Source organism: Mustela lutreola, chromosome 15 (assembly GCF_030435805.1).
Source record: "Mustela lutreola isolate mMusLut2 chromosome 15, mMusLut2.pri, whole genome shotgun sequence".
NCBI classification, from domain to species: domain Eukaryota; kingdom Metazoa; phylum Chordata; class Mammalia; order Carnivora; family Mustelidae; genus Mustela; species Mustela lutreola.
The window spans coordinates 59,793,870-60,040,790 of NC_081304.1; the positions used below are offsets into that span (position 1 = coordinate 59,793,870).

General features: G+C 53.1%; 7 protein-coding genes and 1 long non-coding RNA gene across 19 annotated transcripts in view; 4 read left to right on the forward strand and 4 right to left on the reverse strand.

Annotated features, from left to right (window-relative positions):
• LOC131816691 (uncharacterized) overlaps window positions 1-2,827 on the forward strand; it is a 4,835-nt gene extending 2,008 nt beyond the window's left edge. Inside the window, exon 3 of the long non-coding RNA XR_009348144.1 lies at window positions 2,614-2,827. This is a non-coding gene — a long non-coding RNA (uncharacterized LOC131816691). The remainder of the gene's footprint in view (window positions 1-2,613) is intronic.
• An 8,496-nt stretch (window positions 2,828-11,323) lies between these two features.
• On the forward strand, window positions 11,324-21,404 carry ZFP3 (ZFP3 zinc finger protein). Its single transcript, XM_059147434.1, has 2 exons — window positions 11,324-11,579; window positions 18,673-21,404. Exons 1-2 carry the CDS (start codon window positions 11,324-11,326, stop codon window positions 20,157-20,159), a joined length of 1,743 nt encoding a protein of 580 aa, XP_059003417.1. The 3' UTR covers window positions 20,160-21,404.
• Window positions 11,491-193,820, forward strand: RABEP1 (rabaptin, RAB GTPase binding effector protein 1). Of its 6 annotated transcripts, none has more exons than XM_059148980.1 (22): window positions 11,491-11,579; window positions 24,254-24,345; window positions 57,335-57,464; window positions 67,108-67,250; window positions 78,901-78,994; window positions 137,964-138,092; window positions 154,389-154,592; window positions 156,174-156,334; window positions 160,007-160,126; window positions 165,335-165,470; window positions 168,891-169,069; window positions 170,939-171,070; window positions 174,379-174,846; window positions 175,812-175,916; window positions 177,284-177,400; window positions 183,291-183,389; window positions 186,924-187,064; window positions 189,499-189,688; window positions 190,149-190,204; window positions 191,702-191,800; window positions 192,295-192,411; window positions 192,937-193,820. In XM_059148980.1, the coding sequence occupies exons 3-22, from the start codon at window positions 57,443-57,445 to the stop codon at window positions 193,036-193,038; spliced, it is 2,814 nt and encodes a 937-aa protein (XP_059004963.1). In that variant the 5' UTR covers window positions 11,491-11,579; window positions 24,254-24,345; window positions 57,335-57,442; the 3' UTR covers window positions 193,039-193,820. The 6 variants fall into 6 exon arrangements, with proteins under 6 accessions (XP_059004963.1, XP_059004961.1, XP_059004959.1 ...); XM_059148976.1 differs by having other exon boundaries at window positions 11,538-11,579; window positions 57,297-57,464; XM_059148977.1 differs by lacking the exon at window positions 57,335-57,464 and having other exon boundaries at window positions 11,544-11,579.
• On the reverse strand, window positions 51,732-68,393 carry SCIMP (SLP adaptor and CSK interacting membrane protein). Of its 3 annotated transcripts, none has more exons than XM_059149003.1 (6): window positions 68,256-68,365; window positions 61,034-61,319; window positions 59,084-59,207; window positions 57,648-57,711; window positions 57,015-57,088; window positions 51,732-52,051 (listed from the first exon to the last, which is right to left on the reverse strand). In XM_059149003.1, the coding sequence occupies exons 2-6, from the start codon at window positions 61,163-61,165 to the stop codon at window positions 52,044-52,046; spliced, it is 402 nt and encodes a 133-aa protein (XP_059004986.1). In that variant the 5' UTR covers window positions 61,166-61,319; window positions 68,256-68,365; the 3' UTR covers window positions 51,732-52,043. The 3 variants fall into 3 exon arrangements, with proteins under 3 accessions (XP_059004986.1, XP_059004984.1, XP_059004985.1); XM_059149001.1 differs by having other exon boundaries at window positions 51,732-55,053; XM_059149002.1 differs by lacking the exon at window positions 61,034-61,319 and having other exon boundaries at window positions 51,732-55,053; window positions 68,256-68,393.
• Window positions 193,821-195,208: 1,388 nt separating the features above from the next.
• NUP88 (nucleoporin 88) lies at window positions 195,209-215,608 on the reverse strand. The gene is made up of 17 exons (XM_059148983.1): window positions 215,275-215,608; window positions 212,899-213,068; window positions 212,040-212,165; window positions 208,649-208,735; window positions 207,393-207,569; window positions 203,715-203,901; window positions 203,253-203,400; window positions 200,231-200,329; window positions 197,947-198,037; window positions 197,221-197,322; window positions 196,697-196,855; window positions 196,319-196,444; window positions 196,168-196,233; window positions 196,001-196,081; window positions 195,782-195,908; window positions 195,580-195,698; window positions 195,209-195,420 (listed from the first exon to the last, which is right to left on the reverse strand). The coding sequence occupies exons 1-17, from the start codon at window positions 215,560-215,562 to the stop codon at window positions 195,357-195,359; spliced, it is 2,217 nt and encodes a 738-aa protein (XP_059004966.1). The 5' UTR covers window positions 215,563-215,608; the 3' UTR covers window positions 195,209-195,356.
• A 147-nt stretch (window positions 215,609-215,755) lies between these two features.
• RPAIN (RPA interacting protein) lies at window positions 215,756-222,724 on the forward strand. 4 transcript variants are annotated; one of them, XM_059148995.1, is made up of 7 exons: window positions 215,756-216,183; window positions 217,297-217,467; window positions 218,468-218,528; window positions 219,291-219,402; window positions 219,533-219,596; window positions 220,639-220,779; window positions 222,202-222,724. In XM_059148995.1, the coding sequence occupies exons 1-7, from the start codon at window positions 216,103-216,105 to the stop codon at window positions 222,238-222,240; spliced, it is 669 nt and encodes a 222-aa protein (XP_059004978.1). In that variant the 5' UTR covers window positions 215,756-216,102; the 3' UTR covers window positions 222,241-222,724. The 4 variants fall into 4 exon arrangements, with proteins under 4 accessions (XP_059004978.1, XP_059004977.1, XP_059004980.1 ...); XM_059148994.1 differs by lacking the exon at window positions 222,202-222,724 and adding an exon at window positions 221,931-222,193; XM_059148996.1 differs by having other exon boundaries at window positions 215,760-216,183; window positions 222,466-222,724.
• On the reverse strand, window positions 222,656-227,378 carry C1QBP (complement C1q binding protein). Its single transcript, XM_059148986.1, has 6 exons — window positions 227,080-227,378; window positions 226,409-226,559; window positions 224,542-224,635; window positions 223,369-223,464; window positions 223,081-223,203; window positions 222,656-222,989 (listed from the first exon to the last, which is right to left on the reverse strand). The coding sequence occupies exons 1-6, from the start codon at window positions 227,282-227,284 to the stop codon at window positions 222,840-222,842; spliced, it is 819 nt and encodes a 272-aa protein (XP_059004969.1). The 5' UTR covers window positions 227,285-227,378; the 3' UTR covers window positions 222,656-222,839.
• Window positions 227,379-229,466: 2,088 nt separating this feature from the next.
• DHX33 (DEAH-box helicase 33) lies at window positions 229,467-242,846 on the reverse strand. Of its 2 annotated transcripts, XM_059148984.1 has the most exons (12): window positions 242,530-242,846; window positions 240,395-240,555; window positions 239,395-239,622; window positions 239,061-239,231; window positions 237,052-237,237; window positions 236,363-236,474; window positions 235,189-235,348; window positions 235,006-235,094; window positions 234,294-234,421; window positions 233,736-233,939; window positions 232,161-232,247; window positions 229,467-231,334 (listed from the first exon to the last, which is right to left on the reverse strand). In XM_059148984.1, the coding sequence occupies exons 1-12, from the start codon at window positions 242,780-242,782 to the stop codon at window positions 231,026-231,028; spliced, it is 2,088 nt and encodes a 695-aa protein (XP_059004967.1). In that variant the 5' UTR covers window positions 242,783-242,846; the 3' UTR covers window positions 229,467-231,025. The 2 variants fall into 2 exon arrangements, with proteins under 2 accessions (XP_059004967.1, XP_059004968.1); XM_059148985.1 differs by lacking the exon at window positions 242,530-242,846 and having other exon boundaries at window positions 240,339-240,537.
• Between the last annotated feature and the right edge of the window lie 4,075 nt (window positions 242,847-246,921).

Genomic DNA, 246,921 nt, shown 5'->3' on the forward strand with positions numbered 1-246,921 from the left:
TGTGCAGGCACGGGGAAGCTCCCCCAGCCCTGCTTTCTTTCAAGGAGGGGACAGACCCCAGACCCCGGTCCTAGGAGTCTTCCCAGGCGAGGACCCGGGTTTCCCTCCTATCTTGCAAGCGGGAGATGGGAGACCAGAGCGGGGTGGGAGGAGGCTGGCCCTGCAGTGCCGTCCTCCCGAGCCTCCCCGTGCAGTGGTTCCTCTCCTTTTAAGGGCATTGCTTTTGTTTCTGTTCTGAAAAACAACTAAGGTTTTCCCGTGCAGAGGCCTGAGCGTCCCGGGAGCTGGGAGGCAGGAGACCTGCTCCCGGTTTCTGTGCAGCCTTGTAAGGGGGACGGGGAGGAGAAGGAAAAGGGTGGCTGGGGACACTGGTTGGTGCATCCCCGAGCCGGGCCCGTATTTCCCTTACATGAAGGTGGCCGGTTACCTACGTGGGCAGGAGGGCCACCTACAGCTTGAGGAGTGCAGAACAGGGACCCTCGGGGCTCAGGGAGGGGTACCCCTCGTCCTTGTGTGAACACAGCGGGAAGAGGGGCAGACGGCTGACTTCCTTTGAGCGGCTGACCTTTGACTAAATCACGGAGGTGTTGGGTTTAGGAAAGTCCCAAGGAAGCGTTCTCAGCATCAGGTGTGGTCCCATTTATATGGAATGTTTGCAACGGCAAATTCCTAGACATGGAGCAGATAAGGGATGGCCTGGGGCTGCAGCAGCTGGTGATGGAGGGCGAGTGACTGCTAATGGGTACAGATGTTCTGAAATTAGGTCACCGTGGTAAAACCATTGAATTGTACTTTTTTTTCCTAAAGATTTTATTTGTTTGAGAGAGGGAGGGAGAGAGAGTGCATGAGCAGGGGGAGGGGCAGGCAGAGGGAGAGGGAGAAGCAGGCGCCCTGCTGAGCGGGGAGCCTGACACAGGGCTTGGTCCCAGGACCCCAAGATCATGCATGACCTGAGCCGAAGCCAGACGCTTGACTCAGGCGCCCCTGAATTGTACATTATAAGGGGTGAAATTTATGGTATGTGGATTATAGCTCAATAAAGTTATTAAAGAAAAGTTCCCCCATGCCCCCAAGAAAAGCAGGTATCAGTGCTGTGGTCTTCTGGGGGGAAACGCTCCCCAGTGGGTTTGGGTTATCAGTGAAACAAGGTCAGGCATGAGCTGATGGTCTCTGGATGGGGGTGATGAATATGGGGGGGTCCCTTGTATTGGCCTCTCGACTTCAGTGTGTGTTTGAAAATTCAAATAATAGCGTGTTAAATGAATTTTGAAAACACCCAAACCACCTGAAAACGCTGTGGGACGTGACAAAACAGAAAGGCGTGGTGGGAGAAGCTGGGTTATCGCACGTGTTGCAGAGGGTGACAAGGGACTGGAACCTGGCCCGCCCCCCAGAGGAGTCTGGACTGGCCACAGCGGGCCCTCGGTTTCCACGCCGATTTTCCCATTCTTTGTTCAGGTCTTATTTTGTTGTTGGATTGTTCAGATGGGTGTTGAGTGTGGCGAGGTGAGAATGAACTCTGTCCAGTCAGTGAAGAGATTAAATGAAGGGAAATAAAGAGACCAAAACAAGTGTTCTGAGAACCGCACGGTAAAACATCGCCCTGTGTGAGGGGCGTGCGCACGTGGTGAAAATGGGGCTCCCTGCTGCGGTGGCGCCCAAGTCTTGTCCCCCGGAGACCGTCACCGTCAAGACCAACAGCTTTCATACAGGCAGAATCTATGCATGTGTACCTGTGTGTGCTCATATACACACTCATCTGGTTTCTTTGCACACATGCCTGTACACACACACCCCCCATATACCCATATGTACGCACACACACACACATACCCATTTACATACAAAATATATTTTTTATATACACACACGTGTATGCACACATATATATGAAACACTCTTGCTTTGCTTTTCCCCCCAATTATTTTATTTTAGTATATGTGCTGCCGAAGCGAGCACCCAATTATTTTATTTTAAAGGGAATTTATTTATTTAGAAAGAGAAAGAGCAAAAAAAGAGAGAGAGAGAAAGAGTGTGTAAGCAGTGGGGTGGGGGTGGGGAGGGCAGAGGGAGAGAGAGAGAATCTTAAGCAGATTCCACACCTAGCATGGGGCCCCATGCAGGGCTGGATCTCATGACCCTGAGATCATGACCTGAGCCACAGTTGAGACTGATTGCTTAACTGAGCCCCCAGACACCCCTCTTTTTTGTTTTAAAGATTTTACTTTTAAATGATCTCCACACCCCACAGGGGACTCGAATCCATGACCCCGAGATCAAGAGTCTCGCTCTACTGACTGAGCCAGACGGTTGCCCCTTAAAGGGAATATCAAGGTCTGTTTTTAAATATCACAAAAACACCCCACCCCTGCCTGGACCAATCAGAGGGTGGTTTTCAGTGACCAAAGGGAAGCCTCAGCCTTAGTGAAAATAACAGCTTGTAGTGGGGCGAAGGAGGCTGTCTCCTTGCCCCCGGAAGGGAAAAGTCAGTCCCCAATCAGACCTAACCACCCAGAAGATTGCGGCCCTCCCCACACATGTGTGCTCCAGCTCCTGGGAAAAGTACACCATTTCTGAACGTGTAGGCCCTGTTTCTTCTCTGTCTCCTTGCAGGAGCCGTCGAACACTGCTCGCACACTTTGTCCCTGTGCCGAGGGAAACTGTTGCCTGCACGGCCCACGAGACGAGTGTGCGCACATGCGAGGTCGCCTTTGTTGGGAAGGATTTTCCTTCATATGCTGCCATGATTCCCTCCCTCCCCCGCCCCCGCTCCTTCCTTCTTTCCTGTAAAATGTTGACAGGTTCCCACCCCAAAGTCTTTATCTGACAAAATTAAAAGATCACAATTTTTTTTTTTTTTTTTTTTTTTTTTTTAAAGATTTTTTTATTTATTAATTTGACAGAGAGAAATCACAAGTAGATGGAGAGGCAGCCAGAGAGAGAGAGGGAAGCAGGCTCTCTGCTGAGCAGAGAGCCCGATGCGGGACTCGATCCCAGAACTCTGAGATCATGACCTGAGCCGAAGGCAGCGGCTTAACCCACTGAGCCACCCAGGCGCCCAAAAGATCACAATTTTTAAAAAAGGACTTTATTTATGTATTTGACAGAAGACACAGCGAGAGAGGGAACACAAGCAGGGGGAGTGGGAGAGGGAAAAGAAGGCTTCCTGCTGAGCAGAGAGCCTGATGTGCGGCTCGATCCCAGGACCCTGAGATCATGACCTGAGCCGAAGGCAGAGGCTTAACCCACTGAGCCACCCAGGTGCCCCAAAAGACCACAAATATTTTGAAATAATTTAAAATAAAAATATTTCGAGAAAATAAATCTTGTGGGGCGCCTGGCTCAGTGGGTTAAGCCTCTGCCTTCGGCTCAGGCGTGGCCCTTAATCCACTCTGTCCTCAGGGCTCAGAGGCCTTGCTGTGCTCTTCCAGCCTCCCTTTCAGTCTAACCTGTTGAGGATTTCTAGCCTCCAGAACCATGAGAAGACACACGTCTGATGTGTAAGCCACCGGGTCGTCTTCTGGAAGCCCTGGCCGACTCCCATGCACAGACATCAGGTTGTTGTTAGCTCCGCAGGTAATTCTAAGAAGTGCCTGGGGGAGCATCCGGGCACAGTAAAATGGTGCCACCACCTCTGGTGGTAAGTCTGGGACCCAATCCGGAGAGATAAGGACACCTTGGATGCTGGGGTGAGAGCAGGCTAGCCAAGCCTTAGGACGGACGCGTAATAGACTTCCGGTGGTCCTGTCAGTAATTCTGCCTGCCCCTCATTCTGTCTTCTTTTCATTTTACTCACACGTCAGCACTCCAAGTAAATATTTCTTATTTCCTCTTTGCTCGGTTTACTCATTTCCTTATTTATTTATGAATTCCGGTATAATTAACATACAGCGTTGTCTGAGTTTCAGGTGTACAGTGGAGTGATTCGCCGGGGAATGCGGACTCCGTTGCCCACCCGGCTCCTTTCTGGATGCGATCAGTGTGTTCTCTGTATTTAAGAGCCCCCCCCCCCCCTTTTTTAAAAATCTTTTTTCTTTGCCTGTTTTGTTTCTTAAATTCCACACGTGAGTGAAATCACATGGCTGTTTGTCTGTCTCTGACTGACTTATTTCACTTAGCGTTAAACTCTCTAGCTCCGTGAATGTTGTTGAAAACGGCAAGTGGTCATTCTTTTTCATGGCCGAGTAATATTCTGTTGTAGTTTTACCGTTTCCCTGTTATCCATTCATCGCTGGACAGACAATTCTGCTTGCATAGTTGGGCTGTTTTAATTACTGCAGCTATAAACATGGGTGCATATCCTTTTCCAAATTACTGTTTTGTATTCTTTGGATAAATACCCAGTAGTGGGATTATTGGATCATAGGGTAATTCTATTGTTAATTTTTTTCGGAGGGGGAAACGTTTACCGTTTTCCAGAGCGGCTGCGCCAGTTTGCACTCCTACAAGTGTACAGGAGGGTTCCTTTTTTCTCCACATCCTTGCCAGCACCTGGTGTTTCTTCTGGTTTTGATTTTAGCCATTCTGACAGATGGGAGGCCGTATCTCGTGGTGGTTTTGATTGGCGTTTCTCCGATGGTGAAGTGCTGCTTGCCAGCTTATGTGTTTGCAGATCTCTCTTCCTGTCTTCTGCTCTTTTTAACTGTATTGTTTACTTTTGGCATTGGGTTTTATCAGTTCTTTGTATATTTTCTATAGTAACCCCTTATTGAGTCTGTCATTTGCAAATATCTTCTCCCGTTCCTTTGTTTTGTTTTATGACTGCTTGGCCACAGCATCATTTTATATTCCTTGTCTCAAGGGGAAGTTATCTTAACTTGTGTTACTGGATAAGTACATTTTTGTGTGTTATTAGAACATATCAATATTCACAACAATAGGGGCGCCTGGGTGGCTCAGTGGGTTAAAGCCTCTGCCTTCGACTCAGGTCATGGTCCCAGGGTCCTGGGATCGAGCCCCGCATCGGGCTCTCTGCTCAGTGGGGAGCCTGCTTCCCCCCCACCTCTGCCTGCCTCTCTGCCTACTTGTGATCTCTGTCTGTCAAATAAATAAATAAAATCTTAAAAAAATATATTCACAACAATATTCCAAGGATAAATAAGTGTACTTTAGGTTTCAGTAACTCACTTATTTTTTTTAATATTTTTTAAAATTTCCTTTAAAAAAAAAAAAAGATTTTACAGGGCACCTGAGTGGCTCAGTGGGTTAAGCCTCTGCCTTTGGCTCAGGTCATGATCTCAGGGTCCTGGGATCGAGCCCACATTGGGCTCTTTGCTCAGCAGGGAGTCTGCTTCCCCCTCTCCCTCTCCCTCCCTCTCTGCCTACTTTTGATCTCTCTCTGTCAAATAAATACATAAAATCTTTAAAAAATTTTTTAAAAAAGATTTTGTGTGTGTATTTGACGGAGAGAGACCCAGTGAGAGAGGGAACACAAGGTGGGGGGGTGGTGGGAGAGGGAGAAGCAGGCTTCCCAAGGAGCAGGGAGCCTGATGCAGGGCTTAATCCCAGAACCCCAGGATCATGACCTGAGTCGAAAGCAGAGGCTTTCCCGACTGAGCCACCCAGGCACCCCTCAGTAATTAATTTAAAAACCTGTGCATGGCACAGTGTCGTGGCACACGTTCACTGAAACAGTCATCATTACTTCTCTTGCGTGTGAATTTTGGTATCCTCTCCCGTGTGCTCTGTGGGTACTGACTTCGAACTGACAGGCTTTTCCCCAGGGTGGAGGTGACGTGTGCATTTAATGGTGCCGTGATGCATCATAATGATCTGGGGGTTCGCCGTTTGAAAGCTGGAGAAGGACGCTGCGTTGTTCATGCTAATGCCTGGTTAGCTGGCATCTCGTGTGAGTGTCGTGGGAACTCGGGAGTTGTTTTGTTGTTTTGATTTGCTTCTGCATGTCCTGCGGTGATGTGCTGGGTCGTGCTGTTATTTTTAAATGTACGGTTATGTCACAGCCAAAGAGAGCCAAAGGGACATGCCTACCAAATGAAACGTGATGCCCGAATGGGATCCTGGGTCAGAAGAGGACGTCCGTGAAGACCAGCGAGAGCTGAGTGAGTTGTGGGCTTCAGCTGGTCAGAGTGTGTTATAATAACAGTGTATGAGCCACTAATCATAGCGCAGGTATCAGACTTATGTTGGATGCTGATGGGGGAAATCAGGGGCCGGGATGTGGCACTCTCTGTATTGCCTTTGTAACTTTTCTATAAATTCAAAACCGTTCTAAAATTAAAAGCTTACTTGGGAGTGCCCAGCTGGTTCGGTCAGAAGAGCATGGGGCTCTTGATTTCGGGGTCGTAAATTTGAACCCCATGTTGGGTGTAGAGATTACTTGAAATGAAATGAAATAAAATCTTAAATAATTACAAAGATGGCAAAAATGTACTATTATCATTTCTAATGTTCTTATAATGTGTTCTTTTTTTTTTTTGAAAAAGATTTTATTTATTTATTTGAGAGAGGGAGAGAGGGAGAGCACAGCAGGGGGAGCAACAGAGAGAGAGGGAGAAGCAGACTCCCTGCCGAGCAGGGATTCCTGACGTGGGGCTCCATACCAGGACCCTGGGAACATGACCTGAGCCGAAGGCAGACGCTTCATTGACTGAGCCACCCAGGTGTCCCCTTATTCTTTTTTAAAACTGAAATATAATTAACATTCGATGTTACATTAGCTTTAGGTGCAGAGCTCTGATTTGGCAAATCTCTACACTCCCCGATACCCAGCACAATTCGTGCCATCTTTTGGTTTTTAAGTTCTAGTTCTCGAAGCCACGGTGAACTTCCCAGTCAATCGTGGCTGACTTCCGCGGGAGCCCGTCTCCGTCAGCCAGTCAGCCACGCACACGCTGTGGTCAGTGCTGAGTGACAGGTACCCTCACAGGGGGCAGGCGGGGCTCTTGTCACCGGGTGGGGAGATGGAAAATGTTCTTACGGGAGAGCACAAGCTCCGACGCCCAGGGTCAGGGGGGGCAGCGCTGCGTGTCGCAACCGGAGGGGAGGAATCAGAGGTGGCTAGGGGAATGTATGACGTTCTCTGAGTCAGATGCCAGGAGGAGGGGAGCCAGAGAGGTGACCCAGACGCCAGCGTTGTGCACGGCTTTATTTTGGTCCATGGGAGAAGCTCTGCACATGTCAGGGAAGTGAGATCTTGTGAAAGCCGGATTTGATATGTCCTCCCTGGAGCTGACTCGTGGAAAAGAGGGACAAAACAGGGCACGCTTTGGGGCCCCTGTAAGGGGTGGAGGCAGGTTGCGCAGGACTCTGGAAAGGCGGTCAGATTGGAGTGACAAGAGTCTGCGGAGGGGTCTGAAGGTGTGGGTGCTCATCCCGGCCTCGTGGTGTCTGACCTGATGACCCTTGGACGAATTCCTGACTCCTCTGGGCCCCCTCATCCAGGAGAGCCTCCCCTACACCTGCGGTAGACAGTCTAAGCTTTGGGACACTCTTCCCGTGGCCAGTCTAGGTGAGGGGGCTTTGCAAACTGTGTGAGATATTTGTACGGATCGGATTTGTTGTTCTGTCACCTCCAGACCCATATTTTGCCGACTGGGTAAGATGTATGCGTTGTGATTTCTTCTGCGGCATTAACACTGTAGCCCTATCCTTGGTCACGGGGTGACTCACTGCAGGGAGGGGACGGCCAGGAGCCCAGGATGAGTCTGGAGAGAGTCGTGGGTGTTGGCAGCAAAACGAAGCCTCGGAAACAAAGGGACTCTTTTCCTCGAGAGGGGCCGTGAGGATTTCGGCGGTGGTGGGGCCGAGGACGGTGTTGTGGGCAGGCGTGGCATCTGGGAGAACACGTTTTGGAGAGCGAGTTAATGGTGTGGGAGTTGGTAAATGGATCGTGTCAGCCTGAGGAGAAAGTTGATATCACAGAGAAGGGATGTTTTTTGAAGGAAGGAATAGTTTGTCCAAGATTTTTTTTTTTTAAACATTTGAAGTAACCCGTACACCCCACATGGGGCTCAAACTCATGACCCCAAGATCAAGAGTCGCACGCTGCACCCACTGAGCCAGCTGCGCGCCCCAACCAAGACTCCTTGATGGGCTGCCGCCTGAGCACAGGAATAGAATTAGATGACTTCCGGGCTCCTCGGGGATAACAGCGAGGTCTGCGGCAGGAGGCTGGAGGACGGAGGGCAACACGGAAGACTTAATTGAGTCTTGACTCAACTTTTGCTGTTGCTTCAGTATGTGGAGGTGAGACATGAGTGTTTTAGCTCGGCCGGTTTCTACCGAACATGGGCTGGGCACGGCCAGTGTCTTCTGGGGACGTGTAATGCAGTCCAGGCTCTCAAGGAACACCATCTATACCGGGGAAAGGCACGTTCCTGGGAAACAGTGGAATCATTTGTGCCCAGTTACATCTGTGCCGTGCTGCGTGAGACTCTGCATCCCCGATATACTGTGAGGTTGGCCTGGTTGAAAGAAGGGCAGAAAGGCAGGTTTGAGGAGGGAGGGGACAGGTCACACAGGACCTGGATGTAGGGAGGTGAGAAGTGGGGAGGTTCCCAGGGAGAGAAGGCCATGCAAGCCAGCGTCTTGTGTTGGAGCATGTCCTGGCTGGCTTACATGTGTGTGTGGGGGGGGCGGTTTGGAGGGACCCGAAGGTACACAAGGTGGTGCTCGCAGTCCTGTATCTCTAGGAGCCTCTCTATGGCTCATGGTGCTGCCGAAGTGTGGGCGGACATCCAGTGCTGTTCCTAATGGTGTGGTGATAGTTTGGGATGTGGTCTGCAGACAATTAAAACATAATCATGATGGGGCGCCTGGGTGGCTCAGTGGGTTAAAGCCTCTGCCTTCAGCTCAGGTCCTGATCCCAGGGTCCTGGGATCGAGCCCCACATCGGGCTTTCTGCTTAGCGGGAAGCCTGCTTCCTCCTCTCTCTCTCTCTGTCTGCCTCTCTGCCTAATTGTGATCTCTGTCAAATAAATAAATAAAATCTTTAAAAAAAAAAAAAAACCATAATCATGATGAGCCCTAGGTCTGAAACAGAGTCTAAGATTCATCTGAGATCATGTGATCGATCTTAAAGTCTAACAAAGGGATGTGGGCGGTGCTGGGAGCTCTCCTCGCTCCATGGACGGGAGAGAAGGGGACATTGGAGAACATGACTGGGGTGTCTTTCATTTTCCACATGTCTGTCCCTGCATGAATTCAAGAGGGTGACCGAGATTCCTACCCAGTAGAGAAACTGCTTCCCCTCATCTGTAAAAAAGATACTGTGCAAGTCCTAAGCCTGTAGGGAGACCATGAAACACCAGCTGTATACATCCTCATGCCCATCAGAAATGGGGATGGTATTTGCGGACCATTTGCCTCGGTCTCCTTCCCTTATGAATTTCCAAATTTCCAAATTCAGGGTCTCCAGATGCCCCTGAATTTGCTAGTTTAATAAAGCAGAGGGTGGGCCGGGGAGGAGCTGGGAAGATGCAGCTTATCTTTTTTTTTCTCTCTGACCCACGTGCAAGGGCTGATTAAAGTCAGTGCAGCTGATGTCTGGGCCCACGTTAGTGGGCATCAGACCCCCTGAAGGGCCCGAAAACAGACGGCCAAACCCTAACACCAGAGTTTCTGATGCAGAAGATGTGCGAATGGGGCCCAAAGATATGCATTTCCATCAAGTTTCCAGGAGATGCAAACGCCGTCAATTTGGACACTCAGAGTCACTGACTGGGGCTGCTGGTTTTCAACTTTGTTAGCTGCACGTTCAAATCACTCAGAAAGCTGAAAATCACAAAGCACGTGAGTGTGTGTATGCATGTGTGTGTGCGTGCACACACACACGTGCACACACACACACACCGCTCGGAACCTGTGGGGTTAGCACCAGACATCAGTAGTTGTAAAATCCATCCGCGGGCAGCCATGGCTGAGTCCCTCCTCTGGGTTATTTTCTTTCTTTCCTTCCTCTCTCTCCCTTCCTTTCTTTCAAGACTTTACTTATTTATTTGACAGAGAGCGAGCATGAGCCAGGGGAGAGGGAGACGGAGAAGCAGGGCCCCGGCAGAGCAGGGAGCCTGATACGGGCTCGATCCGGGTACTCTGGGATTGTGACTGCAGCCGAAAGCAGACTCTTCACCAACGGAGCCACCCAGGTGCCCCTCATCTGGGTTCTTGAGACGGATGCCCGCTAATGCAGGTGACCTGGATAAAGTCAGTCAGCGGGGCCAAACGTCGCCCAGCCTTTGGTCCTGGGGCAGGGTACCTGCGTGGCCGGGCGGGCATCCTTCCTTGGGATGCCTGGTGCGCGCAGTGGCTACTGCCGCGGCCCACGGGCTGGGTGCAGGCCTGGGCAGCGCGCAGGTTGCAGCGGGGGTCGTGCGAAATGCGGGCCAGCCGCTGGGGAAGCGGACGCGACGTCTGGGAGCAGGGAAAGGCCTGCGGGAGGGAAAAACGACACAGGGTCTTGGGGCTCTTCTGGAAATGTCTTTCCCACGGGCTGCGCGCAGCCTAGGCGAGGAAGACGGGCTTCTCGGCCGCCGCCTGTGGGAGGGCAGAGGGGCTGACGGTGCTGGGGTCGGGGCAGGAGCGCGGACCCCGGGGTTTCGGGCCGAATTCCAACGAGCGGCTCAAGGGAAAGCTCCCCCGTCTGCCGCGCACCGGCTGCAAACACCGCGGCCTCCCCCGAGGGCAGCCGCTCCTCCGACCCCGCAGGACAGCGTTGAGGCCAGCGCGGAAGCCGCCGCGGCCGGGCTGACCTTCCCAGCGCCGCCGATGCACGGATGCGGAGCCCCGGACGCGAAAGGGGCCCGTCACGGCGCTCCCCCGAGGAGCGGCGTTCGCGAGCAGCGCCGCCGGCCGGGCCCTACGCGCCGCGCCCTGGGAGCCGAGGCCCGCGCACAGAAGGCCCGAGGACCGCACGCGAGCTCAGAGGCCGAGGCCCGGGGCGGGGACGAGCCGGGCCGGCGGAGGATGCGGAGCGCACGGTGCCCGGCGGAGGATAAGCGCGGCCGGCGGTGCCCCGCACGCTGCCCCCAGGGCGCTCCCGCGAGCAGGCCCTCCGACCTCCGAGCGGGCTCCCGGCTCGCCGCGCTCAGGGATGCAGGGGTCCGCGCCCGCCAGGCCCTCGGCGCTCCCGGAAGGGGCCTGACGGGCTGAGGGCCGCGGGGATGGGGCGCCCAGGGCGAAGCGGCCGCCGCCCGCTCGGGCGCAGGTGGACACGGGGGCAGCGACTGGGGCGCGCAGAGCGGCTGGCCCCGCGGCGGAAGTGCGTCCCCGGGGCCGTTCTAGGACGGCCGGAGGACCCTGCTCGTCGGTGGTCCCGCGGGGTGCGGGGTACGCGGGCGCCGGGGGTTGCCTCTCCGGTGAGCAGACCATGCGAGGGGCGGCGAGGCGGCGCTGGGGGTTCCGGGGCGGTCCGGCGGGGGGGCCCCGGGGAGGGCGCGGGGGGCGGGTCGGCCGGGGCGCGCGCGGAGGCGGGTCGGGCCGCCCACCTGCTCCTCGGCTGCCGGCGGCGCGCGCTGATTGGCTGAGCGCGCCGGAAGTGGAAGCGCCGGCCGCAGCCGCCCGGGACGCGGAGAGCTCCGCGGCGGGGAGCGCGGCGCGGGGCGAACGCGGAGCGAGTGGCGGCGGTGAGACCTCCCCCCGGCGTGGCGTGGCGCGGCTGGGCGGGGGCTGGGCCCGGAGGCTGCTTTGGCCCGCGGGCCGGGTGGACGCGCCGAGCCGGCCTGTGACCTTGGGCCGGCCGCGCGCCCCCCCTCAACCCGCCTCCATTTCCCCACCTGCTCCGCGAGGGTCGTCCCCGCGCGCGCCCTGACCCCGGCCTCCCGACCCCGCGGCCCCGAGCGCGGCCGGGACGGCCACACCGCCAGACACTGGCTGCCGGGGCGGGGCGGGGGCCGGACGGGAGCGGCTCTGAGCGCGGGGGTCCGGAAGCCGTCCTGGCGGGGGGCACCGCGGGGGGACGCGGGAGAGCCGAGAGACGGCGTTCCATAGACCGGTCCGCCGCCCACCTGGGCGACGCGCCTCCGCGGCCTGCCTGGCACCGGTCTGGGCCCCTGGGGTCCGAGAGGGAATGAAATATCCGCTTAGTCCTCGAGAGCGCCGCATCCCCGCGGTGTAGGTAGCGCGCTTAGATGCTCGCGAGCCGGCTCCGTCCGCTGCTCGGGACGCTCCAGGCGCCGGGTGGGGGGTGCCAGACGGTACAGCGGCGTGTCTGCCAGCAGACGGAGGGGCGTCCGGGTCAGGGAGGAGAGTGGGACTGCGTGTGGCCCAGCCCGGGCCGGTGCGTGTTGGTGAAGCGCACAGTGGGCGGTGGTATTCCGGGAAGTGGGAACACCTGTTCCCAAAGGCCACGACATTGGAAAGAGGAGCCGGTGTTTGGCCCACAGGACCCTGCCAGCAGCTTTCCGGTCCTGCGCCTGAGCGAACACCCCAGGAAGGAGATCCTTGTACGGGATGCTGGACACTTGGTAGGATTGGGCGTTTCAGAAGTTAGGGGAAAGGATATCCCTTAAGATGCTTTTTGTCTGTAAGTAACATAATGCAGCTCACGCTGGCTTCGGCCTGTGCAGGTGTATAAGCTCACACAGTTGGAGCCATGCAGGAAAGTGCTTCCGGGATGGACTGAGCCTAGTGGTTCCACGGTCCCTCAATTTTTATGAGCTCTCCCCGACGTCATCCACAAGCTGAGCAGGATGGTAGGAACTATTCCCGGAGGCTCCCATCGAGCCTGCTCAAAACATCATTGACTCAGATGAAGGCATATGTCTGTCCCCGGATCCGTCCCTGATGTTCTGAACAGTCCCTTGCAAGGGAGGTGGTCTTGCTGTCTGGGTTAGCTCGGTGGGGGCTCACTCCCAGAGCTCAGATCTCCTGCAGAGCCTGCAAGACCACTGTGCACTTCTTTGCTCAAATGCTCCGTAAAAGGATTGGAGAAGCGTTGAGTCCCCATACCTACGCAGAAGTCAACTTCTAAAACGTTTCATCATAAATTTGAATAGTTGCAAAGGATATTCTGAGTGTATCATGAATTTTGGCATTTCAAAATTAAACCTTGGGCCACGTGCCAGGATCCTTGCCCTGTGATTCCGTGTGCTGTGTGCTTATCACATTCCCCGCCTCTCTGAAACTTCCATCTGGGGACGCGCCACACCTCCCTCCTTCCCCCTCTCCATCCCCTGCTCTCCTGTCTCCACTGTGTCCTGGCTGACATCCTCAAGTCCCTCATTCTTCCACCGCCATGTCCCCAGATTCCCAGCTGCTTTAGGGCTGGAGAGGGTGGGAAAATGATGTCAATCGGCTCTTCCTCCTCACACGGGCATGCTTGTCTCCTGGGGAGGCTGTGAGGGTTTCCCAGGGTAACGTCTGTGCGTCACTTTGCGCCCAGCACATAGTAAGCGCTCCCGGTCCCTCTCTGCATCAGAATGCCAGCGCTCTCACTGACTCTCGGCCTCCTTGTCAGTCCACATGCTACGCTGAGGCCACAATGCTCCCTCTGTTCCTTTTCTCTTTACTCTGGTGCTCGCCTCACGCTCTGCCTGGGTGCTGTTGTAGTTCTGTGGGGATGGGGGTGCGCAGACACCATCTGTGACCTCTCTGAGCCCGGGGAACGCTGTCTGGAAGCCCGTTTGCATGCCTGCCCTGCCCCGTCTGTGTCTGCCCGGCAGCGGACGCCGTGGACCCCTGGCCTGCAGCTTTCCCTTCCTGCTCTTTGAGCTTGCTCTCGTCCTGTTACCAAAGGGAGACCTGTCTCCCACCATGCCTTCCTTACAGTTCCCGCTGTGTGTCCCTCTGGGCTGGAACAGCTTCTGCGTGCAACCCTGCGGAGTCTGTTGGCAATGGGAGTGATTCTTGGGCTTTTTGTAGCTCTTTCAGAAATCTTTGCTTTCAACGGATGTTTTAAAAAGACCTAAGCACAGTGTCAGTGGCCAGATTAGTCAGTGTTTATGACAAATCACATCATGATTTTGGGCAGATGAGTTCAAAGGATTGAGTGATGTTGCTATCCCTGGAGATTGGTGTGAACTTGGATTTAGGCAGCCAGGGGCAAACTCCACTCCTGTCCCAGCAGCTAAAGTCTGATGGGTGCACAAGTGTGGGTTTCCCTCCATGAAGAGCCTCCAGTGTGCGGGACTGGATCTGCCCTGTCTGGTCTGCAAAGTGGAGGGGAGGGGAGGGGAGGGGAGGGTAGCCCAGCCCAGCCCAGCGGGAGGGTCAGAAAGGAGAAAAGAAGTGTCCGCGTAATGTAATCCTGCAGCTTCACGCATGTGGTGGGCGCCGTGGGCCAGGCCTTGGGTAGAGCCCAGCATCCCAGACTTGAGTTTGGAGCAGCTCCCACCCCTGCTGGGGCATCAGGATCCCCCAGGGCAGTTGTTAGACCCCCAGCGCCCTGGGCCCGCCCCGGGGATTCTCGGAGGCCTGAGGTGGGACCTGGAATTCGTCGTTTCGAATTTCCTAGTTTCTGCACATTTCCCAGAGGACTGTAGCGCATCCTGCCTCATTCCAGGCTGAGGATTGTCGTTTAAGAATCAAACAAACAGTCTTCCTGCTCTAATTGCAAGCTGTGATGCAGTTCTCAGGGTTTCGGTGGCAGCATGGTCCTTTCAGAGTCAAAGGTCTTGTTAGTGGCTACATGGGTATCTGATGGGTGTATCGGGACTCTGTGGGTGAGGCTTTCTGCGGGTGCTTTTCTGGGGTGCAGTGAAAAACAACAAATCTGGGTTTGCAGAGCTGTAGACCCTGTTCTGAGCTGTGGTGAGCTAGGAGAGGTCTGCATGTCCCCCCAGACCGAGGACCAGGAGCCGTCCCCCTCCTGCTCAGGTGACACCGCCATCCTCTCTCTCCAGAAGCAGCCAGTTTCAGGGTTAGGAGAGTGAGGACGTGAGAGACAAAGTTAGGAAATTCCAGCTAGAAGTTTGAATCTAGGCTGTGAGGAGGGGAGTGTTTCTGCGTGAGCGTGAGGCCTGCCGCATGCCCTCTCGGCTCTGACGCACACGTGAGGAGCTGCCAGAAAGGCATACAGCAGTGCGACCTGCCAGGGACGCTAGTACCGTGTCGCTGGCAGAAGGCAGAGGGGAGGAAAGGTCAGGGGGTCACGTTCCGTTGGGGGAGATGTTCTGGATTTGACTTTTGAACCAGATCTTGCAATTGGGGGCAGATAGAGCGCTTGTACTGTTGGTTGTACCGTGGACAAGTGCTTTTCTGTGCGGTTCTGAGAATTCCGACCTTGCAAGGCGCCGGACGGTGGACTGTAGGAGAGACATGGGTGGGAAGGGGACAGGGGAGGGGTGGGGCGTCGACGGGGACCAAAAAGTAGCAGCTTGTAGGACTGGACCACAGCTGCGTGTCAGACGTCTCTCTAAGGCTGTGCTTCCCAGCCCACGTGCGTCACGAACGAGCGCGCAGTTGAGTCCCAGCGCCGTGGACCCTTACTCAACCGCAGTTTGCAAAAATTTCAACAAAAAGGAGAAGTCCAGCTTTTGGGGGCTGCCCTTGCTCCGTGGGAAGGGCAGAGCCCGTGATGCGGGCAGAGCTGAAGATTGAGGGTCCTCTTGGGGGAGCCCAGAGATTCCAGGACTCGGTGACCCCACGAAGAGGTCCGGTTCCTTCCGGGTGTCCCGGGCTGGGTGGCGCCACGCCTTCTGTACCAACATGTGTGGGGCATGTGTGGGGCATGTGCAGGGCGCTCCCGTCGGGAGGTCCTTGGTCCTTTCATCCAGACTCTTGGAAGAAGCAAAAGACCGGTCCATCCGTCTGCTGCTACTGGGCTCGACTTCTCCAGTGCGTCTGCTCCCACAGGCCCCTGTGACCGCCAGACTGTCCCCATAGGCACTTTCCAGGCGGCCCTGTGTATTCTGTCCATCCTGGCCTGGTGACTCGGTCACTCACCATCCCTTCTCTTGTTGGCAGGCTTCCCTTTGTCCTCTCACTCTCTGCTGTGAGGGTCCAGATGGGAAGCTGCTCATTCAGATTAGGGTCATTGAGGGAGGTGTGGATCCCGGAGCTGGGCCTGGGGGTACCAGAGGCTGGGGAGGCTGCTGGCTCCGAGGCTGTGAGATGATTGGGTCGGACAGACTTCCCAAGAGGAAGAACGGCCTTCGGTGAATGGGGGGACACTGCCAGCCCAAGGCGGCCTCACAGGAGGGAATCGAGGGAACAAATGCCCCGACCTGAGTCCTCCCTCCTTCTGGTCTCCGTGGGGCCTCCCCACAGCTGTAGCTGGACGCCAGGGGGGCTGTGAATGTCTGTGCTGAGTGTAGCCTCCTGGGGCGGAGAAAGGCGGGAAGCCCCGGAGGGAAGGATGGCAGGTGACGGCTGAGCCTGCACGCTAGCTTTGGCTTCTGGGTGTCTGTGCCCCGTCTGCAGTGGCCATCACACAGTGCTGCTACCAGCGATGCTCAGTCCAGTCTGGGCCGTGTCTCTGGTCTTGGCCAGGGTATCTTCAGACCGGGACATTTTAGCTGACTCCTTGGTACTCTGTATGGATGCCTTGAAACGTGTCTTGTGCAAAACAGTATTAATGGGTCCTCTTGCCACCTGTATGAGCTGCTGCTGCCGGACCCCCGACCATTGGCACCGCTGGTCATATGATGACGGGCAGGGAGGTCTGGGCATCGTCTGTGACTGTGCTCCCCTCCTTACCCTGTGTCCAGCCCCGTCAGCTCCCAGCCGAGCCTTACAGAGTTTGACCCTGAGCTCTTTCTGCAGCTGTCTCCTCTTCATTCCTTCTGCTGCTGTTGCCCTGGTCAGCTCATGCCCCCAGCTCTGGTGCGTGCCTCCACCTTCTCACAGGTCCTACGTCCCGGCCTGCTGCTTTCTGGCTATGAAGTGGTTGTTAGTGCACCTTGGCCCGAAACGCTTATCTGGCCATGGTCTGTGTTACTCCCTGGCTTAGAAACCATTCCGTGACTCTGCGGTGTAGGGTGAGGGCCCTCGGCTGCCCGTTCCCCCTTGAGATTCAGCTGCCACAACTTAATGGGCAGAGAATCCTATTCCTCTGATCAGCCGCGGTGCCCGTGTGCCCTGCCCCAGGCTGCTTTCTCTATGGACAGAGGCCAGGCCCGTTCTGGCATTGACCCCGCTTTCTGTGTCCAGGATAGCTAACCCCCCAGGGCCATGGTGCCAGTTAGGAGAAGGTCTGGCTTCCTAAAAACAAAACAAAAAACCACAGTGGCTTAAGGAAGGCAAAGGCGTGTTTCTCTCTCAGATGGAAAAGTTCTGGGGGTGCCTGGATGGCTCGGTCGTTAAGTGTCTGCCTTTGGCTCAGGTCCTGGGGTCCTGGGATTGAGTTCCACATGGGGCTCCTTGCTCTCTGCCCTGCTCATGTCTCTCTCTCAAATAAATAAATAAAATCTAAAAAAAAAAAAAAAAAGTCCAGAGGTAGGCATTCTAGGGCTGGGATGGCAGTTCCGTGGAGCCGCCAGGGACCCGGTTCCTTCCAGCTCTGCCCCGTCTTAGGGTATGTGGGGGACGCTGCAGTGCTCACGGCCCCAGATGGCACCTGCCTGCCACCTGTCTCCCCAGGCACAGTGTGGAGAAGAGTGAAGAAAGACAGTCCCCTCAGGAGACTTCCCAGACATCCCACGCATTTTCGTCTGCTTTTTCCTGTCTCACCGAGTAGAGTGCGGTCGTGTGGCCAAACCCATCCGCAGAGAGGGCTGAAGGATGTCCGTCTTCAGCCAGGTTCCATGCTGCAGTAAATACGTTCGTTATTCTGTTGGTGATGAGCTGTGGAAGAAGGCATAGTGGGTAACAACTAAAACTTGTGCGGTAGCCTTTTAGAAGTTTAAAAAAGTGTAGGTTTAGATCTAAAATTGTGTTAAAAGAAACTCTCTGAAGAGGCTGTTTTATAAACAGTCTGTAGAAGTTGACATAGCTATGTATAAAAAGAATTAACTCATTTGAAAATAGAAGAAAACTCACCAGAAGGAAAGACAGAGACGTGTTGGATATAAAAACATCAGGATACGTTTGGACATTTCACCAAAAGATAAACTTATTTGGAGAAAGGTGTGCGTCGACAGGAAGCATTTGAAAAAGACGGAGTGTGAAACTCTCTCACGTAGTGAAGACTCCAGGGAGCTGCAGTGATCTGGAGCTTTGGTCCTGGGGCAGGAATGGGTCTGCGGAACTGAAGGGAGCCCAGAGCCGGAGCCCGACTCAGCGCCAGACTGTGGTGTGGGCTGGGTTTCTATTGGGGGGTGGTGGTGGCAGGTGTTCATAGGGCGGAAACCTGGAGAAGACGAAGACAGGGCAACCTCGCCCAAATGGAAGGGATCCAAGAGGACTGACTTCTGTTGTGGTTCTGGCCCTGGCCCAGCCCTGGGACCCTCTGGACTGTCAGCCCTGCCAATCCGGCAGCAGACCCGTGTCCTGATGAGCGCCACAGGTCAGCGCCAGGGAGGGACCCTGTCTCTGGTGAGAAGTGTGTGGTCTCTGCCGCTTCGCCCAGCCTTTCGCAGTGGACCCTCTGTTCCCACTTATCTTGCCACACTCAGGTCCCTGGCCACCTTTTGGGAGCATCCCTCTCCTTACATCTCTCCCTCTGACGATCCATGTGCTTCTCAGGCAGGGCCCGGCCTCCGTTTGGCGTGCCCGCCATCGCCCCCGGTCCGGTCCTGTGCCCCGACTCCCAGGCCGCCGTGGCGTGCGGTCCGACCGCGCCAGCTCTCGCGGGGGCCCCGTGCGCTGCACCCACTTCACGCCTAACCTCTGTCATTTCAGATTGTGAGATGGGGACTGAGCACACGGAAGTAATCCCCAAGGAGGAGGCTTCTGAAGACCCTGAGCCACGCGCGGCCACGTCGGAGAAATTTCCCCAGGTGGTTTGCCGGGGCCGGGAGTTGGGAGCCGCCCGGGCGGAGGACGCGGTGGTGAGGCGTTCGGGAGCGTCCGCGGACGGGAGCGCGCAGCGGGCGTCCCTTCGCGGGAAAGGCCTCGCGTCGGGGCCGGCCGTCTGTAAGAGGTCCCCGTCGGTTGAGGAGTCCGGGGACAGCGACGAGAGCGAGCGCGTCCGGGGTCCCGGCCCGCACCCGCTGGTGCCCCGGACCACGCCCCGCACCAGCCCCACGGAGAGGGCTGCGGTACCCGGGGCGCAGAGAAGCCCGGTGGGAGGAAAGCCTCACGCGTGCAAAGAGTGCGGGAAGGCCTTCAACCAGAACTCACATCTCCTGCAGCACCTGCGTGTGCACAGCGGGGAGAAGCCGTTCGGCTGCGAGGAGTGCGGGAAGGCGTTCGGGACCAACTCGAGCCTGCGGCGGCACCTGCGCATCCACGCGGGCGAGAAGCCGTTCGCCTGCGGCGAGTGCGGCAAGGCGTTCATCCAGAGCTCGCACCTCGTGCACCACCACCGCGTCCACACCGGCGAGCGGCCCTACAAGTGCGGTGAGTGCGGCAAGGCCTTCAGCCAGAACTCTGCGCTCGCCCTGCACCAGCGCATCCACACGGGCGAGAAGCCGTACGCGTGTGGCGAATGCGGCAAGACCTTCCGCGTCAGCTCGCAGCTCATCCAGCACCAGCGCATTCACACGGATGAGCGCTACCACGAGTGCGGCGAGTGTGGCAAGGCCTTCAAGCACAGCTCGGGCCTTATCCGCCACCAGAAGATCCATACCGGCGAGAAGCCCTATCTGTGCGGCCAGTGCGGTAAGGGCTTCGGCCAGAGCTCCGAGCTCATCCGCCACCAGAGGATCCACACGGGGGACAAACCGTACGAGTGCCGCGAGTGCGGCAAAACTTTCGGCCAGAATTCGGAGATCGTCCGGCACGTCCGCATCCACACCGGCGAGAAACCGTACGTATGCGCGCAGTGCGGGAAGGCCTTCCGGGGCAACTCGGAGCTGCTGCGGCACGAAAGGATCCACACGGGCGAGAAGCCCTACGAATGCTTCGAGTGCGGGAAGGCCTTCCGGCGCACCTCCCACCTCGCGGCGCATCAGCGGGTCCACGCCGGGGAGAAGCCCCACCAGTGCAGCGAGTGCGCGAGGACCTTCTGGGACAGTTCGGAGCTGCTCCTCCACCAGAAGACCCACGGCGGCGGGAAGCCGTACGCGTGCGGTGAGTGCCAGAGGACCTTCGGCCAGCACTCCCAGCTCGTCCTGCACCAGCGGGTCCACACTGGCGAGAAGCCGTACGCGTGCGGGGAGTGCCAGAAGGCCTTCGGCAGGAGCTCCCACCTGCTTCGGCACCAGAGCGTGCACGGCGCCGACTGAGCGCCCGAATTAGGGCCTCCGCTGCGCCCGGCCTGCACACCCTGCGGGAGGACCACACTGTGGCTCGTCGGCCCACGCAGTGGTTGGATAGGAGAGGCTTTTAGGAACTGTTCCCGGAGAGGTTTCAGGATCCCGAGTTCCACCATAAAAGCTGTTTCAGGCCTCAGTGTTCCCTCTGTCTGCCTTCGCACCCCCTCCCTGCACCCTCAAGGGGATGCCATCGCCTTCTGGGTCTGTACAGGCCACATAACCTGGATTATTACTAATCAGGAACTATGGGGGCCTACCGTTCCGGCCACCTTCCAAGAGAGGCAGTGCAGACTCGTGGATGATTTTCCTCTATGGTGTTAAGACAGTGGAGCAGAGGACACCCTCCCTGTCCTCCTGCCCGCCGCGGAGCCCTGGGACCCTCGACGGACCTTCTTGCCGCTTTGACATCTTGCAGACGTGCTGCCGAGGAGCCTTAGATGATCGCAGAGGCGGGAAGCTTGGGGACTCCACACCCACGGTGCCTCCTTGTTCCTCTGCAGAGTGTGCAGGATGGAGGAGGTGACAGCCACCTCCAGGATGGCGAGCGAGGCTCTGAGCATTCTGAGGGGCTGGTGGGTGACGCCAGGGGCGGGAGGAGGGCAGCGAGCCTGGGCCATCCAGCAGGGCAGGAGCGGCCCGTGGGCAGCTGTGCCCAACGTGGGGGCTATGCGCATGGATGGCCGGCCGGCTGGCCTCCTATGTCCCGTGCCAGGATGTTGCACAGGGACTACACAGCCTTGCTGTCAGCAGGCACCAGCCCCCACGCTGGGCCAGTTCTCCTGCCCGACCTGGGCCTCACGTTGGAACCGTCTGCTGTGTGCAGCCCCCTTGTTTCTTCCACACGAGTGTTCTGTGTCCTCCTCGGGTGTATGCAGGTCCAAGCGTCAGAGGCACCAGGAGGCAGCAGGCCGTGCGCAGCTGGACTCCAGCAGGTAGAGACGGCTCTGACCTTGAGACGAGGGGACATGAACTCTGCGAACTCCAGGGTCCAGCCGGCCCCGCGGTTCTGGACCTCTTACATCTAACGGGACACGTCCTCAGTGCTGTTTAATCTCTTTGTCATGCGTTACTGACTCCTAGCGTTTCCCGAGTGTTTGCTGTGCCAGGCCCAGTGCCAGACGCCTTCCGTTCTTCCTTTCATGGCATCTCTGATGTGGGTCCCCTGTAAGCGGCTGAGTGGGTTCCATGTTCGGACCATAAAATTCACCTGGTTTCCGTGTTTGTCGAAGGACTTTTAATTCACAGAGTTGTACAGCCGTTGGCCGATAGGGTGGCTGTGGGTGCTCCTGCCGGATGTCGAAGACCAGGAGGGTGGGAGGGATGTCAGGTGACTTGTCCGTGCTCCCGAGCCCCGGGCTGTGCCGCTGACGGGCGGACTCGACAGCCGTATGTGCAGGCTGTGCACATCGATGTTTGTACGACGTGGTTTGAATATCGGAGATTTAATTCAACATCCTTGGAAACGTAACTGCTCACAGGCAAAACCCATTTAGTGGGTTTACGCTGTGCTCTCCCAGGTTCAGACCCTTCCCTTGAGAAAAGGGCCACTCGAGGCAACAGCAGGCTGCACGGCCCCCATCTTCTGTCCCACCTCTGGTCTGGCGGTCGGGCCCAAGTGGGAGGGAGTTTCCGAACTCCCTCGTCCCTATGGAGATGACAAGCGCAGTGCGCTCTCTTACTTGCTGGTCAAGTTAAAGCTGAGAATGCTACCGGACTGTGTCTCTGTCACGTGAAACCGGGAGGTTCCTGTCCCTCCTACTCCTGGTCCTGTGTTTGTGGGGGTTTTCCCCCCAAAGATTTTATTTATTTATTTGACAGAGAGATCACAAGTAGGCAGAGAGAGAGGAGGAAGCAGGCTCCCCGCTGAGCAGAGAGCCTGATGGGGGCTCGATCCCAGGACCCTGGGATCATGACCTGAGCCGAAGGCAGAGGCTTTAACCCACTGAGCCACCCAGGAGCCCCCTGTGTTCTCGTGTTTGATGTCCACACTCATCACTGGCCAGCCTTGGCCGAGAACTTGACCCCGATTTAACCTCACTCCCCGAGAGTCCACTCCCACTGACGTGTCCACGGGCAGGTGGAGAAGGGCACTCACATTGTACATCCTCAAATGCCCCTTGTTGACCAAACCACCGCTGGTTTTTCCCTCTCTCCCCAAACCGCCCACCCCCACCCCGGGGCTTAGCACCTCACAACACCCAGCTCCTCCCTGCGGCCCCGCCCCAGCTGTGCCCCAGCTCAGAAAAGGAAAAGGCCTTCGATAGCAGTCCGCTTCCTGGAGCGTGAGAGGGCAGCATGGCTTCCCTCTTTCTCGTTACCATGGAGCATGCGGGTAAAGTGGGGGAGGTCTCCCCTATCCCAAGGAGAGTCCTTGTTTCCCAGGAGGAATTCTGGTGAACGAGTCTCTCCACCTCGACCGCACACTGTGCAGCCGGTACCCTCGCTCCCTGTCTATATCTGCCTTGCCCCCTATCTCAGGGAGCCCCAGACCTTCCTCTTCTGTTGGCCTCCCCTCTTCTCTGTGGACCTGGGAGTCGAAATCTGCCCGATATTATGGGCGATAGTCATACGCTCATGCAAGTAGGATTTCATCGAGGAAAAGAAACACGAATTTTCTTAGTTTTAGAGCTACCGGGCCTCGTAATCTCAGAGACCTCCCTAAATGCCCAGAAATAACCCTTGAGGATTTTTGCAGCCCGGCCGGTGTACATTCTCACCCTTCCCGTTTCCCTGGTGGTAAATAAAGTGTGTCCTTACAGGTTCACTCACTTGATGCCTTCCTAATGTTTATTATCCCAGAGTACGTTGATGTCAACGTGTGACCTCCTAGGCCAGTGTCACCCCCGTCCCGTGCGGGTTGCTCTCTCCCTCGGGCCACAGCCACCTGCTCTGTGCCCCTCCTTCAGCAGAAACTGGACCCTGTCCTCCACTCTCTGCTTGGCTTTGTGAGGTCTTTATTGTTCACAGTGGGCCATGTTACTGGTTTCATGCATCAATCCTAAGTGATTGGTATATGCAGTCCATGTTTTTCCTGGCTAACGAGGTAATGTTCTGGATCATCTGGACGGTCCAGCTTTTTTTTTTTTTTTTTTTAAGATTTTATTTATTTATTTGACAGACAGAAATCACAAGTAGGCAGAGAGGCAGGCAGAGAGAGAGGAGGAAGCAGGCTCCCCGCTGAGCAGAGAGCCCGATGCGGGGCTCGATCCCAGGACCCTGAGATCATGACCTGAGCCGAAGGCAGAGGCTTAACCCACTGAGCCACCCAGGCGCCCTGGTCCAGCTTTTTTTGAAGATCACCTTCCCGCTGAGATTTCAGGGCTGGCGTTCATAGTTGTTACCACTGTCTAAGATTCACGGCATGTCCTCTGAGGTGACTGCCGATCCGAGGCAGGTCCCTATGCTTGTGAGGTCAGGAATCTTTGAGACTCTGGAAGGCTCTGCCTAGAGAAATGTGCGCAGGACCTCAGGGGACTCACAGGCCACCTGAAGCCCATGCTTGGACCCTGGCTGTAGTCCTTTACCTCGCTCCGGAAAGCCAACTTTGACCTTCGAAAAACATTAACCCAGAAGGCTTCAGTCGCTCCCTCATCGTGGGTCTCAGCTTTGGGGATGAAACTCTGTGCAAACAACCTGCCTTGGGGCACCCCTGAGATGGAGGGAGCCAGAGCCTCTGGTGCTGACCCCAGGGAGGAGCTCCAGGAGAGCGGGGGTGGGGGATGCACAGTCACCCAGCACTTGCTAGCGTCGTGAATGCGTTAGCACCTGTGTGCTGACCCTGGCCCCCCCAACCCGGGACAGATGGGGCTGGCCTGAGTACTGGGAGACTGGTGGGGACTGGAGGTCTGAGCATTAGGAGGCTGGTGGGGACTGGAACAGTCCAGTGGCGGGCAGTGCCCCCAGAGATGCCTGGAGCTCCAAGAAGGGAGGAGGGCTGGGGGCTGCCGGCGGGCAGGTGAAGCCTCTCCATGAAGCCTGGGCTCCTCCTGCATCCTCGTGTCCAGGCTCCCCGCAGGTGTGCAGACCAAACGCTCACTTGTCCTTGTTTGTAACACGCTTTGCAGGCAGTGTGGACCAGATTCACCCCTGGCACCCGCCCCATCTCCAAAAAGCCACCTTCTGCACCCGGCTGCCACCTTGCCTCTGGGACCACGAGGTAGGATCCCCACACAGTGAGGCCCCGGCCCGAAGGGCTCTTGGACCTCCGGGGGCGCCCTGTCCCTGGGGAGCAGTGGGGTCGGGGTACCGGGCACTCAGCTGATTCACATCTGGAGGCTCAGGTGTCCGTTGTTCGCATCCCGGGGTGGGTGTCATTCGCAGGTTCTCCGGCGCTCCCACTGCCATCCAGGCCCCTTTGAATAGTTACATTTAACAGCCATTAGATTTCGTCTCGGTTGCAGTGGGAACGGCTATACTGAGGTGGGGAAGGCAGGGCTGCCTTAGGCGGAAGGTGCTGTCGTCCTAGGCTGCGGGGCAGGAAGGCCGGTGTGGACGTGTGAGGGCCCATGTGGGGAGTGACTGTTAGAGGCCTTTTGTGCAGAAGGTTGGTTGTGTACCAGACGGGTCGAGTCTGGGCTGGCTCCTGGGTTGGTGACCCCAGTGATCACCAGGAAGGGAGCAGGGCGCGTCTACACCCTTGGTCTGCTGGTTTTGTGGGGCACTCTTTCAACTGGACTGCAGGGGGCACTGGGGTAGGCCCATGACCACGTTCTGGTCCAGTCCCCACGTCGGGGAGCCCCTGGGCCGCAGTGCGTGTGAGGAAGACCTTGGAGGTCTTGAGTGGCGCCTGGAGATGCGGCGCATGGGAGACGGTCACGCCGGGAAGCCCCTTGAATACCAGTGAGGAGGACCTTCTGGTCTTGGCTCCTTTAGCGTCACGGAATGGGCACCATGCGCAGCCATCTGTGGCTGGACGGACGGCAGGCTGCACGCATTCCGAGCCAAAGCCCGTTCTCCCTCCTCCTCCCTGGGGTCAGTAAATGGCACACACCCCTGTGGCGGCTGCTGGGTCTTGTTCCTCGAGGACAGGCTAGAGAGGGGAGTGTGTCGCGTCTGCCCAGGGGGGCCAGCCCAACGTGAAGACACGCGTGGCTCCCACGAACTAGAGGCCACAGGGGCGAACCAGACGCGTCCACTGCCAGGGGCCGACGGGAGCGTCGTGATGGCTTGGCCGCCCTTCCTCTTCTCAGGCAGATCCTTTATCCCCAGGCCATGCTGTTGGCATTGGTGTGAGAGTGCTGTGTCGCCCATGGCAACCTGGCAACCCGTTATGTGGGGTTGGGGGGACAGGGAGGTGGTTGCCCGTGCGAACCGCAGGCTTTCTGGGGCCTCAGGGTCTGGTCCACGACACCGTTTTCCTGAGTTCGAGCGGCCCCAGGTGCCCGAGCAGCTCAGATCTCACTGTGCCGGTCTGAGTCTCTTCCGTCACAGCCGTCGCTGCTCTCCTTCCTTCCTGGTTTTGCACGTTCCTCCCGTCTTGGACACACCGTTGCTGCACGCAAGCCGGCCCCGACTTGTCCGCTGGGACTCCTGCCCTCCTGGGTGCGGCTTCCTCGTGGCACGGGCTTGTGCTCTCACGTGTGTTCCTCTGCCCAGGATAGCCCGCAGCATGGCTCTGAGATGGCTTGTTCTTGACTAGAACAGATGGCGAGACACACCGTGTCCGTCCTCTGGATGCGGCGTGGACCCCCAGCCCTGCCCCTTCCCTCTCGCTCTCGCCAGGTTGGCTGGGCGCCTGTGAATGCGTGTCCTTTTCCCCTTTACCCCGTCTCCTCCTCTGACAACCCCCAGTTCGGGGCACCTTCTCACCAGCAGCAGGGCGCGAGGACAGTGCTGACGGCACCTTCGCCTCTGCACCGATCGTTATGGGCACCTCATGCCCTCTGCGTTAGAGCTGCTGGCAGCCCCTGGGAGCAGATGTGGGGACTGACGCCCCTTCCCACGCTATGTGTGTGTCTGGTCTCCCCAGTGGGCTTCCCGGCGGGCTGCGAAGGCGAGGTGTTTGGAGGTCTGTCTGGGACCACAGAGCCAGCCTGAGTCAGGACTTGATCCCAGGACCCTGAGATCATAACCTGAGCCACTTAACCAACTAAGCCCCTGGGTACCGTTTTTTATTTTGATTTGTCATTTTTTTTTTTTTAAGATTTTTATTTATTTATTTGACAGAGAGAAATCACAAGTAGATGGAGAGGCAGGCAGAGAGAGAGAGAGGGAAGCAGGCTCTCCGCTGAGCAGAGAGCCCGATGCGGGACTCGATCCCAGGACCCTGAGATCATGACCTGAGCCGAAGGCAGCGGCTTAACCCACTGAGCCACCCAGGCGCCCCGATTTGTCATTTTTTAAAAGATGTTATTTATTTATTTGACAGATGGATAGAGAGAAAGCACAGGTAGGCAGAGCAGCAGGCAGAGGGAGAGGGAGAAGCAGGCTCCCCATTGAGCAGGGAGCCCATGCGGGGCTCGATCCCAGAACCCTGGGATCAGGACCTAAGCCGAAGGCAGACGCTTAACTGACTGAGCCACCCCGGAGCCTCTATTTTTATTTTTATTTTTATTTTTTTTTATTTATTTTTTTTAAAGATTTTATTAATTTATTTGACAGAGAGAAAGATCACAAGTAGGTGGAGAGTCAGGCAGAGAGAGAGGAGGAAGCAGGCTCCCGCTGAGCAAAGAGCCCGATGCGGGGCTCGATCCCAGGACACTGAGATCATGACCTGAGCCGAAGGCAGCGGCTTAACCCACTGAGCCACCCAGGCGCCCCGATTTGTCATTTTTTAAAAGATGTTATTTATTTATTTGACAGATGGATAGAGAGAAAGCACAGGTAGGCAGAGCAGCAGGCAGAGGGAGAGGGAGAAGCAGGCTCCCCATTGAGCAGGGAGCCCATGCGGGGCTCGATCCCAGAACCCTGGGATCAGGACCTAAGCCGAAGGCAGACGCTTAACTGACTGAGCCACCCCGGAGCCTCTATTTTTATTTTTATTTTTATTTTATTTTTATTTATTTTTTTTAAAGATTTTATTAATTTATTTGACAGAGAGAAAGATCACAAGTAGGTGGAGAGTCAGGCAGAGAGAGAGGAGGAAGCAGGCTCCCGCTGAGCAAAGAGCCCGATGCGGGGCTCGATCCCAGGACACTGAGATCATGACCTGAGCCGAAGGCAGCAGCTTAATCCACTGAACCACCCAGGCGCCCCTCTATTTTTATTTTTTAAAGAGATTTTATTTTTAAGTCATCTCTATACACAGCATAGGGCTTGAACCCATCACCGTGAGATCAAGACTCACAACCTTTCCTGACTGAGCCAGCCAGGCACCCCTGTTTATGTCTTTCTGTGTCTCTCTCTCCATGCTCATGTTTCCTTTCCCGTCTGGGGTATGCATATGGAGCACAATAGCTGTGTTTAGTGTCCCATCTCATAGCTATCATCTGCGCCATTTTTGGATCTGTTTCTATTGGTAATTTCTCTGTCATTACAGTTCATATTTTCTTCTGTTTCATGGTCTGCTTTCAGTTTTTGACTGTGTCCCAGACATTGTAAATTTGATATTGTTGGTGGTGTGTTTTTTTTCTTTAGATTTTATTTATTTATTTGAGAGAGAGTAAGAGAGAGAACGCATAGTGTGGGGGGACGGGGGAGAGGCAGGAGAAGCAGGCTGCTGCTGAGTAAGGAGGCCGACATGGGACTCGATCCCAGGACTCTGGGATCATGACCTGAGCCGAAGGCAGATGCTTAACCCACTGAGCCATTCGGGTGCCCCCCCGACCTTTTTCTCAATTTCTTTCCATATTTTGAGCTTTGGACTGGGATGCAGGTAAGTTACTTGGCAAGAGTTTGCTTCTCTTGAGGCTCGACTTCCTGCATGACTGGGTGGGACTGAGCAGCCTTGGGGCCCAGGGCTAATAATACGCTGATGCCTGCAGTCAGACCCTTGCATGGCCCTGCGGGGTGTGTGCCCACGGCAAGGGTTCTCCTCTCCAGCCGTTCTCAGACATGTGTGAGCCCCAGGAAGGCTGCCCGTGCCTCCCACGGGTTCTGTCCTTGGGTCCAGACGGGGGACATGGCTCCAGCACCTGAGTTCGAGGTCTGGGGGCAGCTGGCTCTCCCCTCTGCGACTCTCAGCTCCGTCCCTTCAGCTGGGCCTACTGGAACTTACCTCCCTTGTCCCCTTCTCTTGGGGCTCCCTGTCCGGCACCTCTTGTGGTCCATTGTCCTGGCTGGCTTCTTAGTTGGGTAAGGGGGGCTGTGGATGATAAATCCAGTCCTTGTAACTCCTTCACGGCCAGACGCAGACGTCCTGTCTGTGTACGGAGATGTTCATGTCTGCTCTGTAAGACTCTTCTTTTTGCTGGTTTTGTGGGTAACATAAGTGTTTTCAGGTTTGAAAGAAAAGCCATCACTTCTCATGTTCTGTTCTGCAGTCCAGGGACAGAGCAAATATAATTCCGTGTGGCTACCTGGGGCAGCAGGGGCAGGCAGGTCTCTGGGACCAAGAACCCACCTATCTGCAGCCAGAACGAGGAGGCTGGTTCTCCCTGCCCCACACTTCAAGTCAGAAATGTGAAAAGCCGCCTTCCTCCTCCTCCTTGTGGCTCTGTTGAGCCGACCGGGAGCCGTGTGAACGCCTTGGATGTCATACTTAGGTTCAGATCTTGTCCCGGCCACTGACGCATCCGTGATCTTGTGCAAAATACTGAACCTCTTAGTGTTTTTCTTCATCCGCAGTGTAGAACTGTAAACCCTATTTCTTTTTTTTCTTTCAAGATTTATTTATTTTAGAGCACACATGAGGTGGGAGGGGCAGAGGGGGAGAGAGAACCTCTAGCAGACTCCACACTGGGCACGGAGCCCGACACGGGGCTCGATCCTATGACCCTGAGATTGTGACCTGAACCTAAATCAAAAGTTGGACTCTACTGGACCGAACCACCCAGGCGCCCCTATAAGACCTATTTCTTAAGGTTAGAAGTGACTGTGGAAGACAGCTTCATTAACTTGGAGGTGCCCAGGGGAAGAGAACAAGGCTCCCGGACTGACGGGGTCCCTCTGCTCCAAGCCAGCCCCCTGCCAAACCCTGCCTGTGAACAGACCCCGTCCACACAGAAACAGGGACAGATGCCGATCATACAAGGACTATCCCGCTGACCCCCAGGATCTCTCGAGTGTAAGGAACAGTTCCTCTAACAGAATCAAATGAAGCACACAGAGCCTCCGTTCTTTTGTGCCAACATGTCAAAAGAGACGTTCTTGGGTCAATATTTTGCCTACGAAGGATGTCTCCGGTTTCAGCTCTTCTCAGAGTCCCCACGATGAGGCACCGCAGTGGAGTGGTGGCCGTTTCTGGAGTGGCCACTGAGCCCAGCGCTCTCCTCCCCCCCCGGGCTCTGGCCCACATCCTCTGCTGCCTGGTCCCACTCCACCCTCGTCCTGGAGCCAGGGCTCCCCCGGTCAGGTGGCAGCACCCAGCTGCAGAAGCGGGGGCTGCTCCCTGGGGGCGGAGTAAGACTTCTAACTGGGCAAGTGGCCACTCTGGGAGAGGTGTCTGCAGCCTCCCTGGAAGACAGACGTGGCCGTGTAGTTAAGTGTCCATGAAGGACGGAGGGGGGGGAGTGCCTTCCCTGACCCTTGCCAAGAAGGAACATGTCTGTCCCTCGGACTACAGCTCTGCTTTCCGTGAGCCATAGCAGACAGGGGCTGGGGGGGTGGGTCGAGCTTCAACGCGCAGAGTAACGGTGTAGCCTGCGGGATGCGGGAGCAAGGGGGAGCACCTGGGTTCCTGGGGTGTTGGTGGGACGAGACTGAGCTGCCCCTTGGCCCAGGCCTTGGCAGGTCTCTCCTGTAAGGGCCGGAGAGTGAGTAGTTAGCTTTGTGGGCCTCCTACGTGCCTGTCACCTGCTCTTCCTGCCTTTCGGAGCACTTAGACGCTGGAAAACCTTTCTTAGCTCGTGGGCTCCAAAAAACAGGCCACAAGCTAGCTAGATGTGCATCAAGCCTGCAGGCCATCGTGTGCTGACCACCTGTGTACTGCCAGACACTTCCAGTCGGCCCAGAGCTGTGACCTCCCATTTCCCAGCTGGGCCGATCCGCCCTTCTGTGGGCAGCCTGCTGGTTCCCTGCTCTCGGGAGGCCACCGTGCTGATGGACACCTGATTACCCCGGACACCTGGGTTCACGTGGTCCTCTTGCATCCCTCAGTCCTCCCGCCTCAGGCTCCCAAAGTGCGAGAGCCGCTGTGCCTGCCCGGCTAGCTGTGGACCTTTGTGTGAGCAGGGATAACCCGGTATCCCAGCGGGAGGGGAGGCTTCTCGGAAGAGGGGACATTGGAGCAGAGATCTCAAGCAAGCGTGACACATGTTCCAATCAGTGGAGAGCATGTCACCTCTGAGTCAGAAGACAGACTTTATGCCCAAGCTCTGCCCCCGGTTACACTTGGGTTTCCAGCAATGCTCCGATGTCTTCCTGCCTCCAGATGCTTTCCAACAATAAACAGCTCCATGGTGCAGTAAGAATTGCCTCCCTTAGGTTCTGTCCCCTCTGAGTCTTGTCTGCAGGCTCTTGCCAGCCCCCTGGCTTCTCCCTGGGGTGCAGCCTCTGGTGTTTAAGGAAGACCATGCACCCCCTGAAGGCCTTCCCACAGGCGCCACATTCAAACGGTCTCTCTCCAGTGTGGATCCTCTGGGGAGTGAGAAGGTGGGAGTTCTGACCGAAGGCTTTCCCACACTTGGGGCAGTCATAGGGTTTCCCTCCCATGTGCACACGGTGGTGTTTATGAGGTCAGAGCTGCCTCTGAAGGACTTCCCACATTTAGCACAGGGGTAAGGCTTCTTCCCACTGTGGGCGCTATGGTGCCTTGTGAGGTCCGAGCTCTGCTGGAAGGATTTCCCACACTCTGCACATGCATGGGGCTTTTCTCCATCGCGAGCCACTGGAGGTTGCATGAGGTCCGAGCTGCCCTGGATGGTTCTAGCACGCTGACCACGCACGCCAGTGTGCTCTCACCTCCCCACGAGTTCCCTGCTTGTCCCCAGGCACCTGGTCCTGGCTCGGCATCCTCCCACGTCCCTGGGGTTTCTTTGCATCATGAAGCCTCTAGAGTTTGAGGAAGGCCATGTTCCAGATGAAGGGCTTCCCACAGGTCCCACACTTGTAGGGCTTCTCCCTGGTGTGAACTCTGCGGTGCTGGACGAGGAGTGAGCACTGCCAGAAGGCTTTCCCGCACTCGCCGCATGGATAAGACTTCCCAGTGTGGACTTTCTGATGCATGAGCAGGTGTGACCTCTGGCAGAAGGGCTTCCTGCAGGCCCAGTACTCGTAGGGCTTCTCCCCAGTGTGAACTATCCAGTGCTGGATCAGGTCCAAGCTTCCCCAGAAGGTTTTCCCACACTCCATACACTCATAGGGCTTCCTCTCCTTCTCGGTTCTCTGCTGTCTGAACTGGCCCATGGCGGAGGGGCAGGCCGGCCAGCACTCCGTGACCCGGCCTGTGTGCAGCCGTGCACCTGCTGAAGGCCTTCCCACACCCGTCACATGCAAAGGGCCTCTCCCCACTGTGCAGCGTCTGGTGCTTGGTGAGGCATGCTTGCTGCCTGAAGGCTTTGGCACACTTGGGGCACTGGAAGGGCCTCTCCCTGGTGCGGATCCTCTGATGTGTGGCCAGGTGTGAGCTCTGGCTGAAGGTCTGGCCACATGCGTGGCGCTCATATGACTTCTCTCCAGTGTGTACTCTATGGTGGATGACCAGGTCCAAGCTCTGGCTGAAGGCCTTGCCGCATCCATGGCACGGGTGCGGCTTCCTGCTGCCGTAGGTGTGGGGCCAGGCTGGAGCTCCTGCGGAAGGCCTTGCCACGCGCCTGACATGCAAAGGGGTTCTCGCTGCTGCGGATCTGCCGGTGCCTGGCCAGGTTGGAGCTCTGGTATAAAGTCCTTCCCACATTCGCACACAAGTAAGGTTTCTTCCCTGTGTGAATTCTCTCGTGGATGATCAGGTTCGAGCTCCAGTTGAACGTTTCCCCACATTCCTTGCATTGATAGGTTTTCTTCATATTCCCCGTTTTCTGGTGCTGGGTCACTTCTGACTTCTGGAAGTTCCTGCCCCAGATCTCACGTCTGCAGGATCTTTCTCCTTCAAAAAGTGTTCTTTCTCTCCCATTACATCCACGGCCTCTCCCTCCTGCCATGGCTTTCTTGGGGATGAGATCTGGTTCTCTGCTAGCTCTCCCTTGGGCAGGGGGGAGCACCCCCGCATCCTCTGAGGGGCTCACCCGATGCCTCAGTGACCCGGCCGCAAGGTCACCTGTTTCAGCCAACCCATGCTCTTGACGCATCGGTCTCTGGTGTCCTCTGGATACAACCTTTGCTGCATCTTTTTCTCCAGGAAGGTCCAACTTCAACTTCTGGCCCTTTATGCTGTTCTTGGTCTCTGGATCTGAAATGATAAGTAGACCATGCTGGTGTTCCTAAATACCAACATCTCCATCTCCTTTTGGAGACCGTGGTCACCTCTGGAACATCCGTGCCTGTGCTCACTCTAATAAATATATGCAACTTTTAAAAGTAATTAACTTTTTAAAGTTTTTTTAAAAATTTATTTGACAGAGACAAAGAGAGGGAACATAAGCAGTGGGGTGGGAGAGGGAGAAGCAGGCTTCCCACGCAGGGAGCCTGACGTGGTGCTCAATTCCTGGACCCTGGAATCATGACTTGAGCTGAAGACAGATGCTTAACAAGTGAGCCACCCAGATGCCACTCTAAAGATACACAGTTTTTAAAAGAAAAAAAAAATAATGATGCCACACTCCAGCACTGGGAGGAGAACTCCCTTCCTTCTCCTGTGGCCTTGCACTGTCCCTCCAGCACTGTCCACAGACAAAGTCTAAACCTCGTGCCCGCTGGCCAGGGAGAAAGTTACAGACCCAGTAACACAAGGGTGGAGGAGGAGGTGGGAGCCCAGTCCTTCCAGAACACCAGGGCAAACCTGGAACTGTGCCCCCCCCCACCCAGATGAGGCTGGACACCCTTTGGCCCAGACCACAAGCACCCTCTGCTGCCAGGTGTCAAAGCCACTGGGAATCCTGGATGCTTGGATGACGCTGGTCCCTTTATGGACACTCCTTGTCTGTATGTTTCAGTGCTCTCCTGGTGGGACCAGCTGGTCTCCTCTGGTGTCTCCTCCCCACAGACCTTCCACTAGGCACGGGCCTGCAGCCCAGCATCCCCCTGTGACTCACTCATGGCCGCATCCTGCAGCATCCTGAATTCCTGAAACAGAAGGTCCTGGTCAGGGACCACCCAGGACAGCAGCAGACACCTGTGCCTTCCCTTCTTTCCTTGGAGCTCTGCTAGGTCACACATGACTCTGGCTCTCCATGGCCAATCCTGTCCCCACTTTAGAAAGGTGTGAGACCACATTGAAACCCCCACATTACCCTGTCTTGTCGGCAACTCCTCACCTTTGCTGGATTTCTGTGTGTCTCTCCCCAGGGCTGATCTGCCCCCTGAGCTTTGCTGTGGGCCTCTCACTGCACTAGGTGGGAAGTAATGAGGAGAAGGCAGGACGATACTGAGGACAGTCCCTCTCCTTGAGGAGCCCTTGCTGGGCTAGGGGCTCAGGAAAGTCGTGCACGGGGTGCCATGGGAACTCACAGGAAGGGTACATCCTTGAAGGGGAGAGGCAAGGAAACTTCTGGAAGGACGAAGCTTCTAAGCCGAGGCCTCAGAGACCATGTGAGACAACCAGACTTTCCATGAGGCTGCAGCATGTGCACAGGTGGGATGTGAGAGGAGCCATGGGCGTCCCACAGGCCCCATGCGACCGAACCCGGGCTGTGCGACAGCAGAAGTCAAAGCTGGGAAGGGCTGGTCAACTCAAGGAGGACCAAGAAGTTTGGGCTTTCTCCTGAGGGCCACAGGGAGCCCCCGAAGGGAATAACGCGGGAGAATAGTGTCAGCAGATTTACGGTTTTAGGAGCCTGTTCTGATCGTTTTCAGGAGGACGGATGCTGGTCAAGGCTGCAAGTGGGGTATCAGGCGCCCCAAGGAGCTCCAGGCAGAGGGCACGGTGGGGACCGAATTCATATGTAGAGAAGACAGCCCTGGCGCTGTCCTAGAGGGGCTGGGGGCCAGGGCGCTCATTGCGGATGGCGTCCACTTTCCCAAACTGGGCCGCCGGCTGAGCTGAGTAGCTGGAGGCAAAGACGGGGTGAATGGGAGGCAGAGAAGGAAAATCCCAGATGTGCCTGCGATACCCATGAGGCATCCAGGAGGAGAGTCTGCAGAGCCGACGGGTCAGCAGGTCAGGAGCCCAGAGGAACGTCTAGAACGCAGACAGATTGCAGAATCGTCAGCACGCAAGCAGCGTCTAGATCAGAGATGAGTGGCTAGCCGGGGTTGGGCTTCCTGAGCAGAGGCGGGGCGTGGGAGCGAGTGTCCCCGCCTCCCTCAGGCGCGCTCCCGCGGATGTCCAGCAGAGGGAAGAGCACTGGTCCCACAGTGTCATGGAGCCGAGGGAGCCCCCGCAGGTGAAGAGACCCCACGGGGCTGGCGGGCTCCGTTTTCAGCATTGGATCCGGGCCTTGAATGCAGCGCGCGCCCAATAAAGAAGCTGCAGAATATGGGAGCAGGTTACCCCTTGGCCCAGTAATTCCTGAAATTCTTTTCTCCCTCGGCTTCTGCAGTGGGTGATTATTTCAACCGCTTTTGTACTGTCTTTACCCATTTCTCCGTGTAGTACATGTGATACGGAGGCTCAGTCCCGAGTCCCTTCTGTGACATCTCAGTGATCACATCGCCTGTTGCTCCTGTGACCCCCTCCCTCTGAGATGAATCGTGATCTGGAACTCCTGTTCCTCCTCTACATGTACGTCTATACCCGCTGTGCATCTCTCGCCCCATCTTACTGGATTGTGAAGCAAATGGGTAAAGATGAACTCGTCATTTTACACTTGTTCCCCTTTCTTACTATCCATTTCTGCCAAATGACCCGTTTTCATGGAACAAGTACTTACCGTGATCCTATGGAGTCCAGGCACTGTTGTAGGCCCTGGGATGCCGTGGTGAATAAGACAAAGTCCCTGCCCTCATGGAGGCTAGTGTTCTGGGGACTTCTAGGCCAGAGACGCAGTCGTTTATGCCACCTAAAATGCGGTCCACACACCAGCATCGTCAGCCTCTCCCAGAGGCTTGGTAAGAACGGCAGTTCTCCAGCAGCGTCCCACACCCACTGAGAGTGGGCGGGAGGGGGCCTGGGCATCGGGACCTGCCAAGCCCTCCTGGTGACGCAGCTGGTCTGTGGTTTCATCTTGGAGTCCCCTCTTTCCACACCTGCAAACTTTGGAAACCCCTCCTTTGGCCCTTTCCAACCCCATCAGAGTCCAGAACCTTCTCCCCTCGAGTTTGGATTGCTTGGGAGATCCCTGACGAATCTTGTTTCCTGGCTCCAGCTGGTAAAGCTAATGCCGTTGGACGAAGTACTTTTCTCAAGTCCTGCTTTCCCTGATGACAGTGATCGAAAACTGAATTTTTAAATCATCTATTAAGGGAAATAATGGCTCCTCCTGACTTCCGAGCTACATCATTCCCCAGGGCTGCTTTCTAGAAGTACCACCGATTGGCTGGTTTGAGCAGAAATTTGTTCTCTCGCAGTTGGAGGCCAGAAATCTGAAGGAAGGCGCGGGCAGGTGGCTTCCATCCGTGGGCTCAGGGATCGCCTGCACCCCACCCCCTCACCCCCAGCATCCAGTGACAGGACGCAGTCCTTGTGTCCCTTCTCTGCACAGATTCTCCCTGATTTGGCCTCCTCACGTGGGCCTGTTCTTATAGGGACACATTCATGCTGATTCTGCGGCCGGGGGCGGGGAGCTGTTTTATTCCAGTAGACCTCACCTTAACTGATTACACCTGTGATGGTTCTATTTCCAGGAAGGTCCCCTTCTGAGCTACTGGGGGGAGGACTTCAATATACGGAAGGGACACGATTGGGGTGTGTTTGTGGGGGGGAGACAGCCCTCCTCTACGATTCACCTAAGAGCAAACCTGTGCTCCAGTGTCTCCCCAAACTTTCCCACACACTGTGCTTCTTCCCGTGTTGTCCCTTTGCCCCTTGCAATGCCCTCTTCTACAGTGGGAATCCAGAACCCACACAGCCACAGGAGGCCAGGCGCTCCATCAGACGGTGTGGAGGGCGCTGGGTGATGATACACCACAAAATGATACGCTGCTTCCGTGTCAGGAGACGATGCCTGGTGGGGACTGGGGCTCTGGAAATCAGATGCTGAGTCTGAAAGTGCGGCGCCTCGTTTCTTGCTCAGTGCACCGGGTAGACATGGGGGGCCCCTGTGCACGCGTCTGAGATTTCAAGACATGAAGCCTTGATCTTGTGTGAGTAGATGGGAAAGACGTTTCCACGTTGTAAAATGTTGGTCAAATTCAACTAAAACCCAACAGCATGAGCGGGGGAAAGGCTGTCTGCAGTCCCCAGGGGCCATCATTCTCCAGCCGGCGACCTTCGCAAATCCTTCCCGCAGCTGCCGGCCCACCTGTAGCACCTTCTAACCGTTCCAGTCCTCAAGCCACATTCCCGTGCGCTACAAAGACAGCGCCTCTGCCTGCAGACGGGCCGGGGACGACCCACTCAGGCACACGGGACACAGGTTCGCGAGCTCCAGTTTAACTGGCTGCGAGACACGAGCAGCTCGGGGGTGCGGGGGCGACTCCGGGGGTCTCCCCAGAGGAACGGGCGTCTAAAGCTAATCTTAGGATGTGCTGCGCTGGTCCGAACCCCGCCCCCTCCTGACCTTCCAGGGCAGGACCACTCCAGGTCAAATAAGGCCACGCATCCGGCCGCGCAGCTCATTCCTGTGGCATTTCCGGTCCCCCATCGGGGGGCCCCCTGTCACCCAGGAACCAGGTGTTGTGCTAAGACGCCGGGCACAGGGAAGGGAGCAGGGCAGCCTACTGCGGGGACTGGGCCTGGGGGACCGGCAGCTCGCGACCCCCGGGAGGGAACTGGAACCCACCGGGGCAGGGGGAGGCAGCGGAGGGTCGTGGACGCTGGCGCCCGGAGCCAGCAGGGGGCCCAGCCCCGCCGTCCCCGAGGCCCCGGGCTCTCCCCACTGCCGGCCTCCAGGGGTCTGTTCTGCGCCCGGCTTTGCCGGGGGAGAGTGCCCCGGCGCCGGCTCTGCGCACGCAGCGGGTCTCACGGCCAGGTCACCCCAGCCTCCCGCTCGGCCGCGGCCCCCGCTACGGCGGCCATCGTGCAGCCCCGGCTCCGCCCGCGTGAGGGGCGCTCCCAGAGCCGGCGATCCCCCCCATCCCCGCCTCCCGCTTCCGCGGCATACAACTCCAGCCCTCCCGGGGGCCTCCTCTGCGCAGACTCGGGCGGCCCCGCCTCCCGCCCGCTCGGTGGGTCTCCTTTGCGCAGACGCGGGCAACGCCCGTTCCTGGGTCTCCTCTGCGCAGGCTCCGGCAGCTCGCGGTGCCCGCCTCCGCCCGCTCGGGGGTCTCCTCTGCGCAGACTCGGCGGGTCCTGGGACCGCCGGGTATCGCGCGAGTGGACGCCGGCAGGGGCCGTGGGGCGGGGCTGGTGCTCGTGTGGGTTGTGTGCGGGACCCGCTGGCGGCGTGGCTGCGGCCGGTGCGTGCAACCCACGCGGACGGTTTTACGTTTTTGTTCCCGGTTCCCTTACTCCTTCCCCCACTCCCGCAGGCCTCTGTGGCGGTTCGCGGAGGTTCGCGGAGCCCTTCCCTTCGCGACGCCCGCCGCGGCCTGTGCAGATGCGCGGGGACGGCTGGCGCGGAGCTCGCGTCGCTCCGGCCGCTCGGGGCCGCGCGACCCTGGCCTGCTCGTTACGCTCTCCGCGTCCCCCGCGCTGGCCGCGCACGCGGTCTTCCTCTGGGCCGGGCGCGCGGCGGGGCTGCTCCGCGGACCCTCGGCCCCGGCCCCAAGCCGTCGGCGTGAGCTGCTTCCGCAGATCCGTTCCCAGTCTCCGCGGTCCTTGACGCCGCGCGCGCCGGCTGGGGGAGGGGAGCCCCGATGCGGGCGCGACCCCGGGCCCGTGGGGCCTGCCTGCGCAGACAGCGGGCGCTTCACGGCGGAGCGCCCCAGGCGCCGCCGCCGCGAGCTTCTGATCCGTCCTCGGGTCCTAGCTGGCCTCCTCCTCCGCGGAAACACTGGGAACGCGAACATGTTCCCGCGTTTCTTACGTTGTTTTTAAGTTAACAAAATAAAGGGGTTTTGTTTGATTTGAGGGTGTTTGCTTTAAGAACGAAGATCTGCTTGAGGCCGGAAATGAAAATGGGCCGTGAAAGGAGGGGCAGGAGCCCACTTGTTGAGACACAGCCCCATGCGCACTGGGTTTGTTCTAGGGTTTCAGGCTCTCCCCTACGCCGCTCCCCTGCATCCCTCCCCCACCTCTTTCTTCCGGGAGGAGCTCTTCTTCTGATTCTCTGGGGGCTGAACATTCGCCCCCCGCCCCGCAGCTGCGCGGGTCCATCCTGTGACTTGTCGGTGCGGCAAATGTCTTTGGATGCCCACGCTGCCAGGCCCTGGGATGAAAGGGCAGCCGAACCCGAGGCCCTCCCGTGGAACCGAGAGTCCCGTGGACGAGGTTCGCAGACACGTCCACGGGTACCTGTCACCGAGAGCTGTCGTGGGAGCGGTGCACAGCCCCCGAGACTTTGTAAGACAGCTTGTGACGCCGGCAGGACGGACCGGGAGGCCTCCGGAGTTGGGCTTTCTCCAAGAGCCAGACCCACGGAGGTCAACGAGGGGACGAGCCTGTCTCTAACCCCGCACCACTCGGCTCGTGGAACAGGAGAGTGTAGAGGCCGCTTTCGGGCCAACAGGCTTGAGGCATGGAACGCAGAAAGGCCCACACTGACCCCCTGGGTGGACACAGGCCCATCAGGGGACCCACCTCAAAATAGCCACAGGCCTTTACTGACCAACGGGCTGCTCACCTTCCCTCCTCTTAAAAAGCTACCCACCCCCCTTCCTTGCAGATGGACTCTTCTCTGCTGCTCTGCCCGCGCTCCCTTGCGGTGTGGTCAGTAAACGACCATCGCCCTTGTTCTCTCTTAGGTGAATTCGTCCACTGCATGCAGTACTGATTTCCACCAGATCCTCACCCCAGGTCTGGGGGCCCCCATCCGACCAAGAGACACCCCATTTAGGCCCTATATTTGGTGGCCTATCCAGGGACTTTGTGGCTCCCCTACATTTGGGGGAACCCGGCACATGGAGCCTTTGCCAGTCCAGGACTCTCCCTGTGTCCTCTGGGAATCTCTTGGGACTTAACTCTCAGGGGACCGACTCTAGTTCTCCTTGGGGAACTGATGGCCTCCAGCCTTGGTGACTCCTCCGTGAGGCTCTGAAGCCCTGGGGGGAATAAGCCGGACCACCCTTGCCCCCAAGGATGAGGGATGTCTCCTTTTCTCTTTGGAGAGTCTCTTCCCTCCCGCTCCTTGATGTTTTCTGCCCTTCAGGAGTCTAAACCTTGGACCCCTCAGAGGAGGGAAGGCCTGGGTGAGTGGCTCCCCAGTGTGGGCAGACTGGCCACGCCCAGAGCACCGGGTGGTCTGCTCCTAGAGGCTGGCGCTACTGGCTCCAGCCACCATCAGGTCTTCCGGCCACAGTTCCCACGTGGCTCAGCAGTGAGTCCTCCCTCCTCTTTCCCACTCGCTGGGGCCAAAGGGGACTCCAGCTCTCCCTGCTGCTGGGGGGACACCCCTACAGGAAGCGCCAGGCCACTTGTCTCAGCCCTCTTCTTGGTGGGACCCCTGCTGTGGTGGGACACCCCAAGAGTCCGTCTCCTTGGGTAGATCTGGTCCTTTGTCAGGTCAGTGGTACACCCTGCCTGAAATCATGACCACGAGTCTGAGCTCCATTCCCTGTGGTGGTGCCCCACCGGGGATCGGCAGCCCATCTTTCCGCTAGGGGACCCTCTCTCTTCCTTCCGACTCACCCTTGGGTGGTGTCCTTCAAAGCTGGAATACATCTGGCTTCCGATGCTTGAGGAGGAAATTCTCCACTTTATGTGTTTCCTGGCCTCCTATGAACTCCCAGATCAGGAGGTACGGCCGTCCCTTGGGGCTGTCCTCGAACACTGTTCTCCAGTGGGACCTTTGGTGGAATGCCTCCCCGTGGTCAGTGGTCCCATAGTTGTCTTGCTTGGTGTCCCGGCCCTAAAACAGAACGCAGGCCTAGGAGCTGTTTGGGGAATGTGTGTGGCCGTCAACCAGGCTAAATAACCACCCCAGTCCCCGACCTAAAATTTTGTTTGAATGATAAATGGGGATTGAATTTTTTGGACATAAAGGTCTTTTCCAAGTGGAATGGAGTGCTAACACATTGATTACTGACCATACGTTTGTGCTTTTGGCTTCTTAGTGCAGAGAAACAGGATGTTTGAGTATTGGAAAATATGCTTTGGGCTTAATTGATTCATAAATTTGCCAAAGAATTCTGGGGTAACAATTCACAGTTGGTTACTGAGGCTAAGGTTTCTAAGAGTTAAAATTCTGCTGCATGTAATTAAGACTGATGGGAATAAAGGAAGCAACTCTGTCTGTAGAAAAGTAGGAGATAGGGAAAAAAGATATAAGAAATGGGAATGTATTTTTGTTGAAGGTAAAAGAAGGTAATTTTGTCCTAAAGGAGACTGGTTGTTTGGAGAGAAATGGCTTGGGACAAAATCTGAATGCAAAAGAAACTTGTAGGAGGTTTCTGATGGGAAAACTTTGGAAAGGAAAGATTTGAAGATTGAAATGAATGAATTAAAAAAATTTTTTTTAAGATTATTTATTTATTTGACAGAGAAATGACTGAATATGCTTGCCAGTTGCATTACTCTTGTCACTTGCACAGTGTGTTTCCTCATCAAGGAAATTCACGAGGGCTTTTTTGACAAAAAAGTTTTCGATATCTTTAAAGTCATAAAATTAGGGATGCCTGGGTAGTGCAGTTGGTTAAGCATCCGTCTCTTGGTTTCAGCTCAGGTCTTGATCTCAGGATCGTGGGATTGAGCCCCACATCAGGCTCCTCACGAAGCACAGAGTCTGCTTAAGGCTCTGTCTCCCTCTGTTCCTCGGTGGGCGCTGTCACTCTAAAATAAATAAATAATCTTAAAAAATCATAAAATTAAAATAGGTAAGAATTTCCAGAACTAACTAAAAGGTTTCATTCAAACCAAATAAATGGGACTAAATCAATTGAGGAAGGTGATTATACTTTTGTGGCTCTTGCCTGAAACATTGCTGGCTCTTTCAGATTAAGAAAACTTTCTCTTAAGATAGTTATGACTTGGGGCACCTGTCGCGGCCGGCGAGACAAATCGACCAGGAACATGAGGGTAAGAGGATAAAGAAAAGAACTCGAGAAGCAAAGAGATGGGGGCAGGAGGAGCACTGAGGAGGATGTCCAACAGTGCTAAGTTTATTCAAAGCATTAAGGCCACATATATAGTGATAATAGGAGAAGCAATACACCTGTGTCTAGTTGAACAACCATGAGTTCCCATAATAAGTTTCACATTTAACTGTGAAATATAAGCAGACCTCGTGACGCCAAACGGCTGATGCCAGTACAATTGTTCTGTATTGATACAGCAAACCTGAAAGTAATTTATGGGCTGTACTAGGGCAGCAAGGACCACCACCGAACTTATGACCCCAACCGAATTGTTCTCATTTGTTTAGCAAGCATGTGGGAAGTCACGTAGGCAAGCACACAACACATAGCACAGACCCTTTCTCAGTGCTACTCAACTTTTCCCGTCCTAAACCTTTTGTTAGATTATTTGGACTTTAAAGGAGGCACAAGTCAGGGCCTGGTTTGGTCCTCATCTCAAGCCTTATTGCGGCCTCCCACAGGCACCTGGGTAGCTCAGTGGGTTAAGCCTCTGCCTTCGGCTCAGGTCATGGTCTTGGGGTCCTGGGATTGAGCCCTGCATCGGGCTCTCTGCTCAGTGGGGAGCCTGCTTCCTCCTCTCTCTCTGCCTGCCTCTCTGCCTACTTGTGATCTCTGTATGTCAAATAAATAAATAAAATATTTTTTTAAAAAAAGATAGCTATGACTTATGTCTTCAACCTCAGCTGCAGCAACTTCTTGGAAACATCACCAAAGGCACGGGAAGCAAGGGCAAAAATGAACTATTGGGATTTCATCAAGATCAAAAGCTTTTGCACAGCAAAGGAAACAGTCAACAAAACCAAAAGATAACTGACAGAATGAGAGAAGATATTTGCAAATGACATATCAAATAAAGGACTAATGTCCAAAATGTATAAAGAATTTACGAAACTCAACACCCAAAGAACAAATAATCCAATCAAGAAATGGGCAGAGGGCATGAACAGACATTTCTGCAAAGACGACATCCAGATGGCCAACAGACACATGAAAGAGTGCTCCCCATCACTCGGCATCAGGGAAATACAAATCAAAACCACAATGAGATCCCACCTCACACCAGTCAGAATGGCTAAAATTAACAAGTCATGAAATGACAAATTCTGGTGAGGATGCGGAGAAAGGGGAACCCTCCTACACTGTACGTGGGAATGCAAGCTGGTGCAGCCACTCTGGAAAACAGCATGGAGGTTCCTCAAAGAGTTACAAATAGAGCTGCCCTACGACCCAGCAATCGCACTACTGAGTGTTTACCTAAAGGATACAAACATAGGAATCTGAAGGGGCATGTGCACCCCAATGTTTATGGCAGCCATGTCCACAATAGCCAAACTATGGAGAGAACCTAGATGTCCATCAACAGTTGAAATCTTTACATTTACAACGATATGGATGGAACTCGAGGGGATTATGCTGAGCGAAATAAGTCAATCAGAGAAAGACAATTATCGTGTGATCTCCCTGATGTGTGGAATATAAGATACAAGGCAGAGGATCATAGGGGAAGGGAGGGAAAAATGAAAGAGGACGAAACCGGAGAGGGAGACAAACCACAAATGATTCTTTTTTTTTTTTTTTTTTTTTTTTTTAAAGATTTTATTTATTTTATTTGACAGAGAGAGATCACAAGTAGGCAGAGAGGCAGGCAGAGACAGAGGGGGAAGCAGGCTCCCTGCTGAGCAGAGAGCCCGATGCGGGGCTCGATCCCAGGACTCCGAGATCATGACCTGAGCCGAAGGCAGCGGCTTAATCCACTGAGCCACCCAGGCGCCCCACCACAAATGATTCTTAATCATAGGAAACAAACAGGGTTGCTGGAGTGGTGGGGGGTGGGGATGGGCTGGCTGGGGGATGGACATTGGGGAGGGTATGTGCTATGGTGAGTGCTGTGAATTGTGTAAGACTGACGATTCGCAGACATGTACCCCTGAAACCAATAATACATCTATGTTAATTTTTAAAAAAGAGGAAAAAAAGATAGCTATGACCTACAGAAATGTAATAAAGTATTCATTTGTGAGCAGATTGAAGCATTTGACTTTTCTGTCTGAATCCTCTGAAATTCAAAAGGTCTCAGTGAGTGAGACATTAGTCATTTGCATAAGTTCAATAGGAGTCTGTTCTCCATGTAACAGGACACCACTGGAAACAGTGGTCACTTACCAAGGCTTTGACTGGAATGTTGTATTTGAGAGACACATGCAGAGACTCAGATATGAACAAACAGCTTTAAGGAACTAAGGTTGACTTTATGAAACCTGGATCCATAAAACCCCATAGAACTGTTGGCCTGGTACCTTGCTTACAGAGTTCCCAGCAGCCTCACCAGGTGAGCAAAGTGTCAACTTCCTGGCAGGTGCAGGAAACATGGGATATTTGGGGGACCTCGTGAAGAGGAATCCGCCCACATCTACGGGTACGGCAAGTCTGATGGCAAGTGCTTGGATAAGCTTCTGGCCTGGGGAGGCTACGAAGAGTTCAATCAAGATTCTTTAGGAAAAGTTCCAGCAAAGCAAATTTTAGATCTATATGGCCAATTACTGTTTTTAGGAGGTTATGCAAATAATTAGGCCAAATTTATTAAAACCAGACTTGTTGGGGTGCCTGGGTGGCTCAGTGGGTTAAGGCTCTGCCTTCAGCTCAGGTCATGATCCCAGGGTCCTGGAATAGAGCCCCCCATCAGGCTCTCTGCTCAGCAGGGAGCCTGCTTCCTCCCTGCATCACCCCCCCTCGTGCCTCCTCTCTGTCTACTTGTGATCTCTGTCAAGTAAATAAATAAATAAAATATTTAAAAAAAAACAAAAATCTAGACTTGTTTTTGAACACAGTAGTCTTGATTTAGCTATCTCTGAAAATAAAGGTGATTTTATTTATCTATTTTTATTTAAAAATTTTTTTTAAAGATTTTATTTATTTATTTGACAGAGATCTCAAGTAAGCAGAGAGGTGGGGAGAGAAAGAGGGGGAAGCAGGCTCCTTGTTGAGCAGGGAACCCAATGGGGGGCTCAATCCCAGGACCCTGGGATCATGACCTGGGCCGAAGCCACTCAGGCGCCCCAATAAAGGTGATTATAGAGAGAAAAATTATGTTTCAGGAACACGCTTTTGCAGGTTAAATTCTAGTTCCTATTGTCTTGGAATGTTTCTTGCTTCCGAAGCTAGACACCGTGAGGTAGACTTCAGAGAAATTGCCCCAGGAGCTCATGTAGGGACAGTCTTCATGCTGGTTATTCTGTGGGGATAACGGGACCCCGTGGCCATATGACTACTTGAACAGCTGGAAAATGGGATGGATTCTCCAACAATTGTATAACTCAAATAGCACCTTGACCAATTCTCTGTGGCCGGGATTGTATGTCATTCCTTGTAAGCTGGAGCACTCCCCACTCTATGGAGTTAACCATGGATTTGTGGACACAAGAGATGACCCCTTATAATTGCATTGGCTGATGCACCTGGGGATGCCCATATCTCCCAGAAAAGTCTTCCCCATCTGCCAGTCATTCCTCATAATTAGGATATTGTTAAGGCTCAACATCAAACAAGAGGGCTTCTTGATGGCTTTATCCGTTTGCCATATCTGTCCTAGGAGTCATCTCTGTCGATGTAAAATTGCAAACAGCAGCCACCTTTAAGAAAACCCATCTTAGAGTCACCCACAAGTTCAAAAGCTTGCCCTCCAAAACCGAATAGTTCTTGCTATTCTGACCTCAGCTCAAGGACAAAGCTATGCTTTATAAAATAGGGTTTTTTTTTAAATTAAAAAACCCTGTGCTTTATATGAGAGTGTTATGTATATACTCCAGATTACCATAGAAGTGAGACAGGTCTCTAACTAACATGAATGTTCCCATTGGCACTTTGCCCATCCCTCTCGTCTGTGTAATTTGGTTAAACTCTCAGAGAAGAAGATTTTGTCAACTATCAGAGGACTCTAGTTGGGCTTCTTTTACTTTTTATTCTTCCAGTCCTACAGTATGTCATATCTCTCGGGCAGACTGTCCCCACCATTACTGACCAGCACAACTAGGACAGTCGGGAACCTGACCCCTCGTTCTCAGGTAGCACACATCCAGTACGTACATCTGGAGATCGAGTACACCTCCAGACTCTTTGCAGGACCCGCAGTCACTTGAACCTGTCTGGATCAGGCCCTGTTAAGTTCTCTGGAACACTCCAACAGCAGTAAAACTTAATGGCTTATCCCCCGGGGTCCATCTTTCCGGAATCGACCCTGCTGGCCGCAGATGGGGATCGCCTGCCCCCCGGCCCCATGAGCCCATTTTGCCCAGAACGTCTCGAGCACTAGGTGGCAGTCGTGTGCTGCGGGTGATGATTGCACAGCCAGAACCTCTTAATTGTACCTTTTAATTTTTAGATAGTAGCAAATAAGCTTACCAATTATAGAAGAGTCACATGACTTTTGGCCCTGCTTACCCTGTGGCCAAAAAGTGTACCTTGTGGAAAAAAAAGTCCACAAAATCAAGTTAAATTTTAAAGCAAGTTGCAGAACAATATTCATACTTCCTCCCTTTCTCCCTCGCTGCCCCTCTCGCTTCCACAAATGTTTCCTGCACGCCCACCACGTGCCCACGCTTTCTAAGTCACTGCAAGTACCGTGGTGGGCGGCCACTCAGGCCTGCAGCTCCCATGGACCTCGTGGTCCCGGCAGGTGGACAGACGCAGAGATTCCACTTTTTTTTTTCTTTTAAAGATTTTATTTATTTATTTGAGAGAGAAGAGAGAGCAAACACAAGCAGGGGGAGTGGCCGGCACAGGGAGAAGGAGAAGCGACTTCCCGCTGAGCAGGGAGCCCGATGCAGGGCTCAATCCCAGGACCTTCTGATCACCATCAGAGCTGAAGGAAGACCCTTCACTGACTGAGCCACCCAGTGCCCCCAAAGAACATCTTTAGATGTGTGCGTGAGTCTTGTTTGGGCAGTGGTTCTCAAAGTGTGGTCTGGACCATGAAATTGAAACTAGTTTCATAATAACATTAAGCTGTTGTTTGCCCTTGTTCATGCTTAGTCTCTCATGAAGGTACAGCATGGCCTCCCCAAGGCGCTGTGACATTGGTGCTGCAGTGGGCCGACTACAGAAGCAGATGTGAGAATGTTTTCTGTTAAGCCAGACCTCAAAGAGATTCACAAAACTGTGACACCATGAGGCTCTTCTCACTCATTGTTTTTGTTTGAAAAAGGTAGAGCTGGTTTCATAAGATGTTACTTATATCAGTGTGACTGGCTTTACTGCTATTCTAAGTGAATTAATAAACATCTTGGATCTTTCTCAGTTTTAATTTCCAATAATGTAAGTAGCAGTAGTTTCTGCACGAACAAAATCTCTTTGGCAGCCTCATTTTTTAAAAAAGATTTTATTTATTTGACAGAGAGAGATCACAAGTATGCGGAGAGGCAGGTGGGGGGCGGGGAGCAGGCTCCCCACTGAGCAGGGAGCCCGATGCAGGGCTCGATCCCAGGATCCTGGGATCATGACCTGAGCTGAAGGCAAAGGCTTTAACCCACTGAGCCCCCCCAGGTGCCCCTCATTTTTAAGAATGTAACAGAGAACTGGGACCAGAGTGTTCCAAAGGCAGCCTTCCTGGGTCTGTATGCACAGGTCGGATTGTCTGGTCCTGTGTGGTGTTTGCATTTTCGCTTTTACTAGTTACTAACCTATTGTTCTCCAAAGAGGCCGAAACTGACCTATTAAAAAAGTAGCTATATAGTTGTGTTTTGGGTTTGGTTACTTGTTTGTTTTTTCCTGGGCAAATCTCAAATTGTGAAGAACTGGGAGATTATTTTAAACTGGGTTAGTGAGGCAACAGAGATTTGAGCTATGAGATATTGATTGGGTATCTTTTCTAAGCAATAGTGGGGAAGGCAAGGGTAAAATTTATTTTTAATGTCCTCAGAGGAAGTTTGTCTTGGGTCACTGAGAATAGCATTGTAGAGCTTTGACATTAAATGTATTGGAAAATTTATTTTTGTTTGGTACGTCATGGGAGGTAGAAGTGTACAAGTTATGCAAATAAGCTTTTTTTTTTTTTTAACCATCAGGGAAATTTCATTTCTTGTAAATACCACCTTCTGCAATTTTTTAAAAAATTTATTTATTTATTTGACACAGAGATCACAACTAGGCAGAGAGGCAGGCGGGGGGGGGGGGGAGGCAGGCTCCCTGCTGAGCTGAGAGCCTGATGCAGAGCTTGATCCCAGGACCCTGAGATCATGACCTGAGTTGAATGAAGGCAGAGGCTTAACTGACTGAGCCACCCAGGCACCCCACCTTCTGCAATTTTTAAAAAGATTTTATTTATTTGAGAGAGAGAGAGAATGAGCAGTAGGGAGGGGCAGAGTGGGAGAGAGAGAGAGAAGAGAGAGAAGCGGACCCCCTACAAATAGAAAGCCCAACTTTGGATTCAGTCCCAGGATCCTGAGATCATGACCTGAGCTGAATGAAGGCAGATGCTTAACTGACTGAGCCACCCAGGTCCCCCTGCAATTTTATTAAAACCAGTCATATTCCATGGATATCCAATCGTAAAACAAACAAACAAATAAATAAATAAATAATGCGGAGGCATCTAATGTTAAAAAAAATAATAATTCAAAGGCTGTTTAGTTCACGGATCACTTAACAAATGACCCAGGTTATTTTAAGTCATTTAATGTTGTTTCCTCATGGTAGAATATTTAAATTGCTCAACTGTGGGTCATCTAAAACTTTAACCACACCAAATTTGGGCAGTAAGATGCGGGTAAATATAAAAAACCAGGTTTTCCAGTGGAAGGATCAAGACGCAGGAGTATCTGTCCTCCTTTTCTTACGCTGTTTTGGCACCTACTGATGGACACATTGTTCTATTAAGGGGAAGTGTGGCGGCCATCATTTGTTACCTGTATTAACGGTGGAGGGCTTCTCCGGGCAGCCCAGGGTCCGTCAGGACAGGCGGGGGGGGGAGGGGGGCTCTTGCACCTGCCTTGGGGGTGGGGCGGGAGGAACAGGGGAGGCGTGGGAACTCCCTCCAACTCAGGACACTCGTCTGAGCTATAACAATGCTGCTGGTGTGACCCGGCCCGTGGGGGCAGATGGAAATGTGTTCTCCTCTGCCGGGAGGCTCTGCAGACGGCGCGGGCTGAGTGAGGGAACCGTCGTCAGCGGGGTAAGCTGTTATCTGTGGCACCAGCAGCCACAGTCCCAGCAGTCCCGTTGCTAAGGTGCTCGATCCAGGCGCGGACAGGCCGCCCTGCAGAATTCTGCTTGGAGGGTCCTTTTTAAGCGGATGCCAAGTCGGACCTGCTGGTCTTAGCCCCTTGGATTATCCGCTTTGACTCGCTGTGCGCAGTAAAGGACTTCGAAGTCGTCTGTGTGCTTGTTGGCGCCTTCACGTGAGGACTGCCCTCCTGGCGCTCCCTCCGTGCAGACACAGAGTAGGTGGTGTGGACAGAGTGCATCATCCGAGCTGGGGCACCTGCGGGAGCGGAGAGGGTGCCGTCATCCCACGGACACATCACGGAAAGCCCAACCTGTCCCGGGCAAGCCGGAATCGCCCTGAGACCTGACCGTCGCCCTGAGACCTGACCGTCACCCTGGAGGGGCCCAGCGTGTCACGGGAAGGAGAGCGGAGCATCCACAGGTCGGAGTAGCTGTGGCCGGCGACACGCACAGACAGGTGCTGAGGAGGGGGTGCCCCTGCCCCGTGGGGACAGCCGCCCAGAGACAGCGCCGCTCCGCCGTGGGGGCTAATCGCTAGTACAAGTGCGTCAGGTGCGGAGGCAGGAGAAGGACGGTCCCAGCGCGCGGAAGGAAGACGCAAAGGCTCGGCTCCACCGTGACGCTGGCCGGGAGCGGGGGCGGCGCACAGAGGGGGCTATAGGCTGTTTCCCGTGGTCGGACTGGGCCGCAGTGGCCGAGGTCGGGGGCGGGGGGAGGGCGCAGTTTGGCTCTCTTGGTGGCACAAGAGAGTCAGCGACGGGTTGTAAGCCTTGACCGATCAAACTGATTCTGTAGAGAGCTCACGCGGACAGCACGCGGGAGATGGGGGTTGGGGGGTGAGGACGGTCAAGGGGCTCCTGCGTCAGGCCAGGTGAAGGGAAGGCTGAGGGGAGGCAGCGAGCGTGCGGGGCCTTCCGTGGCGGCGCCAAAAGCCTGTGAGGGACACGGCGAGCTCCCGCCCCGTCAAGGCCCGGCCGCGCGCTGGAGCTGGGACAGTGCGCGCGGGTCGGGCTCTCCCTTCTTCCAGACGCTGGTCCTCCCTGCTGGGTCCCGCCGTGCGGCCCGGACCCCGCTCTGGGCCGAGAGCCCCGTCCGGGCCCCCCAGCATCCGCCCACTGGCCGCCACGCAGGTAGGCAGGAGCTCTGCTGGGACGGGATGCGGCGCAAGCCCGAGCCCTGAGCAGAAGTGGAGGGGACCCCACGCACACGCCCCCCCTAAGACGGCGGGAGCTGGTGAGAATCCCGGGTGTCCGCTGCAAAGAGCAGACCGCGTACTTCGGAGGCAAAGAGGAGGCCTCGGGCCTGGCGGCGTGGCTCCCGCCCCCCAAAGACCCTGCTCCGACCCTGGTCCCGCCGCTCTGGAGAGGGCCACGGCGAGGCAGAAAGGGTCGCCTTCAGTCCGGAGATGACCTGCGGCGAGCCTGAGACGTTTGCTGAGAATATAGACGGAGTGATTTGGACCGGGAAAGGGGGACCGTCTCCTTCCTTCCTTCCCCTATCCCCTCCCATTTCCTCTTGCTGGGAAGTGGGGAGCAGGTGGGCTGGAACCGGCGCTACAGGCCCAGATCCCCACCCCCGCCCCGCCTGCACTTGGGGTAACCTCAAGCTGAAAGTGCGGGTTCTCCAGCTGCCTTGGCTTCGGGTGCCTTTCAAGGTCACCCGCAAACACCCGTACACCTTCCCCTAAATACCGCGGAGTGCATAACAGCTCAAGATTTGTTGGCAGTTTTCCTTTTGAGGTAAAATGTACTTGGGTTGAGGGGCACCTGGGTGGCTCAGTCGGTTAGGTGTCAGCCTCCTGATTGCGGCTTAGCTTGTGATCTCAGGGTCTTGGGATCCAGCCCTATAGTTGGCTCTGCGCTCAGTCAGGGAGTCTGCTTGGGATTCTCTCTCCATCTGCGCACTGCCCCCACACACTGTCATTCTACATAAATAAAATTTTTAAAAAAGTTCTTGGGTTGAAATGCAGAAATCTGAAGTGTGCATTTCCTGAGCTTTCACAAATGCACACGGGCGTGTAATGCACGCCTGCACGACCTTCTGTTGCCTGAGCATGGCGGGAGCAGGTAATGCCTGGGGTTGCACCCCAGACGGCAGGGGAGAACTAGCCCATTGGAGTGGGTATGGAGGAGCAGGGAGGGTGAGGAGGGAGAGGAGGCGGAGGGTCAGGTCTTCCCAGACCGCATCCCACCAGCTGCCAGCTCCCAGACATGGTTATATTGTAGGGTGGAAACCTCAGAACTCCGACACAGAGTAGCACTCCTGTTCTGCTAGGGTTGTCACTGTTACAATTCCCATCTGACCTGTAGCCCTCTGTGTTCATGTGTGGAAACCCCTAAGGAGAAGAAAGGTGAACGGGGGTATCTAGACGCCAGGCCTTGGCCTGAACCCCCAACACCTTTGACAGGGTTCCGGAAACAAGTGCAGATAGTGAACAGTGGTATTTGTGAAAGTGAGCTGACCCAGGGAGGTTGCCTAGCCAGCCGCTCTTGTCTCCTTTTTCCTTGTTAGCAAAGCCCACCTCCAGTGAGAAGGGCTGAAAATGCCCCATGCTCACTCCCCAGCCTTCCCCACAACTGGGAGCGTGTACCCATGCAGGCCAACAACACATCAGGGAAAGTCACTGGTGCTTCTAGGTAAGATGTTCTCTGTCCCCAAAAGAGCCACATGGGAGGAAATGCCCTATTCTTCCCTAGTTGAAATGTTATGATGTGGGGATGTGATGCTTGGAGCTGTGGCAGCTGCATTGCCACCATGAGTTGTAAAACCAAGAGAATCAAAGAAAAATCAGCCTCTGTTCCTGAATCTTGGAGCTGCTGAATCCTGGAATGTTTACCTGTAGACTTGTCATGGGAGGCCATATAGTCTCCATTGTTGGACAGTCTGTTCCTCGCAGTCTAAAGCATATTAACTGATAACACATGATTTGTAAAAAAATTTTACTGGCAATACCAGAGCATTTCCTGAAAACAATTGTATTTGTATTATAAAGATCAGACTTAAGTGTTTTAAAGAAAATTATAATCAACTGATTTGTGGTAGGAGTAAATCACCAGTTCTCAGAAGAGTTCAGATGACAGAACAGGAATTGTTTCCAAATGACGGTCTTCAATATTTGTAGGAATTTCAACATCATCATAGTCACCTTCGGATTACATAGGCTCGGTGTAGAAACTGTCTTCTTAGTTGTACCTTTATCTGTGAGTGTGTAGCTGGTGGCTGACGTGGGGTGTCCTAGGGGACTAGAACAGACAAAAAGGCCTTGAAAGATTTTGATATATATAATGTTATCATCCAAATTGGGAAAAACTTTTCTTTTTTTAACCAAGCTGGTAAAAACGTGGCTTTACTGCAGGTACCCAGGGTAGAATCTCAACCACAGTGTGCCTGCTTGGGGAAAAACTGCTTCTTTGCTTTTGTCCAACTGGTTGGTAGATTTTCTAGGAAGGTTCAACATCCAGTAAATTTTTATTAAGGGCCTACTGTGTGCCAGAGTTTGTGCTAGATACTGGGCCGCGAGCCAGGCACGCTCCACCCCCAGAGGAGCCCCGGATTAGGAAAAAGAACAGAGAAGGAAGCAGGCCATCGTAATGCAGAGACGGATGTATTCCCACGGGCCATCTTTGTTCATTCATTCATTCAACTGATCATTCTTTCGCCGTGTTTGTTGTGTATCCACAAAGTTCCCAGGCACTGTGCTAGGGACGGAGAAAACACAAATACCACAGAAAACACTGGGGGGAAAGACACCGTCCCTGTCCCCACGTTCCCATCACTTTAGTGGGGGAGGAAGACAGGTAAACAGGACATCCCCGGGTGCTAATGCTATGGGAGGAGATCATCGAAGAGGGCACCAGGTTCAGGTTTGGGGTGGTGACATAGGAGGGATGAGAAGGTGGGGAAGAATGTTCTAGACGGGAGGGGCGTTACTGTGCATAGCCGTAGGGGCGAGAGAGACCCCAGACCAGGTCATTTCAAGTGACTGGAGTAAAAATTTTGTCAGAATGGAAGTTGCAAGGGAGCGGGGAGGGGAAGTTTGCAGGAGAGACCCGGGGACTGGATCCTGACACGTGTTGTATTAAGGAGTTCGGGGGTTTCTGAGGGTCATGGATGAAGAAGAGGCTTAAGCAAGAGAATGGAGGGGTCAGATGTTCCCCTTGAGAAAGCCGCTAGCTGTCGCATAGAAAGGGGAGCGGAGGGTGAGACGTGAGTGGCAGGAGAGGCTGCCTGACCAGGGCCGGGGCACGGAGGTGCAGTCACAGAGCAGGGACACGGGAAGGAGGAGGACCCCGCACACTGTTCCGGTTTCTGACTCCAGGGACTGAAAAGGTAGCAGAGCGCAGGGAGTCTGGGATTGGGGTAGGGGAGTGTTCCTTTTGGGGTTTGTGGAGCTTGAGGGCCCTGTTCGGGGGGGTCCTGTGCATGTCCTGAGGGCAGCCGGGCTGGGACTGAGGAGTGGGTTCAGCTGGAGCCTGTGGACCGCCGTGGGGGTTTCGGGGGGATGAGGTAGGCACGGGGAAGAACCTGGGGGCGGGGGGGCGGGCCGGCTGGAGGAGAACCGGAGATGGGGCCATCCCAGAAACCGAGGAGGAGGTCATTCCTCTCTGGTATTTGCTTCTAACTTTCGTCATCGATGTGGCCGGTTTACGGACCATTCTTAAGAGAGAGGCATGCACGCGGAACATGTCCGTCCTGTGGCTTACTCGTTTTATTTCCCTGTAACTTGGGGAGTGAGGCCTCTCTGGCTCCTGGGGCTCCAGGGGTCCATCAGGCCACAGTGAGAGGACCGTATGGCCCACGAGAAGGCGGTGGTCACAAAGGAAGTCTGCTGGGAATCTAGAAAGACAGAAGCTGGAGGAAGCCCCCGTCCCCACTGGTCCCGCAGTGGCAGAGGAGGATGCTTGAACACAGCTTGAGCACGCAGTGTCCGGTCTGGAGGAGGAGCTCAGTCCAAGGGTCACTAGGCCTTTGGGAGCTCTGTGGCGCTCTCCCTGAGAGCCTGCTCTGCGGGATGCCCTGGGGATCGCTTAGAAATCAGGTCTCCAGTATGCTTAGGACGCGCCAATCTGAGGGCTCAGCTGATCAATGCTGAGGAATGGACAAGGTTCCAGAGCCTCCAGGCTGCCTCAGGCCTCGGGGTTGGGGGCACTTCCATGGCAGGACCCCAGCCCCTTCCATGCATCTGACCCCAGAGCCTCCAAGCGGTGCAGCGCAGCCTCCCAGATGCGCTCGGGCACAGCGATCTCGGTGCTGTTTGTGCAGAACGTGACGGAAGGAACTCTCTTCTTGAACCTGCTACGTAATTGTCCCTTTCTTGCCTCTTGTCCATGACTTTCCTGGGGGAAGCCTCCTTTCCTGTAGCTCCCCAGGACACGTATCTCACATGGCCCTGCTGCGTGTATGTGCTTTGACCCAGAGGGTGACCCGTTTCTGTCCTTGTTGATTGCCACGATGCCGCTAGGAGGCGCAGGAAAAAAATCAGGGAGAACCTGAATCTGGCGTCCGTCCGGCTAATGCCACGGACAAGCTGTGGGGCTTGGGGGTGTATAGTGGGGACGGCTCCCAAGAACAAAATGCACTGCTCGGTCTTGAGGAAGCTGCAAGGTGTGATGCGGCTACTTGCACACGCTGCAAGCGATCAGCTGGAACGGCCGCCCACAGCCCTCTGGGTGCAGGGTGGGGTGTGGGGGAAGGAGGGTGGGGAGTGAGGAGGGGGGTGGGGCCCCTGGGGCCGCGCTGGGGATGGGAGCCTGGAGGCTCAGCAGCCCAACACCCAGATTTGGCATCACTTTGAGCAAACAAGAGAAGAGGAGGGGAAGAGTGTTTCTCACGACCGGACCCAGAGGTCCTCCCAGGGAGGTTCAAGGTTCAAGGCCTGAGCTTTTGGAATCTCCAGGGCAGAGCTCAGCTCCTGTTCCTCTGGATGCTGGTGCTTCTGGCTCTAAACCACAAGCTCTGCCCTCTAGAGCTCCAGGACATGACCCCGGACTCTCGGGACCCTGCTCTCTGTTGGGATTCATCTGTTCTCAGTGGGTTGAAAAAGCTGTGCGAATCCTCTTCAACTTGCCGGCAGAGAAGGGCCAGGGGTCTCAGAAACGCTGCTTTTCCATATGTATGGGGATTTCAACATCATCGTAATCATCCAGGGGCTCGATGTAGCTCGGGATGGACATGGTCTTCTTCTCTCTAAGTTTGTTGACCCGCGAGTACGTAGCTGGTGGCTCACTTGGGGTCTCCTGTGGGACTAGAACGCACAACAAGGTCCTTACAGGCAAAGCTGTGGTGTGTTTTTACGTTTTTGATGAAGTGACTCAGCACGATTTTCATGGGTTTGGGTAATCTTCCCACGGTCTGGCGGAGCAGACCCCCATCTCTTATGGGGGAAACTGAGGCACAGACATGACACGGCCTCAGGATCCCCCAAGCGGGTTGATGGCAGATGTCGGTCTGACACCGTGGCTCCCGTGTCCCTCTGCCTGCTCCCCCACTCCCGTCATGGGAACCAGGAAAGAGAAGTGTAGACAAGCTGACCTAAGCCGGTACTCAAATGAGTAGAATTGTGTGATACCCTCATTCTCGTAGGGAAGTGATACAAACCACGTTTCCTTTTTGGCACATCCCTCCCAGGGACCTACAGTGTTTTCCAGAACTTCCCCTAATTGCTCAGGCAGGAATCTCTGTTCAGAAGGAAGGACGGGGCCAGTGGTGTTTGCAGAACGGGGGTTTAGGGAATGGGTACGGAGCAAAGAAGCACCAAGGCAGGCAGGGAAAGGACAATGCACGAGCCAGGTAGGCCTCGGATGATACGGGAATATTCTCGACCACAATCTCTTCCTTCCTACGTGCACCTGAGAGGGGACCAGCCCTCATTTCTTGCCGGGCTCTGCGGTCAGATCCCCAGTTCATCCCCAGGCTCCAGCCGTCCCTCGCTGTGTCGCCATGGGCGAGGCCCTGCACGTCTCTGTGCCTCCGTGTCCTCATCCATCAAAGGGGAATAAGGATGTATGTGCCTCGCACTGTTGTTGGGGGCGTCATGTGAGATGGTGCCCGCAGAGTGCCTCCCAGGGGGCCTGCCCCGCCAGGCTGCTCAGTAAATATGGGCTAATCTTATGATGTACTCATTCAGTCGAGACGGTCCTATGCTCTCCTAAGCCCCAGGCCCTGGTCTTGGTGGTGGGTCCCCGGTGGTGAGCCAGACAGAAACGTTCCCATTTCCTCGACTTTGTGTTCCAAGGGTGGGCAGAAGCAAACGAACAGCAACAAAGTAAGACAACTTTGGGTAATTGGCCCGCATTTCATGGAGAGAATTACGAGGTTCATTTTAGAGAGGGTGGACAGGAGGGGCCTCTTTGAGGTGCTGACCTTTTTTTTTTTTTTTTTAAAGATTTTATTATTTGAGAGAGAGAGAGAAAAAGGGGGGGGGAGAAGGAGGGGGAGACTCCACACTAAGCAGGGAGCCTGACGTGGGGCTCGATCCCAGGACCCTGAGATCAGGACCTGAGCTGAAACCAAGAGTTGGATGCTTAACTGACCAAGCCCCCCAGGCGCCCCGAGGGGCTGACATGTGGGCTGACCTCGAAGGGTGAAGTAAGGCCACTACTTAAGCAGCTTAAGGAAGAACATTCCAGTCTAGGGAACGAGGCAGAGTGTTTCTGATGGGAAGTGTGGGAGGCCCAGTGACACCCCAGGTTTCTTTTCACTCATGCTCCAAACCAGGATTTGAATGTAAGTTTGCAGGCTGAATGCCAGGAGCGTTGCTACTCAGTCTGCTCCCTTTTTAACTTCTTTGTCCCTTTCAGAAGGATGGTACCATCTGCAGATGCTAGTGGTATGGACTGGTTTTGTGTCCCCACAAAATTCCTATGTTGAAGGCCTAAGCCTAAGCGAGGTTGTGTTCGGGATGGAGCCGCTAAGGGGGTAATTAACGCTAAATGAGGTCATAAGGATAGGGTCCTGATGGCGTAGGCTTATGTCCTATAAGAAGAGACACCAGAGTGCCCTCTCTCTCCCCTACCCCATCACTCCCGACCAAATTGACTGACACCTTGGTCCTGACCTTCTAGCCTCCGGGACCGTGAGAAGATACATTTCAGTTGTTTAAGCCACCTAGTCTACGGTATTTCATGCGGGCAGCCCGAGCTCAAACACTGAGATAAATGTGTTACCCTACCCTGAATGAAACTGTTGTCAGCGACAGACACTTACACGTGTGTTCCGGGAAAAGCACCCCCCTGGGCGGCAGAGGGGGTAACTGAACCGACGGCTCGTTAAGAACATTCCTGGAGACAGAGGGAGAGAGAGGAGTAAGGCTGTGCTTTTGACCGTCCTGGCTCAGCCGACTGGAAGGAAAACATCACAGAAAAAGGGCAGGGTTGAACATCCAAGCCCTGGTTCCTGAAGGCGGGAGGCATCGCCTTCTCTAGGTTTTCGCCCTGGGAGCAGCCGGACTTAGCACGGAGCTTGCCTTCCGGGGTTCTCCTGTTTTAGGAAGGGGACGTGAGCGCCAAACCCTTGTGTTCCTAAAGCCGACTTTATCCACCCCGCTGAGATGGTCGCACGCGCTCACCGGAAACACGGACCGGAATGTTCCTCACGGCACCGCGCACCACCGCCCCGGACTGGACACCACCCAGATGCGCATGAGCTGGAGAGCAGGTCAGTCCCGCATGGTCCCCCCCACGGTGGGACGCTCCACAGGAGTGAGGGTGAACCGCCTGCGGAGCGGGCCGTGCAGGCGCAGTGGACCATCAGGGTGCCCTGGCGGAGTAGCGCAGGTGCAGGGGCGGGCGGGAGCGGGAGCCCTCTGAACCGAGAAACGGAGGATTGCCTCTTACTTACTCGTACATCTTCTCTTCATCTCTTTGCTTGTCTTCCCGGGGCGTGGCAACCTCCCACTTCTTGCCTAAGGAGTCAGATAAGCACGTCCACGTAGGAAGAAAGCAGGAGGGGGGGGGCTCTGTGGTTCAGAAGTCCGCGGACACCAGCTGTGTTCAGGGCATGGGGGGAAGAACCACCGAGCAGACACGGACTCGGGGACAGGGAGCAGGTGAGCGGAGGACACGGGCGTCGCCACGGGCCTTCTGCCCGCTGAGCCTTTCGCTAATCCTCGAGGGTTAATACCGTGGGTCGAGATAAAAGAGAACAGATGAGGTTTTTGTTCAGGGTCATGCTTTTGTGCGTATCTAAAAAGGAAACCGTTTAAGAGGCAAACGGACAGAGGAGTATAGGAGCCAGAACATGCTTTGTACTTAAAAAATTAATTACGGGGGGGAAAAAAAAAGAATGACAGGCTCTCTGCTCAGCAGGGGGTCTGCTCCCGGCCCAGTGTCCGCCTTGCTCCAGCTCTCTCAAAGAAAGAAAGAAAGAAAGAAAGAAAGAATCTTTTAAAAACCTGTGTGTGGGGGCAGGTGCCTGGGTGGCTCAGTCAGTTAAGTGTCTGCCTTCAGCTCAGGTCATGATCTGAGGGTCCTGGGATGGAGCCCTGCACGGGGCTCCTTGCTCAGTGGGGAGCCTGCTTCTGCCTCTCCCTCTGCCCCTCTCCCTGCTTGCACATGTACACTCTCTTTCTCTCTCTTTAATAAGTAGATTCTTTAAATCAAGGGGTAGAAGGGAAGGAACACCGCACAGGAAGCCCAGTGGACCCGAGTTCTGGTCCCAACTCTGCCACCAACTCCTATGAGGCCTCAGCCAAGGCTTTGCCTCTCTCTGAACCTTAACTGTCTTATCTCCAAAAACAGATGGAGGAGAATGACAAGGTCTCACTCCTTGTGCAGCTCTGACCTTTCAGGAGAGACGGGATCCCCGAGGGTTCCCCGTCCGGGCTGTGCGCCCCCGGGGAGAGGGCCGCACCGCTCAGTGAACTTACTACCATCCTTAGGTCATGGGGGTAGGGGATATGGTCTCAAGAACACACACCATCGGATCAGGGATTTCACGTTTGGGGAGATGAACAGCAAAGTGGAAACCCACTTGTAGACAATCTAAAGTTGGCGTAAGGCCTCCGGGAAGCTGCTCGTGTGTGTTCTGAAGAGGCCAAGGCAGCTGTCATACTAGAGAATTCAGAGGACGACCTTAGAGAGGGCAGTCGTGGAGGCCAATGTGTCCATTGTGGACTGAGCAGAGGGGGAATCTGAGACCCAGAGAATCATGAAGCTTCATCCAAAATTCAGCCGATACAGGCCCGGAATGAATCTTCCTGCCCTAAAGGAAGCCTGGCACACGGGGGGAGCCGCCCAGCCTCCCCGCCCTCCCTGCCCAGGTGCAACTGCCCTTACCCTGCCTGAGCAGCTGCCGACAGGCACAATACAGGATGAGGCCCAGGCCTGAGGAGACGAGGATGATGGCCACAGCTAGAATGATCCAGAAATTGTCCCTCCACCAGTCCATTGCAGTGGGGCCCTGGGGAGAGGAGACAGAGGAAGGAGGGGTGATTAGGGGCATCGGGCAGGGAAGGGGGGCCGCCACCTGGCCACGGGGGAGCCTCTGCTTACAGGTCAGGCTGGTGCTGGCTCAGGCACACCCTGCCCACCAGCAGCGGGGAGACCCTGGAGCCTGGGCTGGTCCCCCTGTGCAGCATGGGAGCGGCGCCGGCCAGCGCTTCCCAGGGTAGTCGTGTGCGCTGCAGACAAGACACGCGCCTGGGGGCTTCCTCGCTGCTCTTTCCTTGATTGTCGAACACGCAAGGGAGGGGCGGTGCCACCAAATGCAGTTGCTTTTATATCAAAGGGGCAAGAGACTTAATTCCTATTTTTTTTTCTTGGAGGTGAGGGTTAGGAAAATACTTCGGTGGCTCTCCTGGAACGAGGGGAAGGGGGAAGGTAAAAATGCAAGGCAAACTGAGTTAGTCCACCAGGAAAAAGGAACAGGAATTTGGGGGCTGCAAGCTGGCCAGGTCGAGCAGGTCGTAAACATTCTTATCGCATGCGAGGGGCCCGAGGCGCCGGTGGCGGTGCTGGGCCTTTCCTGGTCCACAGGTGTATCCCATCAACTGCTGCACCTTTTCAGCGTAGACAGTGCGATAAGCCAGTTACCCCCCAGTTATACCCTGGGCAGGGCAGGGGGTGGGGAAGGAGAGAGGGAAACAGGAAGAGAGCGGAAAGTTCGAGGATTGTTAGAAAGTCCCCGTGGCCGGGGCCGGCCACAGTTTCGCAGGATGGAGATGACTAACATTCAGCTAGGAGTGGTTGTGCCGCAATCTGTGTTACATCAAGGCTGCAGTGAAATTGCACAATAAAAGCTTGTTCGAATGGAGCCTGGGGAGTCCTGATATGTGTGCCCTAATTTTCCAAGCGGGGACACATGTGCCACGGTGGGGAGCGGGCTGTGGGCCGGACTCATGCGGGAAGGCAGGGAGCTCTTGGGTGAGGAGCAGCGCCCCCTCCCATCTAGGGCACGGGCACTCTGCCTGCTCATTTGGCTTTTCAAAAAAAAAAAAGATCCCTGAGGCCTGGCATATCCCAGGTATGTGAGAATCCACTTCCCGAGTCATCGTTTAGCCGATGAAGGCTCACCCATGCAGCCCACGCAGAGCCATTTCCGATTCAAGCCTTTGAGAGTGATACTGGCCGTAGAAGCAGGGAGCCAGGCAGGGAACACAGGCACCATGAGGCTGTGGCTGCTCAGGCCATTTTTCCCGCAAAGACCTCTGACGTGGCCTCCTGTGTACACGCGTGTGTGTGTCACCAGCCCAGCGATTTCATTTATGACGTTGTTCCGTTATAATTTGGGTTTTCAGTTCCAAGGTTTGTTTCTTCCGTGAGGGCGCGGCTCGATCAAACAGGATAGTTTCTGGCTATTCACAGAGTTCTGCGTAGCGAAACGAGTTGTGTGCTCCTAGTAGTCCCACAGGCACGTCATGCCGCAGCTTTTCTGCTCAACGTTTTGCTCAGCATTACGTGTCTGTCGTTGATCCGTGGTGGCGGGTGTGCTGGGGACTGACTCCGCCGAGAGTGAAGTGTCCGCTAGCCAGGTCGCCCCACCCCCAGGCGTGCACTCAGCAGAGGTTTGGGGGTAAGTCGCCTTTTCAGGATGCACAGAAGAAAGCAATAGAGGAAGGAGAACCAAGGGAAAAAGGAAAAGCACGGGGACTGGGAACTTGGCTTTCAGGAGAGCCCTGGGAAATTTGGTTTTGCAGGGCCCATTGAGGTCACGGGGCACTGGACTTAGGAGAATCCCATACATCAGAGTGTGGGCTCTTCGTTTAATAAACCTAATTGGAACCTCACCTTCTTTAGCTCTGCGGAGTAGAGGGATGGATGGATGGATGGATGGACAGATGGACACACAGAATTTTCTTCCTTCCATTTTCTTATACTCAAATATGTATCTCCTGGTTCTTTGTCTAATTTGTCTCTCATATTTTCTATCTTTTTTTTTTTTTTGCTTTAATCTTCTGAAGGACTTCAGAAGGACTTCTCTAAATCTGAAGGACTTCTCCAAAAGGCAATATAAACATACTCTTTAAGGCTACAGAAGTGAACACCAGGGCATACGAATTCAGAACTATTGCATCTGAGAAGCAAAAACAAATAGACAAACAAAAAAAGGTTGACCTGAGGAGCGCGAGCCGGCGAAAGGTGGAGGACGGGAGGCGGGGCCGCAACTTCCCACTGTAAACCCTCCGAATTACTTGATTTTTAAAAAAAAAATTATGTGTATTTACAGGGATCCTGGCTGGCTCAGTCAGTTAAGCATCTGACTGGATCTCAGCTCAGATCTTAATCTCAGGGCTGGGAGTTCAAGCCCCGTGTTGGGCCCCATGCTGGGCGTGGAGCCTACTTAACACAAAACATCCCCCCCCCCCCCACCACGGCGACGAAAAGCTACTGCTCAGATTTCAAGATCAAAGCAAAGCATTGTCCTCCGTGTCCGGGGGAGGAAAGAGGAAGAGGGCGATGTCAGCCAAGTGGAACATGGGACACTTCTGAGAACCTCACAGTGACGGGTACCGCGCAGTTCTGTTTTTACACATGGAGCGGCTCTGACTGGCCAGCAGACGCTTCGAGGGTGTCCTGGGCGCCCGAGGCCTGCAGGGGCTTTCCGCTCTCCCCTCCCTTCATCCTTGCGCCACACACTTCCCGGGACCGGGCGTGGAGGTTGAGGGGATGGGGCTTGCCCAAGGTCCCCCGGCAGGGAGGAGACGGGATGCTTTCTGTCTAGCCCCCAGGCCGCCTGCTGCGGATGTCGGTCACCATGGCCCCCGCCATCGGGGACAGGCTGCGTGGGGCTCAGGGTGTCTTGCTTGCAGGAGCGCAGCGACGGTGGTGAGGTGGTGGGAGCCACGGATGAACGGTCGGGACCCTTAGGGAAAGCCCCAAGTCCCTGCGTTCCAGGGCCAGAGAACCAGCTCCTCCCCGTGGAGTGGCAAAGGCGCCTTCTCAACAGAAGTGGGATGAGGAGACGAGCTGGGGAGAGGCAGCGGGGTGAGGAGGGTGCTGCGGGACCACGTCCTGGCCCTGCCCGTTGTCCTCTGGGCTCCCGGCTAGTTTGGTGCCCTGGGTGCTGCCAGAGAGGGGACCTGGACTCTGGGGAGTGGCGGCGGGGAGGACAGCCATTGGGGGGCCTGTGTGGGCCGTGTGGAAGCTGGTCCCCCGGTCGGCCGGCCTGGGGGTAGAGAAGACCGTGGGAGTCCGGCCGCAAGGGGCAGGGAGGCGTTTGTGGGACTGGTTGCTGGCAGGCCACAGACACGGCCGAGTCTCTCGACGGGCCCCAAGGGACCCCAGAGGCGACTGCAGGAATGGCCACGGGTGGGGGACTGTCTGTCTGTCTGTCCTCCTCAGTGCGATACCAGGGAAGTAGTGCAGGGTGGGCTGCAGGGGGGCTGAGGTGGCTCCCTCCCGGTCCCCCCCTACTGGGGCAAAGTCAGGGCCTTTGAGCCAAAGACAGTACTGCAGGTCACAGTTCCCTCCTGGAGGCTCCACGGAAGAGCCGTTTCCCTGTTCTGTTCGGCTTCAAGAGGCCACTCACGTTCCTGCCCGCGACGACCCAGCACGATCTCCCATCTCCCCAGCTGCCAGTCAGCGACCCTGATTCCACCTATGCCCTCTGTCCCCCTTTGTCCTGGGACCCCGCACCGGCCCACGCTGGGGCAGGCGGGCTCCGCGCACCAGGCACTGGGATCCGAGCTCCATGAGATGAGACGCTCGCTAAGGGGCCTTCATGCGCTTACGCATTCAACATCCTGTATTTTGCTGCCCGGGAGTCAGGAGGAAAAGGGGGAAAACGGGACAGACGGTCTGCAGTTGACAGAATTCCGCCGCGTGGTGCCTGGCGTGGCTGGCCTCGTTAGGAGTCCTGGGATGGACGTGGCTCTCTTTCTGGGAGGTGTCTGTCGCATGGGAGGGAACATTTTTGTTTTCAAGAGTCTGAGGACATAGGAAGGTTCTCAAGGTAGGACAGGAGCTCACAGGGAACACAGGGCCCCACTAGCCAGAGCCGGGGGCCCACGGTCCAGTGAAGACCAGTACAGACCAGAAGAGGAGCGAACACGGGCCCAGGTCAGCAGTCCAGGGGCTGCAGGGAGCACATAGGGCCTGAGCCCACAGGTGCAGGCCTGGGGGTCCCAGCTGCTGGGAGGTCGGGAGCTGCAGGCCTGACCTCAGGTCCTGTCACCTGGGGGAGCGTTTGGTGGCCCCCACATGGAGGAAGGAAGGGAAGGGGAACAGTGGGAGCGCTCCTCGGAAATCAGTTACAGAGTGGCTTGGAGGCATCAGGCCCTCGAGGACTATGGAAGTTCCCTACCCTCACCCTGCGCGAACCTTGGAACCACCCAGGGAGCTTGAACAGCTGCTTGTCTCTGAGACTCTGATTTAATGGATCTGGGGTGGGGGCCTGGCCGCTGGGGTTTGTTTATGGTCTTAATAAAATTGTCCAGATGGGTAATAGGAGGCTGAGGTGGAGAACCAGGGATGGACATGTCGTCTCTGAACCCTTATTATAACCTCCTTGCTGAGGACGTGGTTCTCACCCTGAACAGAGCTCAGAGAGGTTAAGCGATTTGCTAAAGGCCGCACAGCTAGGGATTGACTAAGCTAAGCTTTCAGCTTGGTGCCATGGGCTGCCCGAGTCCCCGCCGCATTAACTCTGCCAGGCTGACGTCAAGCCGCTGAGTGTTTTTCCCTTTGTAACAGAACTGAAAGCAGAACCCTTATTCTGGGTTCTGGCAAGGTCTCAGTCCTTAGCTGTGTCTTGCGCATAATAGGAACCGCAGTATGAAAATGCGTCCCAGAAAAGTAACAGGCGCCGCACACTAAGGCCCCATGGGTTCCAAGCGTTCTACACGCCCCATCCCACAACGCGGCTTGTGGTTTTGAGCCCATTTTACAGATGAAGCAGTGGAGGCTTAGATCTCAGCAGTTAGTGGAAGAATCAGGAGTCAAACCCTGGTCTTTCAGACCCCAGTGCCCTCGCCTGTGACCACTGAATGCAGGCTTTGGGAGGTATATGAAAATGCAGGTGCCAGGGGCTCCAGCCCCTTCCCCACAGCCAGCTCAGCTCTGATGGGTGGGTCCAGTGTGGGACTCGGGGATCCACATTTTTAGCAAGCAGTGTAGGGGGCTCAGCCCCAAGGGGGGAACATGCATGGGGCTAGTCAGTAGAGCCCGCGGCAGGGACAGGCAAGCACACTGGAGGCTGGTCCCCCTGCCCTGCCATCCACCCCTGCCATCAGAGGCAGCAGCAGCAGCAGTGGGGCGGAAAACAAGCCGCTGGAAAGGACCCCTCGAAACAAATACCTTTCCAGTTTGCTTGTCACAATGCCTGAAATTCCACAAGTCACACGAAAGTCACTGCAAAGTTCCAGGCTCCCTCCCTCCCCACTTCCTCTCTATCCAAACTCACTTGCCCGGGAGTGCCAGACTCTGAGGAAGAGAAACTGATTTTTACTAGGGTGTGAATGACTTCCTTGGCCCCTCGGGCCACTGGATTCCTTCTCTGGATTCCCTAGGGCACTGGCAAGAGCAGGGGCATCCTAGGATCTCCGCCAAAGTCCCCAGAGGGTCTAAGTGAATGCCTCTGATAGTGACCCCACCCTTCTCCCCTTCAGAGTGTTGAAGACCCAGAAGGCCAGAGAAGGTCGGACACTGAGGTGGAGGAAAGACAGCTGGTTTAGAACAGGAGCGGCTTCCATGTGTCTGCAGCGAGAAGGTGCCAGGGCAGAAGACAGGAGTGAAATAGAAGAGACACCTTCCTGGCCAGAAAGAAGGATGGGCTTTTAAAAAGGGAACAAGGATGGAGAGAGGGCGTGCCAGGATCTGGGGCAGGAAGTGGGGAGCCCACACCTCCCTTCATTCAGTCTGAAGTAGGAGACAGTCTGAGAGTGCTGGCCAGGGCGGGTGGGAGGGAGAACCGCACGGTCATTGCTGGGAGGAATGAGTTCTTCCTACAGCTGGGCCCGTGTGTGCTGCCTCTCACACGGCCTTGGGGCCTACTGGTCATGTCTCCCCTTACCACTGTGTCCAGGGCCTAGACGTCACCTGAGCCCCGTGGGTGCTCCCTACATATGGATCAGGGAATCCAGGAAGGAATGAGACACTGGCCTGTCCCCTGACCTGCGGCTGGATGTCCTCTCTGGGGACGGGGTCGGGGGGTGCAGGTGGCAGCTCAGATCCCATGTTGCCCTCCCGGCCCCACCACCTCCCTCTCCCCCTGCCTCGGGGGCTTCCGGCATTAAGCCGCGGGCTGGCAAACAGAAGCCCATGGGATGCTCTGGTCTCTCAGCCTCGCGCCAGCAGCCCCCGCACAGCACACAGCCTCCCGGGGAGCCCGCCAGCCGCCACAGCGAGTGGGTGGTCGGGGCAGGAGGGCAGCTGAGCGCAGTCACCGGCCCAGCCCAGGCTCTCACTTCCCCAAAAGGCATTTCTGAGGAGTCAGGGGACAGAACTCATACCGTGCCCTCCCCGGGAATTCCAGAAACCGTGGGTTTATTCAGCACTTGTTTTTTTTTTTTAAAACAAAACAAAACAAAACCAAAACCCCGAAAAAACAAAAAGCAGCCCAGTCCTGCCGTGGGGGAAGACCCGGGCCCATGTGCACACAGGAGATGTTTCTCGATGAACTGCCCTTCCCACCCATGGTGCATCCAGTGCGCTCCCGCTCCAGCTCCCCGAGCTCGGGAGTAAGGTACCGAGCGAGCGAGAGTCCTGTTTCTTTCAGGACTCGATGGTGGGGCAATTCCTGGATATAAAAACTTGAGTTTTTCTCAAGAAGAATGAATGACCTCAAGTAGCCGTGAGCCCCACAGGGTGCGGAGAGGACGTGCGTGTGGCAGCAGGGACTGGGGTTCCAGCTGGAGCTGGAAGAGGCCTCCAGCGTCTCAGTGCCAGGAGGCCACCTGCAAAGAGCTCGGCGGAAAGATGGGGCCCCTGTTCCTCACGAGCCCTCTGCCCTTGGGGCCTGGGATGCAAATCCCCTTATCTGAGGCCTGCCCTGCCCGGGAAGGCAGCCCCTGGGCCCACGAGGCCGCTGGGCACCTGCTGGGTCTCAATGACTCCGTGTGGAAAGAAGAACATAAAAGGTCATTGATAAATGCGATATGGGTTACTTGTGGGAAAGATCCTTCGGGTGTACTGGGTTAAGCTAAATGTATTATTAAAATTAGTTTCAGCTTCTTTTTCCCCCTCTTTTAATCCACCCCCCCATTGACATTCTTCCCTCTCGGCCCCTGCTCCCATGCAGACCCTCAGGACGGCCTGGCTGGCTCCGCCAGTGGAGCACACGACTCTCGATTTTGTGGGGGAGGCCATGAGTCAGGTGTCGAGATGACTTAAATAAATACATAAACTTAAAAATCATTTCTGGGTGGGGAAGCATGTGGTAATCCACAGCCATATCCTCCGATCACGCAGCAGCATTTCTAGAAACAACCCGAGAGGAAGCCCGAAGGAAGTTCAAGTCAGAGGCCGAACCCGTAGACCTCAGCGGGCGGAAGCAGGGAGGCACCCCGCGGGCGGCGTGGGACGGCCAGGGAGACAGTCGCACGGGGCCACCCGATGGGTCGCGTGGGGCAGTCGCAAGGTGAAAACACTGAAAAGACCCAGGAGCCTGGCGGGAGCCCCGGGCCCAGGGAAAGCAGAGTGGGGGGCCCGTGCCCCCGTGGCAGTCGCTTCTCCCCGTGTTCCCCGCGTCTGTGGCCAGGGCCCGCTGCGAGAAAGCCCAGAACACGGACCTTTCACCAAGCAAGGGCAGGAGAGCCTCCCCTCTCGCTCTGCCGCCAGCCTTGCCGTGAAGCAGGAACTGAACACATGGTCAGGACGGTGGGTACCCCATCTAAAAAGGGCTTCTGCTCACCCCTCCCCAACAGGTGGCTCCTGCGGTGTTTCCGTGGCGTTGGGTGTGATGTATCTGCCTGGGCCAGAGCCCTCCAGACCTTCAGATGACTCGGGCTTCCTGCTCCGTTATCCCAGGAGTTCTGCAACCCAGAGGTCCCTCCTTGGATCTGACCAGGTTGTCTCGCGCTGTTGCCGGTTTTCTTACGTGTTTGGCTCTGCGCGTGAGCAGGACATCTAGAGCCCTGTCCCTGGGGGACCGTCTGGCAACAATGTTGGTGCCATCAGTGGGGTGGGGGGTGCCTGGGGACGCCTGCGCCTGGTGACAGCCAGCGAGGCCTGTGTGTCCTCTCTAGAGCGCATGGAATCAAAATAAGACAATGGTAACTTTCAAAATATTGACACGTGAGGGAAAACTAGAGGGCCAGCACCACACTCCCTACCGTGGTGGTTGCGAGGTTGTGCAATGTGGGGTCATTCTTTTCCCGTGTTTCTCGGAAGTTCTCATTTTCGTCTATCCTAAGAAATACCGAGTGGCGCCCCAGGTCCTGTCTTCACCAGGCTCCACAGTCCCACTTTCAAGCTCCCTGGGCGGGCCCCACGTTGGCCGCCCAGGGCCAGGAAAGGGGGTGTCTCTCCGGACAAGTGATGCGTGACCGGGTGGGACGGGAGACACGGGGCCAGGCCCTCTCCATGGTGATTTCCCTGGGGCAGCGGCAGGTGGCCGGGTGGGAATCTGACCCCAGCCCAGCACCGCACAGCTTGACCCCGAGGCCACGGGAACACAGGATGCCTTATTGGTCCTTACGCCGCAGACACACACACACAAAGACGCCCAGGCGGGTGGTGGCTAGGTGCCAGAGACCCCAGGCTGCAGTCCGAGGTTGCCATGGTCACTGCCTTGCCCCCTCACCCCCAGCACGGACCCCCTAGGGTGCTCCCAGCTATCAGATCCCCACACTCCTCATCAGAGTCCGGAGAGGCTAACCAGCTCTCTACAGCAGACTCGGCTCACCGCCTGTCATGAGGTCAGTTCAACCCGCCGGCAGACTGCGGGGGAACGGAAGCCCAGAGGGGAGCCGTGATTCTGAGTTCAGCCAGCCAGCGAGAGGCAGACTGGACTCGCTAAGGCTACCCAGGGATTGGGCTACACCCCCCAGGGGGCCAAAGCCCAGATGCCTACCTGGGTTGCAAGGGTGTCCATCTGTGTGTGGCTGAGGGGACTGCGGGAGCCCGACTGCGGTGGCTCCGACGCAGCTGGTAGGAGACTTTCCTCGCCCACAGGCCTCCCGCCCACCCCAGAGCAGTGAGCCTCAGCCAGACCACACTTCCCCTTCCTGCTCAGCCCTCGGGCGGGGGAGGGCCATGCGCCCCAGGCAGCCTCGTCCTTCTTCCAGGGAAGTTGGGTCTGGAGGCTCCCAGGAGCCAGGATCTCCTCCTGCAAGGCCCTGCATAGGACCATCCCAGCGGTAGGGGTCAGGCCTAGGGACAGGCTCGGCAGGGGGGACCAGGTGGCCGAATGGTCCCTGCAGATGAGTGTGGGTGAGCATTCCTGGCTGTGGCAGCCAGCCCAGGGCTCCAAGAGTGAGGCTGTTGGCTCCCACCCAGAGGCAGCCCCTGGAGGGACCCGGGCTCTGGTGGGACAAACACAGCGCGCCCATGGAGACCTGCTGGGGGACACCCAGGCCCAGCTAGGGGCTGCCTAGCCAGCTTTTGCTGTGAGGCTGCTCCGGGACATGGCCTCGTGGATTGTCCTGGTAGAGGCTCGTGTCCACCTGCACAGCTGACAGTCCCCAGCAGCGCCCATGGCCAGTTACAGCGGGGCCGGCACTGGGAAGCCAAATAACCATTTTGAGGACTTTACATGAGCATCCTGGGGGTAAAAGTAGGCACACAGCGTGCACCGTGTCTGCTGGGGGAAAAGGGTATTTTGACTCTCCCGGGTAATGATGCTACTCTGGGCTTTCTGGGAAGTGCTTACCAGCGGGCCTATAGGAAGCGTGATTCCTGATCTGCAGGGTTTGCGAGTTTCCAACACGACCCTGTCCACCTGCTGGTGGGCGGGTCCTGGACTCAGACTCCGGGCCATGTCCGCAGTCAGGGGTCGGGCCTGCTAACCCCCACCCCAGAGCCCTTGTGGGGACCAGGACCCACCCCTGTCTGGTTGCATCTCCTGGGCCTGGGGGGTGGTCACCTCCACTTTCCAGCCGAGTGCACCAGAGCTCTATGAGGTTGTTGTGGGACGGGGCGGGGTGGGGGAACGGGGCGGTGGGGGTGTGGGGTGGAGGGGAGTCTGCGCATGCGCAGCCGGCCTGCTAGGAAGGCCTTTGAGCCTGGGTCTGTCCTGTGCAAACTCTGTACTCTTAGGGGGATCGAGCTAAAGTGTCGCTGCTCAAAACCCCCTACAAGTGAAGTCACAGTGACCTTGGGAGAGGGGAACAAGGGCATCTGTGGGTAGAGCTGAGCCCTTGCGCCAAGGCCGTGGCTGATTCACCAGTAAGTGGTTCCGTAGCGCCGCACCCGCTGTTGTTAGGTGACAGCATTCCGGACAGATCTGCTGCCCCCCCACTCCATGTGCACCCACCAGGTGGCCCGGGGGTCCGGATCCCACGTGCGCTTTGCCAACAGCATCCTGTGTAAACCCCTCCTCGGTCTGAGCCTCAGTTTCCTGGCTTTCGAAGTAAGTGAGCCCAGTGGTGACGAGCCTGGACCGGGCGCCTGCCCAGCCTGGACACAAGGGAAGATGCCTGGTAGGTGCGTGTTGGTGGAGAAAGGCAGCCGAGCCACCTGCAGAGAGAAGCGAGTGACCCACGCCTCCTACCAGCAAACCCCAGGGCCTGTTTGTCAGGCTCTGCGATGGGCTCTGCGCTGGGCCCCACGAGGCTCAGACCCAGTGCCTGCCCACAGGAAGCCTCTCCGGGTGTGGGGGGAAGGTGAGGGCATGCTGTAATGCCCGTGGGACTAACTCCCGTCACAAGTCTGTCCACGGAGGTGGCGAGTATAGTCTCCCCCGTGGTGGAGCCACCTTCTTCAGGGCAGAAGGGCACCTGCCATTGGTCTCAAGAGCCGTGGGTGCTCCCGTGGGAGCTCAGGAGTGGCAAGGCTGGGTAAGGGCAATTGCAGCATTTGAATGGGGCCTTGAAGGATGTGTAGGAGTTCACACAGGGGAGAGAACAGGGATAGATGCTGAAGGTTTGTAGAGAGGCAGGTGGCAGTGGTTGGGGGTGGAGAGCAAACTGGGGCCCCACCCCAGGGCTCGTGGACCTGCCTATTTCCTTGCCACCCACACTCTTCCTCTGGCTCTGCCACTGTCTTTCCGCCCAAGACGGGCAGAAGGTCGGTTTGGCCTTCCTTCTGCGGCGGGGAGGTGCCACACTCTGGGTCTGGGTGGTGCAGGGGCCCCACGGCTCCGGGAGAATGGGGTCGCCCTCTGGTGGCTGTTTGCAGTGCTTCTGTCCCTGACTCAGGGTCCCACCCGCCTTGGTCCCCCAGGGGAGATGGCTAGACACATGTGACCTCTGGAAGCCACAGAACCCGAGACACTCAGACTGGAGGGACCTGGCATGGGATTGCAGTCCCCTCCGGCCCCCGGGATTCCACGTCCTCATCAGCATCCTGCCAGGTGGCCGCAGCATCTGAGTCATGCACAGAATAAGGCCACCAGCGACCGAAGGGAGGGCTGGATGGGGCCATCCGGGCGGAAACAATGCTTCTAGGCCCTGTGATCCGCTCCTTCTAATCTCAGAACGGCTGACGGGGGTGGGGGGAGTGTAGCTTCCAGGCCCAGAGCTGGAACCAACAGTGGGAACTCCCTTGGAGTGGGTGGCGGCTGAAGGGTGGGGGCCCAGAGCTCGGCGGATGGCAGTTTGAGACCCTGAAACCCAGGGAACCGCAGGCCACCTGCTGTGGGGGGAAGAGAACTGGGTTTGGTCAGATCTGTTTGGAGTGAGCCCCCCTGCCCCCGCCCCAGCCTCAGCAGGCTGCCCAGGTCCTGGAAACAGGGCAGGACAGGGAGGAAACCCTTGTTTTATCCTTGTTCCTTGCCTTCACACAGCTCCTTCCCATCTGGTCCAACACTTCGTCACCCTACGGTTCAAAGTATCAAGTGACATGAAGTAGAAAGAAACAAAAAAACGAGCAGTTCCTATTTTGGACAAGACTCCGGTGTTTTCCCTGAGACGGATCACCATTGTCCATCCCATGACGTGAGTCAGTGATTGGCCAGGGTGTGCTCCACGCGCCCTCAACACTCAGGGGGACTTTTTGGGGGGGGGGGCTCACCCAGCCTCAAATGCAAACTTGAGTCAGCCTTGGGAGCGGGAGCCTGTGAAGCTGTCCTCCGTGGGAGCTGTGAGGCGGTCGCATGTCTGCACGGTGACTGAGAGCCATGGGGAACGGGACCCAGTCCCCAGCTCCAAATGGCTCCCAGTCCGACAGGGACAAAGGCAAGGAAGTGGGTTAGTACAGTCAGGACAATTATGGCAGTGATCACAGCAAAGCCCAGAGCTAGGCTCTAGTGTACTTGGGAATTTAGAAGATGCCAGGGGTGGTGGTTCAGATCAGCACGGAAAAGGTGGGCGACTCATTTCATGGTCCTGCCGCGTCATTTCAAAAAACTTCCTAGCTGGACCCCAGTCTCCCAGGAAACACATTCCAGCTACAGCAAAGATCTAACTTTAAGACGTGAAAGTGGAGAGGAGTACCAGAGGCAAATAGAGATACTCTTCTTCTTGAAATCATCATGGGTGGGGAGGGATTTCCTAAGTTTGCCACAAACCCAGGAATCATAAAAGGAGGCATTGATGGGTTTGATGTTAAAGTCCGTGGAGGACGACAGGGTCAGGGGCGCCACTGCGAGGTGGACGTCTGAATGGGGAATGACAGTTGGAATGAAAATGGGACGTGGGCCAGGGTTTCTAATCTGAGAGCATCTCTTACAAGCTAATAAGAAATGAGATGCGGGGCGCCTGGATGGCTCAGTCAGTCAGGCGCCTGACTCTAGGCTTTGGCTCAAGTCACGATCTCAGGGTCCTGGGGTCGAGCCCCGCGTCAGGCTCCCTGCTCAGTGTGGAGCCTGCTGGAGATTCTCTCTCTCTCCCTCTGCCCCTCCCCCTGCTCTCTCTTTCTCTCTGTGGGAAAAAAAAACAAAAAAGAAAAAGAAATATACTCTAAGGAGATGCCTAGACAAGTGGAAAAGGGGCTCGGGGGGTGTTATTTATCATAGTGAGAAGTTAGGAGCGATTTGGCAATCAACCATGTCCTCGTTAAATATGTAATTGTGTGTAACCTTGTGCGCTGATTGAAATGGACTTGTAATTCCACACTTACTGTTGTAGAGCAACGACCACAACTTATTTACGGGACGAATAAGGCAGATCATAAAGTCGCATGTATAATGACATTATAAATCATATACTTGAACCTGTCAAGAAAGGCAAACACCTGTATGTTACCGGTGGTTGCCGCTGAGTTGATGGGCTTCCTGGAGATTTACACTGTATTCTTTTAATGGTCTGAGGAGATTTGGGTACATTCGTAAATCACAAAAACAAGAACTCGTCTTTAAAGTGCTATGAGAGGGGCATGGAAGCCAGAGCATGTACGGGAACCGGGAGTCCTCCCTCAGCCCCCCCGGGGCAGCTCTGCCATCCCCAACCACAGCCAGGCAGCCCCTCGCCCTCCTGTCCCTACCCCGAGGTCATCGAGGTGGGATCTTCACTGACAGGCAAGGTCAGTGTGGCAGGCAGCAGCCATCTCTTGGAGACGAGGGGGTCCCCACCCACTGTCCCCATTCTTGGAGGTACAGATCCCTTTGAGAGGGCTTGGGGAACCCTCACAGTCCTGTCCTTGCCTCCACATTTCATGGGCCCCCAATTCCCAGGACCCATGAATATGTCACCTTGTTTGGGCAAAGGGACCCAGGTGGGGCCATGGTCATCACCAAGGTCCCCTCCGAGGAGGCAGAGCTATGACCCTAGAAGTGAGTGGTTGGGATGAGGCAAGAAGTGGCCATCTGATCGTCCCCGAGAGCCTCCAAGAGGAACAGTCCTGCTGACCTCTTCTGACTCCTGATGGTCAGAGCTATGGCAGCAACAGGAATGGACACCCCTCCAGTGCCCCCGGGAGCCCCCCAGCCTGTGGCGCACTTATGCCTAAGCTGGCTCCCGAGGGTTTCTGTCCTTTGCTGCCCAACACAACCCTTTCAGAACAGCAGCAAGTGTCCTGTTGACAGACCAGTGTCCCCTCGCCCCGGTGCTCCCTCTTACTGCCTCCACGGTGCTCCCTGGAACCTTCTAGATGTTAGGTCCCATTGTTGTTGTTTGGTTGAGAGCTGAGGTGGGGGCCGGTGGGAGGAGGAAGGTTTATTTTTAAAGGTCGTGTGCATAGAAAGTTCAGTCTCGGAGGAGCTGTGAACCTGCCCTATCAGCGTTCCCCCCAGGAAACCACCCAGAGCAGTATGGAAACGAGCGATTTGCTCTCCTTTTTTTTTTTATTGGAGCGAAACGTACCTCACACAGAGGCTGCCATCTTACTGTTGCAGGCGCTTGGCTCGGGGACACTGGAGCATTCACAGTGTCATGCGGCCGTCACCATCATCTGTCTCCAGAACTCCTCATCATCCCCGGTGGAAACTCTGTCCCCATGAAATGCAAACTCTCCCAGCCCCCAGCAGCGACTTGTTCTTGAAAAAGCCTAAAGCATTTTTGAAACCTCAACAAGCCTACCATTTCCCCCCGGCAAGTGCATGGATGGCCCGGCCACCAAGCTACACTTGTGAGTGTAGCACCCCCCCCAGCCCCATCCAGAAAAATCTCAACTTCACCTTCACGGCATGTTCACCAGTCACACGGGCTGCAGCCGGTGGGGACCAGGGCACAGAGCTGAAGTCTCCCTGGGAGCCCACAGGGCACTGGAAGGGGAACCAAGGCACTACCTGCTGTCCCCACCCCCCAAAAGGGCCCCTTTAGGTTTCCGTGCTGGAGAGCTGTATTTTCTGGGTACAGGGACCTACCCAGTCGGGTGTTCAAAGATAATTTTTATTTATTTATATATTTATTTGACACAGAGAGAGAGACAGAGATCACAAGCAGGCAGAGAGGCAGGCAGAGAGAGGGGGAAGCAGGCTCCCCGCTGAGCAGAGAGCCCGATGTGGGGCTCGATCCCAGGACCCTGAGATCCTGCCCTGAGCCGGAAATCAGGAGTTAGGCACCTAACAGACTGAGCTACCTGTTAAAGATTGTGTTCTTCCCATTAATCGGTGAGGAAACCAAGTTGATGGTTTAACAGGTTTCAAAGGAAGTCCTGTCACAGAGATGAGAAGTACGACATAGGGAATATAGTCGATGATACTGTAACGCAAAAGAAGAAAAAGGAAGAAAAGCCAAACAAACAGAGCCACTCACAGAGCAGGAACATTGGAGCGAATGCACATCGTGTGCCGGGCTGGGTTTTCCACAGAGCCTGGGAGGCAAGGAGGAGAGTCAGGTCGGCCTGTGCAGGCTGGGACATAATTGCCCTGTCTACAGACGAGAATTATTTTCCCGTTGCCGTCAGGTGTCTACACGTCACGGAGAACTGGGACCACAAGACGCAGAGTGGAGGTCCTCTAGGGATGATTTTCCACTGAAACACAACATTTTCTGTACGTGAGAGGAGGCAGGGCTGAGGCGGGGGATCAGAGAAGAGCAGGCGGACGGAGCTTCGGAGAGAGGGCGGGCCTCCAGAGAACTCCAGACTCGCAGGAGGAAGGGCCTCCTGTTTCCGAGAGATGCTGGCGTGAGCCTCTGGGATTCAGCCAAGATCCAGACCTGCGACCTGGGTCCCTGCAGAATTCCGCGGGGAAAGTCAGACGGGAGAGACCCCAGGGCTGACTTCAGGGACAGCCGGGAAGGCGAGGCCACGATGCAAGGTTGGACCGTACAGCACCCCCAGGGCGCAGGGCTAGAGTCGAAGCAAGTCCCTTGGGTCTCCACGGCTGGGAGGCCCTGAATGCCGAGGCAAACGGGCCAGAGCCGGACCCAGGAAAGAGAGGTTACCCCAGTGGGAATCCCGAGGACCCTGTGAGGGAATCCTGCTTGGGGGACATTCTGGGTTACCCCCCCACTGTGCTCTCTGCTCTGGCACCCCCAAAACGTGGGGCGGGGGGAGGAAGCCCTTCAGAACTCACAGAGCTAAAGACAGTCTCAGAGGCTGGGGTCTTGCTGGTGGGGCCCCAGCCGGGATTCTCAGGGAAGTGACCAAGGCTCAGTCCCGCCGGTAGGTGGCGCGCTCACCCCCGCGTGGGGCCGACTCAGGGGCAGGCGCCCACCCACCTGGCAGTCTCTGCTGGGAGGTCATCTCGCGGTCAGGCGCCGGTAGGGGGCAGCAGGTGCGACTGAGAGCTGAAAGCCCCCACGGGGAAAGGGGTCCCGGGCAGAGTCCCTCCTTCAGCCCTCACCGCACACCGACCTTTTTCCTCCTACTTTTCACTTCACTTGGTACCGGTTGGATATTCCAGCCACTAAAAACACCCAGTAACCCAACTTAGAAACAGAAGAGTGGAGCAGATGTTCTACCAAAGCAGGTAGGCGAATGGCCAAGAAGCCCGTGGAAGGATGCGCGATATTGTTGATCACTGATAGAAAAATGGGAATCAATGGGCAGCAGTGAGGGGCTCAGCCAGCTGAACGTCCAGCTCTTGATTTTGGCTCAGGTCCTGAGTTCAAGCCCTACGTCAGGCTCCATGTCTTGTTAAAAAGCAACAAAACAAAACAACCACAGTGAGATACCCTCACACCCATCAGGATGGTTACTATTAAAACTCACCCCCCCCCCCCAAAAAAAAACAGACAATGCCCAGTGTTGAACAAGATGCGAGGAGATTGGAATCCTTGTGTCCTGACCGTGTGGGTACGGACAACGGTGCAGCTGGTCTTGGAAGAATGCAGGGCAGGTCCTGAAAACATTAAAGATAGAATGACCCACCAAGTCATCTAGCAATTATCCTGGTAGGCGTGTCCTCCGAAGAATTGAGGGTAAGATCTCAGAGAGATGTTGATGCCCCTGTGTTCACAGCAGTGTTGTTCAGCCGACAAGCGGGAACAGCCCAAGCGTCCATTGACAGAGGCGCAGGCAAGCAAAATGTGGACTGTCCCGATGGTGGAATATTATTCAGCCTTAAAAAGGAAGAATTCTGACACCTGCTGCAACACGGATGGGCCTTGAGGACATTATGCTGCATGAAATAAGCCCCGTCACAGGGGGACGATACTGCATGACCCCACGCAGACAGAACCCCACAATCGCCACACAGACAGAACCAAACCAAAATACTCGAGACAGATCGCAGAAGTAAACTGTCAAAATGAACGAACGTGGCACAAAATCTTCTTGACTTCGGTTCACCATAGGTTTCTCAGCGATGATGTCCAAAGAAGTATCTGTAACAGAAAAACAAGATCAAGGGGCGCCTGCGTGGCTCAGTGGGTTAAAAGCCTCTGCCTTTGGCTCAGGTCATGAACCCAAGGTCCTGGGATCGAGCCCCACATCTGGCTTTCGGCTCAGCAGGGAGCCTGCTTCCCCCTTTCTCTCTGCCTGTTTCTCTGCCTACTTGTGATCTCTGTCAAATAAATAAATTAATTAATTTAAATAAATAAATAAGAAAAACAAGATCAATACATTGGATGTCACTGAGATGAGAATTTCTCTTCTGAGGATGCTGTTAAGAGAGTTGAAACGATGAGCCACAGGCTGGATGAGGGTACCGGAAGGTCGTGTATCGGATGAAGCCTTGTGTGCAGCGCGTCTGAAGACTTCACAGTAGGAAATCAATTCAATTCAAGACGGGGAAAACATTGAACGGACCTCCTATCACCTGGCAAACACGCCCATGAAAGCTCCCCGCCACCCTTAGGGGCTGGAGGGCCGAGAACTGGGTGCTCCAGGAGGGAGCCATGCACTGGTCAGGGTGGCTGGAAGGAGGGAGCCCGGCTGTCTACGCGCTGGCTGGGACATGGGGGACCGGGCCCTCTCATGTCCCACTGGTGGGACAGAGCCAGTGCTCTGGGAAACAGCGTGGTAGTTTCTGAAAAGTGAAGCCTGCGCTTGCCGTGACCGCCCACAGGTCCCCTGGGTGTCCGCGAGGAAAGTGTGGAGGCTCTCCCGAGCCTCGTGCACCGGCGTGCAGGGCGGCTTGTCAGGGTCAAAAACCCGGAGGCACCGAAACGTTTGCAGCAAGCATGTGGACAAGCAAACTAGCCCGTTCAGTGGCGGAAAAGGATTAAACTTGGCAGTGGAAGGAGAGCTGGGGATGTGCCCCACAGGGGGGACACTCAGGGCAGTTGCGCTGGGTGGTGGAAGGCAGGCGAGGGGGTAGCCTGTGAGCTCATCCACGCGTGACCCCCCCCCACACCGACTGCAAACTGACCTGCATGGATGGGGCGTGTGTCGGTGTTTGTGGCTATGGGGGGCAGGAGGGAGAGAAGTGGGGAGAAGGGGTGACCAAGGGCCCAGGGAACTTTCGGGGTGATGGGTGGGCTTGTCACTTTGACTGTGGTGTTGGTTTCTGTATACCTCTGTGTCGAGGTTTACCACGTTGTACACTTGAAAGACGTGCAGTTTATTTATGTTGATAATGCACGGTAAAGCTTTTTGATTTTATTATTTTCTTTTACTTTTACTTTATTTTATATTTTATTATATCGTTTTATTTTACTTTGCTTTTACTTTATTTTATTGTTTTTTATTTTTTAAAAGGCGAGTCTGGTGGGGAAGGCTGGGTGTCTGAACGGGAGACTCTGAACGAAGACTGGGGGGTGGGGATGAGCGGGGCCGAGGGCGAGGGCAGCGCCACCAAGAGGGGGCAAAGCCAGGTCAGGGACCCTGCGATGGCCCGCCAGGGGCTAGGGATGCGATCTAGAGGAATAGGGATGCGATCTAGAGGAAAGGGAGGAAAGGCAGCTGGACCACGGACCACGGAGTTACTGCCGGCTCCCGGGAAGCAATTCGATGAATCAGGTGGCGCAAGGAGGGCCCTGGGGCGTGAAAGTAAAGTGCTCTGGCCCGTCTGCTTCCTCCTGGTTTCTCCCTGTGTGGGGGGGTCCTGTGGCCGCAGCCCGCGGGAAGAGCCCCTGTCCCCAGCGGCTCACCCGGCAGGAAGGGGCTCAGACCGGGCCCCAGCCCAGCTGCCGGGGCAGAGGGTCCGGCCAGCTGAGCTACCCTCTCTGCTCGTTCCTGGGCACCCCCTTTCTCCACACAGGCCCGGCACTGATCTCTAAGGTCACGTTCTTCCTGGGGTCCGACCTCTCCTCCCTAGCTTTAATGGAAGCCATACACTTTTGTCCCGGCCCTGAGACTGGCTTCCAGGAGCCTCGTGCCCACTTTCCTGCCCACTTCCTCACGGCCCTGGTCCCCCCTCACTCACTCCCGAAATGCCACAGCTGCCACTGTGCCCTGATTCATGGGTGGCCCAGTCAGATGACTGAAACCTAAATATATCCCAGCTGGCCGGCCGGCCGGCTTCCTGTGTGTGCTCAGGGCCAGAGCCGGAGACATGTGCCTCCCCTGGGCCCGCAAGAGGCCACTCGGGGAACAAGTCCCACCCCGAGGACTGAGGGGAAGAGAAGGTGTGTGTGTGGTCCGGTGAAAGGGGGGACCAAACCCCAAGCCAGAGACAAGGATGAGTGCTGGGCACGGGGACTAGCATCCCTAAAGGGTGCGTTCCCGCTGGACGTGTCTCCCCCAAGGGGAGCTCTGCAGGGAACCTTCCACCGGCTTCTGAACGCCAGCCGGCTGTGGCTGGAGGACCCGGCCACACCCAGTCCCTCACTCTCGCCCCTTCACTCATTCAGGCAGCAAGGATCTGCCGAGGCATCTTCAGCAGAGCTCTGGCTGCAGACCAGGGAGTGGAGACCGGAGCATGCATCAGAGGGTCCGAACATGATGGTGAGTTCTGGGGAGGGGGTTGGGGGTGGGGGGGTCTATCCCTGTGGTCCCTCACTGCCACCTGCCGCCTGCCACGGACTCGGGACATTTTGATCTCTTCTGTCCTGCCAGCTTCCACCTGATCTGAGCGAAGTAGGGAGAACCTCTAGTTCCGGAGTAACCGCATCACGGGGATGTGGCATCAACAGGAGGCACAAGGTCAGGGATTCTGTGAGACCTGCGACAGGTGGTGATCATCTCCGGATGGATGAGCAAGCCGACTTGCTATGTCGGGCTCCGCTGACTGTGGGATGAGGCTAAATAGGAGGTCAGGGATGGGGGTGGAGGAACCAGCCGGGAGGTGTCCCCCCGACCTCTCACCCCCCCGGGAGAAGGGACACTTGCAGGGGACCTTGAGACATGCATAGGGCAGGATTTGATCTGCCGGGCAGCCCCGGCCCAAGGATTATCCTTCTCACTTATTTTTTTTATTTTTTATTTTAAAGATTTTATTTATTTATTAGAGAGAGTGAGTGAGAGAGAGAGCATGAGAGCGCGGTAAGAGGCAGAAGGGGAAGCAGGCTCCCCGCTGAGCAGAGAGGCCGATGCAGGTCTCGATCCCAGGATCCTGAGACCATGATTTGAGCCGAAGGCAGATGCTTAACAGCTGAGCCCCCCAGGGACCCCTCCTCCTCACTTTAGTGATGGGGAAATGGATACTCCTACATCAGGTGTGTTCCAACAACTACGTTTCCTGCACATGCTCTGGGCCAGACGTTGTGCTGGTGGATTCAGAATTGTCCTGGATTCGTTAAGAAATTTGCTCTCACCGCCTGATCTGCCCATTTTTGCTGATTCTGCCATGAACGACAAGATATTTTGGGGGCACCTGGCTGGCTCAGTTCCAAGAGCGTGCGTGGGACTCTTGATCTCAGGATCGTGAGTTCGAGCCCCACGTTGGGCATGGAGATATGTATATAAACAAACAAATGAATAAATAAATAAATAAATAAATAAATAGGGTAGATAGAAGGATGGATTGGATGGATGGATGGATGGATGGGTGATGGGTGATGGGTGATGGGTGGATGGATACATGACATGAGCCTTGGTGGGCCTTGGTGACTTAGCCAAGGTAACCCACCAAGTGAAGGCAGACCTAAGCCTCACACTTAGTTTCCCTCTGGCCTCTGCCCTGTCACTAGACAGAAGGTTACTTGGAGCCCAGCAAGGACAGTCACATTGCCCTGGGGCAGAAATGCACTCTGGAAGGAAGCCAGCCCACAGAAGAACCTGGCATTCGCTCTCCTCTGTGGGCGCTCCTCTCTGGTTTCTCCATTTGCAATGCTGTCCCGCCCTCGCCTTGCGGACTGCACTCATCGTTTAAGACGGAGCTCAGCGGAGTTAAGTGACAAGATACGACAGGAATTTATAAAGATTAGGAGCCATACATAAATTATTTACCAGCTGGACTTTATAGGACAAACCAAAATCTTCCCTACTGGGATAGATACTAGAAGTGAGAAGATTAGCACAAGTCTGGGAGAAGATATTTGTAACCCATGTAACAAAGGGAGAAGATATTTGTAACCCATGTAACAAAGTGAGAAGATATTTGTAACCCATGTAACAAAGGGAGAAGATACTTGTAACCCATGTAGCAAAGGGAGAAGATATTTGTAACCCATGTAACAAAGGATTGCTCTCTGTAATCCGTGAAGGGCTCCTGCAAGTGAATGAAAAGAAGATACACCAGTTAAAGAAACTCAGGCCAAACGGATCAACGACTGTGGTACATCCATTCAGTGGGATATTACCCAGGGACAAAGACAGATAAAAAGAAATGATCAGACAAGTAACTTAGAAGTAAAGTGGTAGTCAGAGAAATGCAAAGTAAAACTTTGTATCATTTCTCACCGATCAGATTGCCAAGGAACATGCAGTGTTAACCAGTGCATAGCGAAGTGGGTACATTTTACACACTTTTGATGGGGTGTAGACTGGCAAGATCATTTTGGAGACACTTTTGGCAAAGATGTGTTTAAATCTACCACCACTTCGTAAATTCAGCTTAGTTAAGGGGATGAAGTTTGTTGAGATACATGGGCTGAAGCCGTACTATGAAACCCCTGTCAATGCAGCATTGGTTTGAGTGAAGAAGTCAAGTATTAATCAGTAGGGTAATATATAGTGTGTTTATACAGTAAAATAAAATACTGCAAAAATGAATTAGGCCCATAAGTACTAAGATGAAAACAGTTAGGTGGCTCAGCAGGTTAAAGCCTTTGCCTTCGGCACAGGTCATGATCCCAGGGTCCTGGGATCGAGTCCTGTATCGGGCTCTTGGCTCAGTGGGGAGCCTGCTTCCCCCTCCCTCTGCCCTTCCCCCCGATTGTGCCCTATTGCTTGCTTTCTCTCTCTTGAATAAAATTATATAATAAATTACATAATAAGTATAACATTCTAAAAAAATAAAAATGTTAAATTAAAAAGTAATTTTCTGTGTAGTGTGTAAAGCATGTACCCATTTCTCTGCAAGCAATGGTTTTAGAACATCCTTACCATTCTTAGCCATTCATTTTTATGGTATTTTAATCTTTTACCAAAATGAACACTATTATATAAGTGAGAAAAGTTATTTTACAAAGCTTCAGTGCTTTTTAAAACTTAGTTAAAAACTTTCTCTTAGGGTGTCTGGGTGGCTCAGTGGGTTAAAGCCTCTGCCTTCGGCTCAGGTCATGATCTCAGGGTCCTGGGATAGAGCCCCGCTTCGGGGTCTCTGCTCAGTGGTGTGTCTGCTCCTCTCTCCGCCTCTGCTTCTCCCCCTGCTTGTCCTCTCTCTCTCTCTCAAATAAATAAAATCCTTAAAAACATTTTTTAAACAAAAATTTATTATTAAATTTAATCTAAGATCCATCCCCATCGACCGAGTGATTTACATTATGTAAATGTAAATGCAGGAAAGTATCATTACTTCTCTCGAAGACCTTGAGTTACTACAAAAAGCAAACTCGGCAAAATCCAGTAGCCGGGAGTACCCTGGGAAGGGTTTGGACTAGCGGCCCTTGCGAATTAGCTGTGTGACTTCAAACTCAAAACCAACCTTTACATTCTTGAAGGCTGGCATTCCTCATTTGCAAAGTGAAGACAGACCAAAAAAACCAAAAAACCAAAAAAAAAAAAAAAAAAAAAAAACCAAGACCCCAAAAACCAAAACCTGTTGTAGGGGCTCTGAGAAGCTGAAGTGGGATTGTTGAGGGCAGAGGGAGAGAATGTCCCGCAGACCCTGCCGCGAGGGGGAGTCCCACGCGGGGTTTGATCGCACGACCCTGAGAGCATGACCGGAGCAGACATCAAGAGTCAGACGCTCAACCTACTGAGCCACCCGGGTGCCCCTCACTTCTGCGACTTAATGATGATCTGAGGGTTCTAGCCAGGGCAAAGGGACAGCAAGCAAGGAGGGAGGGAAGGTACATTGCTAGTAATGTAGACTCAAAATTACAAGATTCAAAACTTTAATCCAGCCTTATTTAAAATCAAACGTTACTATTGGCCACAAGAGTATTGATGAGAAGGCTGGAAAGGAGACACATTTGGCCCAAGTTCAAGCGGTGTTGTCCTGGCTATTGTCCTCTGAGCTAGAGAAGGAAGGAGAAGTCCGTGGTTTTGGAGAGCAGCCCGCTGTGACCAGAGATCTCATTTAGGATTAACCCTTACACGCTTGCTTCCTTTGCATCGGGACGGCAGTTTCTCCCGGTGTGTTTACTGGCATCCAAGGACAAGGACCCGGAGAGGCCCCGTGAGACACCCATCTGTTAGAGCACAAGAGCTGTTTTGTTCCTGTTTAATGTCACAGGAATGTAACCTTTAACCACAGGGCTTGGGGTAACCAGAAAACCTGTAAAGTGTAATTACTAGCACAGACCGTATTTGTTCATTTAGGCTGCAAAGTACACTAGTTCTGGGAACCCGAACGTGCTCACGTCATCTGTAACGGAACCCGGTGGTTTTACAATCGCTGACGTGCCATTTTATAAATGACGTCACATGCGCTGTGTAGACATCGGTTGACTCAAAGGATTCCTGGGCGAGCTGGAGACCCAGGTTGACCGTCCCAGGCCAAGACCCACAACCAAAGGTTTGGCATAGAAGCGGCCTGAGGGGACATCTTTGCTACCAGAGGCTGCAGGGCCCTTGCTCCCTGCTCACGGGAGGACAGCACTGGCCTTGCTGCCACGGCTGATGCCACCTCTGTGTCTTCCGTGGCTCCTGCCCAGAACCGAAGTCAGTGTGTTTAGTGGCTGGGCGGGACCAGGTGCTCTGTCCTGTCTGCAAGGGAAGGGGCTCCACGCTAGGAAACGGAGGAGAGGGCGTGGGTTCTGAGTGGTCCATAAAAATTAGAGAAGTCAAGGCCGCTGGTGGGCCCCCGCTGCCATCTCACTCTGCGCCTGCACCCAGACAGCACGATGCTGTGGGACATCACGGGCTCCCCGCGTTGATTGAACTCACTTCCCGTTTACTGCATCCGCTGAGCCGGCGACACGGCCCGAGTGTGACCATTGATCACCCTCCGAGCAAATTCGTGTTTCTACCTTCTGAGGTTCCACCTTCTGAATTTCTCTCTCCAGCGTCTCCCCCTCGGCCCAGTGGCTGTGCTCCCTGCAGAGACGGTCGCATCCAGAGGTTCCCCAGCCCCTCTATCTCCCCAGGATGCTCCGGTTGCCACGGCCTCTCAGCCACTCGGGGGTCACCCCTGCACTGTCCTGTCTTCCGTGGGCTGCGCGGTCCTTCCTGTGGTTGTGGAGCTGCATCTGCCCTTCACCTTCAGAAACACAAACGGACAAGAAGATGCTCCACGCCCCCTCCCCTGCCGACTCTGTCCCCCACTTCTGTCCCCTTCCCCAAACAAAGCTCATCCTTACAATGTCTCTTCCTGCATTCCTCCTCCTCGACTCCAGCTTTCCCGCAAGCCATTTAGGCTCTTGTTCTCACTGTTTTTCCAAGGCCACCGAAGCCCTCAGTCTTGCTGAAGCCAATGTTTGTTGCGTGTCCTGGTGGCCTCTCATTGGACTTCTCCGCAGCCCTTTGTGCTGTGGAAACACTTTCTTCTCGAGCTTCCTGCACCGCACACTCCCGGGCTTTTCTCAACCTGCTTTGCTTCCCCAGGACTCTGTCCTGACAGCCTTCTCTCCTCCATGACCTTTCCTCCCTCCGTGATTTCCAGCTTCCGTGTCCAATTTTTTTTCTCTGTGACCTTTATTATATTTCTCCTTGACTGACTGAAAAGTTTCAAGATTACCAAAAAGTTGGATGAATAGTAACTATGAACACCCCTGGGGTCTTCCGTGAAATCCATCAGCCTCTAGCATTTTGCCAACATTTGTACTTTCTGTCTGTCTGTCTGTCTCTTCCTCACCCATCTTCCCACCCCTACCCACCATTTTTTGTTGGACCATTTGAAAGCAAGTTTCAATCACCATGATACTTCTCCCTTAAGTATTTTAGTGTGTATGTCCTAAGACTGGAATAAGGATTTTCCATCTAAGAAAATTAATAATTAGGATCATTTAATATACAGTGTATATTCAAACTTCCCCAAATCCCCAAATCTCTACAACTTTTATAGATGTTTTTCTCTTACTTTTAAAAAAGATTTTATTTGGGATGCCTGGGTGGCTCAGTGGGTTAAAGCCTCTGCCTTTGGCTCAGGTTGTGATCCCAGGGTCCTAGGATCAAGCCCTGCATCAGGCTCTCTGCTTGGCAGGGAGCCTGCTTCCTTCTCTCTCTCTGCCTGCCTCTCTGTCTACTTGTGATCTGTCTCTCTGTCAAATAAATAAATAAAATCTTTAAAAAAATAAATTAAAAAAAAAAAGATTTGATTTATTTGAGAGAGAGAGAGAGACCATGAGCAGGAGGAGGGGCAACGGGAGAGGGAGAAGCAGACTCCCCAGTGAGTAGGTAGCTAGATGCAGGGTTTGATCCCAGGACCCTGAGATCATGACCCGAGCCGAAACCAAGAGTCAGATGCTTAACTGACTGAGCCACCCAGGTGCCTCTGTGTGTGATTTTTGGATATAGAATTTTACGCACATTGCATGCAGTGTATGTGCATACACAAACTTGCTTTTTTACTTGATTATATAGCAGCCATATCTCCAGGTCAAAAAATAGAATAAAATCACAATTTCCATGGAATTTACTACTCCATGGTAAGAATGTATTTCTTTTTTTCTTAAGTTTGTTTGTTTGTTTACTATTTGAGCTCGCCATGGGGCTCGAGCTCATGATTCCAGGTCAAGAGTCCCAAGTATGCTTTTCTGACGGAGCCAGCCAGGTCCCCTGAATGTATTTCATGCAATAAAAATATCCCTATTGATAACCACTGAAGTCGTTTGCTGTTTGCCCCGTACCGTAAACAATGCACAACAAACTTCCTTGTTCTGGTGGGGTGCCGGGTGGCTCAGTCCATTACGAGGGTCCTGGAATCGAGTCCTGAACCAGGCTCCACACTCAGCCGGGAGTCTGCTTCTCCCTCTGTCCCTCCCCCCACCAACTTGTGCACACTCTCTCAAATAAGTAAATAAATAAAACTTTAAAAAACCCCGTTTACTTCTACTGGTGCTTGCAAAGACGTCTTTTACGATATATTTTTGTTGTAAAAGATTTCCAGCAGTGGGATTGCTGTCGCTAGGTGTGCACGTACTTAAACTATTTTTTTTTTTTTTTGAGAAACGCAATGGTTTTTATTACTTGCTACTGGTAGAAATAGACCGATTTTATTTATTTATTTATTTATTTATTTGACAGAGAGAGATGACAAACAGGCAGAGAGACAGGCAGAGAGAGAGGAGGAAGCAGGCTCCCTGCTGAGCAGAGAGCCCGATGTGGGGCTCGATCCAGGACCCTGAGATCATGACCTGAGCCGAAGGCAGCGGCTTAACCCACTGAGCCACCCAGGCGCCCCAAGACCGATTTTTTAAAAAATATTTTATTTATTTGTTTGACAGATAGAAATCACAAGTAGGCAGAGAGGCAGGCAGAGAGAGAGGAGGAAGCAGGCTCCCTGCTAAGCAAAGAGCCCGATGCGGGGACCCTGGGATCATGACCTGAGCTGAAGGCAGAGGCTTAACCCACTGAGTCACCCAGGTGCCCCCGATTTTTTTTTTTTTGTACTTAAACTTTTAATACATACAGTAAGATCCTTGCACGAAAAGTTATTTTATTTCACATGCACCCGGTGAGTGTGAGAGAGCTCATTTCTCCGTACTCTCACCAGCATGGCTTCTTCCAGCTTTGTTGATGACCGCAGGTCCGGTGGGAGGAGAGTGTATTTACCTGCCCTGCCCCCCAGAATCTGAGCCCCTTCCCATTCACTCAGTGACCATGTGTATTTCCCACGGCCGCACATTGTGGTTCTACCCTCGCCTCTTTAATTCCCTGTGATACTGCTGGTCTTTCTGTTGTCAGTTGCTAGGAGAGGAATGGATAGGATAACATTAAGTCTTTGTGTATCATTTATATTGCTAGTGTATGTCTGAGCTCTTTGCCACATGTTCTGGATAATATAGTTTGTAACTGGTTTCAGAAAGGATGACACCAACTTGGATACCAGCTTGGAATGAATGCTTTTCCTAGTTCATTCAGATATTCTTCACACGTGGATAAGTGGCTTTTGTATCATGCAGGTACTATGTTTCCTCCACTGGGATAGGAGTGAATTATAACGTCTCTGCCCACCACCTTCCCTACACAACCCACCCCTCCCTCGTCCCTTACACACCTAATCCTAAATGTGCAGAAGCATCTGGTACCTATTCGTGCAGTCGAAAATTTTAAAGTTTCAGTGTATGATCTATAAAAATAATGTTGGAGCACTTGGGTGGCACAGTCTTGGTTAAGCAGCCAGCTTTTGGTTTCAGCTCAGATCGTGATCTCAGGGTCAGGAGATCAAGCCCCACATCAGGCTCCACGGTCAGATTCTCCCTCTCTCTCTGCCCCTCCTGCTTGGGATCTCTCCCTCAAATACATGAAATTAAGAGGAAAATAAAATAAAGTGACCCTGTCAGGGCGAAATGGCTGGAATTATTTTTATATCAGATCCAGAAGATATTTGGGATGGTCCAAATTAAAACACGGATACTCAAACCCACCAGGAGTGGTCACAGAGGTTCGTACCTGAGCGACTGCCTTAGGTGTTAGAAGCAGGTGTTCTCTCTGGTTGCTCCAACCACTGATTGCTTCTTTTTTGAAAATCTGCCTTTTATTTTTTATTTTAGTTCTGGTGTAGTTAACACATAATGTTATCTTAGTTTCAGGTGTACAACATAGGGATTCAACACCTGTGTATATTACCCAGTGCTCATGGCGGCAAGTGTCCTCCTGAATTCCCACCCCTGTGTCCCCCATCCCCTCACCCGCCTCCACTTTGGTGACCATCACTTTCTTCTCTACGGTGAAGAGTCTCTTTCTTGGTTTGTCTCTGTTTCTTTAGGCGTTTGTTTTGTTTCTTAACCTCCACATAGGAGTGAGATCATACGGGACGGGTCTTTCTCTGGCTCACTCGTTTCACGCAGCATTACACCTTCTGGTTCCATCCATGCCATTGCGAGACTTTGAACTTACTTGGTCTTAGTCTTCTTTGCTTTCTGGCACAAAATATGTTTCAGGCTCACCTTCCCTTTTCCCTGCCCCTGCCTGGGATCATCTATGTCTCCAAATATTCCTCCTCCTCCTTTTTTCTTTAGTGGAGCATGGTATTTGGATGAACTGGGTGCCAGATGTGTTCACTGCATCTGGGTGCTTCTAAGCCCTTCCAGTAGATGGAGCAAAAATCATGAGCTCTTAAAAAAATACACAGTTTTAGAGATCATACGCTGATATTAACACGACCAATTCACCTTCAACAGATACCGCTGCGCCTTCATCCTTCTGTACTTGTGCCTTCCTTCTGCTGCCGTGAGAATCCTAGCTCTCGGCAAAATCAACATACTTGTGCATTTGCTCTATCCTACACTATACCTGAAATAGTTTGAGAATTACTCTCTGTATTATGACTTTTATTACACTCTGATCTATCCTGTATCCTGGGAAAAAATAAATACGGACAGAAGCCCTTCCAGAGGCCAAGTAAAAGTCTCTGGAAATCTCCTCCATAAAAGCAACAGAAACACTGGCAAAAATGGTCAAAATCAACTGTTTTAGAATTCTAGAAATTCACCCAAGTCTTGCTAAAACCTGAGAAGGACTTACTGATGAGAAACAGTGGAAACTAGGCAGAAACAGAACGATTTCTGGCATTTTAACTTACTCCTTTCTCATCCCTCCTCTCCTCTCTGCAGTAGACTTGGAACTAGAGTACGTGTGAAAACCACCAGCCTAGAAGTTGCCAGAGGGGCCAGAATAGGTTTGAACTTCCCCCAACACAGAAAACCTTCACCATTTATCTGTCTGGCAGCTCCTTAAAAATCTCCACTCTCAAGGGCTCGTTTTTATTTGAACTGACTCAGAGCTTACCCTGTGCCAACAGCCCTATCCCCAGGGCATTTGTTGGGGAAAAAAAAAAAAAAAAAAAAAACAACCCCAACCAGTTGCAATTGGTTAACATCATAGCTCTCTGAGGCGGTAATGCCAGTTGGAGGCAACAAGAAGCCAACCTAAGAACTTGAAAGGAAAAGCTTGGGAATGAGACGTCCGCAGAGGGCTTTGATGATCTCTGACTTACTCTGGGACTTTGAAAGACACCTGCATGTGCAGGGCTGGGGACATGTCTACGAAATGCCCAAGAGGCCCCAGTGTCTACTTGTGACCCACTTTGAGGCCCTGAGCAAGCAGGAAATGAAGGGTAAGGCAGAGTTGTAGGCATGCACTGGAGCATCGGAGTCCTGACAGGACACACGCGCGTGTGCACACACACACACATACACAACCTCTTGTCAAAGGCTGTGAATCTGCTTCACAAGGCATTTAAGGAAATCTCTGTCTAATTATCAGCCTTCGGCTAAACTAATTGGATAGAGACTTCCCCACTGCACGTTCAAGAAATACAGACTTTGCAGAATGAGTCTGGAAGAGTCATTACACCAACCGACAACAATAGCATCACAGACAGACAACAAATACTGGGAGGGGGAATCTAATTTTCAGATACATCATATTATTTAAATGTCCAGTTTCAAAATATAAAACAAAATAAAATAAAAGGTCCAGTTTCCAAGAAAGACAATTATGATTCATAATGAGACATTTTTCATGTCTGGACATGAAACAATGTCTGCACATACACAGAAAAAGCAGTCAATTTAAAAAAAAATGTTAATTTATTTTTTGACAGAGAGAGAGAGAGCACAAGCCGGGGGAGTGGTAGGTAGAGAGAGAAGCAAGCTCCGTGCTAAGCAAGGATCCGGGTGTGGGGCTCGATCCCAGGATCTGGGGATCATGACCTAAACCAAAGGCAGATGCTGAATGGACTGAGCCCCCCAGGTACCCCACAAAAGCAGTCAAGTGAGGCTGTTGCTGAGGAAGTTGGATTTAATTTACTAGATAAAGCCTTAGAATCAACTTTTATAGATATACTCAGAGAACTAAAGGAAGGCATCACTAAAGAACTAAATTATAGTAGGAGAATTTCAATAAAGATGTGGAAATTATGCAGAGGGACCAAATACAAAGTCAGGCATTGAAAAGTATAGCAACGGAAATGAAACAATCCTGAAAGGTGGCAGGGAGATTTGAACTGGCAGAAGAAAGAATCAGCAAACTTGAAAATAAGTCATTTGAGATCATGCAGTCTGAAAAACAGAAAGAAAAAATAATGAAAAGTGAACAGGGTCTAAGACTCTAGTGGGACACACACATCAGGAGGAGAAGAGAGAGATAGAGAATGTTTAAAGAAATAATGCCAGACAATTTCCCAAATTTGACGAAAAACATTAATTTGTACATCCAGAAAGCTCAGCTAACTCCGAGTGTGGTGGACTCCAACGGTGCCTACCCCGGCACACAGGACTGTTGAAAACTAAAGCTGAAGAGCGATTCCCAAAAGTAGGAGATGAAAAACGACTTATCGCATACAAGAAATCCTCAACACTAACAGCTGGCATCTCATCAGAAATGCTGGAGGCCAGAACACAGTGGAATGATATATTGGAAGTGCTGAGGGGTGCCCGGGGCGGGGGGGACTCAGTCATTAAGCCTCTGCCTTTGGCTCAGGTCGTGATCCCAGGGTGGGATCCAGCCCTGTATTGGACTCTCTGCTCAGTGGGGAGCCTGCTTCTCCCTATACCCCTCCCCTTGCTTGTGTTTCCTCACTCGCTGCCTCTCTCTGTGTCAAATAAATAAATAAAATCTTTAAAAAAAAAAAAAGGTGCTGAAGGACAAAGACTGTCAGCTTAAAAATTCCATATCAGCAAAACAATCCCACAAAAATGAAGGAGAAATTAAGATACTCTCAGATATACAAAATCTAAAAAATTTGCTGCTAGCATATCTTCCCTGCAAACAATACTAAAGGGAATCCTTCATACCAAAATGCAAATACATAGACTGTAATTCAAATCCACACGGAGAAATAAAGAATAACAATAAAGGTAACTACATAGATATAAGACAGCAAACTTTCACTCTTTTTATTTGTAACTTTTTTATACTGTTGGAATTAACAGGCAAGTGTATAAAACAATAATTTTAAAGTGTTTATATATGTGTTTATAGATGTATTAATTTCTTCATATTTTATAAGTAATTACATTAAATGTAAATGTATTAAATAGTCCAACCAAAAGGCCAAGATTGGCAATGGATTAAAAAAATCATTAAGTACATGCTGTTTCAAGTGCCATTTAAATTCAAAGATGTTAAAGGAATGGAACAGATAATCCCTACAAATAGTCTTCAAATGAGAAGTAGAATAATGGCACTAATACCATATAAAATGTACTTTAAAGCAAAAAGTGCCCCTTGCAACAAGGAAGAGCATTTTATAATAATAAAAAGGTTAACCCTTTGTAATTATAAATATGTAAGGGCCTAATAAAAGAGCCCCAATGAAGCACAAAGTGACAGAATTAAAGGAAGATATAGACAATTCAACAAAAATAGTTGGCTTCAATACCCCATTTTCAGTAATCAGTGAAGCAGCTAGAAAGGTCAACAAGGAAATGCATGACTTGGACAACACGATAAACCAATTAGACCTAACACCACCCAACAAGAGCAAAAAACACATTCTTTTCCAGGGCTCATAGAATATTTTCTAAGTTGTAACATTGTGTTAGGCTATAACATTGTGTTAGGCCATAAAATAAGCCTCAGTGAGTTTAAAAGGATTGGAATCATATAAAGTATGTTCTCCAGCCACAGTGGAATGAAATTAGAATTTAGTAGCATAAGGATATTTAGGAAATTCACAAGTATGTGGAAATTAACACATTTCTAAATAACCAATGGGTTGAAAAATCACAAGGTAAATTAGAAATTACTTTGAAATGAATGATAATGAAAACACAATCAGAATTATCAGATTATTATTAATTATCAATTAACATTATCAGAATTAATGGGTTACGGCTACAGGAGTGATTAGAGGAATATTATGGCTGTAGGTGCATATATTAAAAAGAAGATATACTTTAAGCCAATAACAAAAAATCATATATTAGGAAACTAGAAAAAGAAGAGTGAATGAAACCTGAAATAGCCTGCAGAATGAAAATGGTAAAGATTAGAGTAAAAATAAATGAAACAGAGAATGGAAAAACAATAGAGAAAAATCAACAAAACCAAAGTTGGTTCTTTGAAAAGATCAGCAAAATTGACAAGCCTTTCATGAGATTAGGAGCTATAAATAGGGAACATTACTACCAACCTTATAGAAATGTTAGGATAATAAGAGAATATTATGAGCAATTGTTTGCCAATAAGTTAGATAAATGAAATGGACAAAGTCCTAGAAAGAAACTGCTGAAACTGACTCATGAAGAAATAGAAAATATAAATAGATCTATAGCAAATAATGAGATTTAGTTATTAATAAGAAAAAACTACTTAGAAAGAAAAGCTTAGGACCAGATAGCTCCACTGGTAAATTCTATTAAATGTTTAAAGAAGAATTAATACCAATACTTCACAAACTCTTAAAATAAGTATGAGAGGACACATCCCCCATCATTCTCTAAGGCTAGTATTATCCTGATACCAAAACCAAAAAAGACACCACAAAAAAGAAAACTACAGACCAGTATTTCTTACGAATACAGATGCAAAAATCCTCAACAAAGTACTAGCAAAGCAAAGTCAGCAAAACATAAAATGTGGGATTTATTCCAGGAATGGAAGACTAGCCAAACACCTGAAAATCAATTAGTATTATACACCATATCGATTTAGATAAAAGGAAAGAATAGGATCATCTCAATAGACACAGAAAGATCATTCGATGAAGTCCAACACCCTCTCTCATTGGGGAAAAAAAAAACTAAGTAAAGTAGGAGTACAATTCCTCAACCTGATAAAGGATATCTATGAAAACCTGTATTTTTGTGATATATGTAGGAGCCCCTGAGGTTAGTGGTGTCTGGTGCATGTGAGATACTGTGTTTAGTGGTGTGTGATGTATGTTTTACCACATGAAACACTGTGTTTAGTCACACATGGTGTGTGCTACTGTGTTTAGTGGTACATCCGTGAGGCAAGTGGTGGATAGTGTCTGTGTATTGTGATATACATGTGAGATACTGTGTTTAGTGCTCACAGTGCATGTTTGTTCTTAAGTGATATGTATTTAAGACACTATGTCTGGTGGTATATGGTGGGTGTGATACTTTGTAAAATAATGAAAGCTTGCCTTCTAAATCAAGAGCGATACAGAGATTTGCACTCTCATCACTTCTATTCAAGATCGACTGGAACATCTATCCAGGGCAATTAGGCAAGATTGGAAAGAAAATAGTACAATTATATGCTCGGACGACATGATCGTACATATAGAAAATCCTAAGAAAATCCACTAAAAAACCATTAGAACTAATAAATGAGTTCATCAAGGGTGCAGGATACAAAACCAATGTACAAAAATCAGTTATATTTCTATACACTAGCTGCAAAAAAAATCTACAAATGAAATTAAGAAATCAATTCCATGTACAATGGTTCAAAAACTATGAAATGCCTAGGGATACATTTAACAAAAGAAGAGCAAAATTTATACTCCAAAAACTAGAAAACATCACTGCAAGAACTTTAAGACAGAAATAAATGGGAAAACATACCATATTCATGGATTGGAAGATTTTATATTGTTAAGAAGGCAGCATTCTCAAAAGGGTCTGTAGAAGCAACATGATGTCATTTAATAGCCCAGCTGCTTTCTTTGAAGAAACTGGCAAGTTGATCCTAAAGCTCATATGGGAATTCAAGGAACCCAGAATAGCAAAAACAATCTTAATAAAGAAGAGTAAAGCTGGAAGCCTCACACTTCTTGATTTCAAAATATCACATGTATAAGAGACCTGAATCCAGAATATAAAAAGAACTCTTACAACTCAACAGTATAAAGAAAAATAACCCAATTTAGAAGTGGGCGAAGGATCAGAACAGACATTCTTCCAAAGAAGACATGCAAATGGCCAGTAAGCACATGGAAAGATGGTTCGACATTGTTAATCATCAGGAAATTGCAGGGGAATACTCCTCAATAAGGTACCAACTTATTATTTATTATTTATTATTATTATTTAGCCCACTAGGTTGGCTAAAATTTTAAAAAGAGGAAATAAATACCAAGTGTTGGCAAAGTTGTGGGGATTTGGAACCCTCACACACTGTACAATTGTAAAATGGTGTACCTCTTTGGAAAACAGTTTGGCAGTTCCTGAAAATACCAAACACAGAGTTAGTCTATGACCCAGTAATTTCACACATGGTTCTGTACCAAAAGTAAGATGGAAACATGTGTCCATACGTGTCCATGAATATTCACAGTGAACTTACATGGAAATAACCCAGATGCTTTTCAGCTGATGAGTGGGTAAATGAAATGGGGTGTATCCATACAACCAATGGAATATTACTTGGCCCCAAAAGGAAACGAAATATGGACACCTACCCCAACATGAATGAATCTTGGAAGCATTATGCTTAGTGAAGGAAGACAGACACAAAAGAGAACATATTTATGGTTCCATCTGTATGAAATGTCCAGAATGGGAAAATCCATGTACATGGAAAACAGAGAAGTGGTTGCCCAGTGCTGGAGGGAGAGGAGACAGGTTGTGACTCTAATGGGAATGGGGTTTCTTCTGGTGTGATGAAATGTTCTAAAACTGACTGTGGTGATGGCTATCTATCTTCATGAATATATTGTACAGCACTGATGTGTATACTTTAAAATGTTCAGTTTTGGGACGCCTGGGTGGCTCAGTTGTTTGGACGACTGCTTTCGGCTCGGGTCATGATCCCAGAGTCCCAGGATCGAGTCCAGCATCGGGCTCCCAGCTCCATGGGGAGTCTGCTTCTCCCTCTGATCTTCTCCTCGCTCATGCTCTCTCTCACTGCCTCTCTCTCAAATAAATAAATAAAATCTTAAAAAAAATAAAATGGTGAGTTTTGGGGCGCCCAGGTGGCTCAGTCGGTTAAGCGTCTAACTCTTGATTTTGGCTCAGGACATAATCTCGAAGTTTTGGGGTCCAGCCCCATGTTGGACTTGCGCTGAGTGTGGAGCCTGCCCAAGATTCTCTTTGCCTCTCCTTACCCTCCCTCTCCTCACTTGTGTGAGCTCTCTCTTTTAAAAAAAATTAAAATTAGGGGTGCCTGGGTGGCTCAGTGGGTCAAAGTCTCTGCCTTCTGCTCAGGTCATGATCCCGGGGTCCTGGGATTGAGCCCCGCGTCGGGCTCTCTGCTTGGCGGGGAGCCTGCTTCCCCCTCACTCTCTGCCTGCCTCTCTGCCTGCTTATGATCTCTGTCTGTCAAATAAATAAATAAAATCTTTTTAAAAATTTAAAATTAAAATTAAAGTGGTGAGTTTTGTGTTATATGGATTATATTTCAATAGAACCATAATAAAAATTAGGAAATACAGAACATATAGAATTCTTTCCCCATTTTTTAATATAAAACGTTACACATTGTATATACTTTTGACCTCTGCATTTTTACCACTTAGCAGCATGTCTTGGTCTTCATTTCGTTCTAGAGCGTAGTACTCCTGTTCATGGTCTTTTATGGCTGCAAAGTACTCAGTTGTATGGCTGTAGTACTTTTAACTCAACACTTTTCCCGTGTAGGTGGCATCTGGGTTGTATTTAATATTTTGCTATCAAAGATCGTGCCACAGCGAATAACTGTTGTTTCTTTTTTTTTTCTTTTTTCTTTTTTTTTTTTTTTTTACAGGTGTGTCCTTGGGGTAGCTTCCTGTAAAGCAGATCACTAGATCTGGGCCACCCGGCTGGCTCGGTCAGTGGAGCCTGCGACTCTTGATCTCGGGGTTGTGAGTTTGAGCCCCTCACTGGGTATAGAAATTACTTAAAAATAAAATCTTAAAAACAAAAACAAAAAACCCTTCCTGAGATTACTGGACCAAGGGGTCAATCCATATTAATACATAATTTTGTTAAATACTACCAACTTTTCCCTCCATAGCCTTTGTTCCATTTTGTGCTCTGGACAGCAAGGCGAGAGGGTCTTTTCTCACAGCTTCACTAATGGGATGGGTTGTCAGCCTCTCTAGGTTTTGTTAGCCAGTGGGTGATAAACAATATCTCAGTGTGGTTTCATTTTGAGTTTTGATTTGAGTGAAATTGAGCATCTTTTGGTATGTGTAAAGAACTTTTGAAGATTTCTGAAGTGAACTGCGGTGTTTTCTATCAGGTTTTTAGTTTTGTTCTTTTAGTTTTTTTGTAGCTCTCTTTGAGACATTCTGGTTGTTGAGTGTAAGTATCTTCTAAGCTGGTGACTCCAAACCATGCCTGTACTCAGCTCCAAACTCATATGCCCAACCATCTACTTGATATTTCCACTTACAGACCCAATAGGCAGTCTTCCGTCTATCATGGGAAAGACAGAATTCTTTATTTTCCCCCTTGGTAATTCCTCAGCCCAATAAATGATATCCAAACACCCAACTGGTTTTGTTTTTCTCTATCTCCTCTGATAAAGCCCCAGACCAAGCCAGCATCATCTATGTCCCCGACCCCGGCAGCACTTCCTAGCTGGCCTCCCCACTTCCACCTCTCCCTCGTTCCTGCCCCATAACCCACTTTCCAAACAGTGACCAGGATGATCTCCTTAAAAGTATAAATCAAATCCTATGGGGTCTTCTGTTTAAAACTCTCCAGTGGCTTCCCACGGCAGGTGGAAATCAAAGAACCACAGAGAACACACAGTTCAGTTCCTTGCCGTGGCTTCTCCATCTCACCGACATTGACTCTTGCCAAGATCTCCAGCTGTCCCCACCCCGCTGGTCCTAGAGGCTTTCTTTTGTCTGCTGAACGTGCCAGGCTTGTTATACTCCTGGGATTTTTTTTTTAAAGATTTTTATTTATTTATTTGACAGATCACAAGTAGGCAGAGAGGCAGGCGGAGAGAGAGGGGGAAGCAGGCTCCCCGCAGTGCAGAGAGCCTGATGCAGGGCTCGATCCCAGGACCCTGAGATCACTGCGACCTGAGCCGAAGGCAGAGGCTTTAGCCCCCACTGAGCCACCCAGGCGCCCCATACTCCTGGGATTTTTACAAGTTGCTCCTTTCTTTGGATGAATGTCATTCCCCTCCACATCTTCCCATGGGTGCGCCCATCTTCCCTCCTGGGTCTTGGGCAGAGTCTCCCCATCCCCCACTGCTCTAGTTGATTTAATTCACGGCCTCTCCCTCAACCAGTTGCTGTTTGAAACATGTCTGTTTTATGAACAAATTCCCTTTCTCCTATTCCTCCTCTTCCTTCTTCTTTTTTAAAAAACCATTTGAGGGTTGTTTTTCTTGCAACAAAAATAATTCTAGTTAATACATATAAGAATTTATCAACCATAAAATATACCTAGAATACTTATAAAAATGTGTCAGCCATAAAAGTGGAGAAATCACGATTTGGGGGCAATCCTAACCAAAAAAAGAAAATAAATTCAGATCCCTTCCCTTGTACTGTATGAAAAGTTCTTTCTAGTAGATTAAAACCTAACCATGAGAAACCAAAAATATAAAAATATTGGGGAAATTTTGGGAAGACTATTGAGAATCCATTCATGAATTTAGGGGTGAGAAATGCCTTTTTGGAGAAGATGAAAAATCCAGAAACGGTGAAGAGACAGATAAGTTGACAATTAAAATTGAAAACATCTGTGGATAAATAAAAATTTGTTATTCAAATTAAAAGACAAATAACAAACTGGGGGAAAATACACTGTATTTAACACACAAAAGATTCATATCCAGACTATGTTAAGAATTCCTCCAAATCAATAATAAAAGGCAAACAACCAGTGACAAACGGGCAAAGAGATGCGTCAAATTCGTGATAGATGAGGATAAACAGGTAACCGAAATATGACAAGATCCCTAACCTCGCTGATAGTCAGGGAAATGGGTCACTAAAATGACGTGACCATATCATCTTTTGCCCATCAGACTGGCAAAGATTGAGAGAAGCCAGCTTTGGTCCAGACGTGCAGAAGCAAGCGATCACGTTCACACACCGTCCATAGGGATGTACTATGGCGTGATACTTCTGGAGAGTAATTTCTTGCTATCTGTTACAAGGAAGTGTTCGTGACTTTTGATCTGGTAATTCCAGGTGGGTAGGTAAGTGTCTAGGAAAAATCACTCGCACAAAATGACTAATTAGGCTTGCATATGCTTCCCCCCGCCCCACGTAGTGAAAAATTGTAATTAACCCAACCACTTACTGAACTGGAAAATTATGGGAGAGTTAAAAAGACTAAGGGAAAAAAGCAAGTTCAGAATCATGCATACGATGTGATCTTATCTACGTGGGGAACATGAAACAGAGGCATGTTTCTGCATGTCTGTGAACACATAGAAAAATGTCTGAAAGGATTCATGGAAAGCTGATAGTCGTCGTTTGCCTCGGGGAGGGGCGTGGGATTGCGTGGGTGTTGCAGGGAAGAGAGGTTGAGGGAGTACTTTTGCTTTATCTGTATTAAAAAAAAAATTACACTTAGAATTTTACTGGAGCATTTTGACAAACAACAACAACAAACAACCTAAGAAATAAAAGGTAAGATAACTTCTGGAGATATTGCTGACAATTCTAAAAATGAGTGTAGTTGATAATGGCATAGCCGTGGGGGTGGGTATTCACTGGTATCTAGCAGACGTGGCTACCCAGCGCCACCGGCAAAATGGCATACATATGCTTTCGAGTCAGACAGAGTTGGATTTGAATACTGGTCCTTTCACCATGTGACATGGGCAAGTCTTTTAACTCCCCTGAGCTCTAGACTAATAAATGGAATCTACATTCCTACAGCAGAGGGCTTTAGGCTCTTATCATCGAAGGGATAATCGTGGTAAAATCTCTAGTACCTCATAGGTGCTCAGTTAGGGGTGGGTATTATTAGTAGCAGTGATAGAAATGATGGTTTGTGTGACCCAGTGAGAAGGGAGAGGCAGGTGAGTCCCAACGAAACAGAACCGAATCTCACAGATTTAATCTGCAGGTTGCATATCTCACCACCGAGGGTTCTCTTTTCTTTGCTCTGTATATCCCTAGTGTTAGTCATTCTTTTATTCATTCACTCCCTGATTCATTTAATAAGTATTTACTGAGCACTCCTTAGGTCAGGCGCTAGACATATAATGTGAAAATGACGGTGTCCCCGGGTGCCTGGTGGCTCAGTGCGTTAAGTGTCCAACTCTTGATCTCAGCTCAGATCTTGAGTTCAAGCCCTGTGTTGGGCTCTATGGTGGGCATGAAGTCCACTTAAAAAAAAAACAACAACTGTGCCTTTTTTCTGGGATTTGACATCTTCCCCAATGTGAGAAAAAGACACATGGCTAGTTGGCAACGTAGCATGGAATATACCCACGTGGACACTGGACCCAGACACCCTTGTTTTCAGTCTCAGCTCTATCACTTACTAGCTCTGTGACCTTGGATTGTTTATGTGTCCTCCATGGTCCCATCATCTATGAAATGAGCTGTCAGCATTTCCCACCTCCACTCCCCACCGTAAGGGTCTTAGGATGTAAGGGTAAAGCACTTTGCCCTGTGCTTGGTCCATGGTATGTACTCGTAGATGTTGGCTACCTTTATTTCCAGTTATGTCCCTGTATGGTTGATGTTATAAAAGGGGAATTCAGAGAGAAAGGAGCACCCATTGGTTCTAAAGACACTTACTTCCCTGGTGAACTGCATATATTAGGTAATCGTGGATCCCTCTATATTATTAATCAACAGCTAATATAAAGCTGGGGTAGGAACTTCCAATCAGCATGAGAGAAGCAATATGGTATGATTTCTGTTCAAAGCAAAGAAATTGACACTTTAGCCTCGGGACCTTATCTAAGGTAAATGGAATGGTTCTGTTAAGCTTTGAAAATAGTGGGAGTTTCTGCCCTGGATTCCTAGGAGTAACTTCACACTGACTTCTAAGGTCCAGGGATCCCTCGTCACCAGGATGGAAACTGCTGGTCCAGGGGAAAAGGAAGGAAAGGAGAGAAGGATCGCTGGAGGCAGGCATTTATGGAGAAAGTACCACGTAGTGCGTTCTGGGTCAACAGCTCACCTGTGCCAGGATTCTAGGTCTTCTAATTGCAAGCCTGGAGTTCTTCCCTGGATGCCAAGCTGTATCTCACAAGAGTGTGAGAGAGTCACCCCTCCATATACTTGTCACCTGGGATGGGGTTGGGCAAGGATGGTTTAGAGCAAGTATTAGAGATCACCATCTTCCCACTCTAGGTCCCAGGAGGGGACAGTTGCTGCTTGAGGGCAGATGCATAAGGGGATGTGTGTGTGTGTGTGTGTGTGTGTGAGAGAGAGAGAGAGAGAGAGAGAGAGAGAGAGAGACCAGGCTGGGGGATTATGGCTGAGGACATAGAGGTGTCTGTCCCTGGTGCACTCTTCTTGGAGACTCTTAATGAGGAAGGCAGTACCCAGGTTGGGAACCTTCCAAGTCTTCAGGTTCCTAGACACAGATGGAGCCCCTGGGGAAGAATCCCCTTGATTCCTGTTCCTCTCTCATAGCCAGAGGAGTATGGTGCTTTGACTTTATTTCCTGGTCCCTTCCTGCTGTTGGGAATCTGGGTTGCAGAGAGATAGATATAGAGAGAGAACCCCAATACAACTGAATGCTATTAGCTGAATCCCAAGCTGGGACACCTGGTCTGAGAGCCATGTGTGCACAGGATAGAAATTTGAAATGAAATTTATCCAGGAAAATTTGGTTTATCTTTCCCATGCCTGTTGTCCACCTTTTGGTTGTAAGGAGTAAAATGATATAATGTATGGGACAGCACCTAGTGAAGTTCCAAAGGCAGCAGGCTTGTTATTGTCATTATTATAGCTTTGAGGCTGGAGAGGATTGCACAGGTGGTCTAATCTGATCCCCCAAGTGTGGCAGGAGTCCTTCCCCGGCCCCCCTGACTGATTGCCAGACACCCATCTGTCCCATGCTTGCAGAGACAAGGAGCTTGCTCCTCCAAAGGTAGCCCTGGTTGGCGCTCGCTGAGAGAAGTCCTTTGGATTGAGCTCCGATCTCATCGTGCGGCACTCGCTGGGCATACAGCACATTTGTGCCCACATCCTCCTGGATTTAAGGACAGCTTCGTGTCTCAAATCATCCTTGTGCCCACCCCCACCCCCACCAGAGTACCTTTCTCTGATAATCTAGGTAGACTTTGCACAGAATACTTTGCAGATTCTCCATTTCCTGGAGCCCCACCCACTCCAGCTGGTGGGTGTCCCCCTGCAGATAATAGTTGCAAAACAAACACAGCCAGCACAGCTGATATGACCCAATCAGGGCAAAGTGCGGGATAGGCATCACTTCCTATCATCTACACGCTGGGACTCTAAGGAATGCGGAACAAAAACCAAGAACTTTCCAGCCGTTGTGTCAAATTTGCTCATGTTAAGCTTGCATTTTGAGCAGATATCCCGCAGTCTTTCTCACCTAAACCACGTCTACGTCCCATATTTATAATTAGTTGAAATGGCCCCGGGGGAGAAAGAGCATGTTGCCTGTACCCTAGAAGGCAAGCTTCTTGAGGTGCTGTTGCTGATTCTACGTCCTCCCTCCCTGGTTCCGGAGCCGTTGCTAGGACTTCTGTGGTACTTGTTCTCGTCTGTCTGTAGTGTACTATGTGCTCATCGTGTTTAGTTTTGCCTGTTTGGGAACTGTGCAGAAATGGAATCATGCCATATCTATTACTTTATAATTCACTTCTTTTCCTCCGTATGTGTGAGAGCATGCATGTTGACTCTGTGGGGTAGTTTTCTCACCATCATTGCTGGAGGCATTCCATTGTGTGAGTGCTTTCCTGTTTACTTATCTAGTCTAGTGTTGATGAACATGTAGGTTATTTATTTGTTTACTCTGTTATAAGCTATGCCATCTGAGGTTCTCGTATGTGTCTCCTGGGGCACCTGCACAGTGTAATCGATAAGTACTTTATGTGTTGAGATCTGGTCTCAGTTTCTTTTAGAGTGGAGGAATTCTGCCTTTTACACCTTATAAAGGCTTTGAGCACATGCTAGTTTTTTTTTTTTTAAAGATTTTATTCATCTATTTGACAGAGAAAGAGGGAACACAAGAGGGAGAAGGAGAAGCAGACTTCCCACTGATCAGGGAGCCCGATGTGGGGCTCGATACCAGGACCCTGAGATCATGACCTGAGCTGAAGGCAGACACCTAACCCACTGAGCTGCCCAGGTGCCTAAGCACACAATTTTCTCTAAATTACATACTTCTGGTGGAATTGCTGAGTCTTAGGATTTATGTAAAAATAGGAGAATGTACACTACTATTGCATGCTCCTTACCTGATTTCAAAATTGCTTTTTTTTTTTTTTTTTTTAACGCTTGTTTGACATGAGGAGTCTCAGTTGTCCAGACCAGCAGCCTATTTCTGAGTGACCTTGATCTTGAAGGCTGGGCTTCAAGCCCCAGATTATCAATAGCAGTAAGCTTGTCTCTTACTCCCTGGAAAGGGTCCCTTCTGTAAAGGGCATAGGTATCTGCTATCTTTCTGGCTCTGCCTCTCCTTAGTCACCACCAGACAGAGGATGCACTGGGCTGCCCTATCCCGCACAAGAGACATTTAAGGGGGTGTGGTGAGTAGGGGAAGTAACCGGTGCTTGTTTTCTCAAAGGTACACTGCCATCCGAGGATATTAACTGCTCAAAAAACTCAGGTCTGTATTCAGGTCCTTCCCTAACGTTAGCAGGATTTAGGGCAAAAGTACCAATAGATGCCACATGCCTACCCGAATTATTTAAAATTATAAATCATTTCATCTGTTCACCTTAATATGTTCTATTCCGCCGCCACAAGTGATGCAGGAGGCCAGGCTTCAGTTCAGATTTCCTGAACTCCTGAGATGTGGGCACTTGACTGAGGTGGTTAAAGGAGCCCTCCCCCACGCCCCACCCCCGTGGGCTGGACTTGTGGCCCAGGAACCCACTTGCCACCATGTGTGCACACGGCAGCTCAAATGTCCAAGTGATGTGCCCTCCACTCCCGCAGACATAGCTGCCTCTTAGCTACGTGTAGGCATGCCCAGTTGCTGCTCTAGAGAGGATGGATCTGGGGAAGGGGCCCAGTCTCCAGCCTGTGTGTGTGTGTGTGTGTGTGTGTTGTGGGGGTGCATTCTGGGCTCACGGTTTCCCAGCACCAGGGCCTGAAGGAGGGGCCCAGGTGCCAGGTGGGCACGGTCTCTGCACCCTGTGGGAGGGCTGTGACCACACGCGGCTAGAGGGGAGCCTCCAACGCATGGGGCCTCCAGGGCAGGCCTCTTGCGCAGGTAGCGGGCGGCCCTGAGTGCATGTCACCTGTCATGTCTCCTGCCCCCCACGATGAGCGTGGGACCGTGTCGGCCGCACCCCCCAGCAGCCCTCCCAGCGCCGGGCCCCGAGAGGTCCCGTGGCACACAGGTGCTCCGTGCTGAGACGCCAGAAACGGGCTCATGCTCTCCCGCACGGACACTCTCCGCAGCAGCCCCGCAGAGGAAGCTCCGTGCGGCCCGGGAGGTTCAGGGACCGGCCCAAGGTCGCACAGCCAGAAGCGTTGGCCGCAGCCTCTGCGCTCCCTTCACCCACCGCCCGGTCTCCTCGCCCGGCTGGGCTTTCCCGGTTTCTCCTCGCTCTGTGCTGGGCGGAGCACTGCGAGCGGCCCCCGGGCGGCCGGGCGTCCCCTTACCGGGTCCCCGCGTTCCTCGTCCCGGCCAGCCCCGGCCCCCCGGCCCCCCTGCCCGGCTCGTCCGCCCCGCCCGCTCCGCCGCGCGAGGCCCCGCCCCTCCCCTCGGGCGGGTCACGTGCCGCCGGCCCCCCGCGCCTGCGCACTGCTTATTTCCCGCTGTCAGGATGAGGAGGCGGAGGTCGGCGCTCGGGTCCGTCTCTGCCCGCGGCTGTGGCGGCGCCGGCGGCTCCGGCCTTAGCGGTTCCTCCCTGGGCGGCGGCGGCGGCGGCTCGGTCGACGCCTCCTCCGCCAGCTGAGCCCGCGGGATCCCGGGACGCCGGCCGCCCGCCCGCCGCGCTCCGCCAGGCCGCCGCCCGGTCATGGCGCAGCCGGGCCCGGCTCCTCAGCCCGACGGTGAGGCGCCCACCACGGCCGGCGCGGCGGGCGCGGCCTGCGGGGCGGCGCGGCGCGGGGGCGCTCGGGCGGCTGGGGGCGCGGCGGGGGCGCGCGGAGGCGCACGCGGCTGCGGGCGCGGGGAGGCCGCGGGGCGCGCGGCGGCGGGGAGGGCCCGGCACGTGGGCCGCGCGGCGGGGAGGCTGCGGACTTCGGGGCCTCGCCGGCGTCCTCCGTGCGCGCGGGGCAGCCCGCGGGCGGCGGGGGCGGGGCGGCGCTCCCGGGGGGACCGTGCGGCCTGCCCAGCAGTGCCGGTGCCTGGGGCGGTGTCTGGGGTCTGGAGGACAAGGACCCCCCCCCCCCCCCCCGCGTGACGAGCTCCGGGCAGACGCCGCCTACTTGACCTTCGGCACGCGCGAGGAGAGGCTCCTGCCTCTGCTGTGCGGGGAGGACGGCCGCCCGCGTGGACTCGCGCGCCCCGTGGCCACGGGGCCTGGGGCAGCAAGGACAGGGCGTCTGACGTGCGGAGCTTCGCACGCTCGCCTTCTGCGGGGAGCGCTAGCCCGGCCTGAGTCGCCGGCGGGGCTGCCGGAGGCCTTAGTGGCCTCCGGGGGGCGCGGGCTGGGCCCACACTGGAGAAGCCCGGCGCGTCGCTGTGGGTGTTGCTCACTGGCGCCCTGCTGGGAGCCCGCGAGCTTGTGGCTGGACTGGGTGTCAGGTGCGAGAGGCCCGGGGGGTGCGGCTGCCCCGGGCCTGGGCGCCCCGCGGCCTTGGGCGGGAGCGGGCCGTGGCCGGGGAAGCTGAACGCAGAGCAGGCGCGTCCTGGAGAGCGGGGCTGGGCCTGGGGTCGTCTGAAGTTCCAGCCTTTCGTGGGAACTTGGCCTCTGGGGGGCCCGAGGCGGTTCTCGGTTAGGGCCCGCCGGCCGCCCGCGGAGCGGTGGGGCTCCCTCCCGGAGCTGTGCGGGGAGAGCGCGCGGGGCCGTGGCCAGGCCGAGGTCGTGTCCGCTCGCTTTCGCAGCGGCTGTCTGGGGAGCGTGCCCGCGCACAGGCCTCTCTGGTTGCTGCCGTCGGCGGGCGCCGGGAGCGGCTTCGGGCTGCTATCGGCCTGGGAGGGATGCTCGGATGCAGACACGGGTCCGCGCGCGCAGGTGGCCCTGGCAGCCCGGCCCCAGCAGGACTCTCCGCTCTCCCGGGATGTGGCGCGGTCCTCCTTGTCCACATGCCGAGATGACTAAGCACTTGAGAGCGGGTGGGAATCTGGTGTCCTTTAGCTATTCTTAGTGCAGGTTTACTCCCGGTTTTCCGAGTCCTGGGGCGGCCCGCGAGGTTCGGTTTGCGTGGACCGCGGTGTTTACTCTCAGTGTGAGTGGAGGGGCAGCGCCTGTGTCAGCGCAGTCTGGAAGTCCGTCACGGGGCCCTCATTTTTCTCGTCGGCGGAGCTCAGTGTAGGTCACTTCTTAACACCTGAGCTTTGAGGCTCCCTCCGATGTCCTTGCCCTGCCGAGTCTCGAAACTACGTGCGGGATTCTTTTGAGCCACACTGGCAGTCCGAGAGAACCATCCAGTTTCCTACTTGAATCCTGCGGTTTAGAGGGGGCTGGTCTCTTGTGTTGGTGTTGTGTAACTTTTTGGACACACCTTTGTTTTCAGCGAGATACGGCAGATGAAGGAAAGGACTGACTTGTGTGTAAATTGATAGAATGAAATATAATGCCCTTATTTTTAATTTCTTGTTTTGCAAGTTTATTGAAAAGTGGTTTTGTTTTGTTTTGGTTTGCTGGTGCATCTCAGTGTGTTCATTTAGAACCAAGGTGACTTGAACAGCCGTAGGAATTTCATCCGATGATTCCATTTCATCTTGAGAATTCTAAGACTATAAAGATTTTCAAATTTTAACATTTTAAAATCCAAGTTAAACTATATCATAGAAGCATTTGCTTTCATTTTTCATGTAGAAGCACTGCCTTGGAAAGTCCCCCCATTAAAAATGTGTGCCTGTAGAGAATAGGTCTTCTCCTGTCTCCCAGGGGTCATGACTAGTGAGTTTCCTGCCCTTGACTTTTACCTGTAGCTACACAGACGTGCTGAGTGCTCTCATGAAGGGGACGTGCTCTCCGCAGATAGGTCTGCAGCTTGTCTGTTTCCCTCAGCGCACGCCTGCTGTAATGACACGCATGCGAGTGGTCCCGAGGCCCTGTCCTGTGCAGTCAGCTCTGCAATGCCTTGTCTCAGGAGATCTTGGGGTCAGTGAGGCCCTTGTTGCTGTAATACTGTTCCCGTTTTACTGATAAGGAAACTGAGGCACAAACAATAAAGGTGTCTGTAGAGTTCCGTAGCCAGGAGGCAGGGGAGCCATGGTTCAGATGCAGCGTGTGGAACGTTAGGGCCCTCTGCTCTGTTAACCAGGTCGCCCACTACCTTCGAGGCCAGCGTTAGCGATCTGCTCCATTCCGTCGGCTGTGTGTGCTGCACAGGATTTGTTTGCCTGCTTTTCTGTTGATGGACAATTTGTTTTCACTGTTGGACAAGTTTTTCATTACTTTATAAGCAGTGCTGCTGTAGATATCCTTGTACCTATATTTAAGGGACTCTTGTTTCTGTAAGAGTACTGACTTAAAGGACGTGAGCTCTGAGTGGTTTAAATTTTAATAGCGATTGCTAGCTTCGTCTCAAAAAAGGTATCGATTTACATACCTGCCAGCAGCCTATGAGAGGGCGGATTTCCTTTGCACTTTTATCAGCCCTGGATAACGTCCTCTGTTTTAAATTCGTATCTCCTGATAGAAAAAATGCTGTTCTTCAGTGAACAGATTTTGTATACCTAGTCTTTGCCAAGCCCTGTGCCAGGTTCTAGGAAGTCCGATGACAAGCTACTTACCTGGCACGGCTGTAGGCACTTGGGATACATCGGTGGGCAACACAGATGGTAAACAGCCCAGCCTCAGTGCGGGAGAAACAGATACTAAACTACAAACATGCGCAACTGATACAGACTGTTAGGTGACAAATGCTGTGGAAGAAAGGAAGAAGCGAGCCAGGGGAAAAGGAAGGGGGGGGGTGGGCTGGTCAGCCTTATTGAGAAGAAGACATTGAAGGAGGGAGAGAGGGTCAGCTATGAGGCTGTCTGGAGTAAAAGTCTTCCAGACAGAGTCAGTGTTTGCACATACATGCTTTTAGGAATGGTGTGTCTGGCACGTTTGGGGAAGGGCATGGAGGTCAGTATGGCCAGAATGAAGTTATGGGGGGCTTGGTGGGGAGGTGGGAGAGGGGAGGTAGAGGAGAGCAGAAGGATATGAGGTGAGGGGTCATGGCGTGGGGGCAGATCTCGTAGGGCCTTAGGAGCACTGATTGGCTTTCACAATGGGAACCATTGAGAGTTTTGAGCAGAAGAGTGATGGGACAGGACTTATGTTTTAAAAAAATCACTCTGGCTGCTAAATGGGCAACAGAGGACAGGAAGGCATGAGTCTAGGAAGAGGATGGTAAGGCTTGGACTTTTTCAAATTGGATAGCCAATTGTTTTAACACCATTACTCAATAATTCATGTACTTGGTTCGTTTATCAGAACTTGAGAGATCTCTTGAGTACTAAACTCGCAGAGATGCCTGATCCAGAAGATGAAGCTGAGCCACCCAGGTGCCCCCCTAAACAAATTGAGTGTAAAGAAGCACTAGTGGGTGCCTGGGTGGCTTAGTGGGTTAAGCATCTGCCTTTGGCTCAGGTCATGATCTCGGGGCCCTGGGATCGAGTCTTACTCGATCTCCTTACTCGAGCTCCTTGCTCATCGGGGAGTCTGCTTCTCCCTCTACCCTTCCCTGCTCATGTGCGTGTGCTCTCTCTCTCAAGTAAATAAATAAAATCTTAAAAAAAAAAAAAAAAAGCATTAGCTAAACAGGAGATTCCCTCAGAGAAAAAGAACACAGGAATAGCAAGTATATGGGACAGCCGCTGTCTGTAGGGCCGAGGCAGAGAGCCCAGGGAAGAAATCAGTCTTCGAGAGGCCCCTCCCAGTTCTGAGATCAGACTTTCTTGGCCTTCCGGGAGGCCACTTTCTGGCTTGCTGGGAGAAGGCACCTGCATCTGGAATTTATTTTTGACACGACATAGGGATCTAATTTTATTTTTTTTCAAATTGGATAGCCAATTGTTTTAACACCATTACTCAATAATTCATGTACTTGGTTCGTTTATCAGAACTTGAGAGATCTCTTGAGTACTAAACTCGCAGAGATGCCTGATCCAGAAGATGAAGCTGTGACCTCACCCTGCAGCCTTACTGCCCCAGTACCCCGACCCGCAGTAGCCTGGATTGTGTGATCGCCTGTAATCTGTACGGGTTACCCGGCTCCCTGCGGACAGAACAGCCTTTGACTCTTCAGGGCTTGGGTTCCTGAAATCCCATGACCAGTGCATACAGGAGCTCTTTATGCCGTGAAATCTGAGGTGCTTTTCTTGTATAATCCTTAAATCGAGTTTAGTCTTGAGAGGAGTGTGTAGCAGACGTTTTGTATGACACAGTTGGGGCAGGTGGTGTGGGGGGCGGGAGATGGAAATGACAGAGAGAGATAGAGTCCTCCTTTCGAGAATCTTGCTCTAGTGAGGGCGTGGGCCTGGGGCATGCTGATGGGAACTGAGGGGTGCCTTGAGGTCTGGGATCGTTTCCTCTGTTGGATCTCAGAGGAGGCTGCCACTACCAGTCAGAGAAGAGGAAGCCCTAGGAAGGAAGGTGTCTTTGTTCATTTTTCTCGGTAGGTGAGCTGGATCTCTTCCGAGTGGTAGCCTGATTTCTGTTGGAACGCCTCTGGAGAGCGCGGGAACCCACCACCTCCTCTTGTGACTGGCTCTGTCGTTCTGTGCGCGCTTTGCTCGAGCGGGGACTTGCCCGCCGTAACTTCTGCCCAGGGTTTAGTTTTCTTCTCAGGGACCACACAGAGCAGATCGAAGGCATCTCTTCTGTGTGAGCCTGAAGAAATTTGATATGTCCTTCCCAGATATTCTTTGTATTTCTCTTTTCCGGCGGTTTGAATTTCCTTAACACCTTCCCCCCGGTCCCCCAGCGCGTCAGCTTAAACCTGCATCGCCTTTCAGGCACGCAGAAGGGGTCTCTGAACACTTTCTTTTTCTTGACGTGTAGTTAGGACACAGTGTTAGTTTCAGGTGTGCAGCACAGGGATTCGGTAAGTCCGTGCCTTATGCTCCGCTCGCCGCAGCGTACACCGTCTGTCACCACACGGCACTACTGCAGTGTCATTGACTGTGTTCTCCACGCAGGACCTTCTATCCCAGTGACGTGCCGGTTCCGTCCCTGGAAGCCGGGACCTCCTTCCCTCCACGCATTCTGCCAGTCCCCTTCCCCCGCACTGGGAACCATCTGTTCTCATTTATGGGTTTGTTTCTGCTTTTTGTTTGTTTATTCATTTCTTTTTTAGGGTTTTACATATAAGTGAAATCATACAGCATTTGTCTTTCTCTGACTTATTTTACTTAGCATAATACTCGCTAGGTCCATGTAGATCGTTACAAATGGCAAAGATCCCACTCTCTTTTGCAGCTGAGTAAAATTCCATGGCGTGTACATCGCATTTTTACCCATTCATCCGTTGGTGGGCGCCTGGGTGGCTTCCGTATCTGGCTATTGTAAGATGATGCTGCAGGGAACGTGGCGGTGGGTGGTCTTTCGGTCCGTGTGTGTGTTCTCTTACTTTAAGTTCCCAGTAGCGGAGCTACTGGATCGTAGGGTAGCTCCATTTTTAATTTTTTGAGGAGCCTCCATACTGTTTCCCATGGTGTCTGCACCAGTGTGTGTTCCCACCGTACAGCGCACAAGGGCTCCTTTTCCTCACATCCTTGTCAACATTTGATTCCTGTCTTTTTGACTCTAGCCTTTCTGACAGGTGTGAGGTGGGATCTCGTTGTGGTTTTGATTTGCGTTTCCCGATGGTGAATGGTGTTGGGCATCTTTCCATGTGTCTTTTGGCCATCTGGATGTCTTCTTTGGAGAAACGACTATTCAGATCTTCTGCCCATTTTTTCATTGAATTACTGGTTCTTTTGGTGTTGAGTTGTACAAGTTCTTTATGTATTTTAGGTAGTAGTCTTATTGAATATATCTTTTGCAAGTCTCCTCTCATTCACTGGTTGGCCTTTTAGTTTTGTTGATGTTTCCTTTGCTCTGTAAAGGCTTTTTATTTTGATATGATCCCAGTAGTTTTTGTTTTTGCTTCCATTGCCCAAGGAGACATATCTAGAAGAATGTAGCTATGGCTGATGTCAGAGAAATTGCTGCGTGTGTTCTCCCAGGAGTTTCATAGTTTCAGGCCTCACTTTTAGGTCTTTAATCCGGTCTGAGTTTATTTTTGTGTGTGGTGTGAGAAAGCGGTCCGGTTTCATTTTTTGCATGGACCTGTCTGGTTTTCCCAGCACCGTTTATTGAAGAGACTGACTTTTCCCCATTGTATATTCTTGCCTCTTTTATGATAAATTGTTTGATTATAAAGCATGGGTCTATTTCTGGGATCCACATTCTGTTCCATTGATCTGTGTGTCTGTTTTCACGCCAGTACCGTTCTGTTTTGATTACTACAGCTCTCTATTATAGCCTGAAACTTGAATTGTGAGATCTCCAGCTTTGTTCCTCTTTCTCAAGATTGCTTTGGCTATTTGGGGTCTTTTACAGTTCCGTGCAGGTTTTAGTTATATTCTGGTTCTGTGAGAGATGCTGTTGGCACTCTGTAGGGATAGCATTGAGTCTGTAGGTTGTATCGGGCAGGATGGCCATTTTTAGAGTATTAAGTCTTCTAATCCAAGAGTGTGGAATGTCTTTCCATTTTTGTCGTCTTCAGTTTCTTTCATCAGTGTCTTACAGTTTTATAGTTTATAGAGGTCTTTCATTAAGTTTATTCCTAGGTATTTTATTCTTTTTGGTACAGTTGCAATACTTAACATTCTTTTGACAGTCTCCAAGACGGATGTCTGTTTTTAATGACTTCTGGTGGCACCTGATGGTCTCTAGGTGTGTGTTACCTGTAGAGAGTAGTATGTACAGAGATGTGTTACTGAAAGGAGTCCTAAAGGCTAGTTGTCTTCCCTGATTTTACAGATCAGGAACTATGGACTAAAGTCATGGAAGTGACTTGCATTGTAGCAGGGGGCAAGAGTAGAATTGAGGGGGAGAGTGGGGCTGTCATTTCTCTTCTGGTTACTACTTCTATTTGTGTAGAATGAACTTTGCCTACAGACCTTGTTACGATGTGGCCTGAACAGAATCATAGAATTGATGTAACTTGATGATAGTCAGAACACACAAAACTTACTCATTATCATTCCTTTTACTTTAATACTTTCATTCTTTAAATAAATATTTACTGCATATGCCTAATGCGTGGTGGGCATTGTGTTGTGGATATTACAACAAAATAGAAACGCTCCTTTTGTTATGGAACAGAAAGTCGAGTGGTGAACACAGAGCGACTCCGTGAGGAAGGGCCTGTCGTCTGACTGCGGTGCTGTTCCCAGCACCATGTTTGTGGTTCCTGTGAGCTGTCGCAGTTTGTTGAAGGAAAGTCAGAGGACGGTGTGCTGTTGAGATAACGTGCTAGCTTTTCTTCATTTATAGCACTTCGATGACAAGTAGGGAGCGTCTTAGATCTTTCAGAAAGTTCAGTCAACATAGGTCCTTCCCTCCATTCAACCCTCACTGCACCCCAGGTTATATTGGAGAAAGTGGCATTTGAGTAGAGCTTTGAGAGTGGTGTAGAATTTCTGACTTCTGAAATGGCGTCTTGGAGAAAGATGGAAGAGTGGAGCAGCCAGCAGGGTACAGTTGGAGCAAGTGCAGGGTGAGGTGAGGTGAGTGCATAATCTGGTGGTGTGGGAGCCTGGGTCTTGATAAGCGACTGGCTTGAGAAAGGGGGTTGAGCCTGAACGGTGGAAAGCTTTGCTTCGAGCGAAGGAGTTGGGGTTTGCCTAGGTGGTGTGGCCGGGCCTGTGTGCTTTGATATAGTCATAGCGTGTCCCCACCTGGGCTGTAGGAGGCCGCTCTGGAAATTACCCAGAAGGTGGATTGGTCACACACAGAGGGTAGATCGCAGGTGGTTAGGGAGATTGGCGAGGCTGTTACTGTGACCCGAGAGAGATGATGGGCTGCTCTCTTTCATCCCTGGGAATGGAGAAAAGGAAATGATCGATGGAAGAAATACGGTGGTGGGCCAACAGCAGCTTGCTGAACACTTGGTCGGGAGTGCAGGCGGGAGAGAAATGGAGGAGGCTTCTGCAAACGTAGCTGCCAAGCACCGATCTGGGGGGCCAGTGGGAGGGTGGAGAGAATAGGAGATGCGGTGGCTTTGGTTTTAGAGTGTGACACCCAGGAGGTGCCAGGACTTGCGGCCCGGAGCTTTGGAAGAAGGCGGGGTGTGGATGCACCGTTGGTCGTCAGATGCCTGGGAGTCCTCCTGGCGAGCTGTGATTGTTGTGTGTGCCTGTCGTGGGATGGCCCCTCTGCTGGGGAGACCACCACAACAGGACAGGCTGTATGGAGGACCGCAGGAGGAACGGATGGGTTGGGTGCGCAGGAGAAAACCAGTAGTGAATCATAAAGGAGGAGAGTTAGGGGGCAGGTCGCTGTGATGCAGAGTCAGTGTTGGAGGGTGATAGTCAGCAGTAGTAAATGCTTGCAGAGCAGTCAGATGACTGCTCACCTGATGGCCGTCTGGAACCCTGGGAAGAGTTCAGCGAAGGAGACACTGTAGAGGCAGCAGGATAGAATGATGTTTAAAATCGTGGTGATGCACGGCAGTCGGGGCAGTTGCTGGAGAAGGCTCATAGAGTTGTAACATCGTGTGTTTTAAAAATAAAAATTAAGGGGGGGCGCCTGGGCTGCTCATCCAGTTAAGAGTCTGTTCTCATGTCAGCTCGGGTCCTGATCTCAGGGTCCTGGGGGTGAGACCTGGCTGGGGCTTTGTGCTCAGCCTCAGGGTGTCTGCTTGCCTTTCTCCCTCTGCTCCTCCCCTACTCACACATGGGCGCTCTCTCAAATAAATAAACAAATCTTAAAGAAGTGGAGGTTAATTGTAGGTACTGGTGGCACTGCCAGTAGAAGGCGGGAGCCCGAGGGTTTCAAGGGGAAAATAGGTAGGACTGGCTGGCTGAGGACCCAAGAGCAAGTTAGGTGGGGTGGGGACCTGGGTGAGCAGGGCCGCTCTCGTCCTGCCGGCAGCAGGCATCAGGGAGAGAGAAAGCAGAGACATCTCCCAGGCAGACGAGAAGCCGACTACTCGTGTGTGAAGCCTCCGTTTTCTCCTCATTCTTGCCGCGTACACGGTCTGTCACCCGTGAAGAAGGTAGAGGGTTATCTGCCCTCCCGGAGGGTGCTGTTCTGAGACCTCTGTTGGAGCCAGGTCGGTCACCTCCTTCTTACTCACCTGGATTCTGCATCTTAACCACGGAACAGGTGGTTTTCCCAGTTAGCCCAAAGCCAATATCGCCAGTACTGTTCTTGATGCAAGGAGAGAAGTTAATTCTTTGTGCCCTTTGGGGACTGAAAGCCTTGGTGCTTCTTTCTGTCACGGAACCCTCATTGAGAAAGGCTGGTAGAGTAACATGTATGGGACGTGATTGGGTCCTTACTACGGAAAGTCTGATGGAGTGCGGGAAGCAAGCCACGATGTGAGGCACCATCCCATTGGTTAAAACTTAAAAATCGAGACAGATAGATACTGACCACTTAATCCTCAACTGATATCTGCTTTTCCTAAGCTCCTGCTACATTTATGTCTACAAAGAGCCTACTTCTGCGGCCTCCCACCCCATCTAGATCTAACGTCCCCGACTTCCTTATCTACCCCAGAGCAGAGTTTGTCTGCCACTACTTTCTTACATTTTATTGTGGCCCTGGTGAGCTTCTGTAGACCGTGTCAGAAGGGACGGCAACAGTTTAGATCCAGCTCTGTTGCAAAAGTTTCCTATGCATTTGTTCTTAATAGATGAAAATTTAGTCTTCCTGGAACACCTCCATTTTTTGTGGTAACTGTATTAGAAAAGTCTTAATTTTCGGGGGCCCAGATACATTCCTTACAGTTTAGACACCTTGGTTCTGGCCTTTTGAACAAATCAGAATTAGGCCATTTTCTCTTCCTCACAGAAGGCCCTCAGGTACTTACAGAGCTCACGCCCACGTGATTTATTGAGAAGCTGTATGACTTCTACCATGCTGTGTAATTTTTAAAATTTTTTGAGCATTTATTCTATACTAGTCACTGGGGATAAGATACAATAAAAGAATAGACTGTTTTTTAGAGAATTTTTAGAGAAGTTTTATTTCTTGATTTTTTTAAAAGTACTTTTTTTTTTTTTTTTTTAAAGATTTTATTTTCAAGTATACTCTACACCCGATGTGGAACTTGAACCTACGACCTGAGATCAGGAGTCACGTGCTCTATTGACTGAGCCAGCCAGCTAGGTGCCCTTCAGAGAAGTTTCAGATTCACAGTGAAATTGAACAGAAAGTACAGTTTCCTTATACCCTCCCCCAGCTGACTCCCCCACCATCGGCCTCTCGCGTCCTGTGGCACACGTGGTAAAGTTGGTAAGCCTACACACAGCATTTCGTTATCGCCCAGAGTCCATCGTTTGCATTAGGGTTCACTCTCGGTGCTGGACGTTCTGGGAGTTCAGATGATGTACGATGACGTGTGTTCCTTGACTGTTACAGTCTCATACAGAAGTTTCACTGCCCTGAGTCCCACCTGTTCATCTCCCCCCGCCCCACCCAGTTCTTGGCAACTGCTGATCTTTTCACTGTTTCCATAGTTAGGCCTTTTCCGGAACGTCCGGAAATCCGGAATCCTACAGACTGGCTGTTTTTTCCACTTAGCGATATGTATTTCAGGTTCCTCCATGTCTTTTCTGTGGCTTCTCCACACTCATACTTCATTGTACAGATGGAAGTACCAGTTTTTCCCTTCACCTGCCGAAGGACGTCATGGCTGCTTCCAAGTCCTGGTGATCGTGAGTGAGGCTGCCGCAGTGCGGATTTCTGTGTTGATGGGTGCTGCCAGGGAGCGTGATGGTTGGATCGTTTGAGTGTCAGAGTGGCTGTGTCATTTTGCCTTCCCGCCAGCAGGGAACAGGGATTCCTGTGCCTCCGCGTCCCCACCAGCATTTGGTCGGCTGTGTCTGGGATTGCCTCCATTCCAGTAGGTGTGCGGCGCTCTCTCGTTTTCACGCGCAGTTCCCTAGTGATGTGATGTGTGACATCTTTTCTTATGCTTATGTGCTATCTGTATATCTTTTGTGAAGCGTCCCATTCAGAATTTTGGCCTGTCTTTGAATTGGGTGATTCATTTTCTTGCGCTTGTGTTTGAGAGTTCTTGTATGTTTTGGAGAACGGTCCTTTATAAGATGTGTCTCTTGCAAGTATTTTCTCTGAGCCTGTGGCTTGTCTTCTCATTCTACTGACAGTGTCTCTTGCCAAGCAGTTTTTTTTTTTTTAATTTAAGATTTTAATTTTTTGAGAGACAGAGCAGGAGTGATGGCGAGAGGCAGAGGGAAAGAGAGGGGCAGGCTTCCTGCTGAGCAGGGAGCCTGATGTGGGACTCATTCCCAGGACCCTGGGATCATGACCTGAGCTAAAGGCAGGTGCTTAACCAACTGAGCCACCCAGTTGTCCCCAGAAGTTTTTGATTTTAATGAAGTTCAGCTTATTAGTTACTTCATTCATGGATGGTGCTTTTGATGTAGTATCTGAAAAGTCATTGCCATACGCAAGGTCATCTAGATTTTATGCTGTGTTTTGCTCTAGGAGTTTTACAGTTTTGCATTTTGCATTTAGGTCTGTGACTCATTTTGAGTTAATTCTTGTGACGAGTGTAAGGTCTGCATCTAGACTCTTCTTTTTTCCTGTGCAGTCCAGCTGTTCCAGCGCCATCGCTTGTCGTCTTTTCTCCATGGAGCTGCCCCTCCTTCTTGGTCACACGTCAGCTGACTCCGTGTGGTTTTGTTTCTGGGTGCTCTGTTCTGTCCCATGGAAGTATTTGTCTGCTGTTTCATGCTATGTGTTTTTCAATTTCTTTCTTTCTTTCTTTATTTTTTTAAGATCTTATTTATTTATTTGACAGAGAGATCATGAGTAGGCAGAGAGGCAGGCAGAGAGAGAGGAGGAAGCAGGCTCCCTGCTGAGCAGATCCCAAGACCCTGGGATCATGACCTGAGCCGAAGGCAGAGGCTTTAACTCACTGAGCCACCCAGGCGCCCCTCAATTTCTTAATTAAGAATGTTTGTGTCAAAAATAAATGCTTGTGGTAAAACAGTTTGTAAATTTCTAAAAAGGAGAGGGAGAATCCATATAAGCTCCTAAGCTCATTACTCAGAGGTAAACACTAGGAAAGGCCTGGTATATATTTTTTCTATTTTTTAAAAAAGTTTGCGTCGTGATGATTTAGAAGTGGGATCATACTGCATATTGCTGTTCTCAAGCTTCCTTCTCTTAACTTTGTTTTTGGTGCAGATTATGTCATCAGTTTTGAAATAGATTGCTTTTGTGCAGTTCTAACTGCACTATAATTTGTAAAAGTAAGTCCCCACTGATGAATATTTATGCCATTACAGTAATGCTACAGTGAGTATCCTTGTAGCTGTCTTTGCATACTCCTGTGAATGTTTTTTGTGGTGTAAAGTCTTCCAACTGGAATTACCGACTCAAAGAACATGCAGGTTTAAAAAATTAATGGCAAGTGCCAGATTCTCTTTCAGAAAGGGTTGACAGTTTACAGGCTCCCCATCAGGGCATAAGAAGACTTGCAGCTCCTCAATTTAACATCTTTGCATGTGGGAAAGTTGACTTCTTTGTCCTGTGTGGAGCAGGTGTAGCAGGAATCTCCCCCACTTTGTATTTTAATTTTGAGATGTTTTGGCGTATGGACATATTTTAATTTTTTGTGATTTAATACTTTTTTCCTTTGTGGCTTCTAGATTTACTTCTACCTTCTTGTGTTATCTTCTAGTATTTACTATTAAATAATTGATCACACTGGGATTTATTTTGATGTTAGGACTGAGACAGGAATCCAGCTCTTACAACTTATTTTCAGATGGGGAGCTGGCAGTTCTTGTACCACATAGTGATGGTCGTTTCCCTTCATTGATTTGGAAATGCTACAATGGATTATATGCTCTCCATCGAGGGACACGTGAGTCCATTTCCGGATTGTATTTTGTTGTATTAATTTATCTGTTCTGCTGTCATACCGTATGATAACAGTTGCTTACTGATACTTCCTAGTATTTTCATCTTCTGAGAGCCAGGAACCCTCATTGTTCATTTTCTCGAGTTTTCCCTCAGCCATTCTTTGGTATTTATTAATTCAGATAAAATTTAGAATGAGCACATTAACTCTGCTCACCATCCTCCCCTCTCCTGCCCCCACCCCCAAAAAAGGCCTTTGGAGAAAACCTCATTGGCTGAGTTCATAAACTAAGGAGAACATGTATCTCTAGCAGAAAACCTTTACAGTTATAATGCCTTATGACACTTTGAATACGTTAACTATATTATTTATTTCTTCAGATTCTTAGGGGATAGCATTATCTGCATCTCACAGTTGAGGAAATAAAACTCAGTAACAGTTACAGTGCCACATGACACTTTGAATACGTTAGCTATATTATTTATTTCTCCACATTCTTAGGGGGTAGCATTATCTGTATCTCACAGTTGAGGAAATAAAACTCAGTAATTTCCCAGGACTCAGGTTCCCATGACTACTATCATTCACCCACTATCTCTGAGGTCGGTGTTGGTTAAGGAAGTGCTTAGGTCATTAAAGAAGGGTCAAAATTAAAACAAAATCCCATTTCTTTTTTGATCATAAAGCACAAGGAACTTGTAAAGAAAGCTGGACTCACCCATAATTCCATCCTTCCGAGGATTTCATCGGCTGGTCTACTTCTGGTCATGTTTTATGTCTACAAATAAATAGTGTTTGAGCTGTTGAGAGACATGGGTGGCTTGGTGTGTTGGACATTGACTGTTGATTTAGGCTCGGTCATGACCTCAGGGTCCTGGGATCAAGCCCTATGAAAAGTTCTGTGCTGAGCAGGAAGTCGGCCTGGGATTCTCTCCTCCCTGTCCCGCCCCCCCGTCCCTGCTTGCCTGCTCGTGCATGTGCTCTCTCTCAAGTAAATAAATAGAATCTTAGAAGATTCCTTATATAAAAAAGTGTTTAAACTGTTGATTGTATCACACATGTGGTTTTTTATTCAGCTATTTTTATTTTATAAAGTGGAATTTCCTTGTAAGTTATTTCTCAAAAACACACTGGTTTTAAAAGTCCAATTTCCCATATGAATGTATCATAACATAATCATTTTCCTGTTACTCTTGCCTGTTTGATTATCTGTGAGATCTTGCTGATAATAAGGAATTCTCCGGGAGGCATCCTCGAGGTTAAGCTTTGAGTGTTTCCTGGACAGTCCTGGATCAAGAAGCATGAGGTTTTGTTGTGTTTGTTGCCAAACTGCTTTCCAGAAATCTGGTTCTAGTTTATATTTCTACCATTAGTGTCATCTCACCCTTGCTAGCATTAAGTGTAGACTGAAAACTTTCCTGCCTGTAGCATAGGCAGACCTTTGTCTTGTTTAACTGGTGTTCTGTGACACAGAGCGGTCTAGGATTGCATGTGAACCAGTTAGATGATGCTTTGGCGCTTTCAGAGACCCTCTCTGTCTCTGTACCAGACAGTCTCCTGTACTGTGGTGTCTGCTGCCTACATAGCTGCTAGTTTTTTGTGTTTTTTCCCCCAAATAATTTGAATTCTTAAGTTCTTTCTCTAGGAGCTATTTGTCAAATTAGGTCTTTCACATCTTGTATTTAAGTCCTTAATTTTCTTTCTTCTAGATAAAATTGATACTGCTTATTGCAAATAATTCAGAAAATGCAGAAAAGCATTAAGAATAAAACGGTGATCGCCTGAAGATAATTTCCGTTAACATATTGATGTATTATTTTTGTAGAATTTTCATAGGTGTATTAAAATATATGAAAAAACTCTTTAAAATTTGATAAAAAATTTTACTGTTAGGGGTGGGATTATGGACATTGGGGAGGGTATGTGCTTTGGTGAGTGCTGTGAAGTGTGTAAACCTGGTGATTCACAGACCTGTACCCCTGGGGATAAAAATATATGTTTATAAAAAAATAAAAAATTAAAAAAATTTTTACTGTTAGAGGATGCTCTTTTCACTTACGTGAAGGGTTGTTCATGACGTACTGTGAGACAGTGTTATTTTTCATGAGCGCGTAGTATCACATGGTATGGATTCCATAACATATTTGGTTGTCTTGTGAATATTTAAGTTTTCAGGGTTTTGTTTGGTTTGTTTGTTTTTCAAAGATTTTTACTTATTTATTTGACAGAGATCACAAATAGGTAGGAAGGCAGGCAGAGAGAGAGAGGGAAGCAGGCTCCGCGCAGAGCAGAGAGCCTGATGTGGGGCTTGATCCCAGGACCCTGAGATCATGACCTGAGCCAAAGGCAGAGCCACTGAGCCACTCAGGTGCCCCTAAGTTTTAGTTTTTTCCTCACAACAGCTAGCATGGCATGGGGCTTCTGACACCTAGCTCTCTGGAGGTCTCTGCAGACACTCCTCAGTCAGTCTCCGCTGGTTGTTGGAGAAGTTATACACGCTTAGATTTTGCTGCATCTGGTGTGTTTCCGTTCTGGTGTGTGCTCGTGTGCTCGGAGCAGGTGGGAATCCAGTCCCTGGAGGCTTCTGCAGGTAGAGGGTTTGGTGTCTGTGTGTGTCGCCATGTCGGTAGTCCACAGTCCAGGGCTGGCTCCAGTGCTCGGGGATGGCCCGGGGCCCGCTTTCGCCTCTTCTCCACTTTCCTCCCACAGGAGCCTGTCTGCTCACATCTTAATCACTTTTCTTGCGGATGCAGTTCTAATGACCTTGTGGGAATATTTATTCCTTTATGTCTTTCAGTATTTTCTCTGTTCCGTGTGTAGCATTCTGTCCTGTCAGCACAGGGATCGTCCTTACGCTGGGCGCTCTGTTTTCCACAGCTATTTCCTCTTTAATTGCTTTATTGTTTCCTCTTTATTGTATTCACTGGGACTGTTTCCGTGCTTTTTGTTCTCTTTAACAAAATTAAGTATTTCTTATTGTTGGACAAATTTTTGCACACTTAGGGTGAGCTCAAGTTGGTTGTACAGGCCTCTCTTCTAGTGTGTAGTTAGATTTGATTGAATTGTTCCGCAGTTCTGTTCATAGGTGCGGCTGGCCTGTATTTCCATTTTGGAACACCCTTGGTTTTGGTATCTCGATTATGCTAGCTTGCTAAAATAAATTGGGAATCATTCTATCCTTTACTATACTGAGGAAAGTGTAAGTAATGTAGAAAATATTTATTCCCTGTAGATTTGATAGAATTTGTTATGTTCTCTTTAAAAGTTCATCTTGAAATTTGTAAAGCTCCTTCATAATTTTTTGTCATTTTTCTATTGTTAGACATTGGCTTATTTTTGATGTTTTGGAATTTTAATTGGTGGTACAATCAATGCTCTTGAAATTAAATGTACACATATTTATGATTACTTCTTTAGGATAAATTCTTAGCAGTGAAATTGCCTGGTTAAAAAGTATACAGACATGTAAGCCTTTTGCTGTTGACTGTCACATAGTCGCCTGTCTTGAATTACACCCTGGATTTGTGTTAATCAGGTTTGGTAAGGTAACAGATATAAATGTATTTTTTTAAAAGAGTTTATTTATTTATTTGACAGAGATCACAAGCAGGCAGAGAGGCAGGCAGAGAGAGAGAGAGGGAAGTGGGCTCCCCGCGGAGCAGAGAGCCTGATGCAGGGCTCGATCCCAGGACCCTGAGATCATGTGTGAGCTGAAGGCAGAGGCTTTAACCCGCTGAGCTACCCAGGCGCCCCAGGTAAGGTGGCAGATATAGAGATGGCTGCCTTTGAAAGAGGATTTTAATACTTAGAGTGCCCAAGACGGGGCGGGGGGGACGTGCCATCGGAGAATACCGGGTTGGTCAGGAGGCAGAAGGGGCCCATGGAAGACATGGTCTAGAACCTTTATTGTGGTTTCCGTGGGAAGGAGTAGGTGGGCCAGAGTAGGTGAGATGGAACAAGCTTAGGATTGTCTAGTTTGAGTGATGTCCGCGGGTCTCTGGTGTTCTGATACCTGGCCTGGGGGTGACGGGAAATCCTGGCTTGCTGCGTCAGAGCGGATGAGCAAGGTGGTTGTAGACCTCTGTGTAGTGGGCTTGCGTGCACTAGGCATGTTTGCAGGTGAGTTGTTTAGTATCCTGGGAACTAGCTGACCCTGGGGGCTCAGTCCCTTCCTGGCCAGCTGGGCCATAAAAATGTTGGCTAGTTTTGTGAGCAGAATCTTGTTCAGATTTGCATTTCTTTGATCTCTGTTGGTTTTTGGAATTCTTTTGCAAATCATCCATCTTTAACCACTAAATAATATTTGTCTTTTTATTTACCTTTAAGAGCTTTTCCTACAAAGACATTACTCTAGCAGGTCTAGGGACTTTTGTGTGTGTGAAACGTTGTTGCTGTAAATTTGAATTAGTTGCAGAGTGATCAGAGGAGAACAAGTGAGGGGATGGGGGCCACCTGATTGGACTCTGATGTCCATGGAGACATCCCATACCTGTGGATCCTGTTTACGCTTTCTAAGTTGTACAGAAGACACTTGGGGATGAAGACTTACTTCTGTCACCAGAGTCTGTCTTGTTTGGGGATGTGAAAATGAAAGCCTTTTTGTGTGACTGTTACTGAGTGATCTGGTTGAATTTGGAACAAGAAATCAAATTACTTCCTTAGGCACTGTCTTCCTGCATTAAAAAAAAAAGTTTTTTAAACTCTGAAAAACACCCATGATATTTTATTTTATTATTTGAAAAAACATTTTATTTATTTATTTGACAGAGAGCACAAGCAGGGGGAATAGCAGAGGCAGAGGGAGAACAGACTTCCTCCTGAGCAAGGAGCGCAATGTGGGGCTCGATCCCAGGACCCTGGAATTGTGACCTGAGCTGAAGGCAGACACTTAACTGAGCAACCCAGGTGCCCCCTGCCGTATGAGTATTTTATATGCAGCGTTTGCGTAGTTTTGGTAGGATTGCTGTGTCTTTCCTGGATTTCTCCAGTACTTAAATCAAACTTCATTTTCTTTCTCTCCCTCCCTTCCTTCCTTCCTTCCTTCCTTCCTTCCTTCCTTTCTTTCTTTCTTTCTTTCTTAGTCCTTTTATTTATTTGCCACAGAGAGAGAGTGCACAAACCGGGAGTAGGAGATGGAGCTGCAGGCTCCCTGGGGAACAGGGGATTGAGGTGGGGCTCCATCCCAGGACTGGGATGGTGACCTGAGCGGAAGGCAGATGCCTCGCTGAGACCCCCAGGCGCCCTCCTTATGCTCTTGTGAGGCGTGAGTGTTGAGAAGCACCGGTGCAGGTGTCAAGTGAGTGGGGGAGAGAGTGTCAGAGAATTCAGGGACTAGCTGTAGTTATGGACTGGGTGACCCTCCGAGCTTTACAACGAAAGGGAGGGACTCTTTACCTGTAGTCTGCACTGTCACTCTGGCTCTGAGGGTGTCAGCCCTGTGAGTTTATAGCAAACCGCTACCCTTTGTCACTGCTGGCCTCTAGGGCCGGGTCGCTCATTGCTGTGGATGGCCGTCCTGGGTACCATGGGGTGTTGAACAGCGTCTCTGGCTTCCATACCCCTCTCCTCAGGTCTGACAACCGGAAACGCTTCCCACCTTGCCAGATGTCCTCTGGGGAGCAAGGTCACCTCCAGGTGAGAACCACTAGTTTCTTTCTTTCTTTTTTTTAAAAAATATTTTATTTATTTGACCCGGAGAGAGAGGTCACAAGTAGGCAGAGAGGCAGGCAAAGAGGGGGAAAGCAGGCTCCCTGCTGAGCAGAGAGCCCGATGCGGGGCTCAATCCCAGGACCCTGAGATCACGACCCAAGCCAAAGGCAGAGGCTTAATCCACTGAGCCACCCAGGTGCCCTGAGAACCACTTGTTTCTAACAAAATGCTTTAGGATGCCTCTGTATCATTCTGATGTAAAACTACACACATGATTAAACAAAAAATTAACAGTATGATGCCCTTAGTGTAAATAAAAATAATTAAGTAATGAATTTTAGCACGTAAATAAACTGTGTGACTGAGTGAGAGAGCACCTCTAGGAGGCAGTGGTACACCTGTTTGTGGTTCCCACTTCCGGGATGGTGAGTCTTTGATATTGTCTCCCCTGTTAATCCCTGGTAGTCACACCGAGATCCGATCTGTCTAGGCCTTGGCACGTCAATGCTTATACCCCCCACCCCCCACACGAATATTAACATCAGTGCGCTCCCCTGAAAAGTTTTACCGGTTGGTTCCTCTTGTCCCCTTCTAGGAACATGTAATTAATTTTCTTTATCTACTTGTAGGTGGAATAGCTGTTTATCAAACTTTTGTTCCCTCTTACATATGACCTTGTTGTTTCTGAAAAGTTCATAAATAATGCATTCAATTTCCCTTATAAATAAACTATAAACCCTTGTGGCTTTATTATGTATTTATGAACTTTTTTTTTTTAAAACTTTGTCGGGGAGAGACAGCACACAAGTGGGGGAGCAGCAGGCAGAGAGACTCCCCGTGGAGCAGGGAGCCCAGGGCAGGGATCACGACCCGAGTCAAAGGCAGACGCCCAAGTGACTGAGCCACCCAGGCATCCCAAAGAACTTTTTTTCTGATAAATAACTCCTAATGTCAATTTTGTAGCTCTTGGTAGTCCTTTTACAAGATAAGAGATGGAAAGTGACATCGGTAGTTTAGATTTTTGGTGTAATACTGAAGGACACTCTGTACATAGGGAATTTGAATTTACAGTATAATAAAACATGATTCTAAGAGAGGTTTGACTTTTCCCCTGTAAGTGATAAATCTTAAGAATATTCTCAACCAGGGCACCTTGGTGGCGTGGTTGGTTAAACGTCTGCCTTTGGCTCAGGTCATGCTGTCGTGGTCCTGGGATCGAGCTCCGCGTCACGCTCCCTGCTCAGTGGGAGGCCTGCTTTTCCTTCTCCCTCTGTTCTGCTCCCTGCTTGTGCATGCACATGCGTGCTCGCTCTCTCTCAAATTAAAAAAAAAGTGTTCTAAACCAATGACCATTTTATATTAAAGGAATTGGTAATAGTCAGAAACAGAGTTTTTATTAAATAGTTCTTTGTTGTGAATTATAAATGTGAATACGTATAATGCCCCATTATCTGGAAGGGTGAGAGAATGAATATTTTTAATTATTACTATTTTTTTTAAGAGAGTGAGGGAGAGGGAGCATGTGGGCTGGGAGAGGCAAAGGGAGAGGGAGAATCTTAAGCAGGTTCCTCACCGAGCACGTGGCCCAGTGCACCGAGCACGTGACCCTGAGATCATGACCTCGGCTGAAATCAAGAGTCTGATATTTAACCGACTGAGCCATCCAGGTGCCCCTGAAATGATATTTTGTGGGCGTATTATTTTTCAGCTAATTTAGAGGTAATCCTTTCAACACAGAAGAGGTAAGACTTAAAAAAAAAAAATTAGACTTAGAGTCCTTTCTGTGGAACATTTTAAATGCTTAAAAAGATCTGTAGGTAGGGGCACCTGGGTGGCTCAGTGGGTTAAACCTCTACCTTCGGCTCAGGTCATGGTCTCAGGGTCCTGGGATCCAGCTGCACATCGGGCTCTCTGCTTAGTGGGGAGACTGCTTCCTCCTCTCTCTCCCTCTGCCTGCCTCTCTGCCTACTTGTGATCTCTCTCTCCATGTCAAATAAATAAGTAAAATCTTAAAAAAAAAAAAAAATTCGTAGGTAGACCCAGCACCCTCTGTGTGCCGTGACGGTCGTTGTGTAGTTGAGCTTGTTTCGGTTGTAACCCTCTGCCTACATCCTGTCCTGGACTTTTTTTTTTTTTTTTTTTTTAAGATTTTTAATTTATTTTTCAACAGAGATCACAAGCAGGCAGAGAGGCAGGCAGAGAGAGAGAGAGAGGAGGAAGCAGGCTCCCTGCTAAGCAGAGACCCTGATGCGGGGCTCTATCCCAGGACTCTGGGATCATGAACTGAGCCGAAGGCAGAGGCTTTAAACCACTGAGCCACCCAGGCGCCCCCTGGACTTTTAAATAACCCATCTCAGACACCTATGATTTCATTTGAAAACATTTCAGTATCTTTGTAAACATAGCCACAGTACTACGATCACATCTGAAAACAGTCAACAGTCATTCTTTATCATGAAATATTCAGTCCAGGTGGACATTTCCTCAGTTGTCTCAATTTGAAAAATTGGGTTTGTTCCAAACAGGACCCAGAATAGGGGCCATTAGAGTTGGTTGGTCTGTGTTGTCTCTTCCCTCTGCCTCATAATTTGTTGAAGACAGCTGTCCTGTGGCACACTCGCCCCTGTAACTTCCCGATTGCATCCGTATTTTGGTGTTCTCCGTAGTCTTGTCTTCTGTGTTTCCTCTAAGTTGGGAGTTAGATCTGAAGTCATATTCAGATCTACGTTTGTTTGTTTGTTACATGGATTTTGGCATTTTTTGTGTGCCTGGTGGTTTTCTTATGCTTTTTAAAGACCATCTCAGAGCGGCAGTGGGTACGTCCATCGGGGGCACCTACTGTCTGGTTGGCTCTTTTGGAAACGTGAGGACCACCGATGACCATTTCCTGGGTTTCTCCATTCATCAGTGTTTGTCAGATGGTAGTTACAGCCGGAATACTTCTGGATGAGGAATGCTCCGTGTAGATTTTGCTACCTTAAGGGATAGTTTGTGTAGGAAATGGAGAGGGAAGGAGTGATACTTTTCCTGGTAGGCTTTCACAGTGATAACTTGGTTGCCTAGATAAGGTGACCAATCAGGTTTTTTTTCTTTCTTTTTTTTTTTTTTTTAAAGATTTTATTTATTTATTTGACAGAGAGAGATCACAAGTAGGCAGAGAGGCAGGCAGAGAGAGAGAGAGAGGAGGAAGCAGGCTCCCCGCTGAGCAGAGAGCCCGATGCGGGACTCGATCCCAGGACCCTGAGACCATGACCTGAGCCGAAGGCAGCAGCTTAACCCACTGAGCCACCCAGGCGCCCCAGGTTTTTTTTCTTTATATATCGAGAATATGTGGATTTACATGTATACTCGTGTTTTGACTCATTGTTATTTTTATTGATTGTGTTGGTTTACTTTGGCTGCTCCAACAAATTACCACAAACTGAATGACTTTAAAACAACAGATGTTTATGATCTCACAGTGGGGGAGGCGGGCAGTCCAGAATCCATACCCCTGGGCTGAAGTGTCAGGCGTAGGCAGGGCCGTGCTCCTTCCAAAGGCTGGGGCGGGCGGCAGTTCTAGCCCCTTGCGGTGTCCGGCGCTGCTGGCCTTCCTTGGTGACCCCACCCCAAGCTCCGTCTTTGGTGTCACAGGCCTGAGTCCTCTGTGTGGCTGCCGCACAGGTCCTCTTTCTAAAAAGGCACTTATGGGGGCGCCTGGGTGGCTCAGTGGGTTAGGCCGCTGCCTTCGGCTCAGGTCATGATCTCAGGGTCCTGGGATCGAGTCCCGCATCGGGCTCTCTGCTCAGCGGGGAGCCTGCTTCCCTCTCTCTCTCTGCCTGCCTCTCCGTCTACTTGTGATTTCTCCCTGTCAAATAAATAAAATCTTAAAAAAAAATAAAAATAAAAAAAAATAAAAAGGCACTTACGGGGGTGCCTGGGCGGCTCTGTCCGTTAAATATCTGCCTTCCGCTCAGGTCATGATCCCAGAATCCTTGGGATCGAGCCCCATATCGGGCTCTCTGCTGGGCAGGGAGCCTCTCTCTCCCTTTTCCTCTGGTGCTTCCCTTGCTTGTGCACTCTGTCTCTCTCTGTCTCTCTCTCTGTCAAATAAGTAAAATCTTTAAAAAAAAAAAAAAAAAAGGCATGTATGGATTGCATGTAGGGCCTACTGGGTAATCCAGGGTGGGCTCCTCCAGGTCCTGAATCATGTCTTTTACCACAGAAGGTAATACTTACAGGTTCTGAGGATTAGGAATGAATATATCTGAAGGGGAGGGTGCTTTGATGTGCAGATGATCTCTTTGGGCCACTGTCTTCTCTAGGACTCCTCAGTCCTTTGATAGAACCCCAGCAGATGCTACCATGTTTCAGCTTCGTCTTGTTCCCTTCCCGTCCAGGCCTGGAATCAGTCACTATTTCCAAGGAGCTCTGCTTCCTTTTAGTGGGAAACAGTATCTAAAGGCCACATTCTGGGTGCTCAGAGTCTAGCTACTTTTCTTAGCGGCTTTTCCAAAATAGAATGCACTTTAATGTGCTTCCTTTAACAAAGTGCACTGGACATCATTAAGTCTTTTTTAAAAAAAGATTTTATTTATTTATTTGACAGAGAGCGAGAGAGTGTGCACAAGAAAGCACAGCCGCAGGCAGAGGGAGAGAGAGAAGCAGGCTCTCCACTGACCAGGGAGCCTGATGTGGGACTCGATCCCAAGACCCCGGAATCATGACTCGAGCTGAAGGCAGCCGCTTAACCAACTGAGCCACCCAGGCGCCCCCCCCCCCCCTTTTTAAAGTAAGCTCCATGCGCAGTGTGGATCCCAGCGCAGGGCTTGAGCTCATGACCTTGACATCAAGACCTGAGCTGAAATCGAGTCAGACGCTAACCGACTGAGCCATCCAGGCGCCCCCACATTAAATCTTGTATTGGTAATTCATTATTACGAACATCAGTTTTAGGACTGAGCTGTAGGCTGGTGACTTTTCCAGTGGTGCTGAATTTTAGACATTTTTTTTTTTTAAAGATTTTTATTTATTTATTTGACAGAGAGAAATCACAAGTAGATGGAGAGGCAGACAGAGAGAGAGAGGGAAGCAGGCTCTCCGCTGAGCAGAGAGCCCGATGCGGGACTCGATCCCAGGACTCTGAGATCATGACCTGAGCCGAAGGCAGCGGCCCAACCCACTGAGCCACCCAGGCGCCCTGGTGCTGAATTTTAAAATTAGATTCATTTGCTTTTATACTAAACGTACAACACTTGCGTGGAGTTCTAGTCACTGTTCTTTGTTTCTCTGTGACCCAGCCCTCCTTGCTGCCAGTGCAGTCTGTTTCTTACCTACAAGGCTTTTCAGTATACTCTCCGCATTCCTGCCTAAACCCTGCTTTTTCCATACCCTGTATTTTCTGACTCCAGGAACACTCAGGGTTATTAGGAGATAAAGTCAGATCTCACAGAGTATCAAGTCTCTGGATCTTCCTGTTTTTATACACAGAATCATACTGTCTGTAGCTTTGGTGTCTGGCATCTTCCAGTTAGTGTGATGTGTTCAAGGGCCGTCCGTCCTATAGCATGGATCAGTACTTTGTTCTTTTCTCTCTCTCTTTTTTAAAGGTTTATTTAATTTTTAAAAAATTCTAGCCCTACCATGGGGCTAGAACTCACGATCCTGAGATCAGGAGTCCCGTGTTCCTCTGACAGAGCCAGCCAGGCGTCCTGTACTTTGCTCCTTTTTATGGACATACAACATTCCGTTGCATGAGAACCCCGTTTTGCTGACCCATCCGTCCTGGATGAACACTGGGCTTCCTTTGTTGGCTGTTAGGAACCATGCTGTGAACATTCGTGTACGGATCTCCGTGGAGATTAATTTTAATGATGTATTTCATTTACCGCAGTATATTCCAGGTGTCACAGTTTGTACATGTGAGCACTATAAAAATCATTGGAGCATTTTAGATATTTTTGTTCAAAGGTTTCAAAATTCCAGATTTATTTCATACTTAACATACTCAGCTTAGACACGTTTCAGGGGTGCGGTAACCTCACACGGCTAGTGGCTGCCAAGGCGGGAAGCACAGGCCCAGAGGTCGCTCAGGGGCCTCCTGTGCTCTGTGGGGAAGTGTTTTCTGCACGTCCGGGACATTGGCTTGCTCGCCCCGTGTCTGTGCAGACTGCCCTGCTCCTTTGTCCTTGACTGTTCCCGGCGAGGCGCCCTCTCCTTCGCTTCTCCAAGTCCTTGCTGCCTTTCAGGTGTGCCCCTCCTCACAGGTCGGTCTAGCCGCCGTGGCTCACGTCTTTGTTCTCGTGTTCCCCTGGGAAATGCTTGGCGAACACCGTCCCGGGCCAGCACAGTTCTAGGTGCTGGAAAGGCAGCAGTGAGCAGGCTACGTCAAGTCGGCTTTCACTGTTTCTGGTTAGGGACAGTATTTAAATATTCAGAGAAATGGTTTCGGAGGAGGGCCACGAGGCTCGTTCACGGTGGCTGATGAGGAGGAGGTCGCTTCTGTTGGCACATGCTCATTTATTCCTGGAAGGGTTCACTCCTGCCTCAGTGAGGATGTTAAAACAGTTTCCATGCTGTGAATTTCATGACTTTAGCTCTAGGTCCATGCATTTTCCTGAACGCAGCAGTTCTGTAACCATCACCAGAGTCGTGTTCTGGAACATTTTACTCCCCTAAATTGCCTCCTCCGCCTTTGTAGTTCCGCCCCTGCCCCTCCTTCTGGGGAAGCGCCGCTCTCCCTCCCGTCACTGTAGTTTGGCCCACTCTAGAATTTCGTCTGTGAGTGCAGTCTGGCTTTTGGGTTTGGTTCTTTCCCTGGGCACGGCACTCTCGAGACTTGTCCCTGATGTGTGTGTTAATAGTCAGTCCTTTAGTTGCCGAAGAGCATCTGATCGTATGGGCTTCTCGTTATTTGTCCATTTTTAGTGGGCATTTGGGTTATTTACAACTGCCTGCTTCTGTGAGTAAAGCTGCTGTGAGCATTTGTATACAGATCTTTGTTTGGAAGTATGTTCTTTTTTGTGCGATTGCTGGATTGTGTGGTACGTGTGCATTTACAAACCACCACCAGACTTTTCCGGAGTGATTGTACTGTCCTGTGTCCCACCAGCAGCCTTACAGACACTTGGTAAATTCAAGCCCAAAAGAAGGATTGAATTTAACTGCCCTGGTGGATAGTGAGTTTTTAGCAGTCCCAACCCGAGTCCTGAAGTGGTACGATATGGTTCCACTTACGAATGCCGAATGCCACTCGAGCTCTGGGCAGAAAACGGAATTCTTTTCACCATTTTGTTAAGTAGGCCAGATACTAAGTTTTGAGTAGCCTTCTTTGTCTTGTAAACGGCTACTAAAATATTTGAATATCCAAAGTTGGAACCCGCATCTGCTCATTAGTGTGGTGGTTGTCATGCTTTTTCATCGGGCTTGGCATTCTGCCGTGTTTGAAGCCCTTGGGAGAGTGCAGCCCAGTGCAGAATCGTCCGCCTGTGCCCATGCATGCTCGCGTCTGCTCTTGAACATGGTGCTGGCCGGCTGCGGTGCTTGGACTAAATGTAGTCCGAAGTTAGAGTGACTTAACGGTGACCTGGTCAAGTGCACAGAATGGTGCCTGAATGCATCCTGTAGTCGACTGGTATTGTGAAACGTGCAGAGTTTATCTCAGTTGTGTGATCGGCTTATTTCTGAAGTTCTCCTTGTTTGGCGACTATTGGAGGCGTTTTCATGGTGTATGTTGTATATGCCCAGTGGGAACCCATGGGGGAACTTAGCTTTACGGGCGTAGAGTAATGCAGGATCGGAGCCTGGAACATGGTTTATGTTCATTGTTTGCCTCCTGAACATTCCCTGAAACCCCCATGTTTTGGTTTATAGTTACTCCTACATTTTTTACTTTTCGTCAAAGCTTTGTTTGCATGTGATAACTTTGCTCGACTGTAGTTTCTGGAACATTTAAAGAGTAGATTATTTGAACAAGTGGCTTGAGAATTTTTAGAAATACGGTGATTTTGTAGTTATCACTAGGAAGCATCTCTACAACACGTCGAGCCAAAGGAACGTCTCAATTTTTGTTAAATATTTATTTATTTATTGGAGGGAGAGAGAGAGGGTGGAGGGAAGCAGAAGGAGAGAGTGAGAGAGCCTCCAGCAGACTCCCGGCTGTGCAGGGAGCCTGATGCAGGGCTCAGTCTCATGACCCTGAGATTGTGGCCTGAGCAGAAATCAAGAATTGGCTGCTTAACCGACTGAGACCCCCAGGCGCCCCCCTCTATTTTTTTTGGCAGAATTTTGAAGCTGCAGCTATTAGATTCTGAAGTTAACAGTAAATGTCACGTTATCACATGTGAGCTGCGTTTGTGTGATGGCGTTTCGAGTCCTCAGAGCCTGCGATACTCTCCAGAGTGGGAGTCCGCCTTATTTTAATGAAATCTTGGAAAAGTTGAACTTTTGCCCCAGTTCGTATAAAGAGAGCTCGGCTTTGGGTTGAAGCATGGTTTTCTGACTCCAAAACTGTAGATAGCTTGTCTTTGAATCTTAGTATTTGATGACAGTGTTACCGAATCATTCATAAGATGAAGCAATGTGATTTGAGGCTAAGGATAGTTGGGATGAACTTGTAGCTAAGAGAGTAGTCTGATAAGGCAGTGTCCGCCTCTACCCGGATCCCGAGTGATGGGTGGAAGAGCTCTGTCTTTGGTTCCACCGGAAAACTTTGTTTTTAAAACAAAACAAAACAAAACAGAAAGAGAACTCTCCGATATGGCTGTTGGTTAGAGGACCCTTGGCTTGGTTGAAGTTCAAGCTGAGGAGACATAGGGACAGTGTTAGATTATGTTAATTTTGTGGGCTGAGAATGGGAGCCTGTGCTTGCGTCCAAAGAAAGCTGGGGCCAATCTGTTGAATGTTGTTAGGATAATAGCCTCCAGATACAATGTTTCTGCTCGACTCTATGTGGGTAATGGGTTAGGGCCAGAGTGTCCTACTTTATGTCGAGTTCTGACTGTAGTTCTGACTGTAATGTTCGGGACCGCAGCTGTGAGAGAGTGAGGGATTGATTGAGTCATTAAAGAGTCGGGAGGTGTTTCATCTGAAAGAGGAAGGAGAGGACAGGTGTGAGATGACAGGTGTTGGACGTTTTCCAAATCTGTAGAACAGATCTAAGATCTCAGAGGAAGCTGCTTTTGGGTTGTATGACTAAAAATAGATATTTCTCACAGATAACCCCTTATCTGAAGGGGAGGGGAGGATCATCTGATATCTGTGAACGGTGGACCTGGGTGCCGTGTGGGGCAGTGAAGTGAGTTACTAGTTTTAGGTTTCTGTGGAAGCCACGTGACCACCTCTCTGTGGTGTGGTGGGAGTACAGTCCTGTATGAGTTAAGAATTGGCAGTTTTCAGATTATTTTGACCTCTTTCTGTCATAAGAAACACATTTCCCTTTACAGCCCAATAGCAGTGTGTGAGCATCTGAAATGCAGATCTCAGGAAATAGCATATACCCAGGCGAGTGTGGTGCTGCTGGTTTCTACTTCCTTCGTTCGTTTGCAAACGTGGGTTGCTGATCACTGAATTTAACAACTCTTCAGTGGGTTGACGCGCAGGCCAAAGTGCATGAGACAGGTCTCTAAAGTCCTTGCAAGACTATGCTCTTGTGATTGTCCTGCTCGGTAACCGAGAACTGAACTCAGACCTGCAAGCTTCTAGCCGCACTGCAGGTGCCCGGAGGCTGCTCTGTACATTTGGTCGTGAGCGTGTTTAGGAACGGGGATGCGGCGCGCGCTCTGTCCTGCTTCCTCTCCCCTCCGTGTCCCACACCGCCCCCGTCAGGTTTCCCGTTGTTTCCTGTCTTTAATTCATTTCAACCTTTTTGAAGAATCTCTTCCTTAGTACATTTTCCCTCTGAATGAACGTTTGGTTTTTCTCTCACTTAGTGTCTTTCCCGCATTTGTAGTCGTGCCTGCAGCTGCTTCACCCAAACCCACTAACCCTGGGGAGGAAGCAGTTGGGTTTTGAATCTGAGGCCTGGGATCCTAAAGGTGCTCTTTTGTCTGAAGCATTGTGACACCTAATTGCTTTGAGACTTACAAAAAAGAAGAAGAAAGGAGAAGTGAGACAAAGTAAGGTTTTTCTACTTGGATTCTCAAGAGGATGGGTGCGAAGCTGTTCTGTGACCCGTGGATCGCGGGGGGCTCAGAGCTGCCTCCTCTGAGGGCAGGGGCAAGGGAGAAGGAGGCACGTTTTTAACATTGCCGAGGACGGATAGTTATAGGAGATTGTGTGACGTGAAATGGGGTTATGTGAAGTGAAGTGACAGCTGTCAGTGGTACTGCAGATACGGACATGGTGCTCCCCACAAGCGCCTCTGCTGGCTCAAGTACTGTGCAAGTGCAGGTGACCTGGCGTGTGTCTGCATGTGGACCACCCTCTGTGGGAGGCATCGTTCCTGCCAGCCTCACGCCCCCCGCCCTTCCCCGACTTTCCCTCTCCCCGGTCTCCTCAGGCCGCTGGGTACTTGCAGGTTTCCTTTTTTTTTTCTTAAATTCTACTTTTTTTTTTTTTTATTAAAGATTTTATTTATTTATTTGACAGAGAGAGTGAGAGAGCACAAGCAGGGGGAGTGGCAGGCAGAGAGAGAATGAGAGAGAGAGAGAGAGAATGAAGCAGGCTCCTCGCTGAGCAGAGAGCCCGATGCGGGGCTCGATCCCAGGACCCTGAGATCATGATCTGAGCCAAAGGCAGAGGCTTAACCCACTGAGCCACCCAGGCGTCCCTGCTTTCAGGTTTCTTCATTAGGAGCCTAAACAGAGCACCGCTGAGTGGCTACATTTAGTGTGACAGTGATTGTTTTTGGTAATTCCTAAAAGAAGTTGTACATGGTGAGTTTTTAGAGCACCAGGAGAAGGCAGTTTGCTAGCTGGAAGGCCACTTCTGAAACAAATTAAAAGGTTCTATTTTTAAAGGAAATTCATCTATTCTAACAAATTGTTTATCCTGGGAAAATTAAGTGTAGCTTATAAAAAATGATTATTTAGTGAGTCAAAACACTGAAGACTATTGAGGTTAATCATGTGCAATTTTTATGAGCAGAGACATTGAGATGTAACAGTAAGAAACAGTTGTAATGATTTTTTTAAAAAGATGAAACACTTCCTGGGACGCCTGGGTGGCTCAGTTGGTTAAGTGGCTGCCTTCGGCTCAGGTCATGATCCCAGCGTCCTGGGATTGAGTCCCACATCGGGCTCCTTGCTTGGCGGGGAGCCTGCTTCTCCCTCTGCCTCTGCCTGCCTCTCTGTCTGCCTGTGCTTGATCTCGCTTCTCTATGACAAATAAATAAATAAAATCTTTTAAAAAAAAAAAAAAGATGAAACACTTCCTTACCTTTTAAATTTAAATCCGTGTAATCAGTGTAATTTATTATTGTAGTTACCCTTTGGTTCAGAGAGGCAACCACTCAAGGTAATTTGGCATATTCCTCCCAGTCTTTTTTTTTTTTTTTGTATGTATTTTTTTGCATAGCTCATATTGGGTTGTATAATTTTGTATTTTGATTTTTTTTAATTTAATACAATTTTTTGGCTTGATATTATTCCATTGGGTGGATATTTCCTGCCATACTTAGTAGTTTCATTTTACCCAATGAGACAGAAATGAAGACTTTTGAGTTATAGAAAATGTTGATTCTTTTGTTCTACTGAAGTTATGTGCTTTATTTATTTATTTTAGGTGTTTTCTTGGCTCTTGAACTTCTTGAAACAAAAAGATTCTGGTTGTAATATTTGACTTACACTGCTTTTCTTCTGTTGCTTATGTCTCATCAAACTTAGTAAGAGTTTGGGACTTAGTGGCGCCTGGGTGTCTCAGTGGGCTAAAGCCTCTGCCTTCAGCTCGGGTCATGATCTCAGGGTCCTGGGATCGAGCCCCGCATTGGGCTCTCTGCTCAGCGGGGAGCTGGCTTCCTCCTCTCTCTTTGCCTGCCTCTCTGCCTACTTGTGATCTCTGTCTGTCAAATAAATAAATAAGATCTTAAAAAAAAAAAAAAGTTTGACTTTAAAATATCTTTAAGTTATTACATGTTTTCCCATTCGTATCAGGATTAGGGGAGGAGATGGATCTAAGAGTCATTGGGTCTTTCCTTCAGTTATTTACCATAGTCTTTTTCCTTTTTCATTTCCGGTTGCTTATTTCATACATTTTGAGTAATTGATGTAATAATTTTTCCCTTTGGGTGTCAAGCATTAAAAATAGCCATTGCATGGGGTGCCTGGGTGGCTCAGTGGGTTAAAGCCTCTGCCTTCAGCTCGGGTCATGGTCCCAGGGTCCTGGGATCGAGCCCCGCATTAGGCTCTCTGTTCCGCGGAGAGCCGGCTTCCTCCTCTCTCTCTGCCTGCCTCTCTGCCTACTTGTGATCTTTGTCTGTCAAATAAATAAATAAAATCTTAAAAAAAAATAGCCATTGCATAACTTAGTTTTCCCCTTTTTCTTCTTTCCTTTTAAATTTTTTTTTAGAGCATGTGCATGCTTGCAAGGGAGGGATGTGCAGAGGGAGAGAGACAGACAGAGAATCTTAAGAAACTCCACAGTCAGCGCTGAGCCCGATGTGGGGCTCGATCCCACAACCTGGAGATCATGACCTGTGCCAAAATCAAGGGTCTGATGATGCTCAACCACCTGAGCCATCCAGGATCCCCAAGATTTTATTTTTATGTAACCTCTACACCCAGTGTGGGACTTGAACTCAGAACCCTGAGATCAGGAGTTTCACGCTCTTCCAGCCAAGCCAGCCAGGCGCTCACTTTTTCTTAGGATCCGGCTGAAGGCACCAACGTGCAGACACGTGGGGTGGTTCAGGGAGGCTGAGATACCGATAGCTCTCACCTGCTGAGTTGTGGAAGGCTGGCTTTCGGACTGACTTTTCATGGTTCTGTGAAGATGCAGGGTCCTAGAGAGGGGTCGGAGCTGGAAGTCTGAAGCGTGGGCACTGAGTCAGGATTACGAGGCTCGAGGGACTTCTGGTCTTCTGTGCCTACGTACAAAGTCACCTGCTTATTCTGCCTTTTTCCTTTATTCGTCAAATAAATACCTCTAGTTTAATAATTACATTGATCAATTTTTTCCCCCAAATGCCAGGCTAAGTACTTTTAACATGAGCTGTTAGCTAGTTATTGTGAACTTGGTGGTGACCATGCTAGAAAAACAGCATGTGTACTTTGTGTGATGAGCACTATTTTCAGTTTACTTTGTGGTTGGTCGTTAATGCATTAGGATATGGCCATTTGTAAACTTCTCTGCTGTCTTATGCAAGGGGAATTGATCTTCCAGATACAGCAGTAGAGGCATTCTTTTTTCTTTTTTTTTTAAACAGTTATTTTGGCCTTTTTCTTTGTTGTAGAATTGCGGTATGTTAGAAGTACTTCAGGTGGATTTAAAATTTTTTAATTAAAACAACAAATGAGAGTAAGGGAGTTGGTGTGTCCTCAAAGGTTTCCTGATCCCTGGAACTGAAAACTGTCCCAGAGCTGGAGAGAGGCAGCCAGACTGTGGGTGTAGGCTGCGGCTGCTCTGTGGGCCAGAGCCAGGACGGGCTTGGGAACTGGAACCACACTTCATTTTGGCTGCAGGGTTGTTTTTTTTTTTTTTTTTTTTAAAGACTTATTTGTTTAAGAGAGAGTGCCCATAAGCAGGGGGAGGGGCCGCGGGAGAGGGAGACACGCAGACTCCCCACGGCGTGGAGAGTTAGGTGTTGGGCTACATTCCATGACCCGAAGACCCCGACCTGAGCCGAAATTAAGTCAGACACTTCGCTGACTGAGCCCCCAGCCACCCCTTAGCTACCATTTTAAAGGCTGTGTTTTAGCTTTTATTACCGATTAGCTTCAGTTCCTAAATGTTGAAAGGTACGGCTGTTTTTGTGCGTGTTTTGAGGGTGGTAGGAGTGGGGTGGGAGTGTATTTGTTAGGGAAAAGGAAGGACAGAGGGGTCTTGCTTTTTCTTTTCTTTTGCTTTCCCTGAGTCCTTCCTGACCTCATGCGGTAATCAGTAGCTATCCATAATGTCAGACTGTTAAGGGGAAAGCTTGTTTATTTGACATTTGGGATTTGGGCAGTAAAAATACCAAGAGAAGTAAATACTGTAGATAGCAAGTTCCCTCCATGATTTCAGATAGGACGTGTGAGATGACTCTGTCTTTTCCCCTCTAGATTCTCCATCCCTCTTTTTCTCCAAAAGTCATCGAATGTTCACTTGACCGGATGCCCTTCTTTGCTGTGACCTAGAGGCCCTAGATATGCGCTCCTCAAAATGATGCCTCACCTTTAATAGTGAATGGTGGGGCTCAAACAGCAGGACAGCAGCCCTTCCCCTTCTGCCTGGATTGTATCCAGACTGTCCGATCTGTAGTGAGGCTAGTCTGAAGACGTGGCGATGAACATAGTTTTAGGTGCTGATTTCAACTCATTATCTTTTATCAGAGGAGTTGTAGAGAACCTTGAAAACCACATGGAAGAAATTAATGAGACCGACTCTGTCTCGTATAGATAAACCACTGCTGCATTTCCCCAGTCTTTCCTGTGTGCTGTAATTGAGGACCCGGTTGGGGGAAGGTAGGGCCTTCAAAGAGAATTTCAGATCATGGTTAAAATTGCAACAAATCGTCATTATCTAGAGTGGCTCGTGCTAGAGACCTGGGACCTCCACTAGCCTTGGGGTTTAGGTGGTGGCATTAGTACCCATTTGTGTCTCTCAGAGGGATTAGGGTTATGGCTTTGTGTCTGGGTTGCTGTTGGGGCAGAGGAAGAGGTGAGGTCGGACTCCCAGATCGCCTTCCTCTTGCTTGAAGCAGAAGAGCCCCTTGAAGCAGAAGTGCTCAGGATAGTCACTTCTTTAATCAGCTGCCACAAATTATGTAGCCCTGAAGTGAGACATGTCCCAGTCCCTGACACTCCCCCGTGACCATGACTCTACAAACCGGATCATCCACCAGGAATGGGGGGTTCATACCTAATAGTTCTGTACACGAAAGGGTTTTTGATGATGATTCCAGTATAATGGTGATGAGTCCTTTTGCAGTTGGGAGGATGGTCTAGGCTGGTCTGCCTTTCCCAGTCAGAAAACTGTTAAGTTTTGCTTATAACGCTTGAGGGAAATCGGAGCTAGCAAGATTGGGCCCGACACTCCAGTATTTAATAACTCCAGAATAGATCGACGTGCTGTCAGCTACAGAGGGACTTCATAAGCTCTCTTTTGGAAAATTTGCCTCACGTGATTCTCCATATATATATGCTGTGGTACCTTGTGTGACACATTCGTAGTGTGGGTTACATCTGATAGAAGCGAAGATTAGAATTTCTAGAATATATTGGATCTTTGGAAGAAGCTTGCTTACTTGTTTCGTTATAGAAATATGTAACTTATAAATAAAAGTTATTACTTGTTAACTAGTATTTTTTTTTCCAGTTTCTCTTCAGCAACGGGTAGCAGAATTGGAAAAAATTAATGCAGAATTTTTACGTGCACAGCAGCAGCTTGAGCAAGAATTTAATCAAAAGAGAGCAAAATTTAAAGAGTTATATTTGGCTAAAGAGGGTAAGTTCCTAAGTCTGTCTCTAACCTCTCATACTAAGACTGCCTTAACGTGTTGAGTTTCTTGGTAGTACAATGTTAATTTTATCATTGAACACACCTTGATTTTATTTGTATTTATGTTGTAAACTGAAAGCCTATTTAGAGCCTAGAGTTAAGAACAGAACTGATAGAGGGGTGCCTGGGTGGCTCAGTGGGTTAAGCCTCTGCCTTCGTCTCAGGTCATGATGTCAGGGTCCTGGGATCGAGCCCTTCGTCGGGCTCTCTGCTCAGTGGGGAGCCTGCTTCCCACTCTCTCTGCCTGCCTCTCTGCCTACTTGTGATCTCTGTCTCTCAAATAAATAAATAAAATCTTTAAAAAAAATAAAAAGAATGGAACTGATAGAACACGTTGGAAAATGCAGGATTCAGGCTTTCCCTTATCTTTGAGCTTCACAAGGATACGCGCTGTAGGGAGGCTCCAGCACCCTGGGACACGGGGCTCTCGGTGGTCTTCCCGCCTGAGAGAGAGCCCAGGCCAAGTGGCCTCGGGGTGTTCTACTGATAGTGTTGCAGACTGTCACATGTTGATGCTTCCTGGAGGGGATCCCACAGATGATCACCTACTTACCAGCAAAGACTCAGGACTCCAGTGAGGCAGACGTGGTGCTGGGTGCTGGCTGGAGCCAGAGCTGCAGCACCAGGGTTCTGGAACTCCTAGAACTGGAGCTCGAGCAAGGAGAGAAAGAAGGCTTACAAGACAGATGCGGGAGTGTTTCGAGAGGGCCTGGCCCTGAAGAATCAGGACAGGCTTACACTTTGGGTGTTGACATAAGAAAATACAGCTGTGGCTTCTGCAGCCCCCAGCAGTGGTTCCCAGAGTGTGGTCGCAAAACAGCAGCATCGGGGTCTCAGTCACCTGGGAGGCTTGTTAGAAATGTATGGTTTGGGTCCTGTCTCACGCTTGACCAGCTCAGGGTCCAGCAGTCGATGTTTTAATTGGGCGACTCAGATGCTGGGTGAAATCCTCCGAGAGCTCGTTAGAACACAGTGTGTTAGGGTGGTGCCCAGGAATCTGCATTTCTGATGAGCTCTAGGTATGTGCAGTTTGGGAGCCGCTGCTTGAGACTGGTGATCAGTCAGCTTTGAAGTTCCACTTTGTGGAAGCACTCCATCAAGTCATCGTGTATACCCTCACACCTTCCCTGAAGGTGACGCTTAAAATGTTTTATTTTAAATTTAAAAAGGTTCAAAAGATACAAATTCTGTATTATTGTCAACACTAAGAATTTAAATTAAAACCTCATGCTCTTTTTTTTTTTTTTTAAAGATTTTATTTATTTATTTGACAGACAGAGATCACAAGTAGGCAGAGAGGCAGGCAGAGAGAGAGAGAAGGAAGCAGGCTCCCTGCTGAGCAGAGAGCTCAGGACCCTGAGATCATGACCTGAGCCGAAGGCAGCGGCTCAACCCACTGAGCCACCCACGCGCCCAAAACCTCATGCTCTTAAACATATCCAGCAGAAGCAATCAGTGATTTAATAATATCTTTCATCATTCATTTTAAGAAAAATAACGTGAATAAGATCTTCAGAAATTTTACATTTTTTTCCCCTCCTTGTGTTGGGTTTTCAGTTCTACATCTCCCTCAGAATTTTATTCTACAAAGTTTTTTTTTTTCCCCCTTGTTTTAGGAACACAGACTTGAGTGTGCATCAGAATTTGACTTGTAGGGTTTGTTAGAACAGAGATCGTGCGTCTCACCCTAGAGCCTGACTCATCGGGTCTGCGGGGTCCTAGAGCTCACACTTCTAGTGAGTTAGCAGGGGGTGCTGACGCTCTTGGTTCAGGGACCACACTTGGGGAGTCATGGGTGGTACTTGATGCTCGAAAGCCTTTTTCAAAGAAAATTTTGTCAGACTGGTCTGCGACAGAAATTGCTTGCATATTTCTAATGCATTGATTTACCGTTATAGTTATTAATACGTACACTGTTGAACACACTACATATATTCTATACATTTAAAGTATAATAAAGTGTGAAAATTGTTGGAAATGCAGGTACATTACTTATTGGTAATGCAGATACAATTGGATTTCCCTCCCAATTAAGTCGTAACCTCTGTGTGAGTAATATTTACTTGTAGAAAAAGGTAAGTTTCGGGTTTTAAAAAAAATTATTTATTTGAGAGAGAGAGCACAAGTGGGAGTAGAGGGGGTTAGAGGGAGAGGGAGAGAGAGAAACCCAAGCAGACTCCCTGCCGAGTGCAGAGCCCAACACAGGGCTTGATCCCAGAACCCTGGGATCATGACCTGAGTCAAAGGCAGATGCCTAACAGACTGAGCCCCCCAGGTGCCTCCAGGTTTTGTTTGTTTGTTTTTTTTTTTTAAATAAAGATGAGTGCTGAGAACCCTTAGTCTTATAAATAAGTATATGGAAATAGAAGGTTTATTTTATTTTAGGATTTTATTTATTTATTTGAGAGAGAGAGAGAATGAGCATGAACAGGGCAAGGGCAGAGGGAAAGGGAGAAGCAGGCTTCCCGCTGAGCAGGGAGCCTGATGTGGGGCTCCATCCCAGGACCCTGAGATCATGACCTGAGCCGAAGGCAGACAGTTTTTCACTGGCCAAGCCCCCCAAGCACCCTAAAAGGTTTATTTTATAGTGATGATTATTCCATTCTCTTACGGTCTCTCTGAATTACATGTTAAGTCACATAGTCCTCAGCTTCAAAAGTACTTCTTGTCTGTCAGCCGGCAGCTTGCTTGGGCTTCCTCTAGTATTGTTGGAAGTGGACTTCACAGTCGCCTGACCTGCCGCAGGCCTGTTACCCAGTCGTTAGCAGTGTGTTTTTTCATTGCTTCATATTGTCCCTTTGGTTGGACACGGGAGAGGAGGTTATTCATGGGGCGGTGACCCACAGTGTGGGGCGGGCGGAAGGCTGTGTCTTGTTACGTGAGAAAGTGCTGTTGAGGGAAGGGAGGTGGGCAGGGGACTCTGCCCTCATACTCTGCAGGGTTCTGTGTGCTCCACTGAGGACCCTGCCCTGCGGGTTCCCTGCAGGTTATAGGTGGCCGCGCTCGGAGGGGTCAGGAAAGATTGTAAGTGGTTGTGCGCAGCAGGTGTCAAGAGCACAGTGGGATGCAGCGGCGCAGGACACCTGGTAAGGCTCAGCTGAGCAGAGTCACGGGGACGGACCGGTTTGCGTCAGTGACACAGCCAGGTGTGTGCGTGAGGGTGAGATAGAAAATGCATCTTTTGCTGTGAACTGTGTTCAGACAAGCTTGAGAGCTGTGTAGGACTCACAGAGTGCATCTGGCACAGCACAGGCTTGCTGCCTGTTGCGGGGTACGGCTGCCTCCCTCCTCAATTTAGTTCCTTCGAGGCCCACGGGGAGGGAATGCTGGCACTCCTATCTCGGCACGGAGCGTGGTGCAAGTCACTGCGGAGGCTGGGGTGACTGAGTTACGGTTTTATCTCCAAAAAAGTATGGTCTTCAGGAGCAGATCGTGTGTTTGCAGAGTCCTCGTTTGAACGTATATTGAGCGTCATGAGAAGTTCTGTCTGGTTCTTCCGTGTGTCTCTGTGACTTCGTTAATGCTCCCTGAGAAAAACTGTTCCAGCCTCGAACCAAGGAGGCACCACTTTGAACAGTGCAGTGGTGTGTCCTTGTCGGGGGACCTGTGGTACCTTTCATGTCCGTGTGCAGCGGCACATGGCTTGCCTCTGGTGACCGGTGAGTGCGCCGCCGCCCTAGGCGGGGTGTCCCGTCCCCTTCTCCGCGGTCCCCAGCAGCCCTTCCTATGCTCGCTCTTTCGGTCTGGCTTACTCTGTAAACTTGTTAGTCTTGCCCCAAGTTTGTTCATTTTGTTTTCTGGTTTCCTCTGTCCCCAAATAAAGCTGTTAGGGTTTCCTTTGTTTTCTTATTTTCTGCTTTTAAATTATAAGATGGAGTTTCCTGTAAGGTTCTTCAGAACGGAAAATGACCAAGTACCTCTCATTTCTGAAATACGTGATCATTTGCGGTTTTCAGTCTCTGATCCAGACAGCTTGAACTGTGGGTTCGTTCAGAAAACAGTGTGCATATGTCAAGTTACTGTGAGGACACCAAGACCTAGTAAACGATCTATGCGCACGGTTGTATCTGCTTTGTCTGGAGTTCCTGGCAAACTTCAGCCGGCCGTGGAGGGGACATCACTTTTCAAAAAAGTTCAGAAGAAATAATGTGACCCCTTTTGAGAGTTTTTGGTGTCATTTCTAAAGAAAATGCATAATCTGTAAAAGGTAAATGTTGATTCGGTTTCAGTCCTGGCCATTTCCCTATGTCATAATGAAAATAAAAACGTATGGCTGTCCCCTAAAGCGGCAGCTTCTGGTACAGCGTCTGCTGCAAATGTGAACCTGGTCTTCGTGGTCACAGATGGCGGCAGCGTAAGTCATGGGTTTGACGTGTTCAGCACATCTTCACCGTCCAGCAGACCAGGTTAAGGTGACTCTGGAAGTCCAGACATCTGTATTTGTCCCAATAGCAGCAGCATTTGCTTTGATGTCGTAATAGCTGCGCTCTCGTGTTTGGAGAAGGGCCAGCGGAGAAGTATGGACAGTATGAGGAAGGCTGCTGAAAGAGGTTAGGACTTTGGACTCCCCTCAGCCGCCCCTTCCGACCTTGGTACCTGCCCTTTTCTCAGCCGCCTTCAACTGGGAATGTTCGTGTTTCTGAAAGCTCTGTTGCTTTTCCACTGAACTTGAAGAAAAAGCATTCAGCTCTGAAAAGAAGAATGTGGTTTGGCTTTCTGGATTCGCCAACCTTGGCACTATGCCAGGGTTCGGTTTTGGAAATCCTCAGTCTTGGGCAGTAAGAGAAGCTCTGTTATATGAAGCAGCAAACAGAAGGCCAGAGAGTTCAGAGTTCGAAGGAAGGTAGTAGAGCTATAACACATATTCATCACCAGAAGACAGATTTTCTAGGGCTGTTGGGAAGGACTTTATCTGTGGGCCTAGTTTCTATAAAGCCCGGCTCTGACCAATCAGAGTTTCAGTAGTTCTGTGCCAGGTTAAGGAAGATGTTTGTGGTTCAGGCACTGTGACCTTACACTGAGATACGGAAATAAATCTAGGTATATTAAATAAAATTAAAAGCCATTAGAAATCTTAGAAACAACAAATAAATGGAAATAAGGTAAATAGATGGTTTAAACTGTAGATAAGACACAGAGATTTCAGTGAATTAGAAAATGGTATTTGGGAGTTCCTCTTCTCAGTGAGACAGAGTGAAGAAGGATCAAAGGGCAGCAGACGTAGAGGCTCCAGTGAGTCTCTAACATGTTTCTAAAAAGAGTTGTGGGGCTCCTGGGGGCTCAGTCATTAAGGGTCTGCCTTCTGCTGTGGTCATGATCCCAGGGTCCTGGGTTGTAGCCCCACATAAGACTCCTTGCTCAGTGGGAAGCCTGCTTCTCCCTCTCCCACTCCCCCTGCCTGTGCTCCCTCTCTCACTGTGTCGCTCTCTGTCAAATGAATAAAATCTTAAAAAATAGTAATAATAAAATAAGAGTTGCAGGAGAAGAAGAGAAGGGTTAAAATATTTGAGGCAATACTAACTGAGGTTTTTCAGGGATTAAGAAAAAAAGTGAGTCCCTAACATAAATACTGAGTACCAAGTAGATATATAATAGTAAATTCTTATTCTGACATATCCTAAGCTGTAGAACAGTAAAGCTGTAGAATAGTAAATTCTACTATAAGTAGATAAGTAAAGTAAATAAGTAAATAAAGTAAATAAGTAAATAAGCTGTAGAATGGTAAATTCTTATTTTGACATATCATAAGCTATAGAACACCAAGAATGAAAAGAAAATATGGAAGGCTAATAGAAGAAACAGGTTATTGGGAGATGCCACATAAACAAAATTGATTACAGGAGACAAATATCTTCAAGGTGCAGAGAAAAGTAAGTCTCAACCTCAAATTTTATATGTAGCTGAGTTATTTGAGAATGAGAGGACAGGGGCGCCTGGGGGGCTCAGTGGGTTAAAGCCTCTGCCTTCGGCTCAGGTCATGATCTTAGGGTCCTGGGATGGAGCCCTGCATCCGGCTCTGCTCGGCGGGGAGCCTGCTTCCCCCCTTCTCTGCCTACTTGTGATTCTCTGTCAAATAAATAAATAAAATCTAAAAAAAAAAAAAAAAAAAAGAATGAGAGCACAATAGGTATTTTAGGTATATGGAAACTAAGAGCACTTATCAGCCACATGAATCCCGGAAGAACCAGTAGAGATGGCATTTGCAAGAAGAGTAAATGCAGGGAGAATATAGGGTAGAAGAAACAATGCCAGCCTAGAAACAGTAAGTCTGACTGTAAAAATCAGAACCAAAAAACTTCATAGCTCCTGTTAGGTTTTAAAAGAAGAAATTGAAACAAATGAAACAGTAAGAACAGATTGGGGCCTATGGCAAAACACATTGAAGGAATATAGAAAGCTATCTCATAAAGAGCCAATCTGCCGAGAAGATCCAGCCATCACTGGGGTGCCTGGAGGGCTCAGTCGGTTAAGCGTCTGCCTTCAGCTCAGGTCACGATCCCGGGGTCTGGAGATCCTGGGATTGAGCTGTGCATTGGGCTCCTTGCTCCGCAGGAATTCTGCCTCTCCCTCTGTTTTTCCCCCCGGCTTGTGCGCTCACTCGCTCTCTCTCTCATTCATTCTGTCTCTCTCAAATAAAAGTCCTAAAAAAAAAAAAAAACTTGTATGCACCCAGTGAAATCCCCATGACAGGCCATGTAAAACAAAAGGTTGATAGAATTAAAGGAAGACATCAACAGACGCACAGGAAGGAGTTATGTAACATTGTATCGATTGCTAGATCAAGCAATAGGTAAGATGTAATAGCTTTGAGCAACAGAATTTTAAAAAGCTTGAGGAATTCTGTACCCAAGGAACCAAAAAATGTTCATTCCTTTTATATTTCTTTTATATTCATATTATTATATTTTATATTTATATATAAAATATATTTACATATATTTTATAATATATAAAAATATACTTATAATATATATAAAGTGTAATATTTAATAATCCTTTTATATTCATAAGGAACACAAAAAAATAGTCTGTGTACATATATCTCAAGAACTCAACGTAGTAAAAAAAAACAAGACTACTTATGTTTTCTTATGTAATTCTGTTAAAGATTTTAAACAGTAATGTAAGTGTTTTTTAAAAGCTTGGGAACTAAGAATTCATTCCTGTTGGTCTTAAGTTAAAGAGGAAATCACAATGGAGATCACAATATCTGAGAATATGGTGAAGATACTTGTGGAAAGGAGCTAAAACAATACTTAGAGGATAAGCTTTTAACTTTAAAAGCATTTATTAAAATTAAATAATTAAAAGACAGTGAGAGATTGAAAAGTAAATGATCTGGGTTCCCTGGGTGGCTCAGTCAGTTAAGCGTCTGCCTCCAGCTCAGGTCATGATCCCGGGGTGCTGGGATCGAGCCCTACATTGGCTCCTTGCTTAGTGGGGAGCCTACTTCTCCCTCTTCCTCTCCCTCTGCTGCTCCCACTGCTTGTACTTGCTCTCTCTGTCAAATAAATAAAATCTTTAAAAAGAAAAAGAAATGATTTAAGTGTTTAGCTCTGGAAACTAGAAAAAGAGTGAACATAAAGAAGAAAAAATTAGAAAATGATGAAATGGAAAGCAAAGTTAATAGTTAAGAAGCTCAATAAAATCAAAAGCTCATCTTTTGGGAAAAAAAATAAGACAATTACTGATGGAGTAGAACTGTAAAAGCATAAGAACACTGTGTATGTCTGTGCCAAAAGTCTTGGATATTTAGTTGAATAGTATCCCAGGATATATGAATTACCAAAATTGCCTCAAATAGAAAACTTGAATAAAGCATAACCGTAAGAAAAACCGAGTCAATAAACAATTCTTATTTATAAAAGATGCCACAGGCACAGGGAAATTTTGTTAAATACACAAGGAATATTTGTTTCTTTTATATGCTATGTCAGAAACAAAAAGAGAGCCATCCATTTCATCTCGTGGAATTAGGCTAACCCCGATACCTAACCAAGAAGCAGAGATCCTAGCATACAAATAAACCAATCTCATTTATGACCACAGAGTTTAAAACCCTAAATAAAATTGACTTCAGGGGAAGAAGGAGCTGGAGGGGAACCTATGGACTGAGAGAGAGAGCATATGTTGAAGCATTTATGCACCTTATTGGAATTTGACTCAAAGGGCTGAACTGTTAAAAAAAAAAATTCAGACAACAGGACTTTGCGGCACTGGTGGCATGTTTGTGGCATTCAGATGTGGTCACGGTTTTCAGCCGTGAAGATGATCCTTCCAAAGTGAAACTAGCCGGAAAGAGACAAGTAAGGTGTGATTCCACTTACATGAGGAGGACGGACGGGAATCCATTGGAAGCCTGTTTGAGGAGTTACGAGAGTTCAGCAGGGCTGCAGGGTACAGGATCAGTACATAGAATGCAATTGTATTTCTTCTTCTACAGTTTTGAGTTCAGTTCCGGTTAGCGAATGTGCGGTGTAATGCTAGTTGTGAGTGTGCAGTGTGTTGGCTCAGCACTGTGCTATGCTGCCAGGCACCCATTGCAAGTGCATGCCGGAATCCCCACCACCTGTTTCACCCGTCCCCCAGCATCCTCCCCCCGTAACCTGCTCTCTGTAGTTAAGGGTCTGTTCCGTGGTTTTCCTCTCTTTTTTCCTTTTTTTTTTTTTTTTTTTTTTAGTGGAGCCCAACATGGACTTGAACTTGCCACCCCAAGGTCAAGACCTGAGCCTAGACTGAGTCACACGCTTAACCAGCTGAGCCACCCAGGCACCTCATTTGTTTTGTTTCTTAAATTCTACATATGAGTGAAGTCGGATGGTATTTGTCTTTCTCTGACGGACTTGCTTTGCCTTATAGTCTGTAACTCAGCCATGTCTTCGCAAATGGCAAAATTTCTTTCCTTTTTATGGCCAAGTAATATTCCATCTCTCTCTCTCTCTCTCTCTCTCTCTCTCTCACACTCACACACACACACACACACCCCATATCTTCTTTACCCATTCATCATCTGATGGACATGTGGGCTGTTTCCATAATTTGGCTGTTGTAGAGAATGCTAATGTACACATGGGGTGCGTGTAGCCCTTGGAATCAGTATTTTGCAACTTCGGGTAAACCCCTAGTAGCGCAGTTGCTGGGTCCTCGGGTAGCTCTGCTTTTAACTTGCCCAGAGCTCAAGTTTGCTTTCCCAGCAGCAGTGCAGGAGAGTCCCCCTCTTCTCCCCATCCTCGCTGGCATCCGTGGTTTCTTGTGTTGATCTTTGACGTTCTGATGGGCGGGAGGTGGTACCTCCTTGTAGTTTTGTTTGCACGTCCCTTCTGACCAGTGATGTTGAGCAGCTTGTTGTGTGTGTGTTGGCCATCAAGACGTGTTCCTTGGAGAAATCACTATTCATGTCTTCTGCCCATGTATTAACTGGATTATTCATGTTTTGGGTGTTGAGTTATATAAATTCTTTATAGATTTGGGCACTGACCCTTTATTAGATATGTCATTTACAAACATCCCCCATTCTGTAGGTTGCCTTTTAAGTTTTATTGATTGTGCAGAAGCTTTCTATTTTGCCCCAATAGTTTATTTTTGCTTTTGTTCTCCCTTGCATCAGAAGACTTACCTAGAAAGAATCTGCTACAGCAATGTCAAAGAAGTTACTGCCTGTGTCCTTCACTATGATTTTTATGGTTTCAGGTCTCACATTTAGGTCTTTGGTCTATTTTTTAATTTGTTTTTGTGTATGGTGTAAGAAAGTGGTCCAGTTTCATTCTTCTGCACGTGCCTGTCCAATTTTTCCAACACTCTTGGTTGAAGAGATCTTCTTTTCCCCATTAGATGTTCTTTCCTGCTTTGTCAAAGATTAATACACCTGTGGGTTCAAATTGATTGTATTTCTATACACTTGCAATGAATAATCTGAAAGTGGAACTAAGGAAATAATTCTGTTTACAGTAGCATCAAAATTTGTGATATATTTAGGAAGAAATTTAACAAAATAATTGTAAAACTTATACTTTGAAAACTTTCAAAATGGTGTTGAAAAAACTGAAAGTGTTCTAAATAATTGGAAAAACATTCTATGTTCATATATCAGAAGACTTAGTATTGACGGGACCTCTTGATGGGTGTACAGATTTAATGCAGTGTCTTCCATCATCTCAGTTGCCTTTCTGATAGACGTGGACAAGCTGATCCTCCAAATTATTCAACCATGTTAGGGATCCAGAATAGCCAAAACGTTCTTGGAAAACAAGAACAAAGTTGGAGGACTCACTTAGCCAGGTTTCAGAACTGGCTATGAAGCAGTAGTGGTCGAGACAGTGTGGTGCTGGCACAGGTGTAAGTAGTAGCTCCTCGGGGTAGAGCTGGGATCCAGACACTAACCTCCTCCTGCGCATGGTCAGCCCACTGTGTGCAAGACGACGGAACGGCTCACGTGGGGAAGAACCATCTTTCCAATAGACTGTGCTGAGACATCTTGGTATCCCCGTGTACACAGATCCACTTGGAGTGTGTCAAGGACCAAGGTTTAAAAGACAGACTGTAAAACTCTTACAGGAAAACCTAGGGATCAATCCGAGCAACCTTGGAATGGAGCAGCGCCGTCTCTGGTAACGCTGCGAGCCGGGGCAACCAGTAAGGAAGCAGACAGAGCACGCTTCATCAGAGTTAAATGCTTTTGTGTTTCCAAGGGCACTGTTAGGGAAGTGAAAAGACAGCTCACTGGATGGGAGACATTTTTGCAAATATTGTATCAGATGGAGGGACTTTTATCTCTATATATCAGGAACCTTTACAGCTAAGTAATACAAAGACAACCCGGTGGAAAATGGTCAACAGACACTGCTCTGTTGACATTGACATTGACATTTGACAGACAGTGGTCGGTAGAGGTTTCTTCAGAGAGGTCGCCCGGGTGGCTGACACACACACGATTAAGATGCTCAGTGTTCTGGGGCACCTGGGTGGCTCAGTGGGTTAAAGCCTCTGCCTTCGGCTCAGGTCATGATCCCAGGGTCCCGGGATAGAGCCCCACATCGGGCTCTCTGCTCTGCAGGGAGCCTGCTTCCTCCTCTCTCTCTGCCTGCCTCTCTGCCTACTTGTGATCTCTGTCAAATAAATAAATAAAAATCTTAAAAAAAAAAAAAAAAGATGCTCAGTGTTCTTAGTATCAACCAAGCGCACATCAGAGTTACGGTGAGATGCCGCTTCATGCCCCAGGGTGCCCGTGTCCAGTCCGGTAATAATAGCTGTGGACGAGGATGCGGAGAACCAAGTGTCCTCACACACTACCAGCAGGATTGTTAAATGGCCCAGAGGTATGGAAAAGAGTCTTCCAGTTCTTAACGTGGCGACACAGTTACCACATGACCCAGAATTTCACCCCTAGCATTATACACAGGAGAGGAAACGTGCGGCAGCATTATTCAGAAGAGCCAAATGCGGGGAACAGCCTGGATGGCACCTGATGAATAGACATATTATTTTTATTATTCCTGCATAAAAAGGAATGAAGTCCTGATATTACCGCGGGGTTGAGCTTTGAAAGCATCATGCTGAGTGACGAGCAAGTCACAGAGGGTCACGTATGATTACATTTCTGTGAAATGGCCAGGGTGTGTAGATGGTTGACAAGGGTGGAAAGTTCATTAGTGGTTCCTTGATACTGGGGGGTAGAGAGTTGGGAGGTCATAAAGAGCCCTGGGTTTCCCTCTGGGAGGATGGAATTGGTCCCAGATCGATTGTGGTGATGGTTTCCAAGTCGGAGTATAGTAAGGCAGTGAGGGACCACCACACATGTGTTGTGATGGCCAAGAAACACTGGCCCTCCAGCAAATGCTGCTGCCTAGGAGTAGCTGTTGGAACGTCCTTCCATTGCTGGTGGAAGTACACAGTGGTATGGTCGCTTTGGGAGGTGGCTGGGCAGTTTCTTACAAAAACTAAACCTACTCTTAGCTGATATGATTCAACACTTTTCCTCCTCAGTATATGCCTGAGAGAATTGAAAGCTGTCCATGCACTTATTTACTAATAATTGCCCAAACTTGAAAGCAATCAGGATGCCCTTTAGTAGGTGAACGGATAAGCTGGTACATCCAGACAGTGGAATATTCAGCCTCAAAAAGGATGCTGTTGGATTCTAACTGTGGGACACCCCAGAAAAGGCAAGACTATGGAGACAGTGAAATGATGAGTGTTTGCCAGGGCCTGGGAGGGAAGGAGGAATGAATGAGGCAGGGAGGATTTGTAGGCCGGGGAACTCTTGTGTGTGATCCACGGGGGCGGAGACATGTCATCGTGAGTTAGCCTCACACAGACCGTGGGGTGTGTCATGTGTAATGTGTGTCTGTAGGGTGTGCCCAGGAGGGGAGCTTGTGCAGGGTGAGGTAGGGAGGGTATGGGAGCTCTGTACTTTCTGCTCCGTCTTGCTGTGAGCAGAAATGGCTCTAAAAAATAAAGTTCATCAGTTTAAAATGCCTGAGGCTGGTCTCATAGTAGCGTGTTGCGCAGGGCACGTGGGTGGGCGGGGCAAGACAGCCTGCCGGTCTGTGCTTGCGGGAGCTGCGTAGCGGGTGCACGAGGCTTGTAAAGGTCATTTCCGAATCTGGTAGGGGAGGACTCCCTACGTCATCAGAATGATATGTCTCTATGAAACTGCACAAAAGTACAGAATAGGGCAAGAACTGCTGTGTCAGGCCGCGCCGCACAGCCCTGGCGGGAGAGAGCCCTCCTGCAGGCGAGAACGTCTGTAACCCGGCCATCGCGAGAGCACAGGTTTTACTACAGCTTGGACGCTGGACTACATCCAGCGTGTTACTTGTGACAGCAGCACTGTGTGTGTGCAAGGACATAGTCCCGTTTTAGAGATGCATGTTGTAGTATGTTAGGTGATGTTCTGTTGTTTTGGGGGCTTATTTTCAAAATACGTGGTAGAAAAACAATGGCTGAAATCAGTGTGGTCGGATCTTGGTGCATCTTAGTGATGGGTATGTGACAGATTGTTGTACTAGATTGAGTTTCGGAGTACATTTGAAAATCTTTATCACTACATATACAAAACCAAAATGGATAGATTACTGTTCTTTAGTTGTTTTGTTTTTTAAAACAAGGTATGCAACTTTTTTTTTTTTTTATTTTTTTTTTATTTTAGATTTTATCTATTTATTTGACAGAGAGAGACACAGTAAGAGAGGGAACACAAGCTGGGGGGTGGGAGAGGGAGAAGCAGGCTTCCCACTGAGCAGGCACCCGGATGGGGGACTCAATCCCAGCACCCTGGGATCATGACCTGAGCCAAAGGCAGGCGCTTAACTGACTGGGTCACTAGGCGCCCCAGATAACTGTTCTTTAATAATAACTTGTACCATTGCAAACATTTAAAATGTTTGGTACAGAAACTGTAGGTTTTTCTAACTTTTAACTTCTTTTGTTTCTTCATTAAATGTATATATTTAAGGAATATGTAGCATATAATATAGATCTTATCTCAATATGCATAACATAAGTCAGGAACTAAATTTGACCTAGTCTTCCTCTAGGCCCTCTGTGCTGCTTTTACCCTGTGGAAACATGCCACAAATTAGCATTTAAGTTTGGTATTTGCTGCTTTTCTGTTCATAGTGACCACGTGTTAGTCTGGGTAATTTCCAGTAAATAAAAAGGAGCAGGGGTAATCAGCATGAGCAGGTGTGAGTGTATAGACTTGAGCCTTAACAGAATTGTAGCTCTCAGAAAAGACCAAGGTATCCCAAAGATAATGCTTTTTCTTTTATTTCACATTTCACTGGGAACATGGAGGTTACACATATAGCTTTCTTTCTGTGGCTTCATGTGTGTGGTCCCGGGGTCCTTCCCACGCACCCATCATTGTTTCCTACATACCCGTCTTTCCTCCCACATAGGTCATTACTTTCTGCAGCTAACATTCTTATCTCCTTCTCTGGCTAGTGTTTCAGAATGGTTTTTTTTTGTTTGTTTTTTGTTTTTTGTTTTTTGTTTTTAAGATTTTATTCATTTATTTGACAGAGAGAAATCACAAGTAGACGGAGAGGCAGGCAGAGAGAGAGAGAGAGGGAAGCAGGCTCCCCGCTGAGCAGAGAGCCCGATGCGGGACTTGATCCCAGGACCCCGAGATCATGACCTGAGCCAAAGGCAGCGGTTTAACCCACTGAGCCACCCAGGCGCCCCTCAGAATGGTTTTTCGAAGATTTCTTTGTTTATTGGAGGGGGTGTGAGGCCATCGGGCAGACTCCCTACTGAGCGTGGAGCCTGTGGGGCTCTCTTCCTCTGCCCTGAGATCATGACCTGAACCGAAACCAAGACTCGGACCCTTTGCCGGCTGAGCCACCCAGGCGCCCCCAAAATGTTTTGATACTGACGTTGAAGCGGGTGTTGTGGAAGTAAAGATCTCTGCACGACTTACAATGAGCGTGACTAATGTTTCTCCCGTTACCCAGCCTGACTGTGCTGGGTAATGATTAATGTCCACACAACGTTGAAAAATCCTTTAATATTATCGAGTTGATTTTTTTTTTTTTAAGATTTATTTGTTTATTTATTTGACAGAGATCACAAGTAGGCAGAGAGGTAGGCGGAGAGAGAGGAGGAAGCAGGCTTCCCGCTGAGCAGAGAGCCCGATGCGGGCCTCAATCCCAGGACCCCGAGATCAGGACCTGAGCCGAAGGCAGAGGCTTTAACCCACTGAGCCATCCAGGCGCCCTCGAGTTGATTTTTTTTAAAGATGTTATTTATATGTCAGAGAGAGGTTGAGCACAAACAGCAGGAGCAGCAGAGAGAGAGAAGCAGGCTTCCTGCTGAGCATTCAATGTGGGGCTTGACTCCAGGACCCCAGGATCGTGACCTGAGTGAAAGTGGACACTTAACGACTGAGCCGCCCAGGGATCCCTCTATTAGATTTTTTCTTATACTTAGAAATTCATCCCGAGAAGCGTTGCCGCTGCCCTGGCTTGACCGTGGTGTGATTCCTTCATGTCGTGCGGCAGCCGGTGACAGAGTTAGGTCCTCAGACTGCTGTTCTGGCCTGTCCGCTTCGTTACTGCGGTCTGTAAAGGATATCGGCGACTTTACGTAGGGACACACGGTTCTCCTGCATGAGTGTCTCTCATATCTTCAATGGTGAAAGCCGTGGAAAAGTCAAGAGACAAGCAGCTGGGAGAGTGTTCTCAGGAAGTAGGGTCAGTCAGTACCGGGATGTGTCAAATACTCTTCTCCATCAGAGGAAAGGCGGTTCATTAGAGACCCAGGCAGGGGCCGTCACCGAAGAAGAAAAGTAGGCATTAACTGTCTAAAAGATACTCAGCCTCACTGCTGATGGGGGCTGGAGATTACAGCTCTCGCTGACTTCTCCCCGTGACGTCGGCACGGAGTGTGAGCAGTGGGAGTAGTGACTGTTGGTAAGTGTACGGGGAGCAGGTGCGCCCTTTGCAGAGTCGATTGGCCAAACACACGCCCTAGCTGGGCTTGCATGTCAGATAACTTAACACTTAAGAGGCGGTCAAGAGATGTGGGAAAATTCATCCTGACTTTAAGAAATCCTTGATCTTGTATGGCTACTGTGTACTCTGGCTGTTTTCCTCCTCTGTTAACTGTTTCTGGAATGTTTACTTTGTGTCAGTGTTGGACTACTAGGTATTTTCAGTAAATTGTCTTATCATTAAAGCAGCCTTCTGAGATGGGTGTTTCTAATCCCGGTTTGTAGATGTGGAAACTGAGGCCAGAGAGGTTAAATACATTCATTAGCCAGTGGTGAAAGAGGCTCAGTTTAGCGTTAGAACTACGGCCTTAATCACTGTCTGGTCGGATAATTAAGTAAGTAATGGCTTTGTGATACCCTGTATACCTTAACTTTTATGTTTATTAAAATAATTCCATTTGGGGGCCCCTGGGAGGCTCAGTCAGTTGAGTGTCTGGCTCTTGGTTTCGGCTCAGGTCATGATCCCGGGGTCCTGGGATGGAGCCTGGCATCTGGCTCCCTGCTCAGTGAGGGTCTGCTTCTCCCTCTGCACTGCCCCAACCCCTACTCGTGCACCTGCTCTCTCACACTCTCTCTCAAATAAATTTTTAAAGAAATGTTCATTTTCTAAGTTAGTATTTTAAAATACAGGGCTTCATTTCCTCACTAGAATGTTAACATCATAAGTGTAATGCTTTATTGCTTCCTGGGGATGCCAGCCTGACCCACATGGACGCTAACAGGAAGGCTTTCCTCTTTCCCTTTCTCCCCAGAAGACCTGAAGAGGCAGAATGCGGTGTTGCAGGCGGCGCAGGACGACCTGGGGCAGCTGCGGACGCAGCTGTGGGAAGCCCAGGCAGAGGTGGAGAACATCAAGGCCATCGCCACGGTCTCCGAGAACACCAAGCAGGAAGCCATCGATGAAGTGAAGAGACAGTGGAGAGAAGAGGTTGCCTCGCTTCAGGCTGTGATGAAAGGTAAAGACCGAGAACGTTCCGGGAGTGCTGTGGTTTCCTGATCTCAGCGCTGCTGATGGCGGACAGCTGGGCGGCTCTCCCACAGGGTCCTGAGCTCGCGTGTGGCTTCCTGCATGGCTGTCGTCGGAGGCACCGTCCTCTCTGGAATGAGAGGAGGCCCACGGTGCTGTCAGTGGCCTGCCATCCGCCTCTGTCCCGGGTTTGGGACTGGGGGTTTACAGGGGCATTTCCCCAGGGTTGGCAGCAGGGCCAGGCCAGGCATGTGGGAGGAGCTGGCTGCATGGACACGGGGTGTGTGCGGTGTGTGTGCCGGGTGGAGACCTCTCTGGGGCTCAGGTCGCTGCTGACACTTTCCTGCTGCGTGTGTAGTCCAGCGTGGCTGGGAGTTCGCGTTTTCAGGGGAAGCTGGGATTTGATGTGCCCCTTCACTGCGGTCTCCAGGGTTGGAAGGTGCGGGCCGGAGTCCGCGGGCTGGCGGGACTTCCGGCCTCTGAGCCTGGGCTAAGGGAGGAGTCGCGGCTTGGCCTGGCTGCTGTCAGCGCCGGTGTTCCGTGACTCCTGCCTCTCTGGCCAGACGAGGATGAGACAGAGGAAGTTGCCCCTGAAGCTTTGGGTTCCTGAAGTTCGTTTCATTCATACCGTACGTGTAAAATTGTGGTGACTTTCTCCGCCATGTTGGCCTATGTGTCATTTTTGCCCTGTTGCTCCAACAGGCGGCTCGGTTCACGAGCCCTGTCTCCAGGTTGGTGGCTGTCCCCTCGGGATGAGTGTAAGCCTCATGGTGGCTGGCGAGTGGCTCACCCGCACGGTGGCCGGTGACAGTGGCTCACCCTCGCAGGAGTCCCGTTCTTCCCTCAGAAGCAGCCGGGGACTCTGGGCCAGTTAGAGCCTCCATGATGGAACCTGTGTCTCTGGGCCTTTGGTCCTTGTGGTTCTCCATCCCTTAGCACAGGGCTTTCAACACCGTCCTCCTCATGGCTGAAAAGTGGCCGCTGCACCTTCAGTCCACCTCAGAGAAGCAAATGTTTTCTCGAAGCCTCCAGCATGTACCCGTCCCGTTTACTGAGGGGCGTGGTTGCCCGTAACTACAAAGGCAGCTGGAGAATCTGGTTTCTAAACTGGGCCACTGAGTTCTTAACAGAATTGGGGTTTTGTGGGGCAGGAGCAAGGGATCGAAGTTAGTGGCTGCCAGCAGTGTATCTCCCAGAATGCTGTACGATTATACTGACGGTGAACCCATTTGATGAGGACCGTGTAGACTCCTCTCGGTGTAGAGTCCCGAGACCCAGGGCACTGTCGCAGATGTGTATTCCTATCCCCCATGTCTCAGGCTGTGGGTGCGGTGACAGTCCTGTTGGTGTTGCAGCCGAAGCCTGCGTGTGCTGGCAGAGGTGTGGCGGAGGCTGGCCCCCTCGGCCAAGCTTTGCTGTGGGGCCCGGCACTGGCAGGGCCGGACCTTTCCTGGGCTTTCCCTGTCTGGGAGGGAACTTTCGGCTCGTGCTGGTCCCCGGGGCGGGCTCCTCCCTTGGTGCCTCCCGTGGTGGACGTGCCCCAACCCGCGCTGTGCGGTGCCTCCCGCAGAGACTGTGCGCGACATCGAGCACCAGTTCCACGTGCGGCTGGAGCAGGAGCGCGGCCAGTGGGCACAGTACCGTGAGTCTGCCGAGCGCGAGATCGCTGAGCTGCGGCGGCGGCTGTCCGAGGGGCAGGAGGAGGAGAACCTGGAAAACGAAATGAAAAAGGTATGAGGGAGTGTCCTTGCGCAGGGGCGTCCGATCCACGTGTGCACACGGGGACTCTGGTCTGCAATGGGGGCGGTTGCACGCAGAGTGTAGGGCTGGCTCCCCTGACACACGGGATGGCCGTGTGGCCACCGGCCTCCTGCCTCTGACGCGCGTCCCCGCTGCAGCTCTGCTGGTCACCTGGCCCCACACACGTGTCTCCCTGTCTGTGGCACACACAGCTCCCCTGTGTGTCATGTGTGCTGTTTGCTGCCTCTCTGTCCCTCCTGGCCGGGGAGCTCCGCGGGGGCAGGAGTCTTGTTTGCTGGTAGAGCCTGTGGACTCGGCGCTCGTGTCCAGCACACCGGTGCCGCGTGACCGCGAGTGGGTCTGACCGGACCTGGACACCAGATGGTGGTGGTCTGTCCTTCCCAGCACGCAGTGGTTCCCGTGCAAGGGCTGCGCCGCCCGCCGCGCTGAACACGGTGCGGCGGGTGCCTGAGCTGGGCGGGAGGGCCAGGGTTCCCCTGGGGAGGAAAGCCAGAAAGCTTTTTGGCCTGTGTCCTTAGATGAACTTTCCCTTTACTAGTGGAGGCACAGTCATGTATTGTAAGGCACTTATTATGTAAAATAATGGCTAGAATTGGATTTTTTTTATGTCATTCGGATTAATCATTCTTTCTGGTCACTCATTCCATACAAGGACACTTTTGTGTTTTTAGAAGGTTGTTTGGTTTTTCTAATAACATAAAAGTCATCTGAGAACCCAACACCCCGAGTAGAAGCTTCAGACATGAAGAATGGTTTTTTCCGTTCCATCTTGTTCCAGGACAAGCATGTAACTCAGCATTTCCATGAGGACCTGAGTGTGTCTCGGTGGCTGCTAGAGTCACTTAGTCCTGTGACGGTGTGCTCCACAGCAGGCCCCGTGTCTGGTGCTGTCACTGGGAGTTCTAGCGCATATCCTACCAGGAGATCGTTGTGGTTTTCATTCTTCTGATACATTCACATCCGTGATTTTCACAACCTGCCACTTCTTGTCATTCTTAAAATTTGTTTTATTTGTAAGATAAACTTTATTTTTTAGAATGGTTTTGATTTCCAGAAACACTGTGAAGATAGTAGAGAGTCCTATATGCCCCACTCCTGGTTTCCCCCGTTACTAGGATCTGCTGTCAGTGTAGTATGTTTGTCACAACTGACAAACCAGCATTGATTCATTCTTACTAACCCGAGTCCATGCTCATCAGTTTTTACCTAACGTCCTTTTTTATGTTCTAAGATCTCTTGCACGAAAGCACATTGTGTGATGCCATGTGGCTCCTCTTGATTGCAACAGTTTTTACAATTATCCTTGCTGTTGTTCAAAAGCAAATAAAAAAATCTGTTTAATAAAATGGAACACCTGGGGGGTGCCTGGGTGGCTCATTGGGTAAGCCTGTGCCTTCGGCTCAGGTCATGATCTCAGGGTCCTGGGAACAAGCCCCGCATTGGGCTCTCCGCTCAGCAGGGAGCCTGCTCCCCCCCCCCCGCCTGCCTCTCTGCCTACTTGTGATCTCTGCCTGTCAAATAAATAAAATCTTAAAAAAAAAAAAATGCAACACCCAGACATAAAAACAATTCTAAGAAAATTCATAAAGGAAGGCCATGTCCTTATTTCATTGTTTATAAAAAATGAGCCTATGAGAAGTGTAATTGGTATGAAATTCTTACAAACTGTTTGCCTGGAAGAGAAGTGCGAAAGGGAAGCCTGTTCCGTCTTCTGCTCAGTGCCGCCCTGGACGTGCAGCCTGGCAGTAAAGCAGAGGAAAGAAAGAAAAAGTCATATGGGTCAACTTCATCCATGAAATCATTGCATCTGGATGACACTTTCTTTTTTTGTTATTGTATTTTTTTCCCTAAATTAAAAAAATTTTAATTCCAGTGTGGTTCACACACATTGTTACCCTAGTTTAGGTGAACAGTGCTTCTGTGTCTCGCCCATGCTCATCACTGCCACAAGTGCCCTCCTTAATGAGTTTTTCCCTTTTTGTTTTTTTTACTATTTTATTTATTTATTTGACAGAGCATGAAAGAAGGAACACAAGCAGGGGGAGGGGGAGAGAGAGAAGCAGGCTCCCTACTGAGCAGGGAGTCCGACTCGGGATTCCATCCCAGGACCCTGGGATCATGATCTGAGCCGAAGGCAGATGCTTAGGGGACTGAGCCACCAGGGGACCCTGAGTTTTCCTTGTTTTAAATGACCTTTCTGCCATTAAAAAAAAATCATCTTTACAAGTTTTGTTTATAATGATATGCAACACGTGTGGGGTCATCGTTACATGGGCACATAGCTCAGTCTGTGTTAAAGTCTTTGCTTCTTTCCTCCTCTATCAGCAGGCCTCTATAGGGATCCCAGATTAGCCGTGACTGAGGATATTTTAAGCTCATATGTCTTTTCCAAACAGGACTTAGTTAAAAATAAAATAAGTGATAAAATGACTCTTTAAGGACTGGAAAACCAAGCGAGTCCCTCTTTTCTGAGAGAGATGTTTTTTAGGGAAAATTTCCATGCATATTTGGGCATATATGATACTTTCCCTATCATGAACGTTTAAGGGTAAACTGGAGCTCTTTTAAATTTAACAAATAAGGGCGCCTGGGTGGCTCAGTGGGTTAAGCCGCTGCCTTCGGCTCAGGTCATGATCTCGGGGTCCTGGGATCGAGTCCCGCATCGGGCTCTCCGCTCAGCAGGGAGCCTGCTTCCCTCTTACCTCTATCTGCCTCTCCATCTGCTTGTGATATCTCTCTGTCAAATAAATAAATAAAATCTTTAAAAAAAAATTTTAACAAATAAGGTTAATTTTCATTTTCACTAGAAGGGAAAAAGCTAACTTTCTGAGTCTCCTTTTGTTTCTGTGTGTATATATACACGTACATATACGTACACATTATATACACCTACGCCCACATATATACACACACCCATTATACACACGTATACGCTTATATACATTATATACACATATCACACGCATGTATACTTACATAATGCATATTATGTATACACGTATATATATTATGAAAATCAAGTTTCTTACTAGTTTACTAACTTATGGATATTATTTCCTTTTTTAATCTATGTTTTTGAGAATGAAAGAAAACAATATGATAGTTTTAGGAGTCATTCTTCGGGTTTGTTTCATTTAGATATCAAAAGTAAAGTATTACATAAATTACTCCTTAAAATAACAAAGATGGAAGGGTTTTTTTTATAGCAACATAATTTTCCAAAATTTTAGAAAATACATTGTATTTATGTTGAAAAATGAATCAATCCTTTTATCCAGCCATTTCGTGAGAAATATGGTCTCATGAATTTAGTAACTAAAATTATGAAAATGAAAGTATTATGTGTGTTTACTTTTATATATTGGGTCTTTTCCAGTTAATTGATTTAAAGAATCAGATTTGTTATAGTGAATCCATTTTCCTACTTCCCAGTTTCTAAGAGGAACATTGGGGAAAATCGTGATGATGACTTGAGACACAGAGTCGTGTGACGTTGGAAAGTCAGACGTGGTTCCGTTTAGCTGGCGCTCACACAGCACCTGGTAGGCCACTTGTGTACTGAGTCTCACAGCAGAGGAGTCAGCGTTTCTTGGAAAAGCAGTGAACCAGTAAGTCAGGGTATTTCATTCTTTTTAACCGTAGGCTCAAGAGGATGCTGAAAAGCTTCGGTCTGTGGTGATGCCCATGGAGAAGGAGATCGCGGCTCTGAAGGACAAACTGACAGAGGCGGAAGACAAGGTTAAAGAGCTGGAAGCCTCCAAGGTTGTGAGACGCTGTAGCTCATTCTCTGAACCCAGGGCCCTGACCTAATGCCATGAGCAAAGTTAGAGTCACTGAGGGGGTAAAAACTGGGATTCAGACTTTGTGTCTTAAAATCTTGCTTTCTTTAAAATGCAAAGGAGAAAAATACTTGGGGAGGATTTTGTCCTGATGGTTTTTGTTTGTTTGTTTGTTTTTAAAGATTTTATTTATTTATTTGAGAGAGAGACAGTGAGAGAGAGCATGAGCGAGGAGAAGGTCAGAGGGAGAAGCAGACTCCCCATGGAGCTGGGAGCCCATTGCGGGACTCGATCCTGGGACTCCGGGATCATGACCTAAGCTGAAGGCAGTCGTCCAACCAACTGAGCCACCCAGGCGTCCCTGTCCTGATGGGTGTTTTAGACGATGACCGGAACAGTGTCCTGCTGCTCTGTGAGCTGCAGTCGTGTTCATGTTCATGTCAGAGCGAGGCTCTGCCTGATTCGCTTTCCTATCGATGAAAATGAGCTCTTGGAAGTTGATTTATTTTCCTGACATGAGTCCCAGAATTGATGCCGTAGAGATGATGTAGTTACAGTGTGGCTGGATTTGTTGGCCATAAAGGTACAACCGAGGAAATACAGAGGGAATGTTGAAAACATTGATAATTAAGAGAGAGTAGGAAAGAAAGAAAGATAATAAATAGGTAGTAAACAAAAGCACAGCATAGGAATGTAGGAAAGGGAACTAAACGTCATCGCCTGCTAAAGTACATGGTATTAAAAAAAAAAATCTAAATTTGTATTGCTTATAATAGACCGAAAATAAAACTGCAAGATACGACTGAGGATAGAGGAGTATCTAAAGACATGCCACCCAAATTCTAACCGAAGGAAAGCTGATGTAGTAATTGTGATATGAAGCCTCCAGGATGTAGGGGAAGGAGTGTGGAGATGCAGGGACCCCACCTCAGAATTCATCAGTGAGCCGTGACAGTCACTCTCAAGGGTATCAGACACACCTGGAAATTCGTGAGCTAAGAGGGACAGTTACAAGGGGAAATTAACGTGCACAGTTCTGGTAGGAGAGTGAGGCTGATCGTAGCCAGTGGTCGTGTGAGAAGAGGAAAATGTGAGCCGGACTGTAGGGGTTTGAGCAGTCTGATTAATAACTTGGGCGTAGCAGATCGGTAAGAGAGAGACTGTGTCTTCTGCAGTAGCAGAGGCTCAGCTGGGGACCTTGAGCAACTGAACCTCATCTTACTGCACTTTGCTTTTCTCAGCTGTAAAATGGGGGCAGTGGTACCCCCCCCCCCCATAAGGCCACTGATAGGATTATGTGAGTCTGCAGGTGTGAAGCCTAGAAGGTCGTGCCAGGATAAAGTAACTGTTAGGTTCAGGTACATGAAGATTTTCACAGCATCACAGAGGAAGTGCTGAGAAACTTTGTTATGTAAACTCAACTCTGTTGTTACGCCAAAAATACTGTTGTATGAACTCAGCTGTCTGACCACAGGCCATTAAATTATCTCCAGTATAATGGTCACTAAAATAAAATGGAGATGGAAAAAAAAATCTCCTGGAAAAAGGCATTGTAAAATAGTTAAAGTGATTTGTTTTACTCCAGATTCCAGATAGGTGGACAGTGGCACAGACAGCAGGAATATAGGGAAGTAATGTACTGCAGAGCAGAAACGGTGAAATAGAAAAGCAAAAGAAAAACTGAGAATGTCAGTGTAATGGGGAAAATGGGCAAACTGGTAAGAAAGACAAAATTCCATTAAGACTGATCAGGGGGGCCCTGGGTGGCTCAGTTGGTTAGGCGTCCCACTCTTGATTTCGACCCAGCAAGACCCGATGCAGAGACAGCATTAATCCTGAATGGGGGGCAGTGAGGCTGACGGTTGTTTGCTTAGAAAAGCAAGAGGATGTGCCGGCAGATGTTAGACTAAGCAGCAGTTCAAGAAAGTTGTGCCAACAAGATCAACGTAAAAAATCATATTCTCCAGTAATCCATCCGAGTAAAGAATGTAAGGAGGGAGAAAAGTCCCATTTATAGTAATAAAAACAAAAACAAACAGCTCCTCCCCCCCCCGTCCCTGCCGAAAAACCCCAAATCAACTCTGTGTTGTCGAGTTGTAGGTACCTGAGAAAGTAAACTAAGTGGGTACGATCATTGTGGAAAGAGCTATGATGAAGGCATGAGCACGTGTGTGTCCCTCAGGGACAAGACAGTGGGCATCTTATGTGTGTATCCCCAAATTCATCTGAGTTCAAAAATCCCACTCTGAATACAGTGAGAGCTTGGAAGGGGCGCCTGGGTGGCTCAGTGTGTTAAAGCCTCTGCCTTCAGCTCAGGTCATAATCCCAGGGTCCTGGGGTCGAGCCCCACATCGGGCTCTCTGCTCAGCAGGGAGCCTGCTTTCTCCTCTCTCTCTCTGCCTGCCTCTCTGTCTACTTGTGATTTCTGTCAAATAAATAAATAAAATCTTAAAAAAAAAAAAAATAAGGAGCTTGGAAGTAGACAGGTTGCCCCGCCTACCAGATGTTAAGACTTACAGTGAAGCCACTGTCATTCAGATGGCTTGTTCCTGGTTTGGGAACAGACAGGGGACCAGTGGAGCAGAATCAAGTGTTCAGCAGAGCCGTGTGTGTGTGTGTGAGTTTGGTACGGGATGGCTTGCCTTGTGCAGCTGTGGGCAGGAAGGGATTGTTAAAGCATAGCCTTTTCAGGGGCGCCCGGGTGGCTCAGTCCCTTGACTGTCCGACTCTTGATCTCAGCTCAGGTCTTGTTCTCAGGGTCATGAGTTCAAGCCCCACATCGGACTCCATGCTGGTTGTGGAGCCCACTTAAAAAAATAAGTACCCTTTTTTTAAAGAGAGAGAGAGCATGAGTTTGGGGGGAGCGGCAGAAGGAGAGAGAGGGAGTCTCAAGCTAACTCCACACTGAACAGGGAGCCTGACGTGGGGCTTGATCCCATGATCTGAAATCATGACCTGAGCCAAAATCGAGAGTTAGGCGCCCCTACGTAGTTTTAAATATGGAATAAATTGAAATTAGCTTTCTACCTCATACTTTCCAAAAATTAATTTCAATGAATTAAAGACCAAAGATTGTAAAATCTTTAAAACTTTTAGATCCTAAGAAAGATGTTATTTGGGATAGAAAAACATTTAAAAAATTTTTCAAATTTAGGGAGCATGAACAAACGTGAACACGAGTGGGGAGAGATGGGGGAGGAGAGGGACGGGCAGGCTCCACGCTGAGCTCATGGGGCTCGATCTCCCAACCCTGAGATCATGACCTGAGCTGAAAGCAAGTCAGATGCTTAAGGGACACCACCATCCAGGTGCCCCCAAAATGCTTCTTGAATCAGAGACAGAAATACTGGGAAAGAGAAGTTGGACAGATTTGGCTGCACTAGAATATAAATCTTCCTTATTAAAAGATGCTGCAGAGGTTGCACAGAAAGGGTGTGGGCTGCTCAGTGCATGTGCCTGACAATGAGTACCCAGAGTCGGTCAGGGCCGCGCAGTCCGTGAGGGCCGGCCGTGGACAGACCAGTAAAGCACGCAGTGAGCCGTTCAGCCAGGAGGGAAGAGAGGCGTCCCGAGGGGAACGCGTTCGCAGCCTCTCGAGAGTATAAGTGTCGCCAGGCAGATGGGTCGCGTTTTTCCGCTGTGGGAGTGTGCAGACTCTCCCACTTCCAGCTGCCGCTGTCAGGTTGGAGACTCATGTGGCAGCCTGGGGTCCTTGGGGTCGTCATTCCCTCCCTTCACTTTGCCCCACGTTGCTGCTGTACCGTGGTCCTCTGTAGAGTAGCTTTGCGTGGTCGGCCCCACTGTCCAGCCATCACTTAGTTTCCTTCGCGGATGTCACTAACTGCTCATTGAGCCAGATACTTAGCCAAGAAGCAGCAGCAGACAGAGTTACTGGCTGGGTTCCACCGTTTTATGTCTGCCCCGTGGACTCCTGTTGTCGTCAGCTCAGTGCCCACCCCCTGCGGTCATGGGGACACGCTCACAGCGGCCCGCACCCGTCTGTGGTGCTCACAGCCCCCTGCGCGTCCCATGCCGGCTCCCGCGGCCCGCTCAGCCTTTGCCCACTGCTGACCTCTTGTGTTAATGGTCTAGGAGTACCGACGCCTGAAAACAGGTCAGCCGGCATGTTCACGCTGGGGGAAATAGGAAGTTGAAAGGCATGAAAATAACTTTGAAAGTGAAATTAGACATAGCCATTTGAAAACGTGGACATACATAAATGGCCAGAATTTTGGATGGATAATACATAAGACAGGGTAAAACAAGTGATTCACACTCTGGGGCAAGACTATTTTATTTTGGTTATAACCATTTCAGATTTTAGACTATCTTGTTAACATTTGAATATTAAACAGACATAAGGCGTTTTTAAAAAGAAGTGATTTTATTTATTTATTTATTTAAAGATTTTATTTATTTATTTGACAGAGATCACAGGTAGGCAGAGAGGCAGGCAGAGAGAGAGGGAAAGCAGGCTCCCTGCTAAGCAGAGAGCCTGATGCGGGACTCAGTCCCAGGACCCTGAGATCATGACCCGAGCTGAAGGTAGATGCTTAACCCATGGAGCCACCTAGGCACCCCTAAAACATGTGATTTTAAAAAACATTCACACTGGCCTTCAAGTTAGTGTTTATCACAGTACGAGAGTAGTTATTTTTCCTATCATGACTTCCTCTTTTTTCCGTCCAGTACGTGTGTCCATGAAGATGGGCCCTTTTCATAAATTCAAGGCATTTGGAACTACTACACCAGAAGTCAAAGAAAAGCACATTTACAAGAGTGTGGCACTACTTGCTATCTTTAGGAATTAGCTACTGTTTAAAGACCCCTGCACGACGCAGTGTTCCTGAGAATGTGACGAAATGGGTCCAGGCAAATGCTGCTCTGGGAATGCAGATTACAGCTGGCTGTTTGGGACACGAGGGACAAAGCTGTTGCATGTCTTCTCCGTTCTGTACTCACTTGGCAATATGATTACGGAGAACACCACTATTAATCATGTTGCTTTCCTACTTTTCTATAGCAACTATGTGTTTGTAGTGTAACTAAAAATTTCAACTTAACTTTTAAAATTGCACATAAAGCGTAAGTAGACGTGTCAATTATTTTCCAGCACATCCAGAACTTACCAGCATATCTGCAGCAGAAAGTGCAGTTGGTTTTCGTTTCCTAGAACTGCGTTTTGTTTCAGGTTAAGGAGCTGAATCATTATCTGGAAGCTGAGAAATCTTGTAGGACTGACCTGGAGATGTATGTGGCTGTTCTGAACACCCAGAAATCCGTCCTGCAGGAGGACGCGGAGAAGCTGCGGAAGGAATTGCATGAGGGTGAGCACGGGTTCTATGTCTTTCTAGTCTCGTCTCTAAGGAAAATCGGTACCGATTACAGCCAGTAACAAATCCCAGACTCCAGCATAACGGTGATGCACTTGAAGCTTGGCGTGTGGCTCACACGTTCTCCTGAGCGGCTGGGGCTGTGAGGGCCCCTCGAGATACGTGGGCTGTCAGCAGCCCCTCTGTCCTCGAGGACTCTGGGCATGAGCTCTGGACAGAAAGACAAGAGGGCTGGAAGCTCTGCTTAAATGGCTTTTGCCCCCAGACTCACTTTGATGGAGGTGGATCAGCAAGAGTGAGCGTGGACAGAGGGCGGGCGGTGTGCTCCGGCAGCCTCAAGTAGCGTCCTGTTTGTTAAGGACAGTTTTGACCTCCGGCTTGGTGGTGGAGTTCCACAGAAATGGACTCTGTTTCCTCTGGCCTAGGGAAGAAGGCTTATCTTTCCCCATTAAAATAAAGATAATTTTTTCTTTCTTTCTTTTTTTTTTTTTAAGATTTTATTTATTTTTTTTTTTTAAAGATTTTATTTATTTATTTGACAGAGAGAAATCACAAGTAGATGGAGAGGCAGGTAGAGAGAGAGGAAGGGAAGCAGGCTCCCTGTTGAGCAGAGAGCCCGATGCGGGACTCGATCCCAGGACCCTGAGATCATGACCTGAGCCGAAGGCAGCGGCTTAACCCACTGAGCCACCCAGGCGCCCTTTTTTTAAGATTTTAGTTATTTGTCAGAGAGTACAAGCTGGTGGAGGGGCAGAGGAAGAGGGAGACCCCCGCTGAGCAGGGAGCTGGACCTGGGACTCGATCCCAGGACCCTGAGATCATGACCTGACCCGAACGCAGGCGCTTCACCAGCTGAGCCCCCCAGGCACCCCTTCCCTGGCATTCTTAACCTTCTTGTGTCACGGACTCCTTTGGCAGTCTTGTGAAACCCTCTTAGGATCCTGTTTTTAATCCCTGAAATAGAAAATACAAAAGGAAACTCATGCATTATGAAACAGTAATGAAAACGTAAGTGACTGATCTTCCGGTACAGTAACACGTGTGCCGTTCTGTTGATGCGCTCACGGCCAAGGTTTGGTGGTGGAAGCAGTGCCGAGCGTTGGGGCTGTGTGGGGGTACCTGCGGCCATTGTGTGGAGACACGGCAGTGGCTCCGGCTTCCGTTGGCTGCCGGGTCTCAGGTGCTGTCCTCCTTCCTGGGCTGGGCTGGGCTGCCCGTACTGCGGGTCTTTATAGGAAGCAGTACATTTCAGGGAGAGGTTAGTGGTCACACACATCTACCATTTTCCTCCTCTAGATGCATGGACTCCTGAGGCCTTGTGCGCGTTGTGGGTTGTACCGGGAGCCCCTTCACAGGCGAGTTTAGGACTGGGTGAGAGTCCTGCGGTGAATACTGTCTAAGTCTGTCAGGTGCCGAGGGACACAGAGCCGTTCCGTCTGTAATTGAGGCTTGCGTGTTCGGGGTTTTCCCCCCAAATAGTGGAAAGGTGAAATTCTGTAAGCCCACAGTATTATTTCTTAAAATGTTAGGAGAATAACCCAAAGTTTGAGCAGGTCTTTGGTTTTCAGGAAGCACTTTTCAGATGTGGTGCTGCATCAAAAAGACACGCAGACTCTGAGAGCATCCAAAGAAATAGGACTTTCTGTTCAAATGACGTGCCCCAAGCCTTCCTAACTATCTGGAAAGTATCTGAGAAGTTTCATTAATGAGCAGGGCATAATTTCCATCTGGAAGCACACACCAAAACTAGTGCTTAACGGAGGAGAAGGTACAACGCAAGCAGCTGTGTGACTTGCAGCCCGAATTGGGAGAATTCGCCAAGTTAGTGCTGTCGCCTCCCTGGGACCGGCTTGCAGGTGCACTGAGAGGGGACCGTGCATGGGTGGGCTTCTTGAAAGAAGGTGTGAAGGGGGGCTGTGACCGACAGGTGTGTTTTTGTCTGGCGGCCAGAGACGAGCCTGATGTTCAAGGCCATTTGCACGTGCTACAGCAAGGTCACAGAGTGGGAGAAATTTGTTCAGCAAAGTTAGGATACCAGCGGCCACGGAGAAGTGGGAGCCAGATTGTGGGCTGCCTTAGGCTGATGGCTTGGGATTTACCAGATGGGCGGGAAGGAGCTCCTGAAAAGGTTTCTCTTTGGGCTTCCTGCCCAGTGGGGAGCCTGCTTCTCCCTCTGTGTCTGCCTCCCTCCCTCTCTCTCTCTCTCTCTCTCATCAATCAATCAATAAATCTTTAAAAAAAAAACAAAAACATTTTTCTTAAATAAAAGCTTTATGGAGATATAATTCACATGCCATGAAGCTCACTCTTTTCAAGGCTACTGTACTCAAAGAGCTGTGTACTGTTGTCACTGTCTGATTCCACAGCTTCCCAGCAGGACATTCTGTCCTCATTACTCGTCACTTCTTTTTCTCTCTGCCCTCGGCAACCTTGGTCTGTCTATACAGATTTACCTCTTCTGGGCTTCTGTGTAAATGGCATTATACAGTATGTGGCCTTGTGTTTGGCTTTCCTGAAGGGCTTGAAACTTGAGAGTGATCATACAGATTTTGTACTTAAGAAGTCCGTTTGACAGCGGTGTGGAGGGTAGGCCAGGGCACGAAGACGAATGGCAGGACACGTACCAGTTGTGTGAGTCGTGAGAGCTGGTCTGAGGCTGTTGGCAGATGAGGGTTGTGTCCCCCGCACCGGAGGGAGCTCGTAGCTCCTGTCACGGGGGCGGTGGGTGGGGTGAGGCACAGCAGCTGCAGTGGCTGTCTCTGGTTTCTGGCTTGAGTGACTGGGTGATGCCACCCACCGGTTCGTTGGTACAGGATGGCCAGGCAGGGGCATGTGGGCCGTATCTGCTGATACAGAGAACCTTCGCCTTGTCCTGAGCCATCAGAGCTGTGTGGGCTCAGGAGGGACATCTGGGTAACAGACTTGTCAGAGTGTCTCTAAAGACACTGAATCACGGTTACCATACTTGTGGCTTTCAGAGCAGTGTCTCCCAAAGGGTGTTCCCCAGAACTGCCCTTGTCACGTGAGTGGCACTGTGGAGAGGACTTGGTGTCAAAGGAGTTGGGGAACTGCTGTGTTCTGTATCCTCCTCCAGGAGAACACAGGCATGAGCACAGGTGCTGGGCTCTAAGTCCTACAGTGAAGGACCCTGTAAAAATTCATCTAAGCAAGGTTTCTAACACTCCCTGGGCACAGATCTCCTTTTCTCACGTGTCGCTGTTCCTGGGAGCACGCTTTGGGAGCCTGTGCGAGTGGACGGCTGCCCTGTGTCCAGTCGCTGGTGGCCCCTCGGTGCTTGTGCGCCGCAGAGTCCTAGCTGAGGTGGACCGCTAGCCGGACCTGGTCTAGGGGCCCCGGTTCCAGCCGTCGCCTGATGTTAAAACCCGGTGTTTCTGATTGGGGGTTCCCAAACAGTGTGTCATCTCTTGGAGCAAGAGCGACAGCAGCACAACCAGCTGAAACACACGTGGCAGAAGGCCAACGACCAGTTTCTGGAGTCGCAGCGTCTGCTCATGCGGGACATGCAGCGCATGGAGGCCGTGCTCACCGCAGAGCAGCTGCGGCAGGTGGAGGAGCTGAAGAAGCGAGACCAGGTGAGCCGTGCTGCGGACGCGCCCCCCGCCCCCTCACAGGCTTGTCCCGAGCCTGCGGGCCTCCGCGCCCTTTCCAAGTACACAGTAGCTGCGTCGGAGGGATTTTGCTTTTCAGCTTCTGTGAGGGCCTTGACTGTGGGAAAAGAACTTCTTTAGCCTTGGTCCTTTTTGGAAGCTGCGGGACGCAGCGGTTCACGGTTCTGAGAAGCTCTTTCTCCGCAGTGCTGTTCGGTTCTCCCGGACCACGGGATTTTGTGTATCCAGGTCCCGTCTTTGGTGACATGGCTCTGAAAGCCTCGTTGGACGGTGACGGCGCGGGATGGTTAGCTGCCACAGACAGGATTCCCGAGGGTGCCCGGAGAGCCTGCGTTCTCCTTACCTTTTGAAATCCTGTCTGAGCCACACGAGCCACACCCAGACACATCTGAGGTTGCAGATGCTTTGTTGTACACGCGAGGGGACGGAGGAGACTATCCCAGCCCCTCTCTTGGAGGAGCACGTGCGTCTGTCGTCTGGTCTTTGTGTGGAGGACGGTCCTCCCGGGCATGTATCCGCGATCAGAAGTGGGTGTCTGGTTGGTTCTAGTCCACACAGGGTACGTGGAACTTGCTGTCCTCGGCCCCGCGCTGGGGAGCTGACACTCCCTGCCGGGGTGGACACACTGTGACGGCCTCGATCCCTGGCCCCATCACACGCCCAGACGGCCTCGTGATCTGTGTTCTTTGTCTCTGACAGTGGTGTGTCCCAGCCTTGCCGGGTGTCACGCGGGAGCAGAGATCTCCTGCGGAGAGCCACGTGGGAGCTTTTCTCGGTGCCATAGATGTTGTTCAGACTGCCTTGTAGGACTTAGGTTGGATTTGGGTTCAAAAGTTTCATCCTTTTCAAAATTCCGGTCTTCTAGTTGTGACTCCTCCTCTTCTGGGTGTGCGGACACAGCAAGCTCAGGCTGAGGCTCTGGACTGCTGTCCGTGACCACAGTCGAAACGCTGCCGCCGCTCACTGACGGCCACTGTTAATGCCTGCCAAGGTTTTCCCGCATGTCTGTGCATGCTAAGGCTTTGCCTCTAAAGCTTCTGTCCTGAGCTCTCGGAGCAGACGCACTGACGTGCCCCAGCTGCGGTGCGGACTGCCGGCAGATCTGAGGTTCGAAGCCTGTGTCCCCCTCTTGCCATGCCTGCCCTCTTAGCCATGGCAGAACACTGGGGGTCCCCTGTGCGCCTGCCTCCCTGTCTTTGGAGCTCCGCCCCGCCCCGCCCCGCCCCCGGTTGGCAGACTCCCTGGTCTGCTGACTGTTCCAGAGCCAGTAGTGGTGCTTCTCGGCCCATTTCCCCTGCCCGTGCAGAGCACGTGGCACTGCTCCTGCAGAAGCTCATGCCCCCCCACCCCTGCCCTGTGAGGTGCCATGGCCATGTCCCCACGTGCCAGGCCGGGGCGGGGGACACTGAGGGGTCTGCTCGTCTGGTCGTGCAGCAGTATATGAACTTCAGCCGTTGCTTTTGCGTCTCACGTGAACTCGCCCGGTTTCCAGGGGCTATGCCCACCCGAATGCTGCCGGCGTCAGCAGGAGCATCCGCGTACAGCCCCGGGGCCCCATGAAGGAGGGGCTGTTTCGGGGTGCTTTCTCTTCACACGTGCTTCTTGGAAGCCGTTTCCTGGTTTCTCCTCCAGGCCGGGCTCCGTGCTCTGGGCCCGCAGTGGGAAAGCATTAGGACTGACGTCCTGACGCTGGGGCACAGCGAAGAGCCGCCAGCGCCCGGTTTTCCCGCAATTCTCTGCGCTCTCTGTGTGCTTGGAGCGGCCGCGGAATGAGTGAACTGTGAGGTGCAGGTTACCGGGGTGACGTCCGTATCTGTTTTCCTTAACTTTTAGGAGGAAGATGAGCAGCAGAGATTTCACAAGCGGAAGGACCCCAGCCAAGCGGACGCGGAGGAGGAGGGGAGAGCCCCGGCGGCGTGTGCTTTCCCACATGAGGAGCCTGCGGCCCAGCTGTCAAACGAGGAGGTAAGTTGATGCCGTCGTCAGGGTCGCCGTGGCCACGACGTGACCATGTGCGTGCGGGCGTGCAGGGCCGAGCATCCGAGGAGATACAGAGGAGATGTGTGTCCCCACGTCTGCGAGCCGGCAGGGAGTGCTCCGGAGACACCGGGTCCTCTCCTTGCGCTCAGCGGCTAAGACGCTCTTGCTTGCAGCGGTTCCTGGATCAGAGCAGAAGGGGACTGCAGGGCCGCCTGCTGGATCTTTTCGGGGATGACAGTAACTGATGCTGGTGCTTTGGGTTTTTCTCTAGAAGACGATCTCATTTCCCGAGTCACCAAACTCCCCACAGCACATGCTTGCACATCAGCTGGTCTGAGGCCGTGGGCTGTGAGGACAGCGGGTGAGGCCGGGGCGGCGGGTGGAAGAGGCGGGGGGGTGGTGGGGAGCCCCGGGCATGGAGAGTGCTGCTCCCGTGGCCTTGGGGCCTCTCGCGCCCTCCCCGCGGCGGCTGGAGCCTCTCCATCAGATTTCCTGTCTGCAGCCTATTGGCCTGTGGTGCCCCCAGCATTACTGTCCCCTTCCCTTATGGGCAGTGCAGCTGCAGCCAGGCCTCCCTCCTCAGAGCACACGGACTCCCGTGACTGGGAGTCACCTCCCACTGCTCGCCGTTCCAGCCACAGTCGCCGTCCTGTTCTGTTAGCGCGCCGGGGGCTGCCCCACCAGGCCGCCTGCCCTGCTCGCTGACCGCTGAGGTCCTCCCTCTCATCTTCAGGACGCGGGCTGACTGTTCCCGCCTTCGGGGTAAGAGCGAAGGCCCCCAGCCTCTGGGGCCCCAGAGGCACAGAAGGGCCTTCACCTCTGGGTGACGCTCAGTGCTTCCCATGCTCCCCGCATCCGTACAGCCAGCCCTGTCCCCCTGCCCCGAGCTCATGTGCCTCGCACCCACTGCCTCCAGCCCTGCCCCACCTCCCGGCTGGATCGGATCAGGGTCTGTTCCCACTTTGAGGGGTTCCGTGTGTCTGTGTGGTTGGCACGTGGGCGCTCAGCCCTGTGTGATCTGCTTCCTGGTCACTTAGGTTTCCATGTTTATGGGTGGCTGGACGTCAACGTTTTAAAAATATCCCAGTGCATGCTGACAAGGATGATGTAATTGTTTTTCTGCATTCTTTGTTTTGGGTCGTACACTGAGAACCACTTGGCCTGATTCTCCCGTGCATTTTTTAAGCGGTCAGACTCCCAGGAGAGTGTCACAGTTTTTGGGTACTGCCAAGCGTTATGTGTTTTTTGTATGCAGGAATGTTTGAAAATGTTTCAGACTTTTCAGAAAATATTTTAGCAGGAAAATGGGAAAGGGAGATTTGTTATAACATACAGTGAAGCTTTTATTTTTTTTTTTTTTTAAAGATTTTATTTATTTATTTGACAGAGAGAAATCACAAGTAGATGGAGAGGCAGGCAGAGAGAGAGAGAGGGAAGCAGGCTCTCCGCTGAGCAGAGAGCCCGATGCGGGACTCGATCCCAGGACTCTGAGATCATGACCTGAGCCGAAGGCAGCGGCTTAACCCACTGAGCCACCCAGGCGCCCTACAGTGAAGCTTTTAAAAAATATTTTGATTCTGTCTTCGTTGGTCTGTAGTATATATTGTACATAACGTTTTTTTCCGACATTCGAAGTATATTTTAGGTTTTCGGATCTGATCTTTTACGCTTTGTGGAAAACACTTGTATTGAGGCTCATGACGATTTACTTTTCCCTGTTGATGTGAGGTTCATAGTGGCCGCTTCAGAGACTGAGTTTTTTGGCTAAAGATGATCAAAATTTGTAGGGCCTGATATCTTCTTTTGCCTGATGCGTAGAGGATCTTTTTCTCACTATAAAAGCAAAGTATGTTTGCTGTGGGAAATGTGGAAAGTACAGAAAAGTTTTGCGAAACAAGGATAGCTTCGGGATGGTCCCCCTGCCCAGAGGTGACACCGCGTAGATCTGCTTCCATTTTGTTTTCTGTTCCCAGAGTTAACGTGTGTGTTTCTATTTTCACTTTTTAACCATGACCCATATTGTAACTCTCCATAATGTTTTATGTAAATTTTTTCCACTTAAATCTGTCTTGGAGGTTTTGGCACATCAGTAAATGTTTTCCCACAAGCGGTATTGAATCGCTGGCATGCAGAGGCCCCATAATCCCATCCTGGTTGATTTGTGCCCAGGCCTGTGGGTCCGTGCCATTGGAAGGAAAGTGTGATGTCGCTCACAGTGTCCCTAGCAGCAAGTCATGCACATCATGCAGAGCCATGTGCAGACGCAGCAATGCTGGATCGCAAGGCAGGAGCGGGAACGGGGACAACATGGGCCCCGGGCGTTGGGGACTCGGAGGGCAGGTGCGGGGCTGCGCAGGGCGGGCTGGTTGGGGGAATCCCGGTAGACTTCGGTGCAGGGTCTCCTCCGTTTCCCCACGCCTGGCGCCTGGTCGATTTAGGGTGGGGGTGCACTGGTGTGGGGCAGTGAGGGCAGGTAAAGGAGGCGGCTGGGCTGGATGCGGGATGGATCGGGTGTATGTGCCAGGCGTGTTCTTAGGCGACTTGTGTATTAATTGGAGGACCCAGGTGGCTTGGAGGGCCAGTCTCTCTCTGGCTGGCAAGGTCCTCAGAATGGGAAAAACATCGTAAAACATAGAAAACAAAGAAACAGGATTAACAGACTTCACGTGCTCATGTCTCCTGCCAATGTCCGATGTCATTCTCACTGCAGCCCTCTCAGGCTACTCCTTCCTCTGTCCAGCCGCAGTGCGGACGGAATCGGTGTTTCTTGGGGCTCTGGCCTCAGCAGCCCCTCTGGTCCGTAGACCCTTCGTAGGGTTGTGAGCTGCTGCTGTGACTTTAGTTCTCATTGCGGCGGTCACTCTCCAGCCTCTGTCTAAAGCCTTCTGCTCCCTGTGTTGGGTGGGCGTCTCCCCGTGGGCGTCCCCAGCACGGAGCTCCGGGAGTCCTCCCCCGACTCCTGTCCGGCTTCAAGCCCACACCTCGAGCTCTCAGCCCAGAGCGGGAGCCTGCCGTGTCACGCTGTGCGGTGTTCTGCCCGCCTGCTCGCTGGCACACTGTTTCTCATGAGCTGCACACATGCCGAGGTCGGGGTTTGCTCGCAGCTGTGTCCTGAGCGCCTGGCTTGGGCCCAGCACACAGAGGTCATTGGTGAATGCCCCAGGACTACGGAGGGAGCACGCTGCGGAGTGGCGTGTGTAGTGTGTGGCAGGTGCGTCTGCAACGCGCTCGCTCCCATCTCTGAAGTGGAGCGCGTCGTCTGACTCGGCCGTGTGTGTGTTGTCACGTTTCAGGAACACCTGGGCAGCGCCCATGGCTCTGCGCACTCGCTGGACGCGGACTTGCTGTTGCCGTCTGCAGACCCATTCGGCAAGTCGGACGCGGACATGTTTAAGGACGGACTCAGGAGGGCACAGTCTACGGACAGCCTGGGGACCTCCGGCTCGCTGCAGTGCAGAGCGCTGGGCTACAACTGCAAAGCAAAATCTGCCGGCAACCTGGATGAGTCGGACTTTGGGCCGCTGGTGGGAGCAGACTCGGCGCCCGAGAACTTCGACACGGCATCCCTTGGGTCGCTGCAGATGCCAAGTGGGTTCATGTTGACCAAAGATCAGGAGAGAGCCATCAAGGCCATGACGCCCGAGCAGGAGGAGACCGCGTCTCTCCTCTCCAGCGTCACCCAGGGTGTGGAAAGTGCTTATGTGTCCCCCAGTGGTTACCGCCTGGTCAGCGAGACCGAATGGAATCTCCTGCAGAAAGAGGTGAGCCGTCCTCCTGCTTTTCTCCCGCTCGCTCCAGCGGTGGGACACCCGGTGGCCATGGGATTGTCCCTTCACTAGATGGCCCTGGGGTCCCGGCATGCACATGTTGCCGGGAGCGGCCTTCTGCCCGAGTCCTGGGACCGACTGGCTGATCGCTCTGACTGTGCAGCACCCCCACTGCCCCCAAGTGCCCCCCCAGAGCGGCACGCAGGCAGCTTCATGCTGAAGGTACGTGCTTGCTCTGCCCTGTTGCCAGTCTTGGTGTTCTCCGAGACCCCTTCTGTCGTCGCTCCTTGCGATCTCGTCAGCAGTTCGTGCGTGAGTGCACGTCAGGAGGGGGCGGACACCACAGGAGGGAGAAGAAGGCGACGTTTCAGGAGGTTTATTTTCCTCTCGGACGTGTTTGCAAACTCAGAGGGACCAGTAGGAGCAAACTTGATGCCTTGCGCAGTGGCTTACGGGTTCACGGGGCCTGTGTTCTAGGGACATGGTCGCCGGCTCACAGGTGAGGGCTTTGTCGCAGGCCACAGAGTCGTGCAGGTTTGCCTGGTGACCGTGCGCATGGAGACAGGGGGCCAGGTTCTCGGATTTGCAGCGCTTTCTCTCTCAGGGCCCCGTCTCCGGAAGGAGCGGTTGAGCTCTGAGTGGAGCCGCCTCCCTCAGTTGCAGGAAGGACGTGTAGCTCACTGGTTGGCAGCTTGAGCTTGGTGCGCTGGTTCCCCGCCCGCAGCCCCTCATGGATGGCGTGCGGCTCTCGGCCTGGGACTGTGGCCTCTTGCTCTCCTGCGGCGCGGTGTCTCAGGGCCCTGGGCGTCCTCTCGTGCTCGTGTTGGTGTCCACCGTGTCAGAACCCCACCCTCTGTTGCCATAAATCCATGACGACGTTGTTTACCCTGCCCGGGCTTTCTGGGTAGTGTGGGTGGAACGACCCGTGCTGCCTGACGAGGGTCATTTTGGTGCCTCAGGTTCATAACGCAGGGAACAAACTCGGTCGACGCTGCGACATGTGCTCCAACTACGAGAAGCAGCTACAGGGCATTCAGGTTCAGGAGGCAGAGACCAGAGACCAGGTGAGCTGCTTGCGAGACCGGAGGGCCGTGGCGTCCTTCCCCCGGACACGCGGAAATAAGGGCTCCCTTCTCCCTTCTCTTGGGGACATACATCCATGTGACCTCCAGGACACCCGCTGCATTCCGCGGGGGGCACACCAGGACCTTTTGTCCACGCTCCCATGGCTCACCAGCTTCTGCGCTGGCCGGCCAGGCTCTTGGAGGGGCAGCGGCACCTGGGGTCCCCGCGCCCTCCCCTTTGCCCACGGCGGCCAGCTGCTCAGGAGCGGCCCCGCAGAGTGCCTTCCTGCGGCTGGGACCTGCTAGGGTGGGGGGTCGGGCGCTGGTGCTGCGCCAGCCAGAAGCTCCCAGGCGCATCCTCTTAACCCTGCGTGGGCTCTTCACTGCTGTTGCCCGCTTCTTGTCACAGACTTGCTGAGCGGATGGGGGCGAGTTCTCAGGGGCAGGGGATGGGCAGGTCCCTCTCCAAGCAGCGTGTCTGACGGCGAATTCTTGAGGACACTTAGGGAAGGGGAGTCTCCAGAGAGTGGGCTTGTGAGAGGACATAGGAGGAACAGATGATTTTTTCCTTGTTTCCAAATTATTTGATTATTGTAAAGATTGTTTCCTTAGTTGTCTTAAAATTGATAAGCAGGTTAGGAGGATGGCTTGATACGTCCAGATGCCACCGCCATTCATTTCCTCCGGGTGCACTGCTTTCCATGTTGGAAACACTTTCTAGGGACGCGGGAGGGCCTCGCCGTGTGCTCAGGGAAGTTGTCGCTCGAGCTAGGTGTGTTCTAGAGCCAGAGTGAAAATTGGGAGAAGAAATGGGAGAGGGTGTTCAGGGATAGGAGAGGTGCACAAAGGAACACTTAGGAAGGGGAGCGCTGTGTTCCGGAAGCACGGCCAGCTCGGGGCTGTGTAGGGGAGCAGGAGGGGAGACGACGCTGCAGAGGGAAGGCAGAGTGAGGTCACGGGGGAGCGTTGCTGGTGGACGGCACCTGATTTCTACCCTGAGGGCCTTGGGACGCCTTTAGGAATTCCAAGTAGGGAAATAACACAGTTTGACGTTGGTCTCACAGAAGGTGCATAGTGTTAGCGTGGGTGCAGGTGGGAGGCAGCGGACAGAGCGGAGTAAGGGCCCCGGCATGCGGGATGGGACGGGGAACGACCTTCCCGCACGAGAGCACATGTGCGAGGCCGCCTGCTCAGCCCAAGCCAGGCACTGCCCTCGAATGCCGCCGGCCTTTCTGAATGGACAAGTGCGTGCTGTTTCTCGGGAGGAAAACAGATGAGCTCTTTAAAATCTCTGGAGGTCGGGCCTTCATCTTAGTGCACAGAGGCTTCCGTGGAGCCACGTGTTCACCGGCGTTTGCCGTCCGCAGGTGAAGAAGCTGCAGGCCATGCTTAGGCAGGCGCACGAGCAGCTGGAGACCACGGCGCGGGAGCGGCAGCAGCTGGAGGCCGCCCTGAGTCGCAGCGCCCACGACGCCGGCCACCAGGTACGTGGGCTGATGGCGCCGTGTGGCCGCAGGCAGTGGCTCTGGACCCCAGCCCTGGTCTCTCGGCCGAGACCCCGGGTCTGTCTGTGCCCAGGGAGTCAAGCTCCCTGCCCGAGCTTTCTGTGGCCGGCCCTCCAGAGCTGGGAAGCGTGGCTCTGTGCTCCGTGGCTGTCCGCGGGCTCGCATTTTCTACCTTCAGCAGGTATTCCTGCTGCACACGCAGAGCTTTCTGACGGGAGTGATGCTTTTTATTTTATTTTATTATTTCTTTAAAAGATTTTATTTATTTATTTATTAGAAAGCGCGTGCGTATGAGCGTGAGCACAGGCAGACAGGCAGGCAGAGGTAGAGGGAGAAGCAGGCTTCTGGCTGAGCAGGAGCCCAATGTGGGACTCGATCCCAGGACCCTGGGATCATGACCTGAGCCGAAGGCAGAGGCTTAACCCACTGAGCCACCCAGACGTCTCAGGAGTGATGCTTTTTAAGTTCTTACTGACTTCTTAAATGTGTAACACTTAAAAAAACTCAAAGCTTCCCGGACAGGCCTGGCATGCCTGTGCTCCTCTCCGCAGAGCCCCGTCAGGATAGAAGAGCTGCATGCGAACCTGCCTGCCACGCCTGCCCCCACCTGACTTCGGACACCATCCAACACGTGTATTGTCTTGTCGTTCTCTGTGTGGCATCGTGATGTTCTTCCCTGACGGGGTAGCAGTGGCTACTTCCTTGTGGTCATCGCACACTTGTCCCGTACGGGTCCGTCCGTCTTTTTGTCAGGACATGCATTTGGGTGGCTTCCCGTTCTGCAGTGTTAGAAGTAATTCTGCTTTGCAATTTCCATGTGGGGCTGGTACTTCTGCTGGTGTCCACCCATAAGGTGGACACCAGCAGAAGTACTGCTTGGAGTACTTCTGTACTTGGAGTACTCCGGCTCGGAGCGTTTGGAATGCATGTGGCGGTTGACAGCGGGTGACAAGGCCAGACCGTCGTCCACAGTGGCCATCTGCATTTACGCTCTCACCAACAATGCACAGGGGATCCCTGTGAGCCTGTGGTCATGGCAGGTGATGCTGGGGTCTCACAGGGGCTGCATGTGCCTTTCTTCAAAGACCACCCAGGTTGTGTGGCACTTGTCCTGTTTCTTGGCCTCTGGGATATCAGTGCGTGTGTGTGTGCACATGTGCGCTTGTGGGAGTCCTCTCCAGTCTTAATGCTGATTGTCTGTTGGATTGTCCTGTCTGTTTATCTGGTTTTGGTTATTTTTCTGACTTGTTAGAAGCTCCTTACATAATCCTACTAGAGTCTTTGGTGACTTGTGTGGCATGTGTCTCTCATATTTTGTGTTTCTGTTACTTATTGGAGCCTTTTGATGAACCAAAGTTCTTGATTTTCAGGTAGCCAGGTTTATTGACCTTAACGATTGGTGATTTTTGTTCTGTTTTTTTTTGTTTGTTTGTTTTTATTTAATGTAGCTTTTTTTTTTAAGATTTTATTTATTTATTTTAGAGAGAGCGACAGTGAGAGAGAGCATGAGCGAAGAGAAGGTCAGAGGGAGAAGCAGACTCCCCATGCAGCTGGAAGCCCGATGCGGGACTTGATCCTGGGACTCCGGGATCATGACCCGAGCCGAAGGCAGTCGTCCAACCAACTGAGCCACCCAGGCGTCCCTTTGTTCTGTTTTCTAAAACAGTATTTTCTTGGGGCACCTGGATGGCTCAGTGAGCTGAACATCCAACTCTTGATCTTGGCTCAGGTCGTGATCTCAGGGTGCTGGGACTGTGTGGGCTGTGTGCTCCCTGCAGAGTCTGCTTGGCATTCTTCCCCTCCCTTCTCCTCCCCCTCTGTTCCTCTCCCTGCTCATGTGCTCCTCTCTAAAATAAATAATAATATTTTTTTAAAAATGAGTATTTTGTTATCCTGGCATTATAAAGATGTTTTTACATTATTTTTCTAGAAGCTTCATTGTTTATAGTCACGTTTATCTCTAAAAACCCATCTAGAGCTGACTTTGATGTAGTTGCACAGATAAAGGTGAAATTTTATCTTTTCCATATGTTTAGCCGGTTCCTGTACCATTTAGTGAGAAGACCCCCTTTGTCTGCCCCGCAGGGTCGTCTTGTCGCTCACCTGGTGGGTACGCGCCTGTGGCTCAGGCTTAGTCTCTGTTCTCTCCGATTGGTTTGGCTGCTTCTATGCCAGATTCTCTGCTGTGATTCACAGTAACCTTTTCACCTGCTGCTCTTTTTAAAGGGTTTTTGTTTTGCTGCTGCGAGCCCTGTTTTCATTCATGTCACAGATGCTCACCTTTGTCTCATGCAGCGTGGTTCGCATACCTGCCTCGGAGCTGTCGGGTCATCGTGGGGCTGGCGTGTGGGGAATTCCTTTCCTTTGAGAATTGCTCACATTTTCCTGATTCTCTCCGTGTCAGGTGCTTTTAGATTGTGTCCTGGATTTAGGGATTTTTTTTTAAGATTTTATTTATTTGTCAGAGAGAGAGAGAGAGCAAAGGCAGACAGAGTGGCAGAGGGAGAAGCAGGCTCCCTGTGGAGCAGGGAGCCCGATGTGGAACTCGATCTCAGGACGCTGGGATCATGACCTGAGCGGAAGGCAGCCGCTTAACCAACTGAGCCACCCAGGTGTCCCAATTAAGGATATTGTATCGTGAGACTTAGCGTTCTGTTAACATGATCAGGTTCCGTTAGCAAGTTCTGTCTCACCTTGGGTGACCGGTCCATTTCTCGAAGCCTCTGCGGAGCCGTTGGATGTGTTCACTTGCGGATTGCTCAGAGGTGGGTGTGGGGCTCGCGCCGGTGGATGCCCTTTCTCTAGCGCCCATCCCCAGAACAGCCCTGCGCCCCCGCAGCTGGGCGGCCCTCCTGTGGGGCAGTTGGAAGTGGGGGAGCCCCGTGGGGACCATGGGTTCACCCCCCGAGGGGTTGCTTTTTCCTCTGCGGACTTCCTTCCCTTGACTGCTTTTGCTTATTTTTTAGTCTTTGGGTAGCTTTCGTATTTATCCAGAGTTTTTCATTGTGATCAGCGTGGAGAAAGGCCGCCGTGGGCCTCATGCATCTTGGAAGTCTGTACTCGTCCATATTCTCATCTGTCAGATCGACCGTCTTACTCCTACCTTCATCCAAGAAGGGTGCTTGTCCGGCTGCGGGCCTGAGCACGGGGCTGCTTGTCTCTGGCGCTCATCGCTGTGGCGTCCGAGTTTCTTGTAAGAAGTCTGTGGGCGTCTCAATGTTGCTCCTTTAGGTGAAATGTTTTTTCCCCTGGCTGTGTTAAGGATGCTCTTTGTGGCTTTCGTTTTCAGCAGTTTCACTGTTCTGTACCTCGGTGTATCTTTTTCCTTTCCGCTGTTTAGGGTTCTCAGGGTTTCTTGGATTTCTGAATTGATGTCTTACACCGCAGTTGGAATATTCTCAGCCATCATGTGTCCTTTACAAACTTGCTTTTACTGAGACATTACCTACAGCAAGCAGAAATCTCATGTGTAAACTTGGATGGATTTTAACATGTGAAAGATGTGCCAGGGCGGTCCTCACCTGGATGGGGACAGGGAACTCATGTTGCGGCATGCCCTGTCGCGCGGCCACACCGAGAGGCAGGTGGGCTTCTGGTGTCCTGCACTGTGGGCTGTGCGGCATGGCCTCAACTGCGTATAGATGGAAGCCTGTCGTCTGGTGGCTCTTTCAGGTCCTCTGTCTGGGAGGCTCCTGCGCACCACGGGGTGCGTCCGTGGGGAGATGTTCTGCGCGTCCTTCTGTGCCGGGGAGATGGCCCCGTGCGTGCGATCCGCGGTGGAGGGCGCAGCGTCGTTTCTGGCTTCTGCGAGCACTCGCTCTCCTGCACCCCCGCGTGTCTGCGGTGGACGCGTGGCCCCGCTTCTCGGGAGCGGCCTCCAGCAGGTGCAGGGTCGCTGCGAGGGCCTCGCATTCGTGCTGCTGGCTCTCTGCCTCCACGGCCGTGCCTCTGCAGATGCGCATGTTAGACCCGCATGTGGTCTCTCCGTGGCTTTTTAAGGCTTTTCTGTATTTTCTAACGTTTTTGTCTTTGTTCATTTTCTTCTTCAGCTCTGTTTTACATCTCACTCATTTTCTCTTCTAATGTGTCTGATCTATTAAAACGCATCCACTGAAATTTTTAACTAAGACAGTTGATTTTTTTTTCTGTTTATCATATTCTTTTGGTTACTTTCTGTTTTTCCTAGTTCTCCAGTAGGTTTAAATTTTGCCTTTTAAATCTCTGGACAGGTCAGATACAGTCTTTCTCTAATAATTCCCAAATCTGGATTCATTTTAGATGTGTTTGTATTACCTGTGTTATTATTTATTTTTGTTTTTATCCTATCTTTTCTTTGTGCATTTTTACTTGAGTGCTAGACATTATATGTGAAAATATTGAAAAAACATAAAACCTGGGTGGCTTACTGAGTTAAACATCTACCTTCGGCTTAGGTCATGATCTCAGGGTCCTGGGATCGAGCCCTGAGTCAGGCTCTCTGCTCAGCGGGAAGCCTGCTTCTCCCTCTTCCTCTTCTCCTGGTTTTGTTTCTTCTCTGTCAAATAGACGAATAAAATCTTTAAAAAAATAAAAATAAAAAAAGAGGGGCTCCTGGGTGGCTCAGTGGGTTAAGCCTCTGCCTTTGTCTCAGGTCATGATCTCAGAGTCCTGGGATTGAGTCCCCCATCGGGCTCCCTGCTCAGCGGGGAGCCTGCTTCCCCCTCTGCCTCTGCTGTTCCCCACCGCTCCTTCTTTCCCTCTCAAATAAATAAAACTCTTAAAAAAAAAAAAAAACGAAAAAAAAAAACATTTTCCTGATGAGAGGCAACTAGTGGTCCTCACAATCCCGGACCACTGTCATCCAGTCACAGGAATGGAGAGTACATAAAGGTGTGAAGGTTGGGTTAAAGTCTTCCCTTTTCCTTGGTGTCACCCTCTGGGGACCCAGTCCTTGGCTCCTTTTGCATCGTGGGTTCTGGACTCTCATCTCTGCCCCCCTACCCTGGGGCACTGAGCTTTGTGGTGTCATGTGTGTTTCTTTCGGAACCAGCATGTGCTTCTAGGGAAGAGCTGTTGCAAATACCGCTTGACTCTCCATGTGTCCTCTATCTGGTCCAGAGTTCTGTGTCTTTTTTGCCGTCTCCTCCAGGGCCTTCAAGTAGTTATTGTTCATATTTTTATCTGGTTTTCTTAATTCCAAATAGGAAGGTTGGGTCTCCCGGTCTGATCTGCTGTTACTGGGAGCAGATAGTCATGTTCTCAGTGTCTAAACACATGTGTGTTGTTGTATTTTATCATTGTTACGTACATATTGTATTGTATGTTGTATTTTATCATTGATACGTACCTATCAACGTTACATCCCAACTATCCCCGAGTCTCACAGGACCCGTCTCAGGAACATTAAGTCAAAGGGAGTTGAGAGTTCAGTGATGTTAATCATGTGTTTATTGCTTTGAAGTAAGTCATCTTGAAGCCTGAAGCCAGTTCAGAGAAAATCTATTTGTCCTTTACACTGTGAGTGGTTTTTTTTGTTTTGTTTTATTTATTTTTTTAGTTGACAGAGTTTCAGAATTTTTTATCTTTTTCCTAAAAGCTCCTTACAGGGTACTGTGAGTAGGCCACGTGGGTTGTCATCCAAGTCCGGAGAGCCCGGTAGTGCTGTCCGTGCACAGTGGTGTGCAAGCCCGGGCACTGCCCCTGCTGCCCGGTGTGGCGGCAGGGCTGAGGCCCCGCAGAGGCACGCACATCTGCGTCGTGAGTGGTGATGAGTAGTGGCAAATGAAGCCAGCATCAGCTCTGAGTGTGAGATAAGCCGGGGCTGCAAGGGTTCCTGTCAGAATCGCCAGCTCCCTAACGATATTGTCCGTGTGCGCTTTTGTCTTTTAAGATCTCCGCACTTGTCCTGAGAGCCCAGGCGTCCGAGAGCTTACTTGAAGAGTTACAGCAGGGCTTTTCCCAGGCAAAAAGGGATGTTCAGGAGCAGATGGTAAGTTGACATTTAAGTTAGCATGAACCATGTTGAAGAGATTCCTTTCTTGTTCTGTTGTGAGACCCTCTTTGCTGGGACTGTCTCCTTTGCCCAGTGGCCCTGCTGTTTGGCTCTCCGGGGCTGAAGCAGTGTTGGTCATGGACAAGGTTACATGAAGACCCCACTCCTTTTCTGAACCTGCCTCCCAACCAAAACCACTCGGACCTTTAACTTACTGTCCTTTTCTGACTTGGGCAGCCTCAGTAGGGTGAGCTCTGGGCTGCCGGTGGGCTCAGATACGAGGTGGACATTGAAATCCCCCACAGCCCCGGCAGCTGGAGCCGTCCCATACCTGCCCCGGGCAGCTCCCTGACCGAAACCAGGCTCCCAGGGCTCCCGGGGCTCCCAGGCCACTGACATGGGCACCATCTCTGCGGTGCTGCACGGGGCCGTCTGTCTGTCTTGAGGGCTGGGGCGGACAGCTCCTGGAGGAAGAGCTGCTGGGAACCCTGCAGGGTAGCTCCTGGGACCAGGCCTCCTTCCCCACTGGGCTGGCTCCATCCGCCTCTGCTTCAGTTTCCTTGAAGCTGGAACCCGACGCCGATGGCCCTTGTAAGATGATGGCTGAGCTGGCAGAGCCGGCCAGAGCCACCTCGCATCCTGCTCGGCCAGTGGTGATGGGGGAAGGCCTTCGGTTGTCTGGGCACAGCCGTGCTTTGTTCTTGGCTGGCGTTGGGTCAGCGTCTGAGCGCCTCTGGAGCTGGTCCCGAAATACTAGCCCTAGGCTCTGGAGTATCTCATTCTGACCCTTGACCAGGGACTTTCATACCTTCTCGTCGATCGGAGGGTACGACACGGTAACTGTCAGCGCAAAAGCCACTGCTAATGCTGACAGCATTCCAGCGTTTAGCTCCTCTCTCCTCTGTCCTCCCTCGTCTCTGCCTGCTTGTCTTCCACACACATCGGCCCGCGCCCCCCGAGTGGATGCCGCTTAGAATGAGCGCGTGGCAGGTGACCAGAGACGTGTTCGAAGGCAGGCTGGGGGCCCGCGCTCCATCTGCTGCCTGACCTCTTTCTTGACGTGACCTGCACAGGTTCTTGGAGGGAGGGAGAGAGACCCCGTGTCTTTGCCCCTTCACACAAGAGCTGCTGTGGCCATGCCTGGGATCTTCGCGTTCCCCCAGCAGCGTCTGGGAGCATGTCCGTCTCCAGTGGCTTATGGAATGGACACTCCTCGTGTCTTCAGTTAGCATTCCCAGTTGTCAGTGTTGGGCCGCACCTGCTTATGCACTGCTGAGGCTTCTCCGTCTCTACCATCTCTGTGTGTGTGTGTGTGTGTGTTCTGAGCCACCTGGAAATCCTTCGCCGACACTGTGCTGCTCCGGAATATTTGAGCACGTGTCACCCAAGAGCGGAGGAGGGGTGCTTCTCCTCCACCACGGCACTGTTCTCGTACCCTTAAAATGGGACCAGGGTCCCCAAAGCGCGTGGTTCTTCGTAGGGGCGGTTTTGGTTTTTTATTCTGATTTTTTGGTGGAAGAACCAGTCAGGGGTAACATACTGTCTTTTGCCGTCTTGTCACTTTACTCTCTTTTAGTCTCTGATAATCTAGAACAGTCATCTACCATTTTGGTGGTGGGTTTTTTTGTTTTTGGTTTTTTTGGTCGTCTGTGGCATTAGCAATTTTGCAGAGCCCAGACCAGCTGCCCCCTAGAATACGTGTTGGATTATTCCACGTGATTCGATTCAGATTAGACATCTGGGCATGAGCAGCACAGAGGCGCAGTGAGTCTGTGGGGCGCTCTGTGGGGCAGGGGGCTTGCCGTGCGGCGGCCATCACCTGGTTAGGGCGGGGGCACCACGGTTTCTGAGTGACCGTGTAGTGCCACCAACAGCAAGAGCATTGAGTGAGTTTCTGTGATTCTTTGTAGCACTTCTTGCTCTTAGAATGTGTCTCAGCTGAGGATTCGCAGTGCACCTGCTATATTTCCAAAGCTCCTGGAGTTAGCTACTTCCTCTGTGGTTATGTTACCGCTTCCGTGCAGGGTGAGCTCCCTTTGTGTCTGTCCGTGTGACATTTTTGGGTTTCCCTTTTTTTCTTTTTTGATTTACTTTTTTGGGGAGGCATGCAACATGGTTTATAAAATTATAAAAATGGATCGGGATGCCTGGGTGGCTCAGTTGGTTAAGCAGCTGCCTTCGGCTCCTGGGATCGACTCCCACATTGGGCTCCTTGCTTGGCAGGGAGCCTGCTTCTCCCTCTGCCTCTGCCTGCCTCTTTGTCTGCCTGTGCTCGCTCTCTCTCCCTCTGTCTCTGGCAAATAAATAAATAAAGTCTTTAAAAAAAAAAGATTATAAAAATGGATAAATGTTCATACTTCTTCCATTCCCTATTCCTTTCAGTCCATCCTGCCCCCTCCTTTGTAGGATCATTTAAATATATTTTTGGTGTATCCTCATGCTTTTCTCTTTACAAAAGTAGTAGCTATACCCATGTTATTTTTTCCCCCTTTTCATGTCCCAGAGAGAGTGGGATGCTCCTATTTTGTGAAAGGGCTGAAGGGGAACGTAAGCCCAGTGGTTTCAGACCTGCAGATAAGAGCCGCAGAATGAACTGAGATTGATGCGTGACTGTGCAGGCCTGCCAGCAGCCTTCGACCTTCCGGATGCTGCAGTCCCCTTCTATGGGAAATGACCTTGAGCCTCTCCCCTTGGAACTGCTCTGTCCTGTCATCCCTGCTGCCCCTGTCCCCATCCTAGTGCTTGTACTTCCCTGGGGTTGTCACTTTGCCGAGCTCTCCTCCCCTGCACTGTGAGCTTGTCCAGGCTGGGCTCCAGCTTTCATCTCTGTCCCCCTGCATAGTGCATGCCTCCGTAGAGCCGCCGCCGCTAATGGAGTTTGGGAGCGCACAGTTTGTGTTTATACACGTGCTCCGGTGAAATGACCGGGTGAAGTTAGCAGAAGTCAGATACTTGTGTAGAATTTCATCATATGCTCAAAGTAGCTGGGATAATTTTTATAACGATTCAAATCCTCATCAAATACCTACAATTGTATGGTGCATCAGCATGCAAACACACGTGGGCGCTGGTTCCATTTTAGGAACGAGCTGCTCAGGTGTCCCATAGTTCCAAGCAGGGGTCCTCTTGCCGACGGCAGCACGCGTGGCCGTTGGGCCATGTGTGCGGAACCTGAGCTGACTGTGTAGACGTGGACTCTGTGCAAGGGAGCCGGTGCTGCTCGGCTGTCCCAGCTGGTGGGGAGACGGGGTCGTGCGGTGTTTGCTCCCACATGTGCTCTGTTTGAGTGAAGCCCCAGCTGCAGGGCCTGGGGCTGCAGGGGGGTGGGGGAGGGGTCATGACATCTCTGCAGCCCATGGAGACCGCGGAGCACGGGCTCAGACGCTTCTTCCTGTCTGCGTCCTCGAGAGGGAGGAGCCCCTGTGGGTGACATGGCGGTCGTTCCGAGTGTCCTCGCGTGCCCAGCCCCCACTGCTTTGGCCCAGTGTCTCCCGGCTGCAGCGGCAGTGGTGACTCTGGCGTGTGTTGCAGGCAGTGCTGCTGCGGTCGCGGGAGCAGGTGGCGGACGAGCTGGCCAGGCTGCAGAAGGACAATGACAGTCTGCAGGGGAAGCACAGCCTGCACGCGTCGCTGCAGCAGGCGGAAGACTCCGTGCTCCCGGACACTCTGGAGGTACCATGTTTCCCTGGGCTCAGGAGCAGGGATGCACGGCTTCTGAAATGGCCGCTGGCTGGTTCTCACGCGCAACAGGCCGCGCAGGTGGAGCGCGGTGAAGCGTCGAGCACGGTGGGGCCGGCGGCTCTCGGATACAGCCCCATAATTTCAGAATGTGCGCATCACCTCCGGAAGACGGCTGGGGCCCTTCTCCCCCAACCGCCCCGCCCGGAGCACCTGCCGAGTTCCTGTCTTCCCAGCATTGCCGTGCCGTGCTGTGCGCAGCTGGGACCATGCGGTGTGGGCGGTGTGTGGTCCTTCACTGCCGCAGACCGTTGTCCACGGTCACTGCACCGCACAGCCACATCCGAGTGCCCGCCCTTGTCTTGGCCACGTGGATGTTCTGTTTACCCGCTGGCCTCTGGGTGGGCCTCCGGGGGGGGGTCTCCTCGTGCACACAGCTGAGAATGATGTTGCTGTGGACGTCCGCTGCTCGTGTGGGTTTCTCTGGGGGACATACCTTGAGGTTCAGTCACAGGGCCTGTGAGAGCTACACAGTAATTGCATGAGGCTCTCTCCTGTCCCTGCTGGTGCCCGTCCCCACTGGTCCCTGTCCCCACTGGTCCTGTCCCCGCTGTCCTGGCTGCTGCCCATCCCCTCTGGTGCCAGTCTCACTGTTTCACTCCAGCAGGCGCGGCGGGTGTGGAGCAGCGTCTTTTGGTTCTCATGTGTTCCGTGCCCGCGCAGTGGTAGTGAGTGTCTTCCCGTAGTTTATTGGCCATTCGTCTGTGTTCCTCGGAGAAAAGTCTGTTCAGATCTTGGGCTCATTTTTTTTTTTACTGTAGAGTTACGCATGCTTGGTCTAGACCTAAGCCCCTCACCGGAGCAGCAATTTGCAGAGCCCCCAGGGAGCACTGTGAAAATGGAGGGCGAGGAGGTCTTGCCGGGCTTGGTTTTCTGTACCAGCCTGGGGAGGGTGAACAATACCTGCCACCCTCCTGCCCTCACTTAACTTCACCAACATGTGGGGTCGCTTCTGTTCCTCTGTCATTGGGCGGATGTGGGCTGTGAAGCTGCCCGCTTCCCAGAAACACTCGTGACTGTCTCCCATCTGGGTCCCAGGCGGGCCGGGTGCGCTCGCAGCCCCGCACCGTCCCCACCCTTGTGCTCCCCACTGGCAGGTCCTTCAGCTGCCTGTGAGGCCAAGTCCAGGAGATGCAGACAGTATAGGCAAGGAGCAGTTGTTACTTGTGAGATCTTTTGTTTCCATTTTTTAAAAAAAAGAACTTACAATAGTTAACTATCTAAGTATCAACACTACAGAAATGTATAATTTTGCAAGTTTTCCCTGATCCTACCCTGCAGATCCAACCTCTATAACTTGGGCCGCCTCCTTTTTTTTACACCCCCCTCCCCCCGTGTACATATGAACACGACCACTGGGTTTTATTTACTCATGGGGCCACCTCGCTGACCTGCCACCAGCGCCCTGTGTCTGGCCCCTGCCTTCCCGACCTCATGTCTCCGTGCGGGCCACTGGCGCTGCGCTTTGGGAACTGATAGCTGATCTCAGCAGAGAGAGTTTGGGGACCAGTCTGCTAGCGCTCTCCCCACCATTCCCTGATGAGTGGTTTTGTGCCTGGGCGGGCTCCTCTTTTCCAGGCTCTCTAGACTTGAACTTCGGGACTGAGCACACTTCCTGGAATGCTGGAAGGCTGTGTGACCGGTGCAGGCAGGGGGACTGAGGCTTAGACCTGCTCCAGGAGGAGATCTCGGGGCTTTCCTCCCACGGTCTCTGGGTGCTCTTTGCTCTGCCCGAGCTGACTTCAGGTGCTGCAGGCGGGGACCTGAGGAGTCCGCGTTTACCTCACAGTTGCCTTAGGGTGTAATTGGACTTTTTAAAAAAGAAGACAACTACGATTCAGGGAAATAAGTTTTAAACTGAGTTTATTATAGAAAAACAGACACTCCCCTTGGAAAGCGGCTCTTCGCCCTGCGGCGTCTTTCCCAGCGTGCCTCATGGCCTGTGGCCCATGGCCGGCGCTTGGCAGAGCGTGTCAGTGCGCGTGTGAGGTCACTCTGTGCGGAAGTCACGCTTCCTTGGGGGCGTGGCCTGCTGGGACCTCAACCCGGCTCCCTCAGGTTTGACCAGGAGGCAGCGGGGCCGCGGAGGCCTGCACAGCCCGTCCACACTGCATGTCCCATGCGTTCTTGCTTTTCTGCTGAGGAGGTCTCCGGGAGACACGCAGCCTGCCCTGCTGTTTCTGGCCGTAGTGTCGGGTTCTGCCCCCTGGAGCGCCTGTGGTGCGCCATGGCGGGGAGCCCTGAGGGCGAGCTTCTGCTCTCTCTGGAACGGCGGGGTTCCGGGGCGGGAGCCTGCGGATGCGGGGGCGGGAGCCGTCGGGGGCTTCTACGGTGTCGTACAGCGACGAGCCCGGTTTCTCGGCTGCAGGCGCTGCGGGAGCTGGTCCTCAAATACCGGGAGAGCATTGTGCACGTGCGGACGGCGGCGGAGCACACGGAGGAGAAGCTGAAGGCCGAGATCCTGTTCCTCAAAGAGCAGATCCAGGCCGAGCAGTGTTTGAAGGAGAACCTTGAGGAGACCCTGCAGCTGGAGATCGAAAACTGCAAGGAGGAGCTGGGTGGGGCCCGGGCCATGGGTGGGGCCTGGGAGAAGTGGGTGGGGAAACGGGGCACCCGCGGGCTGCTGACTTTCACATTATATACACCTGAAAGGCAGCAAACGGGCAGAGGAGGTGTAGGAAAGAATGAAGGGGTTTTCAGATGTTCTGATATATCCGGAGTAAATTCAGATTTAATTGGGACTTGAAAATCCTCTGTTCAGGGAGTGGAGCTGCTGCTCCTGGCAGAGCCCTGCTGGGCTGCACGGGCCCGAGTTCGACCTGGCGCAGGACGCACTTTCCATGTGGCCTCTGCCTGCACTAGAGCTCTGTGCTGCTGGGGGGGCTGGGGCACTTGAGAGAGGGGGGCCCTGGTCTGCTCTTGGGGTCCGACTGCTTTCCTTGAGATCAAGCTTATGGGAGAAGGGAGTGTGAATGAGGAAGACCTCAGCAAGGCTGACGTTTCCCCCTTCCCTTCCAGCTTCCGTGTCTAGCCTAAAAGCTGAACTAGAAAGAATAAAAGTGGAAAAGGCACAGGTGAGTCTCCGGAGGACCATGGGGACTGCACCGCAGCTGGGAGTCGTGTGTGGGAGACGGGCTGCGTCCCGCCCGCAGGGAGCGGCTGCCTGGTGTCTGCTGGGGCTCCGGGACAGGCGGGTGGGGTCAGGGCGCATCGGTGTGGAACAGGGTCTCCTACAAGCAGGAGGGGGTGTTTCTAGCTGGCTCGCAATCCTGACATCAACACCGCTGCTTGCCTGCCCCATGCCCTGCGCCCCCACCAGGCACGCCCTTCATCCCGCAAGCCCGACCAGCTGAGCCCTCGTCCACTCCTCTCCTGTCTCGCTGGCCGCGGCTTCCCCGTGGCTCTGCCGTCTCTCTTTCCTGGCTGCTTGCCTCTTCACGCTGTCTCTGGCAACACCCAGGGGCCCTGCCTCTGCCCTTCTCTGGCCTGGGCTGCCACCGGCCCTGGCTGAGCAGCCCCATGTGTCCTGTGCCCATCTGCTGTCCCCTCCCAGCCCCCTCAGGCCCCTCGCCCTCAGCTGTGACGGTCCCGCCGGCCATCCGCATGACCTCACTGCTGGTGGTGCTCCCGGCCCGTTCACGTTCCTTTAGGGAAGGGACGGCTTCTGCCGGGTCTCGGCACCACCCATCCTACTGTCTGGGCCCTGCATCCTTGGTATTTCTCTCCCTGGAAACCGTCACCTCCTGACAGTGGAAAACTTTCCACCACACGCTGTGGACCCCGGTAGGAGTCGCGCCTTCTGGTCTGTCCCAGGCGCCACAATTCCGGCTCCTGCGCTGTGGGGGGCAGACGGGCAGACCACACCCGCTTTGGCGCACCTCAGTCTTGTCTACACGCATCACCTGTTTGGGCTCGGACTTAAGTGCCCGGCCCCCGTGCTCTACCAGCCTGATGCCTCTGTCTGTCTCCAACACGGACGCCTCCCGGGTCCTCTTCGTAGTGTAGCCCCAGGGGTCTTTCAGAACTATCAGGACACACACATAACTGTATCGCTGTCAAACCCCCTGTAGCCCCTGCCGTCGCCAGGATGGAGCCCGTGTCCCCTGCCCAGCTCAGGGCCTCTCCCGTGTCCACCCGCAGGGCCGCTGCAGCAGGGACTCACCCCGGTTCTGAGTGCTCTTACACGCGTTCCCGCTGCAGCAGGGACTCACCCCGGCTCTGAGTGCTCTTACACGCGTTCCTGCCTTCACCCCTTCCCACTCTCCTCCTTCCCTGGAAAACGTTTCCGTTATGGGTCAGTGTCACGTGAGCTTTACTGGCAGGGTGACGCTCTGCTTCTCTGTGGTCACATACCATCAGTCACACGCACGTCTGTCTCCTGACCTCTGTCCCCGGGCCTCAGGACCTAGTAGGGACCTGATGGATGTTTGATGAGGCAGGAGGTCTTGGGGGGCAGCGATGAGCAGGTGGGGATGGCGCAGGCAGCCGGTGGCCAGGGCCGGGGGTGCCTGAGGGTGGGGCTGCTGCTCTGAGCCCCAGGCCCTTTCCAGCTCGGCTTTCTCCTTTCCCAGCTGGAGGCTGCCCTGAGGGACAAGTCACAGCAGCTCGAGGGCCTCCAGGAGCTGAAGGTGACTTTGGAAGAGCAGTTAAAGAAGGAGACGGCGGCTAAGGTGATGTGGTGCCGGGAACACAGGGTTGCATGGTGCCTGTGTGGGAGGATGTGGCAGCTTGGGGCCGGATCCCCCGAGGCCATCCGCAGGCGAACGGGAAAGGACCCTGTCAGGTCGCCATGGCAAGTGCTGCTCTGGGCCGTCCATGGGGCCCGTCCCCCATGTACGCGCAGCCTGAGGCCAGCTGGGTGAGGACAACCTCCACGAGGCCGACTGCAGCCGCAGTACTGGAGGGTCCCATGTCCCGAGAAAGGCTCCCCTGCCGTCTCGCAGGAGGGCTCCCTGGCCGGGCGGACGGGCTCATGGGAGCCGCTATGGCAGGTGCTGGGCCATCCCTGCTGCCGCGGTAGCTCCTCTCGGCCACTGCTTTCTGCTGAACAGTGGCGGTGCTGGGGTGGTGGCTCTGTCCTTACGCCGCAAGGGCAGCTGTGTGGGGCCGGTGCGCGGCTGCGTGACCATGGCTTCCCGGGCCTCACGGTGGACTGCGCTCGCAGACGGCGGCGGAGCAGCTCGTGTTCGAGGAGAAGAACAAGGCGCAGCGACTGCAGACTGAGCTGGACGTCAGCGAGCAGGTGCAGAGGGATTTCGTGAAGCTCTCGCAGACCCTGCAGGTGAGGCCCGTGGGGACCCGGGGCCCCGCTCCCTGGCAGCTCTGCGAGGGAAGTGGTTGTGGGCACAGACGCGAGACCCTTCCCCGCCGGGCCACTGCCTGCACTTGGTTCCTCTCCTGACCCCCAGCACCGCCTTCCCGCCGTGGGCGCCCCATGCCCGTCCCCACACCCCTTCCTTTGAGGCCCAGCTCGGCATGGTCCTCCCCGTGGCGTCCTGTCCACCGCCACAGCCGGCTGTGGGGTGCCTGCGGCCTTGGGCCCAGCGGATGCCTGTACGGATGTTTGGGAGATTGGAAACAACCCTCGAAGCTCGCGGTTCATTCGTGTGTCCCGAACTCAGCCTGTGGCGTCTACGAGGCCAGGGGTTGGGGGTCGTCCCTGTTGCAGTCCCAGCAGTCAGCCTGGGTCTGTCGCACAGCAGCCCCCGGGGAGCAAATTGCTCTGAGGGGCCCGGTCGCCTCAAAACTGAGTCCCCTTGGGAGAGTCCGGCCCGAGGCGCAGGCACGTGTCCCTGTCGCTTCCCAGGTGCAGCTGGAGCGGATCCGGCAGGCAGGCTCCCTGGAGCGGATCCGGGCCATCCTCAATGACACCAAGCTCACCGACATCAACCAGCTCCCCGAGACATGACGTGCGCGGCAGACGCTGGCCCGCACCCTGGGATTTTACCTCCTCTTTAGAGCAACGTTAATTTTATTTAACTCTTAACTGAAGAAGTCACGAGGAAGGAGCCTGCAGCCACGCTTGCTTCTGGTGGGAGACGATGCTGCGGTGCAGGAGCAGCGACTGGCCGGGGGATGTGCGCGGAAGGACTTCCTGTGGGGACAGATGGACACCCTGGACTCCGGGGGGCTGGGGTCCGCTCGGTGGCGGAGGAAGTGCTGCTTTCTCCAACGTTCTCCTGCCTTGAAAGTAACATCCCGATCGTGTTTGGAATTACATTTTCTGTCCTAGACCCAGGAGGAGCGCGCCGGTCACCGTGTTCAGCTCCGGAGGGGTGTCGTGTGCCGGACGAGTATTTTATATTAAAATATGCAGCTGGAGAGTAGGCTGGCGGCTGGGGACTGCACTGCTCAGCTCAGTGTGTTTCTTTTTACCGTCCTGTCTCGTGTCGGAGGACCTTCAGCACGACTGAGACCTGCCTGAGAGCCACGGGACGGTGGGGACACCACCGACGCGGGCGCTAACTTGAATGTGAGACCCGAGGGTGGTGGGGATGCCTGCACCGGAATCCGAGGTTTACGGAGAAGCACAAGAGGCCGTGGAAGCACTTCCTACCCCCGGACGCGCTCTTCAGGCCCACAGTTACCAGGGTTAAGCTGAACGGGCACGTCTGCTCTTCCGAAAACTGTTTTAGTTTAGTTATTGGATCAGTGGAAAAATAATATTAATAAAACAAGCTCTGACATCTAGTATGAACTTCTGCATCTGCTTATTTCCACCTCGAGTCCGCGAGCCTGTGTACCTTGTTTCCGAGCGTCCCAGACAGATGCCTGGTTTATGTCCCTCTTCGGACATCGCTGGGGTGTGGGCACTGCCCGAGGGAGCCCAGCTGGTCGCGTCTGTGCCTTGGACCCCGCCCCGCCACAGGGAGCTTGGAGAGCAGGTGCCTGGCTCTTGCTGGCCCACGGGGGGGATGCTGGGGCCTGGCGCACACATGCATCCTCAGGGGCCCTCGTGCTTGCGTGGCACAGCGAGGCGCATGAAGGAGTTTGGTGGGCGGGAGTGGCTGCGACAGGCTCCGGCTTGGCCAGCGTGGACTCACAGGTCCAAGCAGGTGGTCTCGCAGGCTGGGCCGCCCTGAACCCCTGTGCCCCCCAGGACGAGAGGAGGACGGCCGCACTCACTCCGAGGGTCCCGCTGCCATTCTTAGCCGTGAATCCAACGGTAACTGCTGACTGTGGAAATCGTGCTCTAAGCCCGTCACGCACAAAACATTAAAATCCGTTTTTAAAAATCTCTGTCAAGTCTCTGTAGAGGGTGCTACTCGGTCATGACAACCCGCGGGTGGACTTCGAGGCGCAGCTGGGCCACCACCTTCCCCAGAGCGTCCACCTGCTCCCGGGGATGCCGGCCCCACTTGGGCACCGATTCCTCCCTTGGGCACCGCCGGTGAACTGGGGGAGCCCCGCTGAGAACTTCCTAGCCCAGCCCCACAGAGCCCCCGGGTTCTGCTGTTTTCTGTGAGACCGCATCGATGCTACCCAGGGAGGAAGCCCTTCCCGCAAGCAGGGTGACGGGATCCGGCCGAGGAGTTCAGTCCCCGCAGACAAAGGACAGGTCAGCTGGGCTCCCCAGGCGTCCCTGTGCTCGCGCTCTGACTGGACACTCGTGTCCACACACGGCTGACTTATCCTTCCCTCCTGAATTTCTGCGGTGTTTGCTCAGCCCTGCCTACCTTCCAGAACTCCTGCGGGCAAGAGCTAGAGACGGACAGACCCGTGTCCGGCGAGGCTCCTCTCCTGCTGAGGTCCGACCCACCTGGTGCCCGTTGGGGACAGCGCACAGCCCAGTGCCACGGATCGGTGGCCCCTGCGCTGGCTCTGAGTGGGCCTCCGGGGCGACCGTCTGACCTTGCTCGACGTGTCCTCGATGAAGTGTTGGCACGAAACAGCAGCCACCTCTGTTCCATCCCAGGTTTCTGTCCGCCGCTCCTGGACACTGCAGCCACTGTCTGGCTGGAGCACGGAGACCTGGCGCGGGGAAGTGGGCAGTGCACGGCCACGGTCCCGGAAATCCCTAGGTCCATGCTGCACACAACCCTAAACCTCAGCTTAAACGCAAAGTCCATTCCAACACCTACGTAAAAGCATTTATTCAGTAATTATACACACGAGCGGGAGAGATGCACCAGCAGGGCCGAGCGTGCCGACAAGGTCTCCTCCTGGGTCCAGCGTGAGCCCCTGTGGGAGCCGTGGTCGCGTCCGCCCGTGGGGACCTGCCGTGGCTCAGAAGTTCACGTGGCTGCGGATGGCGTTGATCTGCTTCACCATCTCCCGGATGTGTTCACCCCTGTGGGACCACACAGTCACTCGGGTCCGCGAGCGCAAGCAGTGAGTGTGCCGGTGACACCCGCATGCAAGGGCTTCAGCGGAGATGCTCGGGCGGGTGGAGGATCTTGCGCGCTGCCCCAGACCACTGGGCTCCCACCGCCCCCCGCCCGCGACTCACTCCTCCTTCAGCACTGACTGGATACAGCTGCGCTGGTAGGCGCTGAGGGCCATGGCAGGCTTCTGCGGGCTCAGCGCGCGCGCCATCTTGCGCTGCTGGTAGTCCTTCTTCATGGTCACCTGCGGGGCAGGACAGCCCAGGCTCTGTGTGCTGCACCACCGCTGCCCACAGACCTGCCTGCAGACCCACCCGCCCCACGCACCTGCTTGATGGCGCGGCCCAGGTGGCGCAGCTGCTCGGGGATGCGCTGTAGCTCCCGCCGCATGTCACGCTCGCGGTCAGACAGCACCGGCAGCTGCGCGTGGACGCGGTGCAGCACCATCTTCATCCTGTGGCGAGGCAGGTGGGCGACTCAAGCTGCGGCGGCCCCAAGCAGCTTCGGCCTGGTGTCTGCGCCCTGGCGCGCCCCGCAGCCACTGACCTGTTCATGAGGTCTTCCTGCTTCTCCTTGGCCTCCTCGTACTTGTCGGCCAGGCGCTCCGCCATCTCCCGCAGATTCTTCCTGGCAGCACAGACCGAGGGGCTGCGGGCTGCACCCGGCAGCAGAGACGCGGAGACACAGACATGGTGGCCCGCCCCGGCACTTACCTCTCCTCGCGGCAGTGGTTGAGGTCCTCCAGCTGCTTCTGTTTCTGGTCGCACAGCAGCCGGACCCTGTGGGGATGCACAATCGTCAAGGCGGCCGTGCACACAGCAGGGGGGCCACGCGGGCGGCAGGGGGCGCCCCACGGGCCGGTACCTGCGCTGGATCTCCTCCTTGGCCAGGTCCTGCTTCAGCACATACTGCTCCCGGAACACCTGTGTGGCGCGGCTCAGCAGCTGCAGGCACTCCTCCGGGGGCGGCGCTGCGGCCTTGTCCGACCACCTGCCAGCAGCTGCCGTCACCTCCCCCGCCCGCGTCGGGGCGGGGCCCTCATGCCAAGTGTCCTCCCGGCGGCCACCCGGTAGTCCCTCTCCCTGCATCTGCCCCTCCCACCCCGTGTCTCGCTGACGGACCACACCCGGTTCCCCTCACACCGGCTGGCAGCACGCGGGGGACACATGGGACAGAGGACCGATGCGCAGGAGGAAAACGGGGCGGGAACCTGGTGGAGCCCCAACACCCCGAACCACATACTTCAAAAAGGCAGGATTCGCAACGCTCCGTTGCAAAATGCTTCTGATGTGCTTCTCAAAGGAATCTGGGCTCTCGGCTAGGATGCGGAGGGGAGACTCGGCTGCGGCCTCGTCTTCTCGGGTGCAGAGCAGGGGCGGAGACGCCGGGTGGACCGTGCTTCTGCAAGACACACGGGACTCAGCGCCGTCTTCCGTGGGGGGCATCGGTGCAAGTCCCACTGGGGTGTCTACGCGGAGCTGGGAAAACTCGACCAGCCAGAAAACGAGTCTCCAGGGACAGGACGAGAATGCAGCGCTCTGCCCTGCTGGCCACCCTGGGGGAGCCGCCCCCCCTGCCCCACTATCCCCACACGGCCACGGCACGCATGCAGGGCAGGTGTCTGAACGGACTGGGGCGGGCACCACACAACCATCTGTCACACAAACAGACCGTGCGTCTCCAGCGGGGATCCCAGATCCGCCCCAGCCTGGCTGAGGGCTCCCCCAGCAGGACGGCGGAGTATGTGGGGACGTGAGGGGACTTACAGCAAGGGCCGGATGAGGCACTCGTAGCTGCTGGTGATGCAGACCATGGTGGGCCCCAGGATGTCGGGCACGATCCAGAACCCTCGGATGGGTGCTGGTTGCCTGGAAAGACATGGCCACAGGGCTGTCACACGCCTGGGATGCACCGCCCTGCAAGAGCACTGAGCTGGGGACCAAAAGGCCATCCTGCTGAGTCCCGGTCACCTCCCATCCCCATCTTGTGCCCTCTCCCGTGCTCCTTCCCCTGTGGGCCCAGCTCCTGCACCCACAAACCCCGTCCACGCGCCTTCTGCAACCCACCCTCCCTCCCGGGGCCCACGAGCATGACGGCAGGACAGTGACGCAGTGACCCCGGGACTGAGCTGGGGTCATTCTCTATCCCCTTGCTCCCTGAACGTCCACGGACCAAGTGTCCCTCAGCCAGAAACCGAGCACAGCGCAGCATGCGACAGACAGATGCGGTCTGTGCCCTCACGGACTCACCTTCAGTAGTGCACCCCGGAGCGCACGAGGAGGGCCTCCGGCAGACATGCCCACGGGAGCCCGCGCTGAAGCCCTGACATGAGCTCGGGGTAATGAGCAAGGACAGGGGCACACGGCAGGTGGCCATCAGGCAGGGGGCTTGACCCACAGCCCCTAAGGTCAGTGGTCGTGTCCACGGGTGGTCTGCGTGCACCTGACAACGTGAATTCAGCGGCCCATGGGGAGGGGAACACGCGGCCTTACCTGCAGGGCAGCGGCTTGGTGCAGAGGATATGCTCCACGAAGCACTTCTGCTCGGCGGCCAGCTCCTGCAAGCTGTCCTTGTCCTCCTCGTCTGCAGGGGAGGGGCCCAGGGACCCGGTCAGCGACCTGCGCACACAGCACAGGCGCTCCCCAGACATGGCCAAGTGCCCGTGCCAGAGCCCGGCCTCGTGTGGGCCGTGCCGGCAAAGCGACTGTGTCCAGGCAGTAGCCTAGACACAGGCTGACTCCGCATCAGCTCCCCGAAATGCGGTCCCAGGAGTGCGCGAGCCACCGCGGCACGTCATGCTCTGCGGTGGGGGGAGCGAGAGCTGTACACCCACCAGGAGATTTAAGTCTCTTCGCGAGGGGCGCCTGGGGGCTGAGTCGGTGCAGCGGCTGCTTCGGCTCAGGTCATGATCCTCGGGGCCCTGGGATCACGCCCCACGTGGGGCTCCCTGCCCAACGGGCGTCTGCTTCGCCTCCCCGTCTGCTGCCCCCCTGCTTGTGCGCTCTCGTGCTCTTGCGAATAAGACATCTTAAGTCTGTTCAGTTCCCGAAAGGAAGCCCCACGCACGTGAGCAACCACGCGAGTCTGGCTGATTCGTCCCCCTCCCCATCCCCCCGCGGTGGACCGTCTGTGTCACGTGCCAGCCTGCTCTGTGTGGTCCCCATGCGCAGAGCCACGCAACAGGGAGCCGCAGCTGAGTTGGACCTCACCCCTCCCCTGTGCTGGTGGACATCCCGCTGGATGGCTGGACCGCTGCCTGCTTGGCGGCGACGGATGCCTGGCTATTGGGCGATCGCGCCAATGCCGCTGCCAAGAGCTGCTTACTGGTGTGAGTGTGCACACATGTGTGTGCGCCGAGGAGCAAATCGCCGGGTCACACCATGCCGGGTAACACTGTGGGTCACCCGGGGAGGGGCCAGACTGTTGCCCTGCGTGGCACCACGTCCCGGTCCGCAAGGCCTGTGCTGACAGTGCTTGCCACGGCCGATTGGGACTAGCCGCTCTGACAGCCCTGATGTCCAGGGCTCGTGCAGCATCTCCCTTCTGGGACCAACGCTGCCAAATGCGTCTCCCCACGCTTATTGGCCGTGCGCACCTCATCGGCCGAGCCATGTCACTCAAACCCCTTGTCCGTCCCTGAACTGGGCTATTGTCGTCTGTCTGCGGGGCTCCACAAGCCCCTTGCATACTCCAGCTACCAAGTCCGTGAGCAGATCTGGGCCGGGCACTTCCTTCCACCCCGTGGATGGTCCTTTCGCTTTGTCACAGGGTTTTCTTCCACGAGTTCTACAGTTTCACTTTTGTCATCCCGTCTAAGTCACTCTTGTGTCACGGTGTGAGGAAGGGGTCCAATTCTGTCTTGTCGCGGCTGCATGCACACGTGTCCCAGTACCGCGGGTCAGGAAGACCACTCGCCCCGGCCAACCCGTGCTGGGCCCTGCGGAAACCAACAGGGCTGTCCCTCCATTCCACCGACCTACGCAGGTCTCCTATGTCCGCATTGTGCTGGGATCGCCGCACCTTCTGGGAGAGGCTCTGAAGTTGGCAAGTATGGGTCCTTCAACTGGATTCTTGTTTTTCAAGACCGTTTTGGCTATTGTAGGGCCCCATTTCAAATGAGTTTTCGGATCAGCTTCTCAATTTCTGCCAATTCAGACCCGGATGGCATGGAGTCTGCATACCGTTAAATGTTGCCATTTTAAAAAGTACTAATTTTCTGGTCCATGAACATGGGATTTTTTTTTTTAAGCTTATTTCAGTAACATTTTGTCGTTTTACGCTTATACTTTCACTTTTGTTAAACTCATTCTCAAGGATTCTCTTCTGAAGCCAGTACAAATGGGACTGTGTGACTCTCCTTTGGATCATTCACTACTAGTGCATGGAAACACACAGGTGTCTGCAGCCTCAAGCCCTCGGAAACCATCAGCACAAACGCCCTGTAATGAGTCCCCTAGATTAACTGCACAGAAGACTGCGGTGTCAGAAGGGAGAATTGTGGCTCTGCCTTCCTAACCTTGAAGCCTTTATTTCCTCGGCTCCTTTCCTTGCCTGCATGCTCGACAATGCCGCTGAACATAGGGGCCAGAGCTGCAGCTCTTACGGGAAAGCGCGGGAGGCAGAACCTGTCACCCACCAGCCCGGATGTCCAGCGGAGGACTCCTGAGCCGGAACCAAGTGCCGGACGCTCAGCGCACTGAGCCGCCCAGGCACCACGACTCCAAACTCCTTTCAAACAGAATCCAGGAAACACACTGCAAAGTACAGAAAACTCACCTGACCCAAGAAATTTGTGAAGTTTATGAATCCACGTGAGCCCAACACTGTGCACGCCGGCCTCGTGAGTGCAGTGGTATCTTGAGGGACACTTGGGATCTGCAAATGGAAGCACAAATGATACGATGGCAGCCGTCAGAGTACTGACAGTCGCCCCAGCAGCCGACAAGCACAGCGGGGGACAGAAGTGACAGTCTGCAGGACCGTCACACTACTGTGTCAGCGGTTTTGAAATTTGAAGATCTGAATTCCATTTTCAAATACATTTTAAGTATTTTAAAAATAAACACAAGTTGTATTTTTCAACCAAAGAGTTCACCAACACGTATACACATGCTGCCTTTCTGTCCCCGCTGTGCATTTATTTACCACTCTTCAAATTAAAATGGAGTGGCCCTGCAGGAACGCCTGTGCCGCACGTGTCCCCCCACCAAGCTACTCTAGGCAGGGCACAGGGCACAGCACACGGGGACAACCGTGGAGCCAGCAGCCCCATCACCGTGCATCCAGGCAGGTGTTGGCTGTCCTTTCTTGATAATGTCGGCTCGCAGGTGGTTTTACATTTAGTTTAAGCTTGAATTCTTTTTTCTTCCTTGTGTGAGTTTACTCCCAACAGGGGGCTTGAACTCATGACCCTGAGATCCAGAGTCACTCGCTCTTCCAGCTGAGCGAGCCGGGCGCCCCAAGTGTATGCTGTTTTGAGTTTCCTTGTTTTTTTAAATACAATTTTTGTCTGACAATCCTTTATATTTACTTATTTTTTTAAGAAAAGATTTGTTGGGGCGCCTGGGTGGCTCAGTGGGTTAAGCCGCTGCCTTTGGCTCAGGTCATGATCTCGGGGTCCTGGGATCGAGTCCCGCATCGGGCTCTCTGCTCAGCGGGGAGCCTGCTTCCCTCTCTCTCTCTCTGCCTGCCTCTCCAACTACTTGTGATTTCTCTCTGTCAAATAAATAAATAAAATCTAAAAAAAAAGAGAAAAGATTTGTTTTAGGGAGCATGTGTGCATGCCTGCGAGAGAGAGTTGGGGGTGGGGAGACTCTCAAGCAGACCCCCCACTGAGCACAGAGCCCAATGTGGGGCTCAAAGTCACGACCCCATGATCCCCACCTCAACCGTCATCAAGAGTCAGACGTGACTGAGACACCCAGAGAATGCTTCACATTTACACGAGGAAGTATGAGGATCCGCTCGCAGTTTCAATGAAATCTCCTATACTTCTGAGCCCTAGTACCAGGGAGACCAACTAACGCTAAAACAAGAGTTCCTGAATATTTACGAATAATTATCCCTGCAACTCGATACTTTCAAAACATTAAACAACTAAAACAAGATACAGAATAATTTACACGCTAAAGCTGATTGAAGATGCAAGTGTTGAGGGACACTGGTTGGCTCAGGGGAGCGTGCAACTCGATCTCGGGGCTGTGAGTTCAAGCCCCATGTTGGGTGTAAAGATTACTTAAAAACCGTGTGACCCTTGCATCAAGGGCATGAGTTCAAGGCCCATGTCGGGCATGCAGAGTACTTGATGAAGAAAAAAGAGGCAGCTGTCCCCCATAAGCCCCGAATGAAAACCTCCTTTTGTCTGACAACCCTCTTACTGCTGACTTCACAGTAAGTAAATGCTGCAAAGCGAATGTTAGCGTTTTTGTCCTGTTTTACATGTTGGGCTTCTGCACAACTCCCTCTCCAAACAGCATTAGGCTGTTACAAAGCTTTAAAAGCCCTGGTCTGTGGCAGTCCCCTGTCTGAACAATAAAATACTAAAAAGCTTCTCTTCAACTGCCCAAACTTGAGACTTTATGTTAGGCTCAAACCATCTCTTTAGGTCTATGGTTTCCAACGGATTTTCAAAACATGTCTGCACTGAAGTCAACAGGAAAACCTCAGTGCTGGGAAGGAACCAAAAATCTATCACGAAGAGGTAACATCCGCAACTGAGCGGGAATCTGCCAGCACCCCACTATTCGGCGGCCACTCACTCAGTCATTAAAAATCTGGGTATATTTCGGTGACCATGACATGCCCTGAGTACGAACATGAATGAGTCAAAAACCTCCAAGCCATACAACACATGACATATCCGCTCTCGGAAAAACTAGGACAAGATCGCCTCTGTCTAAGGTCTCCCAGACACCTGTTCTCTTCATAAGGAACCAAGGAGCGTGTGTCCCTTACCTCACCGGGTCCCCGTGTCCTCGTTTCTAAATTCTGACCCCTACTGCTTGGACCGTCTAGTCAGACGCGCTCAGTGGGCTCCCCCGGCTGCTCTACTGCACGGGAGCCCCGAGCCCTGAAGGCCTGCTGTCTGCTCTGCGGAGCTGGACCTGAGCCGGCGGCTCTAGGGCCTGCGAACAGCAGCTCCCGTCTCCGCCCGGGCCCGGGAAGCCTAGAGGAGACTCCAGGAAGAGGTGGAGGGACAGCGGGATCGCAGGGACTGGTATCCGCGGCCTCGCAGGTCATCCAGGGTCACCCCGTTTCAGATGAGAAGATGGAGCTGGAGGGGCTGACAGGAGGCTGGCTCGTGTCAGAGCTGTCCCCAAACACAGCAGGAGCCCGGCTCCTTCTGCTCAGCCCTTGGCACCCCAATGGCCCCGGCTTCCAGGGGCTCAGCAGTCTCGGCAGAAGCTCCCCAGACGCGCACAGAGAAGCCGGAAAGATCTGATAGCAGCCCAGGTCAGTTCACAGAGACAAAGGTAAAAGGACCGCGTTCACCCGGTCATACGACGTGTCTAGAAGCGAAACAGGTTTTAAAGCCGTAGCGTCTCAGTGGCCTGTTGTGACCGGATTTTTAACATTTACTAAGGTTTGTGTAGATTCCGGATTTGAATCATGACATAAGCTTTGAACTGGACCAGGAAAATTCCCCGCTGGGTCTGGAAGGCTCCAGACGGCAGACCGGCTGAGAACCTGGGAAGCCCGCCCGGCCTCTCTTGGTCCTGGAGGGCACTCAGGGCTCGTTGGGCCTCTGTATGCCTGGGAGCAGCCCGGCCCCGGCCCCGTACACGCAGGACCCCGTTACCTCTGTGCAGTCTGATGGGACAAGAAAAGTCCGAATCGAAGGGGTCGTCGTCCCCGGCGGCGAGTGTCAGGGCGAGCTCCAGCTCCACGCACTCGAACACGTACAGAGACGGAACGAGGTCGGCCCTGGAGTCCCAGGACTTCTCCGACTGCGGAAGCAGCAGCGCTAAGACAATCTAGTCTGTCCTGCCCGACAGCACCCCCGCCCTCACCTCCCGACCAAAGGAGACCAGAGGACAGAACAGCTTCTCGTTTCCCGGAAATGCAAATCAGGTTCCAAAGAGCCCACGTGGGGGCTGCCCGGCTCCCTGTGTTTGTCACTAGAGGCCACACCTCGGGACAGGCCAGCCAGGGAAGCCGCATCCCCGTGCTGCGAGACAGAGCCCGCCTGCTCCCTGCCTTCGCCCCAACCAGGACGCCTCCCCCCACAACTCCCCACCCCAACCCCCGGCGCCCAACTCACTGTCTGGTCGTCTTCCTCCTCCCCCTCCAGCACGACACAGTGGTACAGCACTCCAGACTCGGTGGCGATCACCAGGATGTTGGGGATGCAGGGCAGGCAGAGGATGGCGCATGCATCATAGCCGTAGTTGTCTTCCGCTGCGGGGTGCATGGGCAGTGGGCCCAGCAGCTTCCCCACACCCCCGGCGCTGCGGGAACAGGGACACACACTGGTGGGCCTCCGCAGAGGGAACCATGCCACTCCCAGCCTGGCTTGGACCAAGGTCCTGTGGCCGGCGCACCCTGCCCCGCCCGTCCCGGAGCTTGGCACCTGTCTCTCCCGGCTCGGCTCTCCCCCTGGTGCTTCTCAACCAGAGACGTCTGCACCCGAGGGACAGGAACAATGTCTGAAGACATTCCTGGTTGTAACGGGTTGGGGAGGTGTTTACTGGTGCGTGGAGGAACAGAGGGTGCTGGTCAGCTCAAACGTCCCTACTGTGGAGGCTGAGAAACCAGGCTCCAATCTAGGCCCCTTTCCCTCATCGCGCCACTGACGGTCTACTGACCGACCCCTGCCATCAGCCCCAGGGAGACCCTCGCTGCCAAACCCTCAGCTGCTTCCTGAGGCCACTCAGGCCCCCCCCCACCCCTCAACACCTGTGCTTGGTCCCCTCCCCCAACACAGTCCCGAGGACCAGCGCTCCCCGGATTCTGTCGCAAGCCCCACTCCCTCCCGCTCCACACATGCACAAGAGCACGCTGGGCCTGGATTCTGCACTTTCCCGGAAAATGCAGAGACTCTCCGGGGCTTTGGACACAGTGTTTCTGTAGAGACGCTGTCACTGAGTTCCGGGGGACACCCCAAGGGACAGACATTCAGCTGAGGAAGCAGATGTGTAGCGAGAACTACCACACGTGGGCAGAGTGTGACAACACGGGAAAGCACGAAAGGAACGTGGGGACAGACAGTGAAGGAAGGCGGCGCCTATGTGGCTCAGAGGGTTGAACGTCCGACTCTGCATTTGGCACAGGTCGTGATCTCAGTCTCGTGAGATCGAGCCCTGCACGGGGCTCAGCGCTCAGTGCTGAGTCTGCTTAGTCTCTCCCCTTCCCACTGCCCCTGCCGCGCGTGCCCTCTCCCTCTCTACGATAAACATTTTCCCCTAAGACATTATCCATGTATTTGAGAGCAGGGGGAGCAGCAGCAGAGGCAGGCTTCCCGCTGAGCAAGGAGCCCGATACGGGACTTGATCCCAGACCCCAAGATCACAAACTGAACCAAAGGCAGATTCGTAACTCAGCCATCCGAGCATCCCTAAGTGAATCTTAAAAACAGAAAACCACCCCAAGTGAGATGAGAAAGGGGTCAGGAATGAATGAGATCAACGGCAAAGCGGCTATTCCGGGAGGAGGCTGTGAACGCTGCAAGGAGCAGCTCTGGAAAGTTCTGAAAGCACGGATGTCAAGTACCCACAGGAAGGAGACTGCATAGTGGGGACAGGAGCGGTCTAGGCCAACTGAGCCCCAGGAGGGCGGCCCAGGACCGGCGGACCTGGGCTGTCTAGGGGGTGACACTCAAGGCTCAGAGCCATGCATTTGCAGGAGGAATGTGACAGTTGCGAAGGCAGGACGTGGAGGGAGAACTGGGACTCGGGGCCGCTGGTGGAAGGGGAGAGGCTCTGCGCAGAAGATGCGGAGGGTCCGGAGCCAGAATGAGGGGATGGAGAGAAGGGGGTTCGCACTCCAGGAATTGTCAGGGTGAAATCAAGAGAATTGGGGACTGGCCTAGACTAGATGTACAAGCACGCAGAAGGTGTCCTGCTGGGCGGGGACAGGCTAATGGCATTGGCACAGAATCTCCCAGACAGGGTCCTGTGTGGAAGCTGGAGCACGTTCGGGTCATGGAGAAGCCGACGGGAGAAAGTCCTCACAACCCCGCGCCCAGTGAGCTCTTGGCCTTTGTCTCCCTCGTGGCTCCGCTCCCCGTCCTCGCGCTCTGAGGTCACTTCCGTGGCGTGCGCATCTGCACGCAGATGCCCCCAGTCCAAACTCCCATGTCAGCAGCAACCCGGTGTCGCAGGCCAGCCGCTCCCCCCACCCACGGCCCCACAGCCCCACCAGGATCTGCCTCGGCTACTACCTGTTGAGCCTGTTCAGGACTGAAGCACAATGTTCGGCCTCTAACCAGAGGCCTTTCTGGTTACAAACCCGCCCCCAATTATCTTCCCTTGACTCGCCCATCCTGACCCGGGAGACTCCGATCTTCTGCTCCAGCGTCTGCCTCTTCTCCCCAGGCCTGCGTTTCCAGCTGTCTGAGAAGCGCTCCCACGTTCCTGTCCAACAGGCAGCTGGACAAGCCCTCGGTACCAGCGCTGCCCGCCGCCCCATTAGCTGCCCCTGCGGACCATGGCACTCGCACGAGAGGGTCACCCCTCGCCCGGCCAGCAGCCAGGTCTCCCAGACCCTCCCTCTGTGCCATCTACCGTGGGCACCTCTCCCCGCTTCCAAACGGTGCAGTCCGGGTCCTTCAGGCGGTCGGCACTGTGTGCAACTGCGCCTTCAAACGTCTCTCTGCCCCCACGTGTCCCTTACCAACCACCTTACCCTTCTGTTAAGAAGCCATCACCGGCTTCCCATGGCCCTACTCCTATACAGGAAAAACCCATGTTCCTTTTCTTTTTTTTTTTTTTTTTTTTTTTTTTTAAAGATTTTATTTATTTATTTGACAGAGAGAAATTACAAGTACACTGAGAGGCAGGCAGAGAGAGAGAGAAGGAAGCAGGCTCCCTGCTGAGCAGAGAGCCCGATGCGGGACTCGATCCCAGGACCCTGAGATCATGACCTGAGCCGAAGGCAGCGGCTTAACCCACTGAGCCACCCAGGCGCCCCATGTTCCTTTTCTTAAAAGTTTTTTTTTTTTACAGATTTTATTTATCTGACAGAGAGAGAGTTCACAAGTAGGTAGAGAGGCAGGCAGAGAGAGAGGAGGAGCAGGCTCCCTGCTGAGCAGAGAGCTGGACGCGGGGCTCGATCCCAGGACCCTGGGCTCATGACCCGAGCCAAAGGCAGACACTTAAGACTGAGTGGCCCAGGCACCCCGACCCCACACTCCTTAACCAGGTGTCGTGCAGCGTTGGTGGTATAGTGGTGAGCATAGCTGCCTTCCTTAACCAGGTGTCTTAACTCCATCACATTCTCCATGGCAGATACTGCCAGCTCTGTGACCTGATGCCGCGTCCCAGGAACCCCTGCTCCTGCCACAAATGTCCCATCGCTGGGCCGTGACTGACACGTGCCTATGCTTTCATACTCCCTGGGGGCGCCCCTCCCCGGCCCTTGGGGAATCCTGCACTAGACACAGGGCCTCTCCCAGAAATCTTCCCTCCCTCCTCCAGTGTGACCCTCTCTCCCTACCCTGAGTCTCACTGTCTCTGTGCCACTAACGCTGTCTGGGTACAATCGGAATGTTCAACACCAGACTGCCGTGTCTGCCCTTCCCCTCGGCGCCTCGCTCGCCTGCGTCACCTTGTTCACGGTATGTCTGTGGCTGATGGCGAGGAAGTCAGAGGCCAAATGCTCAGAACCAGTCTTTTCACGGAAACCAAGCCCTACAGGGCCGCCGTGCTCCCGCAGCCTGAAAACCACGGCGCCCAGATTCCGCAGTGGCAGCTGTGCTCCGGGCAGTGGTGCCCCCACTCACCTGTGTGCCAGGCTGATGTATGTGAGGAAGGTCTCTCCGTTCTCACACAGGATGTACAGCGGGTGCGCCACGACCTCGCCCTTGCCCTTCTGCGCGAACACGCTCCTCGGGACAGCGCATAGCGGCCCGAAGTCAAAGGCGACGGCCGTCTCCCCCAGGGACGCTGAATACGCCCTCCTGCGGAGACATGTAAAGCCCGGGCCTGTTAGGAACGAAACAGCAGCAGCAGGAACCAGGGATGGAATTTGCATTCAGTGAGGAAGGGAAAGAAAGAAAACAAAAACCCCACACCCAAATGACAGAAGCGTTGGCCTACAGCGAGGCTCCGGCTCCAGCAGCTTAAACCCGCAGACATGCACGAACCAGAGACGAAGAAAGCCTGAAAAGCCACTGAGAATGGCATAGGTTCCTGCCACACATCTGGGAATCCGACAGCCCCCCACCCCCAGCTCGTGATAGCAACGCCCGAGACCCAAGAAAGGAGCACACGACGCAGCGTCAGCGAAGGATGTCACGAAGTGGAGGGGAGGAACCCTGACGGGCTGCGATCTGAGCTCAGAGCCAGAGGACGGGTGGGAGCACGGGTAAGGGTGGGCTGCGTGAGAACGAGGGGTGAGGTGACTGAGGTGGCTGGGCCCAGAGCCGGGGCACGTGGCGGGGGGCAGGCAGGGGATGCCTGCTGGAAATCGGCGGGGCGGGGCAGCAGGGACGCACAGCCCTCTGCTTTATACCCAAGTGTCCCCCGGCTGCTGCGCGAGGAGACACAAAGGAGACCACAAGACGTTTCATTTTCTCTTTAATATTTTCCTGTAGGCGTTCCCAATTTCCTACAGAAAACACACACGACCTTTGTAATTACGGCAGACAAGTGATAAACGTGCTGTCTTTGGGGGCGCCTGGGGGGCTCAGTGATTAAACGTCTGCCTACAACTCCAGTCATGACCCCGAGCTCCTGCTCAGTGGGAAGTCTGCTTCTCCCTCTCCCTCTGCTGCTTCCCCTGCCTGTGCCCTGTGTCAAATAAATAAAATCTTTAAAAAAAAAAAAAAAAAGAGAGAGACACCCCGTCTGTGTTTTGAAGGTTGGTATGACTGCTCATCCAGGAAGACCGCAGCCCCACACGAGGCTCCGAACACGCGTGTTTTCTCGCCGCTGAGAGCGTGCTGGTCAGCGACAGAAAATCTTGAGTGTCTGTGAAAAGCACATCTGTGATCCCAATAAGCTGAAAAACCGTTTCTGGATACGAAGAACAACTTACCCTTTATTGAGTATCAGGCTTTCCTCCTCCGCCTCTGAAAGCACGATGACTCTGGCAGGGGTCTGAGGCTCGCGCAGAGAATAGACCCTAGGAGCGGGTGGGAGAGAGCTGCACTCAGAGCTCTGCCATCCCGAGTCTGCCCTTGGTCTGGCAGGTCGCTGCTTTGGTGCCGTCCTGCCAGGCTCATGACCGTGTCTCTGCCAGAGCGGTGCGCTGCACCTGCTCTCCGACGACGGCACCTCCAAAAACTCTCCCCGTCGTCACGAAGTCCCTCCAAGTGTCCTGCAGGCCGTCCTGCCCCACTCCCCCATCCTGAGGCCCTGGGCACACGCCCCCATCCAGGTGCCGCCCGACTGCCCTGAGCAGCCGAGCTCCCCTGTGCCGCCTGCCCCTGCCTGGTGCACACAAGCCTTGTAGAGGAGCCGCATGCGTGGCAGCCCCGGGCCGTGGGGAGGGACGCTGGGTCCCAGTCTATAGGCACTGCCCTTACACAAAGATGCAGTATCACATCACCCCTACTTTCCCAAAGGGAAGTATAAAACGGGAAAAATTTTTTCTTGCCAGCATCATTTGATTTAAAATAACGTAAACTTTCACAGCGCGTGGCTACAGTGCGGAGAACTATCTAAAGGCCAGTATCGTTGTTAGCAACCCGACATCACCTACAAACCCTCACTAAGTTAATCACTCACCTCCACAACCTTGAGAAACTCTGAACATCGTTTGTTCCACTACCAGTAAAATGTCTTACCAGAGATTTCTGATGAAAACATGACCCAACAGCACACACGCACTGTGGTCTCTCTGCGAGTAAGCAGCGCTGACTTTAAAATCAAATGTGCCTGCCGGAAGGGACGCGCATGGCGGGGGGCATGGGGGCCAGGGGTGGGTAGGGAGAGCTTGGTGCCTGGAAACTGTCAACAGGGTCCAAAGCTTAGGATACACAGTAACTACCCGTATGTGTCTTTTTGTTTGTTTCTTTAGAGAGTAGGAAGGGACAGAGTGACGGAGAGAGAGAACCTCAAGCCGACTCCGCATTGACCACAGAGGCTGACGTGGGGCTCAATCTCAGGACCCTGAGATCACAACCTGAGCTGAAACCAAGAGTCGGACGCTCAACCAACCAAGCCCCGCCAGGTTCCCCATGTTTAAAAAAAGAAGCTTCAACAGCTGAGACCAAATACATCTCCTCTCAAGCTTAACTACAGGAAGGTCTGGGCTAGCGCCCTTTCCTGCCGCCCAGTTTCCCAGGGGAGGAAAAGACGACCAGGGGAGGGGCGCCTGGGGGCTCAGTCAGTGCAGTGTCTGCCTTCGGCTCAGGTCATGATCCCAGAATCCTGGGATGGAGTCCTGCATCAGGCTCCCTGCTCAGCGGAGAGTCAGCTTCTCCCTCTCCCTCTGCCCCTCCCCGGGCTTGTGCTCTCCTTCACTGACAAGTAAAATCTTTTTAAAAAGACAAACGTAGGGCGCCTGGGTGGCTCAGTGGGTTAAAGCCTCTGCCTTCGGCTCAGGTTGTGGTCCCGGAGTCCTGGGATCGAGCCCCACATCGGGCTCTCCGCTTCCCCTTCTCTCTCTGTCAGGGAGCCTGCTTCCTCCTCTCTCTCTGCCTGCCTCTCTGCCTACTTGTGATCTCTGTCTGTCAAAAAAATAAATAAATAAAATCTTTAAAAAATAAGTAAAAACACAGACGTGCTGAAAGACCAAAGACCAAGAGAGGGGCATCAGGAGTCCTTCCTTGGACATAACAACCTCTGTGGCAGGAGGGTGTCCAGCTCTAAAGCCAGATGGGCAGGGAGGGAGACACTCCACCAGATTCAGGGGGGCTTATAATGTGGGGAGACGGGCTCTCGTGTCCTCGCGGAATCCAGATGTGCCGCAGGAAGCTGCAGGTCCCAGGTAAGGAATCCCTGAGTGAACCGGACAGGTCACAGGCTGGGGTTGGGGGCTTGTGAATGCTACACAGTATCTACCACTCACACATCACACATCAGGGGGTGGGCTGGAGCAGTGTGAGAAAGGACTGTGGGACTGATGCCCAGGTCCCTGTGGCTGTTGGAGGGCAGAACAGTCACCCTCCAGGACAGCAGGGTGGTCACCATGATGCCACAGGAAAGACTGCAATGGCGGCACGAGTGTGAGGACCCTCCCTCTCCAGAGAGGCCCTGGGCCTGATCGCGGACAGAGCCAGTGGGCGACAGTGCTCCTCAGTGATGAGCAGCCCCTGAAGTAACACACAACGTTTGTACAGAGGAGCCGTGTCAATGGAGGCCACCAGCAGCAGATGGGGCCAGACGACTCGGAAATCAGGCTCGGGCCCATTGCCTGCCAGCCAGCCAGCCTCAGCTCCCTTCACTCCCGAGGAAGCAGGAGGCAGCCCCCTTCCTGCACATCACCCCGCCTCCAAGTGTGGGGGCAGAAGCAAGAGCCAGATCAGGTCATGCCCTCTGCACAAGTGTCCCCTCCCCTGGGGTCTGGCCTGTGTGATGGGCCAGGACCCAGAACTGGTATGGACTGGACATCAGAGCTCCGAACTAGACACACTGAGTTGAGCAGCTGAAAGTAACCAGACAGCGATGAGATCTGTGTAAAAGGCCCAGAAGGGGTCATCAGCCAGCGGTAAAGGAGGAGCTCGCAGGGCACAGTTAAAAGTGGTGAGGAGGGGGGCGCCTGGTGGCTCAGTGGGTTAAGCCGCTGCCTTCAGCTGGGGTCATGATCTCAGGGTCCTGGGATCGAGTCCTATATCAGGCTCTCTGCTCAGCGGGGAGCCTGCTTCCCTCTCTCTCTCTGCCTGCCTCTCCATCTACATGTGATTTCTCTCTGTCAAATAAATAAAATCTTAAAAAAAAAAAAAAAAAAAAAGTGGTGAGGAGGGAAGACGAAGCTGTCTGCAGCTCAGTGGAGTCCTGACACAGCTTTTACATAAGGCAGATCCAGGAAGCTAACTTCGTAAATACCACAGAATTCTCCGTAGGAATAGGGCCTTTAATCAGAGTTCAAAACCTGTCCAATCAAACCAGCTCGTTTTACGGAGCTGGAAACCGAGCTCCTCTCAAGTTTAAGATCTCCAAGACAGAAGTGGCGTGTTAGGACGAGAATTCAGATCTCTCAACTCCCAGTTATACTCTCTGCTCCCCACGGGGCATCGCCTCCAGCAGAGCACCAGGAGAGGGGTTAGGGTTAGGCTCCTGGGCAGGTTAGCGAAGAAGTGTCAAGGTGGGAGGCCTGACTGGGCAGATGAGCAGTAATTAAGGCCTCGAAGTTAGCGCAGTCGGACAGCCTGCTGAGCCTGAGTGCGGAGAGCAGCCTGAGACAGGTGCTGTGATCCCCAGTGACCCACGTGGGGGCCCACCGGCCGTCCCTGTGCAAAGCTAGAGACAGAAAGACATCACACCTTATCACGTTGTCTGACGTCAAGAGCACGACGTGGGGGTCCAGCAGCTCACTGGGGTACCAGGCGGCGTGCTTCAGCGTCAGAGATGGAGAGCTGGTGAGAAATCTCTCAGCGACGGGAGTGGTACTGAAATGAAGACAGTAGTTTGTCCAAAACTTTCTGCAGAATGTGGACCAAAGACCTTCTATGGGAAAACCTATCTTAACACTCTGCTCTCATTCCTTCACCATCTTTCTTCCTCCCACATTTTGCCGAGAAGAGCACTCAAAGCCCCCATTCAGTGAGCACACATGAGGACCCACACGAAACCAATTTCTAAATCAGAGTTTCACACCGGCCCTCATGAGGGACTCCACACACACTAACTGCTGCGGTTGCCTTACTGGCCTGGGAAGAGAATCAGACACTATGTTCCAACCGCGGAAACGGGGAAACGGATTTTTTCCTTTTTTTTTCGGAAACAGATTTTAGAAATGAAACGTTGCAGAACTAAAGGCGGTTTCTATCTTACGCTCGTCAACACATCTTTCAGGCTCTGGCTTTTCCAGATTGTTGAAAAGATACAAAAATTAAGATTAAATTAAACTGACTCATATGTAGTAACTGCTTTTCAAAAGTTATCTTATTTCTACACACACGACCAAGCTGAACTCCGGTTAGCCGGCTATGAGCCGTCAGGCAGAAGGGCAGGCTCGCAGGCAGGTGCAGATCGTATCAGCAGGAAGCCCGGGTGCGGCCCAGCTGGCGGCCTGTACTGTTGGATCGGCAGCACAGACAATGTAGCTGGCGAACCAAGGGGCCTGAGCCGCTGTCCGCGTGTGTTCCAAACCGACAAACGATAAACGGATATTCAACTTACCTGCAGTTCACTGTTGATTTTCCGCCTTCAAATTCAGAGTTCTTCCCCCATCTCTTAGGTAGCTCTAACACCGTAAGTCCTTTGGTTCCCACAAGCGCTATGTGATGCTGCGTTGGACTTAACAGGACTTCGTAGACTTCAAACAGGGGCGGATTTATGCAGAGCAATCTCTGGAAAACAAAGCAAACTGGTCACAGTTCACGTTGCAGTAAATGCACGGTAATTCCTAGAAAGCACGACTGTCCCGGTGTAGTTTGGTCGGGCACCAGAGGCAGGCGCTGCTTTCCTCGCCAGGAACTGCAGGGCAGTGACGCCTCCTGGGTTCACACCTGGGCTAGGGACTCACTGGAGATTTTTAACCACTGAGATCGGGACATAACATAAACCGCACCAGACTTCCTTCCCTTGAAAAACAAACACTACACATCAATTGCCTTTTTATGACCAAACTCCAGCCTGCCCTGGACAGTCTCTATGCCCACTCAGGTCAGCCTATGTCCACAAAGCCACCAGGCTCTGTCAGCCTCTGCGTCTCTCGACAGCTCTTCCTTCTCCTTCTGCGGCGGCTGTCACAGTTGGGAAGACCTCCTGACACACTACCCCGATCTTCCAGCCGGGGTACGTGTGTCTCCTCTGCACTCTGGATGACTCTGTCGCGGTCCTTGTCAGCCTGCACTGAGGTCACCCCGACAGTCCTGCACAGCTAACCGAATTCCTGACACTGTGTCCTTCCTCATGTACCCTCAGCACAATGAATGGCATAAAGCCGGCTCCAGGTGTTTCAGCGCAGCAAGAAGTGAACTCAGAGCGTTCATAACTGGCGGCTGCTGTTCGGTATCAGGAACGGGACCAGGACAGAAGAGCTTCAAGAGCTCGTGCGGTTAGACCTGCACAGCAGAATCACAGAGCCACGGCATTTTCGGGGGTTCTCAAAACTGCTTGTCCCCGTGTCACCAGCCCTCACAACAACGCACTTCCTCGGAGCGGCATGTCCTGCTGCTTCTCTCCTGACCACCCACACTCCCATCTTCTGTCCTTTCTACTTCCATTCATAAAGCAGGAGACGCCAATGTATCACTCACCCTCCCGTAAGGAGAAACCCTCAGCCAGGATCTTTCCACACACCACCACTCTGCACACAGCACACGAGGAGCGCTCTACCGCCCGTCTCCCTGCTGCGGCTCAGCGGCCTTTCGCCGAGTCCAGCCAAGTGCATGTGTCTCCCGTCGGTGGTCCTCGCTGACTCCGCCATCTTCCTGTCCGATCGGGTCCATCTCAAACTGAACAGAGGCCACTGCTCTCGGAATATATTTACCCTCCAAACACCTGAGATCACGCGTGACAATTACAAACATAGGGGCTTTGCTTTACTTGGTTTCTGAAGTCACTATTCTCCTTTAATCAACGTTTAAATCTGCAACTCACGCGGGGCCGCTTTCTTGCCGGTGAGATTCTGGAAGGCTGAGAGCCACTCAGCCCTCAGTTTCCTGAGTGCCACCCTCTCCGGGCAGCCTGGGAAGAACGGGGATACAAAAGCAAGACCGACAGGCATGACCCTGCCTGGGTGGCGGTGGAGTAGAAAAGAGGGACAGCGAACACCATGGACTTAATCAGGGCCGCCCAGCGCCTCCGATCACTCTGGCCAACAGAAATTTTACAGGAACAGAGGGTCAACTTGGGACCGGTCTTCAGAACCCCAGAAACACCCCCGCACCTTGATAAAACCCCCGCATTTCTCCCCCGCAGGCACTGGGCAGGGGCCCACGACAGAAGGCACGAGTCAGAACGGGCGACACCTCTGCTACGTTTTCTAGTCTTTAGAAGACCCGCACGCGTGTACCACGGACGACCGTCCCCTCAGGCCAGCGCTGGACCGCAGGAAGCCCGGCGCGCCGCTGCTCGCGTGCACGTGCTTGTGCTCACCCAGAGTCCAGGCAGCTCCCGCCCGACCCGGCGGCGGCTCATCCTCTCGCGGGGAGAGGAAGCAGGACCGGGGACCCCTCCTCCACGTCGGCACGAAACCGCGAGCGGCCGCTTCCAGACCGACCCCGACTCGGCGCTCACAGCGACCGCGGCAGGAGGTCGAATCTGTCCCCGCGACCTGGCGGGTGTCGCCCCACGAAAACGGAGTCTCAGACCCAGCCCGCCGTGCTCGCCTGCTGGGTTTCGCCTCGGAGCACCTGCACGCGGCTCCCCGGCCGCGCCCCCGGCCCGGGCCCCCCGAGAGCACGCGGGCGTCCGCAAGCCTCCGCCGGGGAACGGCGCCCGGCCACGACAGGCTACGAAGCGGCCGCGCCGAAGCGGAAGGCGGGGGGTGGGGGCGCGAGGAGAGCCGGGGGCGCCGCGCCCCCGCGCAGCACGCGCGGCCCGGCCCACCTGGTACTGGGACAGGGACGGCTCCTCGCCCGCGCCGCCGCCCCGCAGGCGCACCACCAGGAACGAGCCGCTGTCGCCGTCCCACAGGAAGAGCTCTCCGCCCAGCCCCACGACCAGGCTCCTCGTCAGCGGCGGCGGCGGCGCGGACGGCGACGGGCACGCCGGCTTCTCTGCCTCGCCGGGGCTCTGGCTCTTCAGCGCTTCGCGGAGCCGCAGGAACACGACGTGGTTGGGCAGCCAGGACTGCCACGGCTCCGCATCTCCCGTGGGACCCTCCGCCGCTGCCATCTTAACCCGACTGCGCGCGTCGCCCCCGTGATGCCGCGCGCCGCTGAGCACAGCCCATCCGCGGCCCGCCGGCGCGCTCCGGCCAATCAGCGAGCGGGCAGCCGGGGCACGCGCGCCTCGGGGGCGGGGCGAAGGGGAGGGCCGGTCGGCAGCTTTCCGGCCAATCACTGAGCTGGCAGCCCGGGCACGCGCGCCTCGGGGGCGGGGCGAAGGGGAGGCCGGCCGTCAGGCGGGGCCATCGCTGAGGGAAGGCCAGTCCCCGGGGACAGCTTGAGAGCGGCGTCCGACTGCTGCGTGGACACCTCCGCCTGGCTAAGCCTGGACGTCCGAAGCCTTCCCTCAAGACCTACTTCCCTCACTCCAGGTGGGGCTGACCTCACATATGCCGCTGCGGCCCCGCCTCCTCGGGGTCCCCGGACGGGTCGGCACCTCCCAGAAGGCCCCGCGGGCGGGCGCGCGGAGCGCCGGGAAACTACAGCGGCCAGGATTCTGCGCGCCGTGGGGGCGGGGCTGCCCGGCGGCTGCGCCCGCGGACAGGAGATGGCGGAGGCGCCGGGCTCGGGCCGCCGATCGCGGTACAAAGCGGTGGGCTCGCCGCCGTGGAAGGAGGCTTTCCGGCAGGTGCGCGCGGGGCTTGGGAGGCCTCGGCGGGGCCGCCGTCCCTCCCCTCGTCGCCCCCGTGCGAGGCAGGTGCGGGGCGCCGGGCGGCGGCGGCCCCGGGGCGGGATGGGACGGAGCGGGCCGGGCGCTGCGTGAGTTCCCGGGCCTGCGTGCGGGGGTGGGGGGGGCCGGCCCGGCCGCCGCGCGCCGCGAGGCCCCGCGCGCCCCACCCTGCTGGCGTCGGGGGTTGAGGGGACCCGCTGTCCTCCCGCGGGCGCGGCCGTCTGCTGCGGAGTCTCGGCGGCCCCGCCCCGCCCCGGACCGTTCCGGCGGCAGCGCGTTCCCGCGAGCCCGCCTCCCGGGAGCCGCCGCCGAAGCCGGGGCCCTGCGTCGAGGAGCGTGTAGCGGGTCCCGGAACTCTGCCGCGCGTCTGGAGGGTCTCGGGCGCGAGGGATGGTCGTCCCCGGCTGAACCCCTCGTGCAGGAAAGTCCCGCCGGAGCGCAGCGGAGGCCGAGCCGTTAGGACACTGCCACGAAGGACACTGTCGCGGAGGGTCCCACCCGGGGGGCGCGGGGAGCCGACTCCGGCTTCTCTTGGTTAGGCTTAGGTCACGATCTCAGGGTGCTGAGATCCGGCCCGCATTGGGCTCATGCTCGGCTCGGCCTCTGCTCAAGGGTCTTCCCCAGCCTCTCCCTCTGCTTCTCGCCCAGTTAACACTCTCTTTCCCGTTCTCGCTCTAAAATAAAATCCGAATGTGCTGAACCGAGTACATAAACCGTGATGACTTCCCTTGTCTGCAAATAAGGACTGCGCAGAAATAATGCAAAAATAGTAATTAGGGTTATGGTTGCAATTTTGTGTTTATAAGTTTCAGTTGATGTAACATTTCGTTTAAGAAAAACTTTTAGAGTTTCAGAGAGAGTGCATGTGTCTGGAGGGAAGGAAGGGCAGAAGAAGAGGGAGAGGCAGATGCCCCACTGAGCAGGGAGCCCAGTGCAGGACTCCATCCCAGAACCCCAGGATCATGACCTGAACTAAAGGCAGATGTTTAACTGACTGAACCACCCAGACACCCCTAATTTTGTTTGTTTGTTTTTTGTTTTTACGGGCTCCGCTCCATTTCTCCTTCCAAGGGATGCCTGGAGAGAATGAGAAACAGCCGGGACAGGCTCCTGAACAGATACCGCCAGGCTGGAGGCAACATGCCAAGGAGAGCTCAGAACCCCCTTCTGGTGCAGGAGGTGATGGAAGAAGAGTGGAGCGCTCTGCGGGCCAGCGACAGCTGTCCAGAGGCCTTGACCCAGGTCAGAATGGGACATGTGCTTCCAGAGAGGGTGCTACAGCACCGAGAGGGCCTGCCCTGTGTCCCCTGGTCCTCTGGTCCCAGTCACCCTCCATCCTCCAGCCCCTAGTCAGGATTCCAGCTGCTTGGAACCCAGACTCTTTTGTCTTTCAGGTTAGACTTTTCTAGGTCCATGGTTCCTAAACACCAGGCTCTGCCAACATTCTGTATCATGGCATCCTACAAAACTAAAAACAAAGACATCCGGGCTCCCTCGGTGGAAATTCTGACTTAGCAGACCTGCGCTAGCAACCTCTCTGTGCAAGAGGGCATCCAGGAACTTTCTGACTCTCGCCTAGGCCAGTGTCGCCGGCTGGGTGTGGATCGGAAACCGTTTACTGTGTGCGAGGAAGAGCCTTGGCTTAGACGTCCCTGGTTTTGGAATTCCAACCCTGGTTTTGCTCTGGGTCCTTACCTGTCCTGTGCCCCTGAGCTCTGCTTTCACGGAGTCCCAGCCTGACCCCATGCAGAAGAGAGTGCGGTCTGCACCGTGAGGTCCATGTGAGAAAACCTCAGCCAGCTGTTCCAGAAGCATCAGGGCCATCTGTAGTCGCAATGTGTTATCGGGAGCCCTACTGGGTGTCCTGGTGCAGGCCAGACTTCTGGCTACACAGTCGTGCTTCATGGTCACAAGAGCCCTTCAGGTCTGTGCCTGCTTCACAGAGGCCCCAAGTGAGGCGGGCAGGCTTAGGAAGGCCCCAGCCGCTCCGGAGCTTTGGCAGAACAAGTACTTAGCCTCTGCCCTCTAGCATCTCCCCCCAAATGCAGGGCCCTTATCTTGTTACTGGGTGGTTTAATCATTTTTTGATGGCTTTCTAGCGGGATGCCATGGCTGCATGGGCGGCACCTCCTACGGAAGGACGGGGAGGGGCTTCTCCTTGGCATCGGAGCTATTCACACTAGCCTCTGGAGCCCGTGTCATCAGGACTTGCTGGCTGAGGGGACTCTGCTTTCTCTTGCAGTTGGAGGAGCTGCTGGACCTGGCTGTGCTCGAGGAGATCCAGCAGGAGCTGGCTGACCAAGGTGACCTTGGGCAAGGTCCCTCCACCTGCCTCTAGCAAACTGGCACTGAGCACTTTTCAAAGCAGAATGCCTTCCTGACTGTCCCCGTCCTCTGCGGCCAGCTCCAGGCGGGTGTCAGGAATCCCTGCTTTTACCCTGAAGTCTTGGCTCTTCCCCAGAATGCATCTTTGTGCCTGGGCCTGGTGCTCAGGCTCTGCATTCTGTGTGATCGCCTTCTGCTGTGGAGTGAAAATGGACACAGGCCTCATGGGCACGGCTGTGTTCCAGCAGGATGTGATTTAGAAGACTGATGGCTGGTGTGGCCTGCGGGCTGGGGTTGGCCGGCATAGCCGTGTAGATACTGCGTAGACCTGTAGCGCATGGACCTGTTTCTGGCGCTGCTGCCCCTCCTTCCTGCCGCATCCTTGGTGTGGTTGTGTGCTCGCCACGCGAGCGAACACGGGCTGTGAACAGCACAGACTGGGCGTATGGTTGTTGGGGAACAGATTGTTTTAAACTCCGCTCTTCGTGCCCAGGCAGGGTCCGAGCTCTCCAGCGATCCCCCGAGCCCGATGCCTCTGGGGCCGCGTGTCATGCTCATGCACACGCGGGACAGGCGAGAGGGGTGGGAGCCAGCAAGACAAAGCCGGGTAGAGCAGCGAACATTTGTGCTGGGTGGCGGTGTCCTGCGGGGCTCCCTGTCTGGTGTGGGTGAGGCTGGGCTATGGGACAGGCCTGGGATGGGAGGCAGGAAGGGCGCTACAGCTGCCCTTTGCCCCGCAGAACAGTGCCTCCTCAGTGAGTACGAGAAGAGCCTGCAGTTCGACGAGTGCTGTCTCAGTGTCATGCTGGCTGAGTGGGAGGCGAACCCCCTCATCTGTCCTGTGTGCGTGAGGTAAGAGATGCCAAACCTCTTTTAGCATTATGGGTGGACAGCGTGTCCCCCCGCAGGCTGGCTGTCTGCAAGGGTCTGGGGGTCCTGCGGTGCTGGCCCCGGCGCGCTGTGATGCCAGCTCTGCTTCCAGGTTCAACCTGAGAGTGTCAGGCGGCGTGGTCACGTGTCCGTGTGGCCTGTCCCTCTCCTCGCACGTGAGTGTTCCACACGCACATCCCGTGTCCCTCCTTCCCACATGTGTCCGCTTGCTGGAGGCCCTTTGCTGGTGCTGGAGCCGATGGAGTGCGTTTTCTCCTGGCGCCCTGGCCAGCTCACACAGGTGTCTGGGAAGCGGCCACAGAGCCCACGGGGCCCACAGGGCCCACGGAGCTGGCCTGGGGATGGGCACACACTGTGGCTGTCCCAGCCATTTGGTCCCCGCTGGTGAGCGCCCTGTGCTCAAGACCTTTACAGGGAGAACTGGAAACACTTGTATCTGCCTTCGTGTGAAGTTCCCACTTAGGAAGACTCAACTAGACTTGAACATAGGCCTCAGTGGTCCCGAAACACGAAGGCACCTTCTTACTGGGCGTGATATGGCTGAAAGTTTGCAGCGGGGAATGGGGACAACGAGCATCTCGCGGTCTGCTTCAGACACATCTGTACTGGCCAGGCCCCAGGCGGGGCTCTGCGGATGGGAGCCGAGTCGTGCCCATCTGGCCCCGAGGGGGCAGGTCTGCCCTCCCGGTTCCGCTTCTTTAAAGTGCACCGCGGAGCGGAGTGCAGACTCGAGTTTGTCCTATCGTTGATGTGATTCAGCAGCTTTCCCTGTTCTTTAAACAAGCCCTCTTTTTGAGCGTTTGCTAACTATTCCATTCCTTACCTTTGAAAAAAAGAAAAAAGCATTGTTTTCATTCTCTTTGTCGGGTTCTGGAACGCATATGATGGCAATCTTAACACAGCGTGACAGGCCTGGGCCCCGCGGTGCTGGCTCCTGGGAAGGACACAGCAGCCGCGGGGGGCAGAGGGACTGGGGAGGCGGCACCCCATGCCCTCTTGGTGCTGCTGACGCAGGGGGGGGGCGGCAGTCACCCAGAGGGTTGCTGCGGTCACGGAGTTTAGCGCAGCCAGGAGCGTGAGCACGTTGGGAGGCTGTGCAGAGCCATCCCAGTGGGCGGCTTGAGGAGTCGGAATTTTCAGGCTGTCGGCTCAGAGGTGAGTGGGGTCAGGTTGCAGCTTAACTGGCTTATTTGCTAGTCTCCAGGATTGACGGAGCAAAAGCTTCGAGCCTGCTTAGAGGACAGCATCAATGAGCACGGTGCACACTGTCCGCACACGCCTGAGTTCTCCGTCACGGACGGGACAGAAGAAAAGCCCAGTCTTCTCATGAGCTGTGTGGTAAGCCTCCCATGGGACCCCGTGGCGGAACCGGCCATGGTTGGCATTGTTCCCACCCTAGCAGAAATCATACAAGCGGGTAGATTTTTCCTCTTTTCTTTTTCCGTTATGGCATTCTTTTGAGGCGTGGAGATGTTTACAAGTACAGTTTAGTCTCTGAGGAATTTACTGGCATGGGAGAGTGGAGGTAACATGTCACTTACACTAGGAGATCCATGGGCACCCCAAGGGCTGGGACAGGGGTAGGCCCGGCTGACAGGCAGTGGCGCACTCAGACCCGGCCGATGGTTCCGTGCTCAGGACACCCAGAGAGGTCGTGCCGGTGTGGGCCTGCCGGAAGGAAATAGGATGGCAGCAGGTCACCGAGGGAGGGAGGACCTGCAGCTACCAGACGGCTGGACGGTGGGGCAGGAAGCGGTGGGATTGCCTGCATGCTGCTGGCCCCGTGCTGTCATTGGAGGTGAATGTGGGCCCGGCTACTGGGGACAGCTTGCAGACTCTGACTGGAGCGGGTGCTGGGGACCCCTGCTGCTCCCTGCTCAGTGGTGGGGCCCTGCCGGCCTCTGGGTGGGAGGCAGGGAGCATGGCAGGTGGAGTTGAGGAAGAGGCGGCTGCTCCCTTTGCTCCAGATGCACCCCCGGAGCCTCGAATATGCAGGGTCTCTGGCCCACACGCTCTCGCTCCCGCGGCTCTGGGTCTGAAAGGCCTTTGGCTCCAGGATGATTTGCACACATATGTAGTGAGCCTGGCTGGTCACCACGTCCTGGAGGCCCGACTCCTGCTCTGAGCCTAAAGCTGTGTCCCCGCAGCACTACCACAGGGACCTGCCCGTGTGCTTGTCCTGGATGGCAAGATCACACACGGGTGTGTTCTCCCAGCCCCTGGCCCAGAGGCAGGCCCCTCGTGTGTGTGCAGACGGGGGTTCAGGTGGGGAATGGGGGCAGCAGAAGACACAGGTCTGGGGGCAAAGGATCCTCACGGACCCCAGCCCAGTCCCAGGGTCCCCTCCCTGGACAACAGCTCCAAGCAGCGGGATTGGTAGCCCTGGGAGAGATGACAGGGAGTCACAGCAAAGATGGGACAGGAGTGAGGGAGAGGCAGAGGCATCCATCAGCGTCTGAGGACACTAGGCCTCTGGTTTTTCACTTCAGGGGACTCAGGTTCAGCCTGGACATGGAGGAGCGGGTGTAGGTTACCGGGAGGATGTGGCCGGGTGAGGTGTGGTCATAGGACGGAGTACGCCAGAGCTGGGATGTCAGCCGTGTGGGCGGACGGCCTCCTCTGCGTGGTGGTGAGGATCGAGGGAGACCGCTTTGTGCTCTGGCGCGCCCTGACTGCAGGGGGAGACCCCAGAAGGTGTGCTGGCACACACGGGCAGTGGGCTCAGGTTCTGCCTGCAGCAGGCACGCCCATCCATCCCAGGTTCAGGCGACAGAGCCTTACCTCCCCATGAGGCCATGAGAAGCCACCGGTGACCTGCGGGGAGGCTGTTCAGAGTCCGTGTCTGGGACCTGCTTCGAGCTCCTGGAGCATGTGCCACTGTCCTGGGACTGCAGGGTGGGGTCCCGCGTGCAGACACCCCACCAAGGCCACCTCATGATGGCATCTGAATGGCACCCCTGCATCCCTGCTGCTGAGACACAGAGATGATGTGTGTGACCGGGACTCTCTTCTGTCCAAATCCAGGCTTGCGACACGTGGGCTGTGATTCTCTAGTGCCGACCTCCACTCCCCGTTCTTCTGGGGCACACGACTCGCTCTGCCTGGGACAGGGCTCTGTAAATACCAGCCTTTAACTTATATCGGATTTTGTACTGAAACTCTGCTCTCGATGTGTTGGGACACAGGCTGGAGGGGAAGAATAGCAAAGACAACAGAGGAAAGCGCCCGATTTTATTGTCCATTATCACATTATGCAATAAACGAGGGTAAATGAGACTGCAAAGGAAGTCATTTAAATCTGAATCATTCTCCATGATAGCAGGAAGGAAACCATCTCCGAGCCCCTGTCCATCTGGCTCCCAAGCAGGCTCCCGCCTCGGCAAAGGCCGGCACGTGCTCTACTGGGTCTTGACGAAGCCCTGGAGGTCCTCGAGAAAGGCAATGTACTCCCGGTGCTCCAGGGCCGTGCTCAGCTCCACCAGCTCGTCTGCGAACGTGTTGTCCACCCCTCGGTCAGCCAGGAAATCCATCAGGTGGTCGTACAAGGCCTATGAGGACAGACGGGCCTTCCTGATCCTAGGCCGCTCCCCTGCCAGGCGCTGGGCCGCCCCACTGCGCCGCACCCCTGCCCACACTCACCCAGTCCAGGGAGTCAGTGTTGAGCGTATAATTTGTGTCCTTCCACTCTGACTCGCCGACAGCCTGAAAGCTCACCTCCCTGATGGAGAAGATGTCACTCTCCTCCTCTTCCTCTTGCCCAACCTGAAAAGAGACAGGGCTGGGGAAAGTGAAGGCTTTCCCAGGACAACCTGACCACTTACCACTGCCAACTCCCCCGGTTTGACCCCTGCCCTCCCCCTAGCTTCCCTGGTCTCTGCCAGACAAGCTGGTGCCCTTCCTCCCCATCCTGCGCCCCATCCCACACACCTCATCTTCCGGATAATGACAGTCCAGCACCAAAGCCTTCTTGCCACCGTCCTTAATGACTTCCACCACGAAATTGGGTGTGGACGTCAGTTCAGGCTGGGAAAGCGAAAGCACATCAGTCTGTTGCCTGAACCGGGCAGGGGGTGCTCATGGTTCCAGGGATCTGACGACCACCACTGTTAGGACAGTCCTTAGCCGCTTCTAAACCCCTCCATGATCCTGCCCCTTGACAAGCACTCAAGCCATGTACCGGCCTGTTCCAGAGACTGGGCTACACTCTTCTCGTTGTCCCTCCCCGAGGTCTGAACCCGGTTTTAGAGGGCGGAGGCTCACACATCTATCTATGGGGTCTCACAGCCGTTAGCCCCCTGCTTGCTTACAGAACGTCCCTGGTTTAAAGTGCAGAAATTGGAGCCGGGGTCCAGCTCTGTGAATTGGTCTCTCCCCCAGGCCTGTTAGTCCACCCGTGCACCGCGAAGCTGGCCTTGACCTCCCAGATGTCACTCCTGCTGCCTGTTTTGGGCTCTTCCTCTGTCCCAGGGCAGGACTCAGGCCAGCGCACTGGGCTGAGTGGCCGTCCTAAAGCTGAGCAATCCCAGTGGCCCTCCCAGTGGTTGTGAGCCGTCCTGCGTCAGGGAGGTCACAGTTGGGGTGGAGTCAGGAGTGCCAAGGGGTATCCTCTCTGCTCAGCCCAGAGATGGTCCCAGTACCTGCTTAGTCAGGAGGTCCAGAGACCCTGCGGCCCCCACGCTGGCTAGTCCCTAGACCAGGCCCACGGCCCCCCATAACGTGTGCAGACTGGGCTCCCACTGGGCCCACGCAGGAGGGCCCGTGGCCAAAGCAAACACCTTGTCCGCCTTTCGGATGTCAGTCTGATGCCCCAGCTCCCCAACTGGTGTTACAGCCAGCCTGACACACTAGAACATTCATCCCTGGCAAACACGCCGGATGAGCCTCCCGATCGTGGGAAGGTACAAGCAGGTTCGGCTCCTCCCCACCGAGCGAATACAGGCCACGGCACAGAGCCCACACCTGTGGAACCCACGGTTCTCGTGCCAAAGCCCAAAACCGCGGCTTGGGGAGTCGAGGCCCAAAGGCAGCCATGGCCCTGCCTGTCCCCAGTGGCAAAGGAGCGAGGGAGACCAAGGCCCTCCCCGGGCGCAGTCCACTCACCTCCTGTTCTTCCACTTTCTGCCCCTGGGACGGCTCCTCCTCGCCGTCAAACGTGGGTGGGATGCTGTTGTTGGTGTTGAAGGTGACGGTGACCCTGCAAAAGCAGAGAATGGCCCAGCGGGGCCCTGCAGATGAAGGAACTAGCAGTGAGTGTGGCTACAGTTACAAGGGTGACCGAAACTATGTGCCAAACCACAACAATGTGTCCAAACTGTGAGCGGCAAACCCCTGCAGCCACAGCATGCTCCGCGCCAGCTGCTAGAAGTCAACAAGCCCCGCTTCATCTCTCCAAATGCAGTCCCGGTGGGGGAGGGCGGCAGTGTCCACCCTATCTTGGGGGTGAGCGTTGAGGAGCGTATCCGTGAGCGCTGAGGAGCCCAGAGAGCGGTGGGACCCAACAGAAGCTTCCTTTAACACCTTTCCTCCCTGCGAAAATCTGCCCATGGCGGGAGGGGGAGAGAGGCACCCAAGGGCTGCCCTCAGCAGAGGACCCAGAGGGGCCGCGGGGAGGAGGGAGGCTCCCCGACACTATGCTGCCCTACAGAGCCTCTTGTCTCCTTTTTTTTTTTTTTTTAAATTAAGCTTATCCATTTGAGAGAGAGTGCACAAACGGGAAGTGGCAGGCAGGCAGAGGGAGAAGGAGGCTCCCCACTGAGCAGAGAGCCCTATGCAGGGCTCTATCCTAGGACCCCGAGATCATGACTTGAGCTGAAGGCAGACGCTACACTGACTGACTGAGCCCCCCAGGTGCCCCCAAATCCATTCTTCAAAAACAGCGGCGGGAAGTTTTATAACCACGAAGCAGGCCAGAAACACTCAACTGGTGACAGCTCGGCTCCAAGAATCCTCTGCCGCCCAACCCTGCTCCGGAGCCAGGAGGGCAACAGCAGGGAGGGGACGTGCAGCACCAGCTCGCTCAGGATCCCCACGCACTGCCTTGCCAGGAAGGTGCTGTCCCGCCCCGCAATGCTAGCAGTCATGGTCAGTCACACTGACGGTCTCGTCTGCCCTTGTGCTGACCAAGCCAAGCTCCTGGGCGCACAGGTGCAGTTCTAGTCACAGGAACACGATTCACGGTGACCCTAAACCAGCTGTGACTCACCCCAGGACAAGGGCTCAGGATGTTACAGGGTGTGTGTGGGTGGGGACTGACACCAGGGGCAGAGAAAAGCAGAAGCCTCCTTTACAGCAGGTACAGAAGTTTACTCAAAGAGCAAACGATCAGCAGTGGAACGTGGTGGGAAGTTCCCCACCTTTCTCCCGGGGACACTCACAGCCCCGTGTCCTCATCTGCTCACAGGGGAGGCCCGCGGCTTGCGTGTTCCCTGCTATAAACGTGGTTTCCCGCAGCAGGGCCCACCCCAGTGTAAGAGTCTGCACCGCAAACCTGAGGCCAATCTGCTTCAGTCAGCACTGTACGAATTTCTGAATCTGGGGCAACCAGGTGGCTCTGTCGACTAAGCGTCTGCCTTTGGCTCAGGTCATGATCTCAGGATCCGGAGATCAAGCCAGGCATGGGGGTGGGGTGGTCTCTGCTCAGCGGGGAGTCTGCCCCTCCCTCTGCTTCTGATGCCCCCACCCCCACTCGTGCTCTAATATGTCTTTAGAAGAGTCTGAGTCCGTGTGTCTGCCTTCAAGCACAGCCTGACCAGGGCAACAGCTTCTACAGTCCAAGAGACCTCCAGCGACATCCTTTCCTGCCTTACCGGGTAAGCCAGCTCCTGGCACATCTGTGTGCAGCGAATGACCAACTGGACATCGGGCGTCCGAGGACCTGCTCTACTAAAGGCAGCTCTGGGAGAAGGCAGGGCAGTCCTCGCAAGTTCAGGGAGTCGGTCCTCACAACCTGCAGGCTCTCCACACTTACTTTTCCCCGGCAACTCTCCGCACGAGTTTGGCTTCCGTCCCGTTCACTTCCAGCTCCCAGCCTCCTGACATCTTGGGGAGGGACTTGTGCTTCTGGATCTTCCTTTCCTCCTTAATCTCATCACTCAGGAACTCCACAAAAGCTTTATCTCCTACAGTGAAAGTCCGAAAGGAAAAGAGAGAAAAGACCCTGTTCAAATCCTAAAAAGGAAGCGGAGGGCGGCGACTGCAGCCAGAAATCTGGCCTTGGGGCTGTTCCTGGTAACTCCTGCTGGTGAGGGGACTCCCGCACTCGGGAACCGGCTGAGTCCCACCCGCTAGGCCTCAGGACACACCGGTGGCCGTGCTGGGTGCCCGCGGCGCCAGGACGAGCCCAGTTCTGGAAAAAGGCCTCCGACAGGGAAGTCCCACCGCCACGCTCCACCGCGAAGCCAGAAGCTCCCAATTACGCACAGACATGACCTCCTGCCCTCCACCCCGACCGCCGGCCACCGCAGAGTCCCCTTCGCAGGCGAGGGGCGAAGCCGGCCGCCAGGGCGTGGAAGCGGCTCTGCCCGAAACGCCGACCTGCAGGGGGAAGGCGGGAAACGCCACCCGCGCGGCCGCGGCCCGGTGTGGTCCACCGGCGGGGAAGGCTCCCGACCCCGACCCCGGCCCCGACCCGAGCCTCACCCTGCGTGTGCAGCGCGCCGCAGCCGCAGCCGCAGGGCCCGCGGGAGCGCAGGAGGCCGGCGCGCACTCGGAGCGACCCGAACGGCCGCACGCAAGGCCGGGGCGCTGGCTGCAGCAGCGGCCGAGGCGGCGGGGCGGGCGCGGAGCGGAGCACGGCGGCCGCGGAGCCCAGCGCGCGGGGCACTCGGCGCAGCAAAGGGAGCATCGCGGCGGCGGACACGTGCGGGTGCGAAGGACGAGCCCAGGCCCTAGATCCAGGTCCGCGCGCCGCCGGAAGTCCCGCCCCTGCCGGGAGCGCTTCCGCGCCGGCGCAGTGCGCGAGCGAGCCTCCGAGTTAGGCGCGCCCCCTGCTGGACGCCTCCGAGGTCAGGGCCGCTCCGCTCCCGGCGGACCCTCTGAATCCCTGCGACCTCCGCCCAGCGTGCACCCGCCTCTGCGTGCAACCCGCGGCCATACGCACAACCTCCCCCTGCGTGCACCCCGCCGCGACGTGCACCCCATCCCGACGTGCACAACCTTCCCCCAGCGTGAGCAAATCACCACTGCGTGCACTCCATCTGGACGTGTACTTCCTTCCCCCCGTATGCACAAACACGCTTCCCAGCGTGCACCCAGTTCCAAAGCCATGGCATTGCTCTGGGACCAGGAAGCTAGGAGCAGCAGTGAAGGGCCCAGAAAAAGAAGGCCCCCAAGCTATGCTCAGTGACCTACACCTTACTTCCCCCAGCAGCTTCTGGCAGAACTAGGCTGTGTCAGAATGGCAGAGTTGCAAAAAGCTTCGGTAGTTAAGGACTCAAGGTAACAAAGGGGAAGCAGAAACTAAGCCACATCAGAAGTAAGAAAGGGAGGACTGGGGGGCTCAGTAGGTTAAGCGTCTGCCTTTGGCTTGGGTCATGATCGTGGGGGGTCCTGGGATCGAGCCCCATGTTGGGCTCTGATCAGGGAGCCCGCTTCTCCCTTTTCCTCTGCCTGCTCCTCTGCCAGTTTGTGCTGTCAAATAAGTAAATAAAGTTTAAAAAAAACCCAAAAAACAAAAAACAAAACAAAACCGTGGTAAAACTCCCGGGCTGTTTCAAAAGCAATCAATGAGCCCCAGAGCCCACCCCATTTATACTAGCTCTGCAGTGGGTCACCTCGCTTCAAAACTACAAAAGTCTTTGTCCAGGGAGTTGCACAAGGTTCATTAACATAACACAGATGCGAGGAAAGGCTTTTTTTTTTTTTTTTTTTTTAAGATTTTATTTATTTGACAGAGAGAGTTCACAAGTAGGCAGAGAGTCAGGCAGAGAGAGGGGGAAGCAGGCTTCCCCTGCTGAACAGAGAGCCTGATGTGGGGCTCGATCCAAGGACCCTGAGATCATGACCTGAGCCGAAGGCAGAGGTTTAACCCACTGAGCCACCCAGGCGCCCCAAGGCTGGGTTTTTTATCCCCTGCCTGCACAACCTCACATCCACCTCTACCGGCTCAGACAAAACACCCCTTTATGAGTAAGACTGCAACAAACCAGTCTGCGCCAAGGTGGGTGCCATAGTGCACCCCAGCGTGGGCCTTTCAATGACCTTCTCACATTGTAACACTGAAAATCCCTTGGGGTGGACATTTAATATGCTAATTAGACACACAAGAAGGGTGACCTTTCAGGGCACAGGTGCTGGTACATCCCTGCCTGTTTGGAGGGCACCCTTTTCCCACCTTGATCTCACCCCAAGGAGTCAGCCTGAGAACTCCCCTGTTCCCAGCTGAAGAAGTCAGTCCTCCAGAATGGTGGACAAGATCAGACAAATTCGGAAATACATTCTATGCACCCGGGAAAAGAGAGCCACACACGTGGCATGCGAGACTGATCTTTAATGGAGCCTGTGGTCTGGCTGGAGTGTGACACCATACATAGGGCCCACGGTCCCCCTGCAGCTGGCCCTGCCAGCAAGAGCAGGCCTTCAGAATACAAGGAAACCTGAACAAAGGTGGGGTTTTCTCCTACAAGCTCTAATGTTCCCATCAGACTATAAAACCCTTGCTTCCTGTCAGAGCAGCACGTCCCATGTTTACAGACTAACATCTCTGGGAGGAGAATCAGGCTGTGTCCTGCCCACCCTGGCCGCCTGCGGAAATGCCCCCCGAGGACGGGCCCTTATCAGGGACCGGATGCTGGTAGCTTGTCCCTCGTGGTGGCTCTGTGCTGCCCTGCTGGCCAGCCTCCGGAGAGGGCATCTCCCTCCACAAAGCTGCTCGCGGGACGTGGTGATTCACCAGGTGAATCAGTGGGCCCAGGCTGGAGAAGAGGCGGCTGGCCTTGGAGGTCTCTCACGGACCATAAGCGACGTCACCACGAAATGTGGAACTTTTAAGAAAGTTTCTTAAGAGAAAGCGCAATGTCCGCCACAGGTCGATGTAAGCAGCACTTTATTTCCTTGTGGTGATTCGTGGTCAGAATGGGGTTTCCAACCTGCTTCACTCCCTGAGCAGCTAGGTTTAAAATGAACTTTTTCAAAAGTCCAGTAAAAAAAAAACTACTGTATGAAAATTCTGCCAGAATGTTGCAGCAACTGACTTCTTTCTGTAGAGAAACGTGAAAGCTGCTGGCAGCTCTGTGTCCCGCGCTCCCACTCAGAACAGGTATTGAGCAGGACACGCACTGCCCTCACCCAAGGAAGCCCAGAGAATGTGCCGGCATGTTATCACCCACTCCCCATTCTTACCAGCACGATTCCCATTTTATTAAAAATACAATGTATTCTTTTCCCCAGTCAGCTTGAACATCCTAGGCCTCTATTAAGAAATGAGAAAAATACACTTAAAAATTTTTCTGAAAAACTCGTCAGAAAGTCAGCAACTGTAAACAACAAGGTTGTCTGTGGAAGAGCCAGCTGAAAGTCTAAGAATGCAGAAAGATAGGTATCCGGGACCCCGTAGCCCCGGCTAGCCGCTGGGGTGCTCCGGGCACATGCGGCGCAGAAGCAGGCATAGACTGCGGGGACGTTGGGGAGGCCGAGCCCGTGCCCCGGAGCGGAGACCACCCGCGGTCCCTGTGCAGTGTCAGGCAGTGCGGCCCCCTGCCTCAGAACCGCATGGTCCACTTGGTAAGGAATGACGAAGACACTGTACACCGGGGTTCTGACCACAAGGCCCAAACAAATGCTAAGTCAGCTTCTCTTACAGCAAACACTCTGGAAAAGCTGACTTGTATTTGGTGATCAAATAGCAAAGAGGAACCTTTGGTGTCTCTCCCCTTCCCGGAACAGGAGGCCGGGAAGAGACTGGAGACTCTGGGACTCCCACAGACGTGCAAACTGCGGCCCGGGGGTGGGGGTGGCTCACGCAGGAAGCCGGACTGTGTCCCCCTATCCCCATGAAGAAGGAAGCACAGAGACGACGAATAAGATGCGAGAGCACAAGCCCAGGGGCAGCAGACAGGACCCCAGGTGCGGCCGGGTCCTCACGGTCCCTCCCCCTCCAGCCACCCTGATAGCTCTCTGCCCAGGCCCCACCGGGACAGACTTGGCCAGTCCTCACGCCCGCGGGGCCGCATGTGCCTAGCTAGGGAGAACAGCCAGCGGCCATGCTCGATGGTATCCTCGCGCTTGGAGGTGGCGACGAGGAGGCTCGCACCCTGGGGTGTGCAGTTCAGGAGGGAGGAGACAACAGTACGTCCCTCCTCAAACTTCTACAGACCTTAGGACATGTCCAGGGACAGCTGAGCTCTGCGACCCTAGAGTCCCCTCCTGGGAAACGCCACCCCATCACAAGGACTCGGGGAGTCTCACGTTAGAGTGGCACACGGGGCAGGACAGCCTGCATGTCCCAGTCAGGCACCCGCCGAAGCCACCTGAGCTGGACTCTGCGAGGGCCGTCCCTGCACCCCCATGCAGCAGGCGGGGAACCCCGCTGGGACCGGGCTCTGCGCTCCTGGCTGGGGGTCGGATGCTCCAGTCAGGGGCAGTGTGCTCAGTCGCGGGCGGCACGCAGCTTCCTCCGGAAGTAGTCAGGGGCGGCCTCGTGCAGCCACTCGGCGTCCACGACACACACGTCGCGCATGTAGCAGCGGCTGGTGTGCAGCAGCTCCGTGTACACGACGCAGGCCGGCCGGCAGTGGAAAAGCACGGACGAAGGGTGGATGGCCACCGGCTGCCGGCTGTCCGTGGTGACGTATGTGCCGTCGGGCTGCAGCTCGGCCGTGCTCATGAACAGGCTGTGTGCCAGGCACCGGCGGACGCTCTCCCCGTCCCCGCGGGAGGACACCATCGGCATGGACATCTGCGGCGGGAGAAGTGGGCACCAGACACCAGCCCTGGTCAGGCTCAGACGCAGCCCCAGCGCCAGCCCGGCCCAGCAGGCGCTGCTGCTGCAGGAGGCCGTTGGCGGGGCTGCAGGGAGCAGACACACTTGGGCCGGGGAGGGGATGGATGGCCAGCTGTGGCCCTCAGAGAAGGGCCTTTCCCGCACTCCCACTGCGGCCAAATTACCCTTCCTGCTCTGGAGCGCCCCTCCAGCAAGCACCTCCCCGAGCCTCCCCTGTCCACCTCCGGCGGTCGTCCCCCCAGCACCAGTTCCGGAAGATCCTGCCCCTCAGCTGCACCCCCGGGGGACACCGGCCAAACAGGCCGCTGGTGGACACCGCCTGACCCCGCTGCCTGACCACGGTCTGTGGTTCCCCTGAAGAGAAAGGCCTGGGACAGCAACCACCATGGAGGCAGAAGGTGGGAAGCGGGAGGGGCGTGCACAGAGCGGCCAGAGAGGACCCGCCCCCTGTGGGGTTCAACCATTTCCTGTCCACAGCCTCCCAGAGAAACCTCTCTCCCCACTTCTCCCTTTAAGACACCTCCAGGGGTTTTGGTTTCTGCAATCTGCTGTTCCCCTCCTGAGGGGGACCCTCTTCAAATCAGCTGTCACCATTTCTGGGGAGCCCCCCATTCCTGCCACTAACTGCTGGTCTCTCTTTCCACTGGCTGTGGTTCGGAACAAACTACATAGGTATGTAGGCTCCAGTCTCAGCGACCGTCAGGCGAGCCTGGAACCCAAGAGTGGAGAGGCGAGGACTTTGGATGAGGGGCACGGGGGCCCCAACATGCAGGACAGGTACCTTCAAACAGATGTCCCTCAGCTGTGCTCGGACCTCAGCCACCAGCGCCATGTTCTTGCTGTTGACGAAATTCTCTCTGCACCAGTCCTGAGCGGGAGAAGAAGAGTCAGCACACCCATCACTTGCACAGAGGAAAGAAGTAAGAGAACTTTGAGAACTGAATTCAGAAAGAAGACGTCAGTCGCTAAAAATAAATGGAGGAAAACAGCTTTCTGTCAGAAAGCACAAACTGTAAGGGGACACAGATGAAAATTCCCTCACACTCTGGATTCATTATCCCAGAATGCATTTAAAAAACTCCTATGTGGCAACGAGACAATGACCAACAAGTTGGCAGGACAAAAGACAAGGATGCGAACAGCCACCCCACAGACACGAGCTTCGAGCGTCCGGTACAGGTCGGGGAGCCCGGCCTGCGGAGCGCTCCCGGACGGCAGCTTAAACTAGCTGAGAGGTGCACCGGCTCAGCGAGAACGCAGCATCTGAGCAAGTCGGACGGTGGGAGTGGGAACCTGCCCCAGCTGGGGCGGCCGGGAAGCTGCCGTGCACCGGGCCAGAGTTCGGCATGCAGTGGCCCACGCGAGACTGACTGCCACTCTCGGGCTGCGCTTTCGCCGGACACACAGCATCCTATTTCCTCAAACAAACCGAGGCAGACAAAGCAGGACGCAGGCAGCCACCACACCCGAGCAGTGGCTTTTCTCCTCCTGAGACCTGACCGCACAACGCAGAATTGAGGCGTACACGCCAGGCGGGTTTCATGGACACAAGAGACCACAAGGTATTCGTGATGCCCGCATCACGCCATCTCACTTGCCGCACACACCTATTTTAGTACTTGTTTCCACTGACCTCGTGACGCACGACAGGATTTTCACTTTTATGGAAAAGGGGGAAAGCAAGAGTAGTGCTCGGCGTGTGTTCTGTTCTGCAGCGCACCCCGCAGAGGGGCCCATTTGGCCCCCGGCCCGAAGCGGCGCAGACGCCCGAGATACGCTGATCCCCGGGAGGTGCACAGACCCCCTGGAGCCACGCTGACCCAGGAGCCGCGCCGGGCACCCCGGCTTCGAGCTGCCACCAGAGCTGCCGGGCTTCGGCTGCATTTATCTCGCGCACCTGTTCACAGCAGGGACCACAGTACCAGGGCAGTCTAAGGCAGGCCACTTTCCGGGTCTGGGCACACGGACAGACATCTCCACACGAATTAATGACCACGGCTGCTTCCCCGTCTGCCGCTCTGGCTTGTGGGAGGGCTCACAGATGGCTCTGCCTTCAGACAGCGGGGTTCTAGAATGCTGTTCCCATTCAGGTCTGAGGAACCGCAATACCCTCCACGTGAACGCTACTGTGCAGACAGGCCGGCGGGGGCAGGAGGGAGCTCATTTGTAGCAGAGAAGCCAGGCCACCCCGCGCACAGGGCCCCTGCCCAGTGAGAATGAGCGGGACACGGGCAGGGCGGAGGCCAGTGCTGCGGGTCTCCCTGGTGAGGCCTGTGCACTCCGACCGGGGGCTCCGGACGTTCCACTGGCTGGGCAGGAGAGCATCACGGGAGAGAAGGCCCCGGCTGAGACCAACCTTACTTCTGCCCAGGTTCTTGAAGGCCCGGTAGATGTTGAGCAGCGTGATATGGTCCCCCTCGCTGGACACAAACTTCCTACGGACAGCCTGCACCTCGTCCCGCCGGGAAGGAGGGTCGTACAGAACACTGTCCACCGACAGGAGGGAGACGATGGTCAGGATCTCCTCCGTGCAGTGGAACTTGGGGGACAGGAGGAGGGTCTGCAAATAGGAGTTGCAACGGTGAGCCCTGAGACCTCCCCCCACTGAGCACAGTCTGTCCACGCTGCCTGTGCAGCCGCCCCACTGCGGCCTCAGAGGCCAGGTGCCTCTCCAGCCACCACCGCCTGCTCTCTGGAACCCGACAGCCCGCCCACAGGCTCCCACAGTCCTCGGGGAGGGCTCCCGACTTCGCGTGGCTCTGACTCCCACACCCGACACCAGCACGCATCAGACGCAAAGCAGGGCCACAGCTGCTCCGAGGCAACAGCGAAGGGGGAAGCCAGGGCACCGGGGGTGCAGGTGACCGTCATACAAGCCGTGTCGGAGAAGGGGCAGCGAGTGGAGGTGACTTACTTTGGCGAATTTGGGGTCTAAAGGGAAAGCGGCCATCTTTCTCCCCACCGGAGTCAGGGTGAGCTGGCCGTCCTTCTGTTCGAGAGCACCTAATAGGTCCAGCTGAGCAACTGCGGCCTGAATGTGATCTGCAGGAAAACCAGGAGAGGGGGATGCAGCTGCAGCCACTCTCTGCTTCGGGAGCCAAAGGCCCCCACATCCAACCCTGGTCCTCGGGGCGCAGTGGCCGGGGACACTCCTGTCTTTAGCTCTGTCCACAGCAACATCCTGTGACCCTGCTGCATCACACACATGAAACCCGCACACGCCCACACTCGTGGCGCCATCCTGACCCGCGTTGCCAGAAACAGAGACGCACGGCAGTGGAACAGAGGCTGTGCAAAGCCCAGCTGAGAAACACTTCTACTGTCCCCTTCACATGCCCTGAATTTCTAACCCCGGCCACACGTCACCTGCTGAAGGATAAACCAGCGTTTTCGTGATGTAATACAGAGAAAATGACCCCCAAGGCCCGACGGGAAGTGACGGCTCTGGCCCAGGAGGCGCTATGGGCACAGAACCCCCCTGGAGGTCCTCTGGCCCCCCGGACAGCCAAGCTTATGCACCAAATGAAACGAGAGAGGAAGCGGCCCCCAGACGCAATTTGGAGAGCCAAGCCATTCGCGGGTCCTGTTCCCCCGCAGCCCTGGCCCTGCACAAAAACCCCGCCTACCCGGAGAGGGCTTGGACATGAAGTCGAAGGTGAGCACGTCGGGGACCTTCATGGCAAGGAGCTGCAGCAGCACGCTGGCCAGGTTACACCTGCGAGGAGCAGACGCACAGCTGCCGCACCGGCTCCGGGTCCCCGGCTGGGTCTGCGGGACGGCAGGGGTGGCGGGGGTGTGGGGGTGCCCACCTCTGGATCTCCGGCACAGTCATCTTCTCAAACTTCTCAAACTCGTCCTCTGTGTAGAGCCGGTAGCAGACACCACTGCCCTCCCTGCCGGCCCGGCCTGTACGCTGCCACGCCTGGGCCTTGGACACACGCTGCACAGTGAGCACCTCCAGGCCACTGTCTGCGGGGAGAACGGCCCGCGTGAGGCCTCGCCCCGCAAAGGATCACACGGGTTCACCAGCGTGGGCACAAAGCAGTGCTCCTCAGAGCCCCAGTGATCCTTCCCACAGCACACGAGTCCGGGAACCCCGAGGCCATGTGGGAAAGCACAGAACAGCGCACTCCACACTGAAACTGCAGCGTATCAATCTTCGGAACATCTTTTAAGCCCACGTGCCCGGGGCCATAGGTCCCCGCCAAAACCACAGGGCCAGAGCTGCGCCGGTCTGCTGGTGACCGAGAGTGTTCCAGGCTGCCAGGCTTTTCAGTGCCCAAACTCTGTCTCCAAGAAGCTAGGGTAGCTGGCCAGCGGTCACTGCCTCGGAAAGGAGATGTCAGGGGCCGGCCTGCACGGCCCTCCCGGCTCCGCTGTCAGAGGATCTTGAGGTGGTGTGATGGGAGTCACACCCAGGAGTCGCATGGGTCCTGGATAAAGGTGTGCTCTGTGCCAGGCCCGAGGGAACAAGTCCTTCCACACGCTACCTCCGAGTCCGCACCCTTGGTGGTGTGCTGTCCTCAGACATCCCCACTGCCTCTGATCCTCCGTAGCACCAAGCTGTGCAGAAAGCAGATGGGAGGACCAGCGTATCCAGCAAGCTCCCAGCGCACACTCTCAGGGACAGTGGGCACTCACCTCGGCCTAGGGGATCTCCTTCCTAGGACGCCTGAAGCTCGAACATTCATTTCAACAAAGCTCCTGCCCTGTGTCGGGGGTCCCTGGCCGCACAGCCCCCTCACCCAGCTGCTCAGGAGTCTCAGGCCAGGCCCAGCCGGTCCTCAAGCTGGCAAAGCCTGGGCCCCCGTCCTGCCCTGCCTGGCCCCGGGCTCCCGCTGCCAGCCCCCTTCCTGGACCTGACTGCTTTCAGACCGTGTCACCTGCGCGGCTGGTGCCACCCTGGTCACGGCGAGTCTGAGCAGGAAGCGCTTGCTGGGAGAGGCTGTGGGGAAAAGAGGGGTTTGTGGGCGTCATCCTCACCAGGATTATACATCTTTGCTTTAACCATGCCCGTGTCAACCACGTGTTTTATTCCCGTGATGGTTATGGAAGTCTCAGCGATGTTGGTTGAAACGATCACTTTGCGACAGCCCTGCAGGGAGGAAGAAACCAGAAGGTGACACACACAACTCCGAGGTTTCACAGCACAGTGCCCACCAGTAGCTCCCACAGCCCACATGCTCTCCAGGAACGAGGATCACGTGACTTATGGGAATTCTTCACACTGAGCAGGGAGGTTCCTGTCCTTAAGGCTTATTTGAGAGGATGAGATGCAGAGGAACCGGCAGGCGTGGCTAGGTGCCCGGTCCCACCAGCCACTGCCTGAGCACCATCTCTCCACTTCTCGGGGCCTCCGTGTCGACACAACTGGACCGCCCCCATGCTGCCAGCTCAGCAGAGGGCAGCCAGCACTTGTGATGTGCTGTGCGGCCAGCACAGGCAGCTGGTCTGTGTCAGACTGGGGAGAGCCCCTCATGTACCAGTCACCTACCGCCTGTGCCCACCCCCCACCGTGGTCTACCCGCTCCCCCTGTTCTCACCAGGCCCTGGAGGCCCATCTGGCCTGGGTCTTCCAGTCCCACGGCTTAGCGGCTCGCATATCTGGTACCCGAGCACCCCACCCCACAGGTGCCCGGGGAAGGGCCCACAAAGGCCGGGTGCGTACTCACCTTCGGGGCCGCCTGGAAGACACGGAGCTGCTGGGCATAAGGCAGGGAGGCGTACAGAGGAAGGACCAGCATGGCGGGGCAGCCGTCCGGGAGGTGCTTCGCGATGTCTCTGCAGGTCTTGCTCATGGCTTCGATCTCCTCCTGCCCCGTGAGGAACACCAGGATGTCCTGGGAAGGAGGCGCCTCCTGCAGGAGGGAAAGCGTGGCCTCAGGAGGTGCCTGCCAGAGCGTGGGCTGCAGCAACAGAGAGCGGTCACCAGCGAGCTTCCCAGATGGGTTTTCTTCGCTGTGGAGAGGTGCGTGGGCCACACTTGGTGTGTCCTCGGGGAGCACGCACTCGCCGAAGGTGCCTGGAGCGGTCAACCGAGTGAGCTACAGTTAAATCCAGTCCCGCATCTAGTGTATCTGTGGCCCATGCCGGCCTGTCCCTCCCTCTACACGCAGGGAGGTGGTGCGCCCAGAGCAAGACGTTGCAGCAGAGACAAAGCTTGGACCCGTGTTGAGAGACGGAGGAGGGAAGGACTGGGCCGAGGGTGCTCCAGCCTGGGCGAGGTCTGAAGGGTCTCTAGGAACAAGACCCGGCCCCGCTCCCTGGAGAAGACAGGAAGGCCCAGGACTCGGCCATGAGAACCCGACAGCCTGCCCTCCTCTAACCGGCCAGGCAGGAGGCCAGAATGGATTTCAACCCGGAGGCACAGGACCCGTCCACACAGCGGCGCCAAGGCTTGGGAGCTGCCCGCCCTGTGGAAAGGCAGCACAAGGTGCTCCGGGAGAAAGCGGACGGCATACCAACGCGGGAAAGATACTGATGACAGGCAGACAGACCATAGATGCTGGAACACCTGGGAGGAAATGAGCCACGGGAATGCAGAAAACTCATACAACTATGTTGCATAAGGAAGGAGGCATCAGGACAGGCCCTGCTGGCAACGGGTCGTGATGCTGTAATGCCCCCCACTGGCCTGAAAACCATGAGACATGTCTATGCTAAGAGGCGGGGGGAGTAGGAGGCCAGGGAGGCTAAAGATATAGCCTCATCTGCCTGGGGGGAACCAGCAGCGCCAAGACCCGCAGTGTAGGCAGGTAATGCTGGAAATACCGAATCCAGACTAAACAGCTCAGAGAGCCATTAGGTCCCCTGAAACAATGGGATCTGGACTGGGGAAGTAAAAGCAGCTGTTGGGTGGTTTTTTTAAGACCGACTGACTGATTTGAGAGGGATGGAGAGAAGGTGCGTGCATAGCGGCAGGCAGGAGAAGGGTAGGCAGAGAGAGAGACTCTCAAGCAGACTCCTGGCTGACAGGAACCCGCCACCTCCAGGGGGCTGAGCTTCTGACTATGAGATCACCACCTGAGCGGACATCAAGATCTGGAGGCCTCAGGGGACCAGCCACCCACGACCCCAGCTGCTGGTTCTTATGACCCTCTTAGAACTACTGCCCTTTTTGACTTTTTACACACTCACCCCTCAGATTAAAATAAAAATCGTTTTTAAAAGATTTGCCTCTGGATTCTTTCACAAAGTTAACGGGAAGGTACGAACAGTCAAATTTTATGAGGGGAACCAAAACGAGGGGATTTAATCATTCAAACTTAAGTAAATGTTTAACAAAAGAAGAAGATTTTGAAATGCCTCTGTAATTCAGTTTTTCTGAAAAAGTGGAGTTCTAAAGGATCACCCTTACTGGGTGGACAGCAGCTTCTCCCACAGTGAGGCCATAGCGGCCCACATGCCTTCCTTGGGGGCAGCACTGCGGGCACCCCACCCGCAGTCCACTCTGACCAAGCCATCTCCCAGCTCAGCCAGGGTGCGAGGCCCATCAGAGCCCAGTGGTTTCCTCTGTAGAGTGGATGCGAGTCGCCGCAAGAAAGCAGCAGCAGGACACGGTGACACTTGGCAATGGCCCAGCTCCCAGGGCGCCCAAGGTGGCAGCGTTTCCTCTCACTGGGAGCACGCCCCCGACGGCGAGCTGAGCCCCATCTGCACGGGTACGCGCAGCACGCTATACCTGGTGGATCTGGAAGACGGAGACAAGCGCAGCATGCAGGTAATCCTGCTGCGGCTGTTTGGTGTAGAGCACCTGGATGGGATGCTGCCGACCTTCCAGGTAGAGCACGGGCGCCCCATCGAAGTACTGCGAGAACAGGTCCACGTCCATGGTGGCGGACATGACGACCACCTGCGCACAGGATGGAAGAGTGAGAGGGCTAGGCCACGCCCACCCATCCCACGCCTGCTGCTTCCCACCCTGCGCACCGCTGGTGACCGACTCCTGTCCGAAGCAGGGCCAGCAGCCGCCCGGTAACAGGCCTCTCCCTCTCCTGGACGCGAGCCACACCTACTTTGAGAGGTGGCTTCCCCAGCTCCTTCCTCCTCTTCTGGGCAGCCTTCACCACCCCAAAGAGCACATCGGTATGGACCGTCCGCTCATGGGCCTCGTCCAAGACCACACAGCTGTACTGGCGCAACAGAGAGTCGGAGATTGCTTCCCGAAGAAGCATGCCGTCTGTCAGGAACTTGATCCTGGTGTCTTCCGAGCTGACGTCGTCGAAGCGCACGGTGTAGCCCACCTGCGCGAGGAACCGCGGGCTCAGTGGGCCTGGGCTGAGCAGCTGCTAGGTGCCCGGCACCCCCAGACATGTGTGCCCTCCTGGGGAATGGCCCCGCGCCCTCGGGCACGGACAGGCAGTGGACGGGTCCCTTTAACTGCAATAATGAGCACCACTAAAACTCGGGGTGCTGGAGGCTCAGCTGTTAGCCCTTCACCTTCCACTCAAGTCATGACCCCATGTTCCGGGATGGAGCCCCCACGTCCCACTCCCTGCCCAGCAGGGAGCCTACTTCTCCCTCTCCCACTCCCCCTGCTGTGTTCCCTCTTTTGCTGTCTCTGTCAAATAAATAAAATCTTAAAAAAAAAAAAAAAAATCTGAAACTAGACTCTCACCCCAGCTGCTGAGAAACTTAAAGCTCCAGAAAGACAAGAAAAGGTAAGATGTTTTAAAGCGAAGTGCGCAAACATGCGCGAAGCTGCCGTACCCACAGGTCTAGGGCTCGATCTCCGCACGCACTGTAAGCTAAAGAAATGCTTACGATCTCTCAGACACACAGAGGTTTCACAGAGGTTACTGAAGCCTCAAGAACACTTGCGGAAAGCAACTAATTCATCCGACTTGCCGACAGACTCTGAACACAAAGCATATGCACAGACAGGTGACGTCGGAGGAACGAGTGACAGACTCAGGCTTGAGCAAGCCGGGGAAGAGAGAGCCTCCCGGCATCCCGGAACCTGGCTCAGAGAAGTGCCATGCGGGCGGGCTGTCAGCAGAGAAGGAGGTGAGGTACCAGCTTCCCGAGCTCAGTTCTCTTCTCGTCGGAGACTCTAGTGGCCAGAGAGATGGCAGCTACTCTGCGCGGCTGGGTCACAGCAATGACGCCCTGGCGGCCGATCCCCCCTTCGTAGAGGTACTGTGGGAGTTGTGTCGTCTTCCCGGAGCCAGTTTCCCCTGAGACAGAAGATAAATCTCACTTACATGCAAATTAACACAAAGTTCACGAACTAGAGGTTGATAAAGCCCCAGGAAAATAGGCACTGGTGTGTACAGCTGGAGCAGTGTTCTCGGAATTAGTCTGGGAAGGCCACATTGTATCAGAAACACCTTTAAAATATTTACAGCCTCCAGGCACACATCCACTTGCGGGAACTGGTTTTGAGGAAATAAAGAGGCAGAGACAAATGTAGCTTCAGACTCATGCTATTCAACTTGGTTTGGGGAGCAAACAGCTGGAAACAATGTAAATGTTCAGTAACAAGTAACCTGCACAAAAAACCTAAGGAGGGAACACAACTGTAACAGAAAACGGTTACTTCTCAGAAGAATAAATGAGATGTAGCTGGGCACACCCAGAGCCATGCCCACTCCACGGCCCCCACACCCCACCATTCCATTCCAGATTCTGCCCTTTCCTTCTGGCCCCACCCCGGCCCACACCTGCCTGCCATCACCAGGTCTGGCACCAGGTCTGCCCGCACACTTTACAGGATGAGTCAGAGCTCACACTCTCCCTGGGGCTGCCCTGGTGGCCTCCTCCTAATCTATCTCTGGTACCTTGTGTGCCTCTCCTCCAGCACGAGCACCTCATACTGTGTGCCAACACTGCAGGTCCTGGAAGGCAGGGAGGGTCTACCTGTCTCTTCTCTGAACTTGAGCATCCAGCATACACCACCCTCAGGGGGTTCCTCTAACTGTCCCCAAATGGAACAAAGAACTCAGTAAACCTGGGTATCGATCCCCTCCGGCGACCACTAAGAATCTCTGACCTTACAGCCCTACATGCCATGGTGCTTGCACTTCCCACTCTGCTCATCCTCCTAACCCAGCCCAGAATCAAGACTAGGACTGTGATTACTCTGCTGCATTCCTGCTGAAACTACCAGGCAAAACCCCAAATGCAGATCAATGTCTCCCTGTCCAGCTTTTCTCCTCCTCCACCAGACCCCTGGGCATGGCTAAGCAAAACAGCCCATCCGTGCAGATGAAGACAGGAGTCTGTGTTGGGGCCAATGTCCCTGGATGCCAGCACCACCCCGGATCCTGCTCTCCCTTCTGCAGCCTGGCAGGGTCCCCCTCTTCCCCAAGGGGCTACCTGAGGCCCCCTGACTGCTGTTCCCAGCAGAGCTCCCCACCTACTCCACAGAACTCGGGTCCTCACGTGGGCGCTCCCTCTACCTCCCCTCCAGCCTCCTCCCCAGTCACACCCATGCTCCCCTTCTGTCGCCAGCCCTGGGCCTCCAGGACGTCCTTCCCCCTATTCCTGACCCGCTCCACATCTGGTCTCTGTTTCCAGGCACCCCCCGCCCCCGTCTCCGCTCTCTCTCTGCCGGCTCTCCGTCCTCGCTTCCTTCGCCTCGGCCTCCACCGAGCTCTTCCCCTCCGTTCTCTTCCCTCCCTCCAGCCGAAGCCCGCTCTCACTGCCTTCCTCACCTGCCCGCCTACTCGGTCCGCAACCCAGTGACGATCCGCGTCGCCCCGCCCCGCCGGAGGAGCGCGCGGCGGGAGGCACACTCGGCACACTCGGAACACCCCCTCCCCAAGTCCTGCAGGGGTCTAGCGGCTGCATCTGTCCCCCTTCTTCCTACGACTCCAGCCCGCTGATCCTCGCCCTCCCGGTCTCCCTCCTCCTGCGGGCTCATCTGCTCGGTCCTCTGGACGCTCGTCCCGACTTGGACGCTGGAGACCCCTGCCCTGCCCCGAATACCCAGGCCGCCCCAGAGGCTGCGACCTCGCGTCAGGCCGGCTCACTCCCTCGCCGCAGGCTCGCCCCCGCGCGCTCCGTCCTCCCCCGCCGGCCGCCCTCAGAGACCCGGAGTCTCCCGCTCGCCCCACTGCGGGGCAAGTGGGGGGCGGCCCGCCGGCGGGGGGGGGGGGCGCCTCGGGGGAGCGGCGGGGCACCTCCCCCGAGCCCCTCGGGCCACTCACCGATGAGGACGGCGCTGTCCAGGGCCCGGAGCTGGGCCAGCAGCTGCCCCCGCGCCGCGAAGATGGGCAGGCTCCGGCGCTGCCGCTCCACCGCCTCGGGGTAGACGCCGGCCGCGGGCTGCGCCAGGGCTGGCTGCGGCCTCCGGCGCCCGCCGCTACCGCCCGCGGTCAGCAGCATCAGCACGCGCCCCCCGGGGGGCCCGCAGCCCGGCCGGAACCTCTTGGCGGGCGGGAAGCCCGCCTCCTCGGGCATGTCGAGCAAGCGCCGCGACCGGAGGCCGGCCCCGGCGGCGCGCAGCAGGCGCGTGCGCCCCTTCCTGCCCCGCGCCGCGGCGCGCACCGATGACCTCATGGCCGCTGCCGCCGGCCTCCGCGAAGGACTACGACCCCCGGCATGCACTGGGGGCCTGCGGCGGCGAGGGCAAAGCGGGGCCGGAAGAGGCTCGGCCCCAGGTGCGACGGAGGGAGGCCGGGAGCTAGCGCGGCGGGGGCGGGAGCGGGCCGGGAGGGGCTGCCGCGGGGATCGGAAGCCGGTTCCGGCCGAGCGGCGACTGCTGCTGCTGGGACTGTTACCGGCTGGTGAGCCGCGTCGGGACTCCCCGCGGCCGGTGTGGCCGTAGGCCTGGGGCCGGTTGCCCGCGTGTGTCTCGGGTGTTTAGAGGTAAAGGAAGTTCCCAAAGGCTTTTTTTTTTTTTTTTAAAGATTTTATTTATTTATTTGACAGAGAGAGAGATCACAAATAGGCAGAGAGACAGACAGAGAGAGAGATGAGGAGAAGCAGGCTCCCCGCTGAGCAGAGAGCCCTATGCGGGACTCGATCCCAGGCCCCTGGGATCATGACCTGAGCCGAAGGCAGAGGCTTAACACACTGAGCCACCCAGGCGCCCCCCCAAAGGCTTTTTTAAACGTTCAGGTGCTTCAGGTTTCAGGGCTGGGCTGGGCTTGCTCCGTGTCCTCAGCAAGGTGTCAGCCCCTGAGCCCCTGAGGGATGGTCACTCTGCTCCGAGGACTCCTGCTGGTGCTGAGGAAGTCCGATTTTCTTCTGCCCTTGCTTCCCGTGTCACCTGACCCTCCGTGCCCTCGTGTGCTGCATCCCGACCCCAGCCCCGAGGACCAGCCTCCGACACCAGGAAAGTCACGGGCCGGCCCCACGTCGCAGCGCAAGGGTGCTGGCGCTCACCTGCTGTCGGGGCAGGGGACGGTCTTGTAGCATGTGCTGCTGACAACCCAGTGTTCCAAGGACGGGGGTCTGCGTCAGCGGCCAGCAGAGACAGGGGTGCAGTGGCCCGCGGTGACTGCGGTTCTCTCTTCGCCCCGAGCTCCTTCCCTGCTCCCTCCCAGCTCCCTCCTTCCCCAACTCCCGTCCTTCCCAGCACCTTCCTTCTCCCCCAGGCAGAACTCTTCAGTGAGGGTGCCTGGCCCAGGTGTCACACCCCCTATCAATGAAAAGATTCAGAACTTCAGCAGGGAAGACAGGATGAAACCAGGAGATCGTCTCCTTCCAAAGCTCTCAGCAGCTGGTTCGTGGCAGAAACAGTGGCAGGAAATACTTCCAGAGAATTCTTGGCGCACTTCTTTGATCCCGGGATGCTTCAGCCTCCTGAAGAACTTTAGGCATCCTCTGGAGTCCAGCTCAGGGAAACGCATCCTATATGTAAACCTGTTAAAAATCCTTCTCCTTTCCTCCAGGAGCTGACTGTGTCATGATCAAGGATGGTTGAGAATGTGCGTGCTGAGTTCACAGCACACGCGTGTTCGGAATAAACTGAGAAAATGCCACTTCCTACCCAGAAATATTAACTTAGAAAGGCAGCTCACTCACAAAACAAAACAAGCAAAAAAGAAAAAAAGAGGCAGCCCCAGACTGCCAAAACTGAAAGGGAAGGAACTGGTCTGTTCAGGTGGCAGTAACAAAACCATTACAGGCTGAGGGGCTGCCACTGCTCGCAGCCCGGGAGGCCGGGAAGCACCAGCGAGGCTGCCCTGTGGCTCGTGTGGCTCATGGCCGCTGCCCACTGCCTTGTCCTCACCGCAAGGTGGGGACCAGGGGATTTCTCTGCAGCAGTTTGATAAAGCGTCCATCTGGGTGTGAGGGCTGCTCCCAAAGGACTTCAGCCCCTCCCCAAGGCCCCAGCTCCAAATACCATCACATCAACATAGGAGTTTTCACATCATGGCAGTACGTAAATGTTTACTCTCAGATTATGGACCTTGTGTCTAACAGACCCACATCTGTGCTTTTTCCCGGGCGCTTTCCAGACTAACCCCCCAGAGGGAGACACATGTATGTGCCCAATGGCGAGTCTGGGAGGGAATGTGAACGAGGAAAGTAGCTTCTGGAGGAGCCCATGGCCTATCTCTAGAAGCAGCTGTGAGCCTGTTACTTTTAAGCAGTAGCCGCCAGGCAGGTCTGGCCTTGCCAGATCTTCCCATTTTTTCAAGAAAAGCCCCAAATGAAGATTTTCTTTAAAAAAAAAATATTTATTTGTCAGATAGAGATCACAAGTAGGCAGAGAGGCAGGCAGAGAGAGAGGACAAAGCAAGCTCCCTGCTGGGCAGAAAGCCTGATGTGGGGCTCCATCCCAGGGCTCTGGGATCATGACCTGAGCCGAAGGCAGAGGCTTTAACCCACTGAGCCACCCAGGCACCCCCCAAATAAAGATTTTCATGTGAAATCTGTCCATTGTAAATGTTGGTCCCAATTTTAACAATGGTGCAGGCAAAGTGAACCACTGTGCTGTGGCCTCGCTGCCCGTGAAGGGGAGCACTGAAGCCTAAACTCCTGAGCAGGCACCAGCCAGTCTTGTGCACCCCCACGGGAGGTCCGGAGGAGGTCTCCAGTGCGGACGCAGCCCATCCTAAGATAACTATTCAAAGAATGTTAGGATCCTTCTTCCAAGAGGGGACTCCTCAGAGGGGGCTCATCTCTAGCTGCCCTGGGACACTCACTGGGCCACGTGCTCTTCCCAGGAGCCTGCGGCGGCAGGAGCACACACATGCACTTGGGCCCCACTCCGCTTTCAGATACACGTTAGCGGCCGTAGAATTAAGAACACCAGATAATAGTCTGCTGGCAGGTAAACGAAGTGTCTATTCAGCACCTGTGTGCGTGGGGGGTATGTGGACCTGCCCTCCTGGGGCGCACATTCTCCCGAGGGAGAGGAGACTCACATTGGTGGACCAGCCAGGAGCGGAGCAAGACCATTAGTCATTTGGTGTGAGGGCGCACCACAGACTTGAAGCTCATAGGGATCCAAAGAAAGACAGGGAAGGAGGCCTCAGAGTCAGGAGATCCTCAGTGCCAGGAACAGGCCAGGCTGAGAAGAGAGCTCGGTCCCTGCTAGGGACAAGCAGGGCACGTTGGATTTGGAGGCTACGATATCACCACAGACTTCCGAGCAGAGAAGGGGCTTGTTTGCGTCAAGTTCAACGACGTTAATGCATACTCAGGAAATGACACCAGCAGCTTTGGGGACGGTCCCACAGCATGGAGAACCCTGCCATATCACCACCAGAGCACTCACTTGCCCAAACCCAGCTGTCGGGGAGACGGGACAGGTCCGGGGACCCCTCACCCAACTGCTCGGTGTCCCCTGGTTTCCACAGGCTCCAGATGGAGCGGGGGCTTTGCCGCAATGACCCAGGGCTTGGCGCTCTGCTCTGTACATGGAGAGACCACACACGAGGTGGGAGAGCCAGCGGGACCCACAGGAGGGACAGAAGAAAGGACAGATGGGAGAGAGACACGAACGGAAATACCTAATTTAGAAAACACACCAAAAATGTGTGGAAATCCCGTTTCCTAGGGAGGTGCGAGGCGCACGCCCATGGCTTCCTCAGGAACGTCTGCGGGATTTCTCCAACCGCAAACCCTGCCTCCGTCAGGTGTGCTGTCAGTATTACAGGTAGAACCCAGCTCTGTGTGGGGGAGACTGGGCACAAAATTCCATCTACCAATTCTCACCGCAGGAGGAAACAGCTGGTTCTTTAAGAGTCGGGGTGGAGAGGTGAGGTGGGGAAGGGGCCTCTCCATTGTGGCAGGGGGCCCGCCCCATGGGTGGGATCAGTGGTCAGTGCCCACACTGCCCAGGACACGGAAGGGGATCCTTGGAATTCTCATTCTGTAACAGCGGTGAGCACTCTTAGGTCACAAATGCTGAACCGGTCTCCTGTTTTCTCATCATCCATATGGACGGACGTCCCCTACTTAAAACCAGAGAAACTTATTTCTAGACCCTAAATAATTAAAAAAAACCCCTCCTAATTATTACATCAAAAATTAAGGATGTACTATGTGTTAGCTAACTGAACTTAATAAAAATTTTAAAAAATGACAAAACAACAAACCCTTCTAATTAAATTCGAGCTTCCTTGAACAGAGACAAGATATGA

Bases quoted from the DNA above. Each gene is read 5' to 3' on its own strand.
- ZFP3 (XM_059147434.1), top strand. From the start codon at position 11,324: ATGCGAGGGGCGGCGAGGCGGCGCTGGGGGTTCCGGGGCGGTCCGGCG. The intron at 11,580-18,672 runs GTGAGACCTCCC...CTGTCATTTCAG, and splicing joins ACGCGGAGCGAGTGGCGGCG to ATTGTGAGATGGGGACTGAG.
- RABEP1 (XM_059148980.1), top strand. From the start codon at position 57,443: ATGCGCATGAGCTGGAGAGCAG. The intron at 171,071-174,378 runs GTAAGTTGATGC...GTCACGTTTCAG, and splicing joins CCCAGCTGTCAAACGAGGAG to GAACACCTGGGCAGCGCCCA. The intron at 189,689-190,148 runs GTGGGGCCCGGG...CTTCCCTTCCAG, and splicing joins AAACTGCAAGGAGGAGCTGG to CTTCCGTGTCTAGCCTAAAA.
- SCIMP (XM_059149001.1), bottom strand. From the start codon at position 61,165: ATGAGAGACAAATTAGACAAAGAACCAGGAGATACATATTTGAGTATA. The intron at 57,712-59,083 runs GTAAGGGCAGTT...CTGACTCCTTAG, and splicing joins TCGGCAGCTGCTCAGGCAGG to GCAAGAAGTGGGAGGTTGCC. The intron at 57,089-57,647 runs GTAAGTAAGAGG...CTCTGTCTCCAG, and splicing joins GATGAAGAGAAGATGTACGA to GAATGTTCTTAACGAGCCGT.
- NUP88 (XM_059148983.1), bottom strand. From the start codon at position 215,562: ATGGCAGCGGCGGAGGGTCCCACGGGAGATGCGGAGCCGTGGCAGTCC. The intron at 203,401-203,714 runs GTGAGTTGGGCG...CTGCTTCCGCAG, and splicing joins AGGAGGAAGACGACCAGACA to TCGGAGAAGTCCTGGGACTC. The intron at 198,038-200,230 runs GTGAGTTTTCTG...CCTCCCCTGCAG, and splicing joins TCACAAATTTCTTGGGTCAG to ACGAGGAGGACAAGGACAGC.
- RPAIN (XM_059148994.1), top strand. From the start codon at position 216,103: ATGGCGGAGGCGCCGGGCTCGGGCCGCCGATCGCGGTACAAAGCGGTG. The intron at 217,468-218,467 runs GTCAGAATGGGA...TTTCTCTTGCAG, and splicing joins GTCCAGAGGCCTTGACCCAG to TTGGAGGAGCTGCTGGACCT. The intron at 220,780-221,930 runs GTAAGCCTCCCA...TTTTCACTTCAG, and splicing joins GTCTTCTCATGAGCTGTGTG to GGGACTCAGGTTCAGCCTGG.
- C1QBP (XM_059148986.1), bottom strand. From the start codon at position 227,284: ATGCTCCCTTTGCTGCGCCGAGTGCCCCGCGCGCTGGGCTCCGCGGCC. The intron at 224,636-226,408 runs GTAAGTGTGGAG...CTGCTTTTGCAG, and splicing joins CGGAGAGTTGCCGGGGAAAA to GGTCACCGTCACCTTCAACA. The intron at 223,465-224,541 runs GTGAGTGGACTG...TCGCTTTCCCAG, and splicing joins AGAAAGTGGAAGAACAGGAG to CCTGAACTGACGTCCACACC.
- DHX33 (XM_059148984.1), bottom strand. From the start codon at position 242,782: ATGCCCGAGGAGGCGGGCTTCCCGCCCGCCAAGAGGTTCCGGCCGGGC. The intron at 239,232-239,394 runs GTAGGTGTGGCT...TCCTGTGCGCAG, and splicing joins TGGGGAAGCCACCTCTCAAA to GTGGTCGTCATGTCCGCCAC. The intron at 236,475-237,051 runs GTGAGTACGCAC...TCCTCCCTGCAG, and splicing joins TCTTCCAGGCGGCCCCGAAG to GGCTGTCGCAAAGTGATCGT.